This window comes from Teleopsis dalmanni, chromosome 1 (genome assembly GCF_002237135.1).
Source record: "Teleopsis dalmanni isolate 2A chromosome 1, ASM223713v2, whole genome shotgun sequence".
Taxonomy (NCBI): Eukaryota; Metazoa; Arthropoda; class Insecta; order Diptera; family Diopsidae; genus Teleopsis; species Teleopsis dalmanni.
Window position 1 is genome coordinate 17,647,413 of NC_051846.1, and position 288,358 is coordinate 17,935,770.

Consider the following 288,358-nt stretch of genomic DNA (forward strand, 5'->3'; position numbering starts at 1 on the left):
GTTAGACATTAATATGAATTATATATCCGAAGAGCTCTTAATTGTTGAAGTACTAAGTTATATAGTTAACTAAATGCTATACAATAGTGATTGAAATATTCTCATAAATGAGATACTAATTTTAAGTTTTTCAAATCTAAATTGAAAAAAAAAAATTCTTGCTTATAATTTAAATATTTGAAAAAATACTGCATAAGACTAAGGTGTGTCGAAGGTACCAAATCTTTAACAAAAGTGTGTATTAATCAGATAATGTTATTTTAAAATATTTACTATGCTCTCATCGATGAGCGACGGATCTTTGCAGTGGAAAATAATATTATACTTAAAACACATCTTAACAGAATTGTTGCTAATAAAGACACTTCGAAGGTAATGTATAAATAGTATTTTTTTGAATTATATATTTAAACTTAGGCTTCCATATAACCATTTAATTCAGTATATTATGATTTACAGAATCATATTTTTATGAGTAGAATGTTACATATTTTGAAGCTTTCGGAAAGAACTGATTTAACAATGTACCCTGTAACTTAATCAAAGTTATTAGAGATTATTTTATTATCTAAATATCAAATGGATATAACAACTATTAACAACTATTAACAACTATTAATATAATTAAATGAATAACGTATAAGATACACTACTACTACAGTAACATTTTAAAATCACGAGGAATAGCAAGCGTATGCACAGAATGAAGGGATTACTGCTTCTGTTTTAAGTTGCAAATTTTCACAACAAATATCATTAAAAAGATATTTGCAGGTTTTCATCAAATGAGTTAAAAACACTATATTTGTAATTAATAAATAATCTGTGCATACAATTGAAAGCAAAACAACAGTAAATGGGTATTAAGTATATCCTAATTAAATTGTAAACTAAATTTATATACTGAGTTTCAATGAAATACAACTTAAAGAAATCAATTGCAAAGTAAATCCAGATACAGCATTTACGTATGCAGTCAGTAATAAGCAACAATCAAACTGCAGTTAACAGCACTAAAAATCTGGTAGAAAATAATTTGAAAAATATGCTGAATAAGAAAATAATCTAAAAACCGGGAGAAATTAATTATGTGAGATGGGTAAAAATCTTTGAAAGACAGCTGTTAGGTCATATTATATACCTGCTATATAAAACGAATCTGTGAACGAGTACTCTGGTATTCGTTCAGTTTACCAATAATGAACAGTCATATTTTGGATAAAAATATATATTATGTGATACTAATAAAATGGGCGTATCAGTGGTCTGTGTTTTATATCACTAAAGTTCGAAAGGAGAAATGCAATATAATATCGTCATACAGTATGGTGGACGGAAAAACAAAGTACAAGTCCACAAGCAATAATGTTTAAAATAACAAAACACGATCTCCAGTCTCGGTGCAACCACCTGAGGAAACAAAGATAACCAAATGTTTGTTATTTCATTAAATGATAAGCAGGTATATTTCTTTTTGTTATAGTAAAAGTTTTGTGTCAAAATACAAGTGTACTTACGAACTGCGTACGTTGGTTTTATCTTTGTTCAAATTAAAGATAAATAAAATCGGCACAAGTTTCGAGTTTGTTCCCTCAGGTGCTGTACTTAAATGATTAACTAGCCTTCAAATGTTATCGATAAGACTAAACGGTTGTATGCAAACCATTGGTACACAAGAACCGAAAACGTACCTGAAAGACTAATCACTCCTGACAATGTTTACGCCATTGATTACGCGTACTATTAAGTACTGTCGGTCGAGTATATTAAAAAGGTAAGAAGGTATGCACTACCTTGGGTAGTGATAAAATTTTTTAATATTGTATCCAAAAATGTTTCCACTTAAGATATGAATTCTGTATGATCGCTAAAGCATGAACAATTCTTAATGTATTTTAAATTTATACTATCTTACCTAACTATTGTCGCTTAGGTGCATTTATTATTCAATGCTAAACGCTTAGGAACAGGTACAGAGAATTTCTTTAAAACGAGTATGAATAATAGTTATTATTGCTACTAAAATATTTTAATAATTCGTATATACATATATATTTAAAATTTGTATAAGTGCAATTTAAAATTTAAAAATCCTATATTAAAAGTAGCAGAAAAATAAATGTTTTTTTTGGTTAACTACAGTTTTTATCTATTTCAAACAAATTCATTAAATGACCCAGGGAATTGAGACTTAATAATATTAAAATAATTTGGGGACATTTATATTGTTACTCTTAAGAACATATTTGAAATACGAACAGAACATCAGCACAAATCTTTGCAATTGCTAATCGGAATTAAAATGCACTAATCCAGATCTTTACTTCAATGCAATCAGAATTGACTTGAAAATCAATCATGGAAGCACGAAACACATCTTCCTTTCCACTGTAAGCATAAGGATAGCTCTACCAAATCATAATCTTAATGACTATGTATTTCAAGGCAACACAAAATTGAAACACCTGATTATATTTTTATTGAATGATAACTATGTTAAAAGAGTAATAATGCAACGAATTCAATAACTCAAAGAACGTACCCCTCAGTACTAAGTCCTTTGGAATTAGGACTTGCATTAAAAAATCTCAAGAGTAAACTTAATACTCGTATTTACAAAAATGTATTTCGTTCGGAACTATATTACAGCTCGGTTATTTGGACACGAACAGAAACTAATTTGTAATGGATGGGAACATCGCTCGATTTGTTAAATCTTAAACATTAACCTATGTCGGATAAGTAGTGGAAAGAATTAACTATTTAATAATGCAACCGAAAAATGAACGCACATTCTCATATATAGTATAAATACATCGAGATAAATATAAAGCAGTTGAGTATTAGAAACTGTAGACTCTCTGAAAATCAAAGACCCGTTTGTAGAAAAATTATTGTTCAGGCGAAATCTCATTTTGAGTTGCAGAGCTTAGTGATGATGATGATTTATCATGTTATTATTATATTCAATTTTTGACCCAATATAAATATTTTATTTCTTTCTATTAATAATTAAATTTTGTAATGACTTAATAAATTGGTCATGAACATTTTTTATTGTACTACTGTTTTTTAACAATTAAATTTTTGTTCTAAATTGACAGTATTTTTTTAAAAACAATTTATTAATTTAATCCATTATGTTCCCCTTGTCTAATAATAGGTAAAGGAATTTCTATTTCAAAAGATACAAAAGTATCTACACAGATATCGATTTGTCTTTTAAGTTTAGGCCATCATTTTAACAAGCTTCAAACTCAGTTTTTTAGATTTTAAAAGTAATTATTACAAATAATATAAAAATTGTTTAATATCATAAAATTATTAAAATATTATAAATTTAAAAAATGTAAAAAATTATTTATTGCAACAAAGGTACAACCTCACGTAGCGAACTCAATGAACAGACGTCAATATAACAGATGGATAATTGGAGTTGAGCACGGTTAAGAGTTCTACCCTATACAAGTATGGTTTAGTGAAACTTGGCACTATCGATATGCATTTACAAGTGGAAGGGCATTAACTGATTGGGTTATGGCCAAAACGTGCTCTAAATAGACTACATGTCTACATAAATTTTTTATTTCGGTAATCATTGCTACCTACATATCATACTTCGAGTTAATCTTTCTCCTTTTGGGATGACCTAAGAAAATGTGTTATACTTACGTTTGGAATATAAAAGCAGCTGGCTAAAGCTTGAATTGGACCAACTAAACATTGGAAGTGGCAATTTCAAAAAAAAAAAAACAAGTCAAATAATTTCATTGAAAGTTATTGATCTGTGCATGAAATATATATGCTACAATGCTTCTTTTTACACTAATTTAAGTAAATTAAAATAAAAAATATATATATATTGACACTGTTTAATGAATATATATATATATATATATACATATATATATATATTATATATAAAATATATATAGAGAATTTTCGAATAGCGCAGAAAGAAAGAAAGGTTATGTAACTTTCTCTTCTAGCAAAAGGCAAACAGGGATTGCCAGAGGGATTCGTCACGATATTATACATTAACTGTTACATGGTGTGTGTAGTACGACCAATACGTACTTATAATGCTTTTGTTTGGTAGACAGTTCTGGATAAGAGTTATTACATTTAAAAGCTCAACAAAATTCAGATGACAGTATATGTTGTACAGGAGCTCTTCGGACATCCGAACATTATACTACATTTACTACCTATTGACCTTCATATTAAAATTATCGCTTGCAACACCGCTGTAGACTAGAAGCGACAGGCGTCTAGGCAGAACGTATATATAGTAGTTACATGCGGAATTATGGACACAGTTCCAAACTGTCTGTATAGGATGACGTCGTATTATCTGACTCTTTGAGAAAAGTACAATGTATCAAGCGAGAATTACTAACAAAATTACAAAAGAGTCACATTCAAAATATCATTACTTTAGTGTCAATCAATCTTAGTTGAGCGATATAAAATGTATTCATTGTTATGAGTCAGAACTTTAATATTAATTAATAGGAGTATTTAAACAATTGGTAAAGTGATGAACTGTTTAATGTGTGAACGCACATTTTTAATTCCTCTCGATAAAGTATTTATATATTTTATTGTTTTAATAATTTAGATTTGTTAATGAAAAATCGGCAAGCTAATCTCGAAAATTAAACAATGAATTTAAATAAACACAAAATTCACAATTTTTATTTATACAATCATAGGAAATGTTAAGCCAATCATTCAATAATGCAAACTAGTCCATAAATCATTATTTCGTTTTCATAGAATTGTAGTAACGTGAGCTCCAGATAATGCAAATTAAGCTTATACTGAGTTCAGTAAAATTTAATAATATAATTACGCTTGGTTATAATACTTCTTGAAATTAACTTTTTGGATGTATTACACGCCTGAAAAGAATTTTAAAAATTTAGTTATGACGTATCGAATTCAAGATTCGCAAATTATAGAATCAAAAGCAATTGCAATCTTTTGATACTAACTAGGGCATAAAAAAAATGTAATCCAATAACAGTAAACACTTTGTAAGTCAAATATATTACATAAATTTAATAAGCCTATTTCAATCTTTCTAATTTTATTATGTATAATTAAAAGCTATTTCATTTTTGAGATACTTTTACAAATTACGAAACACAGTATTATAGTATTTATCACATTATAGGAGTAGTAAAGTAACATAATAATTTACTTTATTGGTCTAACATAGATTTATTGAATGATCTGTCTAGTCTTGTGTTTTAATTGTAAAGAATATAGTACCATGATTCAAACTATAATTGGTTTATAGTTGTTGTTTATATAATAATTATAATTCCTGTTTCTAACAATTAAACATTTATTACGAGAGATTACTTTATTTTCAAAATTTCTATCAAAAGCCCGTTTTTCTTCTATAGATGAGCAATAGTTTATTTACATAAACATATATGTAAATATATATTATCAACCGGAAAGGCATCCATCTTATCCGTCTGGCTATCCCACTAGACAAAATGAACCAATATACTCTGGCTAAAAATTTGTTCATATAACCGCGATTATACGTATTTCGTAATTTTTCTTAAAATACTTTTAACATTTAGAACAGATGCTTATTATAATAAATTATGATATCTGTATCCGTATCTGAATCTGTAAATTTATTTTATAGATAAGATTAATAATTACTCATTGAGCTTGTTATCTTCCAGTGTCCAGTTTTGCCGCTCTTTATCAGAAAAAGAGCAGATTAACAAAAATAATATTTCAGAATTCCAAACCATACAATATTAATATTTATGTTATTTAATTGTGCTCGTATATATGTAAATTTGTGTTATATGTTAATCATTTCGAAGTCGATCATGGTGTTACTGATTACGCCTAAGATACGGAACAGCACACTGTCAATATCAATCGCCGCCGTAGCTGAAAATCTAAACAGAACAGAAAGCAACCAAATGCGTTAATATTCTCGATCGATCAAGACGCGCACTATTTCTTTGCCCACCCAGACCTAAACCAAATAAACAAGTTCAAACTTAAAATATTCCCATTACTGCATCATCAATATTTTGGGCACAGCATTGATGCAAGTAAATAAACCAGCACACAAGTTCACATAAAGCAATAATCAGTTGATGAAGTCGCACACTTCTAGATAGTTAAGAACTCTATTAGATTATTCATGTTGGCACGTTAGCCGGAGCAGATCATTTGCGGCTCGTATGTTTAGAGATTAGACAGACATGATCTGGAGCAATCTACCAACATTCATGTAGCAGTTCTGTGTTTTCTTTTGCGGTTGTTTTGTTTTTATTACAACACAAATATTTAGGCAAATGTATGTATGTATTTACGTATGTGTGTATGTGCTATTCAATTTATGTTAGTTAAAAAATCTTGTATAGGTATAGCAAGAGTCAACAGATTTAATCAAATATTTCCACATCTGCAAAAGGAACTTCAGAATTTAGATATGTTAAGAATTTATTAAGTATTTCTAATTATTTACATATGTATTATATTTAACAAAATTATTTATTATAATTATTAAATATACTTAAGTAATGCATTTGCTCAACTTCACTTTTAAAATTTCTAGCTACTGTATGAAGTTTCAACTTATTAAAGCCACTTTAAATAAAGAAATAAAGGGAATAGTTGCAGTATAAACAGCAATATTTGAATGATATGATAAAAGAGAGAAAAAGAGAGAAAAAGAGAGAGAGAAAGTTCAAGAGGCAGAAAAGAGGAAGACAAATAGATTAAATTATTTAATAATGGGCAAGTTGAATTTAATTAAATTCAGAGCGCTATATTTCAGAGATTGACGAGAATAGTGAAGGCGGTTAGCTAACATGAGTATTGGTAAGGACCATATTACGAAAAGAGTCGTAGTAGTAACAGTACTAAATTGACAATTGTGATTTGTTTGTCAGCATAGCATGCCTTCATGGCCATAACCAGTAGGATGGAAAATTACTGTAACTATTCGTCATATGACTGTCTATATAACATGGCTCTAATTCATACAAGATAGTTGTTGACTGTACGTAATGGTTATATTGTCAATATGAATTAGAATGGAATGAGGTGGAGGCCTCTTTCAGACAAAGATGGTAAGGATCGAGGTAAATCAATAAAGTTTGAAAGCAGGAAATAATGATGTTTTGAAAACAAGCTAGAATAATGAAAATCCTGAAGTAGATCAATGATAAGACAATTTAGGCGTCTTTAAGGGACGAACTTAAGACATACCTAAGTTATGCTGACAAAAGAATAGTTTAAAATTTAATGAATTAACTTTTGAGGCACAAAAACTTCAGCAGCTGCCTCCGACAAAAACGAATATTTTAAAACATCATTTTCTTCGTTTTTCTTAGGAAGTAGAGCAGCACCTAGAGAGGACGGCCTGTGTCAGACCAAAATTTAATTACAATTTATTAAGGCCCATTAAGTAAGTATTTCCTTTACGTTAGCAATATTAGGTAAAGTTAAAGAGATTGATAGACTATACCTACGTATTTTTCATAAAGTCGATTCACCGTAAGCCTTATTGAACATTTTCTGCGGTTCAGCACAAGAAATTCATTCGCAATGTAAAATTTAAGACAGAATCTTTGCTCGATATTTTCATTTATTGTTAAAATCGTAGCACACACTTGGGATGAAGTTACAAAATGGCACACTCTGAACAAACTTAAAGACAAGTGATGTTCCAATTTGCGGACGTGAAGAGAACAGTGTAGCCTATTAAGCGATAAAAATAATTTCGACAAAACTCTTTAAGTAGGCATAAAGGTATTGTCAGAAGTTTTTTTTCTTTATTCTCAACTCCATGGTTCATCTTGGCTAAAACTTGTGTATCTAAATAATTTTAATCCACCTTTTAGTAAACTTTTAGCTACTAAGCCATGTATTAAAAATGTTGCTATAGAGTGCAAAATTTTTTATAGTACTATAGAATCTCACAGATAATGTATAAAATATTTTGTTTTTTTAAAATCGCATTGAAATTGAGTGTAAATAAAAAATTAATCAATTTTTGTGATATAAGATAAATTTGTTTTGTTTTATTACGATGCAATTATCTATTGAGAGCAATCTATAATCTGCGTTTAAGATATATAACTACAGGATTTAAGAACTTCAAATTAATATTTTTAAGTAAACTATAGTTTATTTGATAGTTTGTTTAGTTGGAATTGTAAATATACATATATTCTGAATTTAAAAAAAAAATAAATTGTTCAATACAAACACAATTCATAGAATTGCGATCTTCTCAGATTGCTAAGTGCACGGGCCACTCTTATAAAAATTAAAAATTTATATTTGAAGTTAAAATGAAAACGACTGTTGTAAGTTTATTTCTTTCATATGTCTGAAAAATTATGACAATCAGTGGCAGCCGCTGACACAATCAAATTCAGTAACACCTTTGGACTTTGTGTGTGCGAGTATTTGATATGTATGCATATGCCATGAAATCATGTATCTTACCTCACCTCGTTGATATTGAACGGCACAGTTATACTTGAGAGAAATCACAATTACTAGTTTGGCAAAACGCATTTGAATGTTGTTGATTGTTGATTGTTCGCACGGTCATTTTTATATTGTTTGCTTACCTACATCTGTTCATATTTGAACTTGTCTGAAGTTGAAGCTTTGTTCGAGTCGATACATACTCGTATATGTACAAATATATGAGTCACACGTGCTGCGATCACACATGCAATGTAAAAATTTTAGGTATTCTAACCGAAACTGTATAACTTGTGTAGTGTACTCGTTATCGCATATATTCATCAATAATCTAAAAGGAAATAATTAGCCATCAATCACGCATACTAACTTCATCTTCTATAACTATTTATTTAGTTTCGTCAAATACATAGTTTGAAGCAATCGTAAGTGTTCACCGATTTCTACGAGTAAATATTCTTTCTCGTAGAAGTCGGGAAGAAACAAGTAAGAGAACCGCTTAAGATTTGAAAGTTGTCAAGACAAACCTTACCTTTCTTTAAGTCAGCGATGTACGATCTCTGATTTTTAAAATTCCCCTTAAAAGTCCGTCAAGTTTCTTAAAAGGTTCCTTTGCCTTAACAACTGTAACTCAGGTTTTTGCAATGAAATTTAATTGATATATTCCTAATGAATTGGAACCTTTAGTCAACTCCTAACGCATGTGTTTCGTTAACTTATGAATCAAAGCTTGAAAACAGATAAAGCGATTCTCTAATAACAGATATATAGAATATAAAATCACCCAAACGAAACTTATCTATATTGCTATTATTTGATACATATAAAAAAGTGTGTAATGATAAGTACTTCGCGTCTGCAATATTTTAAATATTTGAACTTCATTCTTTTAGATTTTGTAAAACAATTCTTCTATTAAATATATTATAATTTGTATAAGACGTTCATTACATTTACAAATTTTATACTGCTATTCAGACATGAGTTTAAAACGCTTAGTTCTAATAATTTATTTTACTTGGTTAAGAAAGCTGTAAGAGTGCATTTGCCTTAACCTCAGCCCACATACGAGATTAAGTCGCACCCTGCAAGCTGTGATTCAATCTTAGTAAATAAATTTGAGTATATGAACGCAGTGCATGAGGCACCAATAACACGCGCCTGTAAAACGCCTACAGTTTTACATATTCCGGTGAACTGAACTGAACGTTAAATTTATAAAATACATTCGGCATGTGTATTTTATGTTTACTTTTGTCTACAATAATCAGTTATAAGATTTAGAATTGAATATTATGATCTTTTTTTGAAAGGGTCGCAAATTTGTGTAGAATGCTCCTATATATGGGGTTATACCAGAAGAAGAATGTAGATCAATTTCTGTAGTGTTTTTAAATATCCTTTTTGCTAATTGTGTGTTATGGGGTTACCATCCAAGTGATCTATTGTATATATCCACATATCTAATTGCATGTCACTACAATATACATGTAGAACAATCTAGATAAGGAATAATTATAATAGTTATAATTATAATATTAAAAATTGCGAATATCAACCAGATCACCATTCAATAGTAACTCAACCATCCAGAACTGTATTAGATAATAAAAACTACATGCATAAAAAATGTTCAAAGCTGAAACAAATCTTAACATCGGTACTCAATACGATATTACTACAAAAATCATCACTTGTATGCAAAGTAGTGGTACTAAAAGTTGATATTATCATGTAAAAAATAGCAATACAGCTGACCCTATGATCCGAGTTGGTAAATTCCAGCAAAAAGCTATAAATGTAATAAAGAAACTAATAAGTAATGAAACACCTAACGAAGCAGAAGTACTGAAAACTCAACAGATCTTTTGTATCGAATTCAAGTCCCTACGAACAGTACACGAACAGCAGACGTTCTTTTTGGTTAATAATTGCAAGATTATCTTTTGGCAAAGAGGAATTACTAATGCTAGAATTGGATAAAGCTTCATTTCTACTATTGCCATCTGATTTTCACAATCTGCATGGAATTTATAATTTAACCAATTACATTTATATTAGGATTCAAAGTTTTAAACCGACGATTATTGACTAGTTCTAGTAAAACTAAACCTATTTTTTGGTAACGAGTGTTGTCGTATTCGAATATTTCATATTTTCAAATGGAATATTCGGATATGTGCATATAAGTCAAATACGTCGAATATCCGAGTCACTTTTGGAGGCATATAAAACTTTTGATATTTTTTATTATATTACTAATACTAACATTACTCTTGAGTGACTAGTTATGCGTAGTATATCCATGTATTTAAAAAGGAAAGCACGGTAAATAAGGTATTTAATATAAATTAGTGTCATTTTTTAATACCTCCACCGATAAATTATGTTATTAACAGTCTCTACTTTCATGTACCTATAATCCTTCATAAGCGGAGGAAAGAATATATAACGTTATGGTTGGATTCAGTGTTTCTATGTCGATATATATATGTATATTGTACATATGTAGGTACATTATTTGTATTTTAGATATTTAGATATTAGAATCATTTGTTTAATCGTTGGTATGTATATTACACATATCATATGTTATTTATGTGAATCAATCTGCATGAAATCATATTTTTTCATATCGTGTCAAAATTGCTGAGAATGTAAAAACTGTCATTGACTTGTAAGCTTGTAAGCGCCACCACGGTACTTATTAACATAGTCGGTTTTTGTTAATATGTTGATATACTCACTCATATATGTTTATGTGTGCATGCAAGGCATGTACATTCATACATAACCAGTATAAACGATTGAATACAACGGCAAATATCAAACTGAATATCAAACTATTGTAAAGGCGTTGTTAAGCCACGAAAATTGGCGGTGTAAAAATAGTCGGCCGTCACAGCTAACAGCCAACAGCCAACGGCCAATATTCAGTTGCAGTTCGCTTTTGTGCACTCTGTCGTTTGATGGAATGCATTCATTGTGCGCTGACAAGCCCAAGTACGCCACTCACGGCTGCTGAGTTGTGCACTCAAACCTGCATGTACTCGTATTTAATCGGAAGTCATTATAAATTCTGCGATATTGTACAAATCTTGCGCATGTGCAACGTCGTCGAATGTCTGAATATCGCCGTCTCGTATCTCAACAAAAGCATTTTATTGAAAAGAGATTGAAAGCTTAATAATTCCTTCATTTTTTTACTGAAGACAAAAATTGAGACTTTGCTGAAAACGTGAGCCGCACCAAATACGATTTTTTTTACATCTCCAAACATAAAATTTTTGTGGCAAAGGCGTATTTTTCGATTGCAAAGAATTTGTTGACCTATTCCGTGTTTGATCTGAAATTATGTTTAAATAGTAAGCCACCCTCATGTATTCCTGAGATGTGCACACTTTAGAAACCATTTTACTTTATAAAGAAAACAAAAATTATCTATAAAGTTTCAACATTTCAATATATTGTATAATTTTATTAATGCTAAGCATTTTATGTCATCAAATTGCTTCACAAAAAACTGTAAAACACTGGAATAATAATGCTAATAAGAGATTACAAACATATATGTTCAATATATGTTTTTTCTTGATTACCATTCTACATGCAACATCCTGGATCTTCCACTTGCTGTAAATGAAATGTGAAGGCTTTCGCAGTAGTGTCAATGGCTGCTTTTTTCTTTTTCCTGATCTAAAACAAAATTGTTGAGTCAAATTGTTATAAGAATTTCATCCCTTCCAAATAAAGACGTCATTCTTTTATATCATACAAACGCATATTATAAATGTGGCCGATGTGATCTGTTTGACAACCTCTTGGTAAATCGAGAATATCTATGATCGTATTAGAAGCAATTCTGTCACAACGGCCACAAAGTTCAGCTTCTATAAATCTCCCTTCAAAAACGGTCTGAGGCTGATTGACTTCGCAGTGCCTCTTCTAATCAATCAACACGATAGCAGATTGATCAGTAGATGACAAACCAACCACATGCTTTTAATGTGTTAGTTAGCTTCATAATCCCAACAACGAATCAGATTCTTATACTGTCTCAGTAAACATATGGATGAAGCTTAGTATTGAACAGGAATATGCTGTTCACAAAAACTATAATCTATCAAAACAGCCAGATCCGTCATTGCTCAACTCTCATCGATTAAATAATGAATCATCCAGTCCCATTAATGCCGTCAGGCAATAGGAACATATCTCTTCTTCCCTAAATACTACTGCAAAGGATGTCATTGGCTTCTAAAATCCCCCTTGATAAAACTAATGGTAAGATGTGGAGTGTTAACACGATATCTGCAATTAACCGGTGCGCGAGCTGTACCTGACCAATATTGTGTGACGATAAAGAAAGAGACGTGACTCTTCTGATAAAGTACACGAGATCAAAAAAGGCACCTTTAACATCAACCCATATGGACAAAAACGGTAATCTGGTTTCGAATATACAAGGCATACTGAAAATATGAAAGGAACATTTCTTCAAACTAGTTTCTAGCAATGAAAATATTGTTTCTGTTACTATAGAAATGCACTAGAAGTTCGCAGTCTAAAGAGATTGTGCTGAAATTCAATCGCCTAGCCATAAAGAAATGGATATTGCTATAAAGCAAGTGAAGAACCAAAAAGCGGCAGGCGTTTGACTGCTTGCAGAACTGTCCAAGAGCGGTGACGATTTACTGATAGAGTGTATGCTTAAATTCATCTGCAAAACATGGTCAGAAGAAAGTATGCATACTGTCGTATACGATTCGACGATTTGCGGCAGCTATTGTAGGATTAGCCTAATATCTGTAGCGTACAGATTTTTTAACCAAAATGTGTGAAAGAACCATCAACAATAGTTTACTTTCCTTATAGACAATGGATATATTTTGTTTTAAATATGTATAGTGTATTGCGTATAATGTATTATATATTTTATATTACACATGTATGAATATATTATTGCTCAATAAAAAAAAATATATAAAATATTTTTATCGTCCTTAAGCAAATGGAAAAAATTATAACATAAAATATAAACCATATATATATCGGTAAAATTGTGGTAAATAAGAGAAATCCTCCTTCAAAACTTTTTCAATGTTAACATATACATTTATATATTTTCAATATACCATATATAATAACATTTAACACATTTAATAAATTTAAGTTTAATCAAATAATGTTGTTTCAACCACACTTTTTATTGTAAAATGCAAATTACCCCACCTAAGCTCATGAATAACTGTTAGCTTCTATAAAAAAGCAATTAAATGAAAAGTTAATAAATAAAAAATGAATAAAGACACATTTTAACCAACAATAAAATATGGCAAAGATGATATCGGATAAAAAGAACTTGTAAGCTAAAACTAAAAGTAAGGCTGCAATACAATTCTTAAAGATTAAAACGAGCTATATGATATACACTTGTTCACTTTTTCTATATCATATTGTACGAGTATACGGGTATACATACTTATAGTAAACGTGTCCGTATACCAGTTTGGAAAAATTGTATCTGCATACACATATTTATATACAATGTTCGATATACTCGTATGTGGGTTTGTGTACTGTATAGTTTCGCTTAGTTTAAGACTCTTAACGCATTTCTCATCTTTCAAACGCACATTATTGAGTCGAAAAATTCCGAGAATTGATTTTTTTTCGAACTGTTTTCTGTTGAATTCAGTACCTTGAATACATACCAAAATCTTAATATGCCAACGATGTATTGTAAAATGAACACACAAGTGTTCAAAATATGCTTCGACAAATCACAACTGGTTTTAAAAATAAAAACTGTGAAATTTCTTTGAGGAGACTGCAAGCAGCACAACTAAAAATATGCTGCACGTGCACTAATGGGAAGAGACACTGAACCCACTGAAACGCAGATGACAGATTTCAAAGTGGCAAGATAAAGAATTAAAATGTGTGCCTCATCGTGAGTATTTTGATTTTTGATTTTTGATTATTTTTTGTATATAACGCAAAAATGAGCCATAACTACTTAAACCTATTTTATATATTATATATACATATATAATGTTTATGTATTGTAGGTTTATTTTTTTTGAACTGTCCGAATTCAATTTCAAATCAAATGAAAGAGAATTAAAAATAAGAGATCATAGTACATCTTATGTGCCAACAACTGACGCTAACTAGATCTTCAGACTGCGACATGATTTTCCGGCCAAGAATTCTTTTCCTAGGTCAGATCAAAAGGATTTGACCATTTCAGAAAAAGAATATCGCATTCCAGTCAGAGTCGACATTCTCTCACCTCTCACAATCCATTAATGTAAAGATGATAGTGCATGTGAATCGCAACTTTACCCAATTTGTACACATTAATGAATAAAATATAAGTCTTTAAACGCTTCTCGTATATAAGCATAAACCCTTAATAGATTAGATTATATCTTTCCATTTATATGATCACAAATAGATTTTAAATAAAGAAAATTATTTGTACTTCAAGTCTACAACTGAAATAACGATACACAAATCCATATTTGTGATCTTGCTTAACTTTCACTACGCATTGCAAACCATTTAGAGCACTTAAAGAAGGTTGTTGGCTGCCAGTTTTTCGTTTGGATTTAATAACCAAACACTTGGACGTCTATGCATGGAGTTGGCGTTGCAATTGGATAGGCACAGGTGCAGCATTGCAGGTGTTTGCACTACATTACTCTACATGAAAACCACGCAATGATACATTTGTCTAAGTTTACTGCAGGTTTCAACTACACCACAACCCTCTTTACTGAAAACTGAAAACTGCAAGTAGTGAGTGGTCGGTCGGTCGGTCTTTGGGTGTTTCAATAGATAAAAATTTGCCTTTGTTTTGCTTTGATTCGTGTGAAAATAATTATGCATGAAAAAGTAAGTACCATATGTAAGTGAATTTGTACATGTAATTTTCATTTTAAAATTGCTTTATTTACAATAATATATGTGTTACATTTTTAATTAAAGATTGATTTCCATTAGTAACATATTACATATTTATTAATAACTTAGATAAATATATTACAATATAAGAGTTTACTTATATTTAACGATTAACGAAATGTAATATTCCCAGCATTAGCAGTAATATTTACTCATAGTTTCGCTTCTGCAACAACAAATAGCTACCAATAATCTTTTGTAATTCTCACACGCAGATAGTATAGATAGTAAAGGCAACAAAGGCGAGACATAATGTTGACATGAATAGCATACGAAGCAGCCACGTGAAATTATCACACAAACGGTTTTCCCAGTCAGTCAGCCAGGTATAAATTGTATCTGCTTCCCGATGCAACCTGCAAGTTGTTATTTAATGCATGACGGCGTAAAAATAATTCCATTTCATCAATAGAAAAGTTTTCTTTTATTTGCTTTGATGCACGTGTGTGCATACCTATTATCTGAAAAGGAATGCAGATACGTTTTCTGCTATAAGTAAGGAAAATTATGGCAAAAACAAATATATTAACAGGCCAACTGCATTGAGTTTACAATTAACGAATATTTTAACGCATATATTATATCAAAAGCAAATAGGTTGAACTGGGTGATACTGAGTGCTATGTATAGAAACGCGGCGAAGAGAACCGCAGTTGCACGAAACATTGGATTAAATTAAAACGTAGATGAAGTTATATGTATCTATTGCAAAAATTGAGATAAAAAAACTTGAAAGCAAGTTTGAATTTGGATTTAATACCTTTGCTTTAACCCTTTTTGAAAGTTTCAATCAAGTATTTATATTTATGGAAATTAATAAACGAATATATACACAAGAAGGTATATAGCGACCTCAGATCACATGTATGTATCGTGATCACATAGCAGGCAACCCGTTAGTGTCACTCGGAAGAAAAATTAAGAACAAAGGAAGCACTTCTCTATCTATCTGTAAATACTGTATATACCCACAAACATGAACATATAAATGAAATATCCGTATACTTATATATTGTAAATATGCATAAAATTTTTTAGTCGATAATGTTTTCTGTATACTTTGGACCAACTGTAGATGGTATAGCACATGATACCTTGATTTCGTGTCTGCTGTCGAACGCTGAATTCAGTTGATAGCCAATAGAGAAAAATATATAACGTCTTGGGTGAAATCGTGTGAAAGGCACCAGTTACGGTAATCTTTCTAAAAGTTTTTGATTAACCATATTAAATAAGACGGGATGGTTGACTAGACAGTTCTATTGAAGGATAGGCTCTATTACTACCAAATAAATCCAAATGATTATGCGGGAAGTTAAATCACATTTGTGACCTATGGATATATATGCATTATATGCATATATATATATATATATGTATATATATATGCATTATATGTATATATATATGTATATATATATGCATTATATATATATATATGCATATATATGAGATATATGTTTATATATACGAATATATAATGAAACGAACACTCATTAAGGAGTGTGCGGCCGAGTTAAATTCAATATATAATACGAAATAAATATAAACAAAATATGGTTTTAGAAAAAATGTCCACCCATGAGAGATATACACCACAATGGTGTTCATTCAGTGAGATTTAATATAAACAATTATTTGACAGAACCAAATCATTGCAATGATTTCATTGCACATAGGCATCGTTGTTTTAATATTAATATTATATATTAATACGGTAACTATACTCACATTCAATATATAAGAAAACTTACATCCAATTGAAAATCAATTTAAATTCATTTATTTTGAACATATTTTATTAAATTACAACTAAGTGTTATTTAATTAAATATTATTTTATTTCTTCTACAATATCTCATATGTAGTAATAATGTTTTTTAATATATTATGATATTATCGTTTATTGCTAAAATTAAAATAATCTATACAGTTTTGTACAAGTATGCTACAGATCACAGAACATTAAATTAAACAATTTTTCTATTAGTAAATAAAACATAAAAATATATTACGGACATCGAGCTGTTGCACTACATATGTAATACAATCTTATTTTTTATCTAACAGAAATTATTGGAAGTCGACTATGAGTAACATAATTATAGTATAATATAAAATATAAAATATAGGATCCAAAATTATTTAAATTACATCATTAAATAAATAAAATAACTGAAATTTTGGTAAGCAATGTTTAAAAGTAATAGGAAATCTGTTATATTTTGTTGAAAATTCTTAAAGTTTACATTTAATATGTTTGTTAAATAAAATCTAAAGGAATCAAAGAGTTTGAGTTTGCCTCTCCACCAAAGAAGCCTACCAAAGCCTAAAAATACTTAAAAACGATTTCTACAAAAATATTTTAAAGCTTTGTTAAATGAGTTTTAATTTGCTTGCATAAGCAAAAGAAATGCTTTGAGTCGTGCAATTGTAGTTACATGAATATGCATTAATTATTAAACATTATATTTTATTATCTAAAATTAATTATCAATATCATTGTATCGAATTTACAATTGCTAAAAATCCATTCAGATACTAATTCTTCTTTTTCTTTAAGTTTTACTTTTAGTCTGTAACTTAATTTATAATTTTAAATACTAAATTAAATACAATAATTACGCTGATTTGTTTATTAATGAAATGCGGTTTTCACTTATATATATAAGCATATATGTATATATATACATATAGGTATTATATACAGTAAATATAAATCTGTATGGTGCATGAGATAACATGTTAATATTCACGTCTTCTGTAGTATCTATTATCAGATAATTGTAGTCGGTTTCTTGCACTGAGGGCTTAGCTGCGACTCTCTAACAAGATTGCCTACTGTCTTTCTCCAACGATGAATGCTAAAATAAAAATTTTATTTAATATAAATTCATTAAAGACTTGAAAATAGAGAGTTGAAAGTTTATATAAATAAATTAAAGGTAATATTTTCATCATTTAATTTAGTATGTCTAACATCAATATTATTACTTGAAGACGCAAATAGCGATCTTTAAGATTTGTTGTGCTATCCCTTAAGAAAGTTAAGCTATGAAATATAATACTACTGATAAAATTAACAATAATCTTTGGTTTAAGTCTTCAGCCCTTTTTAGTTTCAATGAAAACCGTGACTGTTACAGTATTTCTTACAGAATTAAAACAAGATAGGTACATATTTCACTCTGCATTTCACAGAATCTATATCACCTATAGATTCTGTCAATGTTTTTTAAATATTTTTTACTCCTATTACAGAAATGTGATAGTTAAGAAGAGAATTTAGCGATTAGTAATTAATATTAGTTTAGATATATTTACATTGAGAAACCTGTCAGCATTTGCAATACAAAAAGCCATGACATCACAAATCATTTATGCTTGATGTCACTCAGTACTGATGCAATCTTAAAAATGGGCATTCTGCGTATCTAACATTAATATTGTATACGCAATAAATAAATTAAAATAAACAATTGATATTGGAGAACTTTATTAAAAATTTATTAAAAACTTTACTAAAATTTAGTGTGGTTTCAAATATACATACATAAGTATGCATATCAAATTTCGAAAAAATATCACGTTTACGCTAATGCTCTTATATAAAATGGCTTCTCAAAAAGTTATTGAATAATTTTTATATATAAATGAAATATTATTTATAAAAGCAATAGCAATGTCACAGTCATAGTGCAGCCATATTTTCAGCAAGCACATACATACATACATATACATCCGCATGTGAACATTTTATTTATCCATGACTATTATCAGAAAATTTTAACATTGGACGGAGTCTAAGGCCTACGTAGTAAAATTAAATAGTGGTAATTAAAGGGAGCAGCATATCAACAAAGAAACAATTTATATATTTTTTGAAAAGACATAATAAGCAAAGAATAATTAACAAAGAAAAATAGTACTCATATTTATAGCTGAAGAGAGTTCAGTACACTACCCCGTCATATTATGCTCCATAACAAACTCATTTAAAACTTTAAATGATAAATAAGAAAATGCTGAAGGAAATGTTGAATTTTAAAGGAATTCGTACTTTATTCAATTAAACAAATTTTTTTGTAGAAACAATTATTTATTTATTTAGTAGCGCTTTATAATCATCATCCGAACTAACTAGCATCTTACAATTTTTATACAATATATAACATATGTATGTATGTATGTACATTATTATTATTATTTTATGTTATCAAAATTAAATAACAACAAATATTAACAAACAACAAACTTTGTCGACAACAACAAAGCAATAGAATTTAATCTGGGAAGCCAGATACTAATGAAATTATCAATGTATTGTAGAAGTATCTTAAATTGTGATTTACTTCACCGTTTATAATTATAACTAAGTAAGTATAGTAAGTATAGTTTATAGCTCATTACAGGTTTGATGTGTAAGGAAGTGTGAAGAACGTTTCATTACTGTATTAAATTGTGAATTCAATTCAAAAACTAGTCAGTTTTGAGGTGAAATCTGAAATCTTTAGCGCGTTGCAGATTTTGTTAAGTTTTTATCGCCGTCTTTTGCAATATTCACATTTGTTGTTGGGATGTGTTAAATGAACACCTGCAGATACTTAAATTTAGTATATATTCGCTTACTCTTACATTAACACGTAAACAGAAAAAAAGGCTGATGAAAAAAAACCGTAAAAAAACAACAACAAACAGCAACAAACAACAAAACACAGAGAAGTCATTATGTGTGCACGTTCAGAAAATACAAATACGCAAATTTCATAAATGTGAGTATGTATATATGTATGTATGTATGAATGGCGGGTATGTATATTTACATAGCATTTGTTCGGTTGGATGTGAAATTTTAATTTAAAATCCAATGAAATCATTAACTCACGTAAATACAAACGAAGTACGTAAATACGTATTTTGTAACTGCACTCACATATTTTTAGGTTATAATTTGCAACAACTGCTTAATGTGGGTTAAGCTTGAACATTTATATTTAATTTTATTTAACAAAAACAAAAAACATTATGAACCGGGGATCAATTTCAAAAATTTTGATGAAACATGGTATTGTTATGATATGAGGGTAACAATATAAACTAAAGTAACATATCTAAAAAATTTTGTTTAAATTAATGTGTATAGATAAACTCACTGTCGGTGATGACCGGGAAGTTGTGGCTTGTTGGTGTTGCAAAGAAACTTGCTGCTGCTGCTGCTGCTGGAGTTGGAGCTGCTGTTGAGTGATTAGCGTTGAAGACTGAATATTATTTGTAACTGGTAAAATGGTGTTTGGAGTATGCCGATCAACTAACGGTTGTCGAGGGGTAGGACTAGAATGTTGCTGCTGGTTATGTAATGACGGTTCAACGATTGGTGATAAGCGTTCCGTAAGAATTTCTTCATCATAGATTCCGTTACTCTGCATTTGGTTTACATTATTAAAATTTGATGTGTCGAAGGTGCTTATATCGGAATGGGCTTCAAGTTCTGATTGCAATTCACATATATAATCAATTACATGTTGTATTATTTCAAGCTTAGAAAGTTTCCGATTTTTTGGCATAAATGGCACCAGATCTTTCAATTTTGAGAGATACATTTTCATTTCGGCGTTCTCTCCATCGCCCCTCTGATGCGATGGACGTGCGATACGCCCACTTGGATTAATAGCTGGCATTGTGGCACCTGTTTGACAAACTGCAGCAAATGATTTCATTTTTTTAATTATGATTTTTCGTTCTTTGAATAGAATTTTGGCGGTTATTTAGGGTTTGTACCCTTTGCGAGGTTATATGTAAGATTTTTGTTTGTTTTTTTAGTACAATTCTTTTAATTCTATTGTTTTGCTTTTGTTAGATAAAAACGCTTGTATGTTTAATTACACATCCAATTTTACAGTTGAATTGAATAAAAAACAATTTACAATTACAACTTTTTATTTAACATATATTTTTTAACAACAGTTAATTTTAATTAGTAATACACACAAAAAACCGTAACCCAATATAATTAACTATAGTTGCATTGCATTTTGCATCTCACAAATCACAGAGAATTTTCACACAAAATAATTAATTTGAGCGTTGACAAAGACGGCCCACCGACGTCACAACTCAACTAACAAATTCCAAATAACCAATGTATCTCAGAGATTTTCCTTTTATACTAGCAACTGTTGTCGCCTATTGGTTGATTTTTGCATGGAATTATAAGAGAATTTCTACAAAACATTCAAATACTGAACATTGTAGACAAACGACATCTACGAATGAGAGAGAGCAAGAGAGTGTAAATGTTTCAAAGAGTATGAACGTTTTTCTCTTAAATCACAAAAAATAAAAAATTAAAAAAGTACTCAGTCTTAAGATATTTTAAATATTTTAGTTAGCACACGGTTTCATTTTGTTTTCTTAGATTTTGAATAATAACATATGTTAGAATTTTTAATTAAAGATATTAATATTTTAATCAAATTATTAAGTATTGTTCATGTTTTGTATAAAATGTAGTGTTATGTATCAAATTTAATAAAAATAAATTTATGATGTTAACGATAAGTGCATTTAAATTCTAATTAAGAAATTTTTTTAAAGCAAGCATTTTTTTATTTTGTTTTAAAATTAAAATATAATAAATTATTTGTGTTACTAATTATCTATGTGTAAATCAAATTGTTCATTGTTATTTGACTTGACCTATGAGTTTAAACTTTTAACTTAAGACTCAATACTAAGGTTAAAAGCTTAACTACAAATAATTTCTTTTGAAATGAGATCGTCATTATATTGAGATAGTTTCTAAACGTTACTAATTATTTTATTTGTAACGCTACAAATAATCAGACGAAGTCTACAGTTTTATTTACAATAATAATAGTAAAGTAATAATTAGATACCATAATCAAAGGGAATATTACTTTTGAAGTATTCTGCATTTCATCCGTAATATGTTGATTGGTTCGTTGTTGTTGTTGTTGTGTTATTAGCAATTGTAAAGTCAATTCATTTCTGTAGAGTTTACACATATTGTGTATTAAAGTTGCATCCATCTTGCTTGCTCTTAAGTTGAGACTTTTATACGTAAATAAAAAGTAATATATCTAAATTACTAACCAGCGTTATTTACTATTAATTTTAAATTGCTTAGATTTAATTTAATTTTTAAATAGAAAGTTACAAATTTTGAATGAACTAATAATGTCCTCAATTACATGTGCTTATAACATGTACAATATACAAAATTTTTATACGCACTGTATTCCTTTGCACAAGCCCAGTATCATGTATAAATGTAATACTATAAATCAAAGAAGATCTTCTTGCTATGTCTTCTTTGCTATAAATGATAAACAAAACTATGTCTTTAAGATCAGTTTATGTGGAAAAGAGCTCACATTATATTTTTATGCTTAAAATAAAGAATTCTGTTTGTTGCACTAAGCGAATATCTAAGAGTTCATATTTCTTTAAATGGTGATATAAGACATAGTAGCGTTTAAAGATAAGAAAATAAAATTTATGCCATGCATTTTATGTGCTGTAATGCAGCTCTTAAGGAATTCAACATTTGTAACATTTATTTTATTCTTCAAATAAAATTCAAATGAAAAAATAAAAATTGACTATAGTTCATTTTATTATATAACAGTACTTAGTTTTCAACTAACAGTTCCTTTTATTATATTATGTTAAACAGTACATTTTAGTATATATTGATTTACGTATTCTCATTCTGAATGGAAGTTTAAGCATTTTTAAGTACATAGAAGAAAGCTTTGTACTCTACATCTAAAGAATAAAATAGATGTAAAGTCAAACGTCTAGATCGTCCAGTATTTCTTTACGCCACAAATGACATATTGACTCTACCATAAACGCAGATGGTTACTATAGTTAATAAACTCGTACGACAATTCTTTGCTGCACAACTTTCCCCTAAAAGTGAATCATATTGAACACACTTCAAACTCGGCTATGGTTTTTCTGCGCATACATTGTCTGGGAACATACATTTTAGGGTTACATATTTGCGCACATGCACGAATTTGTTTATTAAAGCTACAGCATATGCCGCAGCGCATGCTGTCTTCAGAACAATTGGCATATTAGTTCATAATCGTATCTGGCACAATGGCATAATAATCTTTAATCACATCAGATCTCTTCACCTGGTCTTATTTACCAATTGTTTCTGTCAGTATGCATTTCACTGTTTTGTGTCACACAACCGCTAAATATGTAGCCAATATTAATTTTTCGCAGTTTCTTACAGAAATACTTTATTATTAGAGAGGGTTGTTTAGATTTCCACAGTTTTTTTTTTGCAATTACTCTAATGTTTTGTTTAAGAAATCGTTTTTAAGTTTTAGTTTTGCTGTAATATATACATATATCAAGAATTAAGTACTATTTACTTAATTTTAATTTTATTAAAAACAAAATATTCTTAAAAATAATTTTTTATTAAAACTAAATTTATTTTAACACATACATAGATACATATGTTTGTTTCTTTTGCATAGACTATATCCTGGGCTTCACTTTCTGCAAAATTCATATCTCTATGAAAATGACTACTTTATTTATTGTTCGATCTTTGAAGTATCACTTTTTTTCAATAAAGATAATATGTTATCTGCCTGTATGAGTGATAAACCCATCTAGGTTTTGCTCCAATGCGCATTTAAATTAACCATGAAGTATAATTGTTCAAAATTATGGTTAATGTTCGGTATAGACAGTACATTTTAATGAAATGTGAGAAGAGTTTGTCATTTTCAACCAGCCTTGCTCCAAAAGCAGGAGTTGCATGTAATTGTATGAAAAGTGTTATTGATATACATATCAGGCATACTATTAATCCAAATCTTCTCTCCACATCACAGCATGCCTATACTAAAGATCCAGACTGCCCAGACATCACTTTATGTACTAATTTTGTATGTTAAGAAATTGTTTACCCTTAAGGTACAAGATTGTCACTTATCTTGATATCTACTACTCTTGATTCCGAACTTCTCAAAGGCATTAATTCACAGTGACTTTCTCAGTGAATCTTACTTCAGAAGCATTATTTGAGTAATAAAAAATAACTTACAATATAAGCAATTATTTTAAATATAAGGAAATCAAAAAATATAATTACAAACTAGAAGTTATATTTATAAATGTTTGGGTTATAATATGTTTAACTAAGATATTGAATCAAGAGTCATCATATACAACTCAGCGTCTGCGTTTTTGTCAGAAAGCATTAGGTAGTTGCCAAGAATCTGAACTACAGTCTACTCCGGGTAGCTACATGAATGGTTTGTATCAATTTTTAGGACCTACTTTTTTGTAACTCATTGTTTCTTGATGTTGATGTGCTATTATCGTATTACACATTACTTTCCGTTGCAAGCTTAGTTTGACGTGTTGGACATATAGTTAGAAAAATTGACTGGATCTTATGGAATCAAAAAAGTTGGCGTATGACTTTTTGGTTATGTAAAATTTAGTCTACAATAAAGTTTTATTTATAGATATAGAGAATAGTCGAAATTTTAGGTTTTAATATAGTGGATTAAGTAAGTCAGAATTCGGCGAGCTGTTCGTATTGAAAACGAATTTGTTTTATTTACGAAGTAGCGTTTGTTTACTCCTCAGTTTTGGGCGAGTTAGGCATTAAGTAACCTCTCTAAGAGAGCTATTTGTCGTAATTTGTTAACGTAGTAAAGACTGTGTATATTTGGAATTAATAAAGAAACAATAATTAACTTTTATATACTAGTATTTATATATATCTCAAATTTTAAAGAAAAACTAAAGTTATAAATTTAATAGCTTATTTACAAATTTGATTGGGGATCCATCTACAGCTCTGATTTGCCTATGTACATAATATTTTTTTAAAATTGCGTTCATTATTATACTTAATCAGGAGGGCATCACTAAAACACGTCACTTTGCATTCTGCAGTAAATCGAAGTGATTACCGGCTACAAGCTGTTAGCTCAATACGGGATAACCAATCGTTCTTGAGATCGATCACAGTCAATATATATAAATTTTTTTTTTCACAATAAATATATATAAATATGTGCTTAAGTTGTATTTATACCCCACATGAAGTGAAGCATTTGTTTACGTTACTCAATCGATTGAGTGGTCTTTTCGTCGCCAAATGAAATATAATTTTGTATATACAATCTGATTGTTTATCGTTTAATGGAGTTAAAGTGGATGTCAGTGTTTACGTAGCTCCGGCAAATTTAAACTTTTTTGCATATGACAGATATCAAACTAAACACGAATTCATAAAATTGCAGTTTAGGCATTTCAACAACAATTCAACAATGGCATATTTTTAGTATTATAAACAACATTCCGATGATACATATTTGAATAAGCCTACGGCTTAACAATACAGTAATTAAATGTTTATACCAAAAGCAAAATTTATATACAAAAAATTTTTCCATGCATTAATTGTTTCTTGGCCAAATCCTTGGTAGCTATGTTTAAACTCAAATATAAACAGAAGCGACATCGGTTATTAGATGGATATAAGACTTAACATACACCAAATAAGTTGTTTCTTTTAAAAAGAAGTATCGATCAACTATACTTTAGGTAATAACCAAATAAGTCTAATCGACAATTATACAAAAAAAGTAGATAACCGATCTTCTACCAGATATTAATTCATCTACCCAATTTTTGACGAGTTTAACTATTCATTCTCAGAGAAGTACACTTCATTAAAGGAAGAAATGATCTAACGTTTTGATGAATCTAAGAAACTTGTTAAATTATTGACGAACTTGGAGCTTTCGAACCAACGGTCTTCACGATTGTTTCGCAACATGCGCAATCTAGCGAATGCCAACATCTCGGATAATTTATTCTCATTGGTTATAATACTTGTCTAACAACATCAGATACATCTTGATAATATTTGCCAATAGTGTGTTCCAAACATTCTAATTAATTGATAAAATCATAGACAATATGTCAACTCTTCAGTTCGTGATGGCTGCAACCATCGGTCATTTCCAGCAACCTCCACCGTAGTCATTTTAACCATTTACTATTAAAAAAACAACAGGTCGCGACTACCGCTACTAAAGAAGAAATAAAAAGAAATTATTGGCAGAATAACTAAGTTAAATATCTTGATCGCCAAACTTTTGTTACTAATCGGTCAGAGCCAAATACTTGTGATGACGATCCTAAATTTTTCGTAGTGAACCAAACAGCCAGAAGCATATTAGAAATGAAAAGGCTGAGGCTTCGCATCGAGATATATGTGGCCATTAATGCGTTAGGATATATATATATGGGTTCGATACTGGCAAGGCTGCCAGCAATCTAAAGTCAATAAGCACAATAAAACAAGGGAAAAAAATTATCTGAAAGAGATTACCAATTTGACCATGTTCACTTGAACATACCTTCAGAATGTAAGAGGTACAGATATACATTAACCATGTCTGACAGGTTTAGCCGCTGGCCCGGGGTGACACCTTTGAAGGACATGACTGCAGATAAAGTAGTAAACAATTTCTATGCAAGACACACAATTTAATGCAGAGTTGTTCAGATCTTTAATGAACCTAGGCATTACCCATGCCTAGTTGCAGTTGCAGTTGTTTCTTAAACCACTTTTTAGTGATAGTAAATAAGTTCAAAAACCAAACATTACCATGTTCTCGGAAGTAAAAATCTACGACTAGTCAAACCGAATTATATTCTAAGGTTCTAAGGAGAAGAACCTATTACCTTTTGACTTGGAAAGTACTCTGCAGTAAAATAGGCAACAATAAACACCCATAGCAATTACAAGACAATCATCATGCTTTACAACCCTTGACTTGTCTTTTTTCCCCTACTATCCCAGTACAAACGAGTAATAAAAAATTGTTATTAACAACACTAGAACACCACGTTTGAAAACGGAAGGTATTTAAAAATCACCTTCCAAAGATTTATAAATACTCTCCCAAAATCATTTCAACCATGCTTTTCTGGCTTTGATAAATTTAGCTTGCTAAATGCTAAATATATCTACACTCCTTTCCGCGCTTCATTACTTCAATGTGGTTTTAATCGTTTAACGTGGTTGTAATCTTTTATATATCCATTCCTAAGAAGTTTTAATTGGTTCAGGTCTTAAACTGCGGATTTCGATGATTTCCACCTACCGCAAAAAAATAAAATTGCACTGACTTTTGGACTTAAGTACCAAAAGTGAAAATCGCCTATCAGTCAAACAGCGCTATACGTGGAAGTATCTACCACATATAAAGCAAATTGTAACGCATTTATTTTTAAAAAGTTTTTATCACTCGTACTTTTTTCATATAAAGAAATAAAATTAATTAATTGTTAAAATTAATTTAATTACAATTTAAACATATTTATTGAAATAATAAGTCTGTTCCACGAGATACTCGTAGTAACTTTGAGTAACACTGTGTATACACTAGTGCGTTTCACAAGCAAATTTTCGAATAAATGAGAGCATCTGAGAGAACGTAACATCATCCCTAATGAAATTTGAAAATGCTACACAGGTTTTACTCGTACATTTTATTTTAAGTAAAATTTGTGTGAATGTGAATCAGCTGTTTTGGTTTGAATTTAAATTTTTGTATTGTATATTTGCGCGACACTGGTGTTCTCACTAGATTTTACACAAAGCTGTTCCATAAAAATTTGTGTAAAAACCGTAATTTGGCACTTTATTTCTGTTACGCTCTCAGTTTGTACTTTACTTGTGTTTTAATTGAGTTTTACTACGAGTAGCTCGTAGAACAGACCTAATATAATACAATCAAGGTAAAGTAACATAAGGATTTTGCACTACTATATGCTATACAATCATGTTTGTAGACACGATACAACGCCTACTTTTATGTATTCACCATACTCAAAAATTTGATGTATGTGCATATGAAATACAGAAATTTTATATTTTATTATTTTAATAATATTTTACTTTGGAAATAAAATCTACATTACAACCATATTGTATTATTTTATTTTCATTTACTTATTTAAATATAAATATGCATAAATAAGCATAAATACTTACAACATATTCATGTAAAATAAGATATTAAAATACAACAGTTTGATCAAATTACAACACTGCGTGTATTATACTTTCATGCATATATTCGTATGTATTCCTGCATATTGTACTATAGTGTACTAGTATACTATATATAAAAATATTTACTTTTTATAAATCTAACTACTTTTAACTACTTGAAGACGGATTTGTTTCAAACAAAATATTTTGTAGAAATTGTGCTATGGAAATATTTTATTAAAGTTAAGCGAAAACACAATATAAACATGGAACGTGGAATAGATGTGCTGCGATTTATTGCTGAAGTAAAAAATCGTCCATCAATTTGGGATGGAAGAGTTTCCGACCATTCTGACAGGTTAAATATACCAATGCAATGGCAAGAAATAGCTGATATATTTGGAGTCGATAGTAAAGTTATTCGTATATATGTTTAGATGGTAAATTAATAAAAATTTTTAATTAAAGTTAAGTGTTGTAAACGGAAATGGAAGAATTTAAGAGACACTTATCGCGCAGAGGTACGTAGAGCTGAGCGTCGTGCAGAGCGTTTGAAGAATATAGAAATTTTAAATGATACAACGAAAGCTTTGAGCAAATGGGCATATTTTCAACCAATGAGTTTTTTGAGTGAAACCAAGCGTACACAGCATGGCACCAAAGACGATATTTGCATTAAAGAAGATCCTGTTGTGACTACTCCCTTTGATGTTAAACTGGAATCATATCATTCCACAGATGATGATAATGATGAAGATGATGATTTTCTGTTCGAAAAGTTTAATTCCGTTGCTACACCTCAAGCTGCCAGGCGTCTTTCTAATTGTATATCAGTTTCGAATGCAATTGCTACCGACCCTAATGAATCGAATATAGAAAATGAAAATTGTAACTGTTCTAAACGTAGTGATGACCAGATACATTTTTTAGAGAAGTTAGAACGTGAAGAACAGAAACTAATGCAATCTACGCGTCAAGAAATACGAAGTACCAACAATATTTGCCATATTGGTGATGCCGATTATAATTTTCTTATCAGCTTTTTACCCCAAATGAAAAAAATGAATGAGTATCAAAATTTACAGTTCCGTGCAAAAATGTGTCAAGTTTTATTAAATATAATGACAACAGAAAATGTTAAAGATGATAATATTTTAACACAGAAAAAACGCCATTTAAACGACACAGAACCAAACGTTCCTTGCAAGGAACACATAGCAATTGAAATGGGGGTTAAAGACACAAACCAGTCAAAAAATGGAAACACATTTACTGGTGCTTTAGGAGAAACGCAATCTTTTCCATCACCCGTAATTTTACCATTTACTGAATGCATATTAAACAATGGTCAAGCAGATTTACAAAAATCTTCTCTGAAAGATCAAGAACTGACAGAAGCACTACAAAAACAAGAATTTATGGATGCAGAGCAAATTTTTGACTGTTAAAATTAAATTGAGATCAAAAAAATTCCTTTTAAAACTGAACTGACGTATTAAGCCAATATTGAATTTGATTTTTATGCATTTCGCACATTTTCTATGCTTTATCTTTATAACTTTATCAGAATAAGATTATGTATAGTCTTAATAAATCATCAACAATTTATTTGAATATATAAAAAGCATCTTTAAAAATATATGAATAGAAAGTATAAAATGTAAGTATATTTTGTTTATCCTAAAATTCAAAATATCTAAAATTTTATTATTGCTAGTATAATTAAATAGATCACCAACTTTTTACAATCATTATTAATGTATTTGAAAAGGACGCATAAGTAAAAGTCAGGTAAAATTAAAAATGAGATTACTAATTGTTCGTTCATTAAGGAAATCGATGGTGCAAGACATGTGCTCCTTGCCAGTTATGGCGTACAATCTAGTTGCAAAAAAAAAGCGGTAGCTGTTTAGGACGTTGAAATCCTAAAAGAATTACGTGTCATCGAACTACGCAATAAAAAAAATGCATCCTTTACTCAAAACATTTGAGACTAAATTATTCGGATGCGACTAATGTTGAAGCAAATTTTCAACCAAGCCAAATATTTGCAATTAATAAATAAAAATGTTTAATACATAAAATAAAATTAGTTCTCTCAACAATTTTGAATTATGTGATTTACTTCAAACTTATTATGATCTTCATTAGCTAGGTGTGTCAGCAAATAATTATCTGGATCAACGATTATCGAAGGTATTCTTTACTGAAACAACATTAAAGTAATTGGTAACACAACATATTTGCCAACTGTTGTTTTACCTTGTTGTTGACGACTTCAGCTTTCATTTGTATCTCGATATATATTCTTAAAGCATCCTACCATAACTTTGTACCAACGATATATTAATTTTATTTCACTTTTACTTTGAATCAGAAAAATTTCTAATTCTCTGTATTGTTGTTGTTTTTGATGTTCTTAGATCAGACAATTATTTGCTGAAACGAGCTTATGATGATCAGACATTTAAGCGTGTTAAACTCATATAAAAAAGTCACATTGCCCACAATATTTTTTATTGATTCCGTTTTATTATTGTATTGCAGATGTAAATCAATTGCTTATTCATCAGATTGATATTAGTGGCTATTATTAAACTTTTACCGATAAACAATAGACATTTGTCTACCGAGTCGATTGGTAAGCAAATTTGATATTATAAAACTTGATAGACAAACATGTGTACTATTGCGAATAATGTAAGGGTTTTAGAGCGCACAGCTTCAATCGAACTTGTTTTGTTAATTGTGTTCGCTAATACGGCGTTAAAATTGTGAGATTAAAAGGAGATTAAAGCAATAATCGAGATTAAAGAACTAATCTTGTTGTTTAATTTCAGATTCCCCATACAATAGTTACTCTTGGTCTGATCGAGATTAATTTTAAATCTCCTTCGAAATAATGATTATTTTCTGTGCAACTGTGGAAATGTTTTCATATTATAGATTTTTTACGATACTAGAAGAATTGGAAGAGGAAAGTCAAAATTTATTTGAAATGAACATTGCAAATTTGCAAATGTCGAAGTGAGTGAAGTTTTATTAAATTTGTTTAATAATAGTTTTGTACATAATTATAACTAAAATTTGTTAAATTATTGTTATAAAACTATTTAGTAAATTTATATTACAATTTTTTGGAACAAAGTTGTTATTAAATGCTTTGTTAACAGAAATTTATCAAACACAGGAAACAAAACATAACAAGAGAAATGTCGAAATTAATCGCCAATGCAGATTAACTTAATCTAGTTCTCTTAATCTCACAATGTAAACGTAATAAAAGAAACATTAAAATTGGATGCAAGTTCATTATACAAAAATACATGAAATATTTCCCATTTTCACTAATCAGATTATCGCTAAAACATAACTATGAACGATTATAAAATAAAGTGGTAACCCAAGAATACTTATATTGTGATGGTAACTCTTCATAGACTTTAATTTTATTTAATAAATTTTAATATTTTGATGATATTATTTTAAAGAATAAAAAACTTAGAATTGAATGTGACATAAAAATTGTCAGCTTTTAGAAAATGTCACGCGAAATAAATAATGGATTTGATGAATGGGTAATAAGCATTTAAAAACTTTTAATTATTTAATTATATTTTTTTAAATCAATAGGGCGGGTATATGGAAGCAAAAATAACCAAACTTGAGGAACAATTTAATACAGCTAGCAATCCCTTTAAACAAAGCAATCTATTTTCCGGTATATCTGTTTTTGTCAATGGCTTAACGAACCCTTCATCAAACGAAATAAAGCAAATTATGATGGTTCATGGAGGAATATTTCATCACTATGAACGGTCTCATACAACATTTATCATAGCTTCTAATCTACCAGATGTTAAAGTTCGTAATATGAATACCAGCAAAGTAATCAAACCCCAGTGGGTAGTAGATTGTATTAAAGAAAAACGGATCTTAGACTACACACCATATTTACTATGTACAAATCAGAAAACATCGCAACCAAGCTTGCCGTTTCCTAAACTGAATGTTGATTCGCAAAGAAACTGTAATAAAAAAATGAATATGTCAAGTAGAATAAATAGCACAATACAAAACGTACATAAAAATCCATCATCAATTAATTGCAACAATCTCAACGATAACATAATTAACAAAACTGAGAGTGAAAATACTGTGACTGCTCGAAGTGCTGTAGATCCAAAATTTTTAGCAGAGTTTTATAATAACTCTCGTTTACACCACATTGCAACGTTGGGCGCAGGATTTAAACAATACATAAGTACTCTAAGAGAGAATCATAAGAACAAAGTTTTTCCAGCCCGCAACACTTTAAAAGAGAAATTGCTTTTGCAACGAAAATTACCAGAAGACCAAGAAAATGAAAAGTTAGTTTCTTGCATAATGCACATTGATATAGATTGCTTTTTTGTATCAGTAGGTTTGAAAAAGCATCCACATTTACGTGGTCAGCCAGTAGCAGTAACGCATTCTAAAGGTAATAATTCCGCAAGCGAAATTAAAGTTGTAAGAAAAGTTATTTATAAAGTTCTTGATTTTTTAGGTGGGTCAAATGCAATGGATATCCAAATACACCCTGATTCTAATCGCAAGTTAGAAGCAGAACTGTTCACACAACGATTCGAAAAACACTTACATAACAATATACTCAGTGATAAAGTACGTAATGGATTTGATTCGAAAATGTCCTTGTCAGAAATAGCATCGTGTAGTTACGAAGCACGTAAAAAGGGTTTGCATAATGGCATGTTCGTTGGACACGCGTTACAGCTTTGTCCAGAATTAAAAACCATTCCATACGATTTTGATGCTTACAAAGAAGTCGCATATACTTTATATAACACAATAACTCAGTATACATTAAATATTGAAGCTGTTAGTTGTGATGAAATGTTTGTTGATTTGGTTGATATTTTAAAGGAAATAAAAGCATCTCCCATGGAATTTGTACAGGAAATAAGAAACGAAATTAAGCAAAAAACTGGCTGTCCATGTTCTGCGGGGATAGGAGCAAATAAGTAAAATGTGAAATGCTTTTAAATTCATATGTATAACAGTTTTTTTTAGACTTCAGGCAAGAATGGCAACAAAATCTGCAAAGCCAGATGGTCAATATTATTTGGAAGCTAAAGATGTTAAAACTTATATGACAAACATATTAATTAAAGACCTTCCTGGCGTTGGGAGCTGCACGAATTATACGCTGGAAAAAGTGAATTTATTGACATGCGGTCATTTACAAGAAATTTCTTTACAAACTATACAGAAACATGTTGGTAAAAAATTTGGTGAAACTCTATATCAGTTTTGCCGTGGCATTGATAACCGTCAGTTAATATATGAGCAGGTTTGAGAAAATAATAGGTAGTTTAAAACAATAACAATTTTCAATATCTATAGATACGTAAGTCAGTATCGGCTGAAGTTAATTACGGTATACGTTTTACAGAATATTCTGAAGTAGATAATTTCTTACGTCAGCTTTGCTCAGAGATCCATTCGCGTCTTATAGCCATTAATCGTAAAAGTAAATGTATTACATTAAAGGTTATGGTACGTGCGAAAGATGCACCGATTGAAACATCAAAGTTTATGGGTCATGGAGTCTGCGATAATATTACGAAATCCGTGTCATTATCCGCTTTTACTAATGATTTAAAAACAATAACACAGACAATCCTTACCACCATGAAAGCTTTATCAATATCTCCCAATGAACTTAGAGGTATAGGCATACAGCTAACCAAATTAGATGGCCAAACAGATGACAAAACGCCATCGGAAAATATTATTAAAAATATGTTTCAGAAACTATCCGAAAAAGGTAAAAAAAAATGACATTTCATATCAATGTAACATGAAATAAAAATTTTTCATTTTCAGCAAAATTAAATGTCACATCAAAAACATGTCCAAAAACACCGAATTTGGTTTCAATAGAACCTAAGAAAGAGCAAGACAATCATTTAAATCGCAAAAGGAAATTATTGAAAAACCAAAATAATGCGAAAAATCTTCCAGAATCTGCAAACAAAAAAAAAGCTTTGTTAAAACCGTGTGATATAAATATGTTACCTCCACATATAGATCCCTTAACTTTTTCAGAACTACCAAGTTCTATTCAAGAAGAAATTTTGCGTGAAATATCTTATAGTACACCTAGTCATACATATAATTCGAACAATACTTTAAAATGTGACACTATTCGGACTTCAGAAACTAAGTTTTGTGAATCAAACTCTACTGAACCAAAAAAAACTAAAAGCGAATTACACATTGAAAACATATTTGCTCAACAGAATTGTACTCAGTTATTACTAGCCTGGGTAAAAAGTGGGGAAAAGCCTGAATCATATGATGTTAATTTGATAAGTGAACATGCGGCTGAATTTGTACGGTCCAAGCAAATTGATAAGCTGTACGTGTTTTTAACATATCTGCAAAGGTAATAATTATTCATAATATAATATTAACATAACATATTTACATCGGTATGAATCTTTGGTTTATTTTAACAGACTTATTAACAATAAGAAGACAATTAATTCTAATAGTTTATGGCATGTAGCTTTTCGAAACATAGTCAATTCAATAAATGCTGAAATGGGGAACGTTTACGAGGGCAGAAAACTGTACTTAAAAAACTATACATAAAAACAAAAATTATTCAATTATTTTAGTACACGATTTTTAATAAAACTAAAGAAATCAAATCTTTCTAGTGTTATTTTAGAGAACCAGGACGTATACCATATGTTCTCATGTGGAAAAGTCAAATTCGACTTGTAAGAGCACTGCATAACTATCATAGACATGCTAACAGGAATTACGTATAGTGTCGAAGAAACAAATACAGATAGCCAAGAAAAAAGAGACTTTGAAACATCTGCTATGTTTATGTTTAAAATTTTTGGGGACTCTACAATTTGAAAAGTTGGAGTTGGAGGACATCTTAGGAATAAAGTTTCAAATACTTCGTATTCACGAAAAATGATATCCTACATGATGCCCGTTACAAATCTACACAATGTTTGCGGTAAAAAAATGGATCGTTGGATACAAGGGTATTATCGAGTTACCATGAAGCATGTGGTTTTGAGTGCAACAAGTCAGTCTCATATCTCTATAGTTCTTTCCTTTGTATTTAAATGATCTTCATGTAAAAGTTCATGTAAAAGAAAAATATATGTTGATAAACAAAATATACAACTAAATTATGTTGTAAATTTTTCAAAATATAACAAACGACTTAAAATCATATTAGGACATTGGAATATTGAAGTTAATTTGACCTAATCCACACACGGTAATACCGCAACCTAGTTTATTTAAGAGAAATTAAGATATAATACAATTATACTAGAACTCTTTTCAACTCAATCTCTTTAGATTTTTTATGGAAACTAAGAAATGTAGAACATAAGCTATTACGAGTATTATTTAAAAAACTCAAGACAACAAAAATGATATCAATATTGTTTAAATATCTTTGAACATTTTATATCATGTTTAAAACATGCACTTATATAAAAGAATAATTAGTATATCAGTTATTTACCAACACTGTCAGATGATTCGTAGAATCTATAATTAGTTTTATATAGCTTTTTCAAGATACATTTTGGGATTATTTCTACATTAATATAAGTTATTGACTTTAAGTGTATGAATTATTAAAAAAAATTTATATTAGAATTATATATAAAATTAAAAAACATTTTTATGAAAAAAGAAAAATAACAAACTACAAGTAGGATTTTGTACTTATAAAATATATATACATTTATTTGTAACATATATGCATGATATATGATAACATTTACTTCCATCACATAAGTTTCCATATTTGGTTTGATTTTAATCAGAATCTTTGGTTATACAAAATAAGATATGGTTTTTTTTAAAAATTATTGCACAATTACTAGAATTCATTTATGATAATCGAATGCTTTTAGTCATTATCGATATCATCGGAATCATGTAATTCGCGTAAGACTTCGTCTGCTCTTGTGATTAATCCAATTAATCTGAAATTTTCTCTAACTAAAGCGAAATCTTCTATCAATTTAAGATATTGACGAGCTTCTCTACAATTTTTAATAGCTGGAAGATTTGAATCAAGCGTGCACTCTTGTTTTCTCTTTCTTAAGGTACGTCCAGCTGTCCCTTCAGTTGTTTGTAAAGATTGAGGAGGTAATGGAACTGAAATGGAATCATTTTTTTCAGTCTCAATTGCGTTTGCCTCGTTAGAGTCACATTTTTTTGATTTGTTTCGAGCAGATTTAATAGAAACATTAGGTAGATCATTAGAATTTAATGTTTTGTTGCTTAATTCACCTTGATCAGACAAATTAATATTACAAAAAAAAGAGTTTTCATTGTTCGTATATGCTTCACTTTCGTTTTCCCTACTTTCGTCATCAGATACACATTCTTGTTTAATATTTATCTCTTCAGGTTCTTGTTTAATTTCTTCTTTTATATCCAAAATAGGAGGAGGCATAAAAACTTTTTCGGAACTTTGCGCTTGAGAAATCGTTGTCAATGGAATAATAGTCATTGTCATTGGACTCGAACTGGACAATGTTTTAGAAGTTTGTAACGGTGTTGCTACTAAAACTTTTTGGGTAAGACCTGTACTATTCGTTTGCACTGGTAATGCAACTATTTGCCGTAGTAGATGGTTCTCACTTTTATGTGAACTCTGCAAATTAAGAAGATCGCCGGACGGAATTGATGTTTTATTTGATATCTTATCCATATAACTCTTTCGATTAAGTTCTTTTTGGGGTACATTTTTAATTTTACCTTGTTGATTTTCATCTTCATTATCACTTTTGTTACAATCACTTAAAATATCCTTAATTATATCTTTTATTTGTACAGAATGTCCTTGTGAATATCCTATATTTAAAAGCTTACTATCATTTTCAAAAATTTTATAACGCATACGAAATTTATCGCACCACTCTTGATGAGGGAAAAAATTATTTAACCCCATAGCACTTTTAAATTGCAATGCCATCTTTTGTATTAAGCCATCAGTTATGGTAAGATCTTTGTAATACATCATGCGTTGTACCCATTCAAAAACTGCCTTTCCCAACATTGACGCACGAAATACTTTCAATTCTAATTTCTTTGCATCATGACAGCGTCTTGTTCGCTGCTCCCAAGCTTTTAGAATGGATTCTTTCTGTTGAACAATGCGTTTAATTTGATCAGGACTGCAATGAAACATACGTCCAATACGTTTATACACAGGCATTTTTTCATACTCTCGAATAGCAGCTACTTTCTCGTTGAGGGCTAAGACATTTTTACGTTTTATACGATTATCGAAAAGCATTTTCTCATTTTGAAGACTCTGAAAAATAAATACAAATTTTCTTATTAATTTGTAAAATTGTAAAGTTCAAAGTAAAATTCCAAATATAATAGAAAACATTAAATAATAAATATAATTTTTTTAAAAGCACGAATAAGCTTTTACAGTTCAATATATGGAATTACTTTCTATCATCTACATAATAAGCAATTACATTATTCTGATGATGACAATGTCATTACGGAGTATCTGATCTGAATCGTTTTAAACTTAAATGATAACGATGGTTCCCTTCGCTTACTTTCTAAAGTGGTTTCCCATTTTGTAACAATCCGTCGTAAGCCTTATCGAGTGATGTTATTGTCACTCTCTGTTGAGAATGTATTTAATTCCCCTCACGATTGTAATTAATACGTTTAATCACAGAAATCGAAATCAATGAATAAATATATTTTACACAAGTACTAAGTCCGTACATTCTTGAATTCATTGTCAGAGTAGCAGTTTTATGCTCAAAACATATATAACAATTTATTTTTTCAATTTTAAAGAAGTCTATCTGTAGACTCACGACTTAAGGTAGGAAATAATTTTTTGTTGTAAACCCAGAAGATCAGTGAGGGTGGCAGAGTGGAAGTCTGCATTTCTAGTATTTTTGTTATTTATAAATCAGGTTTTATAAATATTTAAATAAAACGAATGACAATAACTTTTTTTTTTATGTAGAATATAAGGCTAATTTTGTATTTAGAAAATAGTACAGCCAATTGTCAGACGCTGACAATTTGGACATACTTTTGTAAATAATAAGTCTAATAGCCATTATATTACATGTAATATAATGTATGTATTTATTTTTAACACGCATGTTTTCCTTACCGTTGATATAGCCTCTTTTTTATTTTTTTCTCTCATTTTCAGACGGTTATTAATTGGTTGCAATAATGTAGACTTTATTTTGAAAAGTTCTAGTAAACAATATTTTTATAAAATAATTTTAAATGCACTAAAACTTTTCACATTGGATGACAAATTTGTTTTTACGTTTTCTTCTCTTGATAAACTACAATAATTATATGACACGATATTTCAAAATACTTCGCACTGAAGTTAATGCACAACTGGAATGAAACAATTTTCTCTCGCAAGCGTAACGTTTCTTTATCGCCTGCATATACACATTTACGTAAGTATAAGCGGTGCGCATATTCAGCACATTTTCCCGCTACCCTTTCTGGTGCGATTTCTATTATTACACACGTAGATGTGTACCTATGCAATGTTTATCATATTTTATTAAAACTATATTCAATGTTCAAGACCTTTTCAGTTGACGCACGCACATAATTACAAACATTCTTAATGTATAAAACACCCTACCCAACAACAACACTTCTTGCGAACAAAGAAATTGCAACTGTGCGCATGTCAACTCTTATCTCTTAAACTAGGCACTAATATTAGAAACGTTTGTATGATTATTTATAATAAACAGAATTTATGTACCAACCTCAAATTTGGTAAATAACGATTGGTATCACAAAAAAAAACTTTGTACATTGCTTAACAATTTTAAAGCACATATGAACCATTTTTTCTCTGTTCTTATTATTATAATTGTGGCCAAGCAAAGCATTTACAAACCAAACATTTCGCTGATAAATGTTGCCTAATTAAAAAAAAATTAAGCGAAAAATGTATTTAATATTCTACTTCACAAGCTATTTTGATCGGCTTTATTTTCGTTTATCTTCAAAAGAGAATTTTCTCTACATGTTTTTTAATATAATTGTTTACTTTTATGTCGATTTTAAGCAATATTTTTAAAGTTTTATTCTATATATGTATAAGTCATTATATTCGATATTAAGTCCGTGTGAGAGTTCGAGTAAATTGAAATTTCGTAGGGATTTTTCGCACTGCACTTATGTAAATATTTATTTATTTATTGCATTTATTTATTATTTTTGGTTAAAAGTTTTCAAATTTATTTATTTATTTAATAAACATTTCTTAAAATTTTCACAATGGTAATATCTAATTTACCTAACTTTTATCTAATTTACCCTATTCGAAATTCTAGAAAATACCAACATTCGCTGCCACACCGACATAATTTACTATTTCCCTTAATTTACTTCGACTCGCACACGGCCTAACGACGTTCTAACTGAGGAGAAATTTGAAAAAATTTTGAACCGTTAACGATATAAAACTAATAAAAAGTATTGAAAAATTTAACATGTTTTTTATTCCTATATATGTACATACTTATGTATTTATATTTAAATTTAAACCTTAATCCTAATCACTTAAATATTAATGCGTCAACATATTAAAATTTCATTTCTATTTGTTTATTTATCGTAATTGTATATTTTAACTTTATTTTATTATGATACTTTTTTTATTATAATAAGGAATAGAACGTAAAACAAATTAATTTTTAATTTATATACATATATATATATGTATGTCCAGTTGTATTTTACTACCTTCAATCAAAAATAACGAAAAACAATACTAGTATCCAAAATAATACTACTGTACTATTTAGGACATGTAATGAATAGTTGTTTTATTAACTAAAATTAAGATATTAATTTTTTGAACATTCTATGAATAGTTGATTAATTAACTAAAATTAAGATATTAATTTTTTGAACATTCTATTTGATATACCCATTTTCTTTTTTTTTTTTTTTTATTAAACTTAAGTAATTTATTTTATTTAAAGTCCTTTGGTACACCTTAGATACTTTTTTGTAAATCTGAAATAGGCTTTAGTATAGATGGAAAGCATCAAAAGCCACCGTGTGGGTAGAAGGGCACAGTGTTTAGCGAGCTAAATTTATCAAAGCCGAATATAGACATATTCAGTACGAGGTGATGGGATTACAAGTGAAGGAGGCGGGGTTTACGCAAACTTGCGAAAGCGTTTAGCTAAGAGTAAACTTTATGTTCGCGATTATGGAAGCCTTGGTTATAGAGCAAAATGCGAGGCGGAAGAGAGTAAGCTCTTCTGCAAGCAGCATGTTTGCGAGAGGGTTTACCAAAAAGATGTCAGGAGGATTTCTATTACATGAAAAGTATCTCCTAGCAAGTAAAAGAGGTACGAAACAACTCTACCCAGTTAGGAAGTGTATCATGTAAAATATTTTTTGTTTTGTATTTTGATTCTTATCAGCTTACAGACCCGAACAATTAAACGCATTTATTTAAAAATGTTGGCAAATATTTCGTTCTTTATTTAAGAACTTCATCAGTGCTTATTATAAACTACATCATATCATGTAAAATCCCAAATCTTCAATTATTCGATTACTCAAATATTTATTTGAAATTGGTTAATGTGTCCACTCTAACGTTTGGAAGTGAGAAAGAACTCGGGGGTATCTTTTTATATTTGAAACTCAAGAAGCTTTTTCTCCGGTTACAATAAACTGTGTTCTGAAACATAGCCTACAATCTAGAATGTCTCTAAGATATGCAAGATGAGAAACTGTGGATTAAAAGTATCTCTGTATTGTACTCAGCATGCTCCAATCCGCTGTTTTGGAATTAAGATTTGTTAAGATGAAGTGAAGTTATCCACTTATCGACATAGGCTACCATCATGTGGTAGCCCAAAGGTATTTTGGGTTCTGGGCCGCAGAAGTTATGGCTTGATCCTTGCTTTGTAAGTTCATCTGCTTTTATTCATCTGTTACCTTACTCCCATGAGCTTCGTGACACATTCTTATTCTAAGCTGTCAATCTGATATCTGATTCTGATACACCTGACAATCATTAATGATGTAACTCTGATTAGTAGTTCAAAATGGTAAACAAACAAATATTGTTACAATTGAAGCATAAATTAGAAACAAAATAATACATTTTACACAGTAAACTTATAATTTATTTAATCATGTGTCTTGAATACTTATTTTATTTCCTATATATAACATTAATTTTTTGTAAAAAAATATTTATAATAAAAAATTATGAATAAATCTGCAACACAGAAGCAAAATTTATGTGCATCATTAAAATTAATACTTTACAATTTTCGAGCTTACAAATTTTACAAGAAATTTTCACAATATTTTTTAAAAATTTGTGAAATTTAAATTTTTTATCGTTTTTAATGTTAGGAGTTTATAAAAATTTCAGTACATACTTATGTTAGAGTATTTATATATATATGTTATGTATATATAAATATTTAAAGAAATATTTATATGTATATATAGATATATTTATATATATATATCGAAATATTTATATATATATATATATATATATATATATATATATATTTATGTAATATTCATATATATATATATAGAATATGTAAATTTTATTATATTATACATATAAAACAAAATGTACAAGAGTAAGATATGATTCTAGTTTATATATCAAAAAGTTTCTTAATCACTAGAGGTGTCTGAAAAATCTGATGCATTGTCATTTTTCGGTGGGTTTTTAAATATTTCCTCCAATTGTGTTACTAAGGAAATAGCGCGATAGTTTTCTTGTAACATTATAAATTCCTCTATAGGTTGAAGATATTTTAAGGCATCGTTATAGTTCATTATCCGTTTTGGTAGCTCATCCTCTGTCATACATTCATGTGAGTTTGTACTAGAGTGAGAAGCTATATCAATTCTTCGTCTTTTTAGTGATGGCGCGGTTTCTTCTTTTTGAGAACTGTTTGCATCTTCCAAGTCTATAATAATAGGTTTGACATCATCATTGCATTCGGTCGAAAAAATATCTGAACTGGCCTGTTCAATTAAATCTCCGGAAGTGTATGTATAATTTAACATTTTCCCAGAATTTGATAAATCACTGGACTTTGCCTCTAACATACTCAGGTTATGTGATTGTTCATTCTTGTTAGAACGACTGCAGTAGCTTAAAATGTCTCGTAAATCTAAAGTAATGTGAGATTTTACTTGTGTTGAATTAGTATTTTTAGAAAAACTTATGTTATATTTTTTCTTAAAGTTATCAAACCATCTTCTATTCGGCACAAAATTGTCGATTTTAAGCAAATCTCTAAAGTGACAAGCAGTTTTTAATAATAAATCGTCGTTTAAAGACGTTTTTGGATGATATTGGATGCGTCGTATGTATTCCAATAGTGATTTTTCTAAAAAACTTATTTTACGCATTCCTACGAATTCTGTTGTTAAACACTTGTTAGCCGAAGCAATTTTTTTATTTTTATTAAGAAATTGTTCGGAACGCATATGTTTTTGTTTTTCACCTTTAGATTTGTTTTTTGAGCAATACATCATAATATCCTTCAAGTCCATCGATGATGGTGGTATCCGAGTTAGCATTATTTGCCGGTTTGAAAGAGAAAAGTTGTATGTTGCCTTAAAATGATTAATCCAAGCTTTATTCGGTGTAAAATGATCTATTTGTATTAAGTCGCGAAACTCCAAAGCTTTTGTGCGAAGAAGGTCTTCAGAAAGGTCAGTTTTTTTATACAATTGTGCACGTTGAATGTACTCATATAAACATTTACCCAAAAATGAAATTTTACTTTGTCGAATATCATCTAAATTCGGATCATTTGCTTTATCCGTATTTTTTGTTGCTTCATAGAACCGTATTATTGCATCCCGATTCGTAATTATATTTTTTATTTGTTCCCAACTACAGTTGAACATTTTGGCTACTTTGGTATACATTGGACGACAATCATAGGCTTGTATTGCACGCACGCGTTCCTCAAGAGTTAAAATATTTCGAATCCGTAGCGGGCTGGGTTCAACCACAATTCTATCAACATCAATATAACCAGATTTTTTGTCCTAAAATTAAAAGTATCAACTTAGTATTACTAATGTATTATAATAAATATGCAATGTATTATTGTACTATTAATTTAATTTATAAAATTAAACTATTACGACCAATAATATTCATTTTTGAAAATATTTTTATATGTTTAGTTATAAACTATAAACATTGCTTATTAAAATCAAAACACTGCATTATTATTTCAGGTTCATAACTAGCACATAAAATGTCTACCGCGTTGAAATATTTGCAATATACATTTAAAATTCGTTTGTTTTGTTTTTATTGCAATAGGAATTACCATTTTCAGAACAAAACAGCAGATTTTGTGACGAAAAAATTAGCTGTAAACAGTGGAACTATATAACCATTCAATTCTATAAAATAGAAACAATTCCTCTAATCTCAAATAAAAAAAACACTACAAAAATACTTTGACATATCAACTGTCACTAACTTGCTTTAAACACAAGTGAAGTATGACTAAAAATGAGGCGCAGAGAGAACTTGTACAGTATATGTTCTCCGTCAGCATGGTACATTATGTGTCAAGTACATGACAGTTGGTTTCAAAACAAGTTCTTTTCTGATATGAGTCCATATTGATTTGGATTTTTATTTTTGTCTCACAAAGAAAAAGAGAGTTTTTACTCAGATATTTTATATGCAAACTGAATAATGGAGGTATTCCCGTGACTGTATGAGTTATGAATATTTAAATGATAATCATATACACATACAAATAAACACATATAAATAAATAAATAAAATAAATAATTTTTTTATACTAAATAAACGATCAACTTAATTAAACATAGTGAAATCTTATAAAACCACTACAAAACTAATTGAAACACTTTTTAATCATATTAACTCATTACGCATTCAAAGAAAAGTTATTGTATATCAAATGAGTTACAGGTTCGAATGCTTAGCCAGGAAGCATAAAAAGAAGCCACTTATTTTAACGATTTATTTATAACATGTTAGGAACAATATCTTAGTACAATAACGGAATAAAATATCATTGAAATTCTGCTCAACATTCTTAAATCAGTTAATAAAAAGAAATTTCATTAAAATTTATAATATATATTCATTTATTGTAAAAGACTGTCTGAAAATAAGCCGCACATACCTTTTTGATCAATCACATTATTCTACGAACCTTATTTCCATTTAAAGAGGAAATGAACATTGCTTCAGACACACTTTTAGGGAAGAGACCATCGCGTATATGAATAGCAAAAAGACTAGTTTGTAGGAAAAAAGTATCATTACCTATTGAACATTTTAACATTTTTAATTAAAAGTAAAACATCATAAATTAGCAAAACAATATTAAAAAATCTAAGTATAAAATGTTATATATAAAGATAAGCTCAATATGTTGGCTAAAGATTATGTTGGTGTAAGGTCTAAGGTGTAGGATCCTACTCGTATTACTATTGAAGTTAGTTAAGAAATCGCCAATAGTATTTACTTTCTGTCGCCAGAATACATGGTGGTACCATATTAGTCCGCCAGTGTTCTATATATATGGAACGATGTACGAATAAATCGATGTGTTTATAATACGAGATAAGACAGTCAGGCTACTGGCTCCTACGCTTTCTATTATCCCTTAACTCTAACTCCACCCATCCACTTCCCTATCCATGTATTAGTCTTGTAATTCTTACATGTTATCTGCTTTTCAGATCCCGGCGGTCTACAAAAACAACAACCACAGCAACTGGCTCTTAAGTGCTATCTGACTTGCCATTAGAGACTAAAGCTTTTAAAACCTTGGCTTATCCACCCTGGTTCCATTCATCATATCGTTAGGGAAAAACTGTGTTGTGTCGCCAGAATGGGTATTTCTATTTTCAAGGGTCAATGAAAGCAGAGATTTTTTGGACAAAAGTCGTCAAAATTGCTATAAGTTTTGACGGTAGTCTTCTATTTATAACGGCGTTATCCACCACTTTACAAATATCGCTGTTCAGAGCTGATATGCGAATATTGGCTGGGATTTATCCACGAAGATTGTCGCGAGAGACGTAGTCCTCAATTTTTTATGGCGTTATCTACCGCTTTACAAATATCGATGTTCAGAGCTGATATGCGAATATTGGCTGGGACTAATCTACGAAAACGTTCGCGTATTTCATCTTACTGAAACCCAATGAGATATTAAAAATAGTTATATTGCACATTGTCCATCTAAACTTCATTTCATTGCTTTAAACTGTCTATCATTACCTTAACAATTAAAACGATTTCTGGTTAAGATTACATTTATAAAATATTTTAGTCAGCAACTTCAAAATTCAATGATTGAAAAATTACATTATTTCACAAATTTTGACTCAAAGTCATAATATTTATTAATTATTTCTTCTGATAAGGAGGATTGATTTGCTTGCAAAGCATATTCAAAATCATCGTCAGTTATTTCATCAGTATTAAAATTTCTACTTAATGCTTTATAAGCAGCTTCATTGCAGATATTACAGATATCTGCTCCAGAAAAATTATTTGTGTTAATTGCTATATTATCTAAACTAACATCTGCTGCTAAAGGCATATTCTTAGTTCGTAATTTTAAGATTGATATGCGTGATTCGTAGTCAGGTGCGGGCACATGAATTAATTTGTCAAAACGACCAGGTCGCATTAACGCACCGTCCACCATTTCCGGACGATTAGTGGCAGCAATAACAAGAATTTGCTTGTCTTTAAAACCATTTTTTAAATTATCTATAATTCCATCTAATTCAGTCAATAATGTTGATAATATTCGAGTTTGAACATCAGCTGAGGAACCATCACGTCGCCCAACTAGCGAATCTTTACAAAAAATAAAATACAATGAATTTTTAAAAATATTAAAACAATAAAAATATATACCAATTTCGTCTAAGAATATTAAACAAGGTGAATGCTTTCTAGCAATGTCAAATATTTTACTAATAAATTTTTCAGCGCATCCGACATATGGTGAGTAAACTTCTGCACTTGAAACAGCAATAAAAGACATATTCGCTTCATGCGCTAGACATTTTGCAAATGTTGTTTTTGCACAACCTGGTGGTCCATATAGGAGTATTCCTAAAACATTTTATTGTGTGTAGAGTATAAAAAAATTGATTGTTTCATCGCATTTACCTTTTGGAAGATGTAAACCAAACTTGTGAAATATCTTATGTTGTTGAAACGCAGCTAAAATCGTTACTTCTAATAAACGCTTTAAATCATTCATACCACCAACTACATTAAATCCTTGATTTGATTTAATAACAGAAATGTCCGCATTGATTGTAGACGCCGGTTTCACCTGACATCAATAAGCAAATTATAGTTTCCATAAAAAGTTTTTTAAAACCTACCTCCATGAGACATTTTTTTGCCATAGCTAACATCTCCACATTGTCGGTATAAATCAAGCATTTTTCGAATTTCTTAAAGAACTTTATAATGTCAGCTATTACAAATCCTTGTGTGCATTTCGCAATAGTTTCGCATAAACATTCGAACTCTTTAAGAAAGACTTTATTTAAATTTTGAAGTAGTTTGCTGTGTTTTATAAACGATTCAATCAAATGATAACGCTCTTTTTTTGTAAGCATTTTAATAGATAATTCATGTTGAAATCGACCTGCACATCGTAAAATAGGATTAACTTCTTCTAGAGAAGGTGTAGTAGCAACACATAATATTTCATTTTTACTTCTAAAAACTTCATCAAGTTGATATGCTACTTCTCCGATAATTCTCATTAGACCTGTTGCATCATTAGTTGAAGACCTTTTTATTACAGGACAGAGTAACTGTATGTTTTCAAAGCAAATTATTGTAGGTACTACAATTTATAAAAACATTAGTAAATGATTTTTTAAAGATAATTTTATCATACACTTTGGTTTTAAGCTAATAAATTTATTGACAGCTTCGAAAATGCCACGTATTGTATATTCTGCTTGTCCCGGGTATTGTTGTCTTTGCAATAAATTATTTGTTATAATAAAATAATTGCAATTATTTTTTTTAATGAATTCAAACACCAAACAACTTTTTCCACATCCTGATGGCCCTGATATTAAAACATTTGCCGAAGGGCCTAAGTATCTTTTACTCTTCATTTCAGCCGTCTTCATCGACATGTTAAATATATTTTGTAAAGCTTCATCAACTGTCTGAAATCCATGTGAATAATAATTCACTTCTTTTAATAATATATTTTTTAAACGAATATCCAATACATTTAAGTTTGTCATTTCTGTAATAACAAAATATACATCTTGATTATGTTCCTGATTACTGGACACTTCAATCGACTGGATTCCAATGTTTTTGAGTTTACTTGTTCGTATTGTGCAATGCGAAACTAATTTTAAGGACCATAAAACTGGCAGTGTTATATTTTTAATATATTCATTAGTTATTTTTTCAGAACAATTCAAAAGAAAATTTTCTGTAATTTCGATGATTAAATTTATTGCTGATGCTTGACGTTTCTTAAGGATAACCAACTTTGTTAGAACTTTTGAGTTTTCGTGTAATAAGGAATTATTATAATATTCAATACAGCAATCATCCATATAGCAGATGTCTGATATGAAATTTTTTGAATATATTTGGCAAATAAATTCGTTGCATTTAGCCACAGAACCTGGTAACACATTTATCGGAAAAGACTTTTGGGGAAGGATACATTTCTGCTTTGAATGTTTTTCAAAAATGTTTATATGTCGTATTGGAAGATTAATATTCATGTTCAAATAATTTTAATTTTCTATTATAAATTTTACACAACAAAATAAATACTAAAATATATTTGATAAAAGTTAATAATATAATAATTATCACAAATATTAATATAATTTGACATGCTCTCTTATGCACTCTCCCTTGCAAACATTGTTTGACAGTAATAATCTATGTATTGTTTACACTTTTATGCATTCTGTCAAACATGATTTTCGAATACTTTCAATTGTACCATGGGTAAATAATTATTATATGTTATTGTATGTTATGTTTAAGGAATAGATTAAAATAATACTTTTGTGGTTTTTACAAAAATTGTAAAAAAAAATCAAATGTACATCATATATTAAACAAATATTTAAAACAATCTCTGAAGATGTTATCTAAAAACATATAAAATATTTTCAATTGCTAACAAACATACGGGAATGTGAAGTCAGTAAAAATTACAATCACTTAGAGAAATTTAAAAAAGTATAGATATTCGCTGTTCTTCTGATAACACACACAAGATTGTTAATGGTATGATCTAAAAATTAGTATGTATGCTTCACATTTTTACAGTTTTATATTTGCATTCGAACTTAAAAATCTTATCAAAGGTTAACTAATATATATACCCAGCTACACAAGGTACGGAAATGCTGTCAAGTAAATATTTACTAAACTAGCTACTTTTGTTGGAGTGAGAAATAACGTTTTTTAAATTTTACGCATTTTTTCTTTTATATTTCATTTTAATTTTAACAATGATTTATTTTATTTTAATTTTTCAAAAGTATGTGTTGACCATGTTAAGAATAGGATGATAACTGATCAGCAATATTTCAATCTTATCTTGCGTCTACAATGACTAGATATTTTTGGCAAAAATTTTTACAAATGTTCACCTTTTCTCTAACATATTTAAATGTTTGTTTGTAAACAAATTTCGAATATAATAGTTATTTCTTTTCGATTATAGGAATCTTGCCAAAATATGCCTTATAAATTATTTAAACAAATTTATCAAAAGAAATAAGATTTGTACAATACGAATTGACAATTAGCTTTCATAAACTCTCTCTTCGTACGAATTTTTATATTCGGGAATACAAAATAATTAAATTTAAATAGATTGAATTTTTTTACAAGTTCATATGAATACAGACCTAATACCAAAGAATACTTAATTATAGAAATTACAAGTACAAGTATTGTTTGCCTAATACAAATAAGAATGAAATTTCTTGCCGGTAACCAAAGAATAATAAAAGGAATTAAAACTAACAATTACATATAAAATTACGTTCGAAAATTTCGAAAACTGTATATTCATATTTCAATATAACTAAATCATGTACATTATAAAATTATAGAGTAATTATTATAAGTTATAATAACATTTAAATTACATAAGATTTAATTTGAAAGTAGTTAAGAAGTTTCAAACTGCTGAGAGATTACAATTGTTAAACGGAACATACAATATGTTTTTCATGTTCTATTTTTCCCATACCGTTCCCAAATCTAAATTGAGAGCGTATAGTATGGAGAGTATGGAGAGTGTATTCTGTGTCATATTTGTGTATAGCTGCTTTTTTGATGCTTGCGGCATTGACGTTTTAAAGTTTTTCTTCCATTAAATAGTAACTCTGTTTTACTTGGTGCGTCTGTAATTTTCTATATAACTAAAAATCGATATAATGTATTTTTAAACAATAGTTTAGATCTACATTAAAAACAAGTCAAATTTATATTCAAGTAAGTATTATAAAACAAAATATTATGTTAGTAGAAATTAATTGCAAGTATGATTTTTTTTTTTATTTTTGCAGCAAAATATTGAAAAGGCATTTAGAAAATAATAGTCGCCAACTATATAAAGTAAACGCTATGTCTGAATTGCTAGGTTTAGATGAAAACGAAGCTGATATTGCAGAAGAATTGCAAGATTTCGACTTCGACACACGAAGCGAAGCTTCTTCTGGATCAGATAGTGATGACTCGCAACCAAGTAGTGTAAGTTCCGCTGGTTCGTCTGCTGAAAAAAGGAAAAAGAAAAGCAATGAAAAAGTTACCAAAAATAAAGAAAATCGTTTGAAGCGTTCAGCATCGCCTGTTAGTGAATTAAATGGGAAAAACATTGCTTCAAAGAAAAATGTGAGCGATACTATATCACAAGAAAACAAACTTGGAGTCAAAGATAATAAATCAAATGTTGAATGTGAGAAAAAAGGACGAAAAAGATCTGTTTCTACTTTGAATGCAAATACTTCTTCAGCTGAGCAAACAAATACTGTTTCCAAGAGTGATGGCAGTGACAATGAGGATAAGTTAACTAAAAAGCCTGCATTTGATAGCGATTCAGAAACTGAGGATTCAGACTCAGGTGCAAATATCAAACGAAATGGTCGTAAAACAACAGTTAAGAGTTCATCACCAGATCAAAAAATTAATATCAGCAGTACCAACAGCAATAAAAATAGTGCAAATAAGTCGTATGATTACATGACCAAGCTAAACTACTTATTTAGGGATACTCGATTCTTTTTAATTAAATCAAATAATGCTGATAATATTGCTTTATCTAAAAACAAAAATGTGTGGGCAACTCTTCCACAAAATGATGCTAATCTTAACTCGGCATTTAAAGAAGCCAGAAATGTTCTTTTAATATTCTCAGTAAATGAAAGTGGTAAGTGAGATATATTCATGGTATATGCTTAATATATATGTAAAATCTCGATATATTCTACATGTTAATGTCACATCAACTGTATTGCAAATGTTTTTTTTATATATTCCTTGCATAACACTCTGCGCTTCGCTACGTCTGAAATAGAAAAAATTTCCTGAATTATTTAAAATAATATAACAATTTAAATAAACTACATCCAATTTGCCAAGTGTTGTAGAAACAATAGCACAATTCTTTTCTTCCTCTTTGTTTGTAATATTTCATAAACTGTTAAGACACAGCCCGAACACATAATTGTAATATTTCATATCTTGAATTAAATTAATTTTACTTTCACAGTTTTGTTTTTTTTTTTTTACTAACAGTCAATGTTAACTTTAAACCTTTTAATTAATCAAGTACGTTATTATTTTCTTTAAAATTATTTTTAAAGAACTCGGGTTTTTTTCGCTCTTTTTGCAAGTTTTGGCACTACTACCGGAGGGCTAAATATAGCATATATTGTTATTGTAGGCTTTGGAGATGTGTATAGCAGAAAACATGAATGGTATTACAACACAAACGCAGGGGTTAAGAATGGGTGTAGGTGAAAGTAGCATGATAGGGGCGAGTGTGTAGCTAGGTGTGAATTGAAACTTTCCTGAGTTAAGATCACTTTAAAGTTTGGCAGAGCTGGCGAGCAGCAAAATATAGATCCAGCCGATCTTGGTATTTCGTTTATATATGCTTTTGTCCGCAATTAATATCATTACAAACGTATGCATTCTTTTTATATAATTTGTGTGAAGGGGGATGTATAAATGCCACAACTGCCAGGTGTCAGTTGCTACACTGTTTTTTAGAAAATACCATCACATTTTTCATCAGGAAGATTTCAAAACTTATGACCAGCCCCATTTCGGACACTTGAGAGGCCCATGAAATTAAATGATTCCAATTTTTATAAAACAGTTAATTATTATAAGCAGAAAGTTGTTAATTATTGTATCATTAAAACGAAAATGTGTATTTCTGAAATATACATATATGTTCACAATAAAGTTTAACATAATCAACATAGCAATCAACATAAACAAATTATTGGCAATGTAATTATGATACGAGAAAACTGTTTGATACAGTAAACCAAATTCAACCTATTCTTTGAAATTATCCATACTTTTCCAGAGACTGACTAAGTCTCTGGGAAAGATAAGTAGTAGGTATATATATAATATATAATATGTATATATAAAGTTTGGTATCCGTATCCAATGCCTATTTCTATACTTTAGAAAGATCATAGTAACTCTATTACTCTTTTGAAAGAGTGAAAAAACATTGTATACGAAAGTTAACTTAACGTCGTGTGTGAGTTACATACTCATATCTTTTTAAAAAAATAAATTTACATTTTAGCTTTAATTTTTATCTTTTATTAAATATATATTATTAAAGAAATAAAATTTATTTAACTAGGTAAATTCGCTGGATTTGCACGAATGAGTGCACAGTCACGGCGGGATATACCACAAGTCTCATGGATTCTTCCATCCAGTATTTCAGCTAAAGCACTTGGTGGTGTTATAGAAATTGATTGGATTTGCAGGAAAGAGCTTTCTTTTAATTGTACATCCCATTTGTTTAATTCATGGAATGAAGGAAAACCTGTAAAAATTGGGCGTGATGGTCAGGAAATTGAACCAAAAGTAGGAGCAGAACTTTGTCGCTTATTTCCAGAAGATGAAAAAATTGAACTTACACCAATACTACGTAAATCGAAAGAAACCGCGAAAATTATGCGTGAGAAAGGAATACGGGTAGTGTATAAGCCTCCGCGCACTCTCTCATTTCGTGGCGGTCGTGGAAGTATAAATAATTTTCGAAATACGGATCGAAGAAATTTTGAAGGCAATGGTGGTCCAATGAGAATAAAACGATCATACAGTAGTGGGTTACGTCGCCCATATCGTCCATTAGGTGCTCCGCCTGGTTTCAAAAGACCTTCGTCCCCATTTCGTGGTATGTCTGGACCAAGTGGATCGCGGGTGGGTGGTGGTGATGTTGGACTTCCGCCTTGGGAACGGTATATGAATTCAGCTGCAGCTGAAGCCTATGTAACTGATTATATGCGGACAATGCATCAATTGCCACCGTTACCATTTGTACCACCATTTGGACAATTGCCGCTATCAGCTTCCAGTTCGGGAGGCTCCATTCCAGCTGCTGGTTCTGCTCTCTATGAACAATTACCTCAACCTGTACGATATTATGATGGACCTCCACCACTACCTGACTACCCACCACCACAACCTATGAGACCACCTCCTCCAGGTTTTGATAAGGCTCCTTCTTATGAGGATTTCGCTGTTTGGAAAAATGCAGGCCTTCCCACAGTATCTGGTTCCTTGCCACCTGGCTTTCCAAATTTGTCTGCTACAAATAATAATTCCAGTGCATCTGTAACAACGGGCGGAAATAGTTCTTTTTCGAGTGGCATTATGACTGCTGCAAGTGGATCTGGTAGTACGGGTTCTTATCGTAATCGTGATATTAATCGTTCCCGGGAGCGTGGGGGCGGATCTCGCAATGAAAGAGAACGTCATTTTCGTCCAAGCGTAAACGAAAGAGGAGGTCATCGAAACTACAGAGACTCAAGGCGATAATCAACGCTAACGTTTAACTATACTTTCAATGCCTGATTAATGTGTCAAATGTGATTAATAGTGTTCCGTCAATTAAAAAGAAAAGAAATATATTTTAAATATTAAGACGTAAAATGTGTCAAGTCGTAAAATGCGTGGCTTTAAAATAAAAAGCAAATTTACGAATCCAAACATAATTAACAACAAAAGAAGTGCAACTCAATAATTATTGAAATCCAACATACATAGAAGTGTCCATCAGTATGTATCATATATAACCCAAAATGTCAATGAAGAGCTCTGTAGATCACGACACAAACTCTTAAATAAATATACATGTACGTATGTGTTTATGAACAATAAACTACATATTATTACCAGATGCAATTGTGTATATAACACTAATCAGGTTTAAGTGAAATCTTTTATTTTATTAACTAAATTTGTATTCATTTTTGATGAGAAAGATAACAACATAATTTGAAGAAAATGCTTGCAAGCAATACTTAATATAAAAATTTAAAACTTTTGTTTATCGTATTAATACAACAATAAAAATATTAAAAGAAATCAAATAAATAATAATGATTATGTGAACTTTTATTCCTCAAGATCTATATATATATTAAAATGTATGAAGATCAGGGAGAGGTTTTATCAATTAGATTTTTTTGAAAAATTAAACGTATTGAATGGACTAAAAAGAACTGACTTAAAAGACGGTTACATATAACTCTCTCCTCTCTCTTTCTTCTTTAACAAAATGAACTGCTGTGTTAAAAACTTAAAAATGTTGCAAAGCAACAAAATTAAGTTTAGTGGAAAGTGTGAAAAATATACAAGATTAAAGAGTGTCGTCAGTGTTAACGTTAGCGAAAATTTGATGACCCAAATTTCGTTGATCGCTGTCATCCACCGATATGATGTGATATGATGAACGAATTTAAATCAGACTGATATTTACAACATCATTAAAACTACTACAGGAATATCCATTAAAAGATATATTTGTAACAGTGTTGCATGCACGAATATGATGTATTTTATAAAATTCTAATTTATTGTTTTTGTTTTTCAGACCCAACAGATATTAAGGAATGGCTAATTGATATGGTTGATACTAATCTTTATTTCCGAAAACGGCCAGGCTACGTCCCCAAACCAAGTTTCGCTCATCACTCTCGTTGGAGTTTTACAGTTCGCAAGGTCGGCAAATGACACGGACAATAACAACAATATATTCATCACTATCTACTTGCTAATGATGAATATGTTGTTGTTCATCATTATTTATCTACTACTCATCCATATCCTTACCCATATATTCGTCATTAATTTCGTTCATGATATCCCTGCGGCAACAACAACATCTATCTACTAGATTGTTCTTCTAAAACATTATATAAACTTTTATTGATCGGTTTAATTAGATAGAATTTAGAAAGGAAGATTTACATTTAACCGTAAAGCTTTATCAAATTTCTATTATTAGAGTTGTGGCACAAATGATATATTAAGGTCCCAGTACTTTGGTTAGTTTGATATTTGTAATATTTAACATAAGTTGGACACTTTAAATATCAGATTACAATTAGGATTGACAAACAATTGTAGTGCTATAAAAGTTATTAAAGTAAATGAACTAAGCATGCGAAAAGTGACGGCTTCAGAAGTAACTAAGTCTTTGTCTTAGAACTACTATCTTGAACTATTGTTGTTGTTCTAAAATCCTCCATGTAAAACTGCTTATTGTGTCTCTAAAGAGAGTTGTGAGTGATACTTGGTTATTGAAGCTGGTAAGTGGCCCCTAAACAAAGACAATCCCGCTCCTGAAGCATCCCGGAGCCACTTGTTTATGACGAATACCGTTCATCGTAGGATTTCTACTGTTTGCAGGGACATTAAAACGAATTAACTCGATTCAACAATATATAAAAGTACGTACTCGGAAAGTGTGCTTTTTAATGTGCTTCAGTATTCTGGCTTGAAGCAATTTCTTGCTTAAGATGAGCGAGCTAATTGTTGTATCTCTTAGTATAAACTAAAAAATTGGAAAATTAAAAATTTCTCTAAGCGATGCAAATAAAAATTAATTTATCACCATATAGACAATATCTAACTGTATTCAATATTATATTGATAGTCTTATATTTCATAATATTAGATTAAAATATCCAAATAGCTTGAAAATTGTTTAGCTGTATAATTAAAACATTATATTACAGTAGATGCCCAATGAAATTAATACACAATTTACCGATCGACAAAGTACTTCCGTTAACTATTCAAAAAAAAATCTAATGTTTTAACGAATACTCCAGGTAAAAAATCGACCATAAAAAGAAATCTTTTACTGAAATTACAACTAGAATGCCCTTAAGGCTTCTATACAGTATACATTACAACAAAATTATGATTTGCAAAGGCCTATAAGAGGAAGGACATAAAAATCATTGTAGCGTTTTTTTTTTCTAACTTAATCACTGAAACAATTTTTTTTTGTTTTTGATATATTTAACTACAGTAATTTTTGTTTTTTTTTTTTTTGATGTATTCAATTAAACTAATTTTTTTTTTTGATATATTCAATTAAATTAATTTTTGTTTTTTTTTGTGATGTATTCAATTAAACTAATTTTTTTTTGTTCGATATATTCAATTAAACTAAACATCCAATTCCTTAAATTGGATGTCTACTTATTATGAAGGCAGTGCTTAAAAAAGTTTTCTATATTTGAATTGAAAATCATAATCAGTTAACTAGGTCTACATGTATTATATTACTCATTAGTTATACTAAGCACGATAACTTGTTTTTTATAACAGTTACACTAATACCCCGATTTTTGTCGCCACAATTTGCGTTGATTCGAATTGAGTCGCCAAAAAAAATGAGTTTTGGCTTCGAATTGCGTTGGTAGCGATTTGATTCACGGCGTTTTTTAATATATGCGTATAGAGTGGATATCCATTTTATTTCTTGTAGATTAGTTTCCATTTGTGTGTTAAACTGGAAAGCTAAATTTTTGTTTTATAAACTTTAAAAATGAGTCAAAAGCGAAAACAAATTTTCTTGAAATAAAAATTAAAATGAAGTCCCTTCTATGCATTTGGACAGAAAATCTAAATCAAAGCAGTATGTCATTGATCCAAATGTTAATTTAGAATAAGACTGTGGATATTCAATTAGTTAAAAGGTAATTCTCCATCAACACGTGGTCAAAAATCAGAATATTTTTGAAAATGAAATATTTGAAGAAATGTTTTTAATTTGCGTCTCATTTTGTTGGTCCCATTTAACGACTCAAATCGGAGGTAATAGTGTATATATAATATTTTGTATATGCTTCTGGCATATATAATTAGTACTTTAATATACAGAATAGTAAATTCGAATGAGTAGGTAAGCACCTTTATCAATTGCATATATTCATGTATATAATTTTATAAAAATATTTTAAAGAAATTAATCTGCCTCACAAGCTCCGTTCATTGTCATATGGTAATTAAACTGACTGGTCTTAATCTCGTTATTTTAATTTCTGTAAAACTTGAGATTTTAAAATAAATAAAAGTACATTACTATTTTATTGAAGTTTAACTAAAATAACAATTTTTTATATTAATACACATATTAAGACAAAAGTAAGCCCTTTGGTATCTCCCTGATGTTTGAGATAGAGTGATTAATTTGACTACGTTTTTTTTTCGGGTGGAGTTTCGTTTAACATCCTCTTATCCATACGACTTCTTTCATTTATCCGATCAAGGAATTAAATCGTTACGTTAAAGCACTTTAAAATAGATAACCTATATAAAAAATAATATAATAGATAAACTTGACGTATATTTCTATAATAACCCAAGTCTTGATATCTAACAGGACTAAGAATAACAAATACAAATTTCGGCAATAAAAATGATGTATAAAAAAGACAATAAAAGAAAGATAATTCGAAGAATCAAGAGTACATTTTTTCATTTTTATTTAATTTAAAATTTATTTTTAATTGTTTTTGTTATGATAAAAGAACAGCATTATATTTGTTTTACATATCCTATGAAACCTAACATTTATTTATCAGTTTTTAAAAAAAGATTCAAAGAAATTCGTCATTTATAAAAATTATAGAATTTTACTTAAAATCTAAATTGAGAATAACATATTTGTTATGTGTCAGATTTGCATACAAAAAAAAAACAGTACATATTATTAACATTATTATTCATATAAATTTTTCAATAATTAATCTTGTGTAACTTAAAACACTTCATAAATTCCTTTAGGTTATTAGTATTGTTACCATTAAACAAGATTTTAACTTCTTCTTCGGACAGAAGTGCTTTATCAAAAAAGACATCTATGTTCTCTGAAAATCGGACATACTCCAATAATATAATAATATTAATATTATTAACACCAATAATCATATAATGATATGATATATATTTTCTATTTCATGACAATAACGCAATGAATAATCACATTCAGATATATTAAATCTACATTTAAAAAATATGTGCGATATGTACTGAGTGTTTTCGTAATAATAATTATGCATAATATATTGATATTGCATCATATCGTGTTCACCCCGTTTGTATACAGTTATATTATTATTGTGTAATAATTTAAGATCCATACTCTGAATACTGGTTATTGAAAGACAAAGTTCTAGACACTTATTTTCCCAATCTTTGGTCTTTGTCAGTTGTAAATTCAGCTACTATTTGGGGAAGCCTTGTGGAGTGGAGATTAAGAATTTTTCTTACACAGGCGAAATATGTTTGCACTGCGTTGGTTAATCCGTTTCTAAGTGGAGCATATAGTTTTGGGGTGTTTGTGAGTAGAAATGGAATCTTTATAAAAAATCTAGAGATATTCCACTTGATCGTACTGTTTGTAACCCCAAATTTGGGCACCGTAGAGTACTAGTGAACGTGCTGTCGTGTAGAAAAATTTTAATTTATTTGTGAAAATTATTTTATGATTAGACAAGTACTTTGCCCTCGTGGAATTAATTGTGCTTTTACCTAATAAATGTTTAGAGGTCAAATGTTTAATGTAGAAAAGGTTATAAGTAATTAATATCCCGAGGTATTTATATTCATTGACAATTTCTACCTGACTTTCCCAAACTTCCACGACAACGAATACCTTTCTCTAGGACCTTTTCTGAAAAATAATTAATGAATTACTCACCATTTACTTTCCCATATGCTAACATTATTCTTAAAATCCAACAAGTTAAAAAGATAATACATTTCCAATAACTTCCCATATTCCAAAAATGATCAATAAATTGAAATTCTATATAAAAACTTTATTTTACAGTTGAAATCAATCCTTATTAAGTATTGTTTTATAAAATATTGAGTAATGTTCCTTTTTTTTAGGTTTAGTCAAATTTTTTACAATGTTATTTTTATGGAAAGTTACAAGATTGGTCATGTGATCAGTAGGAAACGAGTCATTCTTTTTGCCCCAATTTATTAAAATATTGTCGCTTTCAATCGTTTTAGAATAAAAAACATTTAATGTGGGATGGGAACGCCATCACCAATTTCTTATTGAAGTATCATTATCGGTTTGAACTCATATTCGGACCCTTTATTTTTTTTCAAACAAAGTACGAACAGTAACACAATAATTTACTTATTTATACCTAATTAAAAAAAAAAGCAGACAGGAAAATTCGCTTAAAAATTAGAACTAAAAGTTATAAAATTAGAGCTTTTAGTGCATACAATGTATTGAAATTTTTTGGTTCTAACTTCTGGATAAATCGAGTTTGTAAGAGTTCTAATTTGTGAGCCTCTACTGTATTTAATGTGTGGATTGGAATAGCAGTAAAAATCGAATGTCAAAAATATTGACTGATCAAATGCTATAGCTGATCAAATTAGTGAAAAAAAGAGTAGTGCTGTGGTGGTTTCTCAGCAGCCGTTTTAATTTGATTTTAAAACGTACCAATGCCAGCAGTTCGTAGATGTGAAAATGCAACCTCAACACAATGTTTAATGTATCCTCATCACCGATTAGATAAAGTGCGATATAACTAGCCGTGCGTGATGAAGCAACTGTAGTCGTATCTCGGTATTCCTTTTGATTTAATTAAAGACATGAAATTTTGGTGGGAACATTTCTAAGTTCAATAAATAAATCTAAATTTGAAAACTTAAAAATGATGTTTCAAATAATTAGCAAGCAAAGAGTTTAATATAATTCATATATGGCACTTGGGAGGCAGGAAATCCTGATGGTTAAGGTTACCTTAGGTGGTAAACTACAGCAATTACTATGGCTTCAGGGCAACGTCGCCTACTACAGACTGTCACTGTGACTGTGACTGTTATTGTGTATGAGCTCTAACGAAAAGATGCTATTCATTGATGCGTTACAACTACCAACATTAGTAATAAATTTTATTTGAAATGCCGAATGACAACACAAACTGTGAAGGAGATAATAAATGCGATCATTCTGAATTTTGAAGTGTGTGCTTACGGGTATTGGCAATAAATTTGTTCAAATAAAAAAGAAACAGATTTTTGTGAAAGCTTAAATTTTTTGTACTATAAAGACATGTTCTCAATTTTTGTGAGATTTATTACTTATTTGTATTAGATATAAAAATTTGATTTAATACCAATATAACAATCATCACTCATATTCGCATTTAGTTATAGTATTTTTTGAGAAGACTAGGCGACTCTGCCCTATTTTCTTCTCATAGTCGGTGATCATATAATAATGTACAATAACTTAAGATAAAATTTTAAAAATACTATAAGATAAAGTTACTAAAGGTACTATATTCCATTTACATTCTTTGGATTTTGAATAAGAAAGGCAAATTTATTGTGGTACTGTAACTGCAGACTGTGTTTGGGTAATTGTGTTTTGATCTGAAAATAAATTTATTATCATTTGACTTTTTTAAATTCTAATATTTACCTTCATTAATTAGTATATCATGATTTGCTTCTTGTCGTTTCGTAAAGGTATAAATTCCTCCATAAAATATCACAAATAAACAAGTTATAATACCTGTAGTAATCATAAAAAATGTTATTTTAAACTCTCTATGACAACATCGTAGTTCCTTAGACCAGTTATTACGAGTACGATTCATCTTTGTAAAAAATATTGTATCATTTCACCATTTAATATTATAGGAGATATTTAAAAAAACTTACAGCATCTTGCAAATCGTAACATACTTTTCCATTATTGTGTTGATCAATATTTTGATAAAAGCTGTTTAATTCTACGTAGGCTGATAAACACGCCACACATTCCATACTTTTATGTTGATTTAGGCAATTTGTTAATTTAGTCAACTTATTATCAAAAACTTCGGAATTATTACTTGAAAAACAATCTATTTTGCAAATATCAATTAAATAAGATGAGTCCTTTTAAATCATGGAATATACAAAAATATATTTATTTATACAAACCATTACAAAATGCTCGATCCCATAGTCCAATTAGTATAGATTGTGTAGTCAAAACGATATTTATACGGTCCTTGTCAAAATATTTGTTTGTACAATTTTTTTCGTTTTCCAAATTTTCATACGCCTTACTTGTATTTGCATATGACAATTCACAAGCCAAGCATAGCCTAACTGGCACAGCATGTACTGTAGAACAACGTACAAACTCCCCTTGTGCCGCAGCGAGGGAATGTAAAAGTTTCACGCAAACCTAAAATGAAAACAATTTAGGAGATATTTTAGATTCAGCACATCTATAAATATAAAACGTACATTCTTCACGGATTCATTTGTTGACCCATTTGCGAAAAAACATATTATGATAACTATATATATATTATATTTAAACATTCTGAGACATTCTAAAAACAAAATATTTTGTGTAAATAAAAAATAATTCTTGTATTATCAAGCCAATTAAGGCACTGCCAGTATATAAAAACAAAATGTTATTTAGTTAATTTTATTTCTACATACAAATATATAATTACATAATTGAATATTTATATCTTTTATAAAAAAAAATTAATATATAATATAGTATAATATAAATTTATTAAGCATATATTATATAATTTATGATTTTTTTAAATCTATTGTGAACTTTGAATAATTTTTTTGTTTCTACTTAAACTACTCTTTATCTGTTCCTTTTTCTTACTCGTTTTTGTTATTATGGAATATTGAGTTGGGTGTCGGTGACGGAGCATTTGCAATTTCTATGTACATTGTTATAATATGTTTCTGGTGTTTATTGATTTCTTAAATAAAGTTATAACTTGTGTTAATATTTTATATGAACCAATATTTTATATTCACATACAACGAAATGATATTATGTTTAAATAGAAGCTCATATAAAATAGCTGTGAAGTAGCGAAAAAAAAAATAATAAAAACAAGTTATAAAGAATGTAAAAGTGCAATACATCCAGTGCAATTAAAAATGCTTTAAAATAATAATTTTCTATAATTTAAAACCATTTTTCCTTATTAAACATAAATCCCTGTGTCTACAAAAATTGTGTGAAATAATTAAAGAAAATATAATATAAGGTATTTTTTATTTAATGACAACTTTCATTTTGCATATATAAGTTGTAAATTAACAGTATTAGAAATTGCTCATTCAATTATTCGATAGAATTATTTTATTAAATGGATTAAATGGATTTATTTAAAATTTTTACTAATATTGTATAATTACCAATTATAAAATTATACCATTTTTGCATTCTTCAGTAGACTAGCGGCATTCCATTGGAAAGTATCAACCCTTAAATACAATGTCGATTACCCCGCAAAAATGATCAAATTCTGCGCATGCAAAGTAAATAAAATGTTAGCTTAACTTCATCGAAACTCGTCTTAAGATATAGAAGAAATAATAAATACATATTAATAGATTTTCCCTACGTTAAAAAAATATGCATGTCCATAAAGTGTAACATTTTTATCTGTGTTATTTGATAAGATTAAATTTATCTATCACAAAATTACATTACCTTTTTTAAAGCAATGCGAAAAAAGAAATGTTTTAATAATTTTCATTTTAAATTTACCTACAAATGATTATTATTATAACACTTGAGATATTTAATCTTGTATTTACTTAAATCTTAGCTATATATGTACAAATTTTTTATTTGTTATCATTATTATTAGAAACTTCTTAATACAGTCACATAGGAGTTGTAAATGTACATAGTAAAACAGGCATCATTAGTCCTAGAAAGTGTGTATTTATATAAGTACATTTGTGATTTCTTTCACAAATTTTCTTCAATAATATTTAGATAAATCATTTTGGCCAAAATTTTATTAATAGTAGTAACTTCCTCAACACCGGATTCTGCAATAGCAGTACACCCCCATACAAGGATACCGCAGCCACCATATTTATCTAGTATTTTAATTACACATTTTAGTAATTTTTTTCTACACACGGGTTCGATTATCATTGCGAAATATGATGAATTACTTTCAGTGCAGTATAGATATTAATGTTCCATATCAAAACCATGTAGTGATACCTATTTTAGAATAATTGCTATAGTAAAATAAGTTTTACAATTATTTCCAGCAAATACACAAAAAACCGTTTAGATGATTAAGCTTACAATATTAAAAACTGGCACTGATTTTGTCCTCTTCCTTAATGATATAATGCAAACCAATACATATACATATATAATTAACTTATCCGTATGAACGCGGACTCTGATATAGCCACAAAACTTCTTTTTATGTTACTATAATGTCAGATTGACCGATATATTACATACGTTGTGAGTACATCGTCACAACTACCTTTTAATAGTGACTTACAAGCAAAAAGTGACGATAGGTATCTCCGTGGTTCCTACAGTATCATTAGCGAGGCATCCATGCTAACATCAAGTCCTGTTTTTCATTCTTTTTAATGTTACTATGTCCAAAAACCCAGATGAGCGCAACTAAATCAACGCGTCGATTTAGTTTAACAATTACATTCTTTGACTACTTTCGATTTAATACACGACAACCTTACATATAATACCTCCTGTTATGATTTGCTGAGTTGACTACTTAACTAAAATGTCGTATTTAAGTTTTGAACGCATTATGGTTGTGTATATGTAGTAACTATTATCGGGACGAAGCTACTAGTTTGCGTTTCCTGAGAATTTTCTATCATTGTGTCGTCCACTTTATTAAGACACTATACACTTGTAGTTCGTTTGGACAGAATCTTTCTAAGCTTAGCAGATGCTCTGTTTGATTTAATTGATTTACAAAATTCCTTCTACCCTTTGCTTTTGGTTTTCCTGATAACTCATTTGTATTAAGATTTCTTGAAAGCTGTGTCTATCTCAAAATTAAATATTCTATCGTCTAACTTAATTCTAGAACTAATGTTAACACATTTAGCTCTATTAAGTTTTGCCTTAGTTACTTATAACGTATTTTACCTTCTTTTGGTTTCTATATGGAATGACATTGACATTACTAAACTTTGAAAAAAGTTTCCGGTCAGATATTATCCAGTAATTAATCTCGATTTCTGAATTTTCAGAAAAAGTATTATATCTTGCATTTCCTCTTATCCTGCGAAATATTTTTAGTTAAAAAACTAAAAGTCGGACGATTACTGTTACTATAAGTAACAATAAAATTTCAGCTGCTTAGAAAATTAAAAAATATAGTACGATATAGTGCGAGCTGCATTAATTTATTTTTTGTTATGATGGAGTGATGTGGAGAGTATTACCTGAACTAAGCTTTAGTCGCATAGCATCGTTACAAGCGACCTATTTTAAAAGGTCAACTTAAAGCACATTCAGCATCCAAGCAGGCCTTCGTTGTGCAGCTTCTTCCCAAAAGCGTCATATCTCTGTGCAACTTGGCTGGTTTTATCGCACTCTATAGATGAACAATGATATGTATTCACTTGAGATGGATAAGTATTGAGGTCATCAGGAGAATTCCTAATATTAAAAACACCTATGAAATTTACAAGCTATTTATACTTATTGCAGGTCTTATATTTGATTTTAATTAGTTGGGTTATTGATTTTGTCCTTAAGGGTATCAAGTATAAAATGGTGGCAGGATGGATCTGGTTTTGTTGTCCTGATGAAGGCAAAAGCGAATTTGTCGAAATACGAATAGATATATACAAAAAATATATACATATATACAAAAAAAAAACAAAACCGACTATGTGTGTAGATCCCTCTTTTTGACAACCATTCCAGTTAATCAGATATTGTCGATAGCTTTAGTGGTAGAAACAGTTAACACACTACTATTTCTTTTAGTGTATTGAATATCTAACATTCTGCATCCTATAAATCGTGTAATTTAATGTTTAAACGATTTTGGGTGCATTGTTTACTTCTGTTGTCTTATCAGTTTTTTCGTGTTGCTTGTCCTGATTCTCGCTATATCTCTAATATAATTTGTATATTAAGGCTTGTTTCACTTCAAATTTGATATTTAGCATGGGTTTTGATAATTAAATATGTAATATTAATATATTAAAATGATAATTATATACAATAATTATATTTTTATTGAAGAAACCTTAGTGCAATCAAAATTAAATTGTATATTATTGTTTTTATATGAATTATTATATATAAAAATATGCGTTCATTTGTTAATAGTTAATTTTTGGTTTTTTCAGATTTATTGATTTAATCATGGAGAAGCCGATACATCCAGCTGGCAAAGTTTCTCAAATAGCAAATCTTTTTCAGAGAAAACATGTCGAGAACTCAATAGCTGTGGTTCGTACGGAATCGCATTCAACCCGTTTTAATAACGCTCGAGCTCTTTTTGAAAAGCTTGGAGTTGAGAGTAACTCAAATTTAAGCATTAAGATATCGCGTTCAAACTCGCGTGATGATAATCTATGCGATTTAAATCACCCTGATCGCTGTTCATCAAGGTCCTCAGATCATTCGGCTTCTCCACCAAAAAAACATTCACCATTTCCTCCAGGAGCAAATGTCGCCGCATCAGTGGTGAACAATAATTGCACACAAAGTAACGGATGTGTGACAACAAATAACGTAAAATTTATTGTTGAGCCATCACCAAAACTACATCACAATGTATCTCGTATTAAATCGGATGATATTTGTTCATCTAGTATTGGAGGATTATTGCAATCAGTCGATAAACCAGAAAAGCCTGAACGCAAATTTAATTCACGTGAATTAATTGAAAAGCAGAAGAAATGGACTTCCCATTTTACAAAAACAAAATCAAATCGTAATCACAGTGATCAAAATCGTTGTGATATAATTCGCACTGGTCCTGGTACTATTCTTATACCAGGTTCATGCATTCAATTGAAGGAAAATACAGATTCTGTATCTATTGACAATTCTTTAAGTGAAAGCTATAAAGTTGTTCCAACTGATGCTGAAATGAAACCACCAGCCTTGATTAATTCTTTAACGTCTGTAATAAGCAAACCGCCAAGTCCACCAGCTCGACAAAAAATAATACCACCAGAGATAAAACCGAGAAATTGTAATAAAGTGTCGAGTCCTGTAAAATCACCGCCTTTACCACCTCTACCATCTGTAAAGCCAAAAAATGCAAGCCCTGTTAAAGTTTTGTCAGATTGTGTGCGATCTCCAACTAAGACTGATAAAACTTCGTTTGCTCATTTAAATATAACTTCAACTTCGCCTTTGAAACATTCTATTGAAGAAGACACAAACAAAATTGTGCCATCGGAGAAAGATCCGATGACACCTATTGAAAATTGTCGCGATGTTGGAAGGAACCATTCTTCCACTTCTGTTATCTGTTCATCTTTCTCTTCCAAAGGTATCTTTCGAAATGTTTGCATATTTCTAAAAATGAAAAAATTAATTCAACTCGTTTAGTGTCATCATCAGGACTGTGCTCTCCTGTTCAAACTGAAAATGAGAAACAGGAAAATGAATCAACGGAAAAGTCTGAGGTTCAAAGTTTTTCTAAAGACTTGTATGATCATCAGTATGACAATGGTATGCTTATTATAAACAAATACAAACTAAATTCCTTTTTTTCACTTCATTATTGAAACTTTATTGTATTATATCTTTAAATATTCTACTTAAATGATTTTGCAATGTCAGTAGAAATTAATTTTGTATTTTATTTAAACATTTAAAATTTTTTTTACCATAATATACTTTATATGGTTGTTTTATGTTCTATTTATGTTCTATCCTTTTTAAAAATATTTATCAGCGGGTAGTGCTTTTAGATTGTGACATCCATAAAATTGTGGATTGTTATATAATTTTATTCAAACTCCCCTAATTTAACAAAAAAGAGAACTAATTTCAAAACGTCCAAAGCTTTTACATCAAAGCATCATGTAATGGAATTTATGTTGCTTTTTCGTCCACATTGGGAACTCTCTTACCTACACCACTGCAGATTGCAAAGACTCCTTTGAAAGCGGAGCAGACTATCATATTTTAATGTCATTCAAGAGAAAAAATCTGTGAATGACACTCAAAAATTATAGTCTGCACCTTTGAATGACACCCAACCAACATGTTGACGTACTCATCAACATTTTGGTGAGCACATCATTCAGCTTTTCGTCAACATGTTGTATATAACCCAGAAACTTACATTCGTCATTTAAGAGCATATTTTTGGGTGGTTGCAATAACACACTTGCAGCGCAAACACCCTTATCTTCAAAAATTTTGATTGAATGAAAGCATGGTCAAGTTCAGTCTCCAGAATAAATTTAAGCAAGAGAAAGCGTAAATTGAACTACATTCTAAAATGATATATCTAAATATCTAAACAAATTACACGACGATGGAATATTATTATTTCACAATTAATTTTTAGAGCGGAAGCGATGAAATTATTATCTGACAGTTGATAGTTACAGAGTACTTATACTTCTACCATAAATCTCACAAATGCTTTTACACAAACATTTACAGAATACTTTAAACTGCAGTGAATTTTTATCAAAATTTCGCTAATTTTTGCTCTAAAAACAAGCCCTACCACTCCAATGCGTTACTTTATGCAGTAAACTGACAAAATAACAGCAGTAAAATATGGTTTTAATGATCATGTAGATGCAATTGGTGACTTTTTGAGAAAATATTTCATTTCAAATTGATGTCAACATTTTTTAGATTTAAATTATTTCTTTAACCTTTCTTAAGATCGTTGTTTTGGAACCTACTGTTGAAGTTTCTAAAAATTATAGTTGCCTCAAACACAGAACAGTTTTATTCAGTTGCTTCTAGCATGTCTGTTAGACCTTGGGTTAGGTTTACCGGTTGCAGAAAATCGATATTGTATGAAATTTCCTAAAGTTCTTGTATTTAATTTGAGTTTCATATCGGTTTTCTTGTTTTAAAACGCGCAGAATTATAGAACAGATAATATTAAAGGAATTACAAATACGAAAGACATCTTTTTTCTAAGAGATATTAGACGGAGGCCTATGAAGAGCTGTTCACAGTGCAACAGTCGTCTCGAAGATAATACTCTTGCCTTACTCTAACAGCATCTATGTAGATGTCTGTTAGTCCATATTTATATTCGACCTCACTGATATTAGTTTCATTGCAATAGGTGTCGAAGGGGACATACAAAGAAAGGGATCCACGAATGCACTTTGGAGGGTTGTAGTGAGTTTGATGTGATTGGGGTGAGCTTCTGTGAGGCGCGAAAAAAGTATTGCTCGAACAATAGTTGCTTATGCTCTTTTACAAAAATATTCGAACCATCTACTAGCACAATTTAACTGCAATCTTTCTCTCTATGTTGTCATCCAATGTTCGATTGCCACAATATATGTATCTACTTGAAAAGAGTTTTAAACTAGAATCAGGCATATACCTAAAAATTAAATTAATTGGTTAAGTTTTCGTTTTAGGTATTGTATATGAATAAGTAATTCAAACAAGTTTTTACAAAAATGTTATTTTGTAGGTAGCATAATAATTAAAAAAATAGTATACTAACTACCATAGTTGTTTTTATTATAAATTGCTATGAAATTTGAAAATACGGTTTTAAACATCATTTTGATTAAAAAATAACTCATCTGTCTCGCTTGAATATTTTATAAGCGTTATTAGATAAAATGTGATATAGAAGCTTAATCGTCTAAACTTCTAATCGCTTTGCAGTTTTAGTACGATGGAACACTAAACGATGAAATATTTTCAAATTACAGGAACAAATCAAAATGTTTAAATATTAGTTTTTCAACCTTCTTTCAACTTTCAAGTTGGCAGGGAAATTATGAATTTGAATTGAAATAAATAAAGACATTTGATAAAATTGACTCTTATTCATATCGGAAAGCTTCGGACGTGAATTTAAGAACTGATAATTCAAGACGTAAGACGGCATTGGTTTTTTATTTCTATTTCCTTCACTTTTTCCACATTTTCTATTTCGTACTAATATTTTGCGCCTAAAGTTTGTATTTTATAGAAAATAGACGACAGCACGTCATTTTCAAAAACTTACGATTTCTTTTTAAGATTCGGTCTTGCGATGGTGTGAGTACAATGTTTCCGCGATGGAATAGTTGATTCCATCGCGTACTTTCCCATTGTTTTTATTAATAAATTTCTTCCATGTTTGGCACTTTCACTTTTTCTACCTGATAATTGTTTTATCTATAGATTTTAATACTTCGAAAAATACAATTTATAAAACTTTTAATGCAAAAAAATTTTTTCGGTTGAAATAATCGATAATATATATATTCAAAACTATGGAATATAACATCCAAATTGATGTTTACATACATATAAAAACATCTTTTTTAATAATCATTTTCCGATGTCACCAGCAATGCTTATTTGTTATGAGACAATTGAGACACTGAGAGCAATTTAATTATTTTTATTTTCATCTGAAATAATTTCAATTTAGTTATAGATACATTTTCGGGCAAGTAGCCAAAAATCAGAGAAATCTTAAGGTTGAGCAATGTTTATTTAAATGGAAATCTTCTCAAAATAAAACCTAAATGTGTATTTTTTTATAATTAAATATTTAGTTTTGTTAAAGTTTACATGAAAGATACAAGCAATCATTGGACTTGATTACAATATTATTTAAAGTTATAAAATGACTAATATTTAAAGATTTCAAATTAAGAAGTTCATTATCTTATACATATCTAAACATAAATTTATATAATAATGTTATGTGATCAGTAATTGTTTAAAACATTAGTGCTACTAGTATACCATATGTGCTTTTGTTATTTAAAACGATCAATTATCTAGAATATATTTTTTTTACTAATTTCGTTACTTTACATTGAGAATTTTAAAGTTTTGATATATGTTGGAAAAGTTAAGCAACTGAAAATGCGAAAAATGAATAAATATTCATGTATATATCACATTTTGATTAAGATTAAGTGATCTCTTTAAAAAAAATATGCTTTGTTCACGAACATATCAGTGTACATTTGCTATTCTTTGAGTTGATGTATATATTCCACTAAATTATTCTATTATTTTGGGTATAAATGTTATCAATTTACCTAATATATATTCTTTATAAGCAGTAAGTTACTAATCATAACCTATTACAATAATTTTGCAAAGAAAACATTTATATATATATATAATTTTATATAATAGATTTCTTATGGAACATTCTATCTTAAGCTTTAAAAAATTTGCTTGCTTTGGATATTCTAGATCATCTTTTTGTCTTTTAGATTTATAAATCTTGCGAAGCATAGCGATGAAGCTGTATTTCATTAAAAGCAAAACATCGCATAAAGAAATATTTTTTATTGTACTTAATCTGTCTATGAATGCGGTCAGCATAAACAATACATTGTTACTTTTGCTTGACTATTCTGCAAATGTGTTACCCAGTTTTCAAAAAGTTCATGTATAATATTGTCTATACATTCGTTTCGTGTCCTTACAGTGTTAACTTTCTCTTGTAAATTTAGTGATTGTTTCTTTAATGTTTTCTGGAGTTACATCTTAATTCGAGCAAATAAAAAGGAGTGGGCGTCTTCGGTTTCTATATGATCACTTTCAATTTTGACTTACGAATAAATTGTCACTGTTTTCTTTGAGACAATTCTATTAGGTTTATGAACATAATTGATATGTATTGTTTCAAAATTTTTCCAAAAAAGCATTGTGCAAACATCGTACGAAAGTAGTTCTTCAATGCTTTGAAAACATCTTATTAGCTTATTTCACAAAAAGCCACTGTTACTTATAACTTATGATGGGAATGAGACGTACCTTATAATGATTGATACATTCGTTTTAAATTTTTACTGGTAACCTATTTATGTTGTACAATAGTATAGGAAGCTTTTAGACCTTTCGTTGGTCATTCAGTAACCAAAATTGTCAAAATTGCAATGAAAAAAATGTCCAAGTTTTGTCTAAATCCCTCTACGATCCTGACGAGAACAAAAATATTAGTTTTGTAACAGTAATCCAAAATTTGTCGAATTATTTTGTAGCTCATTAAATAAATTATTATAAGAGCAAACAGCCATTTATGTACAATTCAATATGCATTCATTCTATCTATTTGTAGAAAGTAATATCCTTATTCATATTATTTTTAATGGCTTTATTTACATACATTCTGCTCTAAAGCTAATATTAATTCTTCTTTAATTTCTTTTCCAATTGTTATTTTTAAAAGTTGACAAGTTTCTTCAATATTTCTAACTTTTCATCATCAAATATAAAAATATAACAATATTGTATAGTTCTTATCTGCATGTTATATTGTCAAAGAGGGGATTCTTGAATCCTTTGTTCGGGTATGTGGTAAAAAGAACGACTCCTATGTATTATTTGGGCATGTATGTATTAAGCAAAACTACCCAAATTTTCTTTTCAACATAAATTTGTGTGTATTGTTGTTGTAGGCGTCTCGTTCTATCGTTCTTGTAAATAATATATCTTCAATGGAAGTTTTGATGAGACATGTCCATTCTAAGCGAGTGGCGGCCTGACGGAGACCCGAATGTATCTAGTAATAAATAAATATCATATTTTTTACTAATGTAAATAAAAAAAAATTCTATATGTGGGCAGGAATATTTGTTTAGTTAATTTTTCAAATTAAATCTAACTATTCTCTCGAGATTAACTTATTTAATAAACAACAAATAGTTTTCATGTTCACTTATAATTTACAAACACATTTTTGTATTCCTTTAAGTTTTGACAAAATATGTTTAATTTTGTAAGAATTCATTTTTGTAAGAAGTTGGGAAATGTATAAAATGGAAATCATTTGGTTATATTCTGTAGTTGATTGTCGAAAGTTGCTGTATCTTAAATAGAATAGAAAAACCTAAAAATGAATGAAATTAGTTTTACTTTGCTAGTTCTGATTTTAAGAAACGTGGCGTGGATAAACTCATGTGGTCATGATTTTATTCTAAACACAAATGCTACAAATCAAGATGATGAATTGGTCTTGAAATCGGTGTCAAATAAAATTTTCGAAATTGCAACAAAATATGCATCATGGGTAAATTTAATTTACAGTAGCCAAGATACAAATAAGCTTGAAAGTTTTCTTTTTAAAAAAATGATCGATTTGCCTGTATATTCACTTACAATAGACAACTTTGAATTGGAACCAAATCGTAATTTTACAAGTATAAACATATTTATGATGCCGGAAAGTAAAATAAACTCCAGCATATATTTAAAATCTATTCAAAATTTTATAAATGGAAAACAACGTAATAAATTTCTTCATAAATATATATTTGTTTGGATGAATGCATCTATAAGTCAATTGTCAATTTTATTCAATACAATGTTTCATAAAGGAAACGTGGACGTTGTTACAATTGTTCATCATCGTAAAATTTATACTTTTGAGCCATATACCGAGAAAGGATTTCAAATTAAATTGATTAAAAATAATAAATACTTTTATGATAAACTTCGCAACTTACATAAATTGCAATTAAAAATTTCGATGTTTTCTGACCAAGTTCGGGCAATTCCGAATAAGAACTTTAAAATTAATGGTTTTTCAGCAATTGATGGGATGGTTGCAAAAACTATAATAAATAAATTGAATGCGACTGCACTATATATTACACCAGAAGACAATGAGAGTTACGGTGCGTGCAGAAATGGAACTTTTACTGGCGTAATAAAGGATGTGACTTCCGGAATCACACAAGTTGCATTTAATACACGTTTTGTTTTGAATTGTATGGAAAATCATATAGAGCAGCTATATCCTTATCATAAGCGAAAACTCTATTTGGTAGTACCAGCAGCCAAAATGGCTCCACAATACTTAATTTTTGTTAATACGTTTACCAATTCAGTGTGGCGTTTATTACTGACAAACTACTTGTTCGTTTGTATATTTTACATAGTTCTGTTAAAAGTTACGACTAGAATAATAAACAATTATAATGTTAAAAAATTAAAGTTATTGCAAATATTAGAATTATTTGTTAAAACACAATTAGGTGAACCGGTTGAGGGTTTCACTAAAATAAACTCATTCCGTCTTTTCCTGATAAGTTGGATACTATTTAGCTATGTTCTGACAAGTATTTATTTTGCGAAATTAGAAAGCAGTTTTGTGCAGCCTACATATGAATCGGAACTAGATCACCTTGATGATTTATATAAATTAAAGGTTCCAATATATGCTGTTAATAACCTTTTAGATGCAGTCAAAGATGGCTTAGAAAGGAAACACTGGGAACAAATTAAAGCTAGATCGATTGAATTGCCATTAAACTTTACTTACTATTCTTATACTTTACCAATTGTTGGAAAAACAAAGAAAAATGTTGCATTTATTTTACGCAAAGAAATTGCGAATGATCTTTTAGTTAATACGTTTAATTTTGAAGAGAAACGCCCATCATTTCATATTGTTAAACAGTATTTAAGATCGATGCAGCGTACATATGTCGTTAGTCTAGGATCTCCATATTATCATAAATTTCAACAATTATTGGATGCATTTTTTGAATACGGCTTATTACATCATTGGCTCCAACGTGACACCTATCACCGACAATACAGTCGTAACTATTATACCGATAACAGGGGATTTCCGTTTGAGTTTTCAAGTATATCAGACATTGATGATGATTATATCCCAGCAAAAGTCGTTTTGAGTTTAGACATTTTGCAAGGATCTTTTTATTTGTGGTCCATTGGATTATTATTAAGTTTAATTGTATTTTGCGTTGAGTATGTAATTGTATACTACAAACAGATTAAACGATATTAAAAATATAAAAAAGTTAACTATCCTTTCCCTGATTATATTTTAGGACTATACGTCGGATCTTGATGGTGAATGATCCATATCTTCCGAAAAAGAAATGGTTGTATACCATTCGGAATTGACCGTTTTACGTTCCTGTAATGGTGTCCGTATAGTTGCCACTTTTTCCACTTCTTGTTTTCTACATTTTTGATAATTGTAGATAATTGATAATTTTAATAATTTTGTTGTTTTTAGTACTTTATTTTTTCTGATGACCACTTAGCCTGTCAACATTATTCAGATAGTTTTTGCGTATCATTATGTTAAATAAAAAAAATTGTATATTTAAATGTAAGAAATATCTTCTTTATTATATAAGTATATAGATACTCTGTAACATTCTAGTAATAATATTGCTTATTTTAAATAAATATAATAAATTACAAAGCTAAAGACACACAGTAATATGTTCCTGAGTATAAGAAAATTTTGCAAAGTTTGTAGAGGTTTGTATAATAATTGGATTGCTTTTTATATATATTTTTAGATTAAATTTCTTTATACATAAATGTATATAAATAAAAATTTTGTTGATGGTTTGCAACTCATAATATATGTATTCTATAATTTTTCTACGAAATATATATAATATATAGTTTGATCTGTTGTTTCATATAAGATAATATTCATTCATACATATATGTTTCTATTATTCCTATTAATTTATAAAATTTGGCATAATAATTTGACTATTCAAATAAGATTTGGTGATGTTATATATAATAAATTTTATATAAAAAGGACTTATGTTTTCATAAAAATATGTATTTATGTAATGAAAAATATATTTAAAATTTTTAGGTTATTCCAATAAATCAGACTGCCAGGATCAACAATTAGATGCCACAAACTCTATCTCGCCATTAAAACACTTGCCAGCGCCTGTGACTAATACATCATCAAATATCATACAAACCCCTGAGATATGTTCTCGTTCTTCCAATATTAAATCTTCATTAGCCAGTAATAACAAAGCAGCGACATGTGAAAATAATAAAACGGTTTATACAGATGTAATTTCTGAGGAGCATACACTAAATTATGTTGATGTTGGCTTTAGACATAATCCAGATGGAAGTGAGTCAAATGACGCATTTGGTGAAAGTCAGTTTCATAATGTATCAAGTGCTTCGGAATTGCAAAAGAAATTTAAAGCAAATGGTTTTGCCCAAGAAACTTCTACAGTGTATGCAACTATTAAACCGGAAATCCCGCCTCTTAATGAACTCTATTATGGCTCAATAATCGATAAAGGTAAAGTTCCTTTATCAAGCTCAACAAAAATAAATGAAACGAATAATAGCGCCAGTATATCATCATCGTCCACAACAGAAAATTTGCATTTAGTTAATGATGTCTCATCCACTGATGATTGCGAAACGTTTAATTTGTTGTCATCTAAAGAGAATAATCAATCGATTTTACCATCTACCAATGATATAAAAACCATCGATTCATTTCAAGCAGATGTTTTAAAGGAGATAACGTCTAATTTTCCTCAAATTAATGAGTTTGATATAGAAAAACAAGGTTTGCTATCTACGGAATCTACAGATATTTGTACTACAGAACACATTGAAAATGTAAAGAAGTTTGATTTGGACAATTTATCAACTACACCAACTCATAAAAGTATTCGGACATCACCAAGGATTACAAAGCCAGCTGCTGAAAATATTATTCGCGACGATACTCTGCCAGATGCAATGACAGCCGATGAGGCCGAACGCTTGCTAAGTTCAAGGTAAACGCATATTTAGTTTATATAATAGATATATAAAAAATATAATATATTGTGTTTAAAGTAAATATTTATATAGTTATTTATGTTGTGATCTATGTTGTTTGACCGTTCTTACACATAATAAAGTTCTTATGAAAATGGTAAAGCATACTTGGTGGTCGTAGACGAGTGGTTCATGGTCGTAATTGCTGTTATAAGTGTTTTAGAAACATTACTTTTTTCTGGGTTTCTTCAAAGAAGTTTGACCCATACTATGACATTTGAATAATGAATAGCTCCGAGTCGTAGACTTGGCCATTATGGAATCTGATGGGTTCAGAAAAATAGAATTCGCTGCTTCTGAAATATAAAATTCTTTGCAATATTTCGAAGCTAATATTTTGATGATATTTTTTACAGTCCTCTCTCTTATGATCAATTTTACACCAGCAAGAGATTATTGCAGCACTCAAAACAAATAATGATAAAATAGTGAGTGACTTAAAACTTCACAGCCCATTAATCCTTTTTGAATTCTTCATTTTTACAATTCTCCACTTTAATTGATAATAGTAGATATTGGAACTAATTGTCTGGCTGGGAGATAGTAGCGTATAATCGTTGATTTCTTTCCAATTCCACTACACACGCAAATTTGGATCTATGTCGTCATATCCAGGTTTGCCATCGAGAGTTCTATTTTTTCTATAGAGTACTATAGTTTTCGTATATCATTATTAAAGATTATCATTATCCAAATTTTTTTTTACCCGCTCATTGCATAAACGGATTATTCAAATATCTACATAATTAATTGTTTTTTCTATTATTTAAATATTATTTAATTAGATATCTAATATGTCTTTGAATTTAAATAAGTTCGAAAATTATGATGGTTATATTGTAAATTGATTGTTTTGACACATTCTATTCCCGTTTTTTGGACCTAGGAATCACCTCATATATTTAAGGAACTTTGTTAGGAAAAAACTTTGTATTAATTATTTAAATAAGTTATACACCATTGTCTCTTTATTTAATTTTTCTTAAGCCGTTGTTTTTTGAAAAAAAATATTAATAAGAAAAATTTATAAAAATCTGTTTTATCATTAAATGATTTTTAAGTACAATGTTAAATATTCTTATGATTTTTTTATGATTACATACAATATATTTATATTTATGTTTATATTTATTTTTATTATTATTTTTGTTTTGATATGTCGATTTTGTTTGCCGTGGTCGTACGATAAACTGCACCCATCTCGCTTCATATGCTCCATTGAATATTCCTCGATTTGTATGCCTTCAATCATTATAAACGCTATTTAAATATGCTTCATTTATTTTTGCATTGTTGTATGCTTGAGTATTTAGAATTTTGGAAAGTAAAATAAGGTACGTATTATTTTAATATATAGCAAAAAATAAACCTTTTAAAATAAATAAATTGTGGGAATAGAGAAAGTTGAAAGTTAAGATTAGAAAAAAAATACTTATTGTATATATAACTTTATGTAATACTGGTTTAAAGTTATTATTTGGGAATATACGTTTTTATACATATAAATAAATATCGTAATATAGTTCTATATTATAGAACTATACTTATACTTATACTTTATTACTAGATTATGATGTATATACAATCTGTGCAAAAAGTATGCGGAATTATTAAATTAAACACCAAGAAATTATAATTCAACTTAAATATATTTTGTTGACTTTAAAGTAAGCTCATCGCGAATGCAATAGAAATATGTCACCGGTTGATCTCATTCTCTCAGAACACCTTTAGCCAATTTTCTTTAATGACCATAATCGACTCGATATCTCTTCTTCGAAGTGATATTTTCACTTCAGCTCAATAACAGCTCAACCATAGTTTTATGCAGTTGCATAACACTTGAAACTTGAGAAAACGGCTATTGTAAACATATTTTGTAGCAACGTATAACAAAATAATTGTAGCGCTATATTTTATGTGCGTTTTCTATATTATAAATTCCGGATACTTTTTAAACAGAATACAATAAAACTATTTCATTTAAAATGTTTTACCAGGCCGAATATCTATTGGGATATATGTATTAAATTACATATCTTGAATGCTAAAAGAATTCAATAGTTTGAAATATCTAAATATGTAAAATTTGAATTGGGCTTGACGAAAATTCGACGAAAAACTCATTTATCAAATAATTCAGATTATATACTATAAACGGCACCATTCTATATATTCAGAATTCTATACACATCTAACAATATTAAAACTTTATTTTTGGACTAAAATATATTTAACACAATTTAATAAATTTATTTCAACAAAATTTTATTGTTATTTCTATACCTTTTATTGTACTTTCTATTATTTTATTTAAATTTTTAAGCAAGTATTGTACATAAGCAAGGTACATTTTCTCAATTACGCACTTATATATGTATATATTTATATATACGCTTATATATATGACTCAGTACCTATAAAGTATGTGACCTTATTATTTTTATTTTGTTTTTCTTTTTCGCTTACAGACAACAGCCTTTGCTCTCAGATGAGCAAGCTAAAGAAGTTGAACAGATATTATCTGTTGTCCCTTCAGTGGGAGCAGAAGTGGCTACAGTTGTTATTCCATCTACTGTGTCAACGAGTATTAATGACGATACGACCGATTTATTAAGTTCAGCTCTAGACGTAGAAAAATATGATAAAGAATTATATAATATAGATAATGGAAAAGATATTGACACAGTTAAAGAAAATGAACTTGATGATATAAATGGTTTAGGAACCACCCAAATGAATTTAAAAAATGCATTAAGTTATGATAAAATAGACGATGAAGATGAGGAACCTGAATGGTTACGTGATGTGCTAGATGCTCCAAACCGAAGTTTTGAGAACTTACAAATTGTTCAAACGAATAAAATGAGTGACGATGTTAGAGAAAAAGGTGAAAATGATGAAAATATTAAAGAGGAAATTATAAGTGAAATAAATAAACTAAAAAAATTTGAGAAACGCGATCAAATAATGAATGATATAAAATCAGTACAATCAAATGAAAAATCTGTTGCAAGTCCACAAGATTTTTTTAATCAAACTACAATACAGGATTCATTACATGAATCGATTGCATCAATTGATTCAACTCAATCGGATATAACACTTAATCAGACTACAACAATTGATGATAGTATTATATCAAGTAAACATAATTCTACGTATTCTTTGATTGAAGGTGAAAAAGATTCTATTAATTTCAATAATTCGTATACTACTGCTGACTTAGAAGATTCACAGTATTACATACCAGAATATCCTCCAGTGCGAAGCAAAGAAGTTTATGTAGAATCTGGCGTACATTATTTTGAAGATGGGAATTTTTGGATGGAAGTACCAGGTAGTTAATGAGTTTATATATCATATGAACACTGATTTGTATATTTGTTTAATAATATAGGTTTGTTGGACTTCGATAACGATGATCTTTTATATCCCTCCATATGCGTGAAAAGAAATACTAAAGTACGTTTTAGTTCTGGACCGATACAAGTGTTTTCAACATTTTCTGTTACTGATTATGATCGTCGAAATGAGGATGTCGATCCTGTTGCTGCTTCAGCAGAATATGAATTGGAAAAGCGTGTCGAAAAAATGCATGTATTTCCCGTTGAATTAATGAAAGGACCAGAGGGTTTAGGTCTCAGTATAATTGGAATGGGAGTTGGAGCTGATGCCGGACTCGAAAAATTAGGAATATTTGTAAAAACTATTACTGATAATGGAGCAGCAGCACGTGATGGACGCATTCAGGTAAGTTGTAATTTTAAAAGAGTTTTATTTAGGAATATAATAATAATAACAATATGAAAATTATGAATAATGTACGTCTTCATTTAGTTATTATAAAGTAAATTTTGTTTTGATGGTTGTTAATACTAATTTTTAAAATACTAATTGTAAGAGAGAAAAAAGAGCTTGGTTTTAAGTACCATAGTCTATATATCCATATTAATGTATATTGTAATGAAGAATAGTATAAACACTATTGTCTCTAGATATTATCTATTTTGTGGTTAATTGGAAGCAGTTTTTCATTGACATGTGTTGGATAACAGAATGGTTAAAGTTTTCATTTTATAGTATGAATAAATTAAAAATTTTTAACTACACGTTAAAACTTATTACTAAAACAGCAAGATTTGAAAAGCAAGATTTGTCAACAGCATTTGAATGAAATAGATCTGGAATTAAGTAGCGACTTTGAAGTCCGGGTAGATCTTTTGTGCTACTTTAACAAATATCACAAATAATTTTATTCTGAAAACTGTAGTTAAACATTATTGGAGATAAAGTTTATTTTTTACTTGTTTTAAAATAGGTGAATGACCAAATAATTGAAGTCGATGGTAAAAGTTTAGTGGGAGTAACTCAAGCCTATGCTGCATCTGTATTGCGTAACACTTCAGGACTAGTCAAGTTTCAAATTGGACGGGAAAAAGATCCAGAAAACTCAGAGGTAGCACAATTAATAAGGTTGAGTTTACAAGCAGATCGTGAAAAGGAGGAAAGATTAAAAAGGTTAGTTAATTTAAATCAAAATTAAATTAAAAATTGGATTTCAATAAGTTTTTAAATTAATGATAGACAACAGGATGAATATTTACGTCGCACTCTTGATTATTCTGAAGAGTCTACACAGCCAATATCAGCTAATTCAAGCGTATGCGATGGCCCAACAAGCCCTGTTCAAATAGATAACCCAATCACAATGGAAGTTGAAGCTACTCACTCACAGGAAGTTGAGTCACTTAAAAGATTATTACAAGAGGTAAACATGTTATATTATAAATAAATTATATTGGGAATATCATATTTAACAAATTTGTTTTAAATGCCTGCACTGACAAACATTTTTTACAATATATTCTACAGCATAAAGCGGTAATTTTAATATACATATTATTATAATAATCTTTTTTTTCTTATATGAAATATAAAAAAGTTTTGAATGTGTATATTAGATTTTCAAAACTTGAAAATAATACTATTTTAAAAATAAATCAGAGCTTATAATGTAAACATACTTATTTAACGTTCATGTTTATTAAAAGTTATTTTGATCTATTTTTATTTATTTATTTTAATTTTATTCTTTATATATATATTTATTATTTTATTTATTTCAATTTATTTTTATAATTTTTATTTTTATTATTTTTATTTTTTAGAATGAAGTAAATTGCATTTTAAAAGACGATTTTATAGAAAAACTAAAAATGAAGGTTTGTTTACATCAAAATTCATATTTTTTTTATTTCAACAAGGAAAAACTAATTTAAAATGTAATAATGGTTTTGAAATCTCTTGGATTTAAATTAGTTGGTGAAACTGGAAACAACTGGCAACGAGAATGAATTATTGAATGAACGACTACGCCAGTGTGAAAGGGAATTAACTAATATTAAAAAAGAGGCTTTGAATCTACAGAACATGTTACAGCAATCGCAGACTCAATACATGACTTTAGATAAAAAATATAATAAAACGAAAAAACTTGTACGGGAATATCAGCAACGTGAAATTGATATGTGTCATCGAGAAGAATTCTACCAGCAGCTTTTACAAGAAAAAGATACTGAATACAATGCGTTGGTCAAGAAGCTTAAAGATCGCGTTATTAACTTGGAACACGAATTACAAGAAACGCAAAAAAAAGCTGGTTTTCCTATTAGTTTGCCATATGATAGTACCACACTGAAATTAACACCACAAATGATTAGAAAGGCACCGCCAAAACCACTTTTTCAAAAGTTAGACACTGAACTCTCAGATACTGAAATTTCTGACTTATCGCCAGATGGCGAAGGCGTAAAAACGGCTACGGTGGAAAGAAAAATTCCAATCAAAGACGAATTGGATGCCGCTGTGCCACCCCATGAGCTATTGGACAATTCAGTTACAAAAACTAAGAAAGATTTAGGTGAGTCACACAGCACTTTCATTTTATTAACTTAAATACTGTATAATATTTATAACATAGTAAAATAGAAAATCAATACTTGGTAAACAATCTATCAAAATTTGTAGTGTAGTACCTTTGACTACTTCACAATCTGTCTGACATTACGCTGACAACTCATTTGGTGATAAATCAGAGTGTCAAACTAACAAATGCTGTAGATCTAAATGATCTATAAATGATATGTAACCATTTGCAAATGTTACATAAGTACATTTCTGACAAAAAGCCAGGATTCAATTTTCATACACATAAATTCTTTTCTCAGCAATTTTATTATTGTTTCATAAAATATACAATTTTTCGGGCTTAAAAACATAGCCGCCTAATATTACTTATGTTTAGAGATCTTTTAATATATCTTTAATTACAATAGCTGTGTTTCAGCAAACATGATCCGCTCAATGATCTGAATCATCTTTGCTGAAACGATACGGATCACGTTTGAAAATAATTGGCAACGCATGAAATATGACAGTTGGGTTTGTGTACAAAATTTTTTGATTTGTGTGAATAATTTTGGCGCTAAAAAAATAAGTGAGAAAATTTTGAATACAAAAAATCTAAAAAATAGAAAATAAATAAAATCTGTTGAAATGTCTGAAGTATTTACTTAAAAACTTAAATTTAATTCTATAGTTAATAAATGAAAATTGCATATGTTATTAGAATCATCGAGCGAAACTGACTCTTCCATTCCCTTTTTACTAGTTCAAGTGTATGGTATTAAGCTCAAGGGATGAAGTGTATCAGCATAGATATAGTGGAAGTTTTGTGGAAACGATCAATAATTTTTTCGTTAAAGATTATTTGATTGATATTTGCGCATAAAAAATACAATTGCTATATATTAATTATGTTTCATATTTTAATAGATTTGTTAATAAATTCCAATCAGCAAATGCAAAATAACCGTGATGATCACATTTGGACGAGAGCAATGAAGTAATTTTATATATTTTTGTGGTATATGGCAAATATGAATACTTTTTGCAAATTTGGTATTTGTTTTGGCATACCAAGAGCTTCTGTGTGGAGAATAATTAAAAAAACTAGTGTTTAGCTTATATCAATTGGACACTAATTTAAAATACGCACTTGGTAATAATGCAAAAATGGAAGCTTCGAAAAAATTCCCGTTCGTAATTGGTTGTATAGACAGTACACATCTAAAAATAAATGCACCAAACCATAGCAAATAGGCTTATTTCAAAAGAAAGCATGACTATGGCTTAATGTTGCAGGCAGTTTGCGATGAAAATGATTTTTTTATAAACGTATATGTTGGAGAGCCTGGTTTCTTATGTATTGTTCTGTTTTAATTAAATAAATGTATTCACCTTAATTTTTATATATTCATTTCAAATTAATTGATATTAATAAATTATCAAACAACACTTTTTCAATAATAATAAAACGTAAATTATTAAAGTAATAATTTTAATTACATTGATAATTAGAACGTTACTTTAAACAAAGAAATAAATAATAATGACATATTAATTAAATAAGTACATAAAATGAATAATAAATAAATAAAATCAATAGTAAATAAATATAAATGTAGATTTGTTTAAAATTTTACTGCACCGTGCATCGCATTGCCAACCTTATTTGCATTAAAATACGTTCCACTTTTATCTTTTACATACATTCCACATTGAACCAGAAAGTGAACCAGATCAATTGCTGGTTCACCCCATTGTTTTTGTTTTGCATGTAAAATTGAGCGGATCATGTTTGCTGAAACACAGCTAATATAACATATGAAGAAAATATCACTTAAATATCGTAAATATTTCAATACATTATAAAATTGTATATTTCGAATAAATTCTTAGTAGATCGTCTACAATGTGGTCATTAATACTGAAGATTATTATCAATAACACTAAATATGGGCTAAGGTAGACTGAATTATCTGTTATAAATAAAAAAACTATAATTTTTGTTTGAAATAAATAATAACAAATAAAATTAGTGTTTAACATATTTTTTATATTCTATAAGGTTCTTCAAAAAATGTATTTATTTTTTCTTTTAAAATAATTAAAATAATAATACAACATAACTGTAATTGTTTTTGCTATCATAGCTTCCAGGAGCGGCTTAGCTAACCGGCAGTTGCCCACATCGTCAATCAGTTTGAACTTTCCAAACAAAGAACACCACAATGAAGCTATAGGAGAAGATTTGAATAAAGTTCAAAATAATGTTACTTCTGAATATGAATCTCTAGAATCTGAAGAGCCATTGTCGCATGAAAGTATTCAACAGCAACAAACTGTCAATAACTTAAGTGGAAATTCTAATCAATTAAATCACACCACAGGCACAACTACTGCTATATTACTCAATTGCATTTCGCCTTCCTCAGCCTCTAATTCAGTAGCAGTATCAGTATCATCTCGAGAATTACAAATAAATCAACTGTATGCGCAAGTGCAGAAAGATCATAAGAATTTAAGTACACATTCAACAATACCAAATATATTTAAAACAGCAATTGGTTCTCCAGTTGAAATATCCGGTAATGTTAATGATTTTTATCGAGGAAATATGATAACATTCGGAACTGGTAATCGAGAACTCAATAACTCATACGATTCTATTTTGGGATCAAACGATAAACTTTCCGAAACTGAGCAGTCTGAAAATTGGATGTATCCTAGCAGAAAAAGAGTAACTTCAACTGCTATCTCATCTTCTGGAAAAATACAGACAATTTCATTATCAGATCATCTTTCACAATCCTTACCAGAACGAGAAAGGTAATAAACTTTGCGTTAATAAAACTTAAAGAAAAACGTTTAACTTTTTATAATGTAATTTTAAATAGAAGACTTGGAGATGGTTCATCACGACACTCAAGTGATGATTACACTGAAGTCAATAAAAATCAAAGCACAGCGGCTATAAACTGTAAAACTTTAATTAACGAAATTCGACAAGCAGTAAACGAAGCGCAACCTAAAGGTAACAGTGATAAACAACTAAACTAATAATAAAGACATTATTCATATTAAAATTATAATATAATATATTTGTTTTTTTTTATTCATCTTCGTGTGTCTTCATATATATGTCTTCAACTGCTCGTAATATATAATTAAAATTTTTTTGTTAAGCAGTTAAAAAAGTTATTCCTCAATCTCTTTCACCACCTGGCACAGTACCATGGCAGCAACAGCAACAACAAACAACAGGACCACCGTCTCCAACCAGCATGTCTTCTGGCTGTTCTTCTCCCGGATATTCACCCAGTCGAGTTTTAAACTTGTCCGGTTCAAGCAATAGTTTCTCAGATCGAAAAGCCTCTGCAGGTTATAATTATAAAGGTGGTCCTGTACATGAGTGGACGAAGGATCAGGTAATATGATTTTTAATTAAAGTATTGAATTTAGTTTTGGCTCAAACTGTTGGTTAATTTTAACTATGTACTTAGGTACTTGCAATTATTACACGAGACTTTTATCATTGCCAAGCATGAGTGATAAATTATCATTATGTGTCTAAATGACCATTAGTGGTCTTTGCATGTGCAGCAGTGCTGCCTTTTCAAATGAAACAAAATTAAAGTTGAAACGTTGCGGGTATAGGCAATGTTGATCATGCTCCTTTTAGTATCTTTTTAATAATATAGTTCTAAATATAAAAAAAATTATCATATAGTATTATTTAAAAATTTTCAAAAGTAAATTTTTAGGTTTTTAATTTCGTAATCAATTGTAGTAATACTTCAGCGATATTTATATAGATAATAACGATGTAAAATAAAAAATAAAAACCAACAAAAGTTTTTTAGCATGGGTACACATCTAGTTTTAAACAATGTTTTACCAAAACGATCAGTTTCTTTCATTTTGGTTGTTTGTTCATTTAAAATAAAAATTCACACTCTTTCAGTAACTAAAAATTTATGATTCCTACACAACTAATTCTTAATTATAATTAAAACTATCAGATTATGTTCAGAAAGGATCATTTAAACGTGTAGGAGTTACTATAGTACTAGTGTTATGTATACAAAAATATATTAAAATTTGATTAGTATAATTGTTGTTATACTAATCATATACTACTCATATTCGAAAATTTTTTTTATCATACATATTAAGCAGTAATTCCATTAGAATTTTTATTTCTTTCAAATATTAATATATAATTCATATAATATAATTATACATATTTTCTTTGAAGGTTGGGCATTGGCTTTTGGGAATAGAATTAGAACGTTACATTCCAGTTTTCAAAGATCACAATGTTGAAGGTGGCGCGTTACTTACACTTGATTCAAAAGATTTCAAGACGCTTGGAATAAGCGGTGAAGATAAGCAGCGGTTAAAGCGACGTCTGAAAGACCTAAAATCTAGTATTGAAAAGGAACGTAGAGATCAGGAGCGCGAACGTCGAGAAAGAGAAAAAGCGATAAAAAAAGCAGAGAAAAAAGCGGCCAAAAAAAAGTAAATTTAAGTAGTCAAACATTAAAAAATTATCCGTAAAACTTAGTTTAAAAAACCAAAAACAAAAATGTTAAAAACACATTCTTTTAATCATAGTTATTAAATAATTGTTAATTTATTATGAATTATTCTTACAGTATTAAGTATTAATTAATATTGAATTTTATAATTGGAGTTATTTTTATTTTAAATAGAAATATACAAAATTAAGTTTAAACGAAGTAACTTTTAAGTTGGTAGTCGTCAAACCTAAAAATATACAAACATATACCTTTTAAGTATAAAATGGACTGATTGTTTCTATATATTGGAAATATATATATCATGTAACTGAAAATAAGTATTAATTTCTAAAACGTGATATAGTTTGAATATATGTATATCAAAAGAATTTGCTTTTTTTTAAATCATGCATTTCGATTTGTTTGATTGTTTAAAATTCGAGATTTTATTGTTTCAATTATATGATTGTAGGTGGTTTAATTTTTTTTCAAATTAGCATTCTACACAATAATATTTAATTGTGGTACATCTTCGTACTTTTGATACTGACATTGAAAAGCCTTCTTTGAGTTGTGCCCTAATTTTTTTTTTCTGGAAAACCATTTGTCAAAATAAATTAATTTCTTTTTTGAATAATAACAAAGTATAAAATAGTATACATATTAAATTCTATACTAGTATTATGAAACATTTAAAAATTAAGAAATATGAATTATATTATTGAATTATGAGTTTCAATCCTTTATTAAAATTCTAGCTTTTTGAAAAAGATATTTTAATAAAAATAACTGTCGGGGATATATGAATTGAACAGGTACAACGACGAAACACGATCTCGTTTCTTTCCATTAATATTCTTTTTGAAGATCTTTAAATTACTTAAATTTTTTATTATAATTAAAATAAATAGCTTAAAAGGGTAATATATCAATTGTATATACATAACATTAATTTATGTATATATAATATTAATTTTTATATATGTATAAAATTAAGTTATGTATATATATTTTTTATATATACATATATATATGTAACAATAATTTATATATATATAAATAGTATTAATTTTTTATACATATATATTATTTCTTCTGTTATTAAAATGCCCAAATAAAAGACTCAAAAACTTAAGTATATTATACACAATTAACACAACTTAATTTCCATTATATAATTATTAAGGAAAATGAAGCGTTTAATTTCGCTTATTGAATATAATATATAAATTTGTATGCCATTTAACAAATAAAAAGTTGTTACTTATTATCTGAAATTAATTATTATATATTATAATAATATTATTCATAAAAAATTCTTAATTGTCATAAAATTATCAATAAATTACCACATAAAATATTTGTAAACATTATTACATATTATATACTTAAATAAAAAGTAGAGATGAGCTACTAATATCATATAATATCTTTGAATTCCAATTCTTCTTTTCTTTCTACCTACCCGTTACGTGATGTTGGCAATCAAAATTATTTATTTATTTTTTATGAATGTGAAAGTTTTTACATATAATTAGATGTTATACAAATTTAAAATAAAAAATGAATTTTTTATTGGGAAAAAAATTTAACTACAACATTTTATTTTTAGCCATATGGACACTCATGACTCGCATTTCATCTATTTAGTTCCAATACAAATTTTAGATACATTCCGAATCACCGTATATATATTTTTTATCAGTATCTACATTTTGAGTATATCTATCAATGTGTTGTATTGTACTTTATCCAATATATCTTCTTCGTTTCTTTCACCGTGTTTGAAATTTTCCTGCTTCATACAAGCTTTACGCATTCTGCATATCTATTTTGAGTATGATTTTTGTTCTACCTTCGGACCTATTTAGAACCTCGTATTGCCGAGGACTGAGGGATGTTTCCATTTCTCGCTGCACAGTGAAAGCGTCAGTTAGGAAAGTGGTTTTCTCTCATCTATACTTGTCTTCACTGATGTTTCCATTTCAATAGGTATCGTTATATTCATGATACGGAATAAGTGATCTTGAATTGGTAGTCATAAAGAATTTTTTACAGAAAAAATTATAGTTTTGTTGCCGATGGTGTAGAATTCTATCACTAAAAAACGAAACCATAAAAGGAAGGTATATGTTTATGTTATGGCACAATATTAAGGTGTCCTGTACAGTAGTCATAGGTGCATATATACTGAATGGAATTACATAACGAATACATGGGTTAGGGTGTGGATGGGTAAAGGTTTTAAGAGGGGAGGAGATTGTTAGGGAGTAGTAGATTGGAGGATGGGCGGGATATAAATTGAACTCAACCAGGATCAAGGTTAAAAAAATTTTTCCACTTCTATTAGAGAGATTCAAAGATTGATTAGTCCAAGGATTGTATGTGAGTTGGCACAGGAGAACAGATGGCCGACATCATGGAGGTGGAGCTGGAGTTTGGGCACACATTAAATGACATATTTATGCGTAACAAGTAACTGTTTAACACATGATTACACCCTGATCTCAATTAATCTAGGATAGTTTTCAATCCACGGAAAAATCGTCGTACTTTTTGGGAAATGTTAGGCGGGAACCTATTGAGAACTTTGTTGTAGTACAACTGTGGTCTTGCAGAGGATACTGTAACTGTCTGGAGGGCTATTAGTCCACGTTTATTTTCATTGATGTCGCTGATGTTGGCTTAATTGCAAAAGGATTATTCTGTCAATCTTCCATATGTTAGGAATGATGTGTGAACTGATGGAAGAATTGAGAATGTGTGTCAGAACTAAAGGCCAATGGCCCAGACGTATTTAAGCCTGAGCATTGAGACGTCACCATATCCCAGGGCTTTCGAAGCCTTCACTTATGTGATCACATTGTTCACATCAACAGAGGAGAATAATGGGATATCAAATGGCTTCCTAAAAGCTTGTTTCTGTCTGCGATGTAAGAGGAAGCAGAAGTATTTGACACGAAAAGACGGCAAATTGCTAGACACAATGCTTGGGATCAGAAAGAGGATCCCATTGAATCCTTATTATTGGGGCATGAAGGATTAGATAAAACTTTAATTCGTAAAATGTTCATCCACCATGTTATGGATGTTACCGATCAGAAAAGCTATGGGGGAATTGACCGGGTTTAGTGTAGGAATCTTATCGCATTCTTTGGCGAGGGAGACAGCATTACTAGGACAATTTGGCAGCGGGTTTGATATTTATGTTGCAAAATTGTTTTTCTACCGATGTCACGTTTGGAGACATCTTTAAAACGGGCTCAGTTTCGTATGTAGTAGTATAGTATGTAGTATAGTATTTTTTTTAGTGCAAAAACAATATAATATTTCAATCTTAAAGCTAATCTTATACGATAATTTATAATATAAATAAATAAATTACAAAATATTTACATTATAAAACATTATTGATTATTGAATAAAATGCATGGCTAAAATGCCGCCTGCCAACAAACTAATTAACTACACTTCATTGCTCGCTTCTTATTCTACGAGTATTTTATTTAAATGTAAAAATTTTCATCTATTATTCTTTTTCTGTTATTATTACATCTTTTACAAAGTCAGAGAGTGCGACTAAGTTTTCTCTATGAGTGTATTTCCTGTAGAATTTGTAGCACAGTTCTTTCAGAATTAGATATACCCCAATTAAGTGTATTATGTCTACAGGCTGGTCTATTTTACACAATGAAGAATGTGTTGAATTAACATTTAAAAAGCTCCCCCCGATTTTTGAAAATCTAGCTGATAGTTACAATGGTGTAATTATCCATAAAATAATTTCGGTCACATAATTCATATCCCAATCGACTGGTAGCATCTTTGAAAAATATGGTGCCATGACTTCACCAATCTATAAAGAACACCGAAGACTATTAATATTGAAGTGGCACAATGGTTTTCACAAGAAACAGCGTGACCAATTTAAAAATGTTGTTAGGTTCAGATTTAAAATATTTGAAATATACTTTATTAATAATCAATTTTATATATATCATATTCTCTCGTACTTTAAAATCTTGCCATTTTAGGTATGTAATAATAAATTTTTAATTTCAGTAGCCTTCTTTATTTGAATTTCATTAACTTTACATTATTGCATCTTTACATTATTAAACTACTTGTTCTTGTATCTGCACTATTTGCACTAGTATTGAGCTCTACGACGTGAATTAACGGATATAAACTTTTTATGTTGCATCTTCCAGCGATGAATCGTGACCTCTCCAATGAACACTAGAACGGTTATTAACTCAAGCAGGATAAACGCGATAAATAATGGTTTTAATGGTTCTAATTTAAGTGGATCAGGGGTAGTACTGCGAATTAGTCTTCCCTTTAATATGTCAATATTTTTGTACTTTAACATATAGAATGCATCATTCATCCATTTGGAAATCAAGCCAGCATCATTTAGCATGCGTATGACATTATTAAATGGTTCCACTAAAAATGAATTATTATGAAAATACGCACAGATTTGTTGCACACTTAGTGGTTCCTGAACTAATCGAAAGTTATCGAAAAGACGTTTGGTTTGCATGTGGTAAAGAAACCTGTGAAGTGTGGTAAGTGTGCCTACAAACTTCTCGGTACGATTTAATAAAACATCGAAAATTGCATTGGGATCCGTCAAATTATAATTTACAAAACGATTAGGTAGTAACTTTACAAACGTTAATATTTTGGCGACTTCAGAAGGTCCTCGCGTTAAAATCAAATAATTGTGTTTTAAAACGTCCTTTAAAAACAGTTCTTTTTCTGGGTTTAAGTTTGTATACGATGAATAAAGTTTTCCTTGGTATGCTGAATTAAAAACAATAAAACCAAAGCACCAAATTATAATAGAAAAACAAAATGGATTTCTAGAATTCACCACATTTTGTGGTACGTTAAGTGCTATTCCAAATAATCTCAACCAGTTAGAATGTTTTGCTTTATGCACCGAAAATGCAGAGTTTCTAAACTTCCCAGTAAATGTTATTTTCATCAGCAATTTCACTATGACAAGGTAAGCTGCTAGACATATCCATGTCGACCATTTATATGGATCCAATATCCAAGTTACTTCAAAATTTTTCTGTTTTGTAGTACGTTTTGCAACGAAAACATAAGGTGCTCGCAAGTAAGATAAACTACCCGAAAAATAATGTAAAACTTCTGTGGATGAAAAGAAAATACCCAAAAGTATATCAACTTTGCCATCTCTTAACATATCATACGGAAATGTCATTGTACCATTTAAAAAAACAGTTCCCCAAGAAAGTTCGGATTCGTTTCTCACAGATATACGAAAATTTAATGCTTTTGCAATGGTTTTAATCAATTCTCCTTCAATTCCTTTTAGCACGTATTCGGAACTGTTTGGGGTGCGGGGCTCATAGACAATAAAAGGTGGTGCATTGCGTACATAAACACGAATTTCACAATTGTGAAAGTTTGAGTACCGCTTCACGAAGAGTTCTTTGTTCTTAAATCGACCATTTTCAAAAATATTTGTAATTACAGGTTGAAACTGCCTACATTTGTTTGGCGAAAACCGTTTGAAAGAATAGGTAAGAGTCCTGTTCACTGATTCTGCATAAGTAGCAACAAAATTAAGTATACCAATATCGTATGCATGCATTAGTATTTTTTTGACTTCCATTTCGTTATCGAGTTTTGTTACATTTTTATGTATTAAAATGAACATTCCAGTTGAATCCTTAATACGGTGTCGTAACTGCTTTATTGCAATCCTAAAACGAAAACAATTTTATTATTTTATAAAAAAAATACAAATATATTTGTTATAAATAATCCTATAAGCTCAATTAATGACCCTACGCCTTACAATTAACTTCCATATATTGCAACAAAAGACTCAAGTCGTGACCAATGGTGGAGTGTGAGGTTATAAGGTTTATACTCTAAGAGATTAGTAATGCAGAAAGTGACTCCATGAAATAGCTTCTGTGATGCAAAGAACCAAAACAAAACCTTATTGCGACATGAAAGAGCAGTCGGTCTTAGGAAACACATATGTACATATTTGACAACAGACTCATTTCAACATTTCAGAATAGTTCCACTTCTCGTATCATTATGCCACATTATCAATGTTGACCTTTATTATGTGGACAAATAATTTTTATCGACAGTAGGTAAGTAACTGAAATCTCAACAATTCCAGCCTATATTGATTATATATGTGATATATGTTAATTATCTCTCTTTAGATAGAACTAAAATTAGAGATTGAGTTTGAAAACAATTAGAGACAGAGTCCCTAGTAATTATATTTTCTTTTTATTATTGCTATACTTACACAAATGCCGTGTATGAGTCCACATACCACAGATGGTGAGCATTATCAAACTGCTCAATGTTGAAATGGTTCTTACCGTCCGCATTTTGTATATTAATTTTATAAGAAAATTTTGAAGAATTCGCCAATATATGTTGAAAATTCGCAAACCTGTCTCTTTGATAGAAATTTAGATATTCAAATTGTATGCGTATATGAAGAGTATCTGTAGCATCGCTGTTCTGAAAGTAATCCATTATTGCTTCCTCCAATGTGTTTTTTATTGAACTGTTGGTACTATTAAAAATATCCTGCAGTGCTGCATCAACCATTCCGACTCGGCACAGTAGAATTAAAAACAGCAAATATTTTAGTTGATTAAAACTCATTTTGAATTCCAAAGCCAAACTGTTCCTAATAATCTGTAGAAAGGTGCTTTTAAACCTTAATCCTTTCATTAGTTTTCCGTAATTTATGCATATAATTAAATAGCGAAGTCATTAAAATTTATTGCTAATTGGTGACAAACGTTTCAGTGTAAGAGCAATGACTTAGCATAACTTGAAATGTAATTATTGTAGAGAATATTTGTAAAGAAATTAAAATTATTTAAAAATATAAACTCCAACTTAAATTTTTCTAAAGCATGCCATCTGGTACGATAATTTGATTTTCTGATAAATGTAATTATTAGATACAAATATGATATTGTGAAAAATATTTTATAATGAAAAATATCCGTCATTCTAGATATATACATGATCAGAAGTGAATTATGTATTGTAGATTCATGAAGTTGTTAACAGCAAGCATCTTTATTCCTCCACCTTTTTTTAATCTGTACTGGAAGAACTTGTCAATCTACATGTTTTTTTATTGCAAAATTCCTTTTACTATTTTTATTTTGAACCGACACCCGTTGTAGACATATTCATCTCTCAATTTTTGGTAAATTATCGTTTACCTCTTCGCTATCACATTTAAATAGCTGAGCCGGTAAATCGTATAACAATTTTAACTTCATGACAGTGTCGACGCAAAACTATTGTCAACGATTGAAAATAACGAATAACGATTATCTCCGAATCAACTCTGGTCCCTTTTATTCTTTTAAAAAGATATTCCTCTTCAATTCGTTTTGCCCGATATCGTTAACATATTTTACAGCGCGCTTCGTTAGAAACGTATTAGTTACGATTATTCAAAATTGATCTGATAATATTACGTTTCAAGGTAAGCTATAACCTAAAATTTAGGAACCTATAAATTTATGTTCATCAATGCTCTAGTTTTATTAATCATAGCTTTTCTTATGCGATGGATGACGTTATCGAAGGTAACTTTCATGTCCAAAAAAGTGTACATATAAGGAAGTTTCAGTTGATTTGAGCATTTAAAAAGTAAAAGTTACATAACGTCAATACATAACGTAGATATTATCTGATGATCGTTCTTAATTGTTCAAGAACTATTGTTTTGAAGGTATGCAAATATTTATAACGCATTAATCGCACTATATAAAAATGAAAGAATTTTTATATTGCATGACTTTAAAAATTTTATTAAGACATAGATATGTTGTAACAATTACTAAAAATTTTTTTTTGAGGATTACATAACATTTTATGGCTGTAATTTTTTGTATATCTTCTATTTAATTACTGTTGCTTTCCCTTAATTCGTATCAGGTTAGGGATTGTATAATCAATGGATGGCATGGATGGCATATACAATAAAGAGGCAAATACACATATGGATGATTTTCATTTCGATTTTAATTTCCATCGATAAATAAAAATTTCTGCTATAAAAATAATAAACGCCATCAGCTCAATTAGAAAAAGAACAACGAATAGTATTTTGAATGTTTCTAAGGTCAGTGGCTTGGGTGCAGCTGCATGGATTGCATTTCGTTTATAAACATCTAAGCCTATAGCCGCTACATCATTCATCCATTTATTTATCAAACCCACATCAGTAAGAATACGTATGATTCGATTAAAAGGGGTCTTCAAATATGAGTTCTTTTGAAAAAATGTACATATTTGTTGCATATTTAGATACTGCGATACCATCCGATAATCATCATACATATGTTTTGCTCGTACGTAGTACAGAAATCTGTGAAGCGTAGTAAGCATAACAACGAATTTTTCCTTACGATTGATTAACAGATCGTATATTTCATTTGGGTCCTTACTATCAATGCTTATAAAATTTTCAGTAGGTAGTTTTAGGAATGCCATTACTGTAGTTATTTCTATAGAGCCCCGCATTAAAATATTGTAACGGTTTTTAATAATATCATCCAAAACTAACGATTTTTCTGGTTTAACATCTGTGTAGGCCGCATATAGTTTGCCTTGATAAGCTGTATTGAAAACAATGAATCCAAAGCACCAAATAACAATGGAAAAACAGAAACGATTTCTTGTATTGGTTACATTTTGCGGTATACTAAGTGCAACGCCAAACAATTCCAACCAGCCGGAATGTTTCTGTTTATTTACGAAAACTGATTTTATGCTTTCGGGCTTTCTATGCCGTGTTATATCTATAAGTAATTTCACAAACAAAAAATAAACTGCTAAACAAATCCATGTACTCCATCTATATGGTTCTAACAGCCAAGTTTGCTCATCTGTTTGCTGTTCATACTTTAAATTATTTCTTGCGACAAATACGTAAGGCGTACGCAAGTAGTTAATACTGCTGGTAAAAAATGTATTTGTTTCAGCGGAATGTAAGAAAAGACCTAAAAGAACATCAACCTCTCCATCTCTTAACAAAGTAAATGGAAAGGTCATGCTACCGTTTAAATGCACTGTTCCCCAAGAAAGCCCGGGTTCGTTATTCACAGATATGCGAAAGTTTAGAGCTTTGGAAATGGTGTTTATTATTTCACCCTCTACTCCTTTTAGAACGAAGTTAGAACGGTTTTGTTTGCTGGCTTCATAGATAATAAAGGGCTCCACTTTGCGTACATAAACACGAATTTCACAATTGAAAAAGTCAATGTATCTCTTTAAGAAAAGTTCTTTTTTTTGAAATCGGCCGTTTTCATAGATGTTCGTGTTAATTGGCTGAAATTGTCTACATCTGTTCTTACCAAATGTCTTATATGCGTAAGTCAGCACCTTGTTTTTAGATTCTGCATATGTAACAAGAAAATTTAATATACCCAGCTCATAGGCCTTTCGTAGGATTTGTTTGACTTCTACTTTGTTGTCTAGCTGTGTTGTATTCCTATAGATAATGATGAAGGTACCAGTGGATCTTTTGATATTGTGTCGAAAAATGCTTATTATATTTCTATAAAAAGGAAACAATTATAATGCATTTTCGGCAGACGACAAATATAACCAATTTTTTTTATATACATAAAATTGTGATGTCACAATAACTTACGTAAATCCCAAATATGAGTCCACATACCAAAGATGATGAGCATAATCATTATTAGCAATTATAGAATGATCCTTAGCGTCTATATTCTGTATGTTAATTTAGTACGGTAATTTATTAGAATTTCTCAACATCAATTGCAGATTCTCAAATGTCTCGTCTTCGTAAAAATTCAGATATTCAAACTGTACACGAACATGGAGAGTGTCTCTACTAATAGTGTGTAGCAGGTTTTCTATAATTGCAATGTCGACTGAGTTTGTTCGTAAACTAATTGCGGGATTGAAAATATCTCGAAGAGAAGATGACACTTCTGACACTCTGTTATTATTGAGTATTATGAGAAATACGATTTGACATTTTATTTGATTAAAAATCATATTTTATTTTAAAGTGAAACCGTGTCTGCTGAATTTGAAAAATACACTTTTAATGCTTGCTTTTTGTAAAGTTTTGTCCGCATAGGTCGTAAAATGCAGTACGTATTTTATATTGTGTATAGGTAAAATGTAAAGTCATTAAAATATATTACGAAAAATCTGGTAATAGCAAACATCAATATTGCAAGGGATAATTATACTTTCCCCATAAAGTTTGGAATGCAGTAGAGCTACCATTTCGGTAAAGGAAATAAAATTCAATAATTATATTTGAAATGGATTTATTATAATTATGATATAAAAGACAACATCAAGCTTAACATCAGATATTATGCATATTTACTTTCATTGTTGGCTGAGGATGAATATACTTGTATGTATTTTCAAATGTCTCATACACTTGGTTCACACACATGATATATAAACACACAACACAATTTTATTTTAGGAACTGTAAATATATTTTTTTAGACTATCTCAATAGATTTGCTCTATGTATAACTAAAGATTGTAATTTGATTTTTTATATATTTTTATTTACATTCCTTTTATTATGTAGCTAATTTTTGTATAATATGTATCTGATTTTATTGCCAGCAAAATCATAGGTATTCTGAAAACGTTTTAGCTAAAATGACTTATGCAATAATTTGCCGTCATATTTGTCAATAATCCATCCTACCCACGTTTATGGCAAACTATAAAAATATATTTTCGTAGGTGAAAGCCGAAGTGAATCACGTGAAAATTAAACTTAAAACAATTAAATATATAAACTTTTAACTATTTCTATGTATTTTGTTTGGTCACGACGACATTAAGTTAAACAAAAAATCTGCAAATGCTTAGTGGACTTCTAGAGTTTGCAATTAGATGACATGGACAATGGATGATTTCACTTATTTTTTAACCGTTAAATCTCTTTTAACCAACACCGAATAACTGACAATAGGAACTAGTAGTGTAAATAGCAACAACTAAGATGCAAGTAAAGTTACTTTGAAGTCCATTCATATATCAGTAAAATAGCAGCTATGGATCCCCTTAAAACTTCCATTAAAAATCAATTAGTTTTATTTTTAGCTTCACTCCATATAATTATCACATGCATTGCACAATTATTTACTATTAAGCAGAAACTCCTCAGTAGTGCATAATAATGTATTAACGTAACAATCAATATTTTCTGAGGTAATTAAGAAATATGGTATGTAAGATAGGTTTTCCATGTTTTAGCCGTTCATTTAAACTCTAAAGATTTAGAAAATTGTTTATAGTTCAATATGATTATTTTTCCCACTTTGGTTATTTTTTTAAACAACGCTTAATAACATCAAATTTGTACTAAAGTCACTCTTTAATTTTAAAGAGTGTTTCAAATGTTTAAAACATTTAAAACACTGTAGAGTAAATTACTATTCTTAACATAAGTTACTAAATTCATTAATCTTGTGGATGTTTTTATGTTCCAATGAAATACAATTTAAAAAAAAACGCTTCATATATTTATTACATATTAAACACCCTTGCTTCACTCATGCATGAAGTCAAAGCTCAACTTACATTAAAATAAACAATCAAAATAGCCAATAACAAAAAGAAAAACGATTTATTGGAATTGATTGGATTGATTGAAAACGAATGATTGGAAAACATAAAATCAAATAATAAGAAATCTTATCTAATAGTACTATAAACGAAAGAATAATTTCACAAAAAATGTCCATTTAAATTATCTTAATTTCGACAATTTCAAAGATTCACTTAGAGGTTATACCTACATTTAGTTAATTTAACACAAGAACAGCTGACGATGGACTTGTATTAGTAAACTTTATATGAAATTGTGTTTCCATTTAGGCTCCGAAGAGAAGACGATTTAAAGGAATTGTCGGAACTTTGTTTCACATTAGATGTTAAGAAAATATAGAATAGGAAGAATAGTGTATATGTCATTAAAAATAACTGTTCGATGAAATCGCAATTGGATTGATTTTAAAATATTATTTTTAATCAATTTGAGTAATCTAATAAATATAACAAAATTTATATAATGAAAATATTTCTAGAACTATGAAAATATATTTTATTTGAATGGGATCAACATACGGGAAGCACTTTTATTTACAAGATATCAGATAGAAATAGGCCTTAACAGATTTTATTTCGATTTATCAATGCATCTGGCTGGCTATGAAATTAAAACAAGATTTATTTAATTTTTCACTTGTATTCTAGTGAAAATACATAAACTGACTCTATTTCTAATTAGAAGTTTTTACATTCAAAGAATTATTCCGATTAATGAACGCTCTTAACAAACAAAATTAGTTTCCTGTAGTCTATATCTTCGCTTTTGGGTAACCAGGTCTTCAATTTTGATAATTAATCTTTAATTTACCTAAATAGGATCTAACAATAAAAATCATTTATTTTACATAATGTAAAATACATACATTTTAAATAATGTATGTAATGTAATTACATAGCTTGTGTAGTGATCAAATATTTAACGTTTATAGTTAAACTGAAAGTTTTACATTTTTTAATACTAAAACTATAATTTCTTAAATGAAATACATAAAGTTATGTTTAAGAAGAAAACTCTAAGATATCTACTTCTAATGGATAGATGTAGTGAAATGATGAAAGTAATCAAGCCGATAGCACTTACAATGTTAGAGTAAGTTTTATATATCCTGAAATTAAAATACATGATTTACATCAGATAACATATGGTATTTATTATTGCATTACCTAAACACTAATTTTGAATTATCACGAAATAATGCAAAACAAAAATATAGTTCACAATTATTGGACTTATGAAAAGCACTCTGGAGCCATTTGGCATTGATGACTGTATTAGTTATCACTGATGTGAAAATTTCATCATTCGGAAGAAGGAAGATCGCGGCGAACATTCCCATGATCGGCGGCATTATCTTTGCAAAAACAATAGAATCAAAAAGTGAAATACACTTCTAGTACTCGTATGTGTGATAAAGTCAATTATGCCGATTGTAGCGTATGTTCTTAACCAAATGTTAAACCGTTTAAAAAATAGATAAAAATATTGACAAATTGTTAAAATATGTTAATTTTTCATGTACGAAGGCGTTACAGTTTTGTTATTGCTACGAATTTAATAGAAACATTTTATTTTCAAACCATTTTGTATGCAATGCATTAATTCATTTATCTCCGTAACAAAAAACAATGAGAGCCTTTAAAATTAATTACGCGCATTTCACAGCCAAGACTTACAAAAGTAAGTCTTTAATGAAGTAACGTAACATATACAATAATTAAGTACAAAAAATGCAAATAAATATACAAAACACAATATTATAGGCCATCAAATCCGTTGTACTTCAAAGTCAAATCATCCTCCATTGGTGAGGCATAAAGACGCATCGAATAGTGTTTAACTATAATTACGTGGTTGGTGATTGCTCTAGCTTCATCTAGTCTTTTGCTCCAACGTCAGTCAGTCTTTTTGTCTGACATCAGTAACCATATGCTTCGCATCTTGTGCGATAAACATTATAAACATTTTTCGAGTGCATCAAAAGTGATGTTGAAGTGCACTTTTTGGTATTTAAAATTGTTTATAATATTTTTTTTAAAGAGAAGACTACAATATTTGACCTTAAATGTTTGATGTATTGTGCTTAAACAAGTGAAATACGTATTGATGAATTGTAACAGTTCAATGAATTGTTTATGAACCTATTAATTTTTGACAATTAAATTTTACCAGCATTCAATATATAATTGGAGTCTCCGTTAAATAACATAAAGTCAAGGCAGTAGAAAGGCAAACACTACAGAATGGGAAGTAACTGAGCGATTATGGTATTTTAGCTAACAGTGACCGAGTTGAATTTATGATTTGAAATTTGCAACAAATAAACTCGGACCACTAAACAATTTTGAAGCAAACAGCCAGTTTATGTCAAGTTAAAAAAATTTGACTGCCATAACAACAGACCCATCGTATTTGAGCCGCAGTAACGAAAACCGCGAATGGAGACGATTTCCTTGTAAACGAAGACGGACATAAAAAAATATAATTACATTAAATTTTAGTACAGAATTGGACAGATAGATATAATTCATTAAATTAATTATTGGTATCTAAATTGGCCTTCATTTCACTTTACTTTATATGATTATAATATGAATTTTGAACAACAATGATATTGACGCATATGTGACAACTCTCATCAAGGTAGTCAATGAGGATTGATACTGATATGAACAGTTCACTTCCATTTTATGTGATGACTGCACCCAGATTTGGTGTTTTGTTAGTTTCAGTTTAACTAATTACTTGCCAACAGGTCTATGCGGTTTAAAACTTCACATTATCAACATTTATACACATATCTTATAACTTCTGTTTCTGGTATTTTTTTTACTTTTGCAAAAAATATATATGATGTTTTATTTTTGTTATTTTCAAGTTATGATATTTCTACTATTTTGGTCCATATAATTATATATTCAGGAGTACTTTGGGATTCCTATTCCTTCGCTGGCTTGGTCATGTCATGCGAATGGAAGAAAGTGCTCGGGCTAGAAAGGTATTTGATTCGATACCCGCAGGTGGAAAACGCAGTAGAGGACGTCCGCATCTTCGATGAAAGAACTAGGTGATCAACGATTTGGGGGCACTCGGTACTACCAACTGGCGACAGCAAACAACTGATCGGACTCACGTCTGTAATGGCCAACTACGTAAGTACTTTGGGAATTTAAAAAGACAGACAAAACAAACAACTGGCAAACGAAAGACATCGTAAGAACTGAATCCAACAGGATTACTAGTTGTTCAACTTTCTCTTAGAATGACAAAATCTATAATAAAACTTACTATTAACAATTCATTACTTTTAATATACATATATTAATATATAATAATATATAATACAATATAATATATATAATATATATATATTGGATATATGTATTTTGAAATTATATACGTATTCACAAATTTTAAATAAAGAATTTAGTGTTATTATTATACATAGGAATTTAAAAAATTGATTATTTTACTTTGATTTGAACTTTAAATCATAATCATAAAATTTTTACTTAAATTAATCGAACGTAAAATTAGTTGGAAATATTGTAAAGTCGTGAGAAATCGCTCAATAGTCCTTGAAAACAATGTGACTATAACTTATAAAAAATTATTACAAAATGATTGAATAATTTCAACAATTGTACAAAATTACAATAGAAAAAAAGTGTAGCAAAGCATTATTCAGAGTTTTAAGAAATTTACCAATAAATAAATGAAATACAACAACAAAACAATTGGAAATTATTAAATAATTTGGTTTGACTTGACTTGAAATGGCAACACGTGGTACCAAATGTCTACGACATGTCTTCATTATATCCAATATTGTCCACTCATCCGACTTTGTTGGCATACATTTCAAGCCAGACAGAGTTACTCGTCGTGAAAGATACAATGCAAATAACCTAGGAATACGTTCGCTCTTCTCAGTTGAAGATGTGGTAAATCTGAATATCTGTCAATGAACCGCAATCGAAGATCGCTACCGATCTTATTATCGGTGCTATTGCAAATAATTGATTTACTTAAGTAAATTGTGTAAAAAGTGCAGGTTAAAAATTCATTTGGACAAATTTGAAAGCCGAATGTTAATAATAGAAGATCGCGACTATTTAAAATCAAAAAAAAGAGAAACAAAAATAACTTAAGTATCTGCTGAACCAAATAACAATCTTTTGTGGCTGAATTTCCAGCCACTGTTCGTTGCTGCGAATGTATAAACATGATCATGAGCATCTCGATATGATAATAATTAGATAAATTAATAGCAATAATAGAGTTAATTAAATTAAATTAAAATAATTTCAATACAATTTTTCATTGATGTTAACTGATGTAATAGTAATCATTAATAGTAATCATTCCAAAAGTACTTAAAATTAAATTTATAAATTAAATTAGGTAGGAAAACGATATCATTTGCATCAATCCTAAACAAATCTATCCATCTGTTAGCTCATCCAAAACTAGGAAATAAATAATCTTAGGTAGATCAAAATCGGTAATATTATTTCGCTTGTAACTGGATGTATGTCTACCTAAATGGTAGACAAAAGTTCTGCGGACAATCTCAGCCGCCTTTTGCAAAATGAGGGATGATAACTATTAAGCTATCTTTTATTATACAAATGCCCAGTCTTAGCCACCAACTTGGCTACAATTCTTGCAAAAGTGTTATTCAAAGATTTCAACGAGCCACCAGAAAATGATACACATATAAATCATACACATACAATTGCCAACATACCATTGGCTGACTAAAATTAGAACCAAGCTGTACTTAAATATAATGTATCTAAATATATATATAATGTATATATATATATAATGTATATAATGTATCCCATCTTCTACTTTCATCCGACTGGCTATGAAACAAGCAGTCGTGTTTTATCGCCCCGATTGCTCAGAAAGACAAGATTGAAATTGCTTAGTGTTACAAATTGTATTGCTTGTGTTTGGATATTTAAGGAATTTTACAGGAGGTCAAAGCTTATATGTGTAACGCTTATATGTGTATATGTGTTTTAACTTAGGTTTTTATGTGTCAGTGACCATAGAGAACTATAGTAAGCCTTTTAGTTTTTATGTGATTTTGTCATTGACCAAAAAGTTACACATAACATCAAAGTCTTCCATCCAGACTTTCCAAACGGTTTGTTTTTCATTTAGTGTTTTTATGCAATTGAATCCAGATGAGAGTAATATCAGTTAGACGGTTTAGCTTGTTTATTTTCCCTCTTCCTCTGGGTGGAAGATTGCTGTTTTGCTATTAGTAAACATTGCAACACTGCACCTGTCCTTGATGTGGGTTGCAATTAGCTAATAAGTTTCTGTAATCGCTAAACTTCAGCCTAAAGAAGCGTGGCTTTATTATACAGCCTAAGCGAGTGATTTATGCCTACCAATGGCGAATCACTTTTTTAAGACAAGCTTAAATTTGCCTTATCAACGGAAAGTATATCTATTTGTTTAATGGCCAGTTTAGTCGTTGCAAGAGCAATACCAACATTCGAAATTGAATTTCTAAGAGCAGCGCGCTGCTGTAGCAATTTGTTATACATTGTGACCGAAAAGTTTCCGGAAATTTTAAATAAAACGCAAAATTCTTAATCTTCATCAATATTTATTTTATCTCCTTCAAAATATGCTCCATTAGAAGCGATACACAAATGCCAACGTTTCTTCCAATCATCAAAACATTTTTTATAGGCGCTTTCCGGTATGGCTTTGAGTTCCCTCTGCGAATTCTGTTTTACGTCTTCTATGGATTCAAAACGCGTTCCTCTGAGTGGTAATTTGAGGTTGGGAAACAGGAAAAAGTCACACGGTGCAAGATCAGGTGAATACGGTGGCTGTTCGATGGTATTTATTGAATGTTTGGCCTTAAAATCGTTGATAATGTTGAACAAATTGAGGTGAATCGGAACAAGCCGGGCGTTGACACGTCGCATACACAAATTGTCCACCAAAATCAAACGAGCCATCTCACGACCGATGCCTAGCTCTCGTGCTATCTCTCTAACACTCACATGAGGATTTTTGAACACGATTTCCTTTGCCTTTTCAATGTTTTCGTCGGTGGTAGAGGTCGAAGGTCGTCCAGAACGCGGCATGTCTTCGACGGTCGTACGACAGTCCTGAAAGGCTTTGTACCACTCATAAACTTGAGTTTTCGATAAAACTGATTCCCCATAAGCCTTTTGTAGCATTCGCAACGATTCTGCACACGAAATTTCGTTCGAAAAACAAAATTTGATGCAAACTCTTTGTTCAATATTTTTTTCCATTGTTTTTTTCGCAACGCACTACTGAGGTGAACTGGTTTCAACAGCTGCCGTAAACGAACTGTCTGACAGATCGCGCTCATTTTTGGCATAGTAATTAAGGACAGTGCTGCCAAACTACATAAACTTAAAATATCGAAAAATATACAGCGCGCGAATTTTAAATGAGAATTTCCGAAAACCTTTCGGTCACAATGTATTTTACAGTCTCCGAGATGTCTCTGTGTTGAGGTACTCATATGAGTTGGGCACTGACAACCTTGAACAATTAATTTAGAGATGCTTTTATTCTCGAACTACAAGAATTACTACAAAGTTTATCAAATATTTAATTGCAGGTTGTTTATCCATAAAGATCGCGAACTTAATGTCAGAAACTGTTTGGCTCAAGACTGACTTTGCTACATAGTGAGTAATTATTACTTCTGTCTTAATGACAAGCATGGTCAAGCAGAAGAGATGATACACGGACTCTGTCATTTAGTTTGCAGCCGTCAAAATAAATTTAAGGCAGGTTAAGGTATATTAATGCTGCACACTAATCTTTTCTATTATGGAGTATATAGTAGTATTATTTGTGGATTAGATATGTGTTGTAAAACCATGTATTTTTCACAAAATGTTCCGTCTTCATGCTAAGATAGATCAGAAGAATTTTTCCCAATGTGATTATAAGATATTAATTTTGAAACTACAGAAGAAAATACTTATGTTTTTATTTGTAAGCTGTTGCCTTTTTAAAAAATTATAAAATAAACATTCTCCAATTAATCAATTTTGATACGAGCCTTCGAAAAGTATTCGTCAAGGTAATTGTAATATAAAGTCAAAAATATTTGTACTTTCAAAGGAAATAAATCTAAAACGAAACATCGTAAATTTATCATTTTTGAAGGTAATTGTGTAACTCGTGACTTTTTTTATTGACCTTTGAACCTAGATAGCAAATAATTTGCCACCTGGCTTCAGTTTGTTTGAAGACGTGATTTAGATGCAAAAGCCTCGTAGTTTCATAAAAAAAGAAGCTTACGTTAAGGAAATTGATTGCGGCCAAAATACTTAACTTCCTTTTAAAAATAAATCCGTATTAATTTTGTGAATGGAAATTATGTGTATCAAACATTAATACAAGATTTTTACGAGATCGGTTTGTAATCTTTATACATTCGATTACGTAAATCATCTTACAACTGAAAGTATTTTAATATGATTATACCCAGAAAGCACTTCAGGGGACCACTTTTGAAATATTTCCCTTTTAAATAAAAATTATTAAACAAAAAGAAAGTTTCATACCTTCTCGCCACCGATGTATCACATGAAGGGGATGTTTTATTACTTCATGGGCTATCTGTCCATTGTGAAGTATTTCTTTAACTGCACTATTAGGGGAACCATCGCCGCAAATGTCTCCCTTGTCTACGCCTATGTAGCTGAATTTATTGCAATTCAATCATAACTTTTATTTGGACCTTATGATTGTGAAAAGGCTTCTCACATAATGGTTTATAAAAACATATTTGCAATGCAATCTCTGCATAGATAATGCTCCTTCCATAATTTATGAAATCATAAAATTAAGTTCCAGAAAACATAACACAATAAATACTTTATATAGCGGTGAAATACACCAAACAGTGAGTAAACATTTCGAAATATTATTGAAAACCAGTATGTAGGTATACTTCGTTTTGATTTCTTCAAGGTGTCAGTTATCTTCCTAAACTTCACTTTACAGTTGTTCAGAAGGCTTTGTTCATGAATCTTTTTAGTATTTATTGCAGCAACCATTGAATTAAGAGAAGTCGAAAACCCTCTGTCATGTTTAAAATCAGCAAATCGCTAACAAATAGTTGGTTTTAATCGAACAAAATCATCATATTATAATGAAATTATAAAGCCTATATTATATACCTATTAACTTAGCGACACTAAAACAACAGTAACAACTATAACGTCAGATTTTCATAAAATTTTGACACATATGCTGTAAAAATCACAAGGATTTATATATCATCCTATTAACTTGTGGAATAGTATGACGATATTTGCAAAATAAAAAATAATTAAATAAGTAACGAACCTTAAGATACAACAGTTCTTGTTTAGAAATTAGTCTCTCATACAAAGACACTAGACAGTAGTCTCTCTGTTTGAGAGATGATTGGCAAAGATATTTTAAGAATTGAGTGAAGGGAGAGAGACATCTTATCAGTATATACGGCTTTCAGTTCTTGTTGATAGTTGACACATGAAATTGTTTCCGGATTACAACTGTCGTCGATGTCATTTTGCATGCAAGACAATTCTTATATTAAACAATGCTAATATGTTAATTTAACAAAAGTACTGAACTACAACAACAAAAATTCTTTTTTTTTTTTTGTATTATATTAATTAATTGAATTTTGGGCTGACTATATAGTTGTTTCAAGTATTGCTAAATACCCATCTTCGAATTATTTCTTATATTTAATTCTCCGTAAATAATTTTTTGTACCAAGAATTGAATGAGTACTCTGCCAAATTTGAAACTCAGAGTCAGCGTTCATTAACCATTAGATATAATTTTGTTGTTATAGTTGTTGTTATAGTAAGATCAACAGTTTTTATTGCTTCAACGATTTTTTTCTATGAGCATATTCCCGATTGGTGACGCAAATTTGTGAAGCAACGTAAATAGAATCACATTTCTCGACATATTTAATTTTAACAATTTTTCTGGTTTTTGATCACTTGTTGATGGAGAACAACCTTTTAACTCATCGAATATCGACAGAGTCTTATTCTCTGATTCTGATTTTCTATCCAAATTCATAGAAGGGATTCCATTTTTACAATTAAGTGACTTATTGTCCTTATAACTTGTTTGATCTGCTAATGTTTGAAAGCTTTTTCGTATTCCTTTATTTAACTTTCGATGTTCTAGTAGAATTTGCCTAATTTTGGCTCAAATCATTACAGTTTAGATTAGGACAGATTAAATGGAAGTGGAACTGACGGCGTTGTGTACAACAGCCTCTTAAACTCAAACTCCCATTCAAGTGAACGTAACCAATCTGACAAGACTATTAACTTGGTTCAGCCCTAATGCTTTTAGTTGACAGCTCTGTCCGATCGGTAAAAAAAGAGGCCTCAAAGTTTCTAAATCTTCTCCTAACCAATAATGGTCATCTCCACATGAGATAGAAAACAGTTTTCATCTCATCCACATTCCAGTGATCCGGCAGCATCGCTACGCTAGTTCTGAGTGAATTACACCTTAGTTAAAGCTGCTGACTGTCACATTTCTTGTTCAGTTGAAACCAGGTCACTTTTTAGATCTGACAAAAATGTTCATCTACTCAATTTTGTTAAGTTATGCTTAGATATTTCTGTTTGATTGCCAGCATGGCCGTTGCTAGTGGGATATCAATATCTGACAAATAAATATCAGGGAGCAGAGTATCTGCCTTCGCATGCTCTTCTGCGTTGCAGTTGCCCGAGACCGAGACTGTGACCGGTTATCCACGTTAACTGTATACTGGTACGCTCAGTTCAGCATTCTTGAACTACCAAAGATTTGGTGGCAGTTTTATTTGGAGAAATCACAATATTCTGCACAAATTTTTTAATTTTTCATTCTTTTCAAAGCTTTTTCTTATGCAATAATAACCATAATTTAATATACGCCATTTCTTTTAGGTTGTCTTTTGGATTGAGACCATTTACCATTTAATTACCATTATTCACTCATAGACATCACTGTGCTAAGCATGCTTCTGGAGGTAGTCTAGAACTTTTTTTAATATATTTGGAAACGCCAAAGCAAGGGCTCTTCAGTGTTTTCAAAATATATTTTAATATGTAATTGAATTTTTTATTCATGCATTATTATCTCTTTATTTTTTGTTTAATTAGTTGAGGAGCATGAAAAGCACCAATAGAAAAAAGTATCTTCATATGTAATATTTATGTAACTGAAATATGTTATGAAAGAACTCACTATATATATTTTTGAGTTATGCATTAAATAATTAAATGGGAGTTCTGGCTCCAAAAAATAATTACTTCAACGTTTTGTATTTATCTAAAGAAAAGATAATTGAATTACTGAATATCTGAATATCTGAATATCTGAATATTATTGAAATTATCTTTAAATGCTAACGAATTGCAAAAGCACGACAAACTATTTGGTTTCGAATAACATTTAAAACAATTTTAGAAAAATATTTCTGTCCAGCTGAAGTTACTTCTTCTGCTAAGAAATAACAAATTAGCTTTTCAATTAGCTTTTCAGCTGAAATTTCATGTATTTTGAAGCAATATTTTATTATTTAAACAATAATTAAAAACTTAATATGCTTAATTTTTTTTAAAATTTTTTTGAGTATTTAAATTAGTATTGTTAAATAAAATGTGGTTAAATAATTTGGTTCTTTGGTGATCATAATGTCTTCGCTGCACCGACATTTGGCAATGGAAATTAAGTCGCCAGTTAAGTCGCCAGTTAAGTTTAGCTAACATTCACCCAAATTAATTGAAAGTTTTGAGTTAATAAAACGAATTGCAGCATAAATCTTTAATTATCATTATGGCAACACATCAAAGCACGATTTACAGCAGAGCTTGTCAGGCTGTCTACAATCTACAATTAACTGCAAGAATTTAAGATACCACTTTATGCCACATGCTCTATAGACAGATATTATCATTAACAATGAAATAATGATTGTCAATCGAAGTTTCAGTTTGACATTGTGCTGTAAGACATCAAATTTGTATCGTTTGCTACGAATCTACACATCGCCAACAGAAACTAAACTAACCCGCAGCAAAGCCGCAGCAAACACTATTGCGACCCCAACTAATTTACGTACCGACTTTCAGTTGAGCCAAGCTTCGATTTCTGAGTGTCTGAGTTAGAGCGAGCCGCAGCGCATCTTCGAGTTATTTTGATGGCTTTCGTCGAGCTGTGAAGACATCGCGCAGTGCATACTCGTCGCTTTTAACGTGTCTTACATTGTCGTGCCGATTGCCTTGCATTTCGCATTAAGGCATTAAGTGTTCCAAACTTACTTACAAATGAAGATACACATTTAAACGTTTCTACGGTTCATTCTGAAGTCGTGAATTCGCAGTGATTTAACAGAATTAAAAACGTTTTTATGCTGAATTTTGAGAAGCAATTCCAATTTGGTTTAAATTTTGTATTGTGTGTGATTTTGCAGTTTTCGTATCTGTCGTCGAATGTGTTTTCGAAGTCGCTTGGAGAACAACGAGCGGGAATTGATCTTGGCATTATTGAAATCACTTTAAACCTACTTTTAAATTTGACTACAATCGAAGAAGTGCTTCAGTGTTTTATAACTTTCAGTGTTTGATTCGATTTGTGTTGGTTGATAGCGATTCTAGTGCTATTGCTTGTGCTGTTGCAGATACTTTTTAGTGATCATAACTGAAACTGCAATTTGAAACCTCGCAGTGTGGTTTTGGTGCCGATACCGAATGGCGAATGGCGAATGCCGAATTGTAACAGGGCTTAAGCATCATTAAATGCACATTAAATGCAAAATAAAATTTATTGAACTATTATTAAATAAATTAAAGCAGAATCTAAAAGATTTGTTTTGCAATCTTTGAGCTAATTATTGGTAATATAATTGCGTTTCTCTGACTTCTCGATTTCAGTAGTTTTCTATACTTTATCTAACCGAAATTTGTGTTGTGACAAGTTCGGCTGCGGTTCAGTGTCTTATGTAACTTTGCAACAATAACATCAAAAACTATTTGACATTTTTTATTTAATAAAAAATATAAAAAAAAATATTTCACTATTTAAATACAAAAAAGTGATATATAGCAATTAGTGATCCGCAGATTAGAACTATATTTTTTGTTATTGTTGAAATGCATCAATTAAAAGAATTATATATTTTTATTGCATTAGCAATTTTTTTAACCAGTTGCAATGCTGATGAACGAAATCCAAAAGTGAGTAAAAATAACATTTTTAATATATATTATCTATTTTAAGCATTTAAAAAAAATCCTTAAAAGTATTACTGTAACACATTTGCAATACATATATACCATATATTATATATATCATTTTTAATGCATTAATTTTATCATTTTTAAGCATTTAATAAAAAATCCTTAAAAGTACTACTGTAACATATTTGCAACATATATATATCGTATATATAATATATATTATCATTTTTAAGCATTTAAAAAAAATCCTTAAAAGTATTACTGTAACACATTTACAAATATTAAAATTGTAAGTGAATTTTAAAAAATATTTAAAAAAAAATACTCATTGGGTCATACAAAAAGTTATAAAAAAATAAAAAATATTGACACAAATAGTTATATGAAAGAAACAAATATGTAAACAAAAAATAAAAATATGAGTAAAAATAAAAATAATAATAATATTCAACAAAATTCAACACATTTGAGAAATCATATTTTTTAGATATTAGATAGATACATAATAATAATACAACCAAAATTGGTTAATAATAATAACCAAAAAAAAAAAAATACAACATGATATCTTAATAACATTTATTAATTAATATTAAATTTACATATAAATTATAACTATCTAGAGTAAGATTACATTAATTTATTTACAATAAAAAAAAACAAAAATAATAAAAATAGTTAATGTGATTATTATATATTTTATGTGCCATAAACAAAATCTAAGCCATGTTTATTAAAAACAAAATAAAACAAAATATAATAATTTATTGTTTAAATGTCAAAATTTTGTTTAATAATTTTGTTTTTGAAACGGTCTAATTGGTCAATTGTTAAATACTACCTTTTCTAAAAAATAAGTCAAATCACTTTGACTATATTCTATAGTCAATTTCAAGATACTGTAGATGACTATAGAATATAGTCCAAATATTGGTGTAAATAAAAAAATTTTTAGAAACTAATTTTTAAAAATGTGAATTGTTTATCAATTGACGAATTAACCCATTTAAAAAACAAAATTACTAAACAAAATATAATAAAATGTGTAGTAATAAAATGACAAAATTTATGATAAATAAAGATAACAAATGCAGTGAAAATACTCTTGAGAGAGAGCGGACATTTACCGACATTCAACTTTTATTCGTTAAAAAGAGATGACGGACCAAAAAGAATTAAGTTTTTCCAAATAATGAAAAAAAAATCTCCACTCAACAAAACAGAAGACAGTCAAGAAGTCGATATGAAAGTGAATACCGTGTATATCTAATGATATATGTTAGTATCCTACCAATACCAATAAGTCAATAAGCATCAATGACTTCACTATTGTCCAATGGTATTACTTTAGATTTACAAGTACAAAAATTGAATAATGGATAATTTAAAATCATCGCCTGGTTAAGATTGCAATGGTAGAGAAATCAACACTCCCTAAGTTACCCGGTCGACCACCGAAGAGATGGCGTGGATGCTGGACGTCTGGCTCTACAAAAAGATAATAATTTGATATGTCATAATTTAACATAAATGTATCCAATTCTATTGTTGTGACAAAACAGGATTTCATCCTATATTAAAGAAGAAAAAGAAGAAGATAATTTATATAATAATTTTTTAATAGATCAGTAATATAATTGTCAATGATAATAATAAATTAATTATTTACATGTGACAATTCTCATGTCGTATTAATATATAATAATAATATTTTATTATTTTTAGTATTATTTTTATTTATATTTTACTTCATTTTTAATTTGTTATATTACAAAGAAATTTATAACATATGTTATATATGCATTATATAAAGCTTACAGCTATAATATTTTTGCCATCTACCGAAAGTTTAGATTTTTGGTTATTCTTTATAACACTTTATTTACACTATACACTTTCACTTGTTTCCGGATATTGCAGTAGTTCCAGTTCCAATAGCTAACCTCGTTATAATTTATTATTATTTTCTATAAATACATAAATCTTCTTCAATCTACAAATGTTCCTACAGCTTGGCCCTTGTGTGACGCCATCGTGTAGATATCTACCCTGTAAGTTAGTGTACTAGTATGTATTCATTAAAATACTATTGTGTATTTACTTTAATTATTAATAAATTTAATAATAATACATACATATAGAAGCATCAATCAAAAGTATTGATTTACTTTTATTTGTGTTTCATCTATATGGGCTTGTGGTAAAAAATCAGTTAAACTCGTGTTGCAACCGCAAATCTCCTTCAGAGAAGCTATATTATTATTTGCATATACATAAACTATTACTGGGTGTTTCCTAATAAAATGACATAAATGAAGGAGATGATTGCTTAGTCTAGGAAACAAGAAAACTTAGTCTATGAAAAACGGCATCTCATATAAAAAATATGTTCTTAAGATAAAAGGGAAAGTATATTAACAACAAACAAATAACCAATTATACAAAAAGGTTTGTGATACGTATATTACGTTTTCTAGAACCTGAAAAATTGAAAAATGTTTCAATTTACAAAATAAATTAACTGACAATTACCATAGTTTCCATGTACTTGTAGCAGTAGAACAGGGATTAAATACTAATATAAAATTTAATAGATTCAAATGTGATGGTATACAATATAAGCTAAGTCGAGATTGTGGCTCTGAGGATGAAAAGGAGACCGTGCTCCATCTTATGTGTCAGTGTCCTTCTTTAGCTAGAAGAAGATTAAAAATCTTCGGATCCCCTTTTCTCACCGATCTGATTGAGCTGTCAGATACTGTAATGTTAGGGACCTAGTCAAGTTTATAGAACTGTCAGGTTGGTTGTCCTTTACCTAATGGGGGAGTCGTTACCTTTTTCAGCGCTGGCTGTGTATTGATTTAAATCTATGTACGTACCAATGCTATTCCTATGGTACCACAATGGGTCATCATTTCAGCTCAAGTGGGCTTATTGGAAACAAGGCCGCCACTCCAAACAACCAACTTACCTAATATAAGCTATTCAGGCAAATTATTTTTGAAATATTAACTGTTTTATGACTAAATTTTATTTTCAGGTAGGCCTTTTTTTTGCCAACCTACACGACAGTTAATATTGTAAATAAATTTCTTATTTCTTGTTTAGGATTTATTTTAGAAATCATCTCCTGCATATCAGTTATTTGGTAAAGAAATACACTGTACATCTTACATAATTCAAAGAGTAATCTTTATTTAAAGGCTTTTTCCAACTAAGTATTGAGATATTAATTGTTTTTTATTACAAACATAACATGTTTTAGACTGGGTCTCATGTACGAGTATTAGAATAAAAATGTTTTACACTTTTATAACACAATCAACGCCGAAGCAATAAACAAGCAAAAAGAGTTTTCTTTCAAATTTTTATGGGTTTTTGGCAATAACGAAAAGATGTAATTAATAAATAATTTTAGTACAAAATTAATATTAACAACTTAGTCTTCAAAATTAGAGAATGACTTATGTTAATTATTTTAAATGTGTACAATAAAAAAATATTAATTACAATATTATAAATAGCAGCAGAATTGCAATACACTTTTACTTTAAAAATTTAATATTTCAATGTTTAATATTAAACATAATTTGATAAATTAATAATTTCTCCATTTCTAATTTCGGATTTAATTAAAGAAACGTCAAATATATCGAGAAGAAGTGCTACCGCATGCAGGTGGTCGTATACCAGATACAGCATTCGAAACTGATCGACTTTTCCTAAATCGACTACAAAAAGAAGGAATTTCAGTACCCGATGGTATTGTACCAGAACAACGCAACCCACAAGTATTAATAGAGAATACAGACACACGTTAAACATATAAACTATTTTTGTATAATATTTACAGGTTTATCCTTATCAACATAAAAGTTCAAGAACAGTTTATCATATAGCACTAAGTTCAGATGCACGTTATATACCTGCTGAAGGCAGATATCACTATCAAAAAGATATTCCAACAGTTGAAACAACTTATTTATTTCCGCAAATACATGGTCAGAATATAGATCTGATGCCAACGATGCCAGCATATCCAGTTTACAAACAATTTCAATTACACAATCCACTTTTGAATCAAGTGCGATTGCAACCCAAGAAAAAAGGTAAAAAGTTCAAACAACAAAGTAATCTTCTATCTTTAACATCAATATTATATTTTGTAGCTCAATTATTCAATGTATCGCCAACTGTGCAGAAGGCACGTAATAATCCTTACAAAGTAGAGACTTACCAGAATGTGAATTTACTTAATATACCAGTGAGTCCAACTTATGGTAAACCAATGGGCAAGAATAACAAACAATATTTGCCAAATTACGGTTCGGCACATGTGAGTCTTTTTTTGTACTCTTTATACCACTCTATTCTACTCCAAAATTTTTAAAATTTCATTTCATATTTCACTTCTATTGAGCTCATGAATATAATAAACAATATAAACTCTTTCAGCTCTTTAATGAGTTCGATGATTTATTCCATGAGTTGGACATAAGCGAAACTAGCGACAGACCTGCTAATGGCTATGAGAAGGCAAAATTCTATCCATCGACAAAATTGGTTTACTGAAATTTATTTTTACATTTTTACAAATGAAATTGTATTATAGTTTAAGTCCTACTTTTAGATATCGAAATTGTATACATTTAATTATAGATTAGCCAATTCAAAACAGCTTTTAGTAAATTTTTTATATGAAATTATATTTGTTTTTTTTATTGTTTATATTGCTTAGATATTGTAGGAAAATTTAAAGATAAAATTTTATTCAGTTCCACATTCACAGATCTACTAAATAATAACGATAAGAATAACTACTACCACAACATGATCTCTTATGTCCTACATTTTTTGCTTAAAGGGTTGAATTATTCTTGTCAACAGTTATGTAATTCAGATACAAAGAATTTTTGTTTGCATTATTCATTTAAATAAATCTGGAGACACCTTTATTAAATACCTTCAGAATCCGTCTATTAACATTCAAATTTACGATCCATACTTATGAACTTTATTTCAAAAAATAATAAAATAAAATAATAATAATTTCTGTAAATTTCTTGAATTCTTGAAAAAGTATTGATTCAAAAAAGGCTTAACATCTTAAATTGTTTTCGTTCTCAACGCTTGTTGAAAACTTGAACCAAACAATCAAAGAAAAGCGACCAAAATTGGCTAACAGAAAAAGAATAGTATTCTATCATGACAATGCTAAGCTACACAGAGCTTTAAATACTCGGTACAAATTATCGGAACTTGTTTGGAAACTTTTGATGCAACCCCCGTATAGGCCGAACCTTGCAACACCCGACTAACATTTACTTGGCTCTCTGCAAAACTCTCTTCATGCTAAAAAATTGGTCAATCGTAGAATCACTGAAATTCACTTGGATTGTCTTTCGTCGATCAACAATAGAGATGGAATTATAAACTTATTAAAGAAAAATGGTAAGAGTTCATAAATAATACTGCTCAATATATACTTAATTGAAATTTATTTTAAATAAAGAAAATTTATACAATAAATCAATAATTATTATTACTTAATTTGATTTTTTAATTTTTTTTTTTTAATTAAAAAAAATTAATTTTATTACCTGTGATAAGAAATCCATTTCGAATAGTTAAAGGGATAAAAGTAGGATCATTTATGAATCCAAAATTGTTTTTTTTTAATAAAGTGAATTTTACCCGTGATATTTTCAAAATTTTTCTGTAAATACACGTTTTGAAACTTGAATTAAGATTTAAGATTTAAAATTTAAAATTTGGGAACTTATCAATATAAAAGTGAACTCCTAACATGAATTCATGGTACTACCTTATTACTGCTTTAACGAAAAATGAAAATATCAAATTTTTAAACAAATAATGTGATCATGTTAAGCTCTCGCATTTATCAAGACATAGGCTTAATTGATCTACTTCAAACCACAAATTATTATACGTAACCATGACCCAAATTAAATATCTCTCTTGCATCTGATACTCAAAGTATCTAATACTTTATCTACTTTTAGGCTTATGTGAAATATAAGCTTCACTTGAACATAAAATACATAGATTACATAGACATATAGCTCCTTCTGGAGCGCATGAAAGAGCTTTTCTAATGCAAGACACTGAAGTTATAAAACTCTAACTTATTGAGCGGTAAAGCACGAAGTTTTAGCATTATCAAAAAGCTGCTAGTACAAATAGCGTTTAAGCCCGACTTAGAGGATGCCAAAGTGTGTGAGTGCAAAGTCTGCACAATGTATTGTAATGAATTTCTGCAGTTACTTTTGCTTTTAATTGAGGTGTAATAGACCACGCTCTTCAGTTACGGTTTACAGCTCGACGAACGTAGTTTACAGCTTCAAGCCTTGTTTACAAATAATTAACCCAAACTTGTTGTGGTTACTTTAAACTTATAAAAACTAATTAATTGAAATTATAAATACCTTAATTAAATAAAATTGATTCAAATCAAAGATGAAATTGATTGCCTTTATCTGCTGCGGTCTGGCATTCACCATAGCGCAATTGTTGGCTGCTGTGGAGGGGCAGGTAAGCTGAGTCTTTGTGTGTTTGTGTGTTTGTGTGTTCAAAAAGTTAGAGAATATTTTAATTAAGTTATTGTTAATGCTATCAAATTAAACAATTAAGGCTTATTAATTAAAAGACTTGTATTTTCGCCTCAGCTAGCAGACAATTAATTACATTACAAATTGCTTAAGGCAAAATCCGAATGTAGAGCAACATTCACTTTTGACCCAAAAATGTAAACAAAGCTCGACTGGACAAAAATATTTGGCTATGCACAAAATTTAAGCATAGATTAAATATCAGACAGACAATGAACTAAAGGCACACTGCACATTGATACCACATACTCATAATAATTGTTTACTAATATGTGTTATCTATTAAGTCACTTTTCTAGCTCAATTCATTTAATTTTTCATATTTGCAAGTTAAGTTAGTGCAACAACAAAGGTGGCAATCTCGTCACACAACCAACCGGTTAACCCAAAGACTGTATCTTAGATACACAATGGAACCGTTACGGTTTCTAAGATCGCTTATGTAACATTTTTATGTTAGATTCAGCTTTGTGCTTGCAATCGAATTTCAATAATAAATTGGCCAATCGGCGAGTGTGGCACTCGGTTATCGGCGAGTGTGGCACGTAGTCTTGAGTAAGTGAAAATCACAGATACGAACAGACACAAGAAGATACAACCCAGAGAAATGAAGAAAAACTACATAAAATGAAAATGAAATTTTTGCAATCGTTTAGATGGGATGAGCAACTTTTAGTGGAAGTGGATCACGCCTCTAATGAACTGCAATCATTTAATGTAATCGCTAAACATATTTCCACATAAATTAAAACCAAAGAGTTTAAAAATCAGTATTAAGAAAAAATATATTTTTTTTAAAGTGAAAAGCAACAAAATATTATTTGATAATTGGTGAAAGACTATACCTTTTATATTGATCAGTTCTGATCTTTTTTGGTTAGGTGAATAGTTCAATTTGACTATTTGATGACAGAATATTTCATATTTAATTACGGTATAGTTCGGGGAATCATGGGATAAAAATTAATTCATTTGAAATATTACCAAACAGATAATGCATTTTTCGTTCTCAATGATAATTGATTGTTTTAATAATTTTTTTCTTGTTTGAAATGCTGAATACTATTAGCATTTGATCGCACATAAAATAAAATATATACATTAAGACTGAAAAGTTTTCGGAAATTCTCATTTAAAATTCGCGCGCTGTATATTTTTCGATATTTTAAGTTTATGTAGTTTGGCAGCACTGTCCTTAATTACTATGCCAAAAATGAGCGCGATCTGTCAGACAGTTCGTTTACGGCAGCTGTTGAAACCAGTTCACCTCAGTAGGGCGTTGCGAAAAAAACAATGGAAAAAAATATTGAACAAAGAGTTTGCATCAAATTTTGTGTTTCGAACGAAATTTCGTGTGCAGAATCGTTGCGAATGCTACAAAAGGCTTATGGGGAATCAGTTTTATCGAAAACTCAAGTTTATGAGTGGTACAAAGCCTTCCAGGACGGTCGTACGACCGTCGAAGACATTTCGCAACGCACTACTGAGGTGAACTGGTTTCAACAGCTGCCGTAAACGAACTGTCTGACAGATCGAGCTCATTTTTGGCATAGTAATTAAGGACAGTGCTGCCAAACTACATAAACTTAAAATATCGAAAAATATACAGCGCGCGAATTTTAAATGAGAATTTCCGAAAACTTTTCAGTCTTAATGTATATTAACATAAATATATAATTTTAGTAAAAAAATGAAGAAGTTTGTAACAATTGCTATAAATTATATATAAACTCTGCTCACGATAATACAATCATGCTATAATCCGGATATTGTGGTAATCTGGATATGTCGCAACACAGTTTTCATAATAATCTATGTTATCCAGACAAACAAAAAATTACGTCACTAATTCAGAAACAAAATTTTTTACTACATTTTTTATTTCTTTTTTACCTTATTTTAGCCGCCCTACTAGGACTTTCATACACATATAGGTTAAAATTTCAGTAAGGTCTTTAAAAAGTAATCTCAAAATATAAATAAATGCTTCAAAAACTCTGAAAATTTCCAATGGTTACTACAAAATGAACCTAAAAACTTATATCTGTTATATTTGTTATCGTTTAAGATCAATAGGTTTATGCGTGGATTACGGTGATCCAAATTCAACTAACCTTTATTTTCTGCATACATATTTTTATACATATTTTATTATATATATTCGTTTCCAAAAATGAAGTACAGATAGATATGTAGATACCTTGTATAAACAAACTGATACCTCATATATCACATAATAATTCTATTATTCAATGAATCTATAATAAGTAAATAGTAGTTTACTACATTATTAGTAGTAATTGAAACATAATTATCCAGACTGTCTAGAGCAGGACTGTCCAGACCAGATGCGATCGCGGGCTAAGACAAATTTCTGTATAGATTGGAAAGCCGCAGAAACATTAAAAACATGTCGTGGGGCGCACAAATATTAGTCGCCGACCATATGCGGCCCGCGGGCCGTACTTTTTACAGCCATGGTCTAGAGCATAATGCATTTATATATTATATTGGATTTTTTTTTAGTATATGTATAATAATCACAATAAAAAGTATTAAATATTGTTAATTCTATAATAAAATAGGCTTTTGGTCATTTGTTTCATCCTGCAACTGAAGTACATCAGAAAGAAGAAAAACAGGATCTAACGAAAATACCCGGAGTTGCAGGTGTGGATTATCCAATATATCATGAAGTACCGGCGACAAACTTTCATTGTGCTAATGTTCCAGCAGTACCTGGTATGTATGCAAATGTAGAAACTGGATGTCAGGCATATCATGTGTGTCATGATGGCCGTGAAGGTCATCAAGGAGCTTCATTTCTTTGCACTAATGGAACGATATTTAATCAAAAGGAATTTTCATGCGATTGGTGGTATAATGTGAAATGTGAAGAAGCTCTGAATTATTATCAGTAAGTTATCTTTACTATAAATAGTATACAAAGTTTTTATGGTTTTTTTTTATGATAGCTTGAATGCTGACCCCGAACACAACCCCTACATACCGAAAAAGAAACAAATAGAAAATCATCAAGATGGCTTTTTAATTCACGCCTAATTTTCAAATGGATATTTTTAATTTTTGGATTAACACATTTAATATTAGTAACGTAATATCATTAAATGTTTTATAATTTAATGAAAATAATTATTTACGAATACTTAAATACAAGAATTATTTCCAAGACCACTGATAATGGGTATTTGGCAATACTCGAAACAGCTGTATGGTCAGCCAAAAATTCAATTAATTAAAATAATATAAAAAATAAAAAATTTTTGTTGTTGTATTTCACTACTGTTCGAAAAAACCTCTTTATTAAATGTTTTTATAAATAAATTCTTCGCTAAATATTAATTAGTTCTACTGCGTAATATCCAATAAATGATAAAAAATATGACCACCCTCATTTAATTTTAAATCATCGTGCAATAGACAATTATATAGGAATACACCCACTTCATAAATTTTTAAGGTGTATGAGAATATCGCATTAAATGTAGCTTCTTGACATACCTATAATACAAGACCTATCCGTCCAAAATCTTACTTTCTTGATTTTCTAAGCAAATCCGCTTACGACTCGCACCTCTAACTAACTTTAGACTTAAGTGGAAGTTATTCTTCTCAATGGAAACTTCTCAATTTAAGTCTCATTTAGGCTTTGATCGCGCGACGCGATCAAGTATACACGTGATCAAATACATACAAGGAAACAAGTATTTAATAAGAGAGAGAAAGAGAGACAGAGAGAGCTTACTCGCAGATATTGAAGTGATTCGACAAGAAAAATTAATTCCTAGTAATAATTTATATTCAAATTTATTAATTTCGATCTCTAGGTGCTAATAACTTTTGTATTTTTTACGCAATGCGATATGAAGAAGTCACATTTAATGTTAATTTTCTAGAAGTCAAAAGCATTACCGACGATTTATCAATGTTTCAATCGAATAATATCCTTGCAAAAATGAATACGCTGTGTTCACCGAAAATAACGAGAATTCGCCGCCAAAATTAATTTTTTGCATTAAAATTGCTTTTTCTCTTCAGGCTGCCGTATTATTTCTTTATACGTGCATTTTTCAAACGTAATATAACTACAATTAACTCTTTTAGATATTATTTTTGTTCCATACTCCATCATGTGCTTAAGGATACAACAAATGATTTCCAATTATCTCTATTTTGCGAAATTTGTTAAAGTTCATTAAACGATTTACCAATTTCAGTATTAAGCTGCGGTTACATTGCATGCGAATTTTGTCTTGCTTGTTCTTACGAACAAATTAAATGTATGTAGCCCTATGTGAATGGTTATGGTTGCTGAGAACTATTCGCGCAACGTCTAGTCTTTCTCATGCGAATATTTGATTAAACAAAATATTTTGTTTGAAATTTATGCGTTCGTGCAAAATTGAAGGTGTAAATAGTGAAATTGAGAGGTGTGTGTAATTTTCACGTAATTTTAAGTTTATAAATGGAAATAAATTTGAAAACATACACTACTTTTAGGAAATGGATTGTTATTTGCTAATTTCTTTGTTTGAGGAATAGACAAACTCTCCATTTTTATACCTTGAAAAATAAAAATTATGCACCCAAATTCATCTTTTGCGATTTGAAATTAATAAATAACTTTATAACGAATTTTCCGCTAAATACATTTCATCTTCACTATCCATTTTGTTCTCAAAACAAACAAAACAGAACTGTTAATTCGCAAGCAATGTAACCGCAACATGCTATGTGTTCTCATGAGAAAATATATGTACGAACACGCATGACAAAATTCGCACGCAATGTAACCGCAGCCCTAATTGTTCTTCAGCAAGTTGTCGTTGGCCTGTTTCTACGCCGCGATACCTAAGAATTCCATGTTAGCGCTGCGTGAAACCTCGTCACACGGCTTACGTAGGATATAATTTTCATTAATTTTATGTTTAATGTTTAAATTATTATGAATCTCTTGAATACTAATTTACAAATTTTAAATGAAAACAAAATGCTATGTGTAAATTCAAGAAAATCTGTGAAACTTAACCCAGCCATTAATTAACAATTAAGACAATCGATCAGATAATAAAATATTTAAACGGATATTAACGGTGTTATAAATTAACTAAGGGGAAGAAGATCAGCATATAGATAAAGATTAAGAATATCGTACTTATTCTTTAGTCGAAAGTATATAAATGATATGTATTATTCAGTTTGAATAATTTTACTTAGGGTTATATTTTTATGACGTGTTCATATGACGTTTGTGTTCGCCATGTATAATATGCAACAGACTACATTTGGTTCAAGCAATGAATATATTTGTTCCACTGTTGTTTTTACATCAGCGCGTTTGCAATAAAGTGCCAAAATCAGCTGAAAAGTCAAAAATGGGCAAACGGTTTCAGATTTTATTTAAATTTTGACTGAAATGGCTGCAAAACGTAGAATTGCTTTTGATCTAAATGAATTTAAAAAAAAATATTGTCTATTACAAAATATTCCAAATGTATTCGCTTACAACTTAAATGTATCTGAAAGCAAGTATTTGCCTGGAACATGCAAATTTTACGCGGAAGTAAGTATTTTGTAATCCCTGCTTCTACGCAGCAATCTCAGTAAAAAGAATTTTAAAGCTTAATCCAGAACGTACGCAACTGCGAAGGCACCCTCAAACCATTTCCTCATTGAGACCAAAGTTTGATGAAAATATGTTTAATTTCAAGAAAATAAATCCCAATGAGCAGTTAATGCAAATTACATATAATGATATCAAAGTGGATATGATAATCAACAGAAGTCCACTAACTCCATTTCATACATTAATTATTCCTGATCTAAATGGAGAACATGCACAACACATTACTATAGTGAGTTTAAACTTTAGCATCAGACTATTGCTTGATCTACAAGAAACAACTTTTCGCATTGGTTATAACAGTCCAGGAGCATTAGCGTCAGTTAATCACTTGCATTTGCATTTAATTAACTTAGATAAAGTCTTATACATAGACATAGCAGTTAGTACCGAATTTATTTTGTTAAGCAAAAACATTTAACAATCAATTTTAATAATGTATAAATGTTACATTTAGGAACTGGAACTAATAAGCGAGGACTACATTTATAGGCTTCATCCTCATATGCCTACAGAAGCGATTTGTTTTGTTGTGGACAAGAGTGATAGTGAAATATTATTAGACGTTAAAATAAAACAGATTTATGATTTTGTAATGTGGCTATGTGAAAATAATTTTCCGCATAATATTTTTATGACTAAATGCATTAATAGCATCAATAAACTAAAAATATTTATTTACTACAGACAAGAATTCTGCGTTATTAAGGATTTGAGTTATTATAACATTGCTTTCTGTGAACTCTCTGGATACGTGCCTGTTGGTGGTGAGTCTTTTAAATATGTTGAGTTGAATATAAAAAAAATAATATAGATGTTGTTCTTAAGATAAAAGCTTATTCGATAAGCTGACTGAGAAAGATGTCATTGAAAGAATTCAGAATGAAAGTGGGAAAATTTCTAAAAATATTTATGATTACTTTAATAAAAAAATGTAAACATTGCGTTAGAAATTATATATTTTTTACTAAAATAAAATTTGTATTCAAATATCATTGCTGTTCAGTGTAAAACCTTTGGCTGCTATAGTTTTCACATTTTCCAAGATAATATAGTCAATTTCATGATCAGAGTTTTGATATTTGATTAGATTTATTAAATCTGCCAAATTGTCATTTGCAATGCAAGTCCGTATGGTTTCGAAATACTGTATATAATGATGCAAATTATGTCTGAAATTAAAAGAGAACTTAATTTAATATTTAAACGGCAAATGACTTAACTTACATCATTAATAAAATAGAACAAAGCAGCTCTCTTGTTTTGTACAAGTGATGAATATATGCACGTGTGTGTTTCTGGCATGCTAAGCAATCACAATTAGAAATTAGAGGTGTGAAATCTTCTTTTATGCTGTTAGTGAATATAAATTAATAATTGTACTTTAAATATAATTTATATATTTTATTTACCTCTCATCTGTTATATCGACAAAAGCACTCGAAAGATCTTTAACGTTATCAAAATTATAATTAAACGCAAGAGCTTTGTAGTTTGCAGCAGCTAGACAAGCGTACGATGTATCAAATATATCCACACCCAAACGGATTAGTTCTAGTATAACAAGAGGTGTATAAGCGCCAGACATAAGTTTAGGTTTATCAGCATCCATTTCTTTAATGCAGTGAGTTACAACTTTTAACAATTCCACTGTGGGTATTTCTGTGGCAGTGAGACCATTATTGTGAAATCCTTCTAGTAAATACCCACCTACAATATTCTTGCCGTTCATATGTGCATGCTTTATGGACTGTGTGCGTGCGTATGTATTATAACCTCCGACAATAGGTGCTGTAATGATACCAAATATACAAAACTGTTAAGAATATAACAATATAACTCATTACCCAAAACTGTGCAACTTTGCAGATTTAGTGCATCCGAATGCTTTTTATAGCAATCCTCCATAAACTGTTCAGTTCTATCTACAGATTTCTGTACTCTTTTTTTACCGCTACTAAAATTTGTATCAGCATCACTCAATCCTGTAAACAAATCAGGTGCAAACGATTGAACAAGTTCCATATACCTACAGATCATAAACGGTAGTTATTTAAACAATATGGTTAATTAATAACTATATAGATTTACCGCGTCGCTGTTAGAGCCTCTTTACCTCTTCTCGTGTAAAGTGGTACCATATCTTTGTCATTAAAACCACTTGGCGTAATTTCACATGGATCACGTATCATTAATAAAACTGGGTAGTGCTTATAACCTACATAAGCACTAACACTATCTTTAAACAATTTAAGTGACTCTGCCATGCTGTCCGTGTTAGCCAACGACATTTGTAGTACGTGCACATCCTTACTCACATAATCGAAAACTTCACGACTTAAATAAGGTATGCTTCCTCCCTAAACATTAAACGCAATTATACTTTACTTTTGCCGAATATAGTAAACAACTTACTTTAGTTGTTTGGAGTAGTAAAGGCGTCTTAAACTTATGTCCATTTTCATTGAAGACTAAACATCCAAGCCGTCCAGATGATTTGCTTATGTTACCTACAACAAATTTCATATCGAATTTTTTTAAGTAAAGCACATGAGCCACTTTTTACCGCATAACACATGTTTTCTTTGTGTTTATCTTTTGCATTCATATTCGTCAACAATATAAAAAATTATTGAGTGTTGCTTCTTTTCAAAATAAGTATGTACAATATTTTTATGTTATTATTAATTTTTTATAAATATTATTTATGTATGCAAAGCATATTTTATAATGTTTACTAATCTAAAATTTAGAAAAATATGTTTTTGTATTCATGCAGGTGTAGTTTTCTTTTTTGCTAATTTTATTATATAATATTTTTTTAAGATAAAAGTATACACATAAATAATTTAATACTACATACCACTACTACATATACGAGTTTGAATAATGCGATATAAATGATATTTAAATTATACCACAATAAGTTTTCTTATTAGGGTTTTATTAATTAAAAATATTAGAAAGTATTACTTCAATTATAAAATTAAGATCAAATGATTATTTTTATTAAAATTTATGTTACTTAAACAATTTAGTATATTTATATGATATTAAAACTGCATTAATAAAAAAATATCATACACTTTTTGGTAGTACTTTAACAGTACTTCCAATTTATTAAAACGGCAAACAGATTGCAGGTAGATTTAATCAATTTTAATTAACAATTTTAAAAAAATAATTATATTATAAAGTAAAAATTACTTACAAAAAAATTGTTTTTGCTGAAATGTTATTAGATAAATTTATTTCGGTTTCAAATATTGATACTGATACTGACAACATCAATATGTATTATGCTATCATACATAATACATATTGATGTTGGCATTATGATCTATAAATTGCGTTCAAAATTTAACTGAAAAAGCAGTTTAATGTTGGCAGTGCTTTAGGATAAATTTTTTTGTGTTTTCTTTATGCTCTCTGCGTGCCTTTTTATCTAAATAGTAAGTCAAAGTGAAATCGAAAAAAGAACCACGCTGAGATTGAAGATATTTCAAATTCAAAACAAGCCGAAGAGACTCAGAGCTATTCAGTTGCACAAACGGTGCGATACAATTCGCAAGTACAACGCGTGTGATGTCGGAAATGTTGAATGTTGTTGTTTGATTCAAAAAGTGTTTTTATTTTTACTTGTTTGCTGTCCCTTTCCTTCATTTGAAAACGCGTATTAAATTTGAAATAGCAAGACTTTTTCCCCAATTTATAATATTTTTTCGTCTGTTCTGTGCATTTGTTTCCTAATTAAGTTTATAATTAAAATTAATTGAAAAATTACATATGTACATTAAAAATGTTAAAAAGTGACGACGCTGTATAAAAAAGGAATAAAAATTTTTTAAGCAAAATATAAAGTTTTAAATCGCTAAAGTGAAAATAATTGAAGGTAAATAACTTAATTAATATATCTTTTATATGTATTTATGACATATGGAACTATTTTAAGGATTTTCAATTTTATATGCCGCGTACTTTCTTTTATCTTAACTTAATATAAAGCATAAAAAGAGTACTGTCATCAAGAACAACAACAACATAGCATAACATAAAGGAAGAATGTTCTATCTTTAAGAATGCCTTGCTACAAGATATAATAATTTGTGAGCATAAAGTTGAATGGTTTTTTATCCTATTTTTAATTTATGTACGGTAGGGTTGCCAACATAAATGTCTAATTGAACTCAGACCATGGCAACAGTTTCATAATTATATGTGAGTCTATTCAAGAACATTCAAGATGCGAATGTTAAATGCTTGTTTTAAACAAAGATATTTCAAGGAAGTTCACAAATTTGCAAAATTTATATACTTAAAAATAAGTACTCTGGCTATCAATGATAATGTAGTTACATGTATTAGGTACCAAATGTTTTTAACCTATGACCTTGTCGATCAATAGTTAATATTCTTAGTAAACGTTAAGTTTTACAGAAAAAAATACTCAGAATTATAATACTTTATACAATGTTTGTAATTTAGGTAATAAACTAATGCAAATGCTTAAATATATACTGGTTCTTGCCTTGAACTTTTCTATATTAAACAATAAAAATAATCCCTAATTGTACCTTACAAATTATTCCGTTTTAGGTTGCCTGCTTGAGACAAAAACAACTGCTGCTAGAGTGCAACAGTAATTCTTGGCAACCCTAGTTGTTTTCTACCTGCACCACCTCTCCGAATTTCTTTCGAAAAAGTCGAACGCCGAAAATCAAAAAGGCAAGCAACATAATCAAAGTGGCGGAATTGAACGCATTGCGTTTTAGGGTTAAAATTTTTGAAAAATATTTCAAAACTTCGTTTCGTAGGCGCCAGTCAAGAAACATCAGCATCGCACTAACTCTGCTGATTATCAATTTTAATACGTAAATGGAGCGTATTTGGCTGATAATAAATGAAGGAAAATTTTAAAATAACAACTTTTGTGGTAGAAAATCCTACCGCTATTTCCTTTTCTGATAGTTTGTTGCATGTGTATGTGGTTAAAAGACGTTTTTGACTCGGCGCAGTGCGGAGATGTGAGGACTGGTCCGGTTGAATTGAATATGGCAAAAGGAAAAATAAAACAAAAATAAATGAAAGAAAAAAGTCTTTGCTGTACATATGTAGTATGAAAAGAAATAAAATTACTATAAAATTATTGGAAAACTTGAAACTAAGTAATAAGTAGTATAAGCCGTTGACTATAAAAGAAATATAAAAGCAAAAGAAGGAAAATTCGATTGGTATTATTCAAACGGAATCATTGGCGGCGAATTAAATGAACTGAGCAGCACAGAATAATACTATCTCGGAAAATAAAAACGGGTCTACCACTACAACTACCACTACGACTACGACTACACCAAACGAACTATTGCTGCTAACACATTCAGAGAAAGGCAATAAGAATAATAAATTACACTGCTCCAATAAAAAGAAAAAAATATACATATAATAAAATAAAATTATAAAAAATGTAATAAAATACGAACAAAATAAGAGCAAAGAAACTTTAGTGAAAATTCATGAAAAACGCGTTACAACAACAACAAGGGAAAGAAATACAGAAATATTAAAATTATACACTAGCAAAATTAACATTAAGAGAAAAATTAAAAATTAAAATTTCACATTTTCATATTGGAAATTAAAAAGTGCAATTGAAGGCGAAACATATAAATATATCAATCACATTTATAAAAAGTCGTTTAATGATCTATAATTAAATATATAACACTAAATTATATATACAAAGTAAATACATAAATATTATATACCAAATGTAAATAAATTTTAATAAAATGTATCTTAAATTACAACAACTACAACTATAACCACAACAACAACAGTAACAACAATTATATTGTAAAATTATTAACAAAATCAAAAGTCTCCCAAAATTAGGTAAAGTGTGGGAAATTTGAAATTTCTTTTAGGAAATTAAGTGTAAGAAATGTGCCATTTTATTTATACATATGAAAATAATATAAAGAATTAAAATAGAGAAAAGAAAAAATTACGCGAAAACTATCAAATAGCTTTAAAATAAATAAATAAATGAATAAAATAAGTAATTAGAAAAACAATTGAGAAGATACAAAAATCAAGAAATTAAAAACTTAAAAATCAAACGTATTCTTAACAGTATTATTAACACGTAACTAACCAACCCCCTGCAACGCTTAGTTCCATTAAGTTTATTGATAACTTAAAACTTATTAGGAATAAAGAGAAAATTTTAAATAAAAAATAAAGATAGTAAACAAATTCATATTAAAAAATTCGAAGAACTATTTGAAAAAAAATTCATACTTTAAATCATTTTTATTAAAAAGAAAAACAAAATGTCCTGCATTTCAAGCAATTTTAGTTCATTCTTTTTAAACTCATTAAATGACCCTTCTGAATTCGCTAAATATTTAAGCAATGGCGAGTTAAAATTTTCAAATTTTGAGGATATACAAGTTATTGGTTCACAACACCATCATCAACAACAACAACATCAGCAGCAGCAACAACAACAACTGCAACAAAACGGCAATAATATTGCGTTTTATAATAATGGCGTAAACAGTGGTGTAAACAATAACAATGTAAATAGTAGTAATAGCAGCACTAACAGCAGAGTTGTAGTGTCGGAGCATAGTGTAGGCGCAGTCACAGCAGGAGGTCAAAACAATACAGATATATATAATAATGCCACACATATGGAAACCAATAATTATGCACACCAAACGCAAGCAACGCCAGCGGCGCACCATTCTCAACAACAGCAACAGCAAGTAGCACACCAACAACATCACCACCCTGCCTCCCAACAGCAACATTATGTGCATGGGCATCCGCAACAATCGTCAACCGCCAACTTTCATCATAATCAACACATAGCTGCGAACGGCAGCGTTACGCATCATAATCTACCTAATACTACAAATCAGGCAATACCTCAAGGTTTTAATCCAGCTCAACGCTGGGCCAACATGGCCAATTCAAATCACAGTCCAGCTGGTATGCAACAACAACAACACAACAATCATGCAATCACTTCAAATCCTCAACATCCTCAACATCCTCATCAAACGGCAAGTAATGGCGCACAACATTTTGATGGTTCCTTTGAATTCCTTAAGTATTTACGTCACTCCAATGACTACAGCGAATCCTCAAATGATACAAATTCCACAAATACACCTGCAAACAATACAAACCCAACCATAAGTAATCAACATCAACAACAGTCAGCACTAAATAATAGCTTAATTGATCTGGATAGCAGTACCACACAAAAATCGCGTTCATCACGCAAAGTAGCCGCATTATTGTCTTCCGTTTCTCGTGCATCCAACAGTCTAGATTCTTCAAACACAATGGACGACGTTTTCGATCATGACTCCAAGCACACCATTTTTGACTTACATCACGTAACGAATAGTTCAAATTCAAATGAAATGGAAGTATCGAACTTAGCTTTCCCCAATTCGCACTTGAATGCTTCCAATTCGAACACTTCGTCAGAGGGCGCTGCTGCTGGCAGCAATGATTTTGCAATTATAAATTCAGCGTCAAATGCACCTAAACCATTGGCTACCTTTGCAATTAAGGAAAACTTTGAAGTACATCCCTCTCATAAAATCGAAGAAGGCATTTTCCAGCATATGAATAAGTTGCCATCAAAGAAAAAGGAGAACCTAAAGCAGTTGGGCGTGCGCTTCACCGGTCAAATGAATTTGTATGATAAATCGATAGTTGTGGAAAACTTTATTAAATTTTGCCAAGTATGTATAATATAAAATTATAAACGAAAATATATCCTTATATGTATTTTTATATATTTTTATGTATTTATTATCAGTCATATCACAGTGTATGTGTGCTTTTATTAGTGGGTGGGTGGCAAGTAGTTTTCACAATTTCCAATTTAAAATATTTACACATATTTATTATATTCATATATGCATATATAAATATATTTGAATGTTGTACAAGGATATGTTAACATACGCACACATATATGTATGTGTATGCTTACTACCACTTGTGCTCATACTTTTTCACTCACTCATACATATCATTATAAATTGTAATAACAGCACCAGCAAGAACCAACAACAACAACAACGACAACAACAACAACAGCAGCAAAAACATGAACAGCAAAATCATTGAAAACAACATTGTCGCTGTTGTTGTTGTTGTTGTTGTTGTTTCAATTCAAATGTTGTGTTATGTATGCTAGGGTGGGGAATGTTGGGTTGGGGTATAACATTGATGATGGCATAATATGTAACCTTATTTGAAAAGTTGGTTTATGTTCGTCAGTTGGTGTGCAGTGAGAGAATCATTACAAATTTTAGTCCTTAGACAGTGTTTACATGTCCTTCGACCGGCTCTCCTAGCCCAGCAATATCATAACACATTTACAGAGTACAGCTAGCTACCTCCTACCACCCCCAAAAAATTAAGTTAAACATTATATTGCCGACCACCTCATACCTTGTTATATTGAAAATGCCTGCCCTACGTTCACACTACACATATTTCCTTTAGAACTTTAAACTAACATTATATATATACATATAAATATATACATACAAATTTATAATTTATGCTAGCACAATTTGCTCTCACACACTGATAATAATTTTAAAATCATTGACACACACACAAACTCATTTAAATGCAAGCTACAGTTTACGTAGTAAGCAGATATATTCGAGTGTACGTACACACACACATATGTTTGTTTGTAAATATGTTCTTATTAAAATATACTGTACATAAATATATATACATAATTACGTTATATTACATACATGTATGAGTATCTAATTTTTGATATTACAACATTTTGAAGACATTGGTGTGTAGAATAGAAATGTCAATTTTTTATTAGGAATAAAAAAACGAATTTCAAGTCTCCACATCAATTTTATTATTCTTATTAGATTTCACTTAATTGAAATTCTCTACTTGAATCATTGCACATTTTTTAACAAAATAAATTTAATATAAATTTTTACATATAAAGTCAAAATGGTGGTGTACCAAAAATGCATGAGTGTGAGACAAAATTATTAGATTTGAACACAGTATTGGGCTTTAAATGAAAAAATTATACAATTATAGAACACATGCCACTTTTTTCGAAGGCTTATGTTTCTATCAACGAACATTTGTTCTATTAATTTGAAATCTGTTCTAATTTTGAGACATTCTCTTTTAAATATTTTTCACCTATGTTTATATGTTTATATATATACATATATATGCTTCGCTATATAAATCATATAAGCAGCAAATTTTATAGAAGAATCCTACAGAAGAAAATACAAGATAAATCAACATAATCATATTTTACATTATATTATGTTGAGGCTAGTTGATTCAGTGCACCTGAGCACTTTTACTCTCTGTTAACTGCGAGGTTTCTTCAAAACCCCTCTATGCGCCTTGACTGGATTATTGATTATCACTTCATCAGACTAAGCAATAATTGACCTCAGATCTGCATACCTCCCCGAGGAGTCTGTAACCATTCTATTCTCGTGAGATAACATACATGAGCAACAGTCTATCATCACCTAGTCAATTAAACATAAATACCTATGGTTGACAAGAAAAACTTGAGTAAATAAAGTTTTTTTTTTATCAGAACACAAGTCTACCCTGGTTTAAAATGATTTTTTAACTAAAGGTGAACCAACTTAGTAAAACGATGTTGGTTCTGACAGGTCACTGCGTATTAGGAAGGTTTGTTTTACATATTTGTTCTACATTCAACGACTTGACGGGGTTTTTACTGTGCGGATAAAGAGGAACTTATTCTTATTCATCATTAGTTAGTAGGATATTCCAAATCTTTGAAATTCATTTGACTAACTGATTTGATAGAGCTGGCATCCTTTTATGGACTTGTCAGGTTAGTTCCCTTCTACTTGAATGAGTGTCTCATGCCTCTTCAAAAGGATGCTATTCGTGCACAAGACGTTACTAAAATTTTTATTTTTAATATTACCAGAATGTCATTTCGAAAGGATATAGATATATTAAGATAAAATTTTTCTTTATTATCTATAAAAGTATTGAGTAAAAATATATTGTGATGAATGTGAAATATATTCAGTATCTTTAATGCCATTCGTTTACTTTGTTTCGATCGGTTGAAAAATCAGTACAGCTGCCATAAAAACTTACCATTTAGATATATGTTTTTTAGAAAATCAACAAATATACAAACTTACGGTTTATATCTGCAAGCTTTTCTTAGTATTAGTATATCTGCAAGCTATTCTTATTCATCATTAGTTAGTAGGATATTCCAAATCTTTGAAATTCATTTGACTAACTGATTTGATAGAGCTGGCATCCTTTTATGGACTTGTCAGGTTAGTTCCCTTCTACTTGAATGAGTGTCTCATGCCTCTTCAAAAGGATGCTATTCGTGCACAAGACGTTACTAAAATTTTTATTTTTAATATTACCAGAATGTCATTTCGAAAGGATATAGATATATTAAGATAAAATTTTTCTTTATTATCTATAAAAGTATTGAGTAAAAATATATTGTGATGAATGTGAAATATATTCAGTATCTTTAATGCCATTCGTTTACTTTGTTTCGATCGGTTGAAAAATCAGTACAGCTGCCATAAAAACTTACCATTTAGATATATGTTTTTTAGAAAATCAACAAATATACAAACTTACGGTTTATATCTGCAAGCTTTTCTTAGTAAATGCCCAACAGCTCTGTGTAGAGGTTATTTAAGCTTCATTAAAGCAATTTTTTTTTGCTTCTTCACATACCTTTTGTTTGATGATATTCAACTTTTTGGCAAAATTTTGATAATACGCATATAGTTGCACTTCCTTAATTATGGTAATATACATACCATATATATAATATTTGAATTAATTTATCGATTTTGTTAGGAGTATAAAGTTACACAATTTTCAACCCTTTAACTTCTTCAGTTTTGAAACTGAATCCTGTTTTGATTTGATAACAGGATTTCGAAATTTTGTAAATAATCTGACAGCATCTTCATTTTCAGTATCACTGAATATTCCATTTTAGTATGTATGTATATATAAACTTACATATCTAGCATCTTTATGCATACGTAAAGTCATGACTATTCAATGTTTAATATATATGTATAAAAACATGTATGTATATTTATATTTGCATGTATATATGTCTTATGTTCATTAAAAGCATTCATAATTAATGACATAGAATGCAGATTTTCTCAACGTCGTCTACCCTTCTTTCCTTGGTCTACGATCTAGTTATGAATATGAAAAGGGTTGTAAACACTTTAAAATAACTTATTTCATAATTCTTAACAAAATTTTACTTCAGCTTATATTTAATTTGAGATCTTAAAGGAATACGGTATTGATATCTGAAGCAATAGAGATTATAAAAATGAGAACTATAGTTTAACTACGCAAACACTACTTAATGATGACAACAAAAATTTCGGTTATTAACCATTTTTGCTCTCTGTTTTTATACCTTTTTCTTCATGAACTTCCAATTTCTGCTGTTTAACACCTACCAACATACATCACAAACACAGTGAAGCGAACAAACCCCTATGCCCAAAACACACTCTTCATATATGCCAATAGACTTGCACACCACATCGAGTCATTATCAACACCCAAAAATTTAAGGAACAAATTCACAATCAACACTTGACTTGACTTGCGTTTGCCGTCCGTCCGCCCATTATTCGTACACAAAACCGTACGGCAAACGGCAATACGAGAAAGCGGCAAGTGTGAGTTGCTAAATTGGTGGTGATGGGCATGAATGGATGGTGTTGGTGATTCCGGTTTGTTTCCAAAGTTCTCATGCACTAGATTGTGTGTATCAAAATGGTAACATAAATATTTTGTCCACAGATATGTACACATAAACACGCACATCTCATACATATATATATATATGTATATCTATATCTATATATGTATTTATATTTATATATATACGCATATCAATTTAAAGGTGGTTAGTTTGTAGAATTGTACGGCCTAGCAAGAAGTTCCGACAGGAATATTCGTACATGTGCACACATCCACTCGCTTGTCATTCATTCCTTTGCTCTATTGATTTTTAACATAATCAAAACTAAAATATACACATTTCCTTCATGTATAACGAATATTATAATTACGATAGTGAATATTAATGATGATAATTATGATGTTGATATTGATGAAGATAAGTTTACACTCTCGTCCTTGTTTTGTGTGTTCCTTAGGTGGTGCTGTGTTCGGTCTAATTAGTTCTTTGATTGTGCTCATCGTTATTAAGACCTTTAAGCTATAATTTCAAGAAATAAATCAGATTTCTAAACTATACTTAGGTGTGTATGCAGTTCACTATTGATTTACATAATATTAGAATTTTCCATATGTATGAAATATAATATATAATGAAATATAATAATATTATTATTATATAAAATAAAAATAATGGTTTAAAATGGATTTCGTAAATAACGGGAAGAATATTGAAAATACTGCATCAGTTTTGATATTACTCGTAATTACATTACATATATGATATTTATCTTCTCCCTTTGAGAGTAGATACAGCTTTGCTCAGATTTAGGAATTTAGAACAAAAGCCAAGACCACCGTACTGGTAATAAACTATGTTAAAACAAAATCGATTCAAATAAATAATTGAAACTCATAAAATTTAAAAATAAAAGGCTCAGACGTGGAGGATGTGTGAAGTTTTAGTTAAATGTGTGAAGTTTTAGTTACTTAACTAATTTCATTTCAACTAGCGTTGATGGTCAAGTATCGTTCAAAACAGACTAATAAAAGCTATCTTAACTTTTGAAACCCTCAACGTTATGTAGATGGCGCTCCACAAGAAAATAATACCGTTTAACAAAAATATTAAAATCCTTTTTTCATATGACAGTAAGAGCTGGAATAAAACTTTCTATAACATTAAATATTTTCATCGCATTATAGTTTTAATTGTATTCCGCAAACACAATTCCTAATAATGAGTTAAGGTTTAGAAAAATTATTGACCCGTTAATATAATTGGCTTGGTCACATTCTATGCTGACTTGCAAAAGATATCAATGAAAAAAGCATAGTTTTTAATCATTGAGGCAGCAGGAGAGCGGGCAATATCTCAACACATGAAAATAATAAATTAAAGTAGAAGTTGCAACTTTATGGAAAAAAAGTTGAAATGAAGTTATATGGAGTTTAATGAAAATTGTTTGTACCTATATACAAACCTATATTCAAAGTATTTAATTTATATATGTAAATGTAATAATATGCCATAAATATATATATACATATGTTTATATTCATATACAATATATATAAGTCGTGTAATACAAAATAGTTGTAGAAGATTATGTCGGGAAAAAGTAAACTTTAATTTTCTATTATATTTGGTATAAATATTGAAAATTTATAACAGAGTTTCCCAAACATTTTCTTGCTTAACTCCACTTAACAGCTTCTCCATTTTTTTTTTGTCTATCTAGTGTAGTTTTTTTAATTACAATCAAAAACTAAATGATATAGCTAATCATAATACTTGTCGGTTTTTACAGATTTAAAAACAACAATTTATTTGCTTTTTATTTACAGCTTTACAAGATTATTCCAATTACAGTTTTAGGTCAGATTTCTTTCTCTCTCTCTCTCTCTCTCTCTCTCTCTCTCTCTCTCTCTCTCTCTCTCTCTCTCTCTCTCTTTCTTTCTCTTTGTATTTTACACTTTATTTCGTTCTCTATTTACCTCTGTCTGTTGTCTGTATCAAAATTTTCAGAAGTGATTTAAAATGGAGATTGAGATCTTGATTGAATTCGCTTAATCCAAAGACTACAAATTTAGATATCACTGACATGTATTGCACAGTCCATTTGAACATGTGATGCGATTCAAGAGTACTGAAAATAAGCGTGGCATTAATAGAAAACAGAGTCACATGAGAATTCGTGCAACATTCGAACAGTAAAGAATAATACTTCCATCTCAATTCGAGGAGTGTATGCTAAGAAAATATTGTGTTGTAGTAAAACCCAATACAGAGAACATTCTTTCAGCCTATGAAGGCTAACCTCCTATAGTGGCTGTGAATGTTATTTTATATGGCACTTCTGGAACTTAGAAAAATATAGCCATCCATCCAAGAATGACAATACAAATATCTTGCTAAGTACTGCCTTAGTCAACAAACCATATTTAAGGGTAAAATTTTGATGATCTCTTGTCTCTAGCTAAAGATCTATACGAATCGAGATTCCAAATTGATAAAGAGTGGTATGTTAGTTGTTCTAACAATGTAAGATTTAGTTCAATATTGCTACTTAAAGCCGATTCAATCAATCTAAGCTTGTCACGGAAACTGAAAAAGCGCTTCAATGTGTCAATGGCTCGCAGCGCAGACTGTCGCTCACATTCTTTTTAACTGTCCACTACTTAATGTTTAAAATCATAGTCATAAAATTATACATATTGCAATCAATGTAATAAGAATGATAGAATGATACTGAAATCATATGTTTACTCATACGTAATGGATAAAAGTTATAGTGACAAAAAAATTAATGAAACCGGTTTCATGTAGTTTATTGTTGTTCAGTGGCTGTGCTGAATAAAATGGATTATACCAAATATAGTTTATGGATTGTTTACATTAAGTGTAGTAAAAGAAATCTATTATTTTCCCAATAGATGGCTTTAGTTGTCTGTATCCTGTGTTGTGTAAGTCCGATCGGATTACGCTGGATGGCGTTAGAAAGATGAGATTTCGTACTAAAAAAACTTTTGATAGTTTGGCAATTAGTTGACTCAGTTTTGTTTGGGTGCACATCAAAGGTGTACACTAGCAAAGAGAAAATACGCCATATTTTACAGTTTTTCTTTGATTAAGGCGAAAATGTAAGCCAGAGAGTTGAAAATGTGAATACTGTTTATGGTCCTGATACTATAACAGCCAATCATGCCCAATTTTGGCTTTGTCCATGCCATTCCGATAATTTCGATTTCAAAGATGACATTAAATGGTGTTTAAGCCAGGATTGACAGCCAGGAAGGTTTTGTTGTGTGTTTGGTGCAAAATTCCTAACTTGGAACTGTTCTGTTATAAACGGGAGCATCTGAAGGAAGAAGAGATGGCTATCTTTGGGCAATAGGAGAGGAATTGTGTTCCATCAGGATAACGCCAGTCCAAACATTACGCATCAACCTTATAGTTCAGATCTGACATCAAAAGATTAACATCTGTCCCTCTCCATGGCGAACGATTTCTCTGGTGACTTTTAGGACTTTTATGAGAAAAGCATAATAAAATTACAAGTCATAGAACAAAACGGCGTATATTTGACTTAAATTGGATCATGCTATCACTCTATATAATTTGTGATAAAATTATATATAAATTTTATGAAACAATCGAATTTCTTGAATAGCTGAGAACATAACGAAAGTTCTAACTTGTAGATTGTAGATTATTTCAGGTGCACTCAAGTTTTTTACATGATAGTATAAATTCTAATATTTGTTCAATTATGATGTAACGGCGTTTATAAAGTAAACCAATAACCAATCATATTTTGAATTGTTTAAGGTTTAAAATTATATATACATATATGACCATATATCTGATAAATATTTTGCTAATTAAAATATCTTATTTTAGGAGTATGACATCAAGGATCATCGACCATTTCTTTCTCTTAATCAAAGTGGCCTAAACAAACCGGAACAAATAAAATTCGCTCGCTACCTAGGACAAGGCTTACCAACATTTACACTATTTTGCATTTACAGTAATTTTAAAAATTTATTTTGCACAAAACGTACAGAAATGTAAGTATTTAATTTGTGTAAAAAAGTACTTTAATAAATATACGTTATGTTTAGAAAGTATCTAGAATTTATAATTTAAAAAACGGGAATACTATATGACCATCCGTTATGGAGGTACATAGTATGTTTACTTCAGTTGTGCAATTATCGATCATGTAGAGTACTCAACTGACATGATCCCGTGCCACATATTTATGATTATAAAGCTACAACTATTACTTAAAAAAGTTTTTTCACTTACTACCAATCGGCTTAAAATAGTTGTATGGATACCTTGAATAATTAAATGATTTTATCTTTTATATTTCTGGATACTTTTTACACAGAATTCATATATATTTCATTATAATTTATTTTATATACATTTCAGTTATACGAAAGATGGCTATAATTTGCCTTATATACTTGACAAAACGAAGCGCTTCCTAGCAAATACTACAGCCGGTAAGTTGTAAATGTAACAATAAGTAAGCATGAATATTGTACATATATAAATAACTTTTACATATTTGCTTTTATCATTTTAAATGATTTTTTTATATACATTATAATTGCTATTTAATTACTTTCGATTGTTTTTGATTATAATTTAAAAGTTTTATTTAAAAAAACAATTTATTTTTTATCATTTGCGCAACTTATAGGTGGTACCCCAAACAAACAAGCTCAAAGTGCCCAATCACAACCATCACAAGTATCACAAACTCCTAAAGTACCAAAGGTATCTCAGGTACAAGTACCTCAAGTTCCGCATATACCCCAGGGGTCCCAGGTACAACAATCCCATGTACCGCAACTACCACAAATAGCACAGCTACCACCACAACTACCACCTCAAATACCACCACAATTACCACCACAAATACCACCACAATTACCACCACAAATACCAACACAAATATCATTACATCCACAACACACTCCAACAATGATAATGGGTCCAACAATTTAAATATTGACTGGGATAGATTTACTACTACTGACTCGTATACTCAACTACATTTATATATAAGTTATTATTATACAAAATCATTTATTTTGATTTATTTTTTAATTATTTATATAGATTAATTAAAATCTGTATTATTTTATTGCGTGCTATTTTGTATTTTATTTATTTAATTGCTTCATTTTATTATATATTTGTTCGTAGTAAAATTTAAAATGCCTTTCATAATTATATTTTATTTTAATTTTAATTGTTAAATATTTGAATTTGTGACTTATTTTTCAATAATTATTTAACCATTTTTGATAACACTTGATGAGTAAAATACTTTTATTCCTTAAATATGAGATTATAAAATTTACTATTATTTTAATTTTAACTATTTTAATATCACATTTATGAGTTTCAATTTATAAATATGTAAGTATATATGTGCATACCTAAATGTTTTTTATTTATGTATATATACGTATATATTATTATTACTTTTATTTAATAACAAAAATTATACTTGTTTCGAAATATAGAAAAATAAGTGATTTAAAAAAAAATAAAATGTGTACATTTATTTTGATCCATTTTGATTCTTACAGTTCTTACAGTGACAGTTTTAAGGCTCGACATTAAAAATTATAATTTTCTTTTTACTGCTTAAAAAGAGACATTGAACACATTCTATCCAAATACTAGGTTTGGCACACACTAAGTACTTAATTTCGGGCGCCTAAATACTAAAAAACCTGGAACCTCAAAATTTATATATTTATATTAAATATTTAATTTTTTTATTGTCTTCTTAAGTCTAATGTCCGAGTTTGTGGTAACAAATTGGTATTACTATTACATCTGCCTATAATGTGAAATTTTTCTTTTATTCCGTGTAAACATTTCAAACATATAAAAGAAATTTTTTAAACTCACGGTACTGCGTTTTCAAGCCGCTCATCTGCGATATAATCAACGAAAGCCGCTTTAAAATCGGATAATTGTATTTTTTTATTTAGCTGTAAATAATTATTTATTAAATTTGAATAATAATTATGCAACATATTTTGTTTGTCATTTACGAGCAAAAATTGAGCGATCTTTTAAATTCGAAAACTTTATTTAACCCTCTAATGCCACATTTTTTATTTGAGTTGAAAAAATCAGGTTAGATTAATTTGAGGTCAAAAAAGCCGAATCCAAAGTCCTTTTTTCATTCTGATGTCTCGTTGTCTTGTAAATCGTAAAAAAGTCAAGCCCGCCTCAAGGCGGTCCTGGGCATTTAGGCGTATAAAAATACAAATAAAGGATGCTGACTTTTGTGAGTAAAACAAATGGAAATTTCTGTTTTTTGGTTGCAGTCTTTATTAGTAATGATAAAATAATAATAATAATAATAATAAATAATATAATAATAATAAAAATTAAAACTTATGAAAATTATAAAAACATTTCTTTGTTGTGGAATCACACAAATTTAATTTGCATTTTGTGCAAAAATCTTGCCTTTGTGAGTTGCAACCAGCCATTTTACAAGTTTTTTCGCCCGATCTATCAAGAAATTCAGACCAATGACCTGTTTCATCGTAACGAACATTGGCTGGGGGAATATATGCCCTCTTTGGTTTAGGTCGTAGTGTATTCAAAGGTGGTCGATTACGTTTTTGAGTATCAGATGGACCAACGTTACAGAGGGTTTCTGCAATTACAGTACGAAAATCAGAAAGTTGGTACTTTGAATTTTCATGCAAACGATGATAAAGAATATATGCATTTACCATCGTCATATCTAATAGATGAAAAAAAATGCTGTTAGACCACTTTCTCGTTTTCATACGAATACGGTAACGACTAATCAAACCATCCATCAAATCTACTTCTCCCATGTGTTTGTTGTACTCATGTATTATGGCAGGGCAATTTATTTCTCGTGTTAATGCCCAGGCCCGCCTTTAGACGGTTTAAGGAATATACGAATTTAAGCACATTATAAATACGGAATCAAAACAATATTCTTTCTAGTTGAAAGAAAATACTTCCATCTACTTACCTGTATTTTTTTTTTTAATCAAACTATTTTAAATTGTAAGTTTTTTATATAAAAAAATCATGTTTCTTCAAAAATAATTATTTTGCTCTAAATGAAGTGAATTTTCAATTCACACAGTTATAAACATAAATTGGAACAGAATACTTAAACACGTTATAAACTTTAATAAAATATAACACTTTATCTAACTCCTGATATCAAAAAAATATTAAAAATATAACCAAATAAGCATTTGATAGCCGTTTTTATAAAGCCCGCCTTGAGGCGGTGCTGGGCATTAGAGGGTTAAACTGTCATACAAGTCGAAATATCAACCATCTTTACTGTTTATGTTGTCTTACGAAGACAACGAATAGTCTTTACTTGGGAAAATTCGTAAAATCGAATGAATATGTTAAAAAATGAAATACCATATATTAAATATATATATTATTTTTTGTACTTTATTTAATAGAGGCCTTAATTGCTTCACAAAATATTTGTGTGGCAATCTAGGTGTTATTTCGGTGGGGTTTCCCTTTTACTAAAATTTGATTCTTTGCTTATATCAACGACAAGCTAATGACAAAATATTATACATTCGTATGTTATGATAATTAACATATAATACCAATGATTGCACTAATTAACCTAGGTAAGACTTGAAATTATTGTATTAGCTGTTGTTACCAGGCAATTCCTAATAAGCAGTTAGTCACAGAGACTAGAAGCTGTAAACAAGGATATTTTCGGTCCATGCTAAGAGAAGGAGAAAGAATATTAAATTTTCAACTTCGAGAAAAGCTCGAAAAGCTATCAGAAACTGATATCGACAACCTAATAATATTCTAAAAAAAATGAATTAATAATAAAGTGCAAGTAAATCAATTTCTCACCATGTATGATACTAAATTACTAGAAAGTGGGACATTTAAAACATGACAATGCACATAAACGTTCAAACTTTTGCTAATATTTTAGATTTTTATATAAAAAAAATTAAAAATTAGATTATAACTGTTCTAATTAGATTTTTGATTCTTTATTTTAAACTTACATGCAACCATATAATTTATTTATTTAATAAATAATTTAATATTTTATTGCTTAAAACTTTTGATTCTTAACTGATTTTAGAAAATTTTATTAGCACATCATATCTTTATAATTTTGCAGATTTGAAAAATATGGTACATCAGCAATCAAATGATGGCTTAGATTTTGCATCAATGAGTAATACTAGTCTAGCCAATATAGATCAGCTGCCAAAATGTGTTATTATGCCAAGACCTTTGGATAATTTGGTGATTTATGAAAACTTTGATGTGCATGAAACACATAGGGTTGAGGATGGGGTGTGTACACATATAACACGACTACCGCCTAAAAAGCAGGAGCTCTTTAAACAGTTCGGTATTCAAAACAATCAAACCGTAACGTATTATGAAAAGTACATAATCATCGAGAACTTCATCAAATTCTGCAATGTGAGCGAATTCGCAAAAAAAATAAAATATATTTATTGTTATTAAAATTATATATCCTATTAGAATATCGGTTTATATCATTTTAAAACTGCTAACACTGATTTTTTAATAGTAATAACATAATCTTATAATTTAAATGAAATGCTGACCGGAATTAATGTTATTATTACATTATGTACATTTTATATTAGATAGTTAAGTAAGGTTGGAGTTGTGGCCTTGTACACAAAAGCCCACTCAAACTCCAATAATGACTCACTATGATATCACGGAATATTGTTGTTCATACATATTATACGACATGTCAAAACTATTTCATACGTTTATCTTTTACAAAAGAGATGATAGCCTCTTTGTTAAATAACTGCATTAGTTCGATATTGTAGTTATAGTTAAAATCAAGAATAGGTGTAACAGAATTTAAAAATCAACGATAAATAGCTTGAAAGATTCAGTGTTAGTAGTTCATTACAGAATTTTTTTAATATACTTTTTAAAATTTATTCACACAGGAATATAAGATATCCGATCATAGACCCTTTTTGGACTTCCATGAGAGTGGCTTTCCCAAATGTGAACAACTTAAATTTGTACGGTACTTGGGACAGGGATTACCCAATTTAACATTAAACAAAATTTACTTGACCTTCAAGGATGTGCTTGGGTTAAATCGCATTGAAAAGTAAATTCTAAACTCAAATTTCACAAGATTTTTGCTTTAATGAAAATTTTACTTCTAACAGAATTACTGTGGATGGTTATAATTTGGACGTTATTTTGAAGAAAAAAAAGAAGAATATTTATAATCGCATGCATGCTACAGGTAAAACCTTATTTTTTCCAACATAATGTTCTATAAAATTTACCTTCCTCAATACAATTTGGTAAAAACGTGTTCCTCTCACAATATAGTAACGAAATAGTGATTTTAGTGCAATTAGCTAGCACTTTATTTCTTAAATTGTATTTTATTGAAATATTAAAATATATACAAATAAGCTCATCAAAAATATTTTATACTTTATGTTATGTATTTATATTTTACAAAAGTTATTACTTCCAAAATTTACTTCTGATTTTTATATTTCAGTTCATAAAGAGAGCACGGAAGCTGCAAGGCAAGGACATCAAATGTTCTCCACTTAACAATAGCGTTCTTTAAAAAAGAGAACTCTAACTGATAGCGGAAATCAGTGCATAACTGCCTGGTATTCTAGTTTTGTTAATTATTTTGTTTCCATAGGTTTTGGATTATGTTATCTGGTGAAAGAAAAATTTAATGTAAGAGAAAATTATCTGGAATTGGACCAGAAACTGTTGTGTCTTCGAAAAATCAAGCAAAACATTATATGCTAACAATAAGTGCTAAATTTAAAAAACAAAATTATCAAATAAATAATATTAATTTAAAAGGAAACAAATACAAAAAATATTTAAATGCATATTTTTTAAGCATACAAAGGAAACCATAAAAACAAAGAGATTATTGAAAGAAAATAAGTATATTCTAAATATAAAAATATTAGAAATAGTAAATTTAAAAAATTAAATGAAAAAATAATTCAAGAAAATATTAAATACTTATAATATATATAAAAAAAAACTTGATTATAATATATTATAAAAAAGATCATTGTAAATACAATTTGTTTTGTTTAAGTGTTTGTTAAAAAAATAATACTTTTATTATTATGTTATGTAATTGTCATTTTACTTATATTCTTAATTTATTTATGAAGCTCAGGACCTCGAATTTCCTACTTTTATATTTTAAAGGCAATTCCTTATAAGAAAAATTTTTATGTATGTTTTTTCGAATTTTTAAATGTTAATATTTTTTAAATTATAAAAAACTGCTGTAGCATCTTTTTAATTATTTACGTAAATACATAAAATTTTATTTTCCTGGTTAAAATAACTTAATAATCAAAATAATCATAACATTTTTAGGATAATGCCCAGTCCTTCATTTCATATTGCTATTCCGTTTTCTTCTTTTAAATGAATCAGATTTAAAAGTCTTCAACGCAATTTGTTGTGATATATCATATACAATTTGTATCATTTTTTTCAAATAACAAACGATGTTAACAACAAAACCCCCTCCCATACTAGCAGCGCTTTTATAATAAGAAACAAAATCTCGCTCTGATTGTGTTTTGTGCATTTAATTGACGTTTCAGGTTATGTTTAAAATTATTGAACCTCATTAGCTACGTTTCATACAAATTTGATAAAGGCCGTATTACGCAGGTCGACAAATTGTTGTTGCTTTCAATTCTCTTTATAATAACTTACATTAAAAGCAAGAGTAAATATGATGATCGATGATCATTTGATTACCTGCGTAACATGGTGAAGTGATGAAATTTTATTTTATGTATATTTGTCATCGAATTCCCGAGGCATCGGATCTGATAATTTTTTCAGTTTGTGGTAAAGCAGTAGTTAGTTCTTATTATTAAAAAATATTGCAAATTTGAAATAAAAAAAATTAAATGATACAACAACTGTTAACTTTAATTTTATTGTCTCCACCCTTATTTGTTTGATAAAACAAAATTATCTGCTATTTTCACAGTTCAGTTTTACAATTTTACGGATGAAGAATTGAAAATGGGCGTTCAGACGTTTGTCATTGTATTTCCATATTTATATTTCCACTTTCGAGTCTTGTGGACCTCTTTTATTGATCCCGTTTTTATTGATTGAAGACATCAAACAATATAAAATTTGATTATTTTGTTTTTGGAAACATAAAAGTGACTCATATTACAATAAATTCATTACATTCATATTATTATTACATCTAAAAAATCTATTTTAAAATATTATATTCTATGATATTTTATCATCATAAACTAAGAATTCCTTGAGTACTTTTTCGTTAGAATCTACGGTATTTTAATTTCAAAAAATTTAATAGTGTTAATTTGAATTAAATCCAAACGAATTAGTTTCATATAATTAATGTGTATGAAGTTAATATATTTAAATTAATGTATTATTATTAAAAATTATAAAATAAAATAACTACGAAAATATGTTAAAACCTAATTTAAAAATATTAGAACAGGTAAATTGTTCATGATAAGCAAAATAAATTTAAACAAATTAAAAAATTTGTCATATAAATATAACATATGCATTACGTAAATTAACTGAAACACCAACAACTAATAATAATCAAAACTCCTTGTTCCATTTGTAATACCAAGTAATTAAATATACATAGAGAAAGTAATAAAAACCAGATATATTGAAAATTTCGATGATTTAAACTTGGCAACCAAACAAAATCAATGATTAACATAAAATTCCTATATACACAATACTGCAAATTATATTATATACATTTAATAATAAAAAAAATGTAATTAAGATAAAATCTATATATATTATACCACATATATATATATATATAAACTATGTATATTATATATAAAATATATCAATAAAAATATAAAGAAAATGATATACATAATATAAACATACTTTTATAGTTGTTTTTTTGATAATCTAGCACAAATTAATTCTGCATATCTCACGTACCTTGTTCAGAAGTGCACACTGTATTAATTTTTTCAATTATATATTTTTGGCTTATTTTACTTAACAATTTCAAATTGACTTTTTATCCATATTCGAGGAGTTTAAGTCTTAAATTTTTTATTGATGAATTGAATAAGTTACAACATCAATGAAATCCGAATAAGGAAATAAAAAAACTTCTAGCCAAGTTTACGCTATTCATTAGTAGATTGACAATGTACATGAAAATTCAGCATTTTCGTTATAAGTGCTACCATTGGATATGAACATAGAATAGGAAGAGCTAAATAAGTCTTGTAGAAAACCAAACCGAGAAACCAAAAGTTAAACAAATAACCTTAAAAAATTTCTAACTCATCTAACTCAGTTTTTATAAATTTATTCGCTGTGACTACAGCCTCGACTTTACAGCGATTGTTGGGGTTGAATTCTGATTGCGATTACGCTTAGCAAGCTGGTTGTAATTACACTTTAGCAAACTGTGATCGTGACCACATTTAGCAAACTTTTCTTGCTTTCATTTTGTCCAAAGTTTTTTAAAATAAATTTTGTAATAAGATTAGTGTACAAATTGCAAATTACATTGCCTAATGAATTTGTTTTAAAACGTTAAAAAAAATACATTTTTTTCATAATCGAAGACACACATTTTGCATATATTAATAGAATTAAAGCCTTATATATTTAAGTAATATTCAATATTCATGAACACCATGCTCCTGTATAGAATTTAGAAATTTTGCCAGTACAAACGTTTCAATCATAAGTAAAAGTGATTATAGTGATTTAAAAGTTGCAATCGAAGTAATTTTAGTGTCTAAAATTAGAAAAATACGATATAAACATTCATCTGTGTCGGATCTAACGCTTATGACGAAATATATTAGTAAATATTATATATTAAAGATAATAATTTATTTTTACTTTATTTTGACAAAACAAACCAAGATATTTAAGAATGAAAATGGTAACGATTTCTTATATATATTTTGTTTTGATTTCTTAACAATGGCAGTTAATATGAATTTTGGATCCTAATGATTTTAAATCAACAGCAAGCAAGAATGTAGAATTGTGAAATTTGTATTAAGTTATAATTGTAAATTTTTAAAACAAATAAATTTTTTATTTTTAGGAATTATTTTTAGTTGAAGCTGTTTCACGTTCCATAGCACGTTGTTTAGCCTTTTCATAAATTGGCATTAGTTGTCCTTGCTCGCCCAACATTTTTAGCAATTCTACTATAAATGGTAAATAGTTATGCTTTCGGCGTATGTTTTCAACCTTAAATGATATAATTCAAACAGAAACATTAAGTTCATAATAATAATTCTATATGCTGTAGATCTTACTTTATAACGTTTTCGTTTTTCAACTTCATATTCAAATAGCGAACGTAGACGTGCAATTTCAGTTTCTCTATCATCATCTACATCCATTGCATCTTCGGTTTGATTTACAAGGTTGTCTATTTGTTGAGTATATATTTGTTGACGGTCTGAAATGATGGCCATTAAATTAAAATGAATTTCGCCTTCTTGGTACTTCTGCATGCGTTTTTCAATTATTGGACGAACCACGTCAATCCAATTTTGTCCCGTCGCAATAGCACCAAGATCTACTGGCCCTTCTTTCAGACCATCTAGCTCATAAAGTCTTCCATCAATTGGCACGTAACCAATAAAGTGGTAAACATCTTCATCTTTGTTTTGGTTTTTAGAGTCTAATTCAAATAGGGTTTGTCTTGCAAACGAATTGTGTACAGTACGTATCTCAGACGAATTGCTCAATGTTAAACCTTTGGTGTACGGATCAAACGATTGACAGAACTCTTTAAAATTATTAAGGATGTTGCCATGTTTGATATCATTATGTTCACAATTTAATAACACACTTAGTATAGCTTGAGTTGCGCAGGCATTGTTAATTACTTGTTTAGCGAAAAAAATCTTTTCCAAACGATTGTCTTGTACTACACTGCCTGCGGGCTCGTTATCCTCGACCCATTTAAAAAGAAATATTAAACCATGTATGGGTTCCAAGTTTTTAAAAGATTCACTATCTAAACTCCATATTTCCTCTACTTGTACACCTTCACACCCTATAAATCCAAAAAAACAAATATATTACATCAATTTTGAACCGGTTGTGATAAAGCAGAGTACATACCAAACTCATGTATTAATTCGGTGAAGACACCTGGATCACTTTCAATTAGACACCAATTTCCTTCTGACATTTTATTGGTTATGTAGCTTAATTCTTCAAGAAAATTACTTATTCATTCACCGTTGACTAAAACAAATTTGCAAATCACACAACGCTGGACTTCCAACAAATTAATTGAGATTTAATTTTAATGTCACTCTCACTAATTAAGTGATGCCACACTTTTGAATTATTTCAAAAGTCAAACTAGCTTTTTAAATACAATAAAGATCGATTTAATCTCAACTGCATAGCAGAATATTTATTAATAATAAAATATATATATATATATTGTAATATTTTTATTACAATAAATGCTTTTTTCTAATATGCACCTAGATAAGTGTGGCAAAAAACAATAAGTCGCTCGCTCAAAGTTGCTAAATTGTACGTATAACAACAATACTATTTTCTCTGTCTAAGCATCTAATTCTGAAATTGCTAAACACTTTGGCCACTAAAGAAAAAGTGTTACTAAAGCCGTAAGCGCACTATTATGAACTTTTATTGGAAATATTTAATAAATAAAGTTTCACAAATTTATAAATTGTGAAAATAAAATATATTAAAAACACTGAAAACGCAAGAATATTTCATATGGATTAAGACAATAATTATTTATTGCAGTCGATAAAATTTGTTTGTCTGTTTAGGCCGTGTGCGGATTCCAGTAAATTGATGGTAAATTGAGGAAAATAGTAAACTATGTCGGTATGACAGCGAATTTTGGTATTTACCAGAATTTCGAGTAAATTTACCAGAATTACCATAAAAATTAGGTAAATTAGGTGTTACCATTGTGAAAATTTTATAAGATATTTACTAAACAAATAAATAAATTTGAAAACTTTTAACCAAAAATAATAAATTAGAGCAATAAATAAATATTTACATAAGTGTAGTGCAAAAAATCACTAGGAAATTTTAATTTAATTTACCTCAATTTACTCGAATTCGCACACGGCCTTATTAGTTATTTCGAATATTAATATAGGTCATGTGCGAGTTAAGCTATGTTGCGCTGTAAATGAAGGAAATTCTTAGTTGTGCCGATAATGTAGTGATGTGTCGATACGTGTTGATAAATGGTTAAATGTGTGCAGTGCAAAAAAATTCCAAAAATCTCCCATTTGGTTTAGCATCAACTTAGCCTAACTCGCATACATCTATAATTATAAAAAAATTTATTGCTCAGGCGATGATCTAATCAGAAAAATCAAAGCATAGATTCTTCTGGTAACTCTTTAAATCCGCCATGACACAATGCAAACAGTTTGAGTGACGCTGTAAATGTGTTAAGCGGCGAAGAAAATAAGAATTGTGATGTGTCTTCGTGAAAAAATCTTTTAACATAAATAAATAACTTTAAAATTATTTGAATGTGTTTAAAACTATGTAAAATAATTAGTGTGATAAAAATAAAAATATTTTATATTATTTGAATATAAAATTAAAAAATTACACGGCAAAAATATGACGAGAATTTCATATTGTGTGACGAAGAATTTTTTTTTGCAAATAAAAATCAAGAAAAAAATTGGTGGTGTTGTGCGTAATATGAATTATTAGTTTCGTGATTTAGCACAACAATATAATTTCATAAAGATTTTACGTTGTTTTTATAAATTACAACATAAATACTGAAACAGATATTAAAATTAGTATTGAAAATCCTAAAAAATTATAGTAAATAACATTTTGACAGAAAATGGTGGTCTCAAACCCCAAAAGAAAACGCAAGGAGTCCCCACCGCCACCACCCACTTCGGCTATTGAGTCTTCACCAGAAATGCCGAAAAGGTAAGCAAAAATGATATATATGAGAGATATTTACTTGCCATAGATATTTATTTTAAATTAGTTTGAATATGCACCGAAATGGGATGTGTGCAGTGGTTGTTGTTTATGCAGTTAATATTTTTTTTTTGTGTGGGTGGGATACTATGGGCATTTGAATGCATTTTAAATATGTTTGAACATTTGTATACATTTTGTATTGGAAAATGATTAAGTTTCCTTTAACTTGTTTGGTTTATTAAATTAATTAAAATAAAAACCGATATTGATTGTTTTCAAATGTTTTTCGCTGATCAAATGTGGTCATTATGGTTCTTCGATTTTGCCATATAACTTGTGACTTTTTTTACATATAATTATGAAATAAAATTAAATTTGTTGGTCATTTTGAATAAAAATCTTAGTTTACGTAAAGAGCACATATTTTATTGAATGTACTAAACGAAGAACAATGATTCACAGATCGAGTTATATGTTTGCTAAATTTTTGGAAATGTGAAAAAGTAAAGTTGAGGTCTTCCCTAAGTCTTCCTTAAGTACTGGCTAGTGCATTTCAGCTAAATCAGCTACTTTAACGAGCGGCTGTGAATTAATTGTGCGTTGGGCATAAGATTGATAGTTATATCCTCTAAATAAGATTGTTGGATTTCTTTCTATTTGAGTATGTCCAGTTTCCAGATGCTAGTATCCTCTGAATAAATTGTTGGATTTCTTTCTATTTGATTTGGTTGTGCTTCCAGATACCTGTATTTTGTTAATCCATTCCATATTATACTAAACTGTTCTATATATAAAGAGTTTAAACATATGATTTATCCATCATTTAGGATGTATGATGGTTATTTGTGGGTCTATGTGTTTCAGATGTGGGAAAACAGCATCATGAATACGAATGTATCATAAGGAATCATCTCTAACAGCTTTTCTGACTTGCAATTATTTGTCATATCACTGTTATCGCTTTCCTAGAGAAAAAAATACGCCGTAATCTTGGTTAAAAATAAGTTACATACAATATTATAATAATATTTCAAATGTAATGTGGACCATAGTTAAAGAAAGTAAAATAAAAGCTTATATGTAAAAATATAGTCCACTTCACAACAAGTTATAGCCTTCTTCACAGCTATACCTTCTATTTGAATAATACTGCATTTTATTTGGACAGCTATATAGATTTGAATATTTTAGTATATATAAAAACTTGAAAAAGACACCATTCTCATTAGAGACTTCACTACAGCCAGTTTTATTTGGACAAAATTTTGTGCAAAATTAAAAATAGACGAGATGTAATCAATATATCTTGAAGAGGAGTTGAAATAATTTTAAATGGAACTATGGTCATAGGTATTGGCCTTTCATTTTGAAGTAACTTGAGATCGTATACGTCATTTATTTTATTATGAAATAAAATAGCATTAGATAAATCATTTAATCGAATACAAGGGATGGTGAGATGGTAAGGCTAAGAACGCAATAGATACAGTCTTGCTTAGATAGTCTTGATAGGAGGACCCTGTAAAACCACGAGATTATTTTAAGTTTTAGTGTGCACTTTTTGCATATACAGAAAAAGTGAACTTGGAAGTATTCTTAAAAATACATTTCCTAAAAATTTTGCTCTATTGTTAAGTTATAACTCCGAATCTCACGAATTAAGTGAAAAAGTCTTGAGTTTTTTATTCATAATCAAAATATATATTGATATATAATACTGATAAAAACGAGTAGATCCATTAGATTAATTAATAATTAAACAATTTTATTCTTCATATTACAGGACTAAGGTGCAAGCTCAACGGAAATTCGCACAAGGGCAAAATGTGCCAACTTCTTCATATAGTTCTGTAAATGTTGCTTCATCATCTTCAAATACTGGCCCAAGTACTTCATCGGAGAGTCGAGAACCACCTACTGATATTTTACCAAATAAAAAGCCTAAAACAGAAGATTTTTTAACATTTTTGTGTTTTCGTGGCACACGAGCTTTACCCGCGCATTTGGATTTTTTAAATCAAGGCAAGCCAAAAGAAACAGAACCAGTAGAAAGCAAAAACTTAGCTAAACCAAAAGCTGCGAAAAAAGGCAGAAAAGGTCGACCAAAAAATATAAATAAAAAAATAGAACTTAAAGGAACTACGGCAGAAGTTACAACATCCTCTACAGATGCAGTTAATGCTACAACTAATACAAATACTATAGTTGGTAAAACTGTCAGTGAGAGTTTACCTGAAATTAAAGATAAAAAAAATAAAACACCGGTCCTGGAATCTTCATGTGAGGAAACGGTTATACCTTTTGCCGTTCGAAAGCGGGCTGAAGTTGTTGCTGATGGAAATCGGCGTAGTCGTGTTGCTGATCGATTGAATCGGGGTGCAACAGATGTTGATAAGTGCAATAATTTGGCTGAAGTAAAACGACGTTCGAATAGGTCAGCGGCAAAAGATGGTAAGCAAGGAACGGAAACTATAGCAGACGGTGGCGACTTATCGGATAATGAATATTTAAGCAAAGTTGAAGACAATAAGGAATTAGTTGCAATTGCTAATGAAAGAAAAAAAACTAAAACACCTCTGTCACAAGGAAGAAATTCGGCAACACCATCTAAAGAGAGTGAAAAAGAATATTCTAAAAATACCAAACGTTCATCCTCAGTTGCAAACAAATTAATAGAATCTCTAAAAGATGATATAAACGAGTTAAGTAATCGCAATTCTCCTAAATTAATACAAAAACAGGAACAGTCGCTGAAAGATACAAAAGAAAAACCTCCCGTGAAACGGCCCAGACAAAAAGAATCACCTATTTTTATTCCTTCGCCTGAACCATCTGGACGTATGACAAGACAAAGAGCATTTTTTGAACCTGTGAAAGTGCCACACCGTGAAGATACACAAGAAGTAGGTGACAAATCAATTGATACAGTTAATGAAATAGTTAATAAAAAAGTTGAAACTGTTGAAAGTCTTCCAAAAGTTGAAGTATCGAGTGTGAAAGAAAAAGAAGTAGAAAAAATTGGTATTGAAAACGGTAAACCAGAATCTATTAAAGTATCAAGACTACCCGCTGACAAAACTAAATCAAAAGCCAACGTCTTTGATTTTTCATCTGATGACGAGCAACCATTGGCAAAATCAATTAAATTAAAAAAAGAAAAAATTGCAAAGAAAACTACACCACGCGTCAATAGTAAGGTTGTTGAAAAGACATCGCCAAAGAAATCAGTGGACAAAAAGAATGAAATAAAACCTAAATCAGAAATTGAAATATCTAAAAATTTTGAGCAAAAAGAAATTGCTCCAACAGATGAAATGATTAAGTTGGAAACTGAAACGAAAGTAGATATATCTAATGAAATGACTAAAGCGAAACCTAAACGTGGCAAGGGTGCAAAAAAGAAAAATGAAAGTATCGAAGAAATAGATAGCAAAGAAATTTCTGCTCAACAAACTCCAAAAAAAATTAAAAATGCCCGTCAATCTCGAAAAAAAATAAAAACAGAAACTCAAGTGGTAAATGGAGAAAATAAAAAAATTGTTGCAAGTATTCCACGCAATCAACGTCCAACTCGAAAAACAAAGGAACGGGCTACAATTTATATGGGAATAATTGGTCACAAACTGCAACTTGCAGAGGACGATGATGATGACTTATCCTTGAATAGTTACCCTGATTTACCCAATGTGAAAGAAATGGAAAAAATGGAAAATGAGTTAAAGTTAAAAGCACAATCTAATTCAGTTGAAAAACAGATAAGCACATCACCTATATTACAGAAAAAGGTTACATCTCAAACTAAACCAGAATCTCAGGGAGGATTAGAAAAGCCTATAGGTGCACGCCGTGGTCGACCTCCAAAACAACCCAAACCTGAGCCAGTAAAACGAGAAATAGAAGGTATGTTGGTTAAAAAAGGAACTATTGCTAAAATTACAACACCAGTTGAAAAGATGGTAGAGAAATCAGAACCCCTTAAAGCAGATACTGATGATGAGGACTTCTTACTTAACGAGGAAGTCAATGAAACTAAACGAAAACTTGAAAGGAGCTTTAGTGATTCTGATGATGAACCGTTAGCTATTAAAGCGAACTCGAAAAGTGTAGATAAGGACACCGAAGATATTTTAAAGAAAATTGATATAATGGATTATGATTCCGACAGGGTTGTTGCTGCAACGGCATTAACAATGCTGCCTCTTGCTCAGAAACCAGTTTTAACTCCCCCAATGACATCTCATCAAATAAATATCTCACCAATAACAACACCTACAATCTTACCAACATCGCAAACGCCAAGCCCATTTAAAACAATTGAGAAAAAATCACCAGTGCCTACATCAAAAATATTAAACGTACCGGCAACGTATGGTGTGCCATCGACAACATCTGTACCAGCAAGTCCAAATTTTAATTCTAGTTTTAATAAAACTTCTTACTTACCACAAATGACACCACATTATCATGGCAATCTTGTCAGGACACCTACACATCAGTTTCCTACTGCGAAATCTCCCACAGTTCCAGCTCCAGTTCCAACTCCATCAGCATCAGTACATTTATCAAGCTCACTCTCTCAACAATCCCCAATTAAATATCAAACAACACCAACGACATATCCTCCTCCAATTGAGGCTTATCCGTCACCGAAAATAAATCCGAATTTTTTAACACCGAAATTTGATCGCACTACGTTACCACGTCCAAATAATTTTCCATCACCTTCCCCAGTAAAATTTGATGCAGCAACAAAAGCTGGATTAGCTGGACATAACTTACAAAGTCCGAAAACACCTGCAATCATATCAGGTACGAGCACACTGTCGGCGATAAATACATCAGCATCTACATCCGCGGCAGCGGTTGCAGTTGCTGCCGCAACAAATAGCGCTGATCCATTAAAGGACGAAATTGGTAGTATTTTGGCAGCAAATCTCATGCCGAGCAAAGAAGAATCAGGTAAGATATTTGGTATTGCTAGTGTTAGTCTCGCACAAAGTTCTGGACCTGACAATACAAAATGTACACTTGGAAAGTGTGGATCCATTCACAAGCCAGTATTAGGACCAGTTGTTCCAACTGAGGGGTATATTGGTGATCAATTATCAAGTAAAGAAAGACGTAAAGCAAAAGTAAACATGACGCATGAGCAGATACAAAAATGGTTGATTGAATGTTCGTCTAATCCCGATGAAATACAGGATGATTTGGATGATGATTTTGATGATAATTTACGTCCAAATCACTTTGCAACCACACCACCACCTACAAGAGATGATAAGGAGAGTACTTCTTTCAGTTCTTCATCGAAGGCTACAAGAGACTTTGGGAAAAGTGAAAGTGCGTGGTCAACAAAGGGACCATCACTTAAAGCTACTCCAGTAATTGCTTCATCTAATAGAAAAGAAGAAACTAAGTTAATTGATTTAGAAGTTGCATCAGAAACAAACCGAAGCGCTAGTGGTCAAGCAATAAATCTCACTCATAAATCCGCATCAAAAACTAACACTAACTTAAATGAAAACAAACAAACAAAAGAAAAAGTTGATAAAAAAGTTGAAAAAAAAAGTGCTGCTAAAGAATCGGGAAATAAAGACAATAAGCAAAATAAAACAGAAAAGGAAAAAGAAAAAGAAAAAGAAGCTTCAAATTCAAGTAAACATACTAACTCAGCAGTGATGCAACATCAATCATCTTTAGAAAGTTCGTCTACAACAAAGCCAAGTAGAAAGAAAAATTTCGCACAATCAACGGTTACGAATGTTGAAGATAAAGGTTCTACAACAAAAGTTCAAAAAGCAATAACTAGTTCCAGTACAGCTTATGCAAATCCAAAAACACCAAAGCGTACTCCTGTATATAATCAAAAAACACCAAAGCAAAGTCCAAATAAAGAGTCTCCGTCGACAGGTAAACAAAAGGGATCAAATTTTTCATTTGGAGCATTCTCTGTGGATAATGAGAAATCAATTTATTCATTTGACAAATATGATGAAGACGATAAATCGAAACAAGAATCCAAGTCATCATTACATCGACAAACTGGTCATGATACTGAGAATAAAACGCACATCACAACACCAACAGCGAAAACATCACCAACGAAAAAAAAAGGGGCCGCAGCAGCAACAGAAAAATCAAATAAGGATATTGCAAACCCATCACAAAACAGTTCAGTTTCTCTTACTTTAAGTCCTTCAGAGAAGAGTAAGCTCATCAAAGTTAGTTTGGATGCAGAGAACACAGTTGCCGCTAAAGCTTCCGCGGGTTCAACGACAAAAGCAGCTAAAAAGAATGAAGTAACCAAAACGAATGATTGTGATTCTGACTCAGATGGACACACATTTTATATTCCGCTTCAGGGTAGTGGAGCTGGATGTGATGCAGAAGGCGGTATACAGGGTGTGGCCGTAAAATTAGGAAGAGAAGGTCCTGAGGGTCCAAACCAAAAAGTCATTATGCATGCTACACTTGTAACCAAAGCGCAAATGGGTTCAAATACGAAGCCTTTACCTGAATCTATGAATGCTTCAGATATTGTTAAAACGCTTATAACGTCATCAAATAATACAAATCAAACTTCAGCAAATAGTGCTATTAATGAAACAAGTAAGAATGCTACTGCTACTGGTACTCCAAACTTAAATATCACACCTAGTACTTCTGCAGCAGCAGCTGCTGCAGCTGCTAGTTCAACATCAAATAGTCTTAAAAGTGTACCAATCGGTACGGTACAACCTCGATTCAAGGCCTCCGATTCAACTACGAATCCAGCAAGTACGTCTGGTTTAGGAACTGGCAATACTCTAGTAAGAGTAAATTCTAGCTCTTCGCTTTTTTCTGGTTCAGCGAAATCGAAAATCGGTGGTGCAGGGACAAGCAGCAACAAAAAATTTAAGGATGATACACCCATCAAAATGTCGAATAATACGGCCTTTCCAAGAAAAGATGATCCCACGCAAATGGTTGAAGCACCAATATTTAGACCAACAGAAAAAGAATTTGCAGATCCGATTGAGTTTATTGAACGTATTACACCTATTGCAGCACGTTTTGGTATCTGTAAAATAATTCCGCCAGCAAATTTTAAACCAGAATGTCGTATATCCGATGAAATGAGATTTACTGCTTATAATCAATATGTCCATAAAATGTTGTATCGATGGGGACCAAGCGCAAAAGAACTGAGTGCAATAAAAAAGTACTTGACAACACAAAGTATTGTGATGAATACACCGCCATGGATTGGAGGAATGGAAGTTGATTTACCACGTTTGTATCATACTGTACAGGAGTTAGGAGGACTAAAAGAAGTTATTGAAAAGAAGAAGTGGGCACGCGTAGCTGAGGAAATGTGCATACCAAAGTTAGCACAAGATCGTGTCACAAAACTTGATGATATATACTGTAAATATTTGCTACCATATGATACATTGTCTCCAGCAGAGCGTCAAAAATTATTTGATGAAGTAGAAGCAGATTGGGCTAAACGTGAAGCTCGGGCCAGACGTAACGCAGATAGATTTGCAAACACTGAAAGCGGTTCCAATGAAGATGATATTTCATCTGAGAACGAAGAATCTGAAGAAGAAATAGATGGTGTATCAATGGAGTGCATTGTTAAGGGCCGCAGTATGCCACTAAGCCAGTTTTATAGGATTGCACGAAATACAATGGCTTTATGGTTTAAGAATACCGAACCAACTGTAAATGATGTTGAGGCAGAATTTTGGCGACATGTTGCAGTACGTGACAGTCATGTATGTGTACATTCTGGTTCGATCGATTCATCGGGCTGGGGATATGGATTTCCTAGTCCTGGTCCAAAAGGAAAAGGTTCAAATTATGCACGTCATCCATGGAATCTAAAAGTACTGACTAATAATCCTGGATCAGTTTTACGTTCATTGGGGCCAGTGATGGGCGTTACAGTACCTACTTTACATGTTGGTATGTTATTCTCTGCTTGCTGCTGGTATCGTGATCCACATGGCTTATCTTGGATTGAATACTTGCATACTGGTGCTTCCAAACTGTGGTATGGCATCCCAGATGATCAAAGTGCAAATTTCCGTTCTGCGTTAACTTCACTCATTCCAACACATTGTCAAAATAAAACAATATGGTTGCCATGTGACACAGTCATGGTACCACCACACATGCTAACAGACCGGGGGGTTTCACTTTGTCGAATCGAGCAAAAGCCAGGGGAATTTATAGTTGTATTTCCACGAGCATATACCTCCAGTTTGGGTACTGGTTACGTAGTTTCAGAAAGTGTTTACTTTGCTACAACAACATGGCTAGACTTAGCAAAGGATGATTTCAAGGTAAAATAGCTAATAGCTATTTAAATTGTTTTGATATATAAACATCATTTCAATTTTAAAATTTTCTTTAAGGATATTCATGATAGCTGCGAACCGGCCATGTTTTCTTTAGAGCAATTGCTGTTCACAATGGGATACGATCAACGCGTTTCCTTAGATACATTGCAACAAATGCTACCCATGTTAAATGATGTTTTCGAAAAGGAAACTTCTGCCAGAGAAAAACTAAAAGTAGGTCATTTATAATATAAAAAATATTTATATTTATTGTTTGTTTAAATCATAGTCCGCTGGTGTAACAACGATAGAGAAAGTGCAAAACGAAAAGGGTACGAAGGCGAAAAAACAACAGCAACCACCATTGAAATTAATCGATGGGGAATGTGATTTATGTCGTGCTAATCTGTATATATCTATGGTGAAGACGGATGAAGGAAGCGTCTACTGTCTGCAACATGCTTTAAAAAATCTTAACAATGGAAATCTGCAAGCTAAACAGTCTAAGCTGATTTTCGCATATAGTGTAGAGGACATCCAAAATCTTATCAAACATTTAAAGGACAAATTACATCAAAAGAAAAGCGCAGTTACCAATAAGAAAGGAAAGTAAATGAAATTAATTAGAACAAAAGTTGGAAATGTGCTGCTATTATGATGTTTCCGTTGAATGTATATTTTTGTCAGAAGTGAGAAAAGCGTTTAGCCAATGGAAGGAAATTTAGTTTTGAGAATTAGTTTACGTAATGCAAATGTTTCCAGTTATAGCACTTTGTAAAAGTCAGTAAACGCGTGGATGCAATACTTTTTAAACAAATTGTTAAATTTCAATATAATCTAAAAGGATAGATAAGCAAAGCTATTATTATCCCAACGTAAATTCCTTACATATGCTATGAGTATGAATCACGCAATGATACTTCATCAAATATATTGCAACTCAGGAATAGTACATATCTCTACGCGTTTGTTGACAAGTCGCTCCGTTTACGGAAGCATAGGAGCTCTTTAAGTTGACTGTTGTAGTTATATTTGATAGTGTAACCGTCGAACTGTGTGTAACTGTTCTTAGCAGCACAAACTGAAGCTTTAAAAATTTTCTATAAACTTAATTCGTTTAAACAACAACAGTTATTCAATTCGAGAACACAAAATTTAACGAAAAAATATTACACATTTTATGTAGTTCGTTCACTAAACTTCACTTTTAGATCACAAAAATTTATGCAAAATCAGTTTAAAGAACATGTATATATTATTTTTTTAAAAGTAAATGGTAAACATTTGTTTGTGTTTTGTTTATTTTACTGTTGTTAATACCAAAACTCCGACGGGATTGGTGTGTGGTGATTAGTTATCGTAGATCAGGAAGTGTCAGAAGCATCATAAAATAATGGCTACGCGTAGTAGAACAATGGCTGCAGGTCGGTGACCTGTATCTCTGGGTGATAGACCCGTCGCTTTGGGTGATAGACCAGTGAACGGGTCATAATGGCTATGAGTGGTAAACCAAATTTTCTGGTTCAAAAACCTGTAGCTCAGGTACATATACTAATGACTCTAGGTCGTAGATTAATGACTTTAGGTCGTAGAGTGGTAGGTCCAGATAATAAATCAGTATTGTCAGTATAAGTAAATTTATGCAACTTGCTGGAGCTTGAGTGAAGTTAAAGCTAACTTTAACTTTATGTATGATGAGCTGTGTAACTAATATTTATTTGTTCTAACATATATATTTATCGTGATTTTTTTTGGCAATCAAAAAAAAAAAAATATTATATGAAAAGTTTATTGCGGTTAGTTGAATTTCATATTCTTGATTACTTCATGTCAAAGTAGAATGTTTGGCAATGTGATTTGAAATCTCAGATTCAATACATTGGATGTATTCTGTACTTATTGACATATATGCATGCAGATGTGTATATACGATGACTCAAAATTCCTTTATGTTTGATTATTAGAAAAAATGTTTGCAACAATTTGAGATTATTACGTCCATTGTAACTAGATTGTATATGTCAGGATTATTAATGTGTTGTTAGCAATTTTCCATTTGTTTGCAATTTTCATGCTTGAATAGTATAAAGATTGAACATTTTTTATGAAATACATATAGTATGTTCCTGTTTGATCTCTAGATCTAGAAATATCTATAGCATATCTGGTGCGAGCTTTCTTGTTTTTCAAAATGAATACAATGCTTTTAATAGAATTGCAAAAATATGGAATATCATAAATTGTAGCACGTTTTCTACTAATAGGTATAAAAAGTAATTATACTTAAATGGTTTGCTTTATAAGAACAGAGAAAACAAATTTCCTTTTTGTACGCTGCATACATAACCAAATGCAATAACAAAATAAAAAACGACTTATGTCGAATCATATATTTTATAGGAATTAATTATTTGTAGAGTGAAAGTAGCTAAAGTGCAAACATGCAATTTTTCATTCAACACAAATAAACTGCAATAAATGAGTTGCAATTTTTATATTTATAATTATAATAAAAAGTAATTCTTTTTCCTAAACATAATATTATAAACACTTATATATATAGATATATTATATATGTATATATATAAATATCTATTGTAAGATAATTAATGTTAAACTAAGTACACAGAAACTCTATTATATATCGCAGGCTGCTTGCAGTAAATGTTATTCACACAACCTCAATGTGACAACGTCTCTAGGGTCTAGTAAAAATAATTCTAAATAAGCTAACTTTGTAGTGCAGTTATTGAATAAGTTTTTTCTATTTTGTACAATAAATTGTACATAAATTAACACATACTTATATATATACATACATATATAGATCCACTTTATATTGAATATTACAAAAGTTTGTTTTATTAAAAAAGTAATGATTAATGTTTTAAAAACGAAGTATTCTACAAAATTATTATTTTATTGTATAAGTTAAGAATAAAGACAAAGCGTGTAATAATTTATGTTAACAATACGATTTAAATGATTTTGTTTTATATATATTAAAGAGATTTTAAAATTATTTTTAATATTTTACATTAGAGATGTTCCATGTATTTTAAAAAAATTAAAAAGTGCAACAATAAAAATTTCATAAAAATAGTTATCATTGGTTTTTATACTTCATATAAGAAGAGCAGGAAATATATAAATATCACAAAATATCGCTCAGCCCGGTTTTATTTTCTTTTGAAACAAAGCATTGAAAATCGATAAGTAAGTCGAACTTGCTTATCGACTTACTAAGGATATTTAATTTTCTGAAGTATGAATGTGAAAATTGCCTTTACGAAATGATCCAATGTATTTTTGTGAAATGTAGTTTTTGATATAATATTATGAGTTTGAACAATATTCCGTCTTTAATGCGTGAGCTGTCTACGAGTTAAATAATTGTTGGTAGTCTCCTAACTCTGCTACCTAACTTCTCACAGCACTCTTTAAATACGGAACAAGAGAACAACTATGTTCTGCATAATCAACGGTAGTATTTAACGCAAAAATACCCATTTAAAACTCAATTTATCATCTATTTATATCACGATAATTTGAATTAATGTGTTCTGACCTCCTTCAGCGTTCGTTGATGGATCTGCTGCAATGTTCTTTGGTGCACCTGTTCCAATACCCTTTAGTGGATACATTCCGAAGTTTTTGGCATATATTCTCAAGGATTCTTTTCTAAATGTCTTTCATTAGTTTTTCTAAACTTCCTTCGATGCTCTTTGGTGAACACGCTCCAGCTTATTTCGAAATATCTGCTTTGGTGTTATTGTAAAGATTCTCCGGTGTTTCTTGGTTTCCATTCCAGTTGCTGATTTTAACAAATGATTTAATTTATTTTCGATGTCTCTTCTCTTAACTCTGTTGATTCTCTAGCTGAGATTTACCGACAATGATATGATGGTCCTATATATGTGAATCTACAACAAGTAGAATTTTTGCTTAATCGATATAGGCTTGACACAATGACATCAAAACACCTACAGATGAATCCATAATATATGTTTATACTAAAAGAGGCCTACTGAAAGTCTTATATTGGTGTCACTGGAAACAGCTAAGCCTCTCATATCATACTCTGTATAAGCTGCTTTTTATAAAGCGTCGAGTCTCCAATCATTTAAGCGACTAAGTATAACTCATTTAGTTTTAAAGTAAATAAATTGAACTAAAATGATCATTAAAAACTTCCAAAATAGCAAACTAAAAAAATTTAAATAAAAAGAAGCGCACACACACACACACATTTCAATCTATTAACAGAAATATACTTATACATATGTAGATGTTTTAAATAAGTAACAGAGGATTTCGTAACTTTATTTTATTGTTGCTTGCTACAGTGGAATATTTCATTAATCAAATGAAAACTAATATTAATTATGATTACAGTAAGTTTAAAAATTTAGTGAATATAAAATTAAATGTGTAATGTTTGGTTAAAGATTAATACGATTGCTGAGAATTATTATATTCGGTTATATATTAGGTACCAATTTTACAGATAATTTCTGTAAGTATTCAGTGGCTACAGTAGTCCACTATTCAAGTTTTGGTTTTTTTGCATCATTTGTGTATTCTTCGAGAGGCTTAAAGGCAATAGTAATAAGAGAAGTATCAAGTGCTTCAGAAATAGAGTTTATGGTATGACGACGCTTTTTGGCAGTAATTGGAGAAATACTACTACAGTCCGCAATTGAAGAGTTGTTATCAGTTAGTTTGTCACTAGTTGATTCATTAACATTAACATCAGGGACAGATGGAAGCTCACCACTCTTCATCTGTTTAATATTAGCAGTTAGCTCTCGATTTTTCGCATCAACTTCTAACAAGCGTTTCTTAACATCGTTTAAATGGGTTGACAGTTCGTTAACTGTAGTCATTGTTTGCTGCAATTGACGTGTTGTTTCTACTTGAAACTGCTGCATACGGTGTATCTATAGGAAGACATTTATTTATTAAAATTGAGTATTTATCAAAAACCAATTACTGACCTTCATTATGCTTTTCTTATATTCAATCTCTAGCTTTCTAAAATACATCAGAGCAGCTCGGCCATCTTTACAATTATGTGGGTATGAACAACTAAGCACTCGTTCTGTGGCTTCAACTGTAGGTTGTTGCTTCTTAAATTCAGCTAGAAAATCTGTACGTCCCAAATTGTTAATTAAATTGTTAACACGCTCTTGTAAAACTTTTAATGAAGTATTATTACTTTCTGCAATCGCACTACTCTCTGTTAGAGTTGAAGTCGATGACGATTGTGGAGACAACCAATCCCCAAATAGTGAGATGCTTGTGGAGGGCTTGCAAACGTATTTTTCAGGCATTGTAGGTTTTTTAATTAATGGAACAATTTTTTCATCAAAATGTTCTATTGCCATAGAGGAAATGTCTCGTAATTCTTGTAGTACTTCGTGCGGCCTGAGTTGTTTTGCCGTTTTGGAAATTAAACGTAGTATGCGAAATATTTCATCCAATACTCTGCCAGGTATAAAACAACATAAGCTAAGATCCATATACTTACCATACGTCATTGAAAGCATTGAGATACGTGTTTCAATGGACGTAAGTATGTCAGCGTGTCGAGCTAAGCAATGGTTTCTAAAATGATGATTTATATTTACCATTTTATATATCTATTCAATAAAAAATAAATACACCTACCGCCTTTCAGATTCTCTACGTGGTAACAACGATTTGATACGCTTGGAGCTTATTGAATGCTGTCGTACTACCCTATTGAATCCAGCAGTGAGTACGCGTTGACATATTTGATCTATTCTACGACAAACCTATAGCATTAAGTATATTAAATATTACACTAAGTATTATATTGATAGCGAAATTATATTTTATTGTATATTTAACAATTAGTATAATAAATTTTTATTGCATAATTGTCATTTCAGATAATTAAAATATTAGAAAGTTTTATATTTGCTTACCAGTCGTTTTTTAGAGACTTCTTCGTAGCACAGATATTCGAAGATTTCGACAAGTATGACATTCGGCAAATCCAATAAATTCATATTTTTCAGTTGTTCCATATGATTAATTAGAAAAATTAATTATTATAAAATTCTAAAACTAAACCAATGGTTCTTAGCTTGATAATCGCTAACTTCTTACGTCGAAGAATCCCTAGCCTAAAACTTTTAATGGAGAAAAACCTAACAAACCCGAACGACACAAGATACCAAAACAAACTTTTCAATGCAGGAAGATTGCCAGACTATTATTAATTATGAAGCTATTGAAAAAAAATAATAAAATCATGTGACAGATATTTTTATAGATGAAATTTTTATATATATACATTTATGAGTATATTTATGGCCGTGTGCGAGTTCGAGTAAATTGTGATATAGCAAATTGAAATTTCCTAGGAATTTTTTTGCATTGCACTTATGTAAATACTTATTTATTTATTTATTGCACTTATTATTTTTGGTTAAAAGTTTTCAAATTTATTTATTAAACATCTTATAAAATTTTCACAATGGTAACACCTAATTTACCTAATTTTTATCAAATTTATCCGACTCGTCTGGTAAATACCAACATTCGGTGCCATAACGACATAACGTGGAAAATTTATATACATTTTCCACGTTTATCAACACTACATTTTGTTTCTAGTATCTATTGTCACATTTCAACACTTAAGTATTGTATTGAATCAGCTGTTCTATATATTTGTGTTTATTACTATACTATAATTTCTCAAATAATAAAATCATGTCAACTTTTTATTTTGTTATAATTGGACATAGTGATAATCCGATTTTTGAAATGGAATTTACATCTGGAAATAAAGAATTGCGAGTAAAAATAATTTTTCACGTATTTTTAATTGCAGTTGAATTTTATATTATGATTTTTATTCTGATTTAGAAAGAAGATCACTTGACGCAGTTCATTGCACATGCTGCATTAGACTTGGTGGATGAACACAAGTGGAAGACAGTAAATATGCAACTAAAATCCATCGATAGATTTAATCAGTGGTATGTTTCTGCATTTGTCACCGCCAGTCAAATACGTTTCATTATGGTTCACGATGGCAAAACTGACGAGGGCATAAAGAATTTCTTCAATGAAATGTACGAGACTTACGTTAAACATTCTATGAATTCATTTTACAAAATAAATTCGCCTATTAAGTCAGCTACGTTTGAAAAAAAAGCTCAATTATTCGGAAAAAAATATTTGTTATCATAATTTAAGAAAATCTGATAAAGTATATAAAATAAGACTTAACTTTAAAACCCAATTTCAAATTTTTTGGTCATTTCAAAGTTTTTCTTAGTAATTGTCAAATACAATATTAGTAAAACTATTCAGTGTAGGATGTTCAAATGTTAGTAAGTTTTGCATGTTTCGCATTCACTCTATGCTCAATATTAATATGATTTCGTTTCAAAAAAAAAGAAAAGTTTTTTAAACTATAAAAGCTTTATTTTAATTTACATATGATGTTAACTTGTTCTTTTTTAGCTTCACTAAAGCAAATCTAAAACGATTTTTCAGTCTCAAATTCTTTTCCTGATAAAACAAAAATTTCAAATAAATTATATTTGGAAAAGAACATCTTGAGTACAGAATATACAAAAAATTGTAAAAAATTTACACCATCATACAATAGTCTTACACAATGCAAAGAGCTTTACTTATTGCTAGCGATTTCATATAAAAATGTATTTTTCTAATGCTTTTTGTGCTTTCCATAACGTTCATATTTGCTTTTGGATGAATACCATAAGTATAATGGAATTACTAAAGAAGGTAGCGCCATGAAGGCAAAAGCAACCCAGTCAAAGAAATGAGAAGAAAAGCGCTTATTGAAATCATTTAGGTTGACTATTCCACCTTCACCAGGTTCGGAGCTGACAGCAAATTGCACCTAAAATAAAACAGTCTTTTTAAGAACTAAATAAATACTAATTTTTTTTTTGAAGTTTACCTTATCGACGTTTTCAATTGGCTTGTAAGAGACTTCGGCGGCAGTGAAGTTGAAATATCCGAAAGCTTTTGGACGCACAACTAACACATGTGTATAGTTGGTTTGTGGCGCAATACGATCAATCACAGCAGAGGGCTGGCCACCAACTACCTCAAACGCATCTGGATGGAAACCGTTATCAGTTAACTTAACGCTAGTAGCAGGACCACTACCAACGTTGTAAATATTATAACGGACAACCAAGTCGCTCTTTTCAACCAAATATTTATTCAAAATTTGTTTTGAAACCAGCAGGCGAGCTGTGGCTGTAGTTGCCTCCTCTTCAGATGAACACACATTGAAAATTGCCAAGAAGGCACAAATAACCAGTAATGTTTTATACATGCTGGAAAGAAATGTTTATTTAATGTTTTTCAACAAAACACAAATTTCACTTTTTTCGTTGACGTGGAGAGCTCGGAATTAATATATTCACAAGAACCTAATTTTATATATTTAATTTGGCTTTTCCACATAAAAAGATTTTTTTTTACAATTATTTTAAAAACTTACATTTTAATAATATTACTATTCAACAGTATTTGACACCAAAAACCGCCACCCCTACAAGACAACTCGTCGCTTCAATTGTAACAAATGCTCCAATGTGACGTGGAATACCTCGTACAATAATGTCAAGCCTCGTACAACTTCGTGTCTGCATATGATTGCAGTGTCGCATCTTATTTTCTTAAATGTCATTCACAATAACAACAACTTTAGCCGTCTGCCAAAATATTTGTAAATGAAAACTTCAGAAAACTTTAAACTTAGAAAGTTTAATAATAGGCGCTTTCGGTGGGTCGCAAGTGTGCCAAAACACAGAATGCTGGCCTATAGGCGTTAAGCAAGACATTAGCATCACTGTTGCAATCTGTTAAATATTATGTTTTGGCAAATAACAAATCTTGCATATGTGCACATAACGCAAGTAAATTACATTTTGTATAAAAAAAAATAATTAATATAAAATTGGAAATTAAAACAAATAATGAATTAAAAGTAATGTTAAGAATGCGGGAAATTGTGAAATTTCCCTTTAACAACAAAATTAATAATAGTTTAGAATATTTATGCAACTGATAAGTAAGAAAATTTAAATAATTTTCAATTATACTTTCTTCATGTACTCCTATAAAATTTTACATATTTATATGTATATATTTTTAAAAAATTTATTTTCCACAATTATGAATGTTTCTGAAATATTTTATTTTCACAATTTTCAAATTTGTGACTTTAATTTTACTTGCACTTTTGTTTACAATCTTTTGACATATGACTGAAATTTTGTTGAAATTTCCAATGAAGGTTCACAATAGTTCGCTTATGGCTCTGGTAATACTTTTTTCTTTAGTGGCCAAAGTGTTTGACGATTTCACAACTAGGTGCTTAGACAGAGAAAGTAGTGTTGCGTACATTTAAAGAACTATAGCCTAGCAACTTACTGGTTTTTGCCACACTTGCGAGCCACCGAAACGCCTAGAGAAAGAAGTGTTGTTCTTTTGCGTACATTTAAGCAATTATAGACCGGCAACTTGCCGTTTTTTGCCACTTGCGAACTTCAAAATCATCTAATGTGTGATAAACTAAAATAATATATATAAAAATAAGACACTTCTTTAAAAATTGTTTGTAAATATTCCATTTATTGCAATTACTTAACTAAATTTAACATATTCTGACCAATCTTCTTATTGGTGGTTATATTTAATAGTTAGTTTACCAAAAATTTTTACCCAATGGTTAAAAATCTCAGGATTATATTACATTATACTTAGAAATTTGAACTAAGATTTTAATTCAACTAAATGATACTCATTCAGTGAAGAATGATTCTGTTTGTATTTACATATTACGTCATCGTTTATTCACAGAGCAGAAGAAATTGTAATTTTGAATGTAATTTTGCTAAAAACATTTTCACATACCATATCATGATTTAATCTTAATTGCGTTTTTCATAATGTTTTAGAAGTTGTGTTTATAAATGAAAATGTCTTTATCTACAGACTTCATTTACATTACGTTATGTGCTAGTATTTTCCATAGAATCTTTCTTTCAAAAACAAGTATAAAATTGTTCTCCTATTGTTAAAATCTACATTTCAGATTTATAAACTAAAAAAAGGACTTTTTCGATTTTGTAGACGATAATCTTGCTGAAAATATATTTTTATGTGCATAGATGATAGTAGTCTTTAGGATAAGTCTATCTTGGATTGACACTATAATTCAGTACTCCAAAATATTTCCAGTCTATCAAGTGTGTAGTTGCGTTCTTTGATATGTGCTTTGCGGCTGTCATCCGATCTTAATAATTTCATGTACTTAGTTTTCTTCTCATTTCGATTCTTCCCAAACATAGTATGTTTACATATACAATATTGGCATTGTTCTGGTAACATTACCACTTCTTATAATCTCTCAAATAGCATAGTCCACGTTCATTTAAGTTTATGTTTATGTGCAAAGTGCGTACTACATATGTAACTGTCCGTTATTGCTGCTAGTTGGTACAATCTTAGCCCGTTAGCCCAGGTTTCTCTTTGGAGTGATAGTTTAGTTTAAATGTTTGTTTAGTTTACAAAATCTTCTCCTACCAATTTTTGAATGGAAGTCACTAAGGATAATTTTAGTATCATATTCAAAGATACTACTACAGGCATTCTCTAGAGATTCGTAGAAATCGAAATTTTGTTTTTCTTAACCTCAGCCTTTTTTGTTGGGGCGTAACCACATACGATAACTATATTATTTATTAATTAAAAGCCAAGTACTGATTCACGTGCATTTTCACTCACAATGAAGCCTGTGCCCTATTGCTTCGTTTTATGATGATGGCCACTACAATAAACATCATATTGTCTTTATATGGTTTTTATTATAAATAACCGCAATAAAATCAATCATAATAATCTCATTATATTAATTTTATATTGATTTATGGTATATAAACGATGGTTTCACAACTTCCAAACAAATTAATGGCAGATAAATTTTATTCCTACATGGATTTACTATCGCGTATGTGATGTTATTACGTACTCAACACGGTTTAAAACGTGTTAACCATATGTGGTGAGTTTCAGAAAAGGTACAACCCTGCACAACAACAACAGGTGCCACTGTGGACGTTTGTTTACATTTTGTTTTGTTTATGTAAATAAAGGCGGTTATTAAAATACACGTAACATAGATAAAAGTACGATAGAATAGGTTTTTATATATATTTAAAAATTAAAATTGATAAATTAATTGTTTTCGTGTACAGAGTAATTAAAATAACAGCATCGAAAATATAGTAAGTAAAAGCTTCCTTGATTCAGTTTGACCTTTAGAAGGTCATATTGTACATATATCAGCAATATAGCAGCGTACAATCAGTATAGGCGCAGTGTTCGATTACTTCAGGTGGAGGAAGCAGAGGCAGAATTTTTTAAAGTGAAATATCTGGTTCGTATGGTTAATTAATAATATTGAATAATAAATTTATATTAAATATATGCAAAGTGAAAATGACTTTAAATATTCAAACGGTGATAACAACACCCTACGAGGGACAAAAACCAGGCACCAGTGGATTACGCAAAAAAGTAGGGAAACGGAAAATACAATTCACCAAATATTTAAAGAAAATTATATATCAATAGCTTTGTATATTTCAAGGTTAAAGTATTTACTCAAACAAATTATACGGAAAACTTTGTACAATGCATCCTCGATGCAAATGGAGCTGCGTTAAACGGATCAACTTTGGTTGTGGGTGGTGATGGCAGGTTTTATTGTAAAGATGCAGCAGAGCTAATTATACGTATGTGTGCAGCGAACGGCGTAAGTGCAAGGGTTAATAATTAATTTCCTCTTTTAATAAGAATTTTTATTAAAAAGGTAAGCAAATTATTGGTTGGACAAAATGGAATTCTTTCAACTCCCGCTGTGTCCAGTTTAATTAGGCACAATAAGGCTTTGGGTGAGTGAGTACATTCAACATTCAATTGGATTTATTTTTAGTTTTCTTATAATTGTTCCTTGTTCAAGGCATATTTCGTGATAACCTTTCATTAACTATAAGGAAAACACTGATAAGAAAAATGCAATTGTTAGATTATTAGACTGCAATGCATTTGAAAGAGTTAAAAGCGCCACTCATGTTTAACGTAAATAAATAATTTAATATTTAGAAATCGTTTGCTGAGATTTGCTGATAAAGCACAACTTTTATATATCAACGAAACAATTTCTTATCATTCACGAATGCATGACATTGCTTTTTTCATTTGCAAACACATTTTATATATTATACCATAGAGTTTAATGGATTACATATGCAATTTGTTATTTTAAGGTGGTATCGTTCTGACTGCTTCTCATAACCCCGGTGGACCTGATAATGATTTCGGCATCAAATTCAATTGTGAAAATGGTGGCCCAGCACCAGACGCATTTACTAATAACATTTACCAACTTTCAACTGCCATTAAAGATTACAAAATAATTAAGGAACTCCAAATAGACATTAGCAACATCGGCGTCAACAATTACACGATCGGTGGAAAAACGTTTGTTGTCGAAGTGATTGATTCTGTTGCAAATTATGTGCGACACATGAAGGAAATTTTTGACTTTGCCAAGTTGAGGGAATATGTTAGTGGCAAGTCAACCGGCAAGCCCCTAAAGATGAGAATTGATTCTATGAACGGCGTAACTGGAGCCTATGTACGTGAAATTTTTCTCAACAGCTTAGGTGCAGCAGAGAATTGCGTAGTACACACAATACCATTACCCGACTTCGGTGGTTTGCACCCTGATCCAAATCTCACTTACGCTAAGGATCTTGTAGAAACTGTAGCTAATGGAGACTATGATATCGGCGCTGCTTTTGATGGTGACGGTGTAAGTTTTAAAATATAATTGTATTTTATTTAAATACTAACAAAAAACAACTATTAACAGGACAGAAATATGATCATTGGAAGTAAAGCATTTTTTGTAACTCCTAGCGATTCGCTTGCCGTCATTGCGCATTATTTGAATTGTATTCCATATTTTCAAAAAAATGGCATTCAAGGTTTTGCAAGAAGCATGCCTACAGCGTCTGCTGTGGATCTCGTAGGAAAGAAGCTAGGCAAAGAAGTATTTGAAGTGCCAACAGGTTGGAAATACTTTGGTAATTTAATGGATGCCGGCCGTTTGTGTTTATGTGGCGAGGAGAGCTTTGGCACCGGTTCTAATCACATACGTGAAAAGGATGGTATATGGGCAGTGTTGGCTTGGCTGTCAGTTATGCAACATACTGGCAAGAGCATAGAAGATATACTAAAGAATCATTGGTCCATTTATGGACGCAATTATTTTACGCGTTATGATTATGAAGAATGCGAGTTGGAACCTTGCAATGAAATGATGAGTACTATGGAAAAAAATATTACTATTGCGTCATTTATTGGTAAAGTTTACACCAGAGGAGACAAATCATACAAAGTGAAAGTTGCAGATAACTTTAGCTATACTGATCCCGTGGATAAGTCAATTGCCAATAAGCAAGGGTTGCGTATAGTTTTCGAAGATGGTAGTCGCATAGTCATGCGTTTGAGTGGCACCGGCAGTTCTGGAGCTACTGTTCGGTAAGTTACTTATATAAAATACAATGTTTTTTAGTTCACACTATACATAACGAAACTTCTATTTTGCAGTTTGTATATTGATTCCTATGAAAGAGACAATGTTCTCGGCAAAGCTAGCGAAATGCTAAAACCGCTGATTGATATAGCATTGGAAATATCAGAATTACCAAAGTTTACTGGACGTAATGCACCCACTGTTATCACTTAAAGTTGCTTATATTAAATATATGTTTATAATACGTTAATTTCTTATATCTGATAAACCGGTTAATACTTTTTGTTATACCCCTCTTGTTCCATTCGCTGTTACTGGTAAAGTCAAATTTATTTGTTATTTCACAGTTTATTGCATTTGTTGCTTATTACAAACATTAAATAAAAGTTATAAATAATGGAATTAAATTATTGTTTCATATAAGAGCTCAGCTTTTAACATTAATGCTTAAATATTGGAACTGATTTAGAATTATCGGTGGTATACGCTCTGTCAAAACACTGCGCGGTGTTTTGGACATGCGAACGAAAACTTCAAGAAAATGCATAATTGTTGTGAGTTCCTGGCCTAACTCGTTTTTGGCTCTAAAATGAAATCGATTGTAAATAGCATTAGAAAATATTAAATGATTGGATACATATTGAATGTATGATAATCGAATTTAAATATATGCAGCGCATTAAATCCATACGAGGCATTTGTGGTTATAACCATTATGGTCTTAATAAAATAGAAAATAAACCACAAAATAAAAATAAAAAACAGGGAAAAAGGGAAATACTTAGACAAAGAGTTTGTGGAGAATTGTTTGAAGAGAATATAGGGAGTAGGAAATGAATTGGTTTATGTGGATAAACTAAGCTAAACTAAACTAATTTTAGTACTTTTGTTCCTCTATGGAGCGGCAATGTTAGTCGAACAACTCACGAAATGGTGTACCAGAAAGCGCACGTAAACAGAAACGGTTTATCTGAAATACATTTCTAATGTGTCACATGAGAAAATTTTACACATATAGTTCATGAATAGCTCCCTACTACCTTTGTACTTGCCATTGGTATTTTCTTTTTTAATACAGCACTTAGTAACTATTTTCAACAAAGTTCCAAGAACAGCCGGGTCTACATCTCGGAGCCAGTCGTTAATCTCGACGATCATGTACCGTTCAACACCTCCCTTATTCTAAGTAACTATTCATTGGCCCCTTATCCCAATTCCTCTCCCCCATCTTTAACCACCACCCATCCACATCCTAACCCAAGTAATCGTCTTGTAAATCCTTTCATGTTATCCGCTTTGAGGTCGCAGCGCGGTATAACAACAACTTCAAACAAAAAATTTTGAATTAGTATTTCCGGCAAAACATTTTTACACTTCATTTCAACTTTTGAAAATAACGGTGACAATAGTACTACGAGGAGGACTCGTTCCTCCCTTCACCAAAACTAACTAAAGTATTACGAGTTAAAACTGAATCTCACTTAAGGGTTTTAAAATGTATTTGTGTTGTTCTTCTCCATTACCGTGAAACGCGATCATTTCTAGAGGCTTAGTAGGCCAAATAAAACTTGCACTACCATATAAATGATGTCATCATTAAAACCGAGAATAAGAGTTAGGAATAGGAATGAGGTAATGATAATAGAAGTCAGTTTGCGATAATAGTTATATTAGTATATACTTACGTGAGATTTGCTTCCACAACCATCTTAACATACTGACAGAGATAGGTAAGATAAAGCGTTTTAAGTTCAGTGTGATATTGTTGTAATATTGTTATCAAACCCACTATCAAAGGTATACCATCTATTGTATCCTTGACGACTTTAGCAAGTAGAGAATTGGTATTTTGTGAAAATTGCAAACGTGAAACGTGTGCAAGAGTAAACAGAAATAAAAATAATGCTATTTGATGTGAGTTTTTGACTATTACAAAAACTTGTTCCAGTGGTTCATAAGAGCCCGTAAACAGTAAGTACTCGTTCACCTCAACAAGCATTTGACTCCCTTCACTTTTTGTCAACTTTGTGGGTTCATTGTTCTTTTCCAATTCATGCAACAAGGCTCTAAATATAAATAAAATGTTATATATTTCATTTCATAATAGCTGCTCATACTATCATAATCATAGCTCATACCTATTGAAAGTTTCCAAAGCCGATTCCAAGTTCTTTGAATTACATTTGCTACTTCTATTCAATTCGCATGCAATTTGTTGCCTTAGTATTTGTTTGTGTCCCAATTGCAAAACGCAATTTAAGATTGTGGGCCAAACCTTAAGCCATCGGGAATGATAGCTGTTAAAATATTTCACTGGATTTGATATACTCGTTTCTGTTTCCAATTCTGCAGTCAACATACTAAGAGCTTCAGTCCACATTTTATCGGTTGTTATATTTTTTTGTAATTTGTCTAGATTGTCTTTCATTTCTGCAGTAATCATATGACTGTATAGACGATCCAATCCCACTAAACCAGCTGGACATATTGCTTCTCGCATTTTGGCAAAGAATCGGGTGTCTAATACCTGATTGTGTGGAGAACGTTTATCGTACCACGTTGCTTTCAAGTCCAAGTAAATTGTTTGTTTCGGGTCAGTACAATGCAATAATTCACGTGCTAACCTTCCTATGAAATTATTAGATTTAGTAGGATCTCCGTTGGTTAGTGGAAAACTTGGGATTGGTATGGTTTGACTTTGATATTGGGACTGCCAATCTTGCACTTTGTTCCGCAAAAAAGCACTACATTCTTTCTCAACATTATAGTTGATTATACGCGTCAATTCTTCTTGTAATATTTTTAAGCCATGCACATTTAAATAATCCTGCACATATTCAAAAGAGCGTCTGTATCCATCCATAATTTTGGCAAGTTGAAGCAATTTTGCTTCTAATTCCAAAGTAGTATTTTTGTGTTTATTTTGCGAGAATGTTAAACCTTCATCAAGTGCTTTTGCCAGATTTTTAACTAATTCCTTTCGTATGCCGTCTTCTAGTAACTGCTTTGGATCAAGTTCTATAACACCTACAAGAGTTCTCTGCTGCTGAAGCATGCCCTCTGTAAATACAGCTATTGCATGAGTTAGCCTGGAAATCATATAACATGTTTCGAACTGTGCTAATTCCTTCAATTTATCTTTTTCCAGTCTAGTTGGTATTTCTTTCAATTCATTAGTTTGTAAATTTATAATTTGGGAAAGAATGTTAAAAATTCTTTCCGGAATAATTTGTAATACTTTCCGTATATAGTTTGCCAGTTCGTTACTATAATATTGAGATACAGAAACCAGATCTTCACTTTTAGCCTGGTTGATTCGAAGTAGAGGTATTTCCAAGGCACTTGCCAATTTTAGAAAAACGGCTCGCAATTGCATAACAGATTTTGGTTGCTTTTTGATACTCTGCTGCATTGTAGTTGTGAAGTCTCGATCGATCAAAAGCCAGGCATAACTGAAATCACTTATTATTTGTAGATTGATTAAAATATCTTCCTTAACATTGAGTATCTAAAATTGTATTTAAAGTATAAATAATATATAATAATATAAATACCATAATATAATAATATATGACTAACATTTTAATTTACCTGTATCATTTTATGTAAATAATTGCGAGTTTCCAAAAGATACTGCTTAACATGCATATTAGCATGTAAATTGTGGAATTCTTCAACCTCCTCAAGTGCTTGTATCAGTTGAATTAACATACGTCCAGATATGTTAGGATTGTCAGATTTTAAATTTGTAATCTCTTTTGCCATTTCCGCAAACCAATGTTTTAAATGTGGGTTACTCTCGATCTTCGCCAATGGCCTACTACCTTGAAAAGCTTCGGCAAGTTCGTTTAAACGATCTAAGGCTTCTTGCTTGCAATTACTCCAACGTGTTTCTCTCTCCTGCATTAGATTTCGCAGTTGTTCCTTCACAGTTAGTTCCAATTGACTACAATTGAGTAACAACTCAAATAATTTTTTGCTTTCAAAGTTAATTTCTTTGCAAACAAGTTCCTGAACAGTTTTAGATTTCGAATTGGCACGTGGTATTTCCGAAATGCATTTGGAGGTGTGAGTAAAGTACCAACGTAGCAATACATTGCATTCACGTATCAGTATTATTATTTTAGAAATGTGCTCTAGTACAAAAAAGTCGGTGAGTACACCATCTCGCAAAATTTCGTTAGTTTTCTTTAGTGTTTTCGTTAACTTTTCTTGGTGCAGCAAACAGAATCCTTTAACAGCAATAGTTTCTACAGAAGTTAGTGCTGTCTTAGCTGCTTTGAATTGTTCCCAGGCATCTATTAAATTAACAGTAACTCCCATAGAGATGGATACAACCCAATTATCTGCAAAAAACTTATCCACAATTTCGCGCATTTGCGCTACTTGTGTGTGCAACGTCTTGGGTGAAAAGAATAGGCAAACAAAGAGCATTGCTGCTTGCGTTGATAACGCTGTAGTTCTATGATCTGGGTGTGGATATACAGAAAGTTGATTATATACGTCATCACATCGCAACCGTCCTAACACCAAGTCAATGAAAGTTTGATCAAAAGTATAACGAGCAAAATATGTTTCGGGATAATTAGTGACTGCATTCGTCTTAAGATTAGTAGCTGAAGAATTTTTGTTTGCAATAAATCCAGTGGATCGCAATAGCATACAAACATCGTCTATATTGCTGTCCCCATGTGATTTTGCACCACTGTAACGGTAGTAGGAGATAAGCAGGCGTTCCCTTACTATGCCCGGTATGTGATAATCGACTAAGATCAAAATAACGCCAAAGAGATATAGAGATTCGCACTAAATATTTGAATAGTTATGAAAAAGAGAGTGTAATAACATATATTTTATTACAAATACCATTAATTGCTTTCCTTCTTCGTCCTGCAGCACCGTTTCTAAGGATTGTTGTATGTAGTAACCTCGATTAAGTTCATCAACATATTGTTTCAAATCTTCTGCATATTGATGTATACTTTCAAAAGCAGCATAAAACCGTGTCAACAATTCTAGGTAGTTTTCACGTACTTCATCATCCAAATCTAATAATTCCTTGAATATTAAAGAAATATAAATCAAAGCGTGGCTACTTATTAGAAAATGAGAAAACTTACGGCACTATTTTCAATTTTCTTCTCTTGAGCTTCTGCTATTTTCAAATAACTAAAGTCCAAGATCACATCAGCATATTTTTGTTGATCACTTTTAGTTTCTAAACTAAAATATTTAAAGGGATAATTATTTTTTAAAAACATTATTGTTGATAAGTACAGACCGATATATATCTGGTACATAGTCTTTTAAACGCAGGAGCTCTGCTATGATGGAGTTTCCAAGAGAAACAATGCTAAGTAGATTCTGTCCACATGCATTGTTTTCTGCCATAAATTCCGACATTTTTCCTAATAAAACGATTTCAGTGCTTTGCACTAAAATTAAGACTTTTGTGTAAAACTCAATTAATAAACATCATTAATCTTTTTACAGCTGATATTGATAAACAAGGGCGAATACAAAAACAATGTAATTTATATATATTTTGTTCTTTATTAATGTGAGTTCACAATAACACAAGAAATTGTTACTAAAGTTTCTCTAGGTGTATTCTTTCAACATGATTTAAGTTAATTGAAATTTTTTATTTTACACTTATGTAAATATTTATTTATTGCACTTAATCGTTATTTTTGATTAAAAGTTTTCAAATTTGTTTATTAATTTATCAAACATCTTATACAATTTTTACAATGGTCACACCTAATTTTTATTTAATTTACCCTACTCAAAATTCTGGTAAATACTTACATTCGTTGCCATACCAACATAATATACTATTTCCCTCAATTTACGATCAATTCACTCGGACGCGCACACGGCATAAATAATTAACAAGTGACTTCTTGACAATTACTAACCTGACACTGCAACAGTTAATGTTTTTCATTTAAATTAAAGGGACATCTGCTATTGGCTATCTCTCATGCAACGTAGTTGTAACTTGGGATATCAAAAAGCTTTTGATACAGTACGGTTTAAATAATTAGTTCTTAAATTCACCCAACTCAGCTTTTTGGTCTGAATTGCTTACAAGTTGCTTTGTTGTTTCATAAGGCTCAATTATGACTCAAACGCACTGCTTTTTTTAATTTTTTCATTATTTACATCTATGTTTGTCCTTTTCGCGGTGAGACATAACAAACAAATTTGCTTTTATGATGATTGCAAGGCCTACGCGAAATCTAGATCAGCTGTTACAAAATTTAGAAAATAAAACTCGACCCATAAAAATCGAAGCGATTGCCTTCCTTGGCGGTTATCTTTATCATGTCATTAACCTTTAAGTTAATGGTTCTGCTATAAGTCAATTTACTCCGCACTTTAGGTACGTTATAAATAATAGGGGTATTCAGGCAACTGATTACTTGCTTAGTTGAATCAAAAACTTCATATAAAAAAAATTAAGCATTTTGATGTTAATCAGTTGCTTGAACGACCCAAAATGCGTAATCTGATTAGTTTGTTGTGTGCAAATTCTTGGCAGCACTCGTATCAACAGCAACAGCGAAACGTATGTTAACAGTAAAATACTCAAATATTCGTAATTTTTAATATCATTTAAATTTATCATATAATTTATCATATAACTAAAATTGCAAACGTGTCATATATCAAAAAGTAGAATGTTACTGAATTTTATTTTTATTATTATTGCATTTTTTATTATTTTTGCATTTTCTTTTTAAGACACCCTGTGCTTATAGCGTCGACACTTGTTACTGGCAGCACTATTAATCAATTCACTAATTTGAGAATCTCCGAAATAGTTGATTCTCTGCTTAGTCTCATTTTTGTTGTAATCAACTATTAAGCAACTAATCAGTTGCCTGAATACCCCTAATGACTTTTTAACTTCTAAGTAATCAAGAAAATGGCATAAAAATTAGATAAGGTTAGCCGAGTGTAGCCACACAAATCGCAATGTAGTCTTTCGAATCGCAATGTTATTTACAACAAAAAATTGAATGCTCACAATAACAGATACTGCGTATGATAAGAAATTAGAATGACTTCTTATCTATTAACAAATATATTTGAATATACATATGTAGGCAAATTGATACGCAGCTAATCTGGACAAGAATATCCAGCTAAGTTATTTACCCACAACCTTTAAGATCAAAGTCTCTAAAGCACTCTACACCCATTGATAAAACTCTAAGCGAGATCGCATTATAAATTATAGACAATTAATACTCTATCTAGTTCAAGTCACTACTGTCACTAGATGCTTATACAATCAATATAAGCTTGATGCGAATACCATTCCTAAATTTAAATACGTCGTGCACATCTACAACAAGAATCCACACAACATTAAGGGCAAAATAGGACATAAAAAGCGCTCTAATCGATCCATGTAGCCACATAGAGCAGGTTGTCAACTTCCTTTTTGACTGCTACTTATGCTTTCTTACGAAAGCATACTTACGGTAGCATGCGCTATCAAATTTAAATATATCAGATTTTTAATTATTTATACACTATTAGATTATATAACTATTTTATTTTTTTACAGAAATTCTGGAGAATATAAATTGGAAATTTTTTCTAATTGATGAATGACGACCTAAACTCGTAAATCTTGATCCATGAGTTTTGAACCTTCCTAAATGTATGGTATACCATTTTGCACATATGTAACTGAAGAAAAAATGAATGTTTTTTGTTCCTTTGGCATGCGTCTGTTCAATATGAAGGGCCCTTTTAAAGTACAATTCTCACAAGCTATCCTCAAATCTTCATTGTATGCATTTTATACAGCGTGCAGTCACTATTTTTAGATGTTTTCCTTAAAACTAAATACTATCGCCAGCACATATATATAACATTGTTACTACATTATTTTCATAATATTACATATATCTTTAATTCACAAATATGTTCGCCGGCGTTGACATAAATAGAAAAGGTGCCACCTTTTTAAATGATCTATTTACTTTTTTAAGGTATTCTTTGCGTTTTTTGAATTTAAAACTAAAAAATATTTTGTATAAATTTGTTTATATTTTTGCTTTGAAATACACAAAACGTATAGGCTTATTTATGTTTTTCTTAATTTTATTAAATGTACAAACCAATTACGCTTTGTAATATATAACACAAATCAATTATAAATTTAAGGTAAAATTTTAGAAGTTCCAGGAAATGAAAAAATACAACTCTGCATTTTAGTGGCATAAATCTATTTATGGAACTTAATGTTATAACATATAAAATTATTACGAAATTTGTTATTTTTTTTTCGGTTTTGTTTACTTCTTCATATGCATTTTAATTGTCATAGTTAAAACACTTCAATTAAATTGCACTAAAATCGATAATTGTTTCGTATTGTTTAGTTTTTAGGTGTTGTATGCGATATCATAAAAAACTCCCATGAAAATAAAGTACTGAAGTAGTATATATCAAAAGGAAGAAATTCTTTATTTGTGAGATAAATCATATTACAATATTTAGAAATTATTGCCTATCCTCTCTATGAAACAAATCATATTGTTTTTTAAAATATATTTTTAATTGTTTTTTATTTTTTAATTCATTTACGAGTAACTTTTGTATGGAATAAAATCTTAATTTAATGTTGATTAAGAATCAATGACGATTTATTTTTGAAATTTAAATTAGCATTATTGTTATATTATAGAATTATTAATAGTTTTATTTTATACTTTTCTATCGTATTTTTTATTGAAAACATAGTTTGAGAAAATAACCAAAAAATACGCCATATTTGCTTCAACTGTCAAGTGATGTCATCAGCTGACAAGTCTGGAGTAAATTCATATTAATGAAATTTGCCAACATTGCATATAAACGACATAGAATTTGGTAGCTCGACAGATATATAAGTGCGGTAAATCTAGAGTGAAATATCAGTATCAGGATAAACAACGAAATAAACACATATATTACATAAAAGTTTAATATAGAGTATTAAATAAAAATTGGTTCTAGATAAAGGTTATTGTTGTTAACATAATACATATATGTTGCTTCAATTAAAATTGTTTAAAATTCATTAACGAAGCGATAATTTAAAATTTTTATTTAAGACTTGCAATACTGTCAACATCTCGCCATATTTCTTCTGTCATTTATGAAATAATTAATGTCCGGCAGCAACGTGAAGAAAATTTCTTACAAAGTTGGGATTATTTCGGGGCGAAACTTATTTAGCAGAATTTAATAATAAATTCGTGCGGCTCACAAAAGTGATAGTTATAAAACAATACGTATTTGGAGTGAATAATTGAAATATAAATTGATTTTATATTTTTGTCCAAACGTAGAGCAACTTAAACATATTTCTTTTGTTAATTAGAGCAAAAATATAAAAAAAAAGAAAAGATTTATAAGAAAGTGGAAAAAGCTCGTTCCGTCAGTTGTCGAAAGGAGGTGCTGCGGTGTACAACCGGACGGAGCCATGATCAAATAACAAGTATTTTCAACGCATGTTTACAAAATATAATTAAAAATAAAATAAAACTAAGGTAAGACAAATTTATTAATTCGATTCATTTATTTATTAGTTGCATGTCATTCTTATTATTGTTACGAAATTAGTATAAAGTAAATTGTGCCGCACCACATCATTTTTATTGCATACCACCACCGCCGGTGCAAGAACAGAGAAACGAACTGAATAAAGTAGAGTGCGTACAACGTGCTTAGTATGCTTGTTTTCCTTGTATTTACTCTTCTTCATTACGATACATTATGTATTTAGAATATACAAATTTTGTCAATTTCGGTCTGTGTCGTATGTGTAAATTGTTCCAAAAATATTCTTATGAATTTCTTGAAGTGATATCTGTTCTGATACGTACGGTTAACGTGACACGACGATTCTACTTTAACCTTACAAAACCGCTTCCATTATTTATGTTTTTTTTTTTTTTGGGGTGCCGTTGCCTTTGTCGAAAGTAATAAGTAATTCATTATATAAAACTAAAATGTGTATTATATACTTTAAATATTTGTGATTGTGTTAATAAAGAAACAAATTTAATTCGACAGTTAAGACGAATTGATTATTCCTAAAAAAATCTTTTACGCGTTAAATTTTTGATTATATTTATGGCACCGGCAACGTTAAAATTAATATGTTGTACTGTTGTAGTTCAGTTGAGAGACACCAGCGTTGCTTGATCATCTAAAAATATGAATATTTCCGGGAAGTAGATTTAAGGTTTCTTTGAACAGAAAATCCGTTAAAGTTGAAATTAGTATTGTTGTTATTGTTGTGGATCAGATGAAAAGAGTAACAACTTGTTGGCGTTGGGTTACCCAACAAGACCAGAGTGTCTGAGACTGTTGTCATTATTGAAACTTAAATTGCCGACAAAGTGAAATTGACATACTTGTTATTGTTATAGATCAGTTGGGAAGGACGAGCGGCACTTGGATGTCTAAATTTGTATTAATGCTATTGTTTTAGCTCAGTTGGGCCCTGCGCTATGTCTTTGATCACTTCAAGTGCCGCCGGAACGGTAATGATGCCGCTTCTAAAACTCAAAACTGCCAAAATTGATATAAGTATTATTGCTATCGTTATAGGTCAGTTGAGATTGGTTGGTTAATTGCAGTAGCAGGCCATTAGATAACTTCCATGTAGCTCAGTGAACGATTTTTCATCGTTTTGATACATATTCCTTGCAGAAACCCCTAATATAGCAGAGTAAAGACTAAATCCCGTCGAATACGTGTGCTTCTGAGAGGTAGACCCGAGGGCTCCTGGAACATAAAGATTCAGTAAGGTTGGAATTAGCACTGTTGCTTTTGTTGCACTTAAGTTGAAAGGCATTTGTGCCACTTAGTCGTCTAGAAATATCCTAAGAAATACGTAGTTCGGGGATATATAGTTCCTGAACACTAAAACTCGGGTGAAGTTAAAACTGATTTAAAAGTGAAAACTCAGATTTTGTCACATTTTTCTTTTCTGGTAATTTACTTTGTTACTTCATGTTTATAAATTCTTTTAAGTTTTTTTTTTGAAGAATAACTGTCTATAATGATCATCTCCTTGGAATAGTTTTAATTAACCATATGGTCACCTTGTCTGTCCGTCCTTCCGTCCACCCCTACCTCCACATTTAGTGGTGGTGAAAATGGTGGTTATTTGCATAGTCTTTTCCTGTCTTCATTACATGTATTCCTTTTTTTTGACTTATGTTTAATTACTATACCAATTGCAATTTTGGATTAGTTTTTGGCGATCCATTATAATTTTTTAATTGTACTGATACATAGTCCTATCCATTAATTTTATTCAGATTTTTGATTTATGTCTAAGGCCTGTTAAAAACATTTATAATGTTATTATTATTTTATTTATAGGAAATTATTGTTATGATTACAAAGAGTGACCATTTGCAAGACCTAAGCACCACCAAGCAAAATAAATATTAAAAAAAATTAGTGAAAGGTGAGTTGGCAGTTTTCAAAATGGCACAGCATACGCAACCTGTTGCGCAACAAGAGCCAACACAGCAAACGCATCAACCTCAAAATACTACTGCTTCATCCACAACGCCACAGCCAACTAATAATACCAATAATAATGCTAATCAGTCACAAATGCAGCAGTCGCAGCAATCTTTGCCTCAAAATAATAATATCATTGTTCCTGCACAATCTTTCACACCAGCTGGTGGACCTCCGTCAAGTGCGGTTAACGCTCAACCTATTTTTAATCCACCCATGCATGCAGGCAATGTATTAATGCCAGCACCTGGAGTACATCAACATGCATCAATGTATCCGGCCATGATACAGGCATCCTTACCAAGCAACGTTTATGTTAACAATGTCACTGCCAATGTTAATTTACACAGTTGGTCACAAGCTTATATACCGGGAGCACCTCCGCACTACATACAGGGTGAATTACCTCAAGATCAGGTATGCGTTTTGCTTATTTAATTCACATATAAAATTGTTAAAATTAATTTCTTACTTTCATTCCTTACAGCACGGACTACAACCAATGCCTGTGGCTCTTGGTCCAGCGAATGCTATTAATGCACAAGGAAATGGTCAATCGCAATCCTATGGAGGACGTGGTTCTCGTCGTGTTAAAGGACGTGGTGGTGGTGGTTCAAGACGTGATTACCAACGTTATCCTCCACCTGAAAGTAGTCCGGTACCGCAACAAATTCAACAAAACCAAGACCAAATGCAACAGCCTATGGGTCAATCTCAACAATTAACGCCAATGGACAATCAAATAATAGCTAGCGGACCACCAGCATACGCTCCACATCCACAATATATGCAATATACATATCCGGCCTATTTTGCACCTCAAACTCCAATGATGCATCCATCGCAGACTGCAGCGCAGCAACCTGGTGGGCCACCATATATTATGTCGCCGATGTACCATCAACCTATGTATAATTTTGTCGGTGGCTATATTTTTCCTCCCGTTATGAACTCTGAATATTATTTGCCTGCTACTGAAGATGGCCAAGGTGATGAGCGTCAAAATGTTGAAGGTATGATACCACAAATATGGCACCAACAGCAAATATATAGTGAAGAATATATGACTGCAGAAATGCAAGGCGAAGATTTAAATCAAAATAATTCATCTTCTGAAACGCCTGGTATGATGAGTCCAAATTATCCTATATATGATCCACAAATGCATGAAATTCAACAGCGTATGGAAATGATTGAAATCTATAATGATCCTAACATGGCGCAAATACAGGAAATGCATTCTGGAGCAATTCAACAGGTAAGTAGAAAATTGGTTTTATACCTTCTACCTTTTTAGGATTTAATAAAAATGAAAACTGGGTTTGTGTTTAAAAGTAATAAAATGTCAATGGTACAAAATAATATTAATTCATAAAATAAGGACTTAAAATTGTTATAAAAGTGAGTATATAAAATTCATTTGCATTTATAGATTACAAGTGCAAAAGTTTATAGACTCATGACATGGAATGAACAATTAAAATTAAAATTATTATTATTCCCAGTACTAAAATTGTATCTATTTTGAAATGAAATGAAAAATGACCTATCTTGTTTTTAGTTGGACGATAATTCACATTCGGGTTCTATCCAAATGGTGTCTGGTGGTGCCATCATCACAGCACCTCTACCCATGCAAAATGATCAACAATTGCTTCACCATGGCCACTTACAGGCACCGCCTCCACATCTGATGCATGCTGGAGTTTTAGGGATAGATCCCCAATTACATCAAAGTGCTGGTAAGTACAGATAACTGTTAGAATATAAAATAGTCACATATTGAACGGTAGTAAATTTTAATATATAAACGTTTCAGTAACATTCTTCGCTGTAGGCGTATCAGATTTACTGTTGTGAAGTAAATGTTGATGAATATTGTAAAGAAAGTTAATGAGCACAGATTCTGTTTTCTTCGTTTTTTTATAATTTGTTTGATGTATTTATTAATTTCTCATTTGAGTTGTTTGTTAATTTCCATTTGCGCATCTGATAGTGCAGTTCGATTTCGATTTATGTAATCTATTGTATATATGACTATATCTCCATAATGTCCAATACTTTAAAAGACAGTCTTTACAGACAGACAATACTTTAAAAGTCTTAGTGTAGTTATTTAGAATTAAACTAAAAAATATAGCCGAGTTGCGTATAGAGGTTCGTTGGTAAACAATTTGTTATGATCTAATAAAGTTGAGTTTAATACAATGTATTTTTTTTTTTGAAACCTGAATATGTTTATCGGATGGGAATGCATATGTTCAAAAATGAAATAAAATACATGTCATATTATTTTAAATGTTTTGTAGCAGAGAAACATATGTTATAAATATTTACATATGTGGTGAAAATAATATACATATATCTATTTTCATGAATCTATGTGCAAAATAAAAAATAACATCAGTATTTTCAGAGCTTTAACAATTAAATATTTTTTGTACTTTCATTTCGATTTATACTACTTATCTCACTGCAGATATATACATCATACATTTATCAGATTCTATATATAATAGGTTTCTACTGTTTAGTAGAAAGCACTTCTCGAGCACTTAATTCTTCGAAAAGGTTAAAATTTTTTGATGAGTTGTAATTTAAAATCTTTATTATAATTGTTTTTAATAGGTTTTTTTTTTTAAATTGGTCTTGTGTTATATATCATATTGATTTAATAAATATTATTATTGTTGTAGTAGTAATAGCTATTCGTTTGGCTCTACAATCCTTAAGATCCTTTATTAATTTTCATGAAATAAATGATGGACCAAGAAATATTGGTCATTATTTGTTTGTTACAGTTATATTTCTTTAACAAATAAAATGTATTTTTTACTCAAAAGTAGTTTATATTAAAGTCTTGCACTCTAGTTAGAGGTGAAGGTGTATAAGTCATAAAGCACACGCAAGTCTGTTATGTTGAAGAGAGTTTTCTACATTCGTTATACGCTATAGAGAAATTCACTTAAAATTATGGTATCTTGTAGTACAATAAATTATATGCTCATATATTTTCGAACCTATTTCAAGCATACTACATTAAAAGCTAGAAATGTTTAGATTAGTTCCAATTTTTTCTTATTACATCTCATTTAGTTGTTTCAATCAACTTATGTTACCCCTTTTGGATAAGTTTCTTTTGGTGAATTTTACTATTAAAAACTGTCTTTCTCATTATTATGTATAAATTTTTATCTAACCAATAAATAGAATTAAGTTGAAAATATATTGATAATGGTATATTTTTCTTAAAGAGAATTTTTTTTAACACAACATAACAATATTTTTTCTTGGTTGAAAAAGACAAAAGGCAACCACTGTTTTCAATATGAAGATTTAGTGAAAGTTAGGTTATGTTGATAAGGCTTGTAGTAAGTCAGACAAACTTAATGATCCCTAGTAATACCAGATGCAGCGAGACCTTTATGTATGTTTGTAGCAGGATGTTGTTACTTTTTGCACATGCAAAACGTCTTTGAAGCTTAATAGAGAGATTTTTATCAGCTTTTTAAATTGTGTAGCGCTCGTATATTTTAAGCATGTGTGTTACAATGTAGTACATAAACATTAGAGGTGTTCTTAAGTTTCCTGAGTTCCCAGTCACTATTGGTAATTATTGTCGTGGTGATTCCAGAGTCTGAAAGATTCATCCTGTGGCTATATAAATGTGCATGTCGCAAGCATATCTATTATAGTTCTGCAATCCTTCCATGACAGCGTTAATACAAATCATTTGAACTTGACAAATCAAGAAGTCAGTTATTTTATAAATACAGCAAATATATTATCTTATTCTACATGCATTCTCTTATATTATTTTTAACCAATGTTTACGTATTTAAATGTAGTTGTTTTTGAATTTCCTTTCTTATCTTTGGATGATAAATTATCGGGTTATAATAATTACTTATAAAATTGTAGTAAAACAATTATATACATAGCATATACGAATGAATATATATTACGAAAATTTTAAAACTCATACACAGAAGTAAATCCCATATAATTTATTCGAACAGAAAATGTATATTAATGAGCTCAAGGTGTTCTTTTCCATTTCAGTTTGATTGAGTACTTTAAAAGTTTTCATGTACTTATCGACGTCGATTGTTTTATAACTTTACGCCGATAATTTTAGTATTATCAATTTTCCATTAGTTATATGGTATAGCAATAAGTATAATCATTACTTTGCTAGCTAAAATATACAACAAGATTTTCTTGTAGATATAGTAGCTGATAAGCTTTTGTGCAAATTGATTAGTAAATTTAAGGCTAATGCGGTATATCGACTGTATATATATGTATATGGACCGCTAAAACCGACTGATCGACTGACCGCTATAGTGTGATATGACCATATTCTTATCATGCATTTTATTTAATTAAAAGCAATATGTCACTTTTCATAAATACCAATTCGCCATCCAGAAATCGCATGTTTCTTGTATTTATTTTATCACTCGCAGTCATTGACTTTTACTTGACCAACACGCGTTATTGCTTTCTGCATTAATTTATTTAAAAAAAAAACACAAATAAAAATAAAAAAGACTTGCACTTTTTGTATATAAAAAAGAATATCTGAGAATATATGGTAAAGTGCAAGTGCTGCACTTTGTATCTGAATCGCAATATGCATTTTCCTTAAACTCGCAATTTTCATTGTGTCGTTGGTACGATAAAGGTCTTTTGTTCACTTTCTTTGGGAGTGAATTACTTTTTGTATTTTAAATACAATAAAATACAAAGTAAGATTTTCTATATATCAGGTCAGTTTTATATTATTATTCTTAATAATAGTCATTTTCAAATAAAAAAAAATTATTTTAAGTTGTTTATTAAAAGTTTAAGTAAGAAATGTAGATATTACTTTTTAAAAGTTGAGGAGCGATATTTGGTTTTATCATAAACTGATATATTTGTCATGTATTTTGGTTAAAGTACACCTCTGTGAGTTAGATTAACTTAGGTGTTCCTTATGACGCTTATTATTTGATCTTTATTATTTTTTTTAATAATTTCCAAACCGTATATCTGATCTTATAGAACTATACAACCTATATAGCTGTATAGTTGAAAGCTTTGTATTTAGATGGCATATAATACTAAATGTACAGATTGAATAATTATTTTGCCACTTTTCTTGCTTTAGTCTAACGTATCTTGTTAAATTTAGATAGCTTAACGAATAGGCAACGTTTTGTGAGATATCCTAATAAATTGGAGAGCAATAGATAGATAAGTTTTACATTTTTCTAAATAGTTAAGTTTAATTGCTATTTCGCCAGCGCAGCTAATAATAAGTGATAAGTCGATTTGAAGTAGGATCTTAAAAATAGGTTTAAAGGAGTATTAAACTAGTTGACTGCAAGTGCTCAGTTATAATAAGGTAGACTACGCCAGATGACTACGTCACTAACAATTTTAAATATTAAATAAAATACAAAATAGTTTGTGTTATTTAAATTATTACAAAGCTATATTATATACCTAAGAATTATTTATATATCTAAGGTATACATATACTTTAATTTCAAATAATAATAATAATAGGATAATAATTATTACTATATTGTAATTATCTCAATACATGTACTAGTCACATGTAATCATTTGTTGTTGCAACAAATTTTTAAGATTGATAAAACATTAACAGGAGTGATAAGGGACGCTTTGGCTTTGTACAAGAATGGTGTTGGAATTCAGATTCTGCTTCTCCTGAAACCAATTCTCTTGGTTAATCACATTAAAAACATAAAAAAATTCTTAGAAACGTGTTCTGTTCCAACACTAAAGAAGAGACGGTTTTACACTTAGCAATCTATTAAATTCCGTCGATACATACTTCCCTTATTCCTAGTGAATGTGTTAATTTCATATGTTATATTTCTAAGATTGTTGAATACAATGACACAATGAGTAAATACAATGTAATCTAGATTTGTTTAATATATTATCATGATTTCTATAGTCTTATACATTATCTATTTCACATAAATTAATCTAATATATTTTGATTAAAATATTTTAAGATTAAACTAGTCTATATTTCGAAGCTTTTAGGATTTAAGAACTAAAAATGATTAGTAATTTATTATCACCAAGATGAGTGCAGTCAATATTGTTTTCATAGAGGGTAAACCTGTTTTTAACTTCTTAATGTGTATATAGTGTATAAATTAATTGAATAAATTAATTTGTGTTACAGTATTTATGGTATTTGTACTGTCTTATAGCAGTTTAACTATCTCGTTTTTTCAGTTAGAAATCTAAGTATAAGAGTGAATCTGTAACAAGTTCAACTTACGGCTCTAGTTTTTAGATATCTTCCCCTTTTGACATGTGGGTATCTAGATATTTAACATGTATAATTCATGAGTTCGCAATTGCCTGCCAGTTGTCATCTGCTACACAGTTACTATAGTACTATTGAAAATTTAATTTATTTAAATTTTATTGGGAATCATATCTAGTTTGCGATATTAGTTTCTGATATTTGTTTGAAGTTCTCGAAGAAGAGTTTTTCAGATGCTAGGTTTTTTACTAAAGCTCGGTGTTTGTACAATAACAGAAAGGTCCTTCTTTCTTTATTCTTCTTTTTTCGTCTCTTTTTGTAGTGCCTGTACGTACCTGCCATTAGTTAATGCTCGGTTATAAGAGATATAAAACTACTGGTTTTGATCCTTTCTAATTTACTTTTCTACTCCAGGTGTAAGTGTACTATGTGATTTGTATTTTTTGAGAAAAGAATAGTACGTCATAGATTTATAGATACTGATTGACATATGGGTGTTTAGATATTAAACTTATATTATTCATGGGTATGCAATCGATTACCAGCAAACATCTGTATATAGTTATATAGTTACCGTAGTGGTATTTTCCAACCATAAACTAAACATAAGTTCTTATCTTATGCAGATATTAATATATATCTTATGACCATGGTCTAAAACTTGAATTTTATGTATAAGTATGTTATAGTCCAAATTGCATTTACATAATCAGTGCTTGGGAATTCTGTTTGACGCCTTTTTGTTCGAATAGAGAAATTTCCATTAGAGAGAGTGGTGAGTGGTACTTGGTGATTGATGTTGCGGAGAGATTTCAAATATGTAGATACGATCGATTAGATCTTTGTAGTAAAATTCTTATAATGCTCAATTGTTGCGGCATTTGAAAATATTGTCTGATATTTTTGTATGTTATTTGAGCATAGATTTTTTACAGTGTATTTAAAGTTCAATAGAATTGTAAGCAGCTTTTCGATCTCTGATTCCTTTACACCGTTGAAGTGTTAAGTACTTGCTAATTATTTATATGGGCGCTAAATTTTTAACATATGCATATTAATAAAATGCTTTTAGTATGTACATTAAAATAAGATCAGTTCTTCTTCAGTTGTAATTTATTGTATTTTTATTATCAATTATTTCGCTTTAAAATATGGCAAATTATGTTTAACATTTTTGTTGTAAATTTTATTGATGCGTTCTATGCGTTAACAATTTTATTTTATTTGTTTTACAATAAATTTATGCATATCGTACAGTATTAATTTGACCAATAATGACAACGTCACTTTATACACTAAATAACTAAATTAATTATATTTGATTTGAAAATAAATAAATATACATTCAATTTATAATTCTAAATATATAAAAAAATATTTCAACTAAATATTAACAAAATTTTATCGTACAATTAAGTACAAGAACAACTATCTATCCTAAGCTCTCTGTAGTAGTTCTATACGGACTTGTAGTGTTGTTTGTTATCCTTGAACGTATTCAATTTTCTCGCATCAATTCCGTTTGATTGATTGAAAGTATAGATTATAGAATAGAAAACTTGAAGTTAATTAAAATTTATGAAAATATTGAATATGTTGATTAAATGTTTACATTTATTGTATATTTGTATAATTTTAATGTACATGTAATGTTCTCCCTAAAAACAATCGAATTCTACATTCAATTTCTTTCATACTTCAATTAGATTTAATTAACATCATTTTAGTGCTTTTGAGCAATTAAATAAAAATTGAAAAATATATTTTTTTAATTTAAAACAAAGTACGTACATATAACACAATTCTTGTAATACTAACAGTTAGTTAAGCACTGAGTTTATCGTTTATAACGACAATCTCTGACAGTGCGCAAATACATAAAATTTTATATATACAAATATTTGTTTCACGTGTATGTAATACAATATAATTAATAGTTTAGATCTCATAATCGAGTTTATAATTTTAAAACAGCATGCCTTTCTACATATATAAAACCCCTTTTTTATACTTTTTTATTCTAAGTTTCTCTTGTCTTTTTACATACATTTATTCCATTTATAATTACAAGATTACATCAAATTTCAACGACCACAAGTAACACGCATACAAGTTCATAAAAATAAATTAATTCTAATGCTATTTAATAATTTCATAATTTCATAATTATATAATTTTATAATTTCATAATTTATGTATACAAATATAATATTTATAATTCATATATCGCATCCTTTGTTAATGTAACACAATAGACCAAAACATAATAATAGTTGAAGGTATCTTTCTCTAATTAAATTTGGTTTATAAATTTTTGGTACAATTCCTCTCTTAATAAATATCTTAATTTTTCAATACTCGTACTTTACTTTATCTTCTTTAATTAATAATTATTTTGTTTAATTGTTTATAATTCATTTTTAGCATTATGTATTATTTTCATTTGTTTAAATTGCTAAGCTAAGGTATTTTTCTTAATGTACATTAGTTCAGTGTTTAGCTAAAAAGCTATTTTGTTCTATATGAATAATAGTATTAAATCTTTATAATGTATAATTTGTTTTAAAAATAATAAGCTTAAGTAATTTTATGCGTTTAATATTTGTAAAAGTATTAATTTGTAAAGTTTTTTAAAAAAAATATCGCTCTGGCAAAACTTACAACAATTTTGTCTATCTGCGTTGCGTACTCCTTCTCCTCCTATCTATCGTCTTAACGTTGTTTCAAACCCGCATACTAAAGTTCTAAATTTCGCTTATTGACTTATGGAGGTATTCTATTTTTAAAGCTTTGATTCTGCGGCGTTAGCTGTTATGTCGTTTGGAAACTTCTGTTTTCCGTCCTCTTGCTGCGGGCTGGGTAATGTTTTGACAATTTTCGGCACAATAGTTATAGGTTGATCCTCTTCATCCTCCTCCTCTCCTTGCTCTTCGTTAATAGGTTCAAGTGCATCTATATGTATTGGCACTTCTTCAGTTGTTGTACAACGTTTCAGGCATGGTGCTAAAAAGCTAGTTATTGTCGATAATGCAAATAAACCACCGGCCATATAAAAGGGTAAATCGTAAGATTGTGTTGCATCATAGACTGCTCCAGCTAATGGTGAACCAATTATAGCTGCAAATCCTCTGAAGAGAATAAGTAAACCGAATGCGTTTGTTAGTTTATCAAGGCCCAGTAAATCGACGAGAATAATTGACGTTAGCGAAATATAACCGGAAATAGCTATACCGAAGAAAATTGCCATTGTAACGTAAGCACCATATGAGGCGCAAAGTGGTGTTAGCGTTACAGCAACTGTAGAGATCAGCAAGCAAATGTTATTTAGGAATAAGGAATTTACCTGTGGAAAATCAGCTACATAACCACAAATTACCCTGCCGAATGTGTTAGTGATGCCAATAATTGAAAGTAAAAATGAAGCTGAATTTTCTTCAATGCCCACCATTTTAGCAGCGTCAACCAAATATACAAATGGCACATACAATCCAGCCATGCCGAAAACGTTAGATATACCAATGAGCATAAAAACAGGATCTTTCAATAAGCTTACATCCAACATGGTATTAAAGACTGCTTTAATAGAATCTGGTATACCTAAACATGGACATAAATCGTATTGTTCGCGTCCCTTTTCAGCTTCGGCTAGGGGATCATGTACACGTACACTTTGCATACTCTTTTCGTATTTCGTCAAAGAGAGCACTGAATTCCGATAATTAGTTAATGATTTTTGTGATTGATATTGCGGTAGATTAGTTACAGAACCGGAATAGAATATATCTTTTCGTGATAATGGGCGTACCATTTTACCACTGCTTTCTGGACGTTGCGATAAGGACATTTTGGATGAGGTATAACCTAATTCAACACCATTGCTATCGATATCACCACGAGATGATGCACGTATAGCGGCTAATGAAGGTTGAAATCGTTCGCTAGCGGATGTTTTTCGAACACGACTGAAGGATGGTACCGAACCATTCTTTGGAAGACTTTGTTGATCAATACTAAAAGCAGGTTGTGAAGCATTGCGTATCATGGCATCAGATGAATTGTAGGGGCTAGTATCGGTTTCTGAGTTGCGATGCGTGCGTCTGCCTGCAGTACGTCTAACATCAAGTTGACCATTACTGTCCACATTTGGTGGACTTTGATTACCATTTTGCAAATCTACAACTTTTGCTTCTGTAATTGTAGGTAGTGTTGAAACAGGCTGCAAAGAGCTCTGTTGTGCTAACAATTCCAAGTTAAGACTGGAATGTACACCAGGGTCGGCATTAAGTGGCATTTTTAATTTACGCTCGAATGAACCATCAGGTAATTGTACAGTAAAATGTGACCCTGTGAAGGATCCACGTTCGAGTTGCAATTGCTTTTCCTCGTACATACGCTGCATTAGTGGTTTGATTTTTTTCTTTTTTGGATACGTCAGTGGACGCATCATTGCACCGAAAATAGCACAATTCAATATTAAACCGGCAAAAATAAGAAGCGCATTTTTCCAACCATACTGTTGTAGTAAATATGTTGCAAGTGGTGCGAAGGCGAATGTACCAAAACCGGAACCACAAACTGCAATACCAGTGGCAAGCGAACGTTTAGTTTCAAAGTAGTATCCTACTGCTACTACAGCTGGCAAATAAATGCATCCGAAACCGAAACCACCAATAACGCCATAAGTGATCATTAGCATATTTACCGAAGTACTTATAGTGGCCAGCACGAAAGCGATACAACCAATAATACTACCAGCAATGCAAACCGTACGACAACCGTATTTATTTGCTAAAGCAGAAACGATCGGACCCGCACTTAAATACACTCCACTCAATAAACTGCCTACCCAAGCCACTTTGCCTTTGCCTTCTCCGAAGTAGTCAACAAATTCACCCAAAAATATACCAAATGTATATGCAATGCCATCCACTATCATGTTACACATAAATGAGGCAAAACAAATGACCCAGCCATAGCCACCATCTGGAGGAGGTGGCAATTCACCGTAGTCACTAATATCATCATCGTCTTCTGGACTACCTACACCTTCTTGTATGTCAGCTGTAAGACGGGCGGCTTCTTCACAGGCTATTTCACTATCGGTACGTTCAATTTTACGTAAACGAGTACTAGAACCCAAAGCATTTGAATCACCCATTGCTTTCGCCTTTATTTATTATTAATAAACTATTACGGATTTCTGATTGATTTAATATGATTGTTTTTTTTTATTTTCTCTCACTTTTGCAAAGTTTAAAGGACAACTAACTCTTCAGTTTAATAATTGAAAAGTTTAATTTTTTCAATAGTTATAACATTCCTGCACACAACGTGACTGTAACTGTCTTGTTCTCAAAGAACAAAAACGTTCCACCACTTCACCACAAACAACCACGACGTTTGTCACTTTGTTCATGCACGCCTGCTAACCGCCAGAGTATAATTCAAAATAAAATCAGCAAGCCCACTGCCGTTGTAATGTGCTCTGAATTCAATTAAATATTGAACGCTCCAATTTTGCTCCAATATCGACAAGAGAGCACATATGAAAATTTGTTTTTGTGCGTTGAGTTTGTTTTTGTTTTAGTTGTTGCCACTGTCGCCGCTGTTCTCGGAGTCGGAGAGCGATTCGCTATTGCTACTTTATACCACTTTTCACTCTGCTTCAATGCACTTCTCGCTTCGTATGTGTGTTTTCAGTTAGTGCTGATATAATTGTTATTGATATTATTCATTTAATATTATTTATCGTTCTGTATACGTTTGCTTTATTACATTGTTGTTTGTTTTTATATAATATATTTTTATCGTATTTCTTTTGTTTTTGTATATAAAAATTTCATTATCAATTTAATTTGTATTAATTTTTTTAAGCAAGTACCTGCTTTTTAAGGTTAAAGCAGCTTAAAGGTAACGCAATATTTAATACTTGAGGGTTTTTTCTATCTTTAAAGTACTTTTTATTTTTTTACTTAGTGTAACTTTATTTTGAAATGATTAAATTCTTAAAAAAGCCACATTCGAGTTTGTTTTTGTATTTGCTACGTTTATACGTTTATAAAGCACTGTTATTGTTTATTTTCTTTATTTTAATAACATTTAAATAACAGTTGTGAGCTGTAAAATTTACATATTTTTGTTAATTTATAAATAATAGTAATTACAATAAATGTTGTGGAATATGGTATATGCTATATTTGTGCTACGATTGGTATTGCTTTTTTTTAAACATCACAAATATTGCAGAGGAGGTTTGTTTCTGTTGTTTTTTTTATAATGATTTAATTTTTGTTTTGTTAAATAAAAACAATTCCAAAGAACAATAAGTATTGTTTTCTTTGTTATATTGTACTTTTCTTGTTTAATTTATATTACTTTGTTCTCGTCAATGGCAAAATACGCAGTCTTTTTCCTATTCACATTTTACATTTTCCTGCTTGCATTTTTCTTATTGGATTTTGATTTCTCACCAATTGGACTCATACTGTGTTGTGTTTTCCTTCAAATATTTGTTGCAATATATAATATATACAAAAAATTTGTTTTTGTTTTAGAAATTGTTACGTTTTGGTTTTTAAATTGCTTATTTTCGAGGTATTTTCGTTGTTTAAAAACTTAATATTTGAACAAAATAAAGCAAGTTTTGTTTTTTTTTTCACATTTATTTTTTATTCTATATGCACAATCTTTTTTATTGAAATTTTATTTCACATTAACAATTTTAGTTCTCAACAAAATACTTTTTTTTTGTTTGTAGTCTTACAATGCAAATTCAACAATTTTTTTATTATAATTTTTTAATTTTGCAAATTTTTTCTATTTGCGTTTGACTTTGAAAATGTTTTATACAAAGTTTTATACAACCGTTCAGTTTGGTGTGTGATCGATAAATGCTTTACATAAATAAAAACACAAAATTAAGGAGCATATAAATAAAAAAATATTATTCTCATAAAACCACAAAACAACAAAATAACACAACAACAAAATAGCAACAACACAACACAATGTTTTATTTAAATTAAAATAAAATCTTAGTAATTTTCTTGTAAAATTTCAAACATTTTTTATACATTAATGTCGTCGTCGTCGTTGTGCTGCGGCCGCTGCTTGCTTCACTTTGCTGTTGCTAGTTCAAGTGTGACTCTCTTAAATGTGCCAATTGCTTTGAAAACCAAAAACCGAAAACTAAAAACTCAACGTCACATTTTTCAAAAGTGTTATACGGAATTTATATAGAAATTATTGCATAAAATTGCTTGCTCCCTTACGGTTTTGTTTTTTTTTTTTATTATCTACGTTTTCAATAAATTCTATTACTGCTGCTGACGCCGAAGCTAGCGCTTATCTCCGCTCTGGCTCAAGCGCACTACGTTTTCTATGCATAACATAATGAAAAATCATTTTGGGAGTTTCAAATTGACAGCTGACTGAGAGAAAATTGTTTTGTGCTACTACTGTGTGCTGCTCTCATTGATACTAGTGCTTTTCTGCTCTCCCATAACTGCTTTAGTAAACAAAAATGGTTTTATGCCCTACACCTGGCTAGAGTGGACACAACAAGTTGATGATTGTGTTGGTGAAATATCAAATGCATATAATATCATAAATGTAATTATATTGAAGGAGTTATAACTGTCGAATTTCATTCAGCTAGATAAAATTGAGATTTTCAAAATATAAAAAACGTGTTTACATGAGTATATAAATATATAAAAACAGTTATGTTTAATAAATATTAAATAATAAATGACTATCAACGGATGGTCCATGGCGTGCTCGAAGACATAAAATTTTACTGATATCTCGTGACCTATATTTTCTTATATATGATATGAAAAACAAAAAAAATAATGAATTTTCAAAGTTATTTTACAGTGATAATGTTTATTTATTAATTATAATTAATTACAAAATACAAAATCTTATACCTAAGATAACAACAACGAGTGGTAACTGCCAGGGCTCAGCTCGGAAATTATAAATTAAATTTTATTGACTAGATTACAGGCTTTAATATATTTATATATCAAAAGTATATTTTAGCAGTAATTGTTTTTAATGGGCTGGTAGGTAAGATGTTTGAAAAGATATTACTACGAATAGAATTAAAAGAAAGGCAATCGTTAAGTATATGATCTATGGATGGTGTGCTATTACAAAATGGACAGTTTGATGAAAAAGCTTTGAGGTTCCCATACGCAATCGGATAAAAATTTTAGATTGTTGACGAGTGCATGATCGCTTCTCAGGCTTATAGGCAAGATCAAAGTGATAATGTTTATCTATACGTTTTTTACATAAACATTATGTAACATAATTCTGATGGTTTTTAAGTCTTGTCTTGGTGGTAATTTTATATCTGACACTTTTTTTCTTTCTTCCTTTCACGTCTTTGAGCTGTTAGCTGGCACCTTGCTTTTAATATATAATAATATATATAATATAATATAAAAATATATATAATATATATATAATAATATAATATATATGTATATTTGCACAAAAAGAACGTAAAGTTATATTTAAGTTAAATTGAGTGGCTCAGTTCCAATAGATGTGAAATCTATAGAGAGTAGGTAGGGTAAGTTATGTGTTCAATCACATTTTCAATATAAGACTTAATTATTTCAGTAAATTATGTTGAGGTTCTTAATTACAATACTAAATTTATATGTTATTAATTTGATAATAAATTTTGAACAATTTTGGCGCCTTTTAGCTGCTATAACCAAGATTGTTTACAAATCCTGTTCCATTTTTGCGCTGATTTCGGAACAAATTTTTAACTCTGTAAACAGTACAACTCCAGATCGATGGAAACAGCAGCATTAGTAATTTATTTTACTTCTCTGCAAACATGCATTTACTAATGTTCATACTTACGCATACATAAATTCATACATTACCAAAATAAAAGACAAATACAACAATAAAAGCAGGAAAATAAAAGTGCCCTTAAAATTATATTTAACAAGAAGAAACGTTTTATGCGGAGAAGAGTTGATAAAGTGTTGTCAAATATTTTTTGTAAACAAACATTTATGTGTATAGATTATGTATATTATATATATTTATGTATATATTTATATGTATATACATAAGCTACAAGTCGAAAATGCCTATTATAATAAAATTGGTCGTTGAAAAGTTTTCTTCATATTTTGTTTTTGGGCTAATACAATAGGTTTTATTTAATTCATTTATTTCCATCAAATTGTCTCACAGCACGCTAAACAGTGTGTGCTACCAGTTATTATCCTTGTTCTTTTTTTTTTACGTACATCCAAATTTTTACTTAATAATAAAGGAGACTTTAAGCTTCGTACCAATACGACTGAATCACAATCAATGTGTCTTATATCTGTGCCAACGTGTTTTGAGTTCGGGTGCTTTTGCCTGCTGTGTGTATTTATTTCGGGGTTAATTGTTACGATGTATGGTAAGGTAGTTTGTTTCAATTGTGAAAAACTCTATGTTTGAGAAATACCGGTTATATGCAAACTGTTCTTCAAATAACATACCACATTTTATTTCAATTTTAATTATAACAGTTTCCATTAGAATCCCTAAACATGTGACGACTAATTAGATTATTTAAGTATATGACGAATTTCGCTGAAAAGTATGAGCTACAAATTCGAGTTATAAAATTACTATTAATAATATGGATGTTTACGGTTAAATAATGTCAATTTGAATTTCCACCAAATCAGTAGTTACTAAGCAGTGATAAAAACGTGTATTTGGTAATAAAAGCTGTACTCGTTTGTATAACACTTAGCAATGCAGAACGCTTTTGCGCATATCAGATACATTCTCATAAATTTGTTTTTGACTTGATTACGATTTTTCTAAAAATTTTATTACAACGTGTTTTCCCATACAGCCATGTGACACACTTGAAGAGAGCCTAAGACCAAAAGAAACCATAGAGTGGGAAAGTACAGTGTGAAGAGTAAGTTTTCTAGCATTTTTTCATCAATGTCATTCACAAAACTTGCACCTATAAAGCAAAATTCGCTAACTTTTCTCTCTTTCGCATTAACTTATAGAACTGAATATTTTTATCTGTAATAGTTTCAGCTTGCGAATAGCACTGGATGCATGCATGACGTGATTGCTAGTGATGACCTTTTAACTTAATTTCTTAAAGTTTTTTGTACCTTTTGTACTTAAAAAACTAAATAAAACAAAAAAGTTGTCTAATATTGTTTATAATAAATTCAATTATATTAGGACCTTTTCAATTATAATTCGATGGATCAGGGTTTGTTTTTAAAAATTGTATAAATTGGTGAGGTCGTATAAAATTCGAAAATGTTTAAAACCCTTTTGAGTCTGTAACAAATCCTAAAGCATGTTCTTAAATATAAGTAATGAAGCTCTTTAAAACTCGAACCCATATTGGGTGTAACCACATATACTTGTATCAATTTAACTTTGTTTATTTAATTATTTACTAAATAGTTAAAGTAAATATCTATTCTCTTTTGGCGTTCTAGTCTCAATCGCCGCCATATTCTTAAACAAATGTTCTACTAAACGCCCTTAAAATGACCAACATTAATTCACCACTTTTAATCTACAAGCTGCAAGCGTAAAATATATAAACATTTAAATTCTATTAGATACAAAAAAGAACCTAACAAAAGTAAAATAATCCCTTGAAAATATGTTGGTATACAATTACAGATATCAGTCATTCTTTATTTGTGTTTTTCTTTAGCTTGTTAAAGTTCTACTATTATACTTTAATGACATTTGTAATGGGGAAAGTGTAGTGTGTACTGTGTTATGAGTAGTGTCTTGAGTGTATATCATTATTGTAGGCCTGACATTACATGTGAGTAAGGTAGAAAATGTAGCAAGCAGTCATCCATATTTACTTCGCATATCCCACTTTAATAACTCCACTTAAAAAGTGTTTATTTTGAATTATATACGTGGGTATATAAGGAGGAGCCAGTACCGCGTTATTACTTTTGAAAACGTGCTATATTCGTTTGTGCGGCAATCATAAAAACAAAATATTAGAAAAACTATTCTTTGTAAGTATTGGGTGGGACATAACTTTGATAAAATTCTTTTAAAATTTAAATAAATTAATTCATATTAATTTATAAAAAGCAGCAATGGTTTTTCATTTCAACAGTCTATATATATTAATATAGTAGAAGGCTCTAAAATTCTAATATTCAAATCCTAGATATTATATAGAATTGGTAGTACCATTATCACTTGTTCTATGCAAAACTTTCAGTTATGATCATCTACCTATTAAATGGAATTAACTTTTCTGGCCTGAATTCAGAATTATATGTGGCTATTGCTGTATTGTGGCTATTGGGTATCAGAAGAGTTTGCGTCAAGGTAAAACTCGACAATAAAGTCAGTTTTCTTATTACTACAATGTTACAACGTTATTATTATTATTATTACAACGTTATTATTACAACGTTATATATAACGTTTGAAGAAAGAAAATATCAAGTTGTGTTATTGTTTGCTGTAAGTGTTTTAAAATTCTCTCGCATTAAAGTTAAATAAGCAACCGTATCAAATAACGTTTTGAGATTTTGTTGTGGTAGCCATAAAAATCGAAATTGGCATAGGGTTAAATGTTGTTGAAATCGTTCTTATAAGCAGTATAATTCTCATAATCTATATTAAAAATATCTTCAACTTTCTAAAAAAAATCCTCAACATCAACTTACTCGTGTTGATGAATGCGTTCGCCACATTGTAAGTTATCCGCCTGTTTCTTCTCTCAAAATTAGGCAGAATGTGAAATCAAAAATACTTTTTCAGTTAATTGAGAAGTCTTGATCTATTTCGACTGAGTGGGTAGGTGGAAAAAGGACAAAACTTCTAACATTTTAAGTCTACTATCCTACTAATATTCTGCTATTAAGATAGTAATTGAAATGGCCCCTTCCCATTTTTATTTATATTATTTTTGCATAGAGTTTAATGTCTTTTATTAAATAATAGACCCAATATTTAATAAAACTTTTTTTCCAACGTAATGATGTTAATTATAAATTACGGATTTTGTTATTTGTATTAAATGTTGAAAAAATAATGATAACAAAAACATTTGTTCGTATCTTAAGGTGATCTTAAAATAATCTGAAGATGATCTGAAATGTATTTTAACATGTATATTACACATATTTTAGATTAAAAACCTTGTACTCTTTAATTGAAATATTTTATCTAAATAAAGTTAGAATACATTAATAGCTTAAATTCATTGAGTCCTTATATCCAAACCTTTGTCAATCATCTGTTTAAAACGAGTGTTGATACGTATATGAAAGGTATTTGGTTGGGAATCGTATAAAACATATAAAAAAAGGAATGATGTGAAAAGTAAGTGATTGGTTAACTTATATTGGTTAATTTATAGTTAATAAATTATAAATTATGGTTAATTATAAATTGGTAAATAAAAAGAACTTGCCTTTTAATATACCTAGATTTGGTTTTGTTGCTGCTTTTGATCTTGAAAGATTTACGTTAGTTGCAACCACTTTATGTTCCAAACGATAATTCGCTAAAAATAGGTTTTTTCATCTTTAAATCGATTTGCATTATTCAAAGCCATATTTATATTTACAGATAATTTGTAAACACTTGCAAATAAACTTGATTTATTCAGTTTCGTAGTCAAATTACGCACACGTGCATCGACTGCATTGGTGAGAACATTTTAATTACTTAAGAATACTTGTCGTCTATTCAATCTACAACCTGCTGAGTGTAGGATTCCGGAGATTATAGTGAAGTGTGAACCACTGTATAGCTTTCAAGTTATGGCTACGAATCGAGATGTGAATTGTATAACTCGATTGAATCAAGGGACGATTCGATTCTAATAAAATTTCAGAAAATGTTTAGCTGGAAATACTGCAGTAAAATTGCAATAAACAATCAAGCATTTAAACAATAATAATAATAATAATAATAACAATAAACGATGAAAATAATTAATTTTGTTTTCTGTTTATATTTGGCAATTGTTTAGACATTCTCCTACCACTATTTGTACCCAAATGCTGTATAGATGTTTTTCCATTCTCATGTATCTGACAAAATAAAGAACTGCGGTCGGTCGTATTGGCAAATAGCCAATTAGTTCGTTGATAAAATTGGAACTGTTGTCAACTGTTGAAAATATCTCTTAAGAAATTGTTCCTTATTTGTACGCAATTTAATGAAAGGATAAAATTTAAGAAAATATGTTATTTTTTGATTTTCTTTTTTCCTTCCGTCTAACTTTTTATTGCTTTGTTGACCTTTTTATATCTTTCGCTTTCAATTAAACTTCTTTCTCAAAAACGTTTAATTATTTAAATTCTTTTTATTCAAAGCATTTTACGGCTTGATTAAAATATTACTACATGTTTCTTCTGAATATTATTTATTTTCTGTAATTATTTGTTTTTTTTTTATTATCTTCCGTATAATTCTGTCCTTATTTGCATTGGAAGTTCATTAATTTTTTACTCATCTTGAATTTTGCATATTTTAATATCAAATCAGGAAAAGTATCTCATCGTTCACATGAATTAATAAAATTTGTGCATCTTCAAAAGATACAAATACCTAATAAATGACCTTGAATTCAAATGAAATAAAAATGAAAAATTTCAAGGAATATTGAAAAAGAATAAAAAGAGTTCAACAATCCCTTCACTTCTAAATGAAATTATAACTTGTAAATATAAATTAAGGAAATAAATAAAATACAAATAATTTATTCTTTATTTAGTGAAATTGAATTTGAAGTCAACGAATCGTCAAACATCGTATATTGTGTATTGCATTTTATACTCGTAAAAGTGTATCGAAGAATAAATGTAAAATTAAATTTTTTAATCGATTTATTTGATTTTATTTGCTAAGATATTTTTTGTAATTTTGCTTTTGTTTATTTGGAAATTGATTTTCATTCTTGTGAAAAAGTTCGAGTTACTTGTCGTACTGCCACTGAGTTACTTGATATCCACTGTTTAGAAATGGAATCGTTGCAGATATTTAATGACTCATCAAGAATTTCTACGTAAGTGCAACAGCTGGAGCCTTGACCTTCTCATTACCACACCAACGTTTTATTTGTATAATTAAAAAAATAATAAACTTTATTTTTCCCTAAGCAAATATAACTAAATTCGCTTAAGAGTATAAGAGTATTATTTTATAATAAAATTAAAGAAATTGTATTTTGGTAATTTCTGGTAAACAAAATATCCTTCTGATAAAATCAATTGAAGCAAATGACTTAGTTAATCGCCAAGCGCCAGAAAAAAATTTGAAAAAAATTTATTAACCTGGTAAAAATGTTTTCATCTCAGTAAGAAAACGATTTTAATGTTGTAATAAAGTCGGTTTTGTTATTTAGGATTTTAACTTTTATTTCTATCATATTTTTTGTATGATAGGATTTTGTATATTTGTATTTCGGCAAATTCGCTTTTTCCTTCATCAGGAGACTTGCTAATATTAAAAACATCTATCGAACTATAATCGAAATAAAAGTTAAAATCCTAAGAAAAAAAAACCGATTTTAATGTCTCTGACGCAATGTTCAGTTTGTTTATTTGCAAATACAGGTGTCACAAAATAGGTTCTTCCTACTTTAGTAAATGATGTGTAGGATTAAAATGCATAGTAAAAATATTAAAATGTACAGTTCTGATAAGGTTTTATATCAGTGTCTCTCACTTAATCAGCCATATATTGTATGGCTGATTGTTGATTTCTAACATACTTGTTTAGCTGGTTTGTATATGAATCTCTGTTAGGTAGACTTATATCTTAATCATTTACTTACCTACTAATTCAGCTACATATGCTTCTTGATCGCATCAAGAAGCATCCTCCTGTCAGTAGCATCCTTTAAAAAAATTAGTCAGCTGGTAATTTTACTAATAATACGGATGTTCTATATCTCTATATTCCCATCAATGGTGCATACTAATATTTTTAACTATGTCAGTTGCATATTATATTATATCTATCTAATTTGTTATTTGATCGCTGGGTCCCTTATGGGACCAAGGGTCTTGCAAAGAATGTTCCTTTTAACCATTTCTAATGCATTCTCATGAGTGTTGGTTAATGTCTAGGCTTCACTTGACTACTCAATCCAAAGTAACATCTATTGGCAAGAGTGATTATTCGTTGAATCGATAAGTTGATGTCATTTTTAGCTTCTACGATGGTTTTCAGTAAAAGTGGGAAGTATGTACATATCTGGAAAACCTCCGTGTTTTTTCAAAAATTTATATTACTTTCTCATAAAACGTTTTTTGAAAGAAAAAAAAAATGTAGTTTCCCTAAAAACAAACTCAAACATCAAAATAAAATGGAATAAATGCTTTATATATATATATATATATATTAAAACTTTCCGTAATGAAAACAAATAAATAATTTACAAATTAGTAAACAAAGTGAGATCAACAAATGAACAAAAGTTTATTGAAAAAGTGTGGCAACAAAAAATAAATAGAATAGCTTTGCAAATTCTATTAATTATGTCAAGCATACGAAACGATTGGAAATATTCAAAATGTAAACATTTGTGAATGCGTGACATATTATTTTTATTTTTATTGCAATACTTCTGATACTACAAGTTTACAGATAAGCATTACGACATTTAAGGTTCCGTAACTGGTTTATTTATTTATTTTATCGTTTTGCTTAACTAGTTAAGCAATAAACACTGACAACGTATATTAATTTTTTCGTTACATCTTTAATTTTTTTAAAAATTTATATTACAATATTCCTAGACCTTTAGAAGTACTTTAAAATATAAAAAAATGACGCCTTCACAAAAATTGCTTATCAATTTAATTTTGATGATGGACTTAACATAAAAACACGTGACTCCACTTAACAATGTCCGAGGCAACACTCTCGTATATTTAAATCAAATCCATTTAAACCCAAATATGAACTGAGCTAGTTACATTTTATTTTCTCTAATATTTTATTATGAACGATTATTAAATACACTAGCACTTAAAAATCTATAAGATAGTTTCTTTTTTGGTTTGATTTACCAGGTATTAATTAAAAATCCAATTTTATATCATATAAACAATATTTATTTGTTAAAGGCGTTAAAAAGGAATTCTTACTTTTATGGCGATTTTTTAAAGAATTTTTTTTATTGTCTGTTTTTAGTGCAGTTAGCTAGCAGTTTTATATTTTATTTATTCATGTTTCTGATGCTATTAATTGGCACTTTGACTCTTGATTATATTATTGTATATATATGAGTTATTCCCATAACTTATTCCTATATAACGCGTCAGTGGTGACCACAGAGGACAGAGAGACATGTTTCGAATAGCCTTTGGGTATAATCTCGGATAGATATAGAAAATTATTTAATTTATTCTCAATTTATTAAATATACTTATTATATATTAATTGACATTACATTATTCATCCTTTTATTATTAACCAGCATATGCATTTAAGTTTCAACGTATACTTTATATATCAGCGTATACTTTATATTAAACTGAGCGGAGTACTTATTACTTGTGGGTAGTTCAACCATGAATACCAGTGACTAGCCATCACTGTGACCGGGTATTGTTATGTTATTAAACAATATACTGAGGGTATGACCTTATAACCCTGTTTTGGTTGTGAGTGCATGACGGTTACAAAGCTCAAATTTGGTGAGAGAACTGGAGGTTTGAGCACAAGAGGTTAACAATGCACTTTGTTTACGAGTAATTCCGGGATGATATAAATTGATTTGAATTCTTATGAATTATTATTTTCAATGTATGACTTTATTACTTTAAGAAATGATGTTGAATATTTTGTGTTATGATAATTGAGGAGCTGTAAAATAAAATAATTGGGTCTAATGATAATGCTGTAATAGCTTTTTTGAAAGTCTGACTTGCTGAATTTGCCGTTAAATATGTTTTTATAGAATTCAAGTTTAAATCCGTAAAATTTCAGATACTTAGTAATATAGTCATTCTAAAAATGACTAAATGAATTTAGTACTACTAAATTGAATATATACCACTTTTGTGCTATTACATTACTACAATAAAAAGTATTAAGAGTTAATATATAAAATACAATATATTAATTTTTTATTTTAACATTTCGAATATTTTCTCTATAATTTCGCCTATAAAATATAGTTCATGTTTTAGAAAATTTCTCTGAAAAAAAATAAAAAAAATAAATAAAAATTTAAATACAATCATAATAAAAATCAGACACGCGACAATTTTTTTATATTTTTTGTTTTTTTTTTTAAATTTTTTATTATTGTTAAAATTTTGCAATAAATAATAAAATATCGGTCATCAAATATTTTGCTTAGTATATGAGACTAACTAGACATAAAAATTAAAACTAATGACGACATTGAAATTATAAATATATATATTTTATTTTGACTTAATTTGTTGTTTATTAATAATGTTGTTTATAAAAAAGAAAACAATAAATAGATAAAAACCGAAATGTTTTTGTTCTGTTTAAAAAAAAGAGTATAAATAAACAAATACGAAATGATTCGATAAAATTTACGCCGGTTCCCCATGGGGCCAAAGTACTAGTGAGCATTGACTTGTTTTGTGATAGCCGTATTACGCCTAAAAATTTGTTTGCTGCTACAGTTGATAAAGATATAAGAGAAGAGTTGATGTCTTTTGAATATTCACTTTTATAGACTGTACACAAATAAAATTATATGTATGCATTCCATGTGTAGTTAAATATTACACAATTGGTTACCGATATTTATGGCAATAACATTGACCATAAGTATATTATGGTTTAATATACTTATAACCAATATTTTCGTGCAGGGCAAGTAATTATTTCTCTAAGTGTTTTTTTTCACTGGGCGAATAATCTCATTTAAGATTAATATCTGAAAATGTTTTAATTAGCGCAGTGCTGAAGCATTGCTGTTTTATTGTAACTCCAACACTGAGATAAAACATTACTTTTTTTGTCGTAGCCGTAATTTTTGTGTAGAAAAAAAAATTCTTCTGAAGGCTTCTTTCTAGTGGATGAATTTCTATAATTTTGAACGTGATCTCATTCAAGAATAATGTCGGACAATTTTTTAATTGGTGTTACTGTTGTTGTAACAGACTCATAAATAAGCGTTGCTAGTTATAGCTACTTTCGCGTCCTTAAAGAAGTCTGCTTAATTTATTTGGCTTGTGAATTTTAAATTAAGAATTTCAACGTAAGTTGTGACCGGTACTTAGCCTATGACGATTGGTTCCGAGATGTTTTTGTTACTGTAGCCATTTGGAGAACTTTCATGGAAGTTAGAGATACATTTAGGTTGTATTATTGTGTAAAATACAAGGATGAAAATGATTGGAATATTGATAGTTTGAGATAAAATAATAATATAATGTGAAAGAGAGAGAGAGAGAGAGAGAGAGACTGAGTGACAAAGTGAGTTCGGAGCAGGGTTTAAGTCTAATTTGTATTGTCACCCGTCTGGGACGGAGAATTTTAAAAGTGCTTTGGAGCTATTAAATTGATATGGAATATTGTAAGTGATGGACTTGCAGTTTAAGAACAGGTTGCTAAAATATGGTATGTGTTAATGCGTAATAATTAACTGTTAAGCACGTCATTATATCTTAACCTTAGTTGGGCTGTGGAATTTAGATATTTACGCTTTTGGTGCAGAAATGACTACTTTAAAGAATGGAGCCGTGTGTTCTAATAAAATATTTTGAAATGGCTTAATAAATAATAACATTGTTTTCGAAAACATCGAATTTATGACTTTAGGGTATAATCCTTAGCGGCCATTGTACTTGTGGAAAGTAAGGAAGTAAAATTATATTGTCAAAGCAAACTTAAAACTGGTGTAAATAATTAATTCTTAATGCATTTTCAGTTCTTTCTTTTGATAATATTTATTAATTTTTTATTTGCATCCGGGGACATTTTCAATATTGACCTAATTGATGTGTTATGTGTTAATATTATTAAGGATTTTTATATATTAAATTTAAATGCAAAGAAACCCTTCTCTCTTGAATATTTGATTGTTATCTTTTTTCTGTGATTAGTGGGAATTGAAATTGTAAATAACTTTCAATATTACTTGAAGTTTTGCCTTGCCATAATTTTTAGACTATTTCATATGTCTGATAAGATTTATCATTGGCGGCAGAATTTATTATGCCACCAATACAAATTAACTGGCTCTAGTAGTAATCGTAATTTAAACAAAAGCAACAAATATTGTTTTAGTTGCTTTTATTGTTGAATAATAATCATAATAAATTGATAAAATGAAATAATCATAATTCACAAGACAGCCCAGTTTTCCATAGCAACTATTGAAGCAATAATTGAAGTGCGTACGCCAAATTCTGAACAAGGCAATCAGCAATCAGCAATCAGCTTTCTTCTTTATAATTCTTTTAAGTAAACCATATTCCAAACAATTGAAAGCAATATGAAATTCTTTAATTGTGTCTTGTTCTCAATAAGAACAATTATTAATATTAATTTGATATGTTGAAGGAAATCGCTCTCACTCAAGAACCAGCAGCGGTTCAGATGGTAGTAAAAATGTGTTATCAATGCCTTACATATGCATTGGGTAAATAAGTAAGTACGTACAATTATGCGTATCTAAGTACAAGTATATAACATATTATGGTCATTTATATGGAGCACCAGCCAATCCAAGGCACTTGTTTTGAATTTTGTACTTTCTATTACGTAATTTTATATATCGATTGGGTTAAGTGTTTTGTATTTAGCTGCAATTAAGATTATGTCGATTTTTATAAAATAAGTTTGTAATGAGCCATTGACAACAGTTTAAAAATTACTACACGGAGACGATGACGACAATCACGAACTCAATGATGATGCCGTAAGTGATGAGAAAGACTCAATGAAAAATTTTTTGTAAAGTTTTATAAATAAATATATTTTATTATTTTTTTAAATTTTTCCTATTTTTAATATTAATTAAAGAAAAAGACGGCTTTGGTTTTGCTTAAATACACTACAGACGGCAGCTATATTATTTACATTATTTTTGCAATACTGTTTTAACATTGAAAATTATGTTTTCTAAGTAATTTTTTTTTTCAAAATTATTCTTTTTTTATTGCTATTAAATACCAATTTCTTCTTATATTATTTTTTTCCCGCTTTTTTATTGTTTAGTGCTATTAGCTGGCGCTTCGGGTGTTTTTCTCCTCTTGCAAATACCAAGTTTTCCTAAATGCAGTATAAGGGCAAAATCTGCTCAGAATATTTAATTTATAAAATATACTATATATTTATAAAAATCTGTTGTCAAGCCGCGAAGTTTGGGAAATCCGGATTCGTAGTTTTAATTTAGTAGTACTGCTTCTGTGAAATATGTTGTACAGACCTGTCGTCTAAAATATTATGTGATTAGTTTAAGGTTTGTCATATTGGAATGTGAATCCTTTAAAATTTGCTAAACTTTGCTAAAAATTTGCTAAAAATGGTGAAAATTTTTCGCATTGAAATTTTTTTTAGTAATGAACCTTATTTTCACTTAATAGATATGTTGACAAACAAAATTGTCAAATATGAAAGTAATTGTTAACAGTTTGTTGCATTTATATATGGTGAATTTGGTCTGCAATTGTCAGACCTAACTGTTAAGTCTGATCGCTGACACCACATGATCACTAATTTTTAAAGAGATGTAATTCAGGATATGGATGTGGAAAATATGTGGTTTCGAATTGGCAATTTAAATCATGTGATTTGTTACTACTAGACTTTTTTGTGAGGTTACACTACACATGGCTCTTGACTCTTGACAAAAACTAATATCTGTGAAATTATGGTCAAGCCTTTGGCAGTTATGTGCTGACAAGTCATCGAAAATTACATAAAAAGGATTCAGTATACTCCACACCCAATGGCAAGGTCCAAAGAATATATTGAAATAACAAAAAATTTTTTCAAAATCTTAATCACAAGTGTGTTTTTTTTATGTTTACTTTCAGAATCACACATACAAAATGATTGGACCGTGTATTTAATAGGTATAACAGTTAGTCCAAAATATATAGCTCAACACCATTAATGACTGCTTGAATATAGAAGTCATTGAAGCCATTTTAAAACTTGATTACTAAGTGTTTATAAACTTCTAGAAAATAGTGCGTTGTCTATAGGAGTTTCCAAACATCTTTTATCACACAATTGGGTGTAATAATTTTCTGTTTTATCTCATAATAGCAGTTAATACGATTAGAATCTGTATAATTTTAGTAATAAAATTAAACTCTCAGCTCAAATGAGAGATTAAGATTATTCTTTTATATCAATTCTTATAATTTTTTTTTTTTTTTGAAGATAATTTAATTGAATTCATTTATTTTTGTTCTTCCAAAATGAGAAATGAGAAATGCCTTCATTACTTGCCACTCTAAATACGGACAAAGCGTTTATGTTAGTAAGTTAAAGTATTTAGCAAACAATTAGCAAATGCTCTATAATGAATTGAAAATTATTGGAACTCGTGTGAATTATTCACATGTTAGCCTCTATATACAGACGATATCATTTTATTTGATATATATTTAGTATGAACTGGTACTATGTGCAGTGTGCTTTACATATACAAATGTGTGATATATATTTGTCATATGACAAAAAGTTGCTATACATTCAGCGAAATCGAAATTGATCGAAAATAAAACGATTTATGAATTATGAATTAGTGAACAAATACTAAAAAACACAAATAAATTGATAACAATTGATATTTAGCCACATTCATAGGGGAGCAAATTGATTATAACAACAGCTAATAGTTAATGGCTAATAGCTAAAAGCTAATAGCTAAGAGCGAATAACGAATAACGAATAACGAAACCGTTCAAAATATTTAAATAGATGTGCAAATCAACATATTTGCTGTTTCTCTTATAAGTTATTAATGTTTTAACAATATTATTTATAAAATATTTAATTAAAAAATTTAACTTTACAATTTGAATAATAAAATATGCACGTAAATATTTACAGTCTCGGCTCCTCCGACTTCACAGTTGTTTCGTTGCGACTCGGCTAATTTATCTTAAATAGGTAAAAAAAAAAACAAAGCAAATAGAACTACATTTTACAATTTAGTTACAATAATAGACACAAAAAGTCATAATTGCTATAAAAATGTTTTATTGAAGTTGAAAATCATCTACTAGATACTTATTATGCATAGGCGTAGTGTAGTATTAGCTTAGCTGCCTGCCTGCCTGCCTGCGTATCTTAATATTGACCCTGAATTTATGTACATGTTACGAAATTGCGTATCCGTACTAAGTGGAAGTAGTGGTATTGGTATTCTTTATTGATACTGAGAATCAATTGTATGAATATATATCTCATACATATCTAGATATAATAGTTTTAGATATCGCTAACTGCTACTGTCTGTTAGTGTCAGCAGCTTGTTTCCTTGTCGGTTTAGCTTGCATTGGACAAATAAATAAATAAATTCTCAAATGCATTGAAATTGAAATGCAAACTGTATTCTGTATTCTGTATTCCGATTGTTTTATATTTGAAAATAAATTTTTTCCATTTCCATGAATATATAGTGAAAATTATACGGTCAAATAAATGGAATTGTTCTAAGCTTTGATGCTCCCATTAAGCCACCAAACGCGACGAATCTCTAATAATTGAGTCTTAATTAATTTTTGTTTTTATCTAAAATCGTGTGTTCACTTGTTGCTTAGCGACTAAGCGGGCGTTTCCATTACTTGTTTTGTTTTCAATGGAAATGCGAGTAACACCAAGTCATTTTAAGTATCTTAAATGAATTTGTTTGCCTCATATTCGTATTCGTTTATTACTAATTAATTTCAATTTCAATTTCACTAAGAGATAAACAATTTTATTTTATTTCATTTTATTTAATATGTACATTGCTTGCCTTTCGATTTAACGCTGAGACAAACTGGCAACGTTGCCAGTGGCTGCTATGAGTGCACTTTGAGAAAGTAAAAAATATATTATAGATCTTTACATTTGTCCTTAACCTTTTTATAATTATATGAGTTCAGTGTATCATATATCTCTCCAATACACTGTTGTGTGATTCTTTAGCATATCGAGGTAGTTACATTTTATTGCTAACGTGACAACATTGAACCTGCTAAATGTCTCGTGGAACTAAATTACAATTGCCTCTACTATATATCAATCTAGAACATACTCGTATATTATAATGTTGCATTAAATAATGCAATATTAATATAAATATATTAAGTCTATTAGTTCAATAGAAGATTGCAATATGTAAATGGGTTACAAAATGGTAGATGTATATGGCAGCCTATGTTTTCCTAGATCTAAGGAAGGAACATGTTAGGCAATTACGTTTAGATAATTCTTTCATTATAAACAATAGTGAAAAAATGACAGAACGTTGTTGTTTTTGCATATTAAACATTTTTTTTAAATGGACCTTCGTCCATTTAAACCTATCTGCATAATATACAACGAAATTCATCTAATATTAAATAAGCACATACATATAAATTTTTTAACTCAATACCCATATAAAAAAAATAAAAATAAATCCGATTTTCCGTCTAGCTAATCATGAATATATATATTCATAAGCTTAGTCACGGGGGCTAATGATGCAACTTAGGGACCAAGACATTATATTGTTATAAAAACTTGTTCATTGGCTATGTAAATTTACATACTTTAACTATATGGTGCCTCTGGACAGAGTTATTTTAATAAAATAATATTATGGTTACACATTTAGAACGGATCTCTCTGATCCGTTGGTCCCCTTGTTACTTATGTTCACACATAAATACGCATACTTATGGTGACTCCGATTTTTTATCCAAATGTTATTAAAAATTTAATAAACTTATTGGATTTTGAATCTATGGGGTAATATGGCTTTCAGAATATGTCAAGTGTGGAGGTATCCGCCATTTTATTACTGTTCAGAATATGTTAAATGATTTAAAGTATAAGGTTTGGTTTGCTGATATTCATATTTTATATTTATGTTTTAGAATAATAATTTTAGGGATCAACACACAGTGTTGTCAACATTTTGATTTCTTTACTTTATTAATTATTTGCGATTCCTATCGGCATAGTTTATGTTCAGCATTTTTCTTTGTTTGATGCTCCCAAGCTTTTGGAAATATCAGAAGCCAGTTTAATTAGGAAACATGTGCAAATATTGTCCACATTCTTCTGCTTGTATTTAACTTGTGTTTAATTTGGTAACCATTGTTTTTATCTACAACCGATTAAATTCAATCAGTTTCATATAAACACTTTGTTTGATAAGATACTCGATAATGTCAATATAAGCAGTCGTTAGTTCTGATATATGTGCGTCTGTCTGTGTGTATTATTTCCAGTGAAAAATTCTATTTTTGTTAAATTGTTTATTATCGTTTACAAACTGAAACAAATGCCTAACCAACCGCTTTGGTTGGTATTTGTATGTCTATTTGTAAACAGTGCACAGATACAGATACGGAATATAAATTGATTTAATAACAATTTGCCTTGTCAAACACTGCGGATTAAACTGCTGCATTTGACATTATTGCCAATATTCATAAATCTTCGATTATGTGATAATATAATTATCGAAATTTACTCTGTGAAAATGATATACACCAGTTGAAAATAAAAATATTATCTTTCAAAGCAAATAAACACAAATGTGAAAAGATTGACACATTTTTACATTCTCCAAGAATTTATACTCTTCTATTCGTATGAACAATGAAATATATTACTTTCAAATGTTTATATTATTTTTATTTACTATTTACTATTAAATATTTAATATATTTTAATTATGAGTGAATTGATTAATTTTAAGTATGAATTAATTAGAACACAATGCATTTCTAGAAAACATTAAAGATTGTTTGTAATTCTTATCTGCTCTACTATATACTTATTTGTATTCTATATTTTAGGATTTCAATTAAAATAATTTTAATTATTTTTAGGAATATGCGAACTTACGGAAAATATGTCTATGCTGATATAAGCAAGCAGAAGATAAGAAGAAGCAAGTTGATCAAAAAGCAAGAAAAAAATATCAAGATAATATGCAAATTTTATTCAAAATGAAGTGAGAATAATGGGAATCAAGTTTACATACCTATATACTGTATAAAAAATTTTTACTATATTTGTTAGTCAAGTTAAAAACATTTTTTTTTTGAAATGAAAACTTGAATGCGACTGTAGAAGACTTGTTGTTACAGAAGCATTGTTGGTTTCTACATTCCTGAGGAAAGTTAGAATTCTAATGTATACCTGACTACCCTTAGAACGTCATAAAAGATATCAAGCATACCTGAGTTTATATGAACACATAATTGTATATCATACAATTTTGGAGAATACTACAATTGTAGCCCTCTCCTATTTTTTGCATAGGAATAGAAGAAAGCAGAAAGCTTTTATTAGGAAATAAACTTTACTGAGAGAACTTCTAAAAGAACTTTTCAAATCGAATTGTTTTGTTAAAAAAAAGTGTATATTTTTTGAAATACAATCTGACTTTTATTCGTAATTCGGAATGATTAAAATTAATATGCTATTTATGCGGTAGATAATGATCAAGCAGATTTCATGAATTTTTTTTATCTGCTTTGCAGTTACAACAAGAGTCCTTGAAGGGAATATATATTTAATCTTCTATTATGATTTTCTAATCAACAGTATCTCAACAGCGATTCCGTCATAAGACATATCTTTGCGATCATCTAAATTAAATGAAGAGAGAAAAGGGCTGGTAATAGTTATTTTTGCGTACAGACATCTGTGTGTTATTCCCATCTTGTGTTTTACTGTGTTATATTAAAAATAATTGTTATAGCTACTGTAGAATCTGTTGGTTTAGGTACAATATCTAAATTCAGATGTAGAGAAAGTAACATTAACGTTTTTTCTGTACTCTTAATCTACATATTGGAGTGAAAAGTGCTATGCGGTAGTTTGAATTCATTGAATTCAACAACGATCTTCCTGATCTAAAAGCATTATATTCGCTACTTAAATTCTATTGTAAAAAGAAAATTGTAGGACCGCTAAAAGTAAGATTTATGACACAATAAAAATCTTGAATAAAAATATTAGGGTGTCATTCAATCGTATTAATTTTAAAATTCTTATACACGATACAGTTTACTAAGTTGCAAGTTATGTCTTATTTGAGCAATGTAAATTGTGTAAAATTCTCAAACAATGAAAGATTATTAAATGTGATGTTTAATATATCTTTTACTATACTCCATGAATTCCTTTGTAATTAGCCGCAAATGTTGTGCCCTGGCTTCAACTAATTTGTATTGAAGAAGTAATAAATTCATAAAAGCTAAACAAAAGTGTATGTTATTGCTACGCACCCCTATTTCACTAATAGGCGATAAACAAGTGTTTAAATATTAAAATATATGGTACCCGAATCATTGTTTTAAGTACAATATTTTATCAAATATTATGTCGACTCTGAATGAAAAAACTACGATAAAATATTTAATCATTATTTGAAATTCTTAAGTAGAATTAAAGAAAAAGCTTTTGTTTTTGCTATTTTACTATTTCAAAACGTTAAGTAATTAAACTTTTTTCATTATAATGCTTTCAGGCGCTATCGAACATGTGGCAGCAGAAAATTACCACAGCGACAGCAATCAAAATGAACATGAAAATTTTGAATCGAGCGGTTCAATCACTAATTTAAGTGAAGTCAATCAGCAAAGTGTTGAAAATATTAGTCAGGACTATCAGTTGCAACAGCAACATACACAAGGCGGTGCTGTGGAAATGACTTCAACTTCTGTTTCCACTGAGAATTTTGCTGCCAATGAAATGATAGAAAATGTGCCAAATGCTGAACTAGCGTCACCAACAATCGTGTATACGACACTTTTGCCAACACAACAATTCCAAAGTCAACTCCAGCAGCAACATCAACATCAACAACAACAGCAACAACAACAGCAACAACAACAGCAACAACAGCAACAACAACAACAACAACAACAACAACAACAACAACACCAACAGCAGCACCAACAACATCAACAACAACATCAACAACAACATCAGCAGCAGCAGCAGCATCATCAACAAAATTCGCAGCAATTACCACAAGAACAATTACAGAAAAATCAACAGCACTTAGAACGACCACAACAACAAATTCAATCGCAACCACAACAGTTACAACAATTTCCCCTAGAACAACAACTACAAGCTGATGGAGCGCAGTTAAATGTTCAAAACGCTTATCAATCACAGGAACATTTAATACAAGAAAAGAGTCAGGACCAAGAGTCAGAATTTCAACCGCAATTGAAACAACAGCACCAACAAATAAACCATCAATTGCAACAACATCAATACCAACCACCACTACAACCCTCACCTCAGCATCAAGAATATCAAGAACACAAAGAACCAAAAAAAATTTACCACGTCCAACAGAAACTGTATCATCCACAGCAACAACATACATACCAACAGCAAAAACAGTTACATACGAAGCAGCAGTATCAATCTCAGGTGCAGCAGTCATCAGCACAAAATCAAAATCAAAATCAACATCAGCAAATGGTAGCTCCATCAAATCAACAACAGCAAATGCATGGACAACAAAGTCATGATCAACGCAAACAAGCACCATCCAGTAACAATCCTCATCCTAGAAGAAAATATACAGTCGAATACGGCAACAGCAACACCAATATTAACAACAACACCAACAGTCTTAATCAAAATCAAAATCAAAATCAAAACCAAAATCCACATCAATCATCAAATACAAATAGTAGTAATGATTCTATTGTTCAAGGAACAAAATCCATGTCATGGACAAATTCATCGCAACATAAAAAATCCACAGCTTCTGTAGCTGTTACAGCAACGCCAACTTCAAATGTTAATTCGAATGCGGGCAAACAGTACAGCCACTCTCGTACATACACAAATCAGCATCATCATCATCATTCTCAGCAATCACAAAATAATTACAGTCAGCCACAGACACGCGGCCATAGTGGAATGAAGGGGCCTTCATCACCGATCGCAGCAGCACCACCGAATGGTGACCGTAAGCATAGCCAAGGAGATCAAATACCAAAAGTAAGCACGAGCACGGCTACCACCAACATAATAAATAATATTAATAACTCTGCAGTTGTCACACAAATAACTACCTCCGTTGGGTCAAATTCTTCTCCGCATAATATACCACCAAGTCAAAATTCGTCTAATAATGAAGTTAATGCGCTGAGCAATAAACAATATCCAGGATTTGCAAATAAAAAACAAGCAATTGCTACAGCAACTACGTTAGATACGCCACCAGCAACTGCAGTCACAGCACCAACGATTAATTTAGCACCACCTATACCAGCAGTCACATCTTCTACCAATACTGGATCCACTTGGGCCAGTTTGTTTATAAATAAAAACAGCATAACCAGTAATACTGCCGTATCTGCAAGTGCTCAAACCATTTCTAGCACATCCCTTGACAAAAGTAATGATTCACCAGCTTTACCACCGCCCTTTTCATCTAAGAAACCCATAGCTAAGGTAGCACCGTATGACGGCAATAACTCAGTCGTCGCACAAATTACACTGCCAATAGTGACACCTGGTACCATGTCATATTCAGCCGCTTCAGCTCAAGGTTTATTGAATACTGCAACAATAGGTCAGTGTGCAAATGCTTCCCGCAGCACTAAAACACAGTCAACAGTTACAACACAAGCAGTGCCGCGACGTAATAGCGCCCATCTTGATGAATGGTCTCAAAAATACGCTGATCATCTTGTTAAATATAAAACCGAATTGTCGAACGTTAGCTTACGTCCACGTGGTCTAACAAATCGGTCGAACTACTGTTACATTAACTCCATACTGCAGGCTCTTATGGGTTGCTCACCGTTCTACAATTTGATACGTTCTATACCAAAGCAAGCGGCTACATTGTGCGATGTCAAAACTCCCACTATAAATGCAATGTAAGTATAAATGATCCGGTGTGACCGTTCTGAAGTCACAAGTAAGTCAGCAGTTGAGTTTATTTTCCCATACTCAATTGCGTTACACTTGTGATATAATAATTTGGAGTGTTTAGAGCTTTGCGATTTAGGCACCGTTCTGGTCCTATATCGCTATAGCAACAATCTCTTCTCGATTTTCAAAAAACAAAGTATTGCAAAAAACTTGATGGATTTTTGCACTTTTTTGAAAATGCACACTTACCGAGTTTAAAAATAATTTTTGCCTTAAATTGGGAAGTTTATATAATTAAATTGCTTTTTCCAACAGGATTTCGTTGATGTCAAACTTTTCTACATTACCAAGCGGCCAGCGGTTGCGTACTAATAATAAAAATTCAAAGGGTAAGGATGACTTGGGCGTTGAGTTGCAGTGCGATCCATCGTTTGAACCAACCGAGATATATAAGCTGTGGAATGAGAGCCGCGAAGAACACTCTGAAGGACGCCAGGAAGATGCTGAAGAGTTTCTTGGATACGTTCTGAATAAGCTTAATGATGAAATGCTAGAGGTATTTGTTAGTTGACATTATAGTGAATTAAAACTAATTATTCCTGTGTTTAGGTTGTTAAATTAATTGCAAAACCAGCTACAACAAATGGACAAAACGATCAAAATGAAAACGATGATGGTGATGCTTGGCAAGTAAGTCTCTAAGAGTGACTTTGAGATTAGAACTTTTATATATATTTTTTTTTTTTAATTTTTTGGAAAAAGTGACGAAAATCGAGAAAAGTGATAAAAATTAAATTTGTTTGGTTTTTGTTTTGTAGATGATCTGTAATAATCGCAATAAAGGTAGCATTACCCGACAAACAGATTTTGGCAGAACGCCACTGAGTGATATTTTCCGTGGCGAATTACGTTCCCGTTTGCAGCGCGAAGGTGAACATTCTACGGATGATATTCAACCTTTTTTTACTTTGCAATTAAATATTGAAGTGAGTATTTAAATTTGAAAAAAAAAACTAAAAAATTAATTAATTATTGTTTATTATAGAAAGCTGCCTCTGTTAAGGAAGCTCTGGAGATACTTGTAGGTCGAGATCAGTTGGAAGGTGTGACCGGCAGCAAAACGAAACAAGAAGTTGTTGCTTGGCAACAAATGACACTTGAGAAACTGCCTACGATATTGATATTGCATCTAAAGTGGTTCGATTACAAGTCTGATGGATGCACAAAAATACTGAAAAAAGTCGATTTTCCAGTTGAGTTAAAAATTGATACGAGTACGTGTACATAATATGTTCTTAGAAAAATAAAATTATTATTAATGATTGTTGAAATTATTTTTTTATAGAAATATTAGCTTCCAAGAAGTATTCACAAAAACAACGTGCATATCGTTTGTTTGCTGTGGTTTACCATGACGGCAAGGAGGCTTCAAAAGGACACTATATAACTGATGTCTATCATACCGGATACAATAGTTGGTTGCGTTTTGATGATAGTACAGTAAAGCCAGTTAATGAAAATCATGTTCTGTATCCACATATTCCGCGTGTACCCTATCTGTTGTATTACAGACGTTGTGATACACTGCCACATACGACAGCAACAGCCAACAATGCTAACACCAATAGTTCCTCAGGTAGCAGAGCAAGTGATGGAAAATAGATAGATAAATATAACTATTAGTCGTATTTATGATTTGATATCGTAGATAAAGTATAGGACTATAAATTTTATATTTTATTTAATTTTTGCATTAGTTCCAATTTAATATATTAGTTTAACATAGTTGTAATGTGTGCAATTAGAAATTGTATATACAATTATTAGGGCATAAAAAAATATTCTATCTAGTGGTAATTGGTTTAAACATATGTACACATAGATGTATACATATACATATACATGAGTGCCTGTGTGTGTGTCTGTGAGGTCATTAAAAAAGTGGTCATAAATGCGTTATATGTCGTTACTAATATTACTATTATATAAATAATATATATAATTTTTTTTTTATTAATTTAAGAGCAATGTATCCGTTATTATGTATAGCTTTCAATATATAGTTAAAGTTAATAATTTAGAAATTTATATTTAGGCTTATGTATTATACAAAATTCCATACGCAATAGAATAATTATTATATTGATATAAACAAATGAACTTTAGATTTATATTTTATAAAAAGATACAATATATTTTTACACTATATTTAAAATATTAAATATTAAGTAGGACTATAGCATGAAATCATAAATAGAGAAGAGTATATTTTGATATAAAATGTAAGTTATAAATATATAACAATATTTCAACGAAAAATTTTTACAAATTTTTATAGTGAAGTGTAAATTTTTATACAAAAAATTATTATTTCAAGTAATTTGTACAGCGAAATACAAAATGCATTTTTACATAAATTATAATTATCTTAATAAAGTAATATATTATAAGGGTTTAAGAAATAAACATGAGTAGTGCAAATTAAAGATTTCTTCAAACAGAAGATTAGTAAATTATTTTATTGACACCAAAAAGCAAAAAACAAAAAAAAATAATATATATATATATATATATATTAATTAATAATAAAAAATATTGGACTTTTGGACTAAAATAATAGTGTAAATATGAGACAAAAAAGAAATAATTTATTAGTTATTGTTAGTTAATTACTATCATAAGTTATTGAGTGAATTTTTGTAATTCTAATTATGCAAGTAATTAGACTAAATTTTAAATCAAAATAATTTTTAATATAATTAATATCTTCAGAAGTGAAATTGTTCATTATTACGTTTCGAATACTTTGTTTAATTATTAATTGAAAATTGAAATAAATACATTTCATTTCGTTTTGTCAATTGCATTATTTTGTAAATGCTGTATAAATCAAATCGATTGCAATGTAAAAAACATTACTGTTAAAATTTTCACTCTATTATTAAAATTGAAGAGCCACTATAATTATAAATAATTATATTAAACATTTGTTAGTACAAAATGCAACTGCAATGCGACTTGATATATTTCATAGAAATTAAAAGTAATATTTATTATATAAAACCATAATTGTATAAAAAATATACTTTAAATGAAAATGTGAAATATTAATTTTTTCACCAATTAATAATTGGTGATTTAATTATAAAGTTATTCGGGTAGATTGAATTTTATACAGAATAACAATATTTAATAAAGATTTTTAATATGAAAGTATAGAAATAGACTTAAAATTTCTTGAGTATCGATAATAATTTTCCAATTTTGAACTGTTGTAAATATTGTAATTGCAGCATCTTTTTACTATTTGATACTTTATGAAGCATTCATAAAACTTAATTAATTATATCTTTCTCTTATATTAAAGTGAAAAATTTTTTTTTTTGTGGTTATGCGAATTTTTAATATAGTTAAATAAACAAATTGCTATATTTTTTAGTTGAATGATTTTATAAAATAAGCTATTATTTTAATAATTTACATTTTTTATAATTATATTTATTTTATATATTTATATATATAGCATATATAGGAAAGTAAATATCGATACGTTTTATTTATAAAAGTTGATATAATTGTTTTTATAAATGATATAAAATCGTTAATGTTTTTTTTGATCATTGTGTAAGTGAGTACTGTTGTATTTAGTGTTAGTTATATATATTTGTAATTTAAGATAATTTTTAACCAACCTATAATATACAAAAACTATATAATATATTTCTTTTATTAAAATTATGGAAAATTTAATCAAATGTAATAAATTTATATTAGCAAAACTAAATGTGCCAATCAAGCCAAGTATACAAATTTGATTCATCTTGTATATATACTGGATATATGAAAGTTTTCCGTGATGTATAAATAACGTCGAGCAATAACAGAAATACAAATTTTAATATATGTGTATATTGTATGATTTGATTGACTTCACTATTGCATGAATTATATGCATTAATTAATTAATTGAATTTACTAAATTTTTGAATACATCGATTGGCAAGTTTTTATATTGTAATATTTTATATATAAAACACAAATTCGTTTTTATTTTTTGTAAAGTTATAAGAATCTATTTTATTTTATTTTGTATACATAACTTAAATACATAATGTAATTAAATTACATAAATAATATATATTCTATGAAAAACCATTTTACAAATACATATTTAAATACATTGTTGCCTATATAAAAATTATCAAACATATTAAATATCAAAATATCAAAAATATTCCTCAGAACATAAATTTCTCAAATTAGAAGAGAATTGATTTATTCGATATTTCCTTATACGTAGCATACAATGTAATTCTTATATAATTTTCTAAGTATAAGTAGTAGGTTCCTATTTTTAAGCCTTGCTATGTACGATGGACGTAAATAACGTTTGCAATGATCAAATTGAACAGCAGATGAAATGAAAATGATGAATTACTAAATAATGAATATATATTTACTTTTTGCGTTTCGATATGGTTTTTAAAGCATTTTTTGAATTACATTTTTGTTTTTTTTTTTTAATTTATAAAGATAAATTCTAAAAATCCCTAACACTTTCAATCATAGTTTCTTTTCAAAAATATATACATTACAATTAACAGAAAATGTATTTTAAATAAAAATACATTACAACAAATAATTTTAAATAAATGTGATAAAGTAAAGAATAATGATGGATTTAAAAAATATTAAATGAAAAAAAAATTTTCTTTTTTAAATTTAAAGCATCCGATGTTTTTTTTACGAAATAACTAACAGAAGGGTTACTGTATAAACTTAATACAAATCCTCAGTTTTTACATATTTTAATATATAAAAATATTTTTAAACTTTATAGTATATATTGTAATTAATATTAAACTATTATGTACTAACACGAAGGTGTATTTATAATATGGTGTTTATTAATTTTTATTGAATACTCTTGTTTCTTAGTTATTTGTGTATAAAATATGTTATTAAATTTTTTATTATTATATATTTTGTTAATAATTCAGTTAATTTTAATTTGAATAGAATTGTGTTGGTGTGCAAAGTAATTCTTTTAAACTAAATTATAATGTTTATTTATGACTTTGGTTCTGTCTTATACATAAAATCAAACAAAAAAAAAAATGAATAAAAGTTCAATTAAAAAAAAGTAGATTGGCATACCTTATACTTTGTTCTTAAAAATTAAAATACTTTGTTATTATTTGTATACCAATAAATATTCAATATAAATAATTAAATTATATATATATAATTAAAAGTTTCTATATTAAGTTGATAAAACTTTAAGAAAAAAAATATAAGTTTGATTTTGTAAAATTTCATTTAATAATTGGCATTTGTCGTTATTGTTATTTTTTCTAATTAATTGTTTGGTATTTACATATTTTGTATAGATATTATAAATGAATACAAGTGAAATAAATTAAATCTTCCAAAATATATACTTAATTTTTTTTATATAAATATATAAAATGACATAAAATATTTTAAAAATACAATTTAAGCTAAGAAAAATATAACAACAATTGGCAAGTGCACTTATTAATGTATTTTATTATAATAAATATAACTAATAACAATAAACTAACAATAGCTCATAAAAATATTGTTTATTTAATAAAATATATAATAAATACTTTTTACATAATATACAATATAACCAAATGTGAAATGGCTTATATAATAGCAATTGTTTATTTTTTTTATATAATGCATAATTTATATTTAAATTATATTATGAAAAGAATATTATAACTGATATAATTTTATCATAATAGTAGTTACTAAAAAATTAAAAGAATAAATTGAGATATGCAGCTACATAAAAATAAAATTGAATATGTAAATGAAATAAATATATTAAATAAAAAGAATGTCTTTTCTTTGATTCAGATCGGTAAGATAGTTTTTAATATATTAAACATGTAAGCATCTTGCAACACTGAATCGAAAGCTAAATTCTATATTACAATATCTGATTAAATCATCTTTCATAATTATTTTTAACACTATTATTATTATTTAATTCATAACATTCCTATGAGGAACATGGGTCTGAGGTACATAGGTACTGAACTCTGTCGGCTTTTAATTTTTTAAGTTCATTTCACATCTGTCCATAAAGATGAAGTTCTGTCTATATTTGCCTCTTCTATGCCTTGGTTTGCACGGAATTCTTGTTTGACTTGATGATGCCCTCTGTCGGTCCTCGGTAATTATTTGCCAGTCTCAGTATTTCTTCAGAATTTGATGGATGTGTGTTTATGAACTATACTTTGGTGTTGTACTTGGCTAGAATATTCGTAATATGCAGTTAACTGCCAGAATTCAGATCAGTATTGTGTTCGATGTCAGATCTCATCAAAAGTTGTTCTTTCTTTAAAATCAGCATTCTTCATAAAACCATTGCGCTTTAAAGTTTGTTTTCTCATTTACGATTCCAAAGGCTTGTTTATCTTTTGCGAATTTGTTTTAATATTAAATCTTATTTAAATAATTGTTTCATTTTAAAATATATGCAAAAGGAATAGTTGCTATCAGGAGGAAGTTATCTTTATATATGTGTACATAGTGTAGATTCAAGTCGAATATATAGAAATTGTTTTTGTAGGTGATATAAATATGTACGATAGAAGCAGAAAAATAAAAAAAAATAAATCAAGAAATAAATAGGTTGCAAAGTTAGATTAACTTATCTAGCTAATTAAGATGGTAGAGGTAATGGATCATATACTTAAGGGAGACAGGTACAAGATTAACGAACCGTGTTACATTATTAAAGTGAAGTTGGACATGTTATACACCGAGCTCTAATTAAAACCAAGACCAGCTTCATTTAAGGGTTGACTAGATTAGATTTGCATTCTTAAATACGTGTGGTGCTGTATGTCGTATCTAAGTTGATTTCTATAAGGGGGAACCATAAGCGCAACACTGTTCATCAACTAAACAAAGAATGCTGTATGCAGCTTGACTACAGTGATCATAGATGAATCAGCATAAACAGTGAGTTAGCTTCAGTGCACACAGATGTGCGTAAGCAGGAAGCGTTAATTTGTGTGTAGGATAAACTCCTACACAAAAACTTCAATATTGCGCGTTGTCTTATATTTGATTTAATACAAAATAAGACAAAACTTAAGTTGAATAATATGGGGAATATGTTAAATCCACATAACAGACATCAACTAGGAAATTTAGGAAAATTTTTAGGCAGGAACTAATAGGAGGCATTTTATAAGGAAATGCGTAAAGACATGGGCATAAGTGAAGTGAAGCATTTCACTATAGTGTAAACGCTGTGTGGTAAGAAAAGTAGCTTTAATGTTAAGTTGGGCGAGATTTCATATTTATAAATTAATATTAGAAAATTATAAATTATATTTAAAATTTATTTATTTCTATATTTATAATTTATAGTTTATATATTTATAAATTATATATTATAGGAGTTTTATAAAAAATAATTAAAAAATGATTGAACACAATAATGCAGAACTGGTGAGTTTACTTGTTAATTATTTTTATTCATTTTTCATTGGCTTAAATAAAAAAGAGGATTTATTAATTTATATTAATCTGATTAATAAACCAAGTCAATTTGTTTAATTGCAGTTCACCTTTGAAAATTTCAGCGTATCTCTAATCCAATGTTTAACATGTAAAGTGCGAGGAGAGACACTGCAATGCATTCGATTGTAGAAAAAGAGTCGAAGTCAAATTAATTTGCACACATTTCAATTCGTTAATAGAATTAAAAATACTTTTTAAAATTTATTATTTAGATGTGATGTGAAGCGTGGAATATTGAATTGTAAGAAACCAGTTTTGAAAATTGTATCTGCACAATCGAATATTTTTGTGTGCATGACGACGATCTCATCAGTTCATATACGGCAGTCTGCTTAAGCGATACTTTCTCTTGAATGGTTCGTAGGTTGAATGGTTGACTTGGAAATCGAAATGTTTGCTTTTACCAAAAAATCTATAAAGACGAGAAAGATACAAGTGAAATGAAGTGATGCAAACGCACCTCAGTCACGTCGAGTATTGATTGAATGGCTAAGATCGCGAGAAGACGCATGATTCGATTGACTTTGTTTAGTGAATACCCACGCGTGAACGAAATCATTAAACTTTTAAAAATAGAATCATTTCATAATTAATTGTAGAGTAAACAATGTAGTTTTGTTGTGAAAATTTGAAATGTTTTATAAAAACTTACTCTGCCTTTTAATTGGTTTAATTGTTGGCATCAGATTAACTGAATTTTGGAATTACTTCAAGTTTAACGTCAGCAGCCGCACAACCGAAGCAACAAATGACTCAGCTAGTACTACTGCATATAATGGCGAACACAGTGAGGGGAGTTCATTGGCGGCGCATTTATACAATAACACTCGCGTGCTCTGTTGGATCATGACTACCCCGGCGAACCATCTGAAGCGAGCACTGCATGTGAAACAAACTTGGGGCAAGCGTTGTAATAAACTGTTGTTTATGAGTACTCAGGAAGATAAATACCTCGATGCTATTAAGCTGCCAGTCTTAGAGGGACGTCTTTTTCTATGGAATAAAACTCGTGAAGCTTTCAAATATATATATGAACATCACTTGAATGATGCAGATTGGTTTCTTAAAGCTGATGACGACACGTAAGTTGACAGAGGATATGAAAAATTTTTAATGAAATATGAACACGTAATTTTTAACAGGTTATCAGTTTTATTTAAGTAAAATGAGGACAATATGTAAGACAAATTATACTATAAATATGTAATCCAATATTTTTTGTGGACTGACAATTATAGTTAAGTTGACCAGGTATCTATTGTTTCAAAGTGGAATAATAACAAATATTTTTTGTCTTAAAAGGAGACAATTCCAAACTTAAGCCTTTGTCATCCTTTTGCATTGTAAGAGATTTATTTTTTAAGTTTGCTTCCACAATTTTTTTTAAAATAACTAACTAATAACTAAGCAAGTTCATGAAATAGTCCCAGAATATGAGACAACATGTTACAAAGGTAAACTATTCCGCTAAAATCAAAAGTGAAATCGAGTCCAGTTGAAAAGGTCAATCATAGATTATAAAAACACGGTTCCTTATAAATAGCGAATTTACAGTTATTGGTGCTTTTAAAAGACGAGATCACGTAAAACGATCCTAAAATAAGAAGAAACAAGTCGTTGGTTATGTTGGTGAAATTACACGAACAACACTGCAGATATTACTAGACTCATTCATAATAATTATTATGTTCTGCCAAGGAGAAGAAAAAGTATTACCGAATGGGTTTATTGTTTACAATTTTCTTTTTGTAAAATCTTTGCATTAATCACTTTTTCTTAGTAAAATTGATTTAAGACCTCGATGGAAAACTCAAGAAAAATTATTATCTCTATACTATATTATATGTTTGATGAAAATTCGAGAAGAGCCATAGAGATCCACCAAGTTTAATTGAAATTTTAGACAAAGTTTTCACACCAAAAGCTTCGATTTGCAATAAACACGGTTAATCATGTCTTAGGACAGTATATATGAAAGTGTGGTTGTTGTGTGCATTCCTTGTGACCCAAGGAATCCTGCTGGTATTGCCTGTGTAGATAGTGGTGAACGACACTTGTTTGCCTGGACCTTCGAGCGGCTCTGGTACTTAGCTTTGAACACAGCATCCGCTTATGAGTTTCTAGGATTTGATAGTACAAAAAAAAAGATATGAAGATTAAGTTTTTTTTAGTTTTAATTTAAAGAGGATTTATGAAATGAATGTAATACTTTCCTAGGTTGTCTATATATAATATAATTAATAATAATTTGAAGTGTGATTTAGGATTATATATGGACAACATAAGTTACTTTTTTGTATAATATTCTTTATTCAATTTTGTAGCGAACTATTTTGTGACTAATTTAATACTAATATATAAATTGTATTCTAACATATTTATATTCATATTTTCTTCTAATCTAGCTTACTTTTTAAGCATAAAATAATTTATTTTAATTTATAACTTTTTTTATTGTAGTTATGTCATCATGGAAAATTTACGTCTCTTCCTTTATCCTTTCTCAAAAGATTTTCCTGTTTATTTCGGTTGCAAATTCCACCCATTCGTTAAACAGGTAAATAAACATAAGTTAACCTTCTCAATTTCAGTTTCACTTTCATTCTTTCCATCGACTTCAATTCATCACCTTGCATTTTGCAACATTTCCCAACACAATGTTAATATTTGTCAATCACTTATGTAACTCAACAATCAAACAATCACACATCCATACTTCATAACAAATCATCTACAACAACACATCCTCATCATCATCACCACCAACCTGAACATATTGACATATGGTTTAACAAAATCCTTTGAAGGGTTACATGTCTGGCGGCGCTGGCTATGTACTAAGCAAAGAGGCACTACGTCGATTTGTTGAAGTGGGCTATACGAACAGAAAGCTGTGCTCCCATAACAATCTCTCGGAGGATAAGGAAATGGGCATTTGTTTACAAAATATTGGAGTAGTTGCTGGTGATTCGAGGGATGAATTTGGCCAAGAGCGCTTCTTACCATTAGCACCGATACATTTGCTGCCAGTCGACACCTCAGAATGGTACACTGCATATTTGTTTTATAAACAAGATGAGGTCAGTGGTTAACCAGTTCATGTAAAATAAAATATCCATTTTTTGTCGATTTATAGAACTCATCCTGCTGCTCTTCACGTGCTATTTCATTTCATTACATTAAACCAAAGGAATTTTATTCGTTGGAATACCTTTTGTATAAAGTGCGACCATTTGCGGTGCATGATGGGACTAATAAATTACCTGATAAGGCAAATATGACTGCATTGTTCTATAAGTGGAGACATGAACTATCGGATAATATATTTAAAAATTAGTTTGTAGGGTATATTACAATAATAAAAACATGTGTACATATCATATTTATTAAAAATGCAAGGATACATACTTGGACTAAATTTTATTGAAATACTGTATTTATAATATATAAACATAAATTTTTAAATTATTCCGTACTCGTTACTGCTTTTAGATTAATTTTTATATATGACAATTATTTACTATAACTCACAAGGACCTAGTATAGAAAATTCTTGGACTTTAATGTCTTCGGTTAAGTATTAAGGCAAGCCAGCAAGGGCACACGACCAGAGGCACCCATGAATATGAAAAAATCAGAAAAAGTATCAGAAAAAGAGTAAAATCTGTTAACATCCATGTTGGTGAACTTTCTATCACATTAAGCTCGGGAATTAATTTATTATCTGGGTATCAAAATAGATCAAAGGCTTTACTTTAGAGAAATTCTGAAGTCTGCCGGTGACAAAGTAATTAGAATCGTCGCAGCAGTGGTAAGATTAATGCCAAACATTGGTGGCAAAAGATATGCAGGCAGGAGACTTTTGACATCAGTGTCGACTTCAGTAATGATGTACGGCGTAACGTCATTAAAGGTCATTAAGGGTATGCTACGCCTTTCCTACAGTAAATATAGACTATAATATAATATTAGAAAACATAAAATTACTATATGAGTCATTTTTTAAAGGAGACTACATAATTGAGTTTAGATTACAAATGAATAAAGTATCAATCCGCCATTATGTATAAGAAAAATATTAAAATGTTCAGTCTAGAAAGGCCTAACATAAAGTTTATGTTAGTTTAGAGGTTAAAAATAGGAGTACTAATAGGCCGTAAATTTATATAATTCCAATACATTTTTGAAATGTTTTTTAACCAAACAGCTTAAAAGGAAATTTGGACTGTGTGATTGAATAGTTCTCTGGTGAATATACACTAGTATATATAATTCCTATTTTTGAAAAATTTGATTTATATATCCCAAAGTCTCACATTTTCATATTGTGCAAAAGCAAGATGATTTCTAATGTTGACGTATATATTGTAACGGGTGATAAATCATGAAGATATGTATATGAGCTGGAAAGTAAACCTCAGTCGACTGTATGGGTGTTTCAAGATGAACCAAATCCAACAAAAGCTATACGCGATTGAAGCAAATCGAAACAAATGGTCGCTTGTTTTTTCGGGAAAACTGGTCATGTGGTAACAAACGACTATTTGAACAATCAAAAAATCGAATTGATGGGTCATCCGTCGTTAATTTACAAAAATAGCTCCGGTTAGAAGGCTGTTTTATTCGGTGTCTACTGTTGAAAAACCGTTTACATCGGTGAAAGACTAGATTATCAACGATATAAAGCGACTCGGTATTACCAACTGGCAAGAGTAAGCCATTGAAGGTATTGACTGAAGGCCAACTTTAAGCACTTTAAATCATCTTTAAGAAAGAATGTTGAAATTTTCAGTTAATTTTCAGTTAATTTACAAATTAGCAGTGTAGGTTGATAGGTGAACAATTACATGGCCATAGATTTTATCAAAGTCTCACCGGTGTGAGACGAAGACTACCTTGAAAAAGCGTTTTGCTATTTTATCAGAGAAAGCAATAGGAAGTTACTAACAACTTTTAAAATTGGAATTCCGAAAATCTTTGTTCTTAGTCCCGTCAAAGACGAACACAAGGCAAATGCACTAAACAACTTCGTTTTAATATCGTAACTAATACTTGAATTTATAATCAACTTTTCGTGATTTCGTGGTCTTGCTGAAATGCCTGTAATAAGTTCATTTTAGAATTACGAAAGGAAAAGAGTGACACCCCAGACTCGTATTACCTTATAAATCAAAACAAAAAAAACTGTAGTCTTTTAAGTTTATGATTAGCAAGTGCTGTTGGGAATTCTGAGAAGATTTTCGTTTCGAAAAGTCATTTATCATTCCGCAGACAAATTGAATTGAATTTGATCAATCTTCGCAACTACAAAATTCTCTTCTGCAAATATAATCCATATTCAATGTTTCTGAAACAGATTTTCTACTTGCATTTTGTAAGGAAGTTGCAGCTAAGATTGAAGTTCGTAGTAGAAATTTTCACCCCAATTGAAGCAATTGAATTGAAGGAAATTTCACGAAGGGATTCATTCTGTTGCTGCATTCCATGGAACGCGAATTGTAAAATGTAACACACAACCGAACCCAGAAGATTTTTTAATTTTACTTGCCAATTTATCACTGACGGCACGCGCTTTTCGAACAAGACGTGTGCTGCGTTTTCTCTGTTGGATTAAAATTGGGCAGAATAATGAAAAGACGCGTGTGCCACACACACACGTAAAATACCTGGAGACAACATTTTTCAACATGTGCTCTGCCCTATTTCGTATTTGCTGCACTGATATTACCGATACCCAAACAATGCGACCAAGCAGCGAAAATAGTGCATGGGGTCGCCAAATTTGTGGATTAATGGAAAGTGGCACGCAAAGCTGAAAATTTCTAAACTCTCGATTCGGCGTAAATTCTAGTTTGTGTTTCGTTCGTGACGCGACGTGTAAACGACATATCAACGCAGATGGCGTTAATTTATTTGAAAATATCAACACAATAGTCACATTTCTGCATTGAGAACTATTCAAAACTTTATTTAATTAAAAATTCTTCTGGTTTGCGTTGCGGTCCTTGTTCACAAGTTACGGCACATGCGGAACGTGCCCGGCTGGTTCACGTATCACGTTAGGCATGCGTAATCAGGGATTTTCTAATCTAACTCATTTGCATATGTCGCTGACAAACTGACGAACTGGCAAGCTCGCAAGCTGGCAAGCTGGCAAACTGGCAAACTAGAATTTACATGTATGACCTGTGTTCAGATAGCCAGGATCAGCTTTCTATTAGCAAGCGTTGCGCTCATTTGTATGTTAATGTAATCAGATAGAAAAACACAAAAGATTACATATTTTTATATACGAGTATATAAATATGTAAATTATGTAAATTAAATTATTTCAAACTGAAACTGTGGGTATGGGGAAAAGCTGTACATTTCTTTTAGTGCTGATTATATAGTTATGAAGGCAAGCAAGTTATATGCAGTATAAAATCTAGAAAGCAATATTTTTTACAAAAAAATTCTTTAGAAATATTTCTCTTTAATCTCTTTTGTATTTTGTTTTTACTAGGCACTAAATAGTTACATAAAGTAATTTATAAGTTAAAGAAATGGATAATATTTGGAAGCCTAAGAAAATTCTAAATTTGCCTAAGCAAATTATCCACAGGTTAATACAACTCTCCATAGACATTAAGAAATAGATCCGTATTGGTAGTCAGATATAGATGCATAGCTTGTAGTTTGCCCACTGAGACCTCACTCCTTTAAAAATAAATACGAAAAATGTCCAAGTGATTATAAACCTATTTTATAGCGTATATGATGTATCTATATTATACACTTATCCAATTCATTACATACATCATACCAGAGATGAATGAAACATATTATAATAACCACACAGTTCATTCATTAGTCTCAAACTTTGTGGTCTCTACTAAAAACAAAAATATTTATTTGGTATTTTTAAGCCTGGATCTGGATACGACTACACATTGACACATTAGGTGTTTTATTGTTTATTCCTTGAGAGCTGGGGAACATAAATATACAGAAGTGTCGAGCTGAAACCCAGTTTAGTTCCATAGCATCGTGTGCTATATTGATATTATTTTAAATACTTTTTTATATTTTCTGATTAGACTAGAATTTGTAGATTCGGTGTCGTGAGTTGGAATGACTGTGAGGTCAGCATTTGAAATATGTTTGGGTTTGTTTTTTGTTTGGAATAAAATTTTAGAACTTCACTAACAAAATCTACAAAAACAGTGCTTGTACGAAATAAGCTGTGAGCCACTGTACATTGAATAGCTTATGTCTTAGAATTAGATATACTACAGTTGCTCATATTTCAATGCAATATATCTGTTGAACGTTAGAACTATACTGTATATTAGGATTTCAAATTTCAGCTTAGCATTGTTTTCTTTTATCATTGTGTGGTTTTTCTATAACTGCGTATTGACCGATACTACTTTTAGTTAAATAACGATCTCGGCAACTGATCCATCGTCATAACGATAATATTAAACTTTATAACTTTTAAATTAAATTTATTTATAATTGATCATTTCCTTTACTCAACGATTTTGTTAAAAAGGGATTCAAAGGCAGAGATGCTTACGTCAACATCATGTTCTTTGCTTTCTAAAGTAATTAAGTCAGCAGTTTGTTACAAATTTAATACATTATATCTTTATGTATTTTGAGACTAAAAAATATTTATAATTCTCATATAATTAAGTTGTAATGTTGTATAAAAGATAAACTGTATTCACTTAAGGTGTTTTAATATATAATGGAAGTAATATTCACATTTAGATTGCTTGCCTGCATGGGTTCATAAATTCACAAGGTATGGAGTAATAAATTTGTAATAATTAAATCGTTAGGATGAGTTTGTTTTAATATGTTGTGTCTTTGTAGGTCTTGTAATTAGAAACTTTTATTTAAACAATTGTTAAACGTTTTTCGGTGTTTAAAAAGAATACTTATTATGTATGATATTTTGAGTCATTTTTCATGATTGATAATCATACTGTTCTCAATTTTCAGTGGATTCTATCACAGGTTGTAATAAAGTTCGCCAATGAAAAACTTTGTTACTTTTTGACTTAGTTTAGATAGAAAAAATCCGTTTATTTGATGGCATTATTCTTCGTGATTGCATTAATAACAAGCTTGTATCCTAAAAACTGGTTCATATATTTTACTTTTAAGAATATACTTTACTCATATATCATTATCTATCATCTAACATTCTACCTGATGATGTTCTCCTCAGTGACATGTAATCAGATAGCTTTAGTCAAGGTACATACTTGCCCAGTTTTCCTCCATTTTCGGCAATGAATCTAGAAATACTCTTATTTGTATTCAACTTCATAATCATTGCTTTCGCGATTCCGGATGTAGACGCTATTCCTTGTTTTTTGGTAACTTCTCCTAAATTTCATCATTCCCCATACATTTACTTTGTTGTCTGGATTTTTTTGCCATGGTCTCTCTCTTCGCTTAATAACATTTATTATCAATTTGAAGATACTTAAAAATATTTTATCATTTAATTCAAAGAAACACAACTTTAATACATATTATTTTTGGTATGTATTCTGGAAAGTAATAATGTTATTTTCATCAATAATATATAATCTCATATGTTGGGGTGTCGCATTGTCGTTTTGAATTTCACATCGATAATAGATTATCATTATTATTTGCAGTGTAATAAATGCCTTATATTTATCCACCGCTTTTATTTCAAAGTTTTGAAAGCAGATAATCTTTTCGCTTTAAGAAATCCCAGAATCCAATCGAATTTGTATTAAAATTGCTTTATTCCAAAGGTAAAACCTTTGTTGCTTGTATCAACACTTCTGTACGTACGTTTATACCTATTTACCATGGGGAGACATATTCTGCAACAGCATTGAAGTTTCTTATAAGAAAAATGTGTCCATGTATGGGTGAGTGAGTTAACAAACTCTGAAACGTGTTGCGTCTACTAATCACCTGAAGGAATTTTACATAAGTCATACTTCCCCTGCCACTCGAGTAGAATAAGAAACTCACCCCTGCTTTAAGGGCTCGATGAGTGTACATAAGAAAACTCATGCCACTTCTGGTTTGAACGTACGAAGGTATTTACTTGTCTTAAGACATGGCACAGGGGTTGTTGTTACTTTCTTGGTAGAATGTTGTGAATGTTGAATTCCGGCATTAAGAATTGAGCAACCTGTGGCTTCACTTCACTGTTAGAAGACATGCGACAAGCAGTTTCTTAAAGCTGATCGTTATTTCGTGTTGTAATCTCATCGCGCGTGCTGTGTCTTTCGACTTCTGTGTTACGGAAGGTTCGTGTCGTTATTTCAACTTTAGTCCTCAATTTACTGAAAATTGAAGTTTTAGTTGTGAATTCGCTGGAAAGTGGATACTCGTAATTGTTTTCCGTAATTTTTTAGTAGGAGCTCAACACTTTCAATGAAAGTAAATAATAATAAATAAAAATCAAAGGAAGTGGCAGGAAATGTATGAAGTGAGTCATTCGTGGGTTGCTCGACACCCACAAATTTCATACTATCCTGCATGTGTCATATCCTTTACAAAGCATGGAATAAACAAAAAAATGCATAAAGAAATTCGTTTTTATGTGCTTTTATGAAATATTGAAAATATATTAAAAATATGAAAAAGGAGCTGGGAACCCTTTGAGGAAGTTCGTCATAAAAATGCTTTGTAATTAAAAAGCGCTGCAATTCTTTTTTGTGGGTGCGTGCATGTGCAAACACAAATGAGTTTATGTGACTACAGTGGAATTGGTTGCTCAATTGCTCAAATAAATTAATTAAAATAAATAAATCTACTCAATTGAACATACCAACTAGTTGAGATTTAAAAAGAAATCCAAATAGTGACAAATTAAGGTTCAAAGACCTTAGAATGAAGTACAATATATAACATGTATAAATGCTTTTTGTAGAAATATGATTTATTTACCCACTGTGAAGGGTAAGAAACAAATACAAAGTTATTACATTTATAAAAAAAAAATAAATAAAAAATATTAAAATATGTAATTTTCTGTAAAAAAATATAATAACTCGAAAAGGTTTTCATAGCAAATATAGCAAATAGAGCCTAAAAATATAATCAATGAAGCATAAAATTAAAAAACAAAAGAAGGAACACATTTAAAAGAAATCCTGACAGGGAGCTACCCATCTACATACACAGTCCATATAAACTCATAAAAAAGTCATACACACATACAAATAATAAACGAAAAAAACCGTTGAAATATGTTCCAGACCTAAAATTGAAAGATCATTAAACTTTTCTAATGGAAAAGCAAATAACATTAAATAATATATAAAAAAATCACAAAATAGTCCTGCATAAAATCCTGCAAACGTGCGAGTAGTTCAGCGATGAAAAGGTGTTTCGTATGTCGTGCGCTCGCACATGCATAGGCATAGGCATAGGTACAGGCACAGGCAAAGCCATTGTCCTCTGAAGAAATCGCTCATAATGTTTTATCAGTGTAAACACAACGGTGGAATAAATGAGCGCAGCTGCTGTTCCCGTTCCCGTTCCTGTTCCCGTTCCTATTCCTGTTTCTGCTATTCTGCGATCATTGGCATTTTCATGTGTTAAATAGTTTTACTTCGTCAAACACCGAAATCGTGTTCAACCCCCTTTTATTGCATGTCCCTCAAAAGCGGTGCGTTTACAAGGTATAATTTATAGCTGCTTTATACATGGAACGTCTGCTTACATGTGTGTCCCCGGTTCATTGAATCGCTGATAAATCAAATGTGCCCGAAACTGAACTGCATGAAATCAAATTTATACGGGACTTTTGGAGTTTTGTTAAGCCAAAGAATTGAAAAGTATTAATATAGATTTGTGTAACTGAATTTATGATTCATTCAGTTTTAAATTGACGAAAGGATTAAGTTTGTTAAAAATTCCTCAGGGATGGTTGTGAACGCAAACATTTTTTTAAAGCAAAGTTTCTTCTTACTTCACTTGTCCTTAGCTAGCGTTTTCTGTTACCAAAAAAAGAAGTTCACTTCTTTTTGGAAATGATTGAATATCTCACACCATATCCTTTCGCATCATTTAAAATGTGACCTTTAGAATCGCGTAGTCATTAGTTATGCTCAGTTTTTTGAACGATTATATTGTAGTTTGGTAAAATATATTACGTTATGAAAACTATCTAAGCTATAACTTTTGTAAAGTGGTAATAAGTATTTTTGATTACCGTCGAAAGATTTAGTAGAAAACTTAGGAACAATCGATTTAGAGCTGTTGCAGTTAAGATCTCAGTTCCAAAGATAGTATCTACTTTTTCGTTTAACGTGGTTACTTGTCGCTAAGGTTTAATACCACAGTATCACTTCTAAAGTTAGGATCTATTTTATGATACTTTTGAAAAACTTAGGATCTATGTTATGATACTTTTAAAAGCCTTAATGAGTACCTATACACACGTATCTATATGATGTGTTGATAAACGCCTCACATTGGAATATATGCTGCAGGTATCAATATAAGTAATATATTTGGATATAATTTTCCCCTGTTTGGGTCACAGTAGAGGGTTTAGAAAATGCAACCCCACATCAAGTGAAAGCATACATGCCAACGCTTTTTTATATAACTTTAGAAGTTGCCTATAGCGACAATGTTACTCTCTTACGGAGCCAGTCCAGTGTCCGAACCAACCGAATGTGTGAGCACATGGATTCTGTGACACCTACTCGATACTAATCACACTCCAAAACAGTACAGGAAGGTGCTTATTGGAGATGGTGAGTCGTGATTATTCTATTTTTCGATATGAATAAATTTTAGATGGAGTTACATTTCGTGAACAAGGGTAATGCAGAGCAACTCGGAAATTGAAAAATATGCTCCTGTATTGTAGGGTCGTTCTGTTCTCAGATATAAATAAGCAACAGCAGCAGGCTGGAAGGTTATGTTAAACCACCTAGTCTTCTAGATAAAAATAAAAAAGTTCAACAAGTCCATTTTCGTTATCTTCGTCATTGAAGGCATGGTCTCCAAGACATTGAAGACACTCTATCTATAGTCCCAGACAAACCATAGAAAGCAGTTATACACTTGCCGGAACACGTCACTGTTGAAAATTCGCTGAAAGAGCACAGTGCCGTGTTAGTACTCCAGTATTAACAGGTTTGGTGAATCCAATGTGATTTTTTTGTTTTATTCCTGTTTGAAGCCATTCAACTTTGAATTGTTTCGAATGTTTGTTTGGATTAGACTAATAAAAACACTGTGTGGTAGTGATTACTATTATGAGTACACTTTGCACTTACTTTGCTGAGAACTGTCTGCAAATGCTCTTGACAATGTTCTACTAAAACATTTGTCAATTTTAAACAAGTGATTTAAACTAACTCAGCAGATTCATACATCTTTATTCAGCGATTATATCGTATACCTATAATTAAATCACGAATTCTATCTTCCTTACTCCGAGTTTTTGGGGCTGATATCAAATATTTTGTGAAATTTTTTATTTTTTGCCTTTGCATATAACGCATATATAACGGCTAAGTGGAGCACTGACTGTTTGCATGAGTGTAATGAAGGGTCCTATTTTCTAATTGATATGAGTTCAATTTAGTAAGGTTAATTATAAGCAGTATGTCATTTTCAACACGTAGCTTGATTACATTAATAAGTAATGTTGAAGATTTTAATTTTTAAATGATGAATTTTTATTTTATGAATGAATGAGAATGAGTTCTCATTTTATAGAATGAGTATAGAGTTGATGTGTCCAAGCCTTTAATGGGCTAATAGGGTAAACTATTTTAATTATTTGGAGAGTAAGCAATTGATATTTGCATCTCGTAATTTTAGTACAAAATTAAATAAGCATAAGCAATTAGTAGCAAAATATAAGGTACCAGAAATTAATTAAATATTTCAAAAATTATGTAAACGGAAGTGGCAATTCAAAATCAAATGATATAACAAGACCAGGGGTGCAATAATGAAGTTCCATTGAATATGTTACAGTTGGCCTATCATGGGCGCACTGAGTTGCATTGAATGAATCAGACAAACTGACATAAACGTGTAAGCGTCAGAAACGGAAACTAGTTAATGTACGTGCAATGTTAGTGCTAACGGAACAGAATAGAACGGACCAAATGAGAACAAAAACAAAAACAAAAACAAAAAGAAAAACAAAGCAAGAACATTAACCAAATACCAAAAGTAAGTGAGTTTTCATGTGTCGTGTGCACGTACATAATGAGTAACAACAACTACACAGTAACAATTACAACAAATACATATACAATGATAATGACAGGGACCTCAGCACCAAGAACCACAACAAAAAAAATCTACCACGGGATCTTTAGAACGAATTTTAAAAAATGATTTCAATTTTTTTATATTTCTATTTGGTTTTTTTTTGTTATATGTGCATTATTAAACAAAAACCCTTATTCGAATTCCAATTGGAATTAATATGCGCATACAAATTCGAGAATGCGAGTGTATGCAAGTACGCCTTTCGCTATTGTGTTTTTGTACATATTTTTTTATTTGATTTCATTACATTTATTGTTGTTGTTGCACTTTTGGAACCCCTGCTTAGCTATATAACCACCCTTATTTAATTGTTATATACTTAACGTAAAGCCAGAGTACCCAGTACTTGCTTAAATTCCGCTTCCCTTGATACTTTACTTTACTTTACTTTACTGAACGCAATCAGAGCTGCTACGAAATCGCAACGCTATGAAATTCAACAACAGAAACGAACAAGTTTACGTTTCTTTGCTCTATTGTATTTGCTGTATTTGTTGTATTTGTTGTATTTGTTGTATTTGTTTTGCTTTAGAATATTAGAAATTTTCATTTTGCCATGCGACCAAATAAGCAGCAAACGAGTAACTTAAAGCATTGGCAGTTGTAGTAGACGTAGCAGAGTAAGAACCCTCTGTTGTAGCTTTTGAAAATGCACCTGGCAGAATTTTACGATTACGATTGCCGATTGCGCTACGAATACAACAGCATTCGCATTCACATACACACACATAAACTCACAAAATTTATTGTGATTTTCATGGCACACATGCCATTGTGCAGAAAGGTCTAAAATTGCCTTTTGTGTGTGACGCTATATCCCAGCGGGACTTTCAGCGCTGAGGGAATCGATTCCCTCAGCGCTGAATGGTAATGCCTAGCGCTGATTATTCAAATGAAACTCCTAATTACTTTAACACGTGCATGTCATTGCGGGCAAGCGCTGACATGTTAGCTTACCTTTTCGAATTTGTAATGCAACATTTCAGCGCTGACATGCTCGCTTACCTTTTCGAATTTGTAATGCAACATATCAGCGCTGACATGTTCGCTTACTTTTTCGAATTTGTAATGCAACATATCAGCGCTGACATGTTCGCTTACCTTTTAAATTTTACCTATGCTATTGATTTTTAAATAAAATACTATAAATTTTTTTGGATAAATTATATTTTATATTTATGTTTTATACAATTAAAATATTAATATTTACATAAAAAAATATAACATACTTATATATATGAATATTTTTCTGGAAATTGTTACTAAAACCTTGAAGAGATTTCCAGACTCGACTCGATCACTTGTTCCGGCTTACCATCTGTACTTAAAGCATCTGTAAATACAAAAGTATGTTATTGTATACGCTAAAGTTAATTATGTACAATATATTATACCAAAAAGTGCTGCTGTCACATTCTCTAACGCTCTTAAGGACTTCTTGCCTTGGGTACCATTCTCCAAAATTCCAGGAAATTTTTCGCGTAATTGGTTGTTTTTTAATAACGCGTCTCATTGATGCAGTCTATAAATAACGTAATAGATGAAAAGAAATGTATGAATTAGTAAAATTGTTACATGTGAATATATTAATAAGTTGAAATTGAAAGTAAGAAACGTATATAATTTAACTTACAACTACTTCAACGGCAGTGATTTCTTCATTAAATTGAATTAAATCCTCCTCAGTTTGAATTGTAAAATTTTCCAATTGAAACAGCTGACTACATTTTACCCCTTGCTTTAGAATGACTCGTTCTTGACGCAGTAGCATGTACATAATACAAAACAAAAATTTCAATTATCATTTTAAATATATTTACTTAATTTTGCATATACTTACAGTGAGTTTATGTGAAATTACAAATTATATTTTATTTATATTTTTGTTTTTTATTTGATTTTAAAAATTAAAAATTGTTCACTGTTCGCACTTCACTAAAATCAAAAGCAGACTAAATGTATACAATGTAGGCAAAACAAGAAATTCTTAACTCATATGCTTTTCTTCTTCATTCTTTTATAATTTCAACCCCGAAATTGCATATGTCCAACACAAATGTCGAAAACAAAGAAAAATAAAAACGAAGAGCTATTACCTCCTCGCTTACTTTTTCAGCGCTGGCATAATGGTGCCGCTGGGATATGACAGCAACAACAACAACAACAATAACACTATGGAATGGAATAAGAACAGCAAGTAAATTTGAGGCAACAACACTTCTGCACCGACACTGCAAGTACAACAGCAACAACAGCAAATACAAAGATAGCAACGCATTAAGAAACGCATTCGGTATTGGAATTAGAGAGGTCGCGTGCCCGAAGTACTTCGACACCCGACAAAACAAGATTGTTTTTGGTTTTTGCTTTCTGCTTTCTGCATTTTATTTTTGGTTTTTTGCTCGTTCATGCACATCACACTTTATGAAAATGTTGAAATATTATTAAATGTTTTCTTTTTTGTACGTAATTCAATAGGGGAACTTCGCTTACTGCAGAAAATATTACTTAACCCTTTTATAGCGTGGTAGGATCAATTTTTTTATATTTTCTGAATGATGGGATTTTGTTTTTAAGTCCACGCAAGATCGGCGCTCGATAAGCAAAATAAAAGTATAAATCAGATGTTCTGAAAGGTTTGAGCATATATGCTTAAAACACTAAAGATTATACATATATAGCCCTGTACCGAAAAGCAAAAGTAAATCGATCGAAAGTAAAATAATTGAAGAATATTGGGTATTAAGCATATTAAATTGAAAATATTTAATCTTCTATTAATTTGCATTTAACAATAATTGTTACTAACATACTAACTCATTCATCGAAATGAGACAAAGTCGAGACTCAAGAAAATAGTTTGAATAAGTTCGAGTGTGCACTGAGTGACTTTTCTTAAGACGATCAACCACAGGTGGATGTTTTTCACTGTCTAATATAACTTTCTTTACTGTACCTACGTCCATGTCCATGTTCGCAAAAGTACATCAGAGTCAATCAAATTTTTGTAGGAATCATATTAAATATACTCTCTTTCTTTAAAGTAGATCAGCAGATTTTTCGACATTTATTAGATTAAAAAAAGTACAAGTATTGTTATACGATATATATAATAATATAATTCATCGAAAATATGGTCTTTTACATGACTTCGAAGACAAATTCGACTGCTAAGTCAGATCGCTGCTAAATTAGGTCACCAAACTGGTGGTAGGAGTTTTTTCTTGTTGTAAAAAAATGTGTGATCTAATTTGGTTTCATTGGGTTTTTTTTCCAGTTAGTTCTAGTTAGTTAGTTCTTGAGCCATTCATCTAGACTTGCTTGTAGTTTGCTTGATGTCAGTTTTATTTTATTTTTTAAATTTTCTGTCTTATGAGGATATGGAAGAACGGGTACTATAGAAATCATTTTCATCCTTAAGCAGTTTTTAAATTGTACAGGAAAAGTATTGTGGAAAATATACTTTAAGTGCTATGCTAAATATAATAAACAAAAAAATAATTAAAAAGGCTTTCTAGTTAATGAAAATGAAAATGAATGATTGTCCTTATTTCACTTCGTCTACTTGATATAATAAATTACGTTAAGTAAAAAAAATAGTTTATGGAAAGTAGCTTTTTTGGCGTATATCTACATTTATCCATGTATTTATTATAATTGGAAAAAAAATTTGCTTTACAATTGTTATTTGTTTAATTCAAATTTCTTTTAAAAAAATATGAATAAAACGGAAATAAAATAATTTTTAACTGCAGATTTACGAACTATGGCAGTAATGTGTCTACACAATACTTGAATATAATATTTTATTAAATTTACTCATTAAAATGCATTCAGCAATCCTTTTTGCTATAAAATTACTTTAATGAAAATACCTTTCTCTTGCAGAGCTGGGGAAGTGAAAGTATTTATGCAGTCGAGCTACAGGCAGGCAGCTCGTCCTTATGAGGCGTATCTGACTTCAGCATTTGATTTTTGCCTCTGGTAAAATTTTTCCTTTTTTGCATGAAATGTAATTGTAAATAAAATTTCTACAGATACGGCAAAAACATTATTTTAATGTAAATAAAAAAAAAATAAAGAAAAAATTATTTCAAAAGAAGAAATGACTTTCATTTTTAGTCAAGCTTAAAGCCAGGGTATAAAAACGGTGGAAAAGCAAGAAAAGTCGAAAGAATTAAATTAATTGCATTTTTATGTGCAGCCGCAAGGTATATTATCACTCGTAATTCGCAACGTTTAAGAGGCCAACGTACCAATCCCATACTCGTTGAAGTCCATACGGGCTCCTTGAGCAAGTGCTGGTGTAAATATGAAACCGAATTGTTCTTGAGAGCATTTCGAGACATAAGGATGCATTATGCCACATAAACGGTGCGTAATGCAAAATTTCGAATGTTAATTATTTTTCTTCTATGAGCCTGGACGGCACTCGAAATTACCATAAAAGGATGCACTTAGGGGTTACCAGCCACCGAATGGAAGCCCTAAGAGTTCTAGTAGACCGTAGCATCGACATCAATGTAAGTAAAAGCAAAAACATGTGCATTGAAACAGAGGCAGATACACTTACGAACACTCAAGAGAAAGGCAAATTTATGCGAAGATATCTCTAGGCGAAATTCACGCTCGATTCTTTGTCGCTTTGTTTTTGTCAAAAGGATGTTTAAGTAAATTACAACGCATTAATATGAAACGCTCAGGATTGATGGTAGCCGGGGGTGTGCTCGTATATTGCGTACGATTACAGAGTTAAGTATAGGACGGGGTTAAAAATTTGATACCGTATTCATTGTAACTTTTATGCATATTGAAATTGAAATTCTATAAAGGACACACAATCTTAAACAACGAAAAACACAAAGAATAACGTGCCAAAGCAACAGAAGCGTATAAGGGGCAGCAGGGCTGCGAGTATATCGGGGAATTAAAAGGAAAATTAAAATGATTTAAAGTAAACCTGGCAACCCCACTTGACTACGCAAAAGCGTAAAGCTTGCGAGCTTCGCTGCGCTGAGCCGAATGTGCCCGTCATAGCCTGATACTTTCCGTTGCGCTAGGAGTAAAACCAAACGAACGCTGTGGGAATTCCGAATCAACAAAAACCAAAACAGAAGTTCACCCAAACAGGGGTGGCATACGATGCCAACGCTGAAGTACGTTGCCACGCACGTGCCTACCGTAATGCACTACACATACAACAAAAAACAACAAAATAAAATTTATGCGAAAAAAATAAAGCAAAAACTGAGCTCATATTTCTCGAAAAAACCGTCAACAATTTGTTTGCACAATCCAAGCATTTGATTTGGTCGGTCACAATGACTTTTCCCACACCTCTATTTTTAGAAGTTTCAGACTATAACATGCCATTAGACTAAACTCAAACCCTAGACTTACTTTGATAGATTAATAGTTTTTTTTACACAATCTTATATCTTATATGATTTGAGTATAAATCAAACTGATATATTGGCATGTTTCTCAGTCAGACTCCTGTTAGTTATCGTCAATCAAAATTGGAACTAAATATTATTTACATCTTTAGATTTTTAACAATAGCACAGCAGATTTTAAAGATTGCCACTCATTATTGTTCTTCTAGATGGCATGTGATAGATAACAGTGTTAGACCGTCTCGCAAAACAGTAACTCATCTAGGCTGTTTAAATTAGGTTATTGTAATACTACAATATTTGAAAGCTTGCTGGCTGCTTGAAAGAGAACCTATTGAGGATCAGGAAACCATTCGTTATTTTGATAAAACAAACCTGCGTTATCTGACAAATATTTGAGGAAAGAAAAATCAAAAGTGTATAAAGGTCTTTTGGCCAGTGCTTGGTTATAACAGAGCAGATAAGAGACAGTTTCCATTGCCTTCTCTAAACTACACCTACAATAGTAGTTGGTAAAAGAATACGTTAGCCGACCGTTATGTCCACCTATAAGGTAGATTCTGTCAGTACATTAATTGTAATGGACAGTAGGGAATGGGCAAAACCGCACAGTTGTTTTGTTCTTTTTTAATTATAGACGGGCGATGTCATAAGTGTTGTTTGTTGTGTGGGTTCTTAGACCCATCTTTGTGGTACATGGTTTTCTACCAAAATAATAATAATACTGTAGTATGTATGTAGTATGCATTTTCATTAAAATGTGTTGACATAAAAAACCTATAAGTTTTTAATGAACTAATACTTTTAAATAGATGTGTTTAAAGGTATTGTATGTCATTATTCAAAATGATGTTCATAATATTGCAAAGAGTTGAAAGAGGACTTGGAGTGAAACATAAATAGATGGAAAAGTTTGTGGAGTTTTTGATTATTGTAAAAAATGATTATTATAAAAAAGGTTAACGGTACCATAATGTATTTAAGATTAATCTTATGGGATCTCCTTATGAGGTTTACGTAAACAAACGGACGCCGATAATGCATTTCGGGATGACCACTGCCCCGAATGTCATCACACAAGTTTTGTGTTTATCTGATAAGGTTAACAGATTACTAGAAGGAGATAAAATTAATGTTAAATAAAAAAGGAATATATATGTAGATAGATAGATGCAATAATATTACAGTGAAACTTGAATAATAGCTATAAAAAATTGGTTATATTAATGGTGATTGGTTAAGTGTTAATCCATATTATATGTTACTAAGCTTTTAATATACCATTTATATTGTAATGGTAACATAAGTAACTTCTTCTAGTCTAATATCTTAACCCACTAATGACAAATATTTTTACATTTTTCTCATCTTTAGTCTTTTAGTGAAACTGCTAACCCTGATTATAGCTCGGTTTGAAATAAAAACAATCTATACCCGAAAATGCATTCCCTTTCATAAAATACACTTTGCTGCGTTGATCTCTAAACAAAATACTCACCAACTATACCGTAGTACCGTACCGTACCGTACCGCACCGCACCGCACCGCAACGACCCGTAGCATTGTGCCAACATGAAAATGTTAGTAACGCCAGCCTACCCCACCAAATTTAAAGCAAAACTGAAAATGCAACATCAGCCACAAGGATACGTTTGACAATAAGTGTATGCAAAGGACTTTCACTTGCACACATACACAGCACAATTATGAATAGGACTACGAATGCGTTGACAATAAGTAATACGGCGGCTCAGCTATGCGCGTGCTGCGCTGCCAGCGGAAGCCGTGTTGGGAAAAAGGGTGACTAATGCATGTGCTGGTGTGATTGCTAACAAAAGATTCCGAATTCGCTTACTAATGCAGCAACGGCGCTGCTGCAGCGAGTGCTTTGGTTTAGAGTGAATACAGGCTTTGGGTATTTGGTATTTGTTAGCGTAAGGGCTAAAAGGACAACGATATGGGGGATGAAATTTTCCCAACAACAACAACAATGCAACAGTCAGCAAGTAAGTAAGTAAGCAATAACAAAGGCAGCAATAATTTCAATTTCAATTTCGCTTTCCTTTGGCTGGCAGACATACAGCACACAGAGAGACCGTCAGACACATAAATAGATGTGGCAGGATAAAATGTTAGTCATTCTCCGCATAAACGTAGCACAGGAAGGAAGTTCATACTTTGTTAAGTTTTCTTTCGTTCATTTTATAAAGTTTAGTTCTGTTTGATTATTTTCCTTCAATAAGTTTTGTTAATTTTGTTTATAGAAATCCCGAAAAAAAAAGACTAAATAAGAAAAAAGTATATTGAAGTGCAACGAAAAGATTTAAATGTGCTAAAAACAATCATAAACAAAAAAAAAACATATTAAACAAAAAGTATTATTTATAATTTATTGTAAAATAAGTACAAAAGTGCAATGGCGGCCATAACTCAACAGCAGCAACAACAGCAACACTCACAACAACACCAACACAGCATACAATTGCTACATACAGCAGCAACTAATCACATGCCGCACGGCTTGGGGCTGCTGACCACTGTGGCCTCATTGCCGCCTAAATATCGCAGTCGTTACCTGAACATAAAAACCAAATGCGAAATACCTTTGGATTTGTCAGTAAAACCTAACTCACCGGAAATAGCCAATGATGTGCCAATCGCAACCACATTCACAGAAGTCTACACAGAACCAAGCAGTGAGCCAGAAACACAGTTAAGCGAAGAAGTCGTAGAAATGGCGGAACAAACCCAAACACAAACACAAACAAAAACAAGGGTCACAGAATTAAGCAGTAACAGCAGCAGCAGCAGCAGTAGCAGCAGCATCAGTAGCAACAGTTACAGTAGTCAAGAAAATGAAAAGCCGATAACACCACCACTTACACCCACCCCCAACTCCGCAATTAAACGAAAATATGACGCCGTTTGCATTGACAATGAGGAACATATTATTATGGACAAGTATACGAATCCGCTTAAAATGTCAAAATCTGTAGCTCATCCCACCATCAAGAGGGAGAGTACACCTACAAAACCCATCAAAGCCACAGAATCTGCACCACGAACTACAAAAATGCAGCCAGCGGTTACCAAGAGTACCACCAAAAATAAAGCAACTCGTAAACTGAAATTCGACGAGGAGACCAGCTCTCCAGTTTCTGGTACCATTATACGACCGCTGGAAGACATAACAGATGGCACAGTGCAGTATAGTAATGGTGACATCGATCCACGTTATAACATCGTCGAAATCACCGAAGAGACTAAAGCTGAATTAGCGGCTATTAAGAATGTAATAGGTGATTATATATGTAAATTGTGCAGGCTCAAATTTGACGATGCTTTTGGATTGGCTCGTCATCGTTGCGCCTGCATAGTGTTGCTCGAATATCGCTGTCCCGAATGTGGTAAACAATTCAATTGTCCCGCAAATTTGGCTTCACATCGACGCTGGCACAAACCGAAAAAAGAAGCGAACGGCACAGCTTCCAAAAAGGAGAATCGCAATACAACAGAAGGAGCTCCGAAACAGAAGGAAAATAGAGATGTAGGTCAGAAAGGCGAGGAGCTACCGTTTGCTTGTAGTGAGTGTGGTAAATGCTTCAAAAGGCAGGCATATTTGCGCAAGCATCAACTGACTCATGCGAAGAAATCAACTTCGGTCACGTCAACAGCCAAGAGTAATGTAGAATTCGCACCGGTTGCATTTGGCCAAGGTATACTAAGTAAATCCGAAACTTTTGTCGCAAGTAGCTATCACTCATATGATGGATCTTCAGCCTCCAGTTTACACTCATACAATGGCACAAACGAGGATGAAGGCGTGGTGCACAACAATGTTGTCAGCAGCTACGAGTACGATGCTGACTCCTTGTCAGATTGCAGCAATAGCTCAGCAGGTTACGGTCGTCTGCAGATTGTCGAGTCGGGCTTAACTGAGGAAGAGAATATTGCGGCGGCTGCCTTGACAAATCTGCGTAACTGCACGTCGGTGATTCAGCACACAACGCTGGCGCATTGATTGATGATGTCGAGTGAGTAAACAAATGTGTGAGTTTATCAAATGCGCTTAGCGTATCTAAGGTGGGTTCGGTTGACGGGTTGTTGTGTGTTGCTGACACTGCAATTCGCAGGGGTTGCAGGTAGTGAGTAGTGAGTAGTGAGTACTGCTATTGTAATTAGATTTTATTGTTAGGGTGGAAGTGTTTTTGTTTACTTTACTTATTTGATTTTTTGTTTGTTTGGTTCTAGTTCTTACTTCGAATGTTAATTTAAGCTCGTAGTACTACAGCTAAAATACCAAAGATAAGATACGTGAATTATTTGTTAGAGTCCAGGCACCCCAAATAATAATTTTAGTGTGTTAAGGTTGCTTTTAAGTTTGCTGTTAGGTTATTTATAAAATTTATTATAAGTTTTGTTTTAAACGCTAGTCGAAATCGTACAAATCTAGTCATATTTGTTAATATTTAGTTGCTAGTCACGTTTTGGGCACTATCAGCTTCGAGGATCTCATACGCCAGAAATATGTAGTCAAGTAATTTTGTGCATGCTCATAAATAGCTGGATTGTTCCAGAAGAAAGAGCAGCTCTTAGTATATTTCATTCATAGTTAAGAAAATCTAAGTTGAATTTTAAGTAAAAATAGAAAACAAAATTCAGGCAAATTAGTGCAGTAATAAATTTAGTTTAGTTTGTAGTCATCGAAGGTTTCTCTGAGATGTTTCCAAAAGATGAGTGTGAACTCTAGTCATTCTATAGATAAGTTCAAAAAGCTTAACCATTGCGGTTCAGCTACTATTTAATCTCAATTTAGTTCTTTAGTTTTGTAGCTAAATAAGTTTAGTTCTAATTAAGCTACGTTTAAGACATAAACCAGCGTTTCACTACCAGAAATCAAGCCACAAAGTACAATAAGTATTTAGTTTTATAATAAAGCCTTTACATTACATAAACATGTATAATATTAACTTGCAATTGAAAATGTAAAAATCTCAAAATGCGGTTGTATACTTAAAAAACGAAAATTAATAATTAAAAATATTAATTTGATATTATATTTAATATAAAAATAAAATAACGAAATATCACAACGTTATTGTTCCTTGCATACAATAATTCAGTAAATTTTAACTGGAAGTACCAAAAGGGTTGTATTTACGAGTATTTCTGTTTCGCAACGAAATTTCAAATATGTTAATTAAATAGTAATTAAATAGTTTAAAAATGCATTTTAACTATCTATCATATCGTATACAAAATAATTATAAGAAATTCGGAGTTGTAATTTAATTATCAAGTAAGGACGAGTGCATCCAACGACCAGGATGCAAAGACAAATTTTTAGTGTTAAGTTCTTATATTAAATTTGTGATACTATTTAATAAATTATTTAAAAAAAATCGATATTCGTAATTTTGTACTTGAAATTTGCATTAATTTACATATAATATAACATATATATTTTTATACTCTATATTTATAATTGTAATAATTAATAATGTTAATATTATTAACCTCTAGGTACCAGAAATTATTTAAGCGCATATTTTTATATATTTTTGTAAAAAATTAACAAAATTAAAATAAAACTGAACAAAAAAAAAATTATTATATTTTATTTTATTTTAAAGATTTTATTTTAAAATTTTATAATTTTATTTATATTTTTATTTTTTCTCTTTGTCTTCACAAAATCAAAAGCTGGTTCGAAGGTAATACCCAACACTTGTTATCACAGTGTTAATGATGACACAGTTATTAATGATAATAATGTAAAGATGAAGTATACCATTCTGGTGCTTATAAGGAACAAGTATTGAGAATGGTGTATATAGTCAGACTATTAAGAATCACAAAATAAAATGGCAGATTATATATAAGATCACAACATAAATTCACACACAGATGCATACTTACCCGTACAATCATTCTGAAGTAGAAATGAGTTGATTATCATTTATAGAGATAGTCCGAGGAAGGAGGGAGGAAGTGGACCGCGTAAGCGTCCGACTCTATCTTAGTAAGATGCATTAAAATAGTTAAGGTATAGACGTGAGTATGTCTAACCTGTCATGTGTCGATTTCCGATTATATTGAAATTAACATTTATATTTTGTTAGTAAATGATATAAATGATAATTATAACATATATATTAAGCAGAACTTCATTTATCATTTCATTATTATAACTGATTATTTTTGTTTTTGCCTTCCAGTTCTGATAAGAGGAAATCTAAGAATGTTGTAGTAAATGAATTGTGTAGAGTTAATCTTATCGTGTTTTAACAATGAACGGTCAGATTTTCTAACCTGAGGGTTTCTTCCTCATAGTCTAAAAGTAAGAAGCCATGGTACAAGTTTTCTTAAAATTAGAAAAATATGGGTAAGAATTATGCATTAAAAGCTATTAAAATTGGCTTTATTTATTTAATGAACTTTTGATCCATTTTATATATGTAGATATATTTATTTAATATTCGTTTTTCATCGAGGTGTAAAGCAAATGTCGGTCTGATGTCAGGAGCATGAAGTTCAATCGCATATTTTTTGTCGCCATTGTCTCTATTCCTTTGCCTATGTGTTTTCATATGTTATCTTTAAACTAGAATTACATTAGCTATTTTTATTGGAGACGCCCACCTTGGTTATGCGAGCTATGATAGCTCTTTGTCTCCTCTTCAAAATGTTTTATGTGCCGCATGATTTCAGTGGATCATGTTTTAACTGCATTCCATTTGAGACTGGATTGGAGCACATCTCATATGTGATCCTGCTATGCGATGATATGTGTCCCAAGACTCTGTCGAGGAGTTCCCGTATTTCTTTAAAACGGTCACAATGTTCTATACTTTCAGTAACGTTTTGACAGTTTGGGCAGTGGAGGAGTTATTCTCAGAAGCATTTGGGGCCATTTAATATCTAAGTCAAATATAAGTACAATTCCTAAATTCTTTAATGTTGAAAAAAAGTGTATAAATGTATATATATGACTGCTCCCACCTTTGTTGGCATTATCTAACAAACCACAAACGGTCAACAAATTATTGATCTGCCGTTACGGTTTGTCTGTTCTAAGGCAAAAGTTGCAGTTATCGATTACTTGCTTTGTTACTAACATACTGATCTACACTAAATACTATTTGAAACGGTCTGTAATATGAAACTAACAATGGATCATTTTTACAAAGTATTTACGCATCAAATTCTTTACTGAGTTCAATAATTTGTCCGACTGCTCAAATTTTTTATAGCAAAAGTTAGAATTTAGTTAGGATTTAGAATTTCACTGTTCGCAAGGATAGTTACAGAGGCATATCCGCGGATTTAGCATATTGAATTTAAACTGAGTGCTTCATTAGTTCCAAATAGTATGTGCGTACGTGCACTGCCAGGACGATATAATACATTTTCAGGTATAGGAAGTGAAAATACTTTTTATATCCTAGTTTGATAGACATACTCTTTGCTGTAAACCTAGTTACGGTATTAAATAATTGTATGAAAAAACTGAAAACTAAAATGTTTAGAGTATTGTATGACAGGAGTCCCATTTGAAGAGACCTACTTATACTTAAATATTATGAAAATTATTTGAACTGAAGTCACAACTTATTAAGAACATTTCAGTTATCACTGTGATAAGTTATTAACGACATATACTTTTAGGATAATTTATTCTTAGGGGTTATCAAAATATATATATGTTATATATTTAGATGATGAAAGCATTATGGATTTTTCCAAGTAGTTCCTTCCACAAGGACTACTTTCTGCGACGATATATAAAATGGTTGGTCTGTTTGGAGAAGCCAGTATTGATATCAGTTTCGGAAGTCATGAGGCTTATTTGGGAGTTATTGACAACCATTATTACAAAATTCTATCTCTAGAATTAATTTGATTTGCTGTCATATGCTCGAAATCATTTTTTGTTCAAAGTAATGAATAGAATAATCTATCGGAAAAATAAAACGGATGTATAGCATTTATTAATATTGTAGAAAATAAAGTTTATTTGATAACTAATCAACTTGTGAGTAGCTAATATAAATATACTAGAAATAAAGCAAAAATTTAAGTACTGCAAAGAAGACTTATTTCTTTATAGAATATAATGGAACAGAAAAATAATAAATATATCTCCTTCAAAGCAATTTTTCAATTTCAAGAAATGAAATTGCGTGCTTCATTAGTGTCAAATAATGGCACGTACGTGCGCATCCTTGCAGGACACACATTATTAAATTGATGAATGCCTCATTTAATTACACACATTCGCTAAATAAACGGTAAATAAGAGAAGTGAAAAACAAATTTTACTTCAATTAAAATTAAAAAAAAAATATAAATAAAAACAAATAAAATAAAAGTAGAAGTAGAAGTAGAAAATCCATATAGGCGGAATCGGACTGTAATCGTTTAATAATTGCGGTTGATGCGTGAGCAACTGGAACAAAGGGAGGGGAGAGTCTACAGTGGAAAACTAAACATTTAGAGAAGTGTATTTCTTAAATTGTGCACTTAATGAGCATCGTTTTCCATATAATTTCGACGCTTTTCTCATAATTTCCACACTTTTCACGGTGTTGCCTATGGACATATTTCTATTGAAAATAGCAATAAGAAAACACCAAATGAATTACTACTCGATTAGAAAAAGGATACATATTACTTATAGTTTTCAGAAAGGACATTGACATGGGTTATCGATCTTCAATTTACTCACACCCTCGCCGTAAAACGAAACCAAAACAATACGAAACGGAAGTGGACAGATGCATCGCATTGTGGAAATACACAAACTGCAAGCAAACACGGAAGGAAAGTGTTTACCAATAAATGAACAAATGTTTTCAGGCAAGCAGTTGAAAATTAAAATTTAAATAAAAAAACGCTGAGAACAGGGTGGACCACTATTTAGATACGGCTTTAATATTTATGCAGTCTTAACATACATTTTTTACTTAGTTTTTGGATAAAAAGTGGAAAACATTGCATCAGCGACTAACAGCCAAGAGCAGCAGCAGCAGCAGCTTAGCAGCGCAGCGAAGTTGAAACGGAAGCGACATGATATGGCATAAAAATTAGTAAATAAAAAACCGAATGAAGCTAACCAAAACCAGACAGGACATGCCTCAGTTCGATGGCTTTCATACTATTTCATATCGCATACGGTTCACGAAATCGAACCCAAGCCCAAACAAACAATCCCAGAAAGGGATGCAAGTCAAAAAGATTTTTTTTGCTTTTTTCATGCGGCAAAGAAAAGTTATTAGTTTGGGGTGTGAGCCTGTGAGCCTGTGAGCCAGTGAGCCTGCAGCGTGTGTGTAAATGGAGTAGTGAAAGTTTAGAGACAATAGCGAACACCAACGCATTGCTAGGATAACAAACCACCCCCATGTGGCCCGCACAGAATCCCATACATTGTAGCAGTGTGGCAGTGTAGCATCGTTATTTTCTGGCTGCAGCGAAATGCTCATAGTCATTACCAGACGCTGCTATCATGGCATGCCCAATGGAACGGGTCATACAGCGTACATCTGTCCTATTGAATTACTAATCAAACAAACTGGAACAAGCACACACGAATATGCATTTACGCATTTAAATGCGTAATTACTCAATGTGCGAGCATGAAATGCGATATCTGATATATTGGCATTTGGACTACGTACCAACGTTGGCCGCGACACCGCCAACGGGAAGAGCGTTAAAATTACCAACAGCGGGATGCTTTTGCGTATATTGGTTACACAAGGAGCGGGCTTACTGCACCTTTCAAACAAAATGCAGCATTTAAACTGTGTTTCGAATTCCGTTAGAAATATTCCATTGCGCCCGTATTTGAAGGCTGTAGTTTACACATGCGCAACATGGTCGATACACGGCCAAATGCATCGTTATCAGATACAATGCCAACAAAGCAAAAAAACAACAACGCGGTAACGCGGTAACGCAAATGCCCAAGCCCAAATACTCAACAGGAACCACAAAAACTGCTGGTAACAGTTTCCATGCACAAAATCTAAGCATTTGTTAGAGCATCTGCAATTGTATGGGCACTCAAATGCTCAAGCAACTGAAACATCTCGGCGAGGCATTTTGAAATTGATTCGCACTAATATTCAATTTAGGTTTGCTTTAGTGAACATTATACAATCACTGAATTCGGATACATTTACAAGAGGGGCGTAGCACTCATTTGCTAAGCGATAAGTGCGGCCAAAGGGGGTAATTTGCAAACTCACCTCAAGTGACTTGATTATACATTACACCCCGTAAAAGGTCCTTTTGTGTTTTCTGCTGGATTTGCTGGCTTTGCTGCAGATAAAATCTTTTACTGCCTGAAGATTTCTACAAAACATAAGTGGTGCTCGAGTTTTCTTTTCTGTAGAACTAATTAAACGGAGGTTTCTCAATTGGCTGGTGAGAATTACGAAGAACTGCTTTCGAGATCGCTGTTTGCATATCAAAGTATCTGCCATCTGAAGTGTATAATTATTATACTTAAAATTGTTACTTAAGTATTCGATGCATAATGGCAACACAAGAGGCTCAACAAATTAAAGACTATAAAATGTGAGTCCTTGTTGTGTGTGACACTGTGTGTGTGATATTAAAATAATCACAGGACCATGGGATGGAGTTAAAAATATGGGTTACAAACAGCATGGGAATTTTCAATTTAATGAATTGAACAATTTTAAAGAATAATGTTAACTTTATTCTTTAATATTTGGCAATTAACTTGTCAGGCACTTAATGTAGTTGGACAGAATGACATGAGAATACAGAGAAATGTAAGTTTCTTTCTTAAAAAAACAATTAATTTTTAAAAAAAAATTAGTACGTATATTTTTATCACTATCATAAATCTATCATAAATCTGTATGAATCTAAAATTTCACTTCAAAATTGCAGTTATTAAATTTATACTTGCAACAAACCCAAGCAGTGATAATTTTGTTATTTCCTGTTTTCTTTTGTCACTTAGCTACTAATCTGAGGGAAGAAATTCTGTATATGCAAATGAAGCACAGGAGGTGTCACATTTTAATGTTAAATGTCCATTTTGACAAAAAACAATCTTATCAGTTTTAATAAGATATATATAAAAATATTTCTGATTCAGAAGAATTTTAAAATATAAAAGCATATTGAATGATATATCATCATTAATAATTTCTTTCCAGTTCTTCTTTTTAGATGCATATTTTGACTATATGGTGCTTCTAACAAGTGATAATGCACTACCGATAGTGGCAGTTTTGAATGGAACAGAACACTCTCTATTTACGTCGTAACATAGTTTAAATAGTATCAAATTCAAGTCCTATCCGAAGTTATTCGGCTTGTTTCATGAAAGTCATAATAATTGACCGATAAGTGACGTTTAAGATCTATTGTGCTGTTGGCTGTTGATAAATCCAACAGCGTCACTTGTTTTTATATCAGTTTAATGAAAGTCGAATGTAGGTACTCACTGTGTAAGTGAGTGACAGGCAGATGACAGGTAGATAAGATGAGTTGAAGTTTCACTTTGCATTTTACAGCATTTGCAGATGACAATGTCTTTTTGTTCCTTCTTTTTACAAATGGAAGTTTACGGTTAAGAATGTCCAGTTAAAATGTCAGTGATTAATCTGAGGTCAAATCTATTTAGTCCGATAAGCCTGTTATTTTTATTATTAGTTCAAAGTATCTGTTTGAGTGATCTTGAGCCTTTGAAGTCGGTACGGCTACGGTATGATAAGTTGCTATTCTGTAAAAAGGTTCGGGTCTAAAAAACAGAGTTAGTGAACTATTTTACGCAAGTTCGTCAGTTTATGGGCAAGTATTTAGATAAGTGTTTCTTTAGTCGTAGTAGCCAGCTCAAATATATGGTTTTTGCAGCTTCCGATCAACTTTGTTTTAGTGGTTCAGATGTGGATAGTTGACTCGTATATATATACATAAAAATATAAATAAACCAAATACATATATATGTTAATAATACTTTTGTTCCTGAAAAACTTTTAAAGATATTTAAATTGTTAGGTGAAATGTATGTGCATGAAGCTAGTCCTATTTTGTCTGTTGTCGAGTTTTAAGTCATTAACTGTATTCAGTTCCTATTTTTACATTTATTATTCTGGGATTTTCTCTATGAGGTTACAAGAACAGAACTTGTATTACATGGTATGAATGAAAAGTGAAATGCAGGGTTATTTTTCATGGCTTTCTGATTTGAAAGATATTTCATCAGTTCGTTCTATATATGATAGAGGATGTTTGGAAAGTGGAGAACAGTTCTTAATATTTTATAATTAATGACAATACGTAGAGAAGTTAACTAAAAATCCCTCCGTAGTAATTGTGGAACATGTTATATATGCGCGTTTAGTGACTCAGCATTCAAGTCTCTGCAATTTACTCAGTTAGTTTTGTTATTAATTTAGTTATTAAAATTTTTTTACGTTTTGCCACCATAAGATAGATTAAATGATAGTAAGTATTATCATGGTTTGAGTAAAGACGTGGACATGCTGTCATGCATTTGGTTTTTTTATTTATTGTCTGCTTTAAAAGTTTATTGTAATCAAGATTTTTATCATAAATATTTCTGATATATTTGTGATATTGGTGTGTTGTGAAATTAGCAAAAAAAAATTTTTTTGTTAGAAAATATTATAAACATGGTTTTTAAAGTGTTCAATAATTGCCCTTTCTTATTTTATTATCTTAATGTTATCCAACCATAAGATATTTCTATTAATCCAAAAAGTGAACTAAGAACATGAACTTATTTAAGATTGTATTACCAATATTTTCGCATCAAGAATATAATGAGCAACATATGGGCAACTCAAATGCATTTTGCCATTTTTTAATTAAAAAAATAAATTTGATATTCGCAACTTTTTAGTGACGGACATTATAGATTTCATTCGAAATGATTGAGTCTGTTAAGCTTGTTAAAATTCTATTCTATTTCATTTTCTTCGGTATTACTCAATTTCATTCAATTCATTTTCATCTATTAATATATATTTAATATATAATAATTGTAAAATTAGCTGATTTTTATAATTCTTTTCTTATACTAGTAATAATTTAATTATTTTCAAATTTAATGTATTATTTTCGTATGCATGGCAACTCTATTACAGTGACATATCAAAGTCTACAAAAGCTTTTGTACTCCGTAATATTGCCATTACTGCAAGAAAGCAAAAATAATGGCAAATTCGGAGAAAACTTATTAACTTAAGAAGAAACGGTAGCAAGGACGACTTCATTGACATTTCAGTGCGACTAAAGCATACACCTGCCATTAACTGTTGTGACGACGACACCAACAGGACGTGTTTACGGCATTCGATTTAACAAACTTTGAACGCGGCAAAGTAAAAACTTTAAAACTTAAATAACTGCATTTATTAATACATATTTTAGGTAAATTTTCTTAAAAATTTAACAACAAAAATTGTTAACATTAAATTTATTGTAAATTGAGTGAATTAAATAAAACATCAAAATACGATAATTGCGATTTTGTGTGGTTTTTGTGAATCAAATGGTGAAAGGTGAAAGGATAATTGAGACGTGTAGGTATGAGCGAGAGAATTCAATAGCAAAACACATATTACACCGAACACATGTGAATACACCACAATAGTTTGTATGGTTCTTATGAATATATCAAAATACATTGTATTCAACACACAGAAATTTAAACTCACCATCAATGAGCTTTTGAGCATAAGTCGAGTACAAATACCAACACGCATACAAACACATCACTTTACATGTATGGCATGGTAGGAGCTTTTGTGTAAGTAAAAAGGATAAGCAGTAAAAGAAAAGGTGCTTTTGTGTAAGTGAAAGTAAGACTGGTAAGAGCGAGAAAAGCTCCATGTTTGTGTCAAATATAATCCGCTTTGGTTTTTTGTAGACTTATTGATTCCATTGGTATGTTATATTATCATAGCAAGTCATTTTTCGGAGTTTATCCTTAACTCTGTGGCGAATATTATTGCTTGGAAAACTCGTATGCGCTTGGGGAAAAGCTACTTCGTAAGTCAAAGCGTGTTACTGATTTTCATTTTCAGTTTTTCTCCGACTGTTTAGGGCGGTTCCGCAGGCAGGCTGAAAGAAGTGGACGTGTAGTGTGCAAAAATTATTAATAAAATATCAAAAAGCTAAAAACAAATCTTAAAAACTATAAAAAGAAAAGGATATACATTGAAAAAATATAATATTAGGAAAATTATTGGTTTAAAAAAACAAACAATTCGGTTAAACAAATTTGTGAGGTGCGTGCTTGAATGTGAGATTACATGAGTAAAAATTTTCCATTGCATTTCTTTTTTTGTTTTGTGACGACATGTGATTCAGGAAAAAGGATTTAATAAATTATATTTTTGTAATTATTTAAAAAATTATTTAAATTTCAGTAAATTAGAAACCTTCAGAGGCCAGTGAAAAATTTGGCGAAAGCATGAAAAGTGAAAACAGTACCAAGAAAATTGCATTCCAAAGCTATTATTCGCACATTGTTCATGCCAAAAAGGATATTACGAATGTCCTTCAGTCGATTACGTACGCATACGCGTTGTAATGCTAAATAAATGAATATTGCTCCATTTTTGTGGTCCTTTGGCTTTGTTTTGCTATTTGTTTGCTTTTTATGCAATTTTTGCCAATAATCAGATGGACTATTATAAATATTTATAAGGGATTTGGGATCTTATACGTGGAAAAAGATATTCTTCTGGTATAGAATCGGAGTTCTAATAATGAAAGGCTAGAAGTTTTAAGCAAAAATACGCTTTCTGCTCTTTTGCTTTTGCTTCACTTTACTATACAGTTTTCAAGTGCACATATACAGAGACGCAAAAGGACTCTTACTGCTGTAAGCATTGCTTACATATCTACAGCAAAACACGCTCGTTGCCTGTTATCCTAGTTTCCATTCTTTCTTAGCCAGTTGTGCTGTGCCTTCTTTAGCTTCGATTTGTTTTAGTAGATTTTATTTACTTTTCATTATTTCGTTCGTTTCGTCCTGACTGAATCGCTTTCGCAAGCAACTTTCATCAGACGAAAGTAAATAAAAATACCTGAAAACACGTACAAGAGAAGAAGAAGCCCGAAAAAGGAAAATTAACTTTCCTTCATGAATTTTCCTTGCTTGAGCGTGTTTCTGTGTGAAGATGTAATTTATTCACTAAATATTTTCATGTATTCAACAGTGAAATGTGAACATAAAGGAATTGTTTAGATAAACAATATTCACGAAACAAAATATTCAAATAGATATAAACTATATATGTAAGGCTTATTTAAAACTATAAACTATAAAACAACGAATAACTCGAGATAAAGCGAAAAACATTGTTTCAGATTAAAGATTAAAGCAATAAAAAGTCATTTGTTCGCAATTGTTCCTTAAAACTATGCACTTTGACAAACAATCGGTAAAAGGACATCAAACACAACAGTTTGAATAGCTCGAAAGGATGCCATATTGAGCATTAAAATAAAATATTCTAAACTCGTTAATCTTACTTACTTCATAAAAAACGTTATCGACTAAGGTTGCGTTTACAAAAAACCAAAAAAAAATATTTTAATAATATTTAAGGACATTTTTTTAGAACATTTTGTGCGCGCATTACGATTGTGCCTTTTCGTTGTGTGTGTATGTTTCCGTAAGGAAAATAAATAAACTGTTAACTAATAATCACATTAAATGTGAAATAAAATCTGAAGCTTAAGACTTAAAATTTAAAAATATCTCAAAATTATGTATAAACAAAAACATTTGCTGCCATTAGCATAATACCAGTAAATAAAAACCAGATTCATTCAGAGCACCAGGTAAGCCTTATACCCATATTTCTTCTTAGTAATTATTTTAAGCTAATAATGATGAATTCTATATATTATATACCATTTTATAGTAAAGTTACAGAGAAATATTTCTCATTTGTATATATTTAATGCTTCAATCGGTTAGAGTCTCTTTTTACGGACCACTGTCAAAGTTTTGAGTCAAAAAAGAACGAGAAAAATGTTACTCACTCTTGTTACTGAATGATATTCGGTAGAAATGGTTATTCCCCAATTCCCCATAGGTTATGACTTATAGGAGAGTCACAATCTGTCATACACTCCGGTATTCGCCATCCACCAGGCCATGTTAGTTTAGTTACTTCACAGCTAATCAAAGTTTTTTAACTCGTTCTAGGCCGCGTCCAGTAGCCTACACCAGCCACCCCAATCAGTGGTTTGTGGTTGTCAATTGATAGTACCAAGTGCCTTCATATCGTTAACATTCCAGCTAAAATGCGGACGTTCTTTACCGCGTTTTCCAACAGCAGGTACAGAATCAAACACTTTTCTAACTGGAGCCAGAAAGGAGTCCTTCAATCCACCTATTTATGTTGAATATGTCATTCAAATATATAAATAACTGTTCAATAAATGGTTGTTGCTATGTTATTCACGTTTCTATATAATTGTATACATACATTCTCATGTTAGAGTTTTGTTTTGTTTTACGCCGCGGGGAAGAGAGGAATGGCTATGCAATGACCACAATGCGGCACCCCAGAAAGTAAAAATGTCAGACTCACACAAACTAGACCCTCTTTTACATTCCTAGAGACTATGTTCTACCCCGGCACTACGTTAGTATCACTTCAGGGTATGGTCTTTCCATGTGTTACTTGCGTCATACAAAACTTTTGTAAAAAAGTTCTCTTTTAGTTTTTTTTATAATCTTCTTCTGAGATGGATTTGGTGACAGCAGAACTTTCTTCTTAATCCAAGTTTCACATAAGCTCGGTTATGTTATCACATAGACTGTGATCGAATTTTAATTTTTGAAACCAACCTGAGTGGTTCATAAAATATTTTAGTATATACGCTTATAAGTTCTAAGAATTCTATAGCGGAATGACTAAATCTTACCAGTAGTGGGTAATTGCAAAGAAAATTTTCAGTTGTTTTCTGAGATAGGATGTCAGGTATGTCCGAATCCATGCCGAAAAATCCATTTATCAGAGTTCTTGTTCTGGATTGAAACCAGACCACGTTAATTTGCTTACTTAACAGCTCAATAAAGTTTTTCAATCATATTCTGTTACTTTAAAAAATGATTATGGATCTGTGTTTGGTCAATTAGTAATATGATCAGTATTTATTTCCCTGTTGATGATGCATCTAATTTTAATCTAGCTAGTTCATTTGCAATTTTTATGCCTCGTGGGCTCCATGGAGCCCAGATAAATAATATCGTGCATTAATTACTCACTTTCCTCAGCTCAGTTTGGTGTTATTTTAATAGTTTTAGTTTTGCACTGCTGTTGGATAATGTGAGTATAGCAGCTGAAACGAGCTACCTTCTGATTTTTTCAATAAAATTTAAAATTTATTTTCAGTCAATTTTTCCCTGATATCCTATATCTCCATAAATTTTGTAAATGAATTCCCATTCTCATGCAATAGGTTTTCGTTTCTTCGATCAAGTAATCATCGAACTTTACTGGACGTTTTTAGCAAACACCATATATAACAAAACAATACAAACTTTCACTTCATAATCATAATAGATTAACTAAATATCTGAGTACTCATATTAAGCTATATAAAAACGAGTCTCTAAAAGTATATCTCAGCAATCTTACTTATGATAAAAACACCAATTATTCCCTGTGGAAATGCACGAAAAACATAAAAAAGCCGGTCATACAAAATTCGCCCATTCGAACTAATGATGGCAACTGGGCCAAAGATGATTGCGAAAAATCTAATGCATTTCGCGAATACTTAGCTAACGTTTTCACAATAGAAGATAGCGATTGCAGTGATCTTGATTCTATATATCCTCCATTCTCACCAATACATAATGAAATTCCACACGTTTCTGAGTTAGAACTTATAGAAATTATTAATTCTGAACTTAAATTAAAGAAATCGCCTGGATTTGATATGATTACCGCTGAAATATTGCGTCAGATATCTGTCAAATGTGCCTATATGCCAATTATGTAGAAAATGTCGGAGGTAATTATGATCCTAAAGCCGGGAAAACCTGCGCACTAGGTCTCATCATATAGGCCTATAGCACTACTACCAATCATTTCCAAGATACTCGAGATAGCAATTTTAAAAAGAATAAGCCCTGTCATATCAGGGCTTATTCTCAAATCATCAATTTGGCTTTAGAAAGAATCATTCTACAATTGACCAGATTCACAGAATAACAAATATTATCGAAAAATCCTTTGAAAACAAAACGGTATGCTCTGCTGTCTTTCTCGACGTATCACAGGCCTTTGACAAAGTGTGGCACAGAGGTCTACTACATAAAATAAGAATGATGCTGTCAATGGAGAATGCAATACTTTTAGAATCATATCTTTCTGAGAGATACTTCAGAATTAAATGCGAAAACATATATTCGGATATAAGTCCAATAAAAGCGGGCGTTCCACAGTGTAGCATCCTTGGCTCGCTTTTATATCTCTTATATACACATGATATTCCGTGTTTAAACAACAATTGCAACTTTGCAGACGATACGGCTCTATTGTCAGTGGAAGATACCGAAAGCATTGCAACAAGGAACCTTCAAGCCGCTCTCAATAACGTGCTAGAGTGGGCTAAAAAATGGAAAATAAAATTAAATACCTTGAAAACTGTACATGTTGTGTTCACATATAAGCAAATTAGAAATATACCTCTGTATATGGATGGCCAACAAATCCCACACGCAAATACAGCTAAATACTTGGGCATGACACTTGATGCGAGACTTCGGTGGTGTATACATGTCAAAAAAAAAACGGCAAGAACTAAATCTTAAGTTCAACTCAATTAAGTGGCTACTTGGACGACATTCCGTTATGTCAATCGAAAACAAGCTTATAATATATAAGCAGGTTTTACGTTCAATTTGGGCCTACGGATCTCAACTCTGGGGTTGCACATCTGAGTCAAATAGACAGACAATACAACGATATCAAAATAACATCCCATGGAGCAATTACCAATGCTCCATGGTATGTCCGTAACAGCGACCTTTATCGTGACTTGCATATTCCGACAGTTGCTGAAATAACCTAGCTTCAGGCCGAAGCACATAAAAAAAGACTTGAAGTTCACTGCAACACAGAAGCTTCATCACTCCTTCCAACAGAAGACAACGTACGACGGCTTAATAGAACCAAACCGTCTGATTTAATCAATTAAATTAAATATTAATCAATGTACTATAATATTATAGATAAGGATATTAATATCGACAATTTCAAGTCCCCGATATAAAAACATTGCTAATTAGTTTTTTATTTGTAACTAGGTACAATTGAATATATAATAAAAAAAAAAACTTCATACTCAACAACTTCAACACTTTTGGTCTGGTAATATCGTCTCCAAAACCGTGATGGTTATTAAAATCCTCAACTGGAAGAAAATGGATTTTGTGAAAATGAATTCTTGTAAATGAATTCCCTTTCTCATGCAATAGGTTTTTTGTTTCTTCGATCAAGTAATCATCGAACTTTACTGGACGTTCTTAGCAAAAACCTTTGGGCTGGTAATATCGTCCTCCAAAACCGTGATGGTTATCAAAATCCTCACCAAACAGAAAATGGATTTTGTGAAGAAACTGGGAATAAATTTAAATACATTAAATAAATTTTAACCTGTTAACAGTTCTGTTTGGAAGTTATCGAGGTATCAGTTAACAAATACACACTCTGCGCATATATTACAGCCGAAAATATGGCTTATAAATATTTTTCTCAATTGCACATAAAATATTTTGATTTTCTTACCAATATTTGCGAAATTGCTGAGGGAGTAAATGGTAAATGGTAAATGTGCTTCCTATCATGCATGCATGCACATGTAAACAACCCAAAAATATAAAAACAATTCATTTCTTATTTGCTCAGGGGGAAAGTACACACAGTATCGCAAGTATGGCAGATAACCAATTTGCTAGGATAACCCACCATTTTCACCTTTTGTCGCAAAACGTTTTGAGCTCAGCCAATTTTTGCCGCAGCTAAAAGCGAATTTTTCCAAACTGTGTTTCGCCAGGTTTTGGTACTGAGCTCCTTTTCAGCAGTTTTAGCTATTGGAAATATCCTTTTCGTTTCGTCCTCTCGTACTCTTGTACTTTGTTATTTGTGATTTGTTATTTCTATTTGGAATGCTGTTTGCCAAGTTATACAGCAGTGTGTCGCAGTGTTGCTCGCAAGTTACTCCAACAACAAAAACAGGACTCCGTAGCTTCCCCACAGGCTGAAGGTTGTGTAAATTTGCAGTTTTATTTGTTGCTGATGGAGCTGGTGGGGCTGGTGGAGCTGGTGCGTTGTGTTTGTTTCGCAACTTTGTGTCTTTGGGATTTTGTATCTACTTTCAGCATTTGCTCATGGTGTACACTGGTGGGAGTGGTACAAGCGGTTTCAGTTATGGCGCTGCGGACTCATACAGTTTTTATGCTACTGCTTGATGTGCCAATGTGAGGCATTGCTCGAAGATTGCGAGCAATCTCATGCGAGGTGGTGCGTGAGGGGATAGTAGAGCAGAGAACTTTAACATTTTTACTTTACTGTCAATAAAGAATCTTTTTGCTGCTCGTGTGAGTGAAATTTTGGTTGCTGGTTGAGTTTTAGTTGCTTTATTGGATTTGTGGCTGGATTTTTGCTGTATTTGCGCCCTAATGCGGTGTCAGCCTTTGTCAAAAATCGCAAATAAAATGTAACACAGTCGAAGATTGGGTGTGTGACACGTCCTTTGATGTGGTGAGTGTTGCGGTTAAGCAGAAAAACCAATTCAAACATAAATTTGGTAATTGAAACGTGTTTCGATCAAATTTTCACAATTAGGTTAAATATTAATTGGAATCCATGATTTATACTGCCATGTCATTTTACATACATTCGAATCCAAACCTACTTGTGTGATTTATTTAGTTTGATTATAGAAATTAAAAATTGTTTAGAATTGCACTACAAACCGCAAATAAAATAAAGTTATCAAGCCAAAGCAATAAATCATTTCATTCATACAACATAGTATATATCAGCTCGAATATGCGAACGATGTTGGATGAATGTGTTCCGTGGTATCTAATTCGAAATGAGCACAAATGGAATATCTGGAATATCTCGAATATCACGAATAAATCGAATATGTCGAAGCGTCTGTGTGCCTAACGAACTGTGCCATTTACACTTTCGACTTTATTGGGTTTTTAGCTTTTTTGTCAGCAAATGAAAACTGAAAAAATGCTGAAAGCGGTTTAAAGCAAAACAAGGATTGTGAAAAAAAGCTAAAATATTTGTTCCGCTTGGTTTAGTTGCATTGATCCTTTATATCGCAATGGTGTTCGCGCATCCTTTTGGCACTACCTTCGCACCGCACAACCTACATATCGCCATCAATTTTGCCATTCAAATTTATTCAAAACCAATAATGGAATGACTTTTGGTTTGATTGGTGAATGCTCATTTTTAAAAGCAATATTATGTTTATACGAATATGTACTTCAGAACTTCATGCTCTATTAACCATCTATGCATACGCTGAGAACACCTCAGTATAACAATATGAATAGCACAAAACCACATCCATGGGAACTTATTCCATGAGTCCTTATGCAACAAACAGACGCTGCATAAATTAAATAATGAAGCAAATTTTTCTAAAGCATTGGGTTTGTAAAAAAGGAACCATTTTAAATTAAATGGGGACATCTTTGAAATATGAAAACGTCCCTTTCAAGTGATGGACTGGAATATTATGACAGCACTTTGCTAACTTTTATACGGATTAGGTACCTACAGGTCACTAAGTAATATTGGATACTTTTAACAAAATTTTGGGCATTACTGTAACCAAAATTGAAGAAATTGTAGGCAGGAGAAAGGAGAGTTGACAGTATACACAGTTTATTAGCATACGCATAGGTCTGGCCAGATAAAGGCATATTAATTATGAAAATAATATAGATAATAAAAGCTTACAAAAAATGACCTGGTCGGATATTTCAAATCTAAATAAAAAAGAATAAGCTAACGCAATGGTCTCGCCAGTAAAGGCATTTTACTGGCCTCGTTTTTAACATACCATGTTTTAAAACATATTTTTTCTTTTTTTCTTCTCATAACAAGAGGTAGATGGCACTGGTACAGTGGTTATAGATTGTTTAAATTAATTGAAACTGTTCTTGGTTTTCAATTTACAAAATGAAATTAGTAGCAAAATAGTATCTACAATAAATTTTGCTATTTTGAAATGCTGCATCTTTACACATGTATAAAAAAAATTAATTTATTTTGATCTCTAATTATTTTTTACTACAAATATTTTTCATCTTTTTGGTGTAACAGTTCTTAAAGACACTAAACCTACCAATCCTACTTAATAATTTACTTTGATCTCATATTTACTACTCAATATATCTGTGGGGTTAGCAATGCTTGCAACTAAGAAGCATTACAAAAGCAAGAGAAAAGACCTAGTAGAAAGGAAGCAGTAGAAAAGTGGCAGTAGAAAGGAAGACTTCAACGAAGCAAGTCGAACAAATTTAAGTCCCTTGTGTTAATTAAATTATATCGTATATTTATTAAATTGTAATAATAAAATCCACATATCTGTTTCCTTGTTTTCTTATTGTGATATTCTTCTTCTGTCCACTGATAAGTCGTTGGTATAAATTTTACTGAGTGGTATGTCTTTCAGCATTATTGGAAGACCATAAGAACACCCTATTCTTTAAATATTATTAATTCTTTTTTGTGTTTTTAATGACGGACTCAAAATCCCAGACAAAGTTACTATCTCTTATTAAGTTAGCTTTACAAAGACATCTCTTCTTAATACAACAAAGCTGACAGGTTACCTAACAGGATATCTTGACTTGCACTAACTTCTCAACAAAATGATCCGGTGTGATGTAACAGGTGAGGTTGTATCTGCTTTTAATAGAGAAGAGAATGAGAATTATAGGACATTTTAACTTGCATCAACATCTCAACAAAATGGACCGGTCTAATGGGATGTGAAAAGTCGTTTCTGCTTTGGATAGAAAAGGAAATGTCTTCTAGTTGTATGGTTTTTGATTATCTCAGTTTTAGACGAGAACCCTAGGGCAGGAATTTCTACCTTCATTTAATAGTAGGAAATCCTTAGTGGATGAAAATCTTGTTTTTAATTTGTAAGATCTGAACGTTATCCGTTCTTTTAAGGCTACTTAAGAATAGTTGTTAGATTGACTTTAGTCACAGAATTCTGTTCAACAGGAAGCTTATAAGGGTGTCATAATTCTATTCTATTCTGGCTCTCCATTTTATACTTTAATTAATATATTAAAAAATTGCTGACGCCTCCATTGTATGTATTTACTTTGCCATCCCGTTATTACAATATTTATTTTAATATTTGTTTTATTATTTAATTTATTTATTTTTAAATTTCGTAAACAAAACCATAAAAGTAAATATTTTATTGCTCACAGTTTTTGGAATAGAAAACATGCACATAATTTCTTTATATTTATGTGCCCCCGCTCCGTGTTTATGGGAGCAGTAATAAGAACAAGAAGAACTGTTTGGGTAACGTCACACAAATGCATTCGAATGTATGTGTATGTGTGTGGGTGTGTTAAATGTTGTCGATGCATTTGGAGTTTTTCAGTTATTCAATTTTTAACAAAAATAAGTATAAATTCGTTAAGAAGAAATAACAAAATAAAATGTAATAAAGAGAAATGCAATGAAATAAAATCAAAACTGTAAAAAAAGGCGGAAATAAAGCCATCGGAAATGTTTCAAAGCACCAACGAGTTCAGTTTGTATGCTTCCTCATATGTTTGCTCAAATGTTGGGTAAGGTGTGTCGATGTATGAGTGTGCAGTTGTGTATATCAGCAGCAGCGCACCCATAGCATATGCAATGCTTTGAAGTCATGTGTGCTACTGTTTGCGAGTGTGGCTGCTTGATATTGCAATCATTTGCAAAAAAAAAACATAAAAAATAAAAACGGCAAGATACTAAATAAATAATTTCGATTTGGCAACGGTTTGCTGTGTTGCAAATTTTTACACACACACACAAACGCACAGAATTGGAAAACAAATTTTTTTGTTATAAATTATAAATTGTTTATGTTTGCAGTGTTATCTTTTGTTGACAACAAAAGAAATATTGTTGTATCAACTTAACAACGAGCTAAAGCTCTCACACTTTGAAAGCAGCGCAGCAGCAGACCTACGACTGCAGCAGCAAACAACAACAAAATTAGTTTTTGAACTGCATGGGAACACAATCAATTGGAGTTGCCATCAATTGAACCAAAGCGCATTAGAAAAATAATTCAAAACATTTTTCATTTTTCATTTTTCATTTTTCATTTTCTATTAAAATTATTCTATCATATTTGTTGTTGTGTTTGCGTTTATTTATATTGTTTCTGTTGTTTTGTTGTTGTCGTTGTTCTGCGTGGTTAATGCAACATTGAAATATGTACGATAAAAATGCTTTACATGCTCATAATGCCGCGAAATATATAGCGAAAGTTTAAGTTTCGCGGAGTGCGAAACTGAATTCGAATTTAAAATTCGAAATTTAAATTGTGACAGCATGTGGCACTGGGAATGGAAAAGATAATGAAAAGAATTAAAAAAAAATAAATGAAACAGCGAAAAATTCAAATTTATGACTGATTCAAATTTCGCATTGAAACGCTCCTCCATTTCAACATGCACGGACTTGCCCATGTTTGAAAAATCATGCAAATGCAACTTAAAATAAATTCGCAAATATGCATTTAAATTGAAATTGTGATGTCATTGGAATTAAAGAATAGAGAGAAAAGAGAGAAAAAATTTAAAAATGCACTATTAAAGTCTTTTACAAGGAAAAATTCTTAATATCATTTATTGCAGCAATTAAATCAGATATTGAAAATATCCTCATTATAAAAAGGGGTTTTCTTGCTTGTTGATATTTTTTTATTCATTTATGAAATATAACTTTAGAAAAACCATTCGAAATATTACATTGTTTCAATGTTTCCTAGATTAGGTTCTATACATAAGAAAGAACAAATCATGCAATAAATAATGCCTCTATAGTGGCATTATCATGTTGAAATTTAACAATTAAAAATAAAAATATTATTGATTAATTCAATTATTCTACAGCTGGTTTACGATGTCGTTTTAATATAAACACAGCAAGAGAATTTGTTAATAAAATTTTCAGAGCAAATTAACAAAACTCCAGAAAAATGTTTGAATATTAAAAGTCAAGTACTTCTTTGGGTTAATTGGTTAATGAACGCTGACTCTGAGCTTCAGATTTGGCAGGGCACGAGTTTGATTCCTGGTACTTGCAGTCTTAAACTATTTATGAATAGTTAAATATAAGAAATAATTCTAAGACCACTGATGATGGGTATTTGGCAATACTTGAAACAGTTTTATGGTCAGCCAAAAATTCAATAACTTCAAATTATATAAAATGAATTTTTGTTTTAAAACTATATATAGCACTTTAATCACGAAATTTTGAACAGTACTAATAACCTGATGATTAAGCATTGGGCTGTAAAAACTAAAATTCCATTTAATTTTAATTTTAAAGATAATAATTATACTTTTTATCAAAGTTTGATATTTATTCAATACTCAATACTAATATGTGTTATTTGCATTCAGGAAGGAAGGTATCTTAATTTGGTTTATAGTTCCCGAGAATTATTTTGATATATCCACTTGTCAGTATGTATCAGTTTATGGTGGCACTAGATGCGACCGGGTACTCGGCTCGGGTACAACTAAAACTCTACAGCTCAAAGTTGACAAATTTCTCAGTATAAACAAACATATTTCTGGACATATTTCTATTAACCATCAATTTTCATAGATTAAAATAAAAGACATCTACAGCTTAAGAGCAGCGTTATCTGCTTGTGTCCTGCGATTGTCAAAGAAACCTATTGTCATTTAAATTGAAGGATATTGTTAATTTTAACAATATTATTAAAATGCCCATAATAGCTTTAAATATATTACGGTGTCTGTCATTTTTTAATTTGATTTGAAAGCTGATCTTTAAAGCAAGATTACTTAATGCAGTATATCACAGATTATTAAATGTATATATAAGCGTATGTTTAATATATAGCCATAATCGTGATGCCTATATTGCTTGATGAACTTTAGTATATTTAACTAATTGATCGAACACATTATTATATAAAGAGATGGGAGAATATAATACAACCCTGTCTTATATTTGTTCTGTTACCGATATTGTGGCTTACATAATTTTTATGGAACACCGCATTATCTTTTCAAAGGGTTTTCTTATATCGATTAATATTCGTGAAATGCAATCACCAAACTCCAAATTTCTTCATGTTATTATGCGACAGATGCATGTTGAAAATTAATAAGAAATAAGTAGAGTCGGGATCGTCATGCATCTGACTGCCTCACAATTATTCCTAAAAAGTTTGCGTTATCTGATGACGCATCCTTATAAGGTAATAAATAATGCAGAAAATGCTAGAATTAGAATATACGTAAAGATAAGGTAAAAGTAACTTTTGCCATAATTGTAATTATCTTGGTTACTTTACTTTAGCAATTTAATACAGTTTCATGTCACTGCACTGTTGGAACTTGATACGATTTATTCATATTTAACTCGGAATACACTTCTTCATAATTTTGAAAATTGAATTGAATCCACAAACTACGATACAATGGAATATTAAAAGCAAAAATAAAATGGTTATTATCTAAGCTGTTCCCAATCAACTGTCAAAGATCTTTTGTGCAATCTCGTATTTCCTTTTCCTTTCAACATAGAAAAAATCTGATTTTTAATTATGTAAATGGAAAGACTATAACAAATCAAATAAGAAGAAATGAAAACCGAAATTGGGGAAAATGGGAGTTCAGCCTCAAACTTCACATTCCCACTTGAGACCAAAATCAGGCAGAATTATTCAATGAAAATCAGAAAACTGAACTTATCTGTAGTCACATATGCAATGCTTTTATTTGAGATTTTTTTTATGAAAATCGCATAACTAAAAATGAAATACAAGTTTGGACACGTTTTCGTTTCGCAACATGCAGATGGAAAGAAACATACGAGTTCTAAAAAAAAGGACGAAAGACATTTGCTTTGCCACATTTTTTTTCTCACAGGATATTTTGGATATTTTTGCTCTGTTTGTTTGCTTTTATTTCATTTAATAAAACGACGTGTATCTCATAACAAGAATAAATTCATTTTGTTTGCATAAAACATAAATATCGTTGGAGCGTACGTACCTACACAACCAGTGTTGCCAGACCAAAGCACAAACAAGAAAAAACAGTAAATAAGTAAGTCAAATAAAAGAAAGCTGAAACGTGTAATTTTTGTGCTGAGCTGCGGTGGAGCTGCGGTGGAAATGAATTAAATTTTTTAATATTACGAAATGCAGTTGTTTTTTATTGCTGGTTGCTTTTAGAATACAACGAGATTTCTGTTTTGAGAAATTTAATGATTGTTTTATCTTACGGCGCAGCATAGCGCTGTGTTTCTTTCAATAAACACATAAATTCATTTCTCGCCCTCTTTTTTCGCCTTTGATTACTCGACGTCACTTTAAGCGGCGAATTTTTGACAGCCGCTTTGTTTTCACTTGACTTTGCTTTCACATTCAAAATGCGATAGCCCACCACATCCTTGGCAGTACGGATAAGTCCAATCATAGCCGCAGTATGTGTAGTATATATGTGGAAATATAGTATATTGCCAGCAGGCTCAAAAAGATATAATAAAGCTCAAAAAGTGGAAAATGGTTAAGTGGAAAAAGTTAAGGATACGTGCGTCGCATAAAAAAGGTTCTTTAACACAATATCTTAATCCGGTTGAATGTATGTGTACGTGCTACTGGATAGTACAATATTTCGGTAGATAGAAACATAAAGTCTTCCAATGGCTGCACACTTAAAATTGATGATGTGTGACACTTTTGAAATTTTTGGTCAAGAAAAATTTAATAATACAAATTGACAAATTTTTCTTTCTCAAATGAATGGCACTAATTTTATTAATGCCCATTGTATTTGCGTGATTAATTTATCTTCCTTTGACACTTGAATGCACATAGGAATTCAAGTCAGAAATCCTTTAAGTTCATAAAATGAAATGCGAATATTTATATGAGTTGAGCGTGAAGTGGTTTTTTTTGTGGTTAGTGGAATGCATTGAAAGTTACATAGTGTGAGACTTGAACCCACTTAAACTACCTCTTAGGAGTGGATATATGGTAGGTTATAAAAGCGGAACTTGAAGGATCAGCAGTTGAAATTCTATTTTAGTAATGAAGAGCATAAATGAGAGCAGATGGGCTTACTATTTATTGAGCTAAGTTTACCAAAGCCAAAATAACATGATCAAGCAAATTTAGGTGGGAAAGTGTATATAGATGAGAGTAGTGGTATTGGTACAAACTTGCGGAAAGACTAAGTTAAGATTAAATTTTGTGCTCGTGATCATAGCGACCTCGGTTATAGAACGGAATGCGTACAAATGTGGAGAGGGGAAGGAAAACGAAACGAATATAGCTGTATAAGATCTTTAATAAACAGTTATGGCCATTTGTTCTACTGCATGTTTCTATTACTTGCTTGTATTGGACGGTTGGATTACTTTCTTCTGAGCTTCGAGTTCGTGTTCACCAAATTGCTTGGTAGACACTTTGTGTTTGATGAACACCTCGCAAAATAATCTTGAACACATTACGACATTATAAGCGTTAAAATAATAATTAATTATTTAATTTCACTACAGTACCCAAAAAATGAACGAATATCATAATTAGTAATTTTATTTTATACTTTAATTATTAGTATTTTCTTAACTATTCATATGTATTCAGAAATTGTAGATATTTTTGACAAGAAGCAGACAAGATTTTCATCTTACATCTATCTACCCAATAAAGTACTTGAATACAATTAAAGCTTACGGGCACGGGCACACCGGCATTGGAATACTATATTCGTACCAAAATCGATTACAGAAATTTCAGTTCTTAAGCAGTTATGTGATGTTCACATTAATGCCTTTTTTTGATCGTTTTTAATATAATTAATTAGGAATTTGATTTAAAGTAGTCTATGATTTTTTTATTTTAATCTAGAAGTTAATTTTACATCAGTCGAGGAATATTGTTCCTCCTGTTTATGCTCCTGTTTCTAGCTGTTCCACAGCTAGAAATTCTGCATCATTTATAACGTCTAACGTTGAAAGATCTTGTTCTTGTTATGAGAAGAATGAAAAAACTACCATTGGACATAATTGGTCATGACAGATTGAATGCAGTAGCTTTAATTTCGGACTACTGGAATATTACTGTTGATCCGAATGCAGTGTTTAACCACTTATACAACAATAATTTCATTTATTTATATAATTATTATAGCTTAATAAAATATTTAATAAAACATCTAATAAGCTAATAATGTCACTGTAAGTAGTTTGCAGCGCTAAAGAATATTTCGTGGTAGTGTGAAGAAGGGTCTTATCGTTATCATAATTGTTCTTTCAATAAAACCCAAACAGATCGTATAAGTTACGGAGACTCTTTGAATTTTGAGAATGAGCACTCTTTTCACACGTAATAGGAAAGTGTGATTACATTACATTTCTGTACGTTTCTGTAATTTTTTCCTTAATTGGCTTCAGTATGACCGTTCACAATAAATCTATGCGGAAATGCAATTGATGATTCTATCTGTGTGGAGTTGATCATCCCTGCAGCCACCTCGAGTATTTAAATTCTTTAAACATTTTGTTGAAATAATATTTTTGTTGAAAAATATTGCTATATAATTCTTTTTTAATTTAATATGTGATAATTTTATCAATAAAGAATATATGGAGATAATTTTCAAACTGCATCTGAATAATTTTATGTCCATCGTAGAGAGATAACCAATAAAATATTACGAGTTTGAAACATATTTTTCAAATGGTTTCACCCATAAATAACATCAAATGCAAAACGTCAATAAGAAATTTATAGATTCTGGTTTAAATGGTTGCTATTTTTTTGGTCACATAATTCTCTCGGATTTTTTATGTGAGGTCATATCTGCCTAATATCATAAATTAAATGCAGTTGCGTGTGCGATGAACATAATTTCATCTTTTTGTTATATTCGGTCTGCATTTATACATGAAATTAGTTTTTCTTTATTTTTTTCATAAAAAGTTTAAATAATAATAATAAAATAATAATAATAAAAGCTGAAATAATATTAAATCGAAACTGACCTTGCGAGCGACCTACTGACACACTAAAATTCAAAGTTTATAACTTAAATGCTTTCGAATATGTGGCGAAAGCAAATGTATCTCAAGCACACAAGCTCACGCACGCATCCATTCAGCAAAATGCGATATAAAGAATTATAAAAATATTTTAAAAAAATAAAAATAAAAAATAAATACTCGTACATAATGCAAATTGCCACGCAAGAGTCGAAGTGTGCCAAGTTGCCTGAATTGCTGAATCTTTTGTCGGGGTCGGAGCGTTTTGCATCAATGTTTTGCGGTTTGTTTGGTTTTGGGTTGACATTTTCCCATACACCCATACCCCCATACCTCCACTCCCTCACTCTCACTCTCCCACTCTTCCATCCGCATTATACGAAACCTCAAAGATAAATGAGCGTAAATGTGTGCAAATTATATTTTATGAATATTAAGTGCAATTATTTAAAATATATTTATTTGCAGATGAGCGGTGAGTGTGTGAGTGCGCTTTCATAAGGATGCGTATCCGCATCCGACCCACATCCGTTTGCGTACTCCTGCCATTTAAGCGTCGATTTGATTTGGTTTTGTGTGTTTTTCAATTAATTTCTAATTGTCGATAGATGATGTATGGGTTTACGCAGTTGAATTATTTATGTGTGCTCAGTGTGCACAGTTATTCTTATTTGCAGATTATGAATTTTTATTATAAATAAACAGCAATCGAATCGAGATATCGAGACATACGTCCATTCGAAATTCAATTAAAATTCTATGAATTTGTTTATGAGAATTTCCTTTGAATTTTGTGCAGATTGCACATAAAATATTTAAATCTGCAAAAATCTACACTGAAATATTTTTGCATCAATGCCCAACGTTGCGTATGAGTGTTGTGTGCACCTCCTTTATTTGATATTTTCTCTTTTGCTTTTTCTTTGTTTTTTATTTTTCAGGATTCTGTAAAAGACCACAAAAAACTTAAATAAAATTGAATGAAAAGTCAAGTTGAGTTGAAATAAATTTAATTAAAATATACGATTTCAACTCTGTCTCTCTGACTGAGCCGTACTGAGTAGTACTGAGTCGAAAGCTGAAAGTCAAATAAAATCTGTGCAATTTATTAATTACCACAATCGTATTAAACGTTGAATCGTATGAGTCCTATCTGAACAAGGCCCATATGCATGTAACCATATATAACAATACAGATATAGTTACACATTTGTAGTCCTTTTATATTTTCTGGTATTTTTATATGTGTTAGTAATACAATTTATCATGTTAAGTAAACAGTATAAATTTGTCAGAACTTTGCATACATCTACTTCGTCACTAGTGCATTACTTTACTTAAATAAAATAAAATAAAATAAAATAAAATAAAATAAAATAAAATAAAATAAAATAAAATAAAATAAAATAAAATAAAATAGATATGTGTTAACTAAAATTATAAAAATTCAATTCATAGCTTGCACTTAAATGAAATAGTGCAGAGTTTAGTATGCACTTCTTTATACAGAATTCATTGTTTTGCATAGACTTGAATGTTTTTAATCACTTATTAATACATCGATACATTACTCTATATCATACACAGCTTCTATATATATTCGATTGAATTGCTATGAGTTCTGGTTGTTTACATCCCAATTATACCGGATTGATGAAATATCTACTGTGTTTATAATCAATGGATTAAATACCACATTAAATACCATGTCGAAATGATTTGGTTAATCAAATGCGTTGAATATCAATGTGTTTAATATATCTTAATATACGTTATCTTAATATATCTCCGCAGCCTTATGTACTTTTATAGTAAATAAGTGAATGACTAGAATAAATTGATTTGCCTGTGAAAGCAGTCGATGTGAGACCAAGGAAAAAGCAATAAATTGTGACCACTCTCAAAATTGGCATCAAATTTTAATCTCTTAATTGGATTGGATTATTATTATTATTATGTTTGAGAATTTGCTTTGCAATTTAGAGATCTAAGATCTGTCGCCTTAATGAATTTTCTCTAAATTCAATTTCCTCTATGAATAGTAGTATTGAATCTGTATTAGAGAGTGTTATTTTTCATTGATATAAGATGTTACCCTGATAGTTCTTTTGGTTATGCTTCAATGCCTGGCAAACTCCTACTAAATTATTTCATGCCTCTCTTACTTCTACATAAAGACTAAAAGTTACATTATAATAAGTTCTCAGTTCTGTAAGGTGATAGTTTTGTCTATAGTGCCCTAAAAGAATTCCTGAATTGATGCCTAATTTATTTTCACCTAGTTGCAAACAATCCTTAAACCGTTTTAGGTTGAAAGTCTTTGTAAGCAATTTCGATTATGATAGTCTTGATTGATTATCTCAGTATAATATTCTTTATTTCACATCTTGTTACTGAATGGGTGAACAAAAATTACGTCCTCCTAAGGTACAGAAAGGTTCCAGGTTTACAAGAACCGAGACTGTATATTTCTGGGCAACTATGTCTGTTGTTTCACTGTCGAAAATATCAGCTTGACCCGAATACCATAGGGTCCTTAACTGCTTTTCAAAACACTCCGATATTCGACACTGATAGTTCTAACTTAATTTGTAGTTAACTTATGTCAATTCATCACTTTAATTACAATTAAAAAATATTTAAATTAAAACGATTGACTTTAAATTCTTGAAGTTCTGATTCAAAATTAAACAATTTAAACGCTGATATTCACTTATCTGTGAAATTTTCGCTATTTGCCTTCGTTCATTTCATCACCAAATGAGCATTTCAATCACGGTTGATAAGAAATAAGAAAAGTGACGACTCTGGTGGAATTGTCATTTGCATAGCATAAAGTTTCCTTTGAAACTAAGCGATTTTCTTGTGGCGAAGCACTAAAATTAAAGTGGCAAAATGCAAATATCACAAGTCGCAATTAATTTATGGTATTTGAGCACGATGATGATGATGATGATGCTTTGATTTGGAATAACAGCAGTTGTAGTTGCAATTTGTACAGGCGGCATAGCAACATCAACAATAATGGCAACAGCAACAGCAACAGTAACAGTAACAGCAACAGCAACAACACTAAGAACAACAACAGCAATAATAATAATGACAATGACAACTGGCACAATTGCAACAAACTAAAACCTCATCAACTATATTGCAATTCCTAACGAATAGAGATGCAAACAACAATTACTGTAGAGATACAACAACAACATTGCTTGCAGCAAAATTAAGCAAATAGCAACAATAACAATAATAATAACAACAACAACAACAACAACACCAACACCAATAACAATAACAACAATTGCTGTCGACCAAGCAGAGCGAATGCCTGAAAGCAATCCAAGTCGAAATACGCTGCTTTGGCATGCAACTGACGACTCCAAAAGCAGAAATTTTGGCAAATTAGAATTTAGGGGTTTGGGACTTGCATATCTGCGGGTGTTCAACAATCGTTGTCATTTGTATTTATTGTATTTAAGCATCATTTTGACAGAGGCACAACAGAGCCCAGTTATAGATACGAAGCAAATCCATGCACATAAAAACTTGCACACACACATATATATGTATATATATTGTGTATATTGTATATATACGTTGACGAATTGCAATTAAAATCACAAATAAATCGTTGCTCATCCTTGATTCAACATAGCCAGTGGCTGAGAGTTTGCATAACCCAACCGAAATTCTTGGGAAATATTCATTAAAATAGTTTGACATGAGAAGCGCAGTTAAAGTTAAATAAAAAAAAATGACTACAACAAATTCTAATTATTTTTATTAATGTAAAAAATTAAAAAAAACTTTTAATATCACTGAATAAATTAATTAATTGCATACATTAAATATATCACATGTCATATCAATTGTCCAACAATTGTCCATTGTCCATTGAATTTAGATCAACTGTAAAATAAATTCCTTCAAACAGCTTATGAAGCCGTCAGTGTCTGATATAGCTCAAATATATACTTAGAAATGTAACTTTATTCTCAAATTGCAGCGCAGAACTTTGTAGAACAAGTAGAGAAATGGTAGGAACCCTACGTTTTTGGGTTATAAATTATAATTCTTATAAGGTTTGAAGATATGGGAGTATGGATATGTTTAACTGTTTTCTTCGTGTGATCTGATTGCTGCAAATATTTGAAATGTACAAACATGAACAGTAAAAATCCATATTCTGTATTGAATACCTAGACGTACGATAAACACTTTCATTAAATTTCATCTGTAGTAATTCACGCCGGAAACATTAAGACACTAACATAACCAACTACTTGATGTTGGCCCAGTTCAATTTAAGAAGATTAATTTTAGTGTATTAGTGTATTTGATGTCACACTGGATGAGTTTTGCAGATTAAAAATTAGTATATATGAACTCCGCTTGGTTGTGTGTGTGCGTATAAACATTTCTGGAAGTAATTTAACACTTACTTTGGTATTCAGAAATTATAATAAATTTTTTATTTTCGCTGCTTACTATTCTCTTTTATATTAAGAATAAAATGCCCGTATAAATGTAAAAAAAAAAGAAATAACGCAAGAGAAATATTGGGTATGTTTTGGTTTCATCACTTTTTCAACAGTTTCAAAGCATAAGTAAACTTTCAATGCACTAAATGCAAAAATGTACTAAACTGTGCGAAAACTGTTATAAAAACCAATTTCAATCCTTAGTTTTACTTAAGTGTTTTATAGATAATGAGATTGAATTTCATTTCATAGCTTTTCTATAAACTGAATTACACTTACCCTTACTTCACTCAATTATTTGTCTCTATAAAGTTTAGAATCCATAACCAGTGAACATTATTACACACACTTATCCAGCCACACACACACATACTCATTCGCACAGACTGGAAAACTCGTTAGAAAATTAGACCGCTTCAGTCATTTTGTAATTTAAATTGTTACTCCGTTAATCAATTTGCAATTAATTTTTAATCAAAATGAAAATTAATTATACTAAAATAATGTAAATTCATTAGTGTCATCATCACGTTTATTATTTTTTCAAATTTTAAATTTATTTTAAACAATTTCGCGAAAAAAAAACATAAATTCCTGATCAAATTCTATAAATTGTTTTGCTATGAAATTATTTTTTTTTTATTTTTTTTATAAATTCTACAGAGCGCACAATAGTTTTTAATTTTCAGTTTGACTTTTAGCAAAATCAACAAAATATACGAATAAAAACACTAACGAACACACACACACACACACACACACATGTAAATACGCTCGGCTCGGTGTATCACCTCATATAAGTTGATTTATTCTACACGACACACATGCACTCACATAAAATGCGCATAAAGCCATTTTAATATTGATGGCAATAAATTTTTATTGCAATGCATTTAAGCTTAATTCAAGCACATTCAAATTCATTCTCATTTTTTTCTTATGTTCTAGCTTCTTTTTTTTGTTTTTTGTTTTTGCATTGCGAATTTACTACTAATACACACAACAGCATGAACTGATTTGAGCACACTCATACGAATACAAACAGACAACTATTGCTCATAGATATCAGTAACATATTTAAATGTGGCAATTTTATGCATCATTTGACTAACGCTGTAAGTTAGTAGAAGCAGGACTACATCACACATCACACATCCCCATGTGGGTGTAGTTACACACATAGAGGAAGCAGTTGGCTCTAATGTTGCCTGATTTTAGGCGCGATTTAAGCGATTCAAGCGCTTTAAGCGGTAGTGTGAGTATTTGCATATTTGAAGTGCATTTGCAATTTAATATAATCCAATATTGTTTTTTAATTTTTGCATTTTTATACGCTTAAAAGTTTACAGATTAGCTTAATTAAGTTGCTAACAAAAGTGAAATATAATAGTTGTTGTTTTTAGGGGTTTTTTGTTAATAATTTTGCCATCATTTTAATATTAAAAATATTTATTGGCTATGCATTTGCTAACTTTCACATTATAGTAAACTTAAAATAAAATTTTTGGTTTAAAAATGGAATAAATAAATAAAATGCAAGAAATAATTTTTTATTAGTTTGGAAACGGAGAATATTGAAAAATTACAATGAGGAAGATTGAATTTTTTCATTTGAGAGCACAAAAGTAATGTTAAAAACCTTCTAGACTGCTCAAAGAACCAAAGCCTCCATGCAGAAATACGAAGTGTAAGAATTTGATTTATAAAAATGAATACTAATGTTTATCTGATTTACTTTGGACATACATATACTGAGAAGATCGTGCAACTTAGAACAATTAAGTGCTAATCGTGGTGGAAATGAATTGCAAATTTTGATCGGAAAATCGATTTGGGAAATAAAACATATAGGGTTAAATGGAACATTAAAGTAACGGCAGCGTATTGACTTACAATACGCTACCACGCTCAGTCAATGGCAATGACAGCGGGGTAAAAAGAGAATTAATGTATAAAGAAAAATATTAAATAGAAGTTTTTCTGATTAGTACTATTTATTGCTCATAGAAGTTAGAAATAATTTTTTCAAATTTTTAAATCAAATAATTTTGTTTCAGAAAATACAAGCCTATCTACTACATAAATTTTTGAATAGTTAATATGAACTCTTATGAAGTCAAAATTGCTGTTGTTTTAAACTTACTTATGGTTTTACATATATGAAACTTTTAGCTTTATTGAAATGTTTAATATATGAAATTTCATATAATTCAGCATATTTGAAATTGTTGACCAAATAAAATACTTTTTTTTAATATATTTTCATTTTGCATAAATTATGAATTTATGAAATATTTTTACAGTAATAAAATGTGCTCTAAAATATTTCTAATAGCATGAAATAGCATAATAGCATACTGGAAAAGTTTTAAGTATTTGCAATATTTTACTTATACAGATGCATGCACACTAGGGTGGCTCACGTTATAAGGGGGAAAATTAAAAATGAAGTTTTGAATGAGCGCACCCCCTAGGAATATGCCATTGACCATAAAAATGATATTCCCAAAGTTTTGGAGCAATAGGATTAAAAATGACGTTGCGCCACTCGAGCAAAGTTGGATTTTCAGGACAAAAAACAGTAATTTTTCAATTCAAGGTCATTTTTTATCTTTGTTACTTGTTTCAACACTTATTAATATATACTCATTTGATAGATAATTAAAATATCTTTTTAATAAGATACTGATGAGCAAAATCGGTTAAAAACTATGCGCAAAACACAATAATTAGTTCAGCGACTGTGCTCTGTTTTCTATTTCATACCTTTTAGATGGCATGCACAATGCAATCGAAAATGTTTACAAGAAACATAAATAAAAAATAAAAATAATACATTTCTACTTAATAATTTATATAGATATTTAAGTAAAATTGAAAATGTAGTCAAAACTAGAATTTTTTCGTAAACAAAGAGAAAATGGTCGTACAGGGAGTATGACTGAAGTTAATATCCTTTTAGCAAACGAAGTAAAAGCGGCTAAAAATTGCATTGATTTTAATTTGAATAAATTCGATGAAGAAATTTTTCTCAAAATGGAAGCTGAATCTTTAGACACAGTTCAACAAAATTGGGATAACGCAGACAGAACGATTCAATTTATCACTCCTAGTTTAGTTTCCGCCCTTGACAAATGCAAGGTTTCGGATCGCTACGCTATACATATTTTGTAGTTGTAGGTATGGTTACCTGTGGCGCCCAGGTGCCATCTAAGATTCTCGATGGATGGCGAAAATCATGTACTTACTAAAAGTATTTCTTTTAAGAGATCAATTTACATATAACTCGGATGATTTGTACGAGATATATACATTTTTATAGTGAGCATATGTGCGAACATTTTAACCCACACTAGGTTAGGTTATGTTCGGAAGGCACGTGCTAACAGTTGTCAGCACTTCTACTCGGAGACATATATTGCCCATTGGGATGCCCTTAAAAAATTTTACCAGGAGATGCGAGTTGCTAACATTTGTTATCCTTGTAAAACCATTTGGTTTTCCAGATGAAGTTGAGGAGATTCGATAAGTTTGCTTTCGTTATCTCTTCCAAGCCAGTAAAATAAGGATCCCCAAGCATTAAAGTAGGCTTGTTTGAAGTCCTGGACACAGGAAGTGGTTGATAGATTTTACCTCCTCTTCATCTTGGCAACTCCTGTATAATCCACTTGTTGGAACTCGCCACCGTTGGAGCATAGGCGCAATGGCACAGTGCCCTTGCACACGAACTGCAGGTTTGCTCAAACCTTGAAGGCTTTACGTTTTATTTTTGTCCAACTTAGGCCATAAGATTCTAGCGACCTTACAGTCTTCGCGGTTAGTTCATAAATTGCTAGTCACCGTATTGATTCCCTCTATTATCCTAAACAGTTTACATATCGGTGTATGTATTGAGAGGTCGGCCTCTCCTGTATGCAATTCTGGCCATCTCATCTGCTAGGCCATCTCATCTGCTAGTTCATTCCCTTCAATATTGCTATGTCCAAGTATTCGAAATGTACTATGTCCAACAAAGAGAGACCTTATGATGTTGGATGCTCATCAGTGATGCGAGTATCTTGGAATTTAGATTCAATTGTTTTCAGTGCGGCCTATCTACAAAAATCGTGATATTCGAAGGACGAATTGTACTTTGTTGTTTAATGTTGACATCTTTTTCGATAGCATATATCTCGCCGTGAAAGACGCTGTAAGTAGCAGGGATTCGGTAGCACTGTCTTATCTGCATATCTTTCGAGAAGATACCTGCTCCCGTACCGCCTTCCATCTTTGAGCCATCTGCGTAGATAGTAACTGTAGAGTTACCGGTCACAGATCCAAGCTTCCAGCTATCTATCTCTGGTTAGATAAAGAGTGGGAACCCACTAATGAAGTTATTTTCCTCAAAGAACCTTATTGATTTCGTGACCGAAGAGATAACAAATTTTTTTGATCGTTTTTGCCTATCTAATAGTTTTATCAGTTTCGATCCATCGCCATGGATGGAGACGCAAGATTATAGAGATGCACTTGAATTCTGTGCCAGACTTTATATGATAAATGATTGAAAGAGGAATTAGGCTTATGATGGATTATAATTCGATTTTGACAAAATATGAAGAGGAAAAACAATATGTTCTGCAAGTAGTCGAACATTATCATAAAAATTATCCTTCACATAGTCAGATTTATGTCATAAAACATAATAAACACAATGTATTAATTACTGAAAAAAAAAGTTTTATTGAAATTATAATTTTTTATAAATAATTAACTAAATCGTAGCATATACCTATTACGTAATTGTGCATGCCAGCTAAAAGGTATGAAATAGAAAACAGAGCACAGTCGCTGAACTAATTATTGTGTTTTGCGCATAGTTTTTAACCGATTTTGCTCATCAGTATCTTATTAAAAAGATATTTTAATTATCTATCAAATGAGTATATATTAATAAGTGTTGAAACAAGTAACAAAGATAAAAAATGACCTTGAATTGAAAAATTACTGTTTTTTGTCCTGAAAACCCAACTTTGCTCGAGTGGCGCAACGTCATTTTTAATCCTATTGCTCCAAAACTTTGGGAATATCATTTTTTTGGTCAATGGCATATTCCTAGGGGGTGCGCTCATTAAAAATCGCATTTTAGTTTTTCTGAGCCACCCTAATGCACACATATAAAGATAAATCATTGCTGCTGCCATAAACAACTTAAGCGTCGCTTGGGCAATGGTGAAGCAATGGTGAAGCAAGTGCAGTTTCCATATATAAAATGCAATTCATAAATCATAAGCGCCTCAAGTGATCAAATCGTTATGAATCAATGAAAGATTGAAGCAAACTACTGGAGTAAACAGAATTTTATGACGTCAATCCCGACCAAGCCCTTGAAGCAATATACGACCGACCATACGCACACACATAGAAGTACAAGCAAACATTTTTTCACTTCCATAAATGAACTCTTTACACTCACATACACAGCAATAAAAAACAAAAAAATTATAAGAAAATAAAAAGACTAGTAAACCTAACATGTAAAGAAGATGACGGCAAAAAAAAACCTTTAGTAGACCAATCAATCCATAGCAGCATAAGACAACCACTCAACACTCAACACTCAACACTCGACTGTTTCTTATTTTCCTTACCAACGATATTGACTATGAAATGCAAAACGAAGCGCAAAACAAAAATAAAACGTGTAAAAAATGGCGAAAGCATTCACTCAATTGCAAATTTAACAAATAATTCCAAGTGAAAAGCAAAAAAGTGTTTTTTTCTTCTTAAATTTTTAAGCTGCTTTCTTTAGTTTGCTGCAACTTTCCTTTCATATACTTGCTGTTGCTATTGTAATATATTTACATTTTTGTGCATTTGTTTTTGCCTTTTTTTTGTTTCCCTATTTTATTTATTTATTTATTTATTTGCACTTACCAAAAAAGCAACAAAAAAAAAATATAATAAAAATTATGGGCAGAAAATGCAAGTGGCAAATAAACCTAATGCACATATATACAAAAAATGGGTCAGTAACATTTCGCAAGGAAGGCTACGAATATGACTGCATTTCACACTTCAACTTATTGACTATTAACAGTTTACTTTATATGTCTTTTAGTTGAGAAAAATACATTATTTTTTTGAGAAAATTGTTTAGAATTAAAAAAATATTTTGAAGAAATGTTCAAATAGTAAATAAAATGAAAAAGGCTAATGCTTTCAAAGTCCAAATAGTTTTTAAACACTTTGTTTATCATTCCATTGCCTGCAAGGCTATATTTACAGGTTTAAAAAACTATAAAAAAGCCAAAAATGCTAAAACCCCAAAAACCTGCTCAACTATAAACTTTCAGTTATTACTGTTAGCTCTGCCAGCGTTGCTGCTGTGGCTGAAACTGAAGCTGCTACTTCGCTTCGTACATACTGAGTTCATTTTGTTTTTGTTTTTCTATTTGTTTGAATTGAGTTTTTTTATGTTGGTGTATAAGTCGTGGCTTTGGTGTTGTTGTGGCGTTGTATGATGCATTGTATTGTTGTTGTTTACTATATTTCTTGGCGTTGATTATTTCGTATTATTTCGTTGCCATGCTCCTTCTGCTTATAAGACGATTTGTTTGTATTGGTAGTATTAGTTTCGTAGTTAGCGCAGCTTTACTCTTCCTAGCAGCTATTCTAGTTATTTTCTAAGCTTTTAACTCGTTGTAGTGTTTCTATAATTATTATTAAGTATGATGTTTCCTCAAAATTGGAGTTCAAAAGTATTGTTCGATAGTATAACTTAATAAAAAATGATGCAGTAACAGCTGTGACAATTTACACTACCTACGGAGTTGTTTTCTATCTTTGTTGTTATTATGCAATGTTGAAAATAAAGACCAAAAGAACTTTTTTTAATATATTTCAGTTTTTTATAAATTCTTGTAAGTAGTACAAGTTTACTGATCACTGAATATATTGTTGATGCTATTTATAATGGAAAAAAATCTCAAAAAATGTACTAACAGATTTGTACATAAGCTTATTAAAAAAGTTATGTGCAATTTGAGCTATTAGAGTCATTTTATAGTAAAACGTCCACCAAACTTTACACTGCAACCCAACACAGCACAATATTCACCACTACATTCTAACTGCTTTTTACTCTTGCAACTTTTTTTGCATTTTTGTAACTCATTTTCTCTATTTAGCCAATTTTTTTTGTATTTTTAAGTCGGAAGCAGTGGAAAGAGTAATGGAGAATAACAACGAACGAAGTCATTATTGGCTGTCATTACCATGAAAGGTCAGCACATACGTTTGATGAATATAAATGTCATCGTAATTGTGGTAATTTTATTGATAGGAGGAAAAGCGGAAAAAAAGTTTATTTCCGAAAATGACAAACGAAAACGAAAACAAATACAAAAAACAGAAAATGATTTGATGAAAAAAATGAAGAAAAAAGTACCTTTTGACATCCTTGACATACTTGACAGCACACATTGTAAATATTTCAAACAAAACTGACAATTAATTTGTAAAAATAAGAATTTCGATTTTCCAATTGCATTTTCTATTTGTGATTGCCTTGCTTGCCTTGTCAATGTGTGTGTGCGCAATTGTTTCTCCAATTTTATGTGGGGCTGTATGTGTGTATGTGTGTACATTTGTGTATGCTGACAGACACACGAGGGAAATTGCCTTGCAAATCAATCAATTTTCGTTACATTTCTGCTGTTAACTTTTGTATTAATATTTTTTTTGTGAAAACAATTATTAATTAACTAACTTCGCCTTGTTCGCATTACAGCCTGTGTTTCATTTCCAATCAAATTTGTATTGTTGAATTTCTAAAACAAAAGATTAATGAAAAGCGCATTGTGTCCAATCCCGTGACGAATAACTAAAGCGTTCGCTTTAGTTCGTCATATGACTGTTTGTACAACATGTATCTTAAACAACTGGTAAATAATGAAGAATATTATAATTTGAAAAAAAAAACTGTTTTTTTATGGTTGCTGTAGTTGTATCTAAGGAATATATAAAACAAATTAACACATCAATCCATAAGACGTCAATTGTTCTTGCTCACGTACAATAGCATTCGCCAGCCAA

At 30.3% G+C, this 288,358-nt stretch overlaps 27 protein-coding genes across 38 annotated transcripts; 15 read left to right on the top strand and 12 right to left on the bottom strand.

Annotated features, from left to right (window-relative positions):
- Positions 1-18,104: 18,104 nt before the first annotated feature.
- Positions 18,105-21,598, bottom strand: LOC119670083 (protein extra-macrochaetae). Its single transcript, XM_038080199.1, has 2 exons — positions 20,610-21,598; positions 18,105-18,320 (listed from the first exon to the last, which is right to left on the bottom strand). Exons 1-2 carry the CDS (start codon positions 21,171-21,173, stop codon positions 18,282-18,284), a joined length of 603 nt encoding a protein of 200 aa, XP_037936127.1. The 5' UTR covers positions 21,174-21,598; the 3' UTR covers positions 18,105-18,281.
- A 6,940-nt stretch (positions 21,599-28,538) lies between these two features.
- LOC119672246 lies at positions 28,539-30,144 on the top strand. 2 transcript variants are annotated; one of them, XM_038083254.1, is made up of 3 exons: positions 28,539-28,621; positions 28,748-28,945; positions 29,003-30,144. In XM_038083254.1, the coding sequence occupies exons 2-3, from the start codon at positions 28,801-28,803 to the stop codon at positions 29,980-29,982; spliced, it is 1,125 nt and encodes a 374-aa protein (XP_037939182.1). In that variant the 5' UTR covers positions 28,539-28,621; positions 28,748-28,800; the 3' UTR covers positions 29,983-30,144. The 2 variants fall into 2 exon arrangements, with proteins under 2 accessions (XP_037939182.1, XP_037939181.1); XM_038083253.1 differs by lacking the exon at positions 28,539-28,621 and having other exon boundaries at positions 28,647-28,945.
- Positions 30,145-31,983: 1,839 nt separating this feature from the next.
- On the top strand, positions 31,984-35,745 carry LOC119674665 (DNA repair protein REV1). Its single transcript, XM_038085816.1, has 8 exons — positions 31,984-32,112; positions 32,168-33,014; positions 33,081-33,555; positions 33,605-33,884; positions 33,938-34,361; positions 34,421-34,982; positions 35,056-35,169; positions 35,260-35,745. Exons 1-8 carry the CDS (start codon positions 32,077-32,079, stop codon positions 35,324-35,326), a joined length of 2,805 nt encoding a protein of 934 aa, XP_037941744.1. The 5' UTR covers positions 31,984-32,076; the 3' UTR covers positions 35,327-35,745.
- A 580-nt stretch (positions 35,746-36,325) lies between these two features.
- Positions 36,326-39,504, bottom strand: LOC119674673. Of its 4 annotated transcripts, none has more exons than XM_038085835.1 (2): positions 39,376-39,504; positions 36,326-37,904 (listed from the first exon to the last, which is right to left on the bottom strand). In XM_038085835.1, the coding sequence occupies exon 2, from the start codon at positions 37,884-37,886 to the stop codon at positions 36,489-36,491; it is 1,398 nt and encodes a 465-aa protein (XP_037941763.1). In that variant the 5' UTR covers positions 37,887-37,904; positions 39,376-39,504; the 3' UTR covers positions 36,326-36,488. The 4 variants fall into 4 exon arrangements, with proteins under 4 accessions (XP_037941763.1, XP_037941756.1, XP_037941770.1 ...); XM_038085828.1 differs by lacking the exon at positions 39,376-39,504 and adding an exon at positions 38,745-39,275; XM_038085842.1 differs by lacking the exon at positions 39,376-39,504 and adding an exon at positions 38,167-38,268.
- Positions 39,505-42,240: 2,736 nt separating this feature from the next.
- Positions 42,241-44,141, bottom strand: LOC119674699. The gene is made up of 2 exons (XM_038085858.1): positions 43,966-44,141; positions 42,241-43,675 (listed from the first exon to the last, which is right to left on the bottom strand). Exons 1-2 carry the CDS (start codon positions 43,966-43,968, stop codon positions 42,281-42,283), a joined length of 1,398 nt encoding a protein of 465 aa, XP_037941786.1. The 5' UTR covers positions 43,969-44,141; the 3' UTR covers positions 42,241-42,280.
- Positions 44,142-45,965: 1,824 nt separating this feature from the next.
- On the bottom strand, positions 45,966-48,487 carry LOC119674709 (cell division control protein 48 homolog A). Its single transcript, XM_038085868.1, has 5 exons — positions 47,563-48,487; positions 47,036-47,508; positions 46,815-46,983; positions 46,557-46,757; positions 45,966-46,496 (listed from the first exon to the last, which is right to left on the bottom strand). Exons 1-5 carry the CDS (start codon positions 48,419-48,421, stop codon positions 45,997-45,999), a joined length of 2,202 nt encoding a protein of 733 aa, XP_037941796.1. The 5' UTR covers positions 48,422-48,487; the 3' UTR covers positions 45,966-45,996.
- Positions 48,488-49,909: 1,422 nt separating this feature from the next.
- On the top strand, positions 49,910-54,214 carry LOC119674720 (YTH domain-containing protein 1). Its single transcript, XM_038085879.1, has 3 exons — positions 49,910-50,159; positions 50,234-51,093; positions 52,555-54,214. Exons 2-3 carry the CDS (start codon positions 50,292-50,294, stop codon positions 53,739-53,741), a joined length of 1,989 nt encoding a protein of 662 aa, XP_037941807.1. The 5' UTR covers positions 49,910-50,159; positions 50,234-50,291; the 3' UTR covers positions 53,742-54,214.
- A 6,074-nt stretch (positions 54,215-60,288) lies between these two features.
- LOC119674731 (osteopetrosis-associated transmembrane protein 1) lies at positions 60,289-61,648 on the bottom strand. The gene is made up of 5 exons (XM_038085890.1): positions 61,497-61,648; positions 61,185-61,434; positions 60,921-61,105; positions 60,679-60,856; positions 60,289-60,629 (listed from the first exon to the last, which is right to left on the bottom strand). The coding sequence occupies exons 1-5, from the start codon at positions 61,572-61,574 to the stop codon at positions 60,580-60,582; spliced, it is 741 nt and encodes a 246-aa protein (XP_037941818.1). The 5' UTR covers positions 61,575-61,648; the 3' UTR covers positions 60,289-60,579.
- Positions 61,649-62,238: 590 nt separating this feature from the next.
- Positions 62,239-86,263, top strand: LOC119672925. 4 transcript variants are annotated; one of them, XM_038084099.1, is made up of 15 exons: positions 62,239-62,278; positions 65,391-66,547; positions 66,607-66,729; positions 74,828-75,770; positions 77,127-77,147; positions 78,285-79,153; positions 79,214-79,566; positions 80,135-80,334; positions 80,401-80,584; positions 80,689-80,697; positions 81,136-81,736; positions 83,871-84,546; positions 84,615-84,751; positions 84,907-85,145; positions 85,976-86,263. In XM_038084099.1, exons 2-15 carry the CDS (start codon positions 65,407-65,409, stop codon positions 86,240-86,242), a joined length of 5,763 nt encoding a protein of 1,920 aa, XP_037940027.1. In that variant the 5' UTR covers positions 62,239-62,278; positions 65,391-65,406; the 3' UTR covers positions 86,243-86,263. The 4 variants fall into 4 exon arrangements, with proteins under 4 accessions (XP_037940027.1, XP_037940024.1, XP_037940025.1 ...); XM_038084096.1 differs by lacking the exon at positions 80,689-80,697 and adding an exon at positions 80,985-81,038; XM_038084097.1 differs by lacking the exon at positions 80,689-80,697 and adding an exon at positions 80,985-81,038 and having other exon boundaries at positions 84,618-84,751.
- On the top strand, positions 71,947-74,245 carry LOC119668526. The gene is made up of 2 exons (XM_038078064.1): positions 71,947-72,409; positions 72,530-74,245. Exons 1-2 carry the CDS (start codon positions 72,068-72,070, stop codon positions 73,985-73,987), a joined length of 1,800 nt encoding a protein of 599 aa, XP_037933992.1. The 5' UTR covers positions 71,947-72,067; the 3' UTR covers positions 73,988-74,245.
- Positions 86,264-90,294: 4,031 nt separating the features above from the next.
- Positions 90,295-96,332, bottom strand: LOC119662005. 2 transcript variants are annotated; one of them, XM_038071547.1, is made up of 2 exons: positions 95,938-96,332; positions 90,295-91,981 (listed from the first exon to the last, which is right to left on the bottom strand). In XM_038071547.1, the coding sequence occupies exon 2, from the start codon at positions 91,933-91,935 to the stop codon at positions 90,391-90,393; it is 1,545 nt and encodes a 514-aa protein (XP_037927475.1). In that variant the 5' UTR covers positions 91,936-91,981; positions 95,938-96,332; the 3' UTR covers positions 90,295-90,390. The 2 variants fall into 2 exon arrangements, with proteins under 2 accessions (XP_037927475.1, XP_037927483.1); XM_038071555.1 differs by lacking the exon at positions 90,295-91,981 and adding an exon at positions 94,157-95,841.
- A 12,660-nt stretch (positions 96,333-108,992) lies between these two features.
- On the top strand, positions 108,993-114,868 carry LOC119662022. The gene is made up of 5 exons (XM_038071565.1): positions 108,993-110,171; positions 113,813-113,965; positions 114,028-114,283; positions 114,344-114,510; positions 114,630-114,868. The coding sequence occupies exons 1-5, from the start codon at positions 110,088-110,090 to the stop codon at positions 114,744-114,746; spliced, it is 777 nt and encodes a 258-aa protein (XP_037927493.1). The 5' UTR covers positions 108,993-110,087; the 3' UTR covers positions 114,747-114,868.
- Positions 114,869-116,518: 1,650 nt separating this feature from the next.
- On the top strand, positions 116,519-119,926 carry LOC119662033 (U-scoloptoxin(01)-Er1a). The gene is made up of 3 exons (XM_038071575.1): positions 116,519-116,726; positions 119,389-119,720; positions 119,779-119,926. Exons 1-3 carry the CDS (start codon positions 116,652-116,654, stop codon positions 119,864-119,866), a joined length of 495 nt encoding a protein of 164 aa, XP_037927503.1. The 5' UTR covers positions 116,519-116,651; the 3' UTR covers positions 119,867-119,926.
- A 2,116-nt stretch (positions 119,927-122,042) lies between these two features.
- On the top strand, positions 122,043-123,387 carry LOC119672396 (GDP-D-glucose phosphorylase 1). Of its 2 annotated transcripts, none has more exons than XM_038083431.1 (4): positions 122,043-122,387; positions 122,446-122,679; positions 122,905-123,214; positions 123,276-123,387. In XM_038083431.1, the coding sequence occupies exons 1-4, from the start codon at positions 122,241-122,243 to the stop codon at positions 123,383-123,385; spliced, it is 801 nt and encodes a 266-aa protein (XP_037939359.1). In that variant the 5' UTR covers positions 122,043-122,240; the 3' UTR covers positions 123,386-123,387. The 2 variants fall into 2 exon arrangements, with proteins under 2 accessions (XP_037939359.1, XP_037939358.1); XM_038083430.1 differs by having other exon boundaries at positions 122,048-122,387; positions 122,446-122,829.
- Positions 123,388-123,394: 7 nt separating this feature from the next.
- LOC119672395 (queuine tRNA-ribosyltransferase accessory subunit 2) lies at positions 123,395-125,013 on the bottom strand. The gene is made up of 6 exons (XM_038083428.1): positions 124,863-125,013; positions 124,539-124,807; positions 124,295-124,476; positions 123,860-124,238; positions 123,675-123,800; positions 123,395-123,619 (listed from the first exon to the last, which is right to left on the bottom strand). The coding sequence occupies exons 1-6, from the start codon at positions 124,971-124,973 to the stop codon at positions 123,433-123,435; spliced, it is 1,254 nt and encodes a 417-aa protein (XP_037939356.1). The 5' UTR covers positions 124,974-125,013; the 3' UTR covers positions 123,395-123,432.
- A 3,489-nt stretch (positions 125,014-128,502) lies between these two features.
- On the top strand, positions 128,503-144,216 carry LOC119674212 (GATA zinc finger domain-containing protein 14). 2 transcript variants are annotated; one of them, XM_038085374.1, is made up of 7 exons: positions 128,503-130,210; positions 138,133-138,302; positions 138,673-138,746; positions 142,442-142,752; positions 143,265-143,434; positions 143,496-143,575; positions 143,843-144,216. In XM_038085374.1, the coding sequence occupies exons 1-7, from the start codon at positions 128,780-128,782 to the stop codon at positions 143,896-143,898; spliced, it is 2,292 nt and encodes a 763-aa protein (XP_037941302.1). In that variant the 5' UTR covers positions 128,503-128,779; the 3' UTR covers positions 143,899-144,216. The 2 variants fall into 2 exon arrangements, with proteins under 2 accessions (XP_037941302.1, XP_037941372.1); XM_038085444.1 differs by lacking the exons at positions 142,442-142,752; positions 143,265-143,434; positions 143,496-143,575; positions 143,843-144,216 and adding an exon at positions 138,947-139,349.
- A 3,155-nt stretch (positions 144,217-147,371) lies between these two features.
- LOC119674377 (ubiquitin carboxyl-terminal hydrolase isozyme L5) lies at positions 147,372-148,679 on the bottom strand. The gene is made up of 3 exons (XM_038085545.1): positions 148,474-148,679; positions 147,657-148,405; positions 147,372-147,588 (listed from the first exon to the last, which is right to left on the bottom strand). Exons 1-3 carry the CDS (start codon positions 148,541-148,543, stop codon positions 147,436-147,438), a joined length of 972 nt encoding a protein of 323 aa, XP_037941473.1. The 5' UTR covers positions 148,544-148,679; the 3' UTR covers positions 147,372-147,435.
- Positions 148,680-149,800: 1,121 nt separating this feature from the next.
- LOC119668417 lies at positions 149,801-160,412 on the top strand. The gene is made up of 4 exons (XM_038077916.1): positions 149,801-150,312; positions 152,093-158,639; positions 158,712-158,870; positions 158,926-160,412. The coding sequence occupies exons 1-4, from the start codon at positions 150,221-150,223 to the stop codon at positions 159,247-159,249; spliced, it is 7,122 nt and encodes a 2,373-aa protein (XP_037933844.1). The 5' UTR covers positions 149,801-150,220; the 3' UTR covers positions 159,250-160,412.
- Positions 160,413-162,953: 2,541 nt separating this feature from the next.
- On the bottom strand, positions 162,954-164,864 carry LOC119668418 (F-box only protein 28). Of its 2 annotated transcripts, XM_038077919.1 has the most exons (5): positions 164,588-164,864; positions 164,307-164,434; positions 163,855-164,243; positions 163,634-163,785; positions 162,954-163,576 (listed from the first exon to the last, which is right to left on the bottom strand). In XM_038077919.1, the coding sequence occupies exons 1-5, from the start codon at positions 164,687-164,689 to the stop codon at positions 163,181-163,183; spliced, it is 1,167 nt and encodes a 388-aa protein (XP_037933847.1). In that variant the 5' UTR covers positions 164,690-164,864; the 3' UTR covers positions 162,954-163,180. The 2 variants fall into 2 exon arrangements, with proteins under 2 accessions (XP_037933847.1, XP_037933846.1); XM_038077918.1 differs by having other exon boundaries at positions 162,955-163,576; positions 163,634-164,243.
- Positions 164,865-165,323: 459 nt separating this feature from the next.
- On the top strand, positions 165,324-165,871 carry LOC119672223 (probable trafficking protein particle complex subunit 2). The gene is made up of 2 exons (XM_038083225.1): positions 165,324-165,467; positions 165,537-165,871. The coding sequence occupies exons 1-2, from the start codon at positions 165,381-165,383 to the stop codon at positions 165,861-165,863; spliced, it is 414 nt and encodes a 137-aa protein (XP_037939153.1). The 5' UTR covers positions 165,324-165,380; the 3' UTR covers positions 165,864-165,871.
- Positions 165,872-166,119: 248 nt separating this feature from the next.
- Positions 166,120-167,310, bottom strand: LOC119668272 (translocon-associated protein subunit beta). The gene is made up of 3 exons (XM_038077724.1): positions 167,158-167,310; positions 166,606-166,990; positions 166,120-166,545 (listed from the first exon to the last, which is right to left on the bottom strand). Exons 2-3 carry the CDS (start codon positions 166,987-166,989, stop codon positions 166,348-166,350), a joined length of 582 nt encoding a protein of 193 aa, XP_037933652.1. The 5' UTR covers position 166,990; positions 167,158-167,310; the 3' UTR covers positions 166,120-166,347.
- Positions 167,311-169,813: 2,503 nt separating this feature from the next.
- On the top strand, positions 169,814-172,649 carry LOC119672101 (phosphoglucomutase). The gene is made up of 8 exons (XM_038083071.1): positions 169,814-169,849; positions 169,919-170,100; positions 170,158-170,240; positions 170,314-170,478; positions 170,536-170,617; positions 170,993-171,540; positions 171,601-172,271; positions 172,341-172,649. Exons 3-8 carry the CDS (start codon positions 170,163-170,165, stop codon positions 172,477-172,479), a joined length of 1,683 nt encoding a protein of 560 aa, XP_037938999.1. The 5' UTR covers positions 169,814-169,849; positions 169,919-170,100; positions 170,158-170,162; the 3' UTR covers positions 172,480-172,649.
- LOC119672077 (WASH complex subunit homolog 5) lies at positions 172,557-177,773 on the bottom strand. Its single transcript, XM_038083037.1, has 7 exons — positions 177,548-177,773; positions 177,387-177,489; positions 177,133-177,324; positions 175,858-177,072; positions 174,405-175,774; positions 173,952-174,332; positions 172,557-172,850 (listed from the first exon to the last, which is right to left on the bottom strand). The coding sequence occupies exons 1-7, from the start codon at positions 177,667-177,669 to the stop codon at positions 172,694-172,696; spliced, it is 3,540 nt and encodes a 1,179-aa protein (XP_037938965.1). The 5' UTR covers positions 177,670-177,773; the 3' UTR covers positions 172,557-172,693.
- A 14,764-nt stretch (positions 177,774-192,537) lies between these two features.
- Positions 192,538-195,935, bottom strand: LOC119672093 (monocarboxylate transporter 4). The gene has a single exon (XM_038083061.1). It carries the CDS (start codon positions 195,270-195,272, stop codon positions 192,897-192,899), a length of 2,376 nt encoding a protein of 791 aa, XP_037938989.1. The 5' UTR covers positions 195,273-195,935; the 3' UTR covers positions 192,538-192,896.
- A 21,293-nt stretch (positions 195,936-217,228) lies between these two features.
- On the top strand, positions 217,229-221,311 carry LOC119672085 (ubiquitin carboxyl-terminal hydrolase 10). Its single transcript, XM_038083048.1, has 6 exons — positions 217,229-219,198; positions 219,509-219,749; positions 219,803-219,883; positions 220,012-220,179; positions 220,239-220,467; positions 220,539-221,311. Exons 1-6 carry the CDS (start codon positions 217,781-217,783, stop codon positions 220,853-220,855), a joined length of 2,454 nt encoding a protein of 817 aa, XP_037938976.1. The 5' UTR covers positions 217,229-217,780; the 3' UTR covers positions 220,856-221,311.
- A 5,762-nt stretch (positions 221,312-227,073) lies between these two features.
- Positions 227,074-230,164, top strand: LOC119669108 (glycoprotein-N-acetylgalactosamine 3-beta-galactosyltransferase 1-like). Its single transcript, XM_038078889.1, has 4 exons — positions 227,074-227,844; positions 229,223-229,319; positions 229,570-229,842; positions 229,899-230,164. Exons 1-4 carry the CDS (start codon positions 227,396-227,398, stop codon positions 230,097-230,099), a joined length of 1,020 nt encoding a protein of 339 aa, XP_037934817.1. The 5' UTR covers positions 227,074-227,395; the 3' UTR covers positions 230,100-230,164.
- A 17,521-nt stretch (positions 230,165-247,685) lies between these two features.
- LOC119669935 (protein sister of odd and bowel) lies at positions 247,686-250,454 on the top strand. The gene has a single exon (XM_038079988.1). It carries the CDS (start codon positions 247,868-247,870, stop codon positions 249,470-249,472), a length of 1,605 nt encoding a protein of 534 aa, XP_037935916.1. The 5' UTR covers positions 247,686-247,867; the 3' UTR covers positions 249,473-250,454.
- Positions 250,455-288,358: the final 37,904 nt, after the last annotated feature.

Bases quoted from the DNA above. Each gene is read 5' to 3' on its own strand.
- LOC119668418 (XM_038077918.1), bottom strand. From the start codon at position 164,689: ATGGAACAACTGAAAAATATGAATTTATTGGATTTGCCGAATGTCATA. The intron at 164,435-164,587 runs GTAAGCAAATAT...TTAATGCTATAG, and splicing joins AAGTCTCTAAAAAACGACTG to GTTTGTCGTAGAATAGATCA. The intron at 164,244-164,306 runs GTAGGTGTATTT...TCATCATTTTAG, and splicing joins CGTAGAGAATCTGAAAGGCG to AAACCATTGCTTAGCTCGAC.
- LOC119668417 (XM_038077916.1), top strand. From the start codon at position 150,221: ATGGTGGTCTCAAACCCCAAAAGAAAACGCAAGGAGTCCCCACCGCCA. The intron at 150,313-152,092 runs GTAAGCAAAAAT...TTCATATTACAG, and splicing joins TCACCAGAAATGCCGAAAAG to GACTAAGGTGCAAGCTCAAC. The intron at 158,640-158,711 runs GTAAAATAGCTA...ATTTTCTTTAAG, and splicing joins TAGCAAAGGATGATTTCAAG to GATATTCATGATAGCTGCGA.
- LOC119662005 (XM_038071547.1), bottom strand. From the start codon at position 91,935: ATGTTCATTTTAATACATAAAAATGTAACAAAACTCGATAACGAAATG.
- LOC119674720 (XM_038085879.1), top strand. From the start codon at position 50,292: ATGTCTGAATTGCTAGGTTTAGATGAAAACGAAGCTGATATTGCAGAA. The intron at 51,094-52,554 runs GTAAGTGAGATA...TTATTTAACTAG, and splicing joins ATTCTCAGTAAATGAAAGTG to GTAAATTCGCTGGATTTGCA.
- LOC119674665 (XM_038085816.1), top strand. From the start codon at position 32,077: ATGTCACGCGAAATAAATAATGGATTTGATGAATGG. The intron at 33,885-33,937 runs GTTTGAGAAAAT...CAATATCTATAG, and splicing joins GTCAGTTAATATATGAGCAG to ATACGTAAGTCAGTATCGGC. The intron at 34,983-35,055 runs GTAATAATTATT...TTATTTTAACAG, and splicing joins TTTTTAACATATCTGCAAAG to ACTTATTAACAATAAGAAGA.
- LOC119672395 (XM_038083428.1), bottom strand. From the start codon at position 124,973: ATGAAATTTGTTGTAGGTAACATAAGCAAATCATCTGGACGGCTTGGA. The intron at 124,239-124,294 runs GTAATGAGTTAT...GTATCATTACAG, and splicing joins GCAAAGTTGCACAGTTTTGG to CACCTATTGTCGGAGGTTAT. The intron at 123,801-123,859 runs GTAAATAAAATA...ATTCACTAACAG, and splicing joins GTCGATATAACAGATGAGAG to CATAAAAGAAGATTTCACAC.
- LOC119670083 (XM_038080199.1), bottom strand. From the start codon at position 21,173: ATGAAATCATTTGCTGCAGTTTGTCAAACAGGTGCCACAATGCCAGCT. The intron at 18,321-20,609 runs GTGAGTTTATCT...TTTTTATTTTAG, and splicing joins CTTCCCGGTCATCACCGACA to CATTCATCGTTGGAGAAAGA.
- LOC119662022 (XM_038071565.1), top strand. From the start codon at position 110,088: ATGCATCAATTAAAAGAATTATATATTTTTATTGCATTAGCAATTTTT. The intron at 114,284-114,343 runs GTAAAAAGTTCA...TATATTTTGTAG, and splicing joins ATTGCAACCCAAGAAAAAAG to CTCAATTATTCAATGTATCG. The intron at 114,511-114,629 runs GTGAGTCTTTTT...AAACTCTTTCAG, and splicing joins CAAATTACGGTTCGGCACAT to CTCTTTAATGAGTTCGATGA.
- LOC119674709 (XM_038085868.1), bottom strand. From the start codon at position 48,421: ATGAATATTAATCTTCCAATACGACATATAAACATTTTTGAAAAACAT. The intron at 47,509-47,562 runs GTATGATAAAAT...TATAAATTGTAG, and splicing joins TATTAGCTTAAAACCAAAGT to TACCTACAATAATTTGCTTT. The intron at 46,497-46,556 runs GTATATATTTTT...TTTTTTGTAAAG, and splicing joins AATATTCTTAGACGAAATTG to ATTCGCTAGTTGGGCGACGT.
- LOC119672093 (XM_038083061.1), bottom strand. From the start codon at position 195,272: ATGGGTGATTCAAATGCTTTGGGTTCTAGTACTCGTTTACGTAAAATT.
- LOC119672077 (XM_038083037.1), bottom strand. From the start codon at position 177,669: ATGTCGGAATTTATGGCAGAAAACAATGCATGTGGACAGAATCTACTT. The intron at 174,333-174,404 runs GTATGAGCTATG...ATTTATATTTAG, and splicing joins GCTTTGGAAACTTTCAATAG to AGCCTTGTTGCATGAATTGG. The intron at 172,851-173,951 runs GTAAGTATATAC...ATTTCATTTTAG, and splicing joins GTTGTGGAAGCAAATCTCAC to AGCCAAAAACGAGTTAGGCC.
- LOC119669108 (XM_038078889.1), top strand. From the start codon at position 227,396: ATGTTTTATAAAAACTTACTCTGCCTTTTAATTGGTTTAATTGTTGGC. The intron at 229,320-229,569 runs GTAAATAAACAT...AATCCTTTGAAG, and splicing joins TCCACCCATTCGTTAAACAG to GGTTACATGTCTGGCGGCGC. The intron at 229,843-229,898 runs GTCAGTGGTTAA...GTCGATTTATAG, and splicing joins TGTTTTATAAACAAGATGAG to AACTCATCCTGCTGCTCTTC.
- LOC119674377 (XM_038085545.1), bottom strand. From the start codon at position 148,543: ATGTCAGAAGGAAATTGGTGTCTAATTGAAAGTGATCCAGGTGTCTTC. The intron at 148,406-148,473 runs GTATGTACTCTG...TTGGATTTATAG, and splicing joins CGAATTAATACATGAGTTTG to GGTGTGAAGGTGTACAAGTA. The intron at 147,589-147,656 runs GTAAGATCTACA...ATATCATTTAAG, and splicing joins AAAAACGAAAACGTTATAAA to GTTGAAAACATACGCCGAAA.
- LOC119674673 (XM_038085828.1), bottom strand. From the start codon at position 38,780: ATGAGAGAAAAAAATAAAAAAGAGGCTATATCAACG. The intron at 37,905-38,744 runs GTAAGGAAAACA...TTTATTTTTCAG, and splicing joins AAAAAGAGGCTATATCAACG to AGTCTTCAAAATGAGAAAAT.
- LOC119674212 (XM_038085374.1), top strand. From the start codon at position 128,780: ATGTCCTGCATTTCAAGCAATTTTAGTTCATTCTTTTTAAACTCATTA. The intron at 138,747-142,441 runs GTAAGTTGTAAA...ATAATTTTGCAG, and splicing joins CCTAGCAAATACTACAGCCG to ATTTGAAAAATATGGTACAT. The intron at 143,435-143,495 runs GTAAATTCTAAA...TACTTCTAACAG, and splicing joins GGGTTAAATCGCATTGAAAA to AATTACTGTGGATGGTTATA.
- LOC119662033 (XM_038071575.1), top strand. From the start codon at position 116,652: ATGAAATTGATTGCCTTTATCTGCTGCGGTCTGGCATTCACCATAGCG. The intron at 116,727-119,388 runs GTAAGCTGAGTC...ATAATAAAATAG, and splicing joins TGGCTGCTGTGGAGGGGCAG to GCTTTTGGTCATTTGTTTCA. The intron at 119,721-119,778 runs GTAAGTTATCTT...TTTTTATGATAG, and splicing joins GAAGCTCTGAATTATTATCA to CTTGAATGCTGACCCCGAAC.
- LOC119669935 (XM_038079988.1), top strand. From the start codon at position 247,868: ATGGCGGCCATAACTCAACAGCAGCAACAACAGCAACACTCACAACAA.
- LOC119672085 (XM_038083048.1), top strand. From the start codon at position 217,781: ATGGTAGCTCCATCAAATCAACAACAGCAAATGCATGGACAACAAAGT. The intron at 219,884-220,011 runs GTAAGTCTCTAA...TTTGTTTTGTAG, and splicing joins ATGATGGTGATGCTTGGCAA to ATGATCTGTAATAATCGCAA. The intron at 220,468-220,538 runs GTACGTGTACAT...ATTTTTTTATAG, and splicing joins TGAGTTAAAAATTGATACGA to AAATATTAGCTTCCAAGAAG.
- LOC119672101 (XM_038083071.1), top strand. From the start codon at position 170,163: ATGACTTTAAATATTCAAACGGTGATAACAACACCCTACGAGGGACAA. The intron at 171,541-171,600 runs GTAAGTTTTAAA...AACTATTAACAG, and splicing joins CTGCTTTTGATGGTGACGGT to GACAGAAATATGATCATTGG. The intron at 172,272-172,340 runs GTAAGTTACTTA...TCTATTTTGCAG, and splicing joins AGTTCTGGAGCTACTGTTCG to TTTGTATATTGATTCCTATG.
- LOC119672925 (XM_038084096.1), top strand. From the start codon at position 65,407: ATGGAGAAGCCGATACATCCAGCTGGCAAAGTTTCTCAAATAGCAAAT. The intron at 66,730-74,827 runs GTATGCTTATTA...TAAAATTTTTAG, and splicing joins TGATCATCAGTATGACAATG to GTTATTCCAATAAATCAGAC. The intron at 81,737-83,870 runs GTGAGTCACACA...TTGCTATCATAG, and splicing joins AAAAACTAAGAAAGATTTAG to CTTCCAGGAGCGGCTTAGCT.
- LOC119668526 (XM_038078064.1), top strand. From the start codon at position 72,068: ATGAATGAAATTAGTTTTACTTTGCTAGTTCTGATTTTAAGAAACGTG. The intron at 72,410-72,529 runs TCCAGCATATAT...TCAATTTTATTC, and splicing joins TGCCGGAAAGTAAAATAAAC to AATACAATGTTTCATAAAGG.
- LOC119672246 (XM_038083254.1), top strand. From the start codon at position 28,801: ATGGAACGTGGAATAGATGTGCTGCGATTTATTGCTGAAGTAAAAAAT. The intron at 28,946-29,002 runs GTAAAGTTATTC...TTTTAATTAAAG, and splicing joins TGATATATTTGGAGTCGATA to TTAAGTGTTGTAAACGGAAA.
- LOC119672223 (XM_038083225.1), top strand. From the start codon at position 165,381: ATGTCAACTTTTTATTTTGTTATAATTGGACATAGTGATAATCCGATT. The intron at 165,468-165,536 runs GTAAAAATAATT...ATTCTGATTTAG, and splicing joins CTGGAAATAAAGAATTGCGA to AAAGAAGATCACTTGACGCA.
- LOC119672396 (XM_038083430.1), top strand. From the start codon at position 122,241: ATGGCTGCAAAACGTAGAATTGCTTTTGATCTAAATGAATTTAAAAAA. The intron at 122,388-122,445 runs GTAAGTATTTTG...AGAATTTTAAAG, and splicing joins CATGCAAATTTTACGCGGAA to CTTAATCCAGAACGTACGCA. The intron at 122,830-122,904 runs GTTAGTACCGAA...TGTTACATTTAG, and splicing joins TCTTATACATAGACATAGCA to GAACTGGAACTAATAAGCGA.
- LOC119668272 (XM_038077724.1), bottom strand. From the start codon at position 166,989: ATGTATAAAACATTACTGGTTATTTGTGCCTTCTTGGCAATTTTCAAT. The intron at 166,546-166,605 runs GTAAACTTCAAA...GTTTTATTTTAG, and splicing joins CAATTGAAAACGTCGATAAG to GTGCAATTTGCTGTCAGCTC.
- LOC119674731 (XM_038085890.1), bottom strand. From the start codon at position 61,574: ATGTTTAAATATAATATATATATAGTTATCATAATATGTTTTTTCGCA. The intron at 61,435-61,496 runs GTACGTTTTATA...TTTTCATTTTAG, and splicing joins CAAATGAATCCGTGAAGAAT to GTTTGCGTGAAACTTTTACA. The intron at 60,630-60,678 runs GTAAATATTAGA...ATTTATTTTCAG, and splicing joins TGATATACTAATTAATGAAG to ATCAAAACACAATTACCCAA.